This window comes from Plecotus auritus (assembly GCF_963455305.1).
Source record: "Plecotus auritus genome assembly, chromosome: 1".
Lineage (NCBI taxonomy): Eukaryota > Metazoa > Chordata > Mammalia > Chiroptera > Vespertilionidae > Plecotus > Plecotus auritus.
In genome coordinates this window covers 196,024,114-196,309,005 of record NC_137770.1, presented here as the reverse complement: position 1 = coordinate 196,309,005, position 284,892 = coordinate 196,024,114, and the positions used below count along the sequence as shown (strand labels likewise).

At 40.5% G+C, this 284,892-nt stretch overlaps 2 protein-coding genes across 4 annotated transcripts; one reads left to right on the top strand and one right to left on the bottom strand.

Annotated features, from left to right (window-relative positions):
- Nucleotides 1-41,804: 41,804 nt before the first annotated feature.
- Nucleotides 41,805-186,354, top strand: BMP2K (BMP2 inducible kinase). Of its 2 annotated transcripts, XM_080676115.1 has the most exons (16): nt 41,805-42,466; nt 100,423-100,541; nt 104,110-104,215; nt 111,904-112,046; nt 115,234-115,355; nt 119,161-119,242; nt 123,121-123,253; nt 138,078-138,181; nt 140,294-140,373; nt 144,900-145,060; nt 149,186-149,361; nt 151,038-151,136; nt 153,867-154,051; nt 156,400-156,557; nt 164,054-164,164; nt 183,135-186,354. In XM_080676115.1, exons 1-16 carry the CDS (start codon nt 42,295-42,297, stop codon nt 184,568-184,570), a joined length of 3,387 nt encoding a protein of 1,128 aa, XP_080532241.1. In that variant the 5' UTR covers nt 41,805-42,294; the 3' UTR covers nt 184,571-186,354. The 2 variants fall into 2 exon arrangements, with proteins under 2 accessions (XP_080532241.1, XP_080532242.1); XM_080676116.1 differs by lacking the exon at nt 164,054-164,164 and having other exon boundaries at nt 42,149-42,466; nt 183,135-186,348.
- Nucleotides 186,355-191,501: 5,147 nt separating this feature from the next.
- On the bottom strand, nt 191,502-211,842 carry PAQR3 (progestin and adipoQ receptor family member 3). 2 transcript variants are annotated; one of them, XM_080676139.1, is made up of 6 exons: nt 211,475-211,842; nt 207,959-208,121; nt 202,613-202,768; nt 199,355-199,552; nt 196,820-196,910; nt 191,502-194,585 (listed from the first exon to the last, which is right to left on the bottom strand). In XM_080676139.1, exons 1-6 carry the CDS (start codon nt 211,657-211,659, stop codon nt 194,443-194,445), a joined length of 936 nt encoding a protein of 311 aa, XP_080532265.1. In that variant the 5' UTR covers nt 211,660-211,842; the 3' UTR covers nt 191,502-194,442. The 2 variants fall into 2 exon arrangements, with proteins under 2 accessions (XP_080532265.1, XP_080532266.1); XM_080676140.1 differs by lacking the exon at nt 207,959-208,121 and having other exon boundaries at nt 191,503-194,585; nt 211,475-211,839.
- Nucleotides 211,843-284,892: the final 73,050 nt, after the last annotated feature.

Here is a 284,892-nt window from a genome sequence, read left to right as displayed (position 1 = left end):
TTCCAAAGGAATCACACTATAACAGACATCAACAAATTTTCTGTGAAGGACCAGATAGTAAACATTTTAGTCCTTGCAAACCATATGGTCTCAGGCAAAATTATTCAACTCTTCCCTTGTAGCACAAAAACAGTAATAGACCATATGTAAGCCAATGAGCATGGCTGTGTTCCAATGAAACTTTATTTACAAAATTAGGCAGTTGGCTAGATTTGACCATGGGCTATAGTTTACCAACCCCTGCTCTAACTTACTGTTTTTTTGTTTTGTTTTTCTGTGTTTTGTTTTTTGCAATTTTTTAATTATTATTATTATTTTTACAAAATACAAAATAAATCTATTACCAGATTGTAGATACAAAATAATTAGCCACTTACAAGCAATAAACATTAATATTTCAAAAATTGTTTAAATATAATATTACATGCAATAAACATTAATATTTCAAGAAAAAAAGATTTTAAATATAATAATATTACCAAAACTGTACTAACATAATATAATATCACAAAAGTTGTAGGAAATATTAAAAATCTGAAAATAACAGGATTACTTCTATTATATTCTAAGATATTTTTTTCCTCTGGCTCTATTTTTGTTCATCAGTTTATGTTGTTCATTATATTCCACAAATGAGTGAGATCATGTGATATTTATCTTTCTCCGACTGGCTTATTTTGCTTAGCATAATGCTCTCCAGGTCCATCCATGCTGTTGCAAATGGTAAGAGTTCCTTCTTTGTACAGCAGTGTAGTATTCCATTGTGTAGATATACCACTGTTTTTTAATCCACTCATCTGCTGATGGGAACTTAGGCTGTTTCCAAATCTTAGCTATTGTAAATTGTGCTGCTATGAACATAGCAGTGCACATATCCTTTCTGATTGGTGTTTCTGATTTCTTTGGATATATTCCTAGAAGTGGGATTACTGGGTCAATGGAAGTTCCATTTTTAATTTTTTGAGGAAGCTCCATACTGTTTTCCACAGTGGCTGCACCAGTCTGCTTTCCCACCAGCAGTGCATGAAGGTTCCTTCTTCTCCGCATTCTTACCAGCACTTGTTTTTTGTTGATGATAGCCATTCTGACAGGTGTGAGATGGTACCTCATTGTCATTTTGATTTGCATCTCTCAGATGGTTAGTGACTTTGAGCATGTTTTCATATGTCTCTTGGCCTTCTGTATGTCCTCTTTCAAAAAGTGTTTATTTAGGTCCTTTGCCCATTTTTTGATTGGATTGTTTATCATCCTTTTGTTAAGCTGTATGAGTTCCCTGTATATTTTGGAGATTAAACCCTTATCTGAGATAGCATTAGCAAATATGTTCTCCCATGCAATGGGCTTTCTTGTTGTTTTGTTGATGGTTTCTTTAGCTGTGCAGAAGTTTTTCATTTTGATGTAGTCCCATTTGTTTATTTTCTCCTTAGTTTTCATTGGCCTAGGAGCTATATCAGTAAAGATATTGCTATGACATATGTCTGATATTTTGCTGCCTATGGATTCTTCTAAGATTTTTATGGTTTTTCATCTTACATTTAAGTCCTTTATCCATTTTGACTTTATTTTTGTGTATGGTGTAAGTTGGTGATCTACTTTCACTTTTTTGCATGTATTTCACTTTTTTGCATGGCTCAAACTATTTCAGAAAATCCAAGAGGAAGGAACACTCAAATTCTTTTTATGAGGCCAGCATTATCCTAATTTTAAAATCAGATAAAGACACTATAAAGAGAGAGAATTATAGGCCAATATCCATGATGAACATAAACACTAAAATCCTCAACAAAATATTAGCAAATCACATCCAGCAATATATTAAAAAGATCATACAGGTGGGATTTATTCCTGGGATGCAAGGCTGGTACAATATTCTCAAGTCAATAAACATGAACAGTACTATTTTCCCAGTACCATTTATTGAAGAGACTGTCTTGACTCCATTGTATGTTCTTTCCTCCTTAGTCAAATACTAATAGAGCATAATGGCTTGGGTCTATTGCTGGGTTCTCTGTTTTGTTCCATTGGTCTATATGTCTGTTTTGAGAACAGTGGCTTTGTATTATAGCTTGATACCTAGTATTGTGATCCCTCCAACCTTGTTCTTCTTTTTCAGGATTGCTGCGGCCACTCAAGGTCTTTTTTTATTCCAGATGAATTTTTTGGAGGGTTTGTTCTAGGTCTATGAAATATGCCATTGATATCTTAAAGGGGATTGCATTGAATCTATAGATTGCTTTGGGTAGTATGGACATTTTAATGATGTCGAGTCTACCAATCCATGAACACGATATATTCTTCCATTTGTTTATGTCTTCCTCTATCTCTTTTTTCAACGTTCTGTAGTTTTTCGAGTATAGGTCTTTTACCTCCTTAGTTAAGTTTATCCCTAGGTATCTTAATTTTTTTGTTGCAATGGTAAATAGGATTGTTTTTTTGTTTGTTTCTCTTTTTGTGAGTTCATTATTGGTGTATAAAAAAGCCATAGATTTTGGGTGTTAATTTTGTATTCTTGCTACATTGCCAAATTCATTTATTAAGTCTAGTAGTTTTTTGATGGAGTCTTTGGGGTTTTCTATGTACAATATCATGTCATCTGCGAATAATGACAGTTTTACTTCTTCTTTTCCAGTTTGGATACCTTTTATTTCTTCTTCTTGTCTGATTGCTATGGCTAGAACTTCTAGTACTATGTTGAACAGGAGTGATGAAAGTAGGCATCCCTGTCTTGTTCCTGTTCTTAGAGGAAATGGATTTAGTTTTTTCCCTTTGAGCATGATGTTGGCTGTAGGTTTGTCATATATGGCCTTTATCATGTTGAGATATGCTCCCTCTATTCACTTTGCTGTACGTTTTTATAAAAAATGGGTGTTAGATTTGTCAAATGCTTTCTTTGTATCTATTGATATGATCATGTGATTTATGTCTTTCAATTTGTTTATGTGATGTTCATGTTTATTGACTTGAGAATATTGTACCAGCCTTGCATCCCAGGAATAAATCCCACCTGTATGATCTTTTTAATATATTGCTGGATGTGATTTGCTAATATTTTGTTGAGGATTTTAGTGTTTATGTTCATCATGGATATTGGCCTATAATTTTCTCTCTTTATAGTGTCTTTATCTGATTTTAAAATTAGGATAATGCTGGCCTCATAAAAAGAATTTGAGTGTTCCTTCCTCTTGGATTTTCTGAAATAGCTTGAGGCATATAGGTGTTAATTCTTCTTTGAATGTTTTGTAAAACTTGCCTGTGAAGCCATCTGGACCTGGGCTTTTGTTTGGTGGGAGTTTGTTTGTTTTTTATTACTGCTTCTATTTCATCAGTTGTTATTGGCCTATTCAGGTTTCCTGATCCCTCCTGATTCAGTTTTGGGAGATTATATTTTTCTAGGAATTTGTCTATTTCATCCACATTGTCCAGCTTGTTGGCATATAGTTGTTCATAGTATTTTCTTACAACTCTTTGTATTTCTGTGGTGTCAGTAGTTATTTCTCCATTTTTATTTCTGATTTTATTTATTTGTGTCCTCTCTCTTTATTTCTTGATGAGTCTGGCTAACAGTTTATTAATTTTTGTTTATCCTTTCATAGAACCAGCTGTTGGTTTCATTGATTTTTGTTTATTTGTTTTTTTAGTCTCTATGTTATTTATTTCTGCTGTAATTTTTATTATTTCCTTCCTTTTACTTACTCTGGGCTGTTCTTGTTGTTATCTTTCTAGTTCTTTAGTTGTAGGGATAAGTAATTTATTGCTGATTTTTCTTGTTGTTTTTTTTTGTTTGTTTTTTTTTTTTGAGGTATGCCTGTAGTGCTATGAATTTCCCTCTCAGGACTGCTTTTGCTGTCTCCCAGAGAGTTTGGGTTGTTGTGTGTTCATTTTAATTTGTTTCCAGGAAGTTTTTTATTTCTTTCTTGATCTCATTGGTAACCCATTCATCTATATATATAAAAGGCTAAGTGATGGACCATCCATCTGCCCAACCATACGACCAACCAACCAGCCAGTACATATGATGCACACTGGCAATTTAAAAATAAACATTGACTCGCTCATGCACGATACATATAAAGCCCTTGCTGGCGCTAATTCCATGCATGTGTTTCAATCTGTCATTGTTGATTGTGAATGTGGTTGTTTTTGTTGACATTTCTTTTTTTTAAAATATATTTTATTGATTTTTTACAGAAAGGAAGGGAGAGGGATAGAGAGTTAGAAACACCGATGAGAGAGAAACATCACCTGCATACCACCTATTGGGGATGTGCCTGCAACCAAGGTACATGTCCTTGACTGGAATTGAACCTAGGACCCTTGAGTCCACAGGCTGACACTGTATCCACTGAACCAAACCAGTTAGGGCAACATTTCTATTATAGAGAAAGGGCAAATAGAAATATTAAAATATTTCTTCTAATTAATTTCCTTTCAATGTGCACAAATCTATGCACCGCATTACTAGTTGTTTAATAACATGCTATTTAGCCTCCATGTGTTTGAATGTTTTTGGGTGTTTTTACTGTAGTTGATTTCTAATTTCATTCCACTGTGATCTGAGAAGATGCTTGATGTTATTTCAGTCTTCTTGAACTTGTAGAGACTTGTTTTGTGGCCTAATATGTGGTCTATCTTTGTAAATGATCCATGTGCACTTGAGAAGAATGTGTATTCTGCTTGTGTGGAGTGAAATGTTCTATAAATGTCAATTAAATTCATCAGTGTGTCCTTTAGAGTATTTGTTTCCTTGTTAAGTTTTTGTCTGGAAGATCTATCCAGTGAAGTCAGATGAGTGTTAAAGTCCCCTACTATGACTGTATTGTTATTGATCTCTCCGTTGAAGTCCTCTAGAAGTTTTTTTATATATTTAGGTGCTCCTATATTGGGTGCATATAAGTTTACCAGGGTTATATCCTCTTGTTGGATTGATCCCTTTAGAATTATGTAGTGACCTTTGTTGTCTCTTGTGATGGCCTTCATTTTAAAGTCTATTTTGTTAGATATGAGTATTGCTACTCCAGCTTTTTTTTTCTTTTCCATTTGCATGGAAAAATTTTTTCAATCCTTCACTCTCATCCTGTGTGTGTCTTTTGTTTTGAGGTGGGTCTCTGGTAGACAGCATATAGTTAGGTCATGTTTTTGTATCCATTCAGCTACCCTATGCCTTTAGATTGGAGCATTTAATCCATTTACATTTAGGGTTATTATTGATAGGTACTTATTTATTGCCATTTTAATTTTGTATGGCTAAGTTTCTCTCTCTGTTTCTTATTAGCAGTCCCTTTAGCATTTATTGTAATGCTGGCTTGGTGGTGATGTACTCCTTTAGCCTTTTTTTTTGTCTGGGAAGCTCTTTATTTGACTGTCTATTTTGAATGATAGCCTTGCTGGATACAGTAATCTTGGCCTCAGATCCTTGCTTTCCATTACCTTGAGTACTTCATGCCATTCCCTTCTAGCCAGTAGAGTTTCTGATGAGAAATCAGGTGTCAGTCTTATGGGAACTCCTTTGTAGGTAAAGGTTTTCTTTTCTCTTGCTGCCTTTAAGATTCTCTTTTTTTTTCTTTAATTTTTGGCATTTTAATTATGATGTATCTGGGCATGGGCCTGTTGGGTTCTTCTTGCTTGGAGTTCTCTGTGCTTCCTGAACTTGTGTGACTTTTTCCTTTACCAGGTTAGGGAAGTTTTCTGACATTATTTTTTCAATCACATTCTCTATTTCTTTCTCTCTTTCTGCCTCTTCTGTCACACCTGCTATCCTAATATTGTTATGTTTCATGTTGTCCCACAGCTCCCTTAAACTGTCCTCCTGTTTTTTAATTGTTTTTTCTTTTTGATTCTCTGATTGATATTTTCAACTCTGTCTTCTAATTCACTTATTCGATCCTCAGCTTCCCCTAATCTGCTGTGTATTCCTTCCAAGGTGTTCTTTATTTGTGTTATATCATTCTTTATCTCAGACTGTTCTTTTGTCATAGTTACTGTATCTTTTTTTCATGCTGTTGAGCATCTTTAACATCAATACTCTGAACTCTATTTCAGATAAATTTCTTATCTCTGCTTCATTTATCTCTTCTTCTGGAGAATTCTCTAGTTCTTTCATTTAGGGGTTGTTTCTTTGTCTCCTCATTTTGGCTGTCTGTTTGGGTTTGTGACTATGTATTAGGTCGATCCTCAGACACCTCTCAATCTCTAGTTCAGGACACTGTTAAAGGTTGTTTCTGACTAATTAGATCAGGCAAAGACTCAAAGCCTCCAGAGAGCCTCTGGCTATAGACTAATAGGATTCTTACTTGAATTGCCCTCAGGCAATCATCCTCAGGTGTGGTGAGAGTTTTTTTAAACAGGGTGGGGCAGTTGCTTATGCCTGGAAGCTAATTGTTACTTTTAATCTCTTAAGTGGCCTCAGGGCAAGGTGTTTTCCAATAGGGTGTGTCGACTATCTTCCCCCCAGGGAAGGCAGATGTCTATGTGGGAAAGATAACCTCCACTATGTGAGGGAATGACTCAGCCCACGAAACTTGGGGTTTCTGGCTTCTGAGCTCTATCCCCCAAGTTGCTAGTCCTGGCTTTAGCTCTCACTTCACCCTCCCTCTGCCAGAGCACAAGGTGGGTGGCTCTACAGGGAATTTTGTGCATTGGTCCTTTAAGAGGGTGCCTGAATTTTCAGCTGTCACTCCCTGGCAGACAGCACCCCAGTGCTTTTCACAGCCAGATGTTATGTGGGTACCCTTCTCAGTTTTGGTGCTCTCTGCTGGGGGGCCCAGCTTGGGGATTAGATACCAGAGTTCTCAGTGGCAACCCCCCACAGCTGAGATATCTCTCTGGGACTTCAGTTGCTGTCTGTGTGCTTCTGGCCTGCCCTTTCATGCCACTGCCCCTCCTATCAGTCTCTATGCGATCCCCACTTTTGATCCTCAGGTATCAGAGTTCTCTCCTGCGAGTTTTCAGTTGATTATTCAGGAAGTTTTTCTGTATTTTAGTTGTAATTCCAGTTTGTTCCTAGGAGCATGTCCATGCAGCATCCACTTACTCTGCCACCATTTTTAATCCTAGCTTATTGTTTGGTTGTAAAGAAAAATACAGCATCGAGGAATACATGTATAATTATTCCCTGAAATTAAATAATCTACATGAAGTGGAATCATTCTTTACATTAAAATAAAATTTTTATTAAATATCTGACAAGTGAGAATGGATCACATGAAGCCACTGATATTATTATTATTATTATTATTATTATTCTCACCTGAGGACATGCTTAGAGAAAGGAAGGGAGAGACAGAGAAAGAGAAACATTGACCAGTTGCCTTCCATATGTGCCCAACAACCCAGGATCGAATGCCCAACCCAGATATGTACCTTGATTTGGAATCAAACCAACAACCTTTTGGTGCACAGGATGACACTCAACCAACTGAGCTACACTGGCCGAGCAGAGTCACTGATATTCTAAGAAAGGCTCAATACTTCTGCAGAAGGGGCATAAAAGGGAAGCATCAAAGACAAAGGTTGAAGTTAAAAGGGTCTTCACAAGGTTCTCTTTGCCTCACCCAAATAAAACTTAAAACTGAAACTCTTCTAAAGTATTTTAGAATTATAAATCTTCATAGATAAGAACAAAGGTAATTGGGAATACAGATTGGTGCAGGCTCTATGGAAAACTATGGAGGGTCCTCAAAAAATTAGGAATGGAACTGCCTTATGACCCAGCAATTCTACTTCTGAATCCAAAGAGACCCAAAACATGAATTTAAAAGAATATATGTGCCCCTATGTTCATTGCAGCATTATTACAATAGCCAAGACATGGAAGCAACTGAAGTGCCACAGTAGACAAGTAGATAAAATGGTGGTGGTACATATATAATGGAATATTACTCAGCCATCCTATCTAATAGAGAGAATATGCTAATTGACCCTCATGCCGTCACAAAATATGGTGGCCCCCACAGCCAATAAGGAGGGAATATGCTAATTGACTTCCCCACCCTCAAAGATGGCGGCGCCCACAGCCAATAAGGAGGGAATATGCTAACTGACTTTCCCACCCTCAAAGATGGTGGCGCCCACAGCCACAAGATGGCGGCGCCCAGTCCCCTCAGCCCTGCCTCCGGAGTCCCCCGGTCCCCTCAGCCCCCCAGCTGCCCAGGGCTGGCCTGAGGTGCAGGAAAGCCTCTGATGGTGGCTGCCCAGCCGCCAAGGGCCGCCCAAAGCTCAGGTAACCAGGGCCGCCCAAGGCTTGCGCTTCCAGCAGTGGCAGCAGCAGAGGTGTGATGGGGCGTTGCCTTCCCCTGATCACCAGATTGCCTCCTGCCCCTGAGGGCTTCTGGACTGTGAGAGGGGGCAGGCCGGACTGAGGTACCTCACCTCCAGTGCATGAATTTTCATGCACCAGGCCTTTAGTAAAAAGAATAAAACCTTACCATTTCCAACAGCATGGATGGACCTAGAGGGTATTCTGCTAAGTAAAAGAAGTCAGTCAGAGAAAGACAAATACCATATGATTTCACTTATATGTGGAATCTATAGAAAAAGATAAACAAGATTGAACACACTAATAGATACAGAAACAGACTGATGGTTGCCAGAGGGGTGAGGGTTGAGAGACTGGATGAAAAAGGGAAAGGGATTAAGAAGTACAAACTGTTAGTTACAAAATAGTCACAATGATGTAAAGTACAGCATGGGGAATGTAGTCAATAATATTGTAGTAGCTATGTATGATGACAGGGATGACTGGAAATATCAGGGGGAACACTTTGTAAATTATATGATTGTCTAACCACTATGCTGTACACCTGAAACTAATACAAAATAATATTGAATGTAAATTTTAAACTTAAAAAAAGGGGGGAGAAAGGACAAAGATAGGCCCCAAAGCAAAGACAAAAAAACAGAAACTAATGCTCTGCTCAGTGCAAAGACACATCTCTACCATTACCAGACAGTGAAGAATAGCATTGCCATCTTGATCATTGTGTTATTAGTATTGGCAGGTTTGCTTTACTTTTTGGCTTATTTTGGTACTTATTTTTCAAGTGTTAGCTATTAAGGCTAGTAAGAACAAAACAATAAAGGAATAATGAAACTGCTTGAAAGTGCTTGCATGAGGCAAAAGATGACAAAAGAAATGTTCAAATGGAGAGTCAGAACCAGCACATAGTTCATTTATAAAATGACCTCATAGAGATGTGTCATATTGTATATATTTTTATAGTGCCGCTTTGACTTCACGAATAAAAGGAGTTATATATCAAAGGACCAACCTGTTCAAAAGTTCAGTAGACCATTCATATATTTTTCCTTCATGGCACAAACCTTTCTGCCAAAGAGTTTGGCCTATCTTTCAGATTAACGATGGCCACAAATCCTTCGACACACCTACTGGAGTTGGACTCTATACTCTGTCACATCTCTGACTAAAGAAGAGAGTGAAAGCAACCTTGTGCCAGTTTCCAGGCCCAATAATTTTTATTTCTTGTCTCTTGTAACACTTGCTCTTGTAGCCCTGAAACACAGAGACACCCTGAGACTACATGAAGAGGAGTAGGGGCTCAGCGAACCCAGCCTTCCAGCCATCCCATCAAGGTGCCAGGCATGTAGACAAAGCCATCTTGGACACTCAAGAGCATCTTGGTTACCAGTGCTTTTTTAAAAAATGTATTTTTATTGATTTCAGAGAGGAAGGGAGAGGGAAAGAGAGAGAGAAACATCAATGATGAGAGAGAATCATTGATCAGCTGCCTCCTGCACACCCCCTGGAGATCAAGCCCACAACCTGGGCATGTGCCCTTGACTGGGATTGAACCTGGGACACTTCAGTCCGCAGGCTGACGATCTATCCACTGAACCAAAACGTCTAGGACTCAGTTACCAGTACTTTGAAGAGAAGAATCATCTAGCCAAACCCTTTCCAAATCACTGTTGCACAAAATTATGAAATATAATAAAAGGTTTGTTGTTTTAATTCACTACATTTTGGTGTAGTTTATAATATAGCAATAGATAACTTGAACAGCATTCATGGATAACAAACAGCAAGAGATACTTACATGCATTCTATGGCAACTAATTAATTTGTGTTTGTCCCTTTTATTTTTTGGTTACTTTCAAAATACACATCTCAGCTTTTGCAATTCTGTGAGTGTAGTTATCTGAAAGTCATAAAATGTCACTTCCTAAACGATGAATTTCACCAAGAAATTTGAGATTTTTGTGAATTCATGATTACCAATAAAAAATTACTTAAAATTTTTTTTGAAGCCTGCTACAGAGCCAATGAGAATTGGTGGACAGATTCTAAAAATAATTAGTGGACCAAAAAGCTGAATTTAGTAATTAATTTCATAGCCAAATCCAACTTCATTACCTTGTTCAATGATTTTTAATCCTAGCTTTGAAACATGACAGGCATCATTAATGGATTCAAGGAATCACATAGTTCTCCATATCTTAAAAAAATTTAATCACATTAGAATAAAAATATAAAGCATGTCAAACAGCAGGAATTTGGGAAAGGGGTAAATGGTACCTTCCATGTATAAATAAACTTCTTCAGAATGTAGAAATGTACCATAAGAATAGGTGATACTTGTTTATATGCTTTCTTGGTACTTCCATCTGGTATGCTCATGTGTGTAATTCCACAGAAACATACTATTCTCTGGGATGAGCAAGGAAGTTTGTTGAATCACTATAACCACCTGACTTATGAACTCATGAGATCTACTGGTTAACTCATGGGGAAATCTATATTTTTAACATGAAGAAAAAGGATAGTTTAAAATGACAATCTTTTTCTATACAAAATACTTTTAATATCACCTGGCATGTTGCTGTGTTTCTCAAAAAAGAGTTATATGGGATTATGTTCCTCAGGCTCTTAACATGTGTTTGTTGGAGTAAATAGTGCCCTGCCAATAAGTTTCAGAAAATTTAGGAAGGAAATTGTTAAATACCTTTTCTGCCCAGAATTTTCTGGAACCTGGAATGTGCTAAGCTCTCTGAACCTCTAAGGGATCCCATGGTGTGCTGAACCAAGTATAGTCGACTGTGGCATCTCTTCTGGAAAAGCATTTTGGGGATGAGTGTAGACTGAAACACACTTTGGGAAATCCTGGCAGAGTGGAAAGAGTCTGGAACTTGGAGTGCAGAGGCCTTGGCTATAATCCTAACCTTCCACTTACTGATTGAGCAAGTCATTTATCCACTATTAATGTCAATCCCTTGTCATGTGAAATGAGGATAATTACACATGCACCAACTGGTAGTCCATAGAGTTCTTATAAGGAATAAGTGAGAAATTTTGAGTAAAAGTGATTAACTCAATGCCTGGCATGTGGCAGGCCATGGTCTCCAAATGCAGGAGGAGTGATCGTCTTTTTATAAAGCAATGTCCTTAGTTTTTTAATGTCCTGGCAAGAGGCTCACATGTTTATGAATTCTGGTGCTGATTTCTTATCAACTTCCAAACCTTGACCCCATTAGATGAGCTGAGGCTCAGTTCTCCAAAGTGAACTCCTGCAGCTTCGCCACATTTCATGGCAGTGACCGCAGAACACACTGTGCTGTCTTCTGAATTGAAGGTCAAGTTGGTCTTGTTGTTAAGCCCATTTTAGTGTTGGAGAACAAAACTGAGAGATTAACAAAAAGATTCTCAATAAAACATAAGATGGAGATGAAAACTTAGAGCAGAGAGCTATACCAGAAACCTAGGATATGGTTTACTTACTCTCTCTTACCCTTTGTTTTCTCACTCACAAATAGAAATGATAATTGCTCTGTGAGAATATTATGAGAATTAAATCTGATATGGTAAGCACATTATACTATACTAGACTTAGTATAGTATAAACCATTCGAAACTAGCATCAAAAGAGATTTTTCATAGAATTTTATATAGTTGACTCTTAATGTGGGGGCTAGGAGTGCAAACCTCCCCACCCCCAGAGTAAAAAATCCACATTTAACTTTTGACTCCTCCAAAACTTAGTTGTTCCTTGGTATCTGTTGGGGGTTTGGTTCCAGAACATTCAATGGATACCAAAATCTGTGGATATTCAAGTCCCCTATATAAAATGGTGTAGATCAAACAAACAAACAAACAAACAAATAAATAAATAAATAAATGGTGTAGATCTATGCCTACAATCGGCCCTCTGCATCTGTGGACTCCCAACTGTAGATAGAAAATAGTACAGGTATTTATTGAAAAACATCTACATATAAATGGACTCACGCAGTTCAAACCCATATTATACAAGGTTTAATTGTAATATTAAAATTAAAGGGTCAGTTATAGATCACCTACTCCAATTCCCTCCTTTCTAGAATAAAAAAAACAAAAGCAAAACACAAAACTCAGAGGGATGAAGGAACTTAGCCAAGGTCATACAGCTCTTAATACCAGGCAGGATATAATAGCTTTCTTCAAATATTTAAAGAAGGGAAATAGTTTTCTTCAAAGGGATAAAATCAGTGGTAAAAGCTAGAGAAGACAATGTGAAGAAGACACGTCTAACGATTTCTGTGTTCCCCTGTTGAAATAGGCTGCCTCAGCTGCCACTTCCCCCCTATTTATGTATTGAAGCTCATCTTAGAAACTAGTCTTAGCTTTATGTATTGAAGCAGGCCAGAAGTATAGCTGTCACCCTCAGTGTTGTGTGCATTGGAGATGAATCACATGCATTATGCTTGGCCACATGGTTGACATATTGACTGAGGTAGGCCCGGACCTATGAGAGAGCCAGCTCTGGAATTTGCACTTTACAGGAATACAGGAACCACAACTTCACTGGAAGAAAGGACTCAAATCTGTTATTTCTCAGTACTTCATATGAAATTGAGAAAATGTCAAATCCATATCAAAGAAGGGTTTCAAGGAGATTATAGAGAGACTAAATTTCTTTAACCAGTTGGCATTACCACTGGGTATATATAGAAGCTTGGCTCAACTGTGCTGGATGGTTAACCATAATTATAGAGTCTATCATTTTCCTGTTATCTGTACTGACAGCCTTTTTTATTTAGGTGGATAATTGAAAATTGACTATAATTATGAAATCTTACAACCCCAAAACAAACTTGTTGAGCATCACTCTTTAGAAACAATCACTCTTTAGAATTAAAATGTTCCACCTACTAGACTACCCAAGTAATGTTTGCTCATGGTTAAAGAATGCTATCAATCACAATTACCCCTCCCCACAAAAGAAAACACACACACAAAATCAACAACAAAGAAAATTCTCTCTTAGAAACAATCTGAGTGGCAAGACTGACATTAACAACAAAAGAGAAGTGAGAGGTGATTTGAGGAAGTAAAATACAGCTCAGTCAAGGCTGGGATATTTCTGTGGAACCTGTTAAAAGGGGAACTCCAAGATATGTCTTGCATTTGCTCAGATCTGGACCCGAGTTTGCATTTTTTTTTTTTTTTTTTTTTACTTCAGAGTGTGTTCTAAAACAGCAAATATACTTAGTATAAATGGTGAATGAAGCTAGCAATAAAGTGGGCACATCCTGTCACAATGCACATAATAATAACAAAGCTAATATTAACCATGAGCTTACCCTGGGCAGGCACTGTGCTAAAACGTTTCACATGAGTTATCTTGTTTAATCTTCATAACAAGCCTGTGACGTAGGTCCTAATCTTAACCCCATTTTCAGGAAACTTAAATTTAGAGAGATTAACTACTTTCCACAGCTGATCAGTGTCTAACTGTAGGCTTGAATCACAACCTTCTGCCCCCATATACATGCTCCACACTGTGGCTTTAAAGTGCACTGTGTGGTATAACTCATGGATACAGACAATAGGGTGGTGAAGGCCTGCGGCAGGAGGTGGGGGCAGGTTAGAAGGGGTCAATGAGGTGGGGGGGGGCAAGGGGACATATGTAATGCTTTCAACAATATTTTAAAAATAAATAAAATAAGTAAAGTGCACTGTGTGCTATGCTGTTCATTTACCGTTACAATATCTGGCATGAAATTTAGGCTTGCTGTGTTAGAACTACTGCCGTTGTCGCTGGAGAAGCCCATTATTTACCACTGTGATTAGCCTGCTCTATGCAAGCCAGCCTTTGGGGCACTCTGTACCTCTTTTATGCTAATCCTTGGAAGAAACCTACTCAAAAATAAGTTATTTTTCCATCAGTGTCATGACAGGTCAAACATCTACTAAGGATGACAGGCTTTCTTTGGGAGAAGTGGAATAAACTGACCAGGAAAACTTCCTCAACATTATTTCATTTATAACTAGAGGCCTGGTGCACAAAATTCGTACACGGGGGGGGGGGGGGGGAGTGTGTGTCCCTCAGCCCAGCCTGCACCCTCTCCAATCTGGGACCTCTCGAGGAATGTCCAACTGCCCATTTAAACAGGCAGTTGGACATCCCTCTCACAATCTAGAATGGCTGGCTGCCAACCACTTGCCTGCCTGCCTGCCTGATTGCCCCTAACCACTCCCCTGCCAGCCTGATTGATGCCTAACTGCTCCTCTGCCAGCCTGATTGCCCCTAACTGCCCTCCCCTGCAGGCCTGGTCCCTCCCAACTGTCCTCCCCTGCAGGTCTGGTCCCACCCAACTGTCCTCCCCTGCAGGCCTGGTTGCCCCTATCTGCCCTCCTCTGCAGGCCTGATTGCCCCCAACTGCCCTCCCCTGCCGGCCATCTTGTGGCAGCCATCTTGTGTCCACATGGGGTGGCCATCTTTGACCACATGGGGATGGCCATTTTGTGTTGGAGTGACAGTCAATTTGCATATTACCTCTTTATTATATAGGATGATACTTAAAGTTAAGTGTGGCTCACAGAGGCTGCTGAAGAAACCATTCAAAGGCCCAGGCTATCTGTGACAGGTCTAACATTCCTAAACCTAAGGAAGGTTGAGAGGGCCAACCATCAACATAGGTAGAGGATGTGGATATGCAGGATGCTGGAAAGGGCACCTGCACCCAAATCGTCTTCCCCCAGAACTACAAACTGGTCTAAAATTCTCACCACTACTATCACTTACTTGGATAAAGCCCCTATATTAGGATATAAATATGTTCTCAAGAATATGACTACATTTATCCACCAGCATTAACTATAGACCATTGAGCTGTAAACTCAGGAAGGAGAACTGGCTCCACCAAGGGCTTCAAGGGAATGAGACCAGGGTAGGCACATTCTGATGGAAAGAGAATTGGAAAGGTCACTGTGGTGGTTCCCAAACATGGGTCTGCAAAATTAAACTTGGTCCATGATGAAGTTTTTATTAATTTATGGTGTTATGTGAGCAACAAAGACACTGTAGTAAAATTTTCAATTAAAATCACAAGTTCTGAGATCATGTTCTCCTTTTTGAATGGTACCATGTTGTTTCTTTTATGAAATGATTGTGATAGTACATGGAGATTGTGTTTTTTTCTTTACTTGGCAAAATAAAAAACTAGCAACTTTTTGTTGCTCTTGAAGGTGTACATGGGTGTGTGCTAAGTGCTTTGTGTTCAGTGTTTTATTTAAATTGCACAGTGACTATATGAGGAATGTACCATGATAATCCCTATTTTATAAATGAGGGATCTCCGGCTTAGAGGATAAATCAAGGCTATAGAGCTACTGAGCGGCAGAACTGTGATTTTTCCTCCTTACTGCTCTCATCTCTAGCAGGGAGACTGGGCCTTTGTGCAAGACACAGATGCTAAAAAGAAAGAGAAATGTTAGAGGAACTGAGTACAGGAGATAAATTTCACCTACTTAGTTTTACCAAAGACTCCCTAGAATGTTGCTTGCAAAAATATTTCCCTTTATGGTCAACATTTATGAACTAACATCATAAAATCCTAAAAGGCTAAGAGCAAAAGAATATTGAAGTTTATCTTCTTTGTAATAAATAAGGAAACTTAGAGGTAGTGCCTGACTTAAAATTCTAACTACTCGCGTATTACTAGTCCTTAGAAATGTTTACTTAAAACAAAAGACATAACGTAGCCATTACTGCTAATGTAGAAAAAAATTAGAGAAAAGTGTGGCCTGACCAAACAGCGAAGTATCTGAATCTTGTAAACTCCAGTTCAGCTAACTCAGTCATCCACGAAAATTAAGAACAATAAATAGAAAAAAAAGATGCTAAAACACAGTTAATCTCAACTCAGTGCTTTGTACATAGTAAGGACTCAACAGATAATCAATTACCAGAAGAATGAATGAATCCCTAATTTTATGTTGCTAGTAATAACATGGGCAACATATTTTTTTGTTTGTTCTAGAAATAAATATTGAAGACCTGTGAATATTCTTAATCATGAAATAACTCTTACAAGGCTACACTTTGATGGACTAAGTGTGATTGCCATTAAATATAGATGTGGAGTTTAAAATATACAAATATGCTAATTCAGACATAATACATGTAGTCACTGAGTCCTAAGAAATAGTATCATTCATTTGGCATTTTTCCAAACTCAAGATTTGAAAATATTTTACATTACTAAACCTCTTTGCCACCAGGGTGCCCAACTACATTCAGAATTATGCTTTCTTCAGGGAGGGAGGGGGAGTTCTCAGCAGTCACGACAACCTTGACAGATAGCTCTCCTGCGCTTGCTCTGGAACACATATCCAAGAATTAGAATAAATCATGAAAAATATGCTCAGCATTTCCAAGACCATATGTATGTACCCCTAATTGACATCTCCTGTTGATTAGGACAATGAATGAACACTCAAGTAAATTACTTTTAGGGGGCCTTGAGAGGGGGACAGAACCGAATGTTGTTCTGTGGCCTCAGCTCTAAGCTTCAGGAAATCCTATTGTAATTCATACCTCTAAGGCCCAGGGTACGTCCAGGCCCATGGGCCATATAAGGCCTGAGAAATCATTTGGTCTGGCCCTCCCAAGGCATTAATGGTGAGTTAATTAAATGTTTGACCAGATATAGAAGCTAATATTTATTTTGTTTGTTTGTTTATTTTGGCAGGCTAATTTTTAAGTTGATAATTTTGTATGGCCTTCTAATGATGTTATAAATATCCAAATAGCCCTTGGCAGGAAAAGGTTCCCCATCCCTATGAAGCAAAGATCTAAGAAAATACATTTAAAGCTTTTGAAAGTCAGGCATTGGGACAGCCATGGGGAACTCAGAGAACCCCTCAGTAGACTACATTGAGGAGTTTCCCATTATGACTTGGGTTTTGCATGAGAAACATGATCAAACTGGATGGAGGGACAGGTAATTTTCAAGATGCCTCTTCATTCCCTACTTCCTTCACCCATAGAGGGAAGTTAAAAGTCCTGAGGACAATACTTGAGCCTTTTGCTGACTTTCAGAACCCATGACACTCATACGAGCCCCCAGGGCCTAAGAAATGAAAAAAGTAGGGTTTAAGCTTTTCCTTATTTTCGTTGTATACAAATCTGCCCATTTATCCGTGGCTACATCTCTGCCGCGCAGCTAAATTATCTGCAAAAGTTCTAGCACTTATCAAGCTCTAAGTCCTGCTTCAGGCCTCCTGTTCTGATGTGGGGTTTCCTGGAGCTCTGTGGAGTGCTGTGCCATGGAGGGACACAGTCTTGAACATATCACTCCCACTGTCCTGTGTGTGTGGCCAGCAACCATTACAGGAAACTGTGGAAGTTTAAATATCAACCAACTTTGAATTTGGGTTACAGGATCTTGGAGAATTACCATCCAGGTGGGATGCTAGACTCATTGCTTCATTTGTTCAGCAAAAAAATGTATTAAGTACCTATTTTGTGACACTAGAGAGGATGGGATCACTCAGCATTTCCAAGACCATATGTACCCCTAATTGACATCTCCTGTTGATTAGGACAATGAATGAACACTCAAGTAAATTACTTTTAGGGGGCCTTGAGAGGGGGATAAAACCGAATGTTGTTCTGTGGCCTCAGCTCTAAGCTTCAGGAAATCCTATTGTAATTCATACCTCTAAGGCCCAGGGTACAACCAGTTTGAGGACCATTTCATAGAAGCAGTGAAGTGAAACTAGGACTTAGGATTGCTAGCCATGTCCAGCACAGTATGGGGTTGAGGCATTTCCCATTTAGACCCCTACCCCACACTTCACTTATCCCCTCAAACAGAAACGACCTATTTGGCATCATCATTCACTTTGTCAGATTTTTTTCCTCCTGAAAATTTCTTAGCAAGATCTAATTACACAGGAAATATCAAGGCTGACACTGTAGACTGTATATTAACCAACTAGATCTAATTTAAATCAATAAAAACAAAGACCTTGGCTTAATTTTCTTGTTGGCCTCCAGTGCACGCATAGCACAGTGCTTATCCCATAGAGGACATTTCATAAATGTTTACTGCATTGAAAAGTATTCCATGGTGAGGAATTTTTACCTTGGGCTTTGTTTGGTTAGATGCAATTATTTGCTTGACATTTTTCATTTGAAATGTTTTGAACCGGTAAATGGTAATACCAGGTGTAACAACTGATTTATTTAACTTTTTAAGCCAGGAAAATTTGCCCACCCAGCCAGCAAAATTCAGTCATCCAGTCTACTGATGCTTACTTCAATGCCAAATTTCAGCTTCTGTTGAAGTATTCATCAAGAGTGTTCATCTGAAACTGTATTAAAACTGTTTATTTTATAATTTTTGCCCTTGGTCTCAACTTCCTTATTTGTAAAATCAACATATAATTGTCTATTCCCTAGGAATTGGCAGAAGGTATGTCATCTACCAATTAGGTATTACTATACACATATAGTTAGTATTACTCTGAATGCCAATGATTCAATATTCAGATGTATTTTAAATAAATTGTATATTGCAAACACTAAAGTACTGAATTTTTAAAAAATTATATATTTTGAAAACATATTCAGATTTAGAACTATCACAATAGCACACATTCACACTGACATTTGAATTTATTATCTTGAGAGAAAACAAGGTGGAATTATAGCCAGGTACCAGGAATTACATGGAGCACACAAGAAGTCTCACTGGCCCTAACCGGTTTGGCTCAGTGGCTAGAGCATCAGCCTGCAGACTTACGGGTCCCAGGCTCGATTCCAGTCAAGGGCATGTACCTTGGTTGCAGGCACATACCCAGTAGGGAATGCGCAGAAGGCAGCTGATCAATGTTTCTCTTGCATCGATGTTTCTAACTCTCTATCTCTCTCCCTTCCTCTCTGTAAAAAAATCAATAAAATATATTTAAAAAAAAAAAAAAGAATTCTCACTGGTCACTGGCTCACCTAAGGGAATGTGTGACACACATGAATGTCGTAAGTTACATGTGTCACAGTGGAGGGAAAGGTTGCAAATTCCTGTTCTACAGTCATAGTTTTTACTGGGAAAATATACATGCTACAGTAGGATTGTTCACCATTAAAAATAAGAGGTTCCCTGATAAGTTTTCAAATATATAATAAAAAAACTCAGTACTTTATTTAATATTGCTATTGCACCTAGCCACCTACATTCCCTAGCCCCCTTTGCTGCTTTTATTCTCCTCCAGAGCACTCCTCTCCATTTAACATATTATATATTTTAATTATCTCTTTATATCTTCCCTCTAGAATATAAACATTCATTGAGGACAGGGATAATTGTCTTGTTTTCTACTGTTTCCTGAACTTCTACAACATTGCCGAAAGTAAAAATAAAGTGGTGATGGAAGAAAAACCATCAAATGTAGTGGTTAGTTTCTCTGTTTAATGAATTAGAAACAATTACAACATTTTTCAAAGACTTGAATAATATATAAATTCCAAGAGCTTGTGAAGAAACACTTTTCAAATCAATATCTTCTAAAGGAAAACAATACATCAAATGTCAGGTGAGACAGTACTATTAACTAAACAATAGATTAGTAATTCTACTGAATGAGACTAATAAAACTTTCCTCTGAAATATAGTATTAAGAAGGGGGAAACTAGATGAATCAATTTTTAATTGGCAGCTAGAAGTAAAAATATTATAAAGTCTCAATTTATTTCTCTAAAAAGTGATAAACTTGAATAATGCTGAACAGGAATGGGCTCAGGAAATATATTTATTTTTAATTAAACTTTTTATTTTGAGATAATTGTTGATTCACATGAAGATGTAATAAAAAATTCAGAGAGATTCCACGTATTGATTACCCAGTTTTTACCAATGGTAACATCTTGCAAAACTATAACACAATTTCACAGCCAGAATATTGGCATTGGTACAGTTAATACATACAACATTTCCACCATCACAGGAAACTCTCACGTTGCCCTTTTATAGTCACATCTACTTCCTGTCCCAACTCCCTCCCTAACTCCTAGGAACCACTAATGCATTAGACATTTCTATAATTTTGTCATGACAAGAATCTATATATATAAAAGCCAAGCTACCAGAACGACCGGAATGACCAGAATGACTGGAACGACTGGTCGCTAAGACGTGCACTGCGGCTGGCCAACCTCCCGTGACCCCTCCCCCTGGCTGGCTCGGCCCCCAATCGGCCACCCCCACCCCGAGCAGGGGCAGGGCTAGCTGGCCAACCTCCTGTGGCCCCTCCCCCTGCCAGCCTGGCCCTGGTCAGCCCCAATCAGGGCAGACCAGCTGGACCCAGTTTTTCCCAATGGTAACATCTTACAAAACTACAAGAAACTCTCACATTGCCCTTTTATAGCCACATCTATAAAAGGGCAGGGGAGGGCAGTTAGGGGCGACCAGGCTGGCAAGGGAGGGCAGTTAGGGGTGACCAGGCCAGCAGGGGAGGGCAGTTAGGCATTGATCAGGCTGGCAGGGGAGTGGTTAGGGGGTTGTCAGGCTGGCAGGCAGAAGCGGTTAGGGGCAATCAAGCAGGCAGGCAGGTGAGCGGTTGGGAGCCAGCAGTCCTGGATTGTGAGAGGGGTCCCAGATTGGAGAGGGTGCAAGCTGGGCTGAGGGACACACCCCCGCCCCGTGCACAAATTTCGTGCACCGGGCCTCTAGTGTTATATAAAAGGAAACTTGTTCTAAGGTTACAGCATTTGGTTCTTTGAAATTAGCTTTTTTTCATTCAGCATAATTCTCTGGTGATTCATATAGATTGTTGAGTGTATCAATAGTACCTTCCTTTTTATTAAATAGTACTCCATAGTATAGATGTGCCACAATTTGTTTAATCATTTATGGGCTAAAGGACATCTGACTGTTTCCAGTTTTTGGCTATTATGAATAAAGCAGCTACAAATATTCATGTACAGATTGTCATATGAACACAAGTCTCCAATTCTTTGGGATCAATGCTCAGGAGTGCCATTGCTGGGTTGTATAGTACCGTGTTTCCCCGAAAATAAGACAGTGTCTTATATTAATTTTTGCCCCCAAAGACACGCTAGGTCTTATTTTCAGGGGATGTCTTATTTTTCCATGAAGAAGAATACGGTACACATTTATTGTTAAATGAAAATAAAGGAAGTTTATTACCTGTATATGGTACGGTAGTACGGTAGTTGTCAACACAAACCAGACAAACTGTGAATCCTACAGTATCAAGAATTTACTCATTTATTTAATGACAATCATGTCATCATCTTCTGGAACATCATCATATCATAACAATCCAATTCCTGAATTTCCTGGTGAATTTCTTGTGACTCCATTTCTTTCAGAATCAGTGGACCAAATCTCTCATGTTTAGCAATAGCACTGTCTTTAAATGAGTACTTCTTGTCAAGGTAGCCTGCTCGCAGTGCATTTGCAATGCAACTGTCAGTGATTTTCTCCCATGAATTCTTCACCCAAGTCACAACTTCTTGCAATTTAGGTTTCACAAAGTTTCCACGCTGATTTCTCTCCATTCTATTTTCAATGTAGTCATTAATTTCCATGCACAAATTGTCTTTGAATGGCTTGTTTATTGCAATATCAAGAGTCCGGAGTTAGGCCGTCATTCCTGCGGGAATCATTATCTGATCTATTTTTCTTTCGTGAAGAAATGTCTTCATGTCTTTAGCGCGGTGAGTGCTGGCTGCATCCCAGACTAGCAGACCTCTTTGGCTCCCTCGCATAACAAGCGGCAGCATTAAATCGACCCACTTCCTTATAACTGCTTGTGTGGCCCAGGCTTTTTCAGTTTCAGGAATAAAAACGCCCAAAACACGTTCAATCTTTTCCTTCTTGCCCTTAGAAATGTTTAAAGGTGGGATTTTAGTGCCATCCAGACGAATTGCCAAAATACAGGAAACACGTGCACTTTCGTAAGCAGTGGAGGGAATGTACGCTAAGGAGGCACCCTGCTGTTCAATTGTTGTTTGAGATGATTGGCCCATAAACACTGCAGTTTCATCCATAGCAATCATGTTGGAAAGATTGTATTTAGAGAAGTCAGCATCATCAATAAAGGACTTCAATGCAAGTGCTCGCTTAATAACTTGAGTATCTTCCAACCTAAACAATGTTGTAGATCTTCTTAAAGACAGTTCACTTCGCTGAAGGAAATTATCCAGCCAGTGTTGTGATGCTTTGAAGTCTTTGGGGGCTATGTCAAACTGTGGTGCCATTGCAAGGGCAAATTCTTGTATCTGAGCCCTATTCACAACCAAAGCCTTTCCTCTCCTGTCAACAACCCATTCACAGATCAGGTCTTCCAGCTCGGAAAATAATGGTTGCCGACCTGATCCACACTTGCGCTTTTTAGCATTTCCCTTGTCCACTTGTTCAATGAGGTTACCATACTCTGCTCGCCATTTTCGGACCAATCGGATACTCAACATCTTCTCTTTGCAGAAAGCAGTAAGATTTTGGCCCCAAGAGTCTTCCACAATTCCTTTCTTGTACTCCACGGAGTAGCTTTTTCTTTTTGCGCTCATTTCTAGGGGTAAAAAAAAAAAAGGAATTGGGGTATCAAGGTGAGGGGAGGGGGATCACTCAAAATGACACGGGGGGATCAGAGGGGGGAATCAAAATGGCACAGGAGAATCAGAGGGGGGATTACCATTTTAGTAACCCCTTTTGATCCTCCTGTGTCATTTTAAGTGATCCCCCTCCCCTCACCCCTGTGCCACTGAACACCTTCACCAGACATCCCCCCTACCCCTTTATCAGACATTTACCCCCTGGGGCCTGCCTGGGGACTGTCACTGGGCTTGCTGGGGCCTGGATCTGGGCTGGAGCAGGGTCTGCCACTGACTGAGAACCTTCAGTCATCATGAAGGCGGCCGCGAGCATCAGGTAGTGTCACCAGAGACAGACCAGCACTCACCACCTTCGCCGCGTCCCATCCACTCTAATCCTCCTGTTCTTCTACACGCATCTGCGAAAGTCTCCTCCTCTCTCCTGCCCTGCGCTCACCGCTCACTCCGACCTCTGCTCCGCCTCCACACAGCAGTGATGTCAGGACTCCACGTAACGTCACTGGTTGCTAGACGCCAGTCGGGGCGGCCCTAGCGACCAGTTTACAGTAAATTAATTTTCATTCTGAGACAGAGCCTGGGGCCTTATTTTCGGGGGATGCCTTATATTTCACTCCGAAGGAAACCTGTAAGTAGGTCTTATTTTCGGAGGATGTTTTATTTTCGGGGAAACACGGTAGTTGCATGTTTAGTTTTTGAAGAAACTGTGGAACTGTTTTTTCAGAATGTCTATACTATTTTACATTCCCACCAGCAATGCACGAGTTACCCACTTTCTCTGCATTCTTGCCCGCATTTGGTTTTGTCACTATATTTTTATTTTAGCAATTCTGATAGTTATGTATTGATATTTTGGTGTGATTTAAATTGTGGTTGATGATATTGTACATCTTTTCATGGACACTTTTAAATACTTTCAGTGAAATGTCTGTTCATATCTTTTGCCAATTTTCCAATTGAACTGCTTGTTTTTTTTATTATTGAATTTAGAAAGTTGTTTGTATATTCTAGATACTAGTTCTTTATCACAGATGTGGTTTACAGATATTTTCTTCCAGTCTGGAGCTTGTCTTTTTATGTTCTTAACAGGGTTTTTTTATAAGCAAAATTTTTTCATTTTGATTGAATCAACCTCATCAATTTTCTTGGATTGATCATGCCTTTGGTGTCAAGTCTAAGAATTCTTTGCCTAGGTCTATATGCCAAATATTTTCTCCTACCTTTTTTTCTAAAAGTTTTATAGTTTTAAGTTTTATATTTGAATCCAAGATCCATTTTGAGTTAGTTTTGTATATGGTGTGAGACTTACCTCTCTATATGTCCCTTTGTTCTCTCCTATTTACCATAAATGTCTTAAATATTTCCTCTGACATTTACAAATGTCAAAAATTATAACATTTGACAGTGTTATAATTTTTGGCTGAAGCTATCAATTTTAATTTATAAAATTCAAGAGAAGGGAAACCTATTGTATTTACCTATGTTTTTGCTTACCATATTCTTCTGATGTTCTGAGGTTCCTTCTTTTACCATGCTCTTTCTGTTTAGAGAATTTTCTTTAGCCATTCTATTAGAATGTGTTTGTTGCTGACAAATTATCTTTTTTTTTTCATCTGAGAATTTCTTGATATTTAAAAAAAAAAAAATTAATGTCTTAATTCCTGAAAGCTAATTTTGCTGGGTTTAGGATTCTGGGTTGGCAGTTCTTTTCTTTTAAGATTTGAGAGACCTTGTGCTACTCCTCTGGGCTCTATGTTTTTTGATGAATTATTTTTGAATTAGTTTTCCTCTTTAGGTAGAGTGTCATTTTTCTCTGTCTGCCTTCAATTTTTTTTTTTTTTTTTTTTTTTTTTTTTAGTTTTTAGAAGTTTAATTTTAATGTGTTATAGCATGAATTTCTTTGGGCTATTTCTGTTTGGGGTTTGCTCAGCCTCCTGAATCTGTAGGTTTTTGCCTCTTACAAATTTGGGAAGTTTCCAGTAATTATTTCTTCAGGTCCTTTTTCAGTCCCACAATCTTTCTCTTCTCCTTTGGGACTCTGATAACATAAATGTTTATCTTTTGTTTTGGTTGCACTGGTTCCTGAAACTTTGTTTTGGTTTTGTTTTGTTTTTCCTATGTTCAGATTGAGCAATTTCTGTCTTCCAGTTGACTGATTCTTTCCTTTGTCCCCTACATTCTGCCGTTAAGCCTGTCCACTGAGATTTTTATTTTGGTTATTGTATTTCCCCCCCACCCCCGCCCTACCCCGTTTTCTAAAATTACCAATGGGTTTTTCTATATATATTGTTTTATTTCTGAGGCTATTTTTAAAATCTATTTCAAGTGTGTTTATAATTGCGCATTGAAGCTTTTTTAATGGCTGCTTTAAAATCTCTGTTAGATCATTTTAACATCTCTCTCTTTGTTGGCATCTATTGATTGTCTTTTTTTTAAAAAAATTGAGTTTGAGATTCCTTCATTTGTTTGAGGTTCATTCCTTACTGAACCTTTGAAAGAACAATATCAGTTTTAGTTCTTTCTGCTTCTTGGTATAATAAGTAATTTTTAAATGAAAACTAAATATTTTTGTGTTATAAGGTTCTGGATTTTATTTAAACCTTCAATCTTGATGGGCTTTCTCTGAAATCACTTTGGCAGGAGAAGGGGGGACACTGCCTCCTTACAGCCAGGTGGAGGTAGAAAGTCAACATTCCATATTTAACCTATGTGGTCATCTGATGGAGGTAGGCTCTTCATTATCACTGGCAGGAGTGGAGCTCATCTCTCCATATGGTCTCCACTGGCACCACAGGTGGAGGCCTCATTACTGCTGAGTGCTTGTAAAAGTCCTAACTCTTCATGAGACTTCCTCTGACACATACTCAGTTGGGAGAGGCAGGGGTGTGTTGGTACTGTCGGGAGAGAATGGAAGTCCAGGCTCCCCATGTCATCTCAACTAATACACCAGGGGACTCACTAGCAGAGGTGAAAGTTCTGGCCCCCTACTGGACCCTCCCTGATACCATCTTGGGGGGTTGAGGCACCTCCTTACAGCGTGAGAATGGAAATCTTGGTTCCTACTCAGCCTTTGTCAGTCTGGGTAGGGGTGGCACTTCAGAAAAGAGAAGTCTGGAAGTAGAGAGAATGATGTCTAAAACTTTTTATTTTTGTCTTGCTAGTGTGCTCCTTTCTTGGTCTTTTAGTTTGAAAGAGCAGGCTTTTTATTTTTTTATCTGAGCTCCTTGCTGTCTCAGGTTGTTGCTTTTGCAGCAAGTCTAGGATTATATGAGACAAAAAGAAAGCCCAGAGAACTCACACCATGTTGTTCTTCCATCCCAAAGTCCCTAGCTGGTCTGCCCTCTCTTACCTCTCAGAGTCTTCTCATGTTTGTTTTATATGTAAAGCCCAGGGAGTAATAGGGAAATAGGAATAGAGGAAAATATCTCTACTTTATCTTTCTGGATGTGGAAGGCCAAACAATATATTTTATCCCATAAAATTGTCAAATAGGTAAGTAGGTAGTTGTCAAACCTTCTGAAAAAAACATCTAGATCTGTGTTGTCCAATATGGCAGCCACTAGCCATATGGGAGTATTTAAATTTAAATTAATTAAAATTAAACAGAATAAGAATCTAATTTCTCAGTTGCACTAGCAACATTTTGAGTGCTCAGTAATAGCCACGTGTCTAATAGCTACCATATTGGACTGTGCAGATACCGACCATTTTAAACATCTCAGAAAATCTATTGGACAAGGGGGAACTAGACACTGAACAAAATGGCTCATGACACTAATAAATGTTGATTTAAAAAAACAGGGGAAGAAATTAAAATATGAAACAGATTGGTGAATAAGTGACCTTGTGAATTACAAGGATGAAAAGGATATGGATTTATTCACAAGGCAAATTTGCATAAAGGACACCAACCTATTACCATACCATAGATTTTTAGTGATTCTAAGCTGCATGAGTCCATCCCTATAACAATCCATTTTTCTATGAGTGGATGCAGTTTGGAACGTTACTAGCTAATAGATGTGGCAGCTGAAATTAGTGTATATTTAACCTGACATTATATGTTATGTTACCTCAGATATCATCTGACAAGTTTTGGACATATTCATTTAACATCATTTTATAGTATTTGTGAAAGGGGATACATTCACTTTATAGAATTCAGTTTTTTAAAAACAATAAACCGAAATGATATAGATGCAATTTTAGCAAGAGAGTAAAATTTCAGAGCAGCAAAGCCCAAGTAAAGATAATATATATATAAAAGTAAAAGGTAAAATGGCTAAAAATCATAAAGATTTCAGAACTAGAGCTTCTTGCTATTTATTTTATTCAATAACTTTTTATAACATGGATGTTATCACAGTTCAGCCATCAATTTCAAATTGGCTTATTACTTAATGGAAAAAAACTTAGCCCATTTCATTCTATATCTAGTTTCCTTCCCTATTTATATCATACTAGAGGCCTGATGCATGAAAATTCATGTAAGAGTAGGCCTTCCTTCCCCCAGCTGCCAGCACCAGGTTCCCTCTGGCACCGGGGACCCAGGCTGGCTTCCCTCGGGCTGCCCGCAGGCACCTGGGACCCAGGCTGGCTTCCTTCAGCTGCACACAGGCACCTGGAACCCAGGCTGGCTTCCCTCTGGCCCTGGCTTCATCAGGAAGGATGTCTGGAAGGACGTCTGGTCTAACATATTACCCTTTTATTATCATAGACTAGAGGCTCAGTGCACAAAATTCATGCATGGGTCCCTCAGCCCGATCTGCACCCTCTCCAATCTGGTACCCCTTAGGGCAGGGGTCCTCAAACTACGGCCTGCAGGCCACATGCGGCCCGCCAAGGACATTTATCCGGCCTGCCGGGTGCCGCTGCCTGTCCTGCTTAGCAGCCAACTCGTCCTGGGCCCACAGTGCGCATAGGAATTTGTTCATAGTTTTTTTTTTAAACTATAGTCTGGTCCTCCAATGGTCTGAAGAACAGTGAACTGGCCCCCTGTTTAAAAAGTTTGAGAACCCCTGCCTTAGGGGATGTTCGACTGCCGGTTTAGGCCTGCACCCTCTCTCAATCCGGGACCACTGGCTCCTATCTGCTCACCTGCCTGCCTGCCTGATTGCCCCTAACCATTCTGCCTGCCTACCTGATCACCCCTAACCACCTCTGACTGCCTGATCACCCCTAATGGCCTCTGCCTGCCTGCCTGATCACCCCTAACCACCTCTAACTGCCTGATTTCCCCTAACCACCTCTGCCTGCCTGCCTGATCACCCCTAATGGCCTCTGTCTGTCTGCCTGATTGCCCCTAACCACTCTGCCTGCCTGCCTGATCACCCCTAACCACCTCTGACTGCCTGATTGCCCCTAACCACCTCTGCCTGCCTGCCTGATTGCCCCTAACTGCCTCTGCCTGCCTGCCTGATCACCCCTAACTCTTCTCCCCTGCCGGCCTGATCACCCCTAACTGCTCTGCCTGCCTGCCTGATCACCCCTAACCACCTCTGTCTTGGGCCCCACCACTGTGGCTTTGTCTGGAAGGATGTCTGGAAGACATCCGGTCTATCCGGTCTAATTAGCATATTACCCTTTTATTAATATAGATGACTATAAGTATCTTTTATGGTCATACCAGCCATATTGGACCCCTTATTATTTGAAAAAAAAAATACCTTGCCTTCTCTTCTTCTCTGGTTAATTTATATCTTACCCTCATTAGTTTATTCCACACATATTTATCAAGTGCCTACATTAAGCCAGGAAATACTAGCATCAGAGTACATCCACCAACAAAATAAAGACCCCTGTCTAAACACATTCTAGTGAGGGGCAAATGAACAATACATATAATAAATAAATTAGAAGATGAGTGCTATGGAAAAAGAAAATGAACAAGTTAAAGGAGGATGAAATGGGAGGTTTGGGGCAGATTAAGTAACTGTTACAGGATCATTTGTTGAAAACTCAGGTCTTCTAAAATGTTCATCTCAAATGCCACCTTCTCTATGAGGCCTCCTTAATATATTAGTTAAAATTTACTTCTCCCACTATGTTCCTTTAGCACTTCCTTTCGCTATTATAACACTTAGCATTCTGCCTTGTTTAGATATGAATGCACCTGTCCTTTATTATCCTATATAATAAAGAGCTAATACGCAAATGGTCATCACGCCCTCATGCTGTCACGCCGTAACAGCTTAGACACTCAACACTGGAGAGAGAGGAAGGGGGACCAACCAGGCTGTGGCCTGGGAGAGGGAAAAGCCACCTGCCCTGCAGTCCCAGGCGCCAGCAGCTGTGCCTGCCTGTGGCCTGGGAGAGGGACAAGCCACCCACCCCGCAGTCCTGAGCACCAGCAGCTGTGCCTGCCTGTGGCCCAGGAGAGGGACAAGCCACCCACCCCGCAGTCCTGAGCACCAGCGGCTGTGCCTGTGCCTGTGGCCTGGGAGAGGGACAAGCCGCCTGCCCTGTGGTCCCGGGCGCCAATGCCTGTGCCTGCGGCCTGGGAGAAGAACAAGCCACCTGCCCCGTGGTCCCAGGCGCCTACGGCTGCAGCCCGGGTGAAGCCGCCTGCCCACGGTCCCCTGTGGCTGCAGCTGGCCCAGGCGAAGCCAGCCCAGGTCCTGAGTTCCTGCGGCCGGCCAGAGGGAGGGAAGCCCAGGTCCCGGGTGCCTGCGACTGGCTGGAGAAGGGAATCCTGGGTCTCGGGTGTGGGGCAAGGCAGAGGCAGTTAGGGGCGATCAGGCCAGCAGGGGAGCAGTTAGGGGCAATCAGGCAGGCAGGCAGAGGTGGTTAGGAGTGATCAGGCAGGCAGGCAGAGGGGTGAGGGGCAATCAGGCAGGCAGGCAGGCAGGCGAGCGGTTAGGAGCCAGCAGTCCCAGATTGCAAGAGGCAGTTAGACATCCCCCAAGGGGTCCCGGATTGGAGAGGGTGCAGGGCTGAGCCCCCCCTCCCCCATGCACGACTTTCATGCACCGGGCCTCTAGTCCTTAATAAAGATAATGTGCCTTATTAATCATTTTATCTCTTGCAGAGTCACACATAGTGGTTGGCTTAATAAGCGTTTATTGAATAATGAACTGTAAATTGAGCATGAATCATAAAAGACCCAGATTATTTATAAAAGATAATCCTAATATTAGGATTCAGGTATATAAATTCAGCATGTTGTTATGGGGTGCCAATCTCTGTTCACGCTTACATTGTTCCCTTCTGCTAATGTCTACAGGGCTAAATGTTTTCTTACAGAAAGTCTTTTTCTGCTCCTGCTGGAATTCTAGTAAAAAAAAAAAATACTATATATCAACATGCCCAACAAATCAAGCAAAATAGTGGCATCATCAAGAACTTAAATTTGTCTTTAGAGCTGTCATACATTATCCATACTGCCTACTAAATTAACTGTTATGCTTCAGATTTTAGGCAACTTAACCAGCTCTGTTGTCTTTATATAATATCATGCTTTTATCTGTGAAAATATGATTTCTGTGAAATTGTCAATCTTTATTTTTCTTTTCATCAGTGAATAAAAAAAGCTACATTCTTTTCTATGTCTACCACAAAATAGACTGCTTTACATGCCCAAGAACCAGTAGAACTTGTTGGTTAAGAAATTGTATTTCTTACAACATAATAGTACACTATCCTGAAAGTGCTGTTATAAACAATACTTCCTACATTCATGAGTACTGAATAAAGCATAGTTATGAAATTGGTTTTGATTACACATTCTGTAAGCATTGTAATCAATAAGTATAAATAAAAGACTTCCCCTAAACAATCACATAACTAAAGTACATGTCGTTTTTTCATTTTACTTATTTTAAAAAAAGTTTTGGAATGTAAAAATTTAGTTACTGCATAGAGGGCATTTATAAATTCTTTTAAAAAATATGTTTTTATTGAATTTTAGAGAGAGAAGGAGGAGAGAGAGAGAGAGAGAGAGAGAGAGAGAGAGAGAGAGAGAGAGAGATTGAGATTCATTGCTTTACATACCCTGACTGATGATGGAATCCAAAACCTGGGCATGTGCCCTGACCAGAAATTGAACTGGTGACCCTTTAGTTCATGGGACAATGTTCAATCAATTGAGCCATACCAGTCAGGGCTCATAAATTCTTAGTAATTCAAGTAGAATGAATTGCTTGCATTAGTGATTAGTATTGCTTTTTTGAACAGAGATGTGACAACATGAAATATTAATGACTATTCTACTGAAATTGTTGATAACGAATTCTTGTGATGAAAACAAACCTCTTTTACATAAGGGAATTAGTATTCTTAATATTTTTATTAAACAGAAACATTGATGATTCTATTAAAGGTACTTATTTTTGTCCAAAATGCATGTAATGCCATACATTTCTATTCAGTTTTATCCCTGATGTGCAGAGAATTACCATAGAGGATAACAGAGATTATTCCTTAAGATAAATAAGAAAGTTGATGAATTATAAGTGAGAAAGAGAACAGTGGTGAGTAGAAGAGAGAATTTGCTGCTTAAAAGCAGAACAAATGTAAAGGATGTACAGGATGATCATGAACATGAGAAACCATGCCCATTCCCACTAGATTCAATGTTTATTTGCCTTAGAGTTTGGATCTTACGTGCTATTTCTATTTTCCCATGTGACTAATACAACACTATGTGCATTTGTATGTATATATAGGCCTGCAGTAAGTGCCTATTTAATTAATTTAATTACTTATACCAGGCCAGACGAATTTGTCTTCTGGGCTGTGTGCAAATGCTATCAAAACAAGTGATAAATTCGACAAAAATAAAAATTGCTATGTGAAATAACTTGAGACAATTTTAGTTGTTTGATTTCATTATTAAGGTTTTGACCATCAATTTGTTGTCATCCTATCTAATAAAGAGGGAATATGCTAACTGACCCTCATGCCATCGCAAAGATGGCGGTACCCACAGCCACAAGGTGGTGGCACCCAGTCCCCTCAGCCCCGCTTGGATGGCAGGTGCGCAGCAAGGCTGGGCCCACCCCCAGGTGGGCCTGGCCACTCTGTGCACCTGCCTCCGGAGTCCCCCAGTCCCCTCAGCCCCCCAGCTGCCCAGGGATGGCCCGAGGCACAGGCAAGCCTTAGATGGTGGCTGTCCATCTGCCTAGGGCCGCCCAAGGCTCAGGTAACCAGGGCCGGCCAAGGCTTGTGCTGCCGGCAGTGGCAACAGCAGAGGTGTGATGGGGCATCACCTTCCCCTGATTACTGGGTTGCCTCCTGCCCCTGAGGGCTCCCGGACAGTGAGAGGGGGCAGGCTGGGCTGAGGGACCCCCCCCTCCAGTGCATGAATTTTCTTTTTCTTTTTTTTTTTAAAATATATTTTATTGATTTTTTACAGAGAGGAAAGGAGAGGGATAGAGAGTTAGAAACATCGATGAGAGAGAAACATCGATCAGCTGCCTCCTGCACACCTCCCACTGGGGATGTGCCCGCAACCAAGGTACGTGCCCTTGACCGGAATCGAACCCGGGACCTCTCAGTCCGCAGGCTGACGCTCTATCCACTGAGCCAAACCGGTTTCGGCTCCAGTGCATGAATTCATGCACCAAGTCTCTAGTCCTATATAATAAAGAGGTAATATGCAAATTAACCATCACTCCAACACACAAGATGGCCGCCCCCATGTGGTCAAAGATGGCTGCCCCCAAGTGGACACAAGATGGCCACCACAAGATGGCCAGCAGGGGAGGGCAGTTGTGGGTGATCAGGCCAGCAGGGGAGGGCAGTTGGGAGGGACCAGGCCTAAAAGGGAGGGCAGTTGGGGGTGATCAGACCAGCAGGAGAGGACAGTTGGGAGGGACCAGGCCTGCAGGGGAGGGCAGTTGGGAGGGAGAAGGCCTTGCAGGGTAGGGCAGTTGGGCGGGGGGACATCAGGCCTGCAGGGGAGGGCAGTTAGGGGTGACCCGGCCTGCAGTGGAGGGCAGTTAGGGGCAATCGGGCCGGCAGGGGAGCAGTGAGGCATTGATCAGGCTGGCAGGGGAGTGATTAGGGGGTGATCAGGGTGGGAGGCAGAAGCGGTTAGGGGCAATCAGGCAGGCAGGCAGGCAGTCAGGCAGGCAGGCAAGCGTTTGGGAGCCAGCAGTCCTGGATTGTGAGAGGGATGTCCGACTGGGATTGGGCCTAAACGGGCAGTCAGACATCCCTCAAGGGGTCCCAGATTGGAGAGGGTGCAGGCTAGGCTGAGGCACACACACACCCCCTGCCCCCGTGCATGAATTTCGTGCACCGGGCCTCTAGTATTATTATAAGTTTAAAGTTTAACTGGGCCAAATCTATAGTTGATTAGTCTTCTTGTAAAAAATGTCAGCATTAGTATCTTTCATAGTATTTTTTTATTAAAATGTATTGTTAGATGGGAGGGCAATGGGGGGATAAGGACACATATGTAATACCTTAATCAATAAAATTAAAAAATGTATTGTTAGACACATTTTTCAAAGACCAAGTATGTTTATATATATGTGCAAAATTTAAATTAGGTGTCTGTCAACACAGAATGAATATTTTAGTGCTTAGCTGCTGAAATACACACATACACACACACTAAATTTATAAGTTTAGAGCTTATAATAAATGAGCTTATCTATAGAAAGGATACAACATGGTGACTCAACAGAGGATATTTCATTTGCATAAAAATGAAAAGAATTCTAATAAATTGTTAACAATATATGTATTTCTTCTAGCTATACAATTTCTTTCACTACTGAATTCTTAATTAGGGGTGTGAATTCCTCTTCATCTTTTAGATGTTCTGACTTGCTACTAGTTTATCAGTAAACATTAGCTGGGTGTTGTCATGGTAAGAGAAAAAAATGTTTTTAATCTGTCCTCATAAGCAGGCCCACTGCTGTCAGCAGATAAGAGAGCAGAAACAAGGTACAGTGTTGAAGTATGAAAAACTAAAAGGTTAAAAAAAGCATACTTATCCTTTAAGAATAATTTCCTTGAACATTATTTTTAGAGCAACATGCAAATAATATAATTGAAGGTCAACAAAGCACAATTTGCAAATATAATTTAAGAAGTGGGTACATAAATATAATTTTTATTTTAGCTTGAAATATGCACTAAGTTGGTGTTTGAGCCCCATCAAGTTGTAGGCAAATGATAAAAATCTCTTTTCTGTAATATCGGATCACACTTCTTAAAAGATTTTTCTGAGGAAAGACGTATCATAGGAACTTCTCTTTTAAATTTAAAGAACAACACAGTCAAATTTAGCTTTGCTTATCTAGACTCTGATAGATTTAACTCTCCCCTCAAAGCATTTGTCTTTAATTCCTTTCTGTGAATCCAAAACAAAACAAAAACTCAAAACAAACAAACACATTTCAAAATGTCAATTCGAAGTGGCATTTATTAAATAGGCACTTTAATTTAATAAGTATTTATCACCTATAACGTGCCTCATGTCGGGCTATGTGTGCATTGCAATTACTTAAAATGAAAACCATACACTGTGTATTTTGTTTGACAGTTAAGACTTCTATACACTGGCCGATTAAAGGACACAGTATTCTAGGCTTTGTATGCAAACAAAAGTGTTTTCATGGTTCAGAGAAATGATGGATTATTATGAAGTAGGAAGTTGGAAAAAACTTCCTGGAGGAGGTAAGTTACTAGGAAGTTGGGAAAGCTGTACGTGTCCACAGTGGATGAGGAGGAGGGAAAACAAGAGTTCAAGTTCTGGGAAACAGCAAGAGCAAAAGGAAAAGGGTGAGATAGTTTAGCCTGTGGCAAATAACTCAGCCTCTTAGAGCACATTTGTTTGGAGCGGTGGGAACCCAGCCTTTTGCTGTAGCCTCAGACTATGCTTTCAGATTTACTTCAAGTTTCAGAGTTCTCACCTCTCATCTGTCTTTATCTTGTTGATGATATTACTTATGGCATTCTCTTGTTTATGCTATACAGATTTTACCTTTTCTAAAAAATAAATTTTTTACTTTTCAATTATAGTTGACATACTATATTGGTTTCAGGTATACAACATGGTAATTAGACATTTACATAACTTAAGAAGTGACCACCCTGATAAATCTAGTACCGATTTGTACCACACATAGTTATTACAATATTATTGACGATATTACTTATGCCAAACTTTACATTCCCATGACTATTTTGTAAATACCAATTTGTATTTCTTAATCCCTTCCCCTTTTTTACCCATCCCCCCAAGACCCTTCCTATCGAGCAACCGTCATAATGTTCTGTTTATTTATTTTTTAGACTCCACATATAAGTAAAATCATATGGTATTTGTCTTTCTCTGTCACACTTATTTCACTTAGCATAATACCCTCTAGGTCAGCTGTGGGCAAACTACGGCCCGCGGGCTGGATCCGGCCTGTTCGGCTGTTCTATCTGGCCCGTGGAGCCAAAAGAGCGGAGGGTTCTCTTGCTCTCCCCTCTGCTCCTTTACTTTGAATTTATATTAGTTCACACAAACATTCCATCCATGCTTTTGTTCCGGCCCTCCGGTCCAGTTTAAGAACCCATTGTAGCCCTCAAGACAAAAGGTTTGCCCACCCCTGCTCTAGGTCCATCCATGTTGCAGATGGTATCCTTTTGTTCTAAGTTTTCCGCTCCAGAATCAGAATATCCTTTCTTATAATGCCACTAGAGGCCCCGTGCACGAAATTTGTGCACGGGGTGGGGGGTGTCCCTCAGCCCAGCCTGCACCCTCTCCAATCTGGGACCCCTCAAGGGATGTCCGACTGCCCGTTTAAGCCCGATCCCGGTGAGATCAGGACTAAATGGGCAGTCGGACATCCCTCTCACAATCCAGGACTGCTGGCTCCCAACTGCTCGCCTGCCTGCCTTCCTGATTGCCCCTAACTGCTTCTGCCTGCCAGCCTGATCACCCCCTAACCACTCCCCTGCCAGCCTGATTGATGCCTAACTGCTCCCCTGCAAGCCTGTTTTCCCCTAACTGCCCTCCCCTGCAGGCCTGGTACCCACCAACTGCTCTCCCCTGCAGGCCTGGGTCCCTCCCAACTGCCTTTCCCTGTAGGCCTGGTCGCCCCCAACTTCCCTCCTCTGCTGGCTTGGTCACCCCTAACTGCCCTCCCCTGCAGGCCTGGTCCCTCCCAACTGCCCTCCCCTGCTGGCCATCTTGTGGTGGCCATCTTGTGTCCACATGGGGGCAGGATCTTTGACCACATGGGGCAGCCATCTGTGTGTTGGAGTGATGGTCAATCTGCATATTACTCTTTTATTAGATAGGATAGAGGCCTAGTGTACAGGTGGGGACCAGCTAGTTTGCCCTGAAGGGTGTCCTGGATCAGGGTGGGGGTTCCCTTGGGGCGTGGGGTGGCCTGGGTGAGGGGCCTGTGGTGGTTTGCAGGCCGGCCACGCCCCCTGGCGACCCAAGCAGAGGCCCTGGTATCTGGGGTTTATTTATCTTCTACAATTGAAACTTTGTAGCCTGGAGTAGAGCCAAGCCTTCTGTTTGCTCCAAGGCAGCAGCCATTTTTTTTTTTTTTTGGATTTATGTATCTTCTATAATTGAAACTTTGTAGCCTTAAGCAGAGGCCTGGGCTGGCCAGGGCTGCAGAAGCTTGGCTTCCTCCATCGCCGCGGGCAACCCTAGCCTTCTGCTCTTTCCAGCTCTGTGGCTGCCACCATTTCTGTTTGGATTTATGTATCTTCTATCATTGAAACTTTGTAGCCTTGAGTGGAGGCCTAGGCCGGCAAGGGCAGGCGGAAAGCTTGGCTTCCTCCATTGCCGGGGAAACCCAAGCCTCCCTCCTGCTCTCTGTGGCGGTAGCCATCTTGGTTGGGTTTATTTGCATATTCCCTCCTGATTGGCTGGTGGGCGTGACTAGTTGGCGTGGCTTGTGGGTGTAGCGGAGTGATGGTTAATTTGCATATTACTCTTTTATTAGATAGGATACCCTGAGCAGTGGCCTATTTCCTGTTTTCTTCAGTTACCTTTCTTTCATTTTTTTTCTTTTTTTAAAAATATATATTTTTATTGATCTCAGAGAAGAAGGGAGAGGAAGAGAGAGAGAGAGAGAGAGAGAGAGAGAGAGAGAGAGAGAGAGAGAGAGAGAGAGAGAGAAACATCAGTTCGAGAATCATTGATCGGCTGCCTCCTGCATGCCCCCGCTGGGGATTGAGCCCACATCCCAGGCATGTGCCCTGAATGGGAATCGAACCTTGATCTCCTGGTTCATAGGTGAATGCTCATCCATTGAGCCATGCTGGCTGGGCAAGCTACCTGTATTTCTTCCCTGAAGACTGTCCTCAAAGGTCCAGAAAAACCATCCAGGTTTAAGTTGGCCAATGTGCTTAAGTTCCACAAATCTTCATTAAGCACTAGGAGACCCGCATATTCAGAGATAAAGAAGTCATGGTTCTCACCCTCATGAAGCTTTCAGGCAGGTATAGCTCTTCCTGCCCTGAGTCTGCCTATATTGTCTTCTATTACAATTACAGTTTAATGTCTTCCAAAACAGAAAATAAATAAAATCAATGATAAATGCAAAGAAGCCCAATACCCCAAGTAAGAATCAATAGATTATATCTGTGAAGCATCTGCGATGAAAGGGTGGCATGGTTGAGTAATTTGGGTAGCTTAAGTTTGAGGTTTCAAACACATCTGAAATTTGAGCCTGGTTTCAACCCCCCCACACTCTACTACTTACTGGATTTTTTTACTATTTATTCATTTACTAATACTCACTGCATGCCAGGCACATTGCTTGGCACTGGGTTTTAAGAAAACAATGTGACATGGTCCCTTCCCTTAAAAGCTCTGACAATGCACTGAAGGGAGACAGGCATATAAGGAAGCCTTATAACTCAGAGGTAAGTGTAGCTCTGGGAGTCTGTGAAGCACAGTGTGGGTTGCAAGTGAGTCCACTGTATCCAGATCTGGCAGACAGCAGAGGTCAGGAAAGATTTCACAAGGGGAGTGGCCCTGGAGTTCCACAGTCACCCAGTGAGTCTGGTGATTGTGAGCGAGAACAAGATATTCTAACTTGAGCAGCGGGGCCTGAAACAGTTTGGTAAGAAATGGAAATGGTTCGTGGCTGGAGTGAAAGAGCTCCAAGTCAGGGCTAATAATATCCACTTCCCTTAGGGCAGTGGTCGGCAAACTCACTAGTCAACAGAGCCAAATATCAACAGTACAGTGATCGAAATTTCTTTTGAGAGCCAAATTTTTTAAACTTAAACTTCTTCTAACGCCCCATTCTTCAAAATAGACTCGCCCAGGCCGTGGTATTTTGTGGAAGAGCCACACTCAAGGGGCCAAAGAGCCGCATGTGGCTCGCGAGCCGCAGTTTGCCGACCACTGCCTTAGGGGATTTAACGAATAACATATATACTGTGTTAAACATAATGTTCACGTAGGTGCTCAATAAATACTTCTATTGTTCCTCTTTTGGTTTGTTTGATTATATCAACTTCTAGCTCTGACATTCCATGGTTCTTACCATACTGCATGGGTTGTATTGTGTATTTGTTTATACACTGTCCAGCACATTGTGCATGTTAAATAGTCTCTACGACGGCTGGCAGAAGCCTGAGTAAAAGAGGATAACTGGTTGAAACAAAAGCTGAACTAAGCTTCAATTGTTGACAAGGATTGAACGCTAAGTAACTTGCATAGCGTTTTGCATGTGTATATGTGAATGGTGTGGAAGTGTAGAGTTCAACCCACTGAGGCAGAATTCAGGATTTTTCCATGGGAGTTGCTACCCTGCTTCCAAACCCAGCAAAGCAGCTTTTCTGTCCCCAGAAGAAGTTTCTAAGATCATAATATCAACCATACTGCCAGGAGATTTGAAGGCAACATACCATAATAGCATAACCTTTAGAGCTCATTTCTATAGAGCTTACAGTCAACTCTATTTCCTCTGCCAGTCTCCCCTCTGTCTTTATTATATGGTTATGTACATACTTGTATCTCCTCCCCAAAGAATATAAATTCCTGGAAACCTTGACTTGTCTTATTCAACTTTGCCTTGCCTAGTCACCACCCCAATTCACAGACTATCCTACCCATTGTAGATATTCAGCAAGTATTTGTTAAGTTAAAAAAATCGCACCTGGTTAATCAGAAGGTAAAGATAATCTCACTTATTATCTCGTAGTGTTCCCTGAGCTCTAGCAGCACACTCATGTTTAGGTGAGTGATGTGGCCAGAGGGCATAGGAAGGGACCCTACTACCTCAGATTGTAGCTATCATATCACTTACTGCACATTTCAAGGAAAGTCTGCATGGTGTAGTGGTTAAGAGTATGAGCTATAAGCCATTTTACCTGTTTTTGAACCTTGTTACAAGTCACATAACTTCTCTGTGCATTAGTATTTTCTCATCTGCAAAGTAGGAATGATAATCTGAAATGCTATCTGATAGCATTGTCATGAAGGTTTACTGAGTTAATACATGTAGTGCGCTTTAGAACAGCACTGGGCTATCACAAGTGCCTAGAATTAGTTGTTATTTTACACTCCACTAAAGTTTTATAGAAATGTAACGGGGAGCTGGGTAGTAATCAGCCATAGGAAGGAAATGCAAAGGGTATTAAGAAGTGGGAGGTTAGGAACATATCCAGGAATGTGACTATAATCCCAATTTAGGACAAATAACTTCTTTAGGCAGATAAATATCCCTGCCATGAAGTGTGAGGGTGAGGTACTGTGTACCTGGTGGAACCCATTCACCTGGGTGGGGGATCAAAGTGTCTCTCTTAGTGGTGAAGTAGCCTACCTCTTGAAGTCTTTTTTTTATAAGCATGGTCAAGTTGTAGGGAAAATTCTATCATAAAAAAGCATTTCATGTCAAATGAGTTATTTTTCTTATTAAGAATATTTGTGAGGAGCTTGATATTTTAAACCATACTATGAGATTGATTTTTCTTAGATATATATAACATTTATAAGGTATAGTGATAATGTGGAGTACTTTAAATAGAGGATTTAAATATCACTGATATAAAAAGCCAATTCTTTTAATGATGGATACATATTCTTTAATGGATTTTAAGACTTTTACTTTTTTTGGAAAGCAAAGATTTGTGTTTAACTAGGTATAAAGCAATTTTAGGCAAGGAAAATAACATTTCTAGTAGTAAAATATTATGAGGCTAATAATGATAGCAGACACATCATCAAAGGAAAACAGTGACTTGTGAGAAAAACGGACTAATCAGGCCTTGGAAGTGATGACTTATAAAGGTAATTATGGCACTGGACTAAGCCTTTTGGGATATTTTGTTATTATCTGTCAGAGAATATTGTGCAGTTAACATTCTGTGAAGATCAGAAGCTATTCAAATTTTAATACATGCTTGGTGAAAAATTAAAGAACACATTGCTTGGTGTTACTCATAGTTTTAGAGTGTGTATGTGTGTGTGTGTGTGGTCTAAGCCTTAGACTAATCATCAACTTCCATATCAGACATCAGGTTCTAAGGGTGCACAGAAGGGGCTTTTCTTACCATAGCAGTTATAGTAAATCGGGTCCCAAACTGACCATATGAGCCTATTTATTCTTGTGATCAGGTAGAGTTGTATTAGGCCCAAACTTTACTTTGTATGCTGTACTGATTTGGGTTTTGAATTGTATGATATGACTAAATTTCTCCTCAATCTGCTTGAAAATGTAATTCAACTGTAGGAATGAGACTCCACAGTGAGTCCCCACAGTAAGGAAAAAGAAAAGGCCAGCTTATTTCTAAATAGCAATCTTCAATTGTCAGACCACATCAATCACCTGACTTCTTCTATTCAGCCCTAATGTACTTTCAAGGTCAGGTCTCCTGATGAAGAAATTTGGCTTATTGGGTTATGCAGCAAAAACGCCTAAAGCCAGAGCACTGTTGTGGTCTTGGCAGAAACAGTTGCTCTTCAAACAGCAAAGGGGAGGAAAGAATGGAAGACTTTTAAGTTTTTTTTTTTTTGCCTAAGCACATTTCCTAACGTTTCTGCCTGTATCTCATTAAAAAGTTGGATAAAGAAATGGGGGTGGAGATTTTATAGAAGGTCCATACGGAGTCCTACAGGCGCAACTTATTTGGCTTACTTTTCAAAAATTTAGGAAATGCCATGTTAGAAAACATTACCCAGATTTCTCTGGCTTCTCAAGAAACTGGGACCTCCGGCCACAGTGGTCCTGTACTCATATGGGGAAAACGCCGCTCTGCACACATGCCCTACAAATAGGCAAATCTTTGTTAAAGGGACAGTGGGGGACGGGGAACCCAATGCTGGTTTTTCTTCGAAACAGTCCTAAATCTCCCGTTCTGTAATGATCTGACCCAAACCTACATTTCCAGAACTAAGTGTGGAAGGACGGACCCTGTAGTCCCAGCTCTGCCACAAGCCAGGGGGGTGACCTTGGGCGAGTCCGTGAAGCGCTCTTGGCCGTAGGGGGTCTGGTCTGTAAGGTCCTCGTACCCGCCGTGAACATCTCCCAGGGCTGTTGCACAGCACCCTGAGATTTTGAAAGTTCTCCTAATTTATAAACCGCAAAGCGCTCCCAGCACGCGCGTCTGTGCAGGGTGCGCCAATGCAGCTTCAGAAGCCGGTTACCGGAATCCGCGCGGCTCTCGCCTCCCACGCGCAGGCTGTGCGAGCGGAAGACGATTTTCGGGGGGGGAGGGGGTGGTCGTGGGGGGCGGTCTGGAAAGCTGGGTTGGACGTTACCCAGTGGGGATAAAGTTGCTGGCGGCATTTTTCAGCCCCCAGAGTGACAAACTCCTTGCGCAGAGGACGGACCCCGGCGCGCGGAGAGCGGTCCCCTGCCAGCTCCCGGCTCGCAGCCGGGGTTCCACAGGTCTGGCCGGCCCTGCCGGTAGGGACCCCAGACCCAGGACCCCGGCCGCGCCCTCAATCACCTCCCCCGCCCCCTCCACGTGACAAGAGCTGAAACCGTCACTTCCGGCGGCGCGGAAGGCGCGCCTGCGCGGGGCGCCCGGCCTCCGAGAGCCGTTGGTAGCATCGCCGCGCCGCCAACAGCCGCGAGTGGCGGGCGGCGTGGGTCCGGCCTGGGCAGTGGCGGCGGCGCGGGCTGCGTTCTGGGACGAGAGTGTCCCGGGAGGTTCAGCCCACTCTCAGGAGGGGTGGCCGCCCCGCCCCTTCTCCATTTTCCTCTCTCACGCTTTCCTCCCCGGATCGCGCTCCGGGAGCTCGGAGAGGCGGGGGCGCCTCGGGCAGTCGCCGCGGCTTTGGAGTTGCCCCCCGCGCTCGGGCCCGCCCCCAGCGCCCCGCCCCGTCCCCGCCCTCCCCGCCGCCCTCTGCGGGAGCCCAGCAGCTGCAGCGGAGCTGCGAGCGGGCGGTGGGCTGGGTAGTGCGCTCTGGAGCGCGGCATGTGAAGCTCGCGGGCCGCAGCGCGCTCGGACGCTCGGGGGCCGCCGACCCCTCGCGGACGCTTGGAACTCGCCCTCGCGCGCGCCCCGCAGCGCCGGCGGGACCATGAAGAAGTTCTCTCGAATGCCCAAGTCGGAGGGCGGCGGCGGCGGCGGAGCGGCGGGTGGCGGGGTCGGCGGGGCCGGGGCCGCCTCTGGCTCCGGTGGCTCGTCCGTCGGGGTCCGGGTGTTCGCCGTCGGCCGCTATCAGGTCACCCTGGAGGAGTCGCTAGCGGAAGGTACGGGGAGGCTCGGGCGGGCAGGTGAGGTCGGGCTGGGGTGTGGCGGGGGCTTCTCCAGGCGCCCTCTCGGGCCACTCTTCCCTCCTTGCAGCTTCTGTCGGGCCGGCCGGGGGCTCTTCCAGGGTAACTCGGGTTTTCGCTCTTCAGCCGGTTCTTCTGGCCGCTGGCTGCTCTCATGACAAGTTTAAGTCATTTTCAGCCCTTCTTGACGCGAGGAAATAAATAGAAAACGTCCTAGCGAGTGATGTGGTTTATGATTGGGCCAGTGACTCATTAGAGGGTCAGATCGGGCAGGATTGAGGCTCTGCGCTGCCAGCTGTGGCTCCAGCGGGTGTCATGCATTGGCTTCTTCATCGGACTCTCCACCCGCGTCGCGGGGCATGGGACCCTGCAGCCTCCGGTGTGCAACCTGGTTTTGCTCCTGCTCTGTCATCAGTTGAAAAAAAAAATCACAATATATTTCTCTGTGTGTGCGCGTGTTACAGGTGATAATTTGTCCCAAATTGTGTTAGTAGGTGGCTTTGGGCGAGCTGGTAAACTTGAAGTGTCTTTATCTTTGTGATTTGGAGTCTTTCCTATTCATTCCCTTTCAGTGTCCTTTTGGTAGTACTTTAAAAGGTGGTATGAAAACAGTTTAGCTTTCCCTTGTGAAGTTTTGTGTTCGGTCCTTCGTTATCTTTACCAGACTATGTCGGCAGTTGCAGGTCTGCTTACGAAAAGTTTACACCATTTTAAAAAGAAAAGATTGCGCTCTTTAGTTTTGTATTGTTTGTATAATTGGCTTGTAGAAAATACTTTCTCTTGCTTATTACATGCTTCATTGACTTTTGAGTTTTTAATTGCAAAATTATATTACAAAATAAATACTTTTAAAAGTTCATAAAGAAATATTTGGTTGATAAACGGTCCTTTTAGGTTCCAAGGTTAAGAGAGAAGAAATTTGAAGGTTGATTCTCTGAGAGATGATGTGGTTTGAAGACAGTAGACTGAGATTACACTTTTTTTTTGGAATGTTATAAAACAATAGCAAATTAGTGCAAGAGAAAAATCTGAAGGTTTTTGTCTATAAAAATGTTCTAAAGGGAAAGAAATGTTGAATTATTTAGAGGTGGTTGTCATTGTTTTGCAAAACTTTGCCCCTACTATTGAGCCTCGCTCAACCTTGTTGAGGTGGAAGGAAGAATCCTTAGCTTCTCTAGAGAATGAATATATAGGGTGTCTCCCCAAAATGCACTAGCACACTTTGACTAATTATAAAGACAGTGATTATTAAAATACATTTCATTTCGAAGTAGAGTTATCAGCTGTTAAAGTATGTGTATGTTTTTTTGGGACACCCTATGGTAATTGGTCATGATAGATAGATTTACTATGCTTTAAAATTTCCTAGCCCTTTATTATATGTGAATTTCAATATAATAGGTTTAAATTGAGTTGTAGGTTTTGAGAAGACGGCTATTACCCCACATGCTATACTTCTGTTTGAATTGTATTAACTAATTAAGTGCAGCTTGAGTAGTAGTGCACTCACTTCATTTCACTAAATCGCAGATGGATCTTTTATTTAGTAGAAAGGAAACTGACCCGACCAAAACCGGTTTGGCTCAGTGGATAGAGCGTCGGCCTGCGGACTGAAGGGTCCCAGGTTCGATTCCGGTCAAGGGCACGTGACTTGGTTGCGGGCACATCCCCAGTAGGAGGTGTGCAGGAGGCAGCTGATCGATGTTTCTCTCTCATCGATGTTTCTAACTCTCTATCCCTCTTCCTTCCTCTCTGTAAAAAATCAATAAAATATATTAAAAAAAAAAAGGAAACTGACCTTAATCAAATTAGACTGGTATTGTACCTTCTATCACTGTTCTAAGCATATTGTCATTACCCCAGGCAAGTCATTTTCAATAAAAAATAAGTAATTTTTGGAAATGAAATTAAAAATGAATTTCTAAAGGAGTGCTCAACGACTAAAAAATGTAAAAAAATTTCAAGCGCTAATGTTGTTCCACTGATTTGGCCTTTCTCTTGGAAGTAGTCTGTAATCAAGTGCTAGGAGGAAGCAAAGGTTGAAGAAACTTTTGGAAGATGGGACTTGACCACCCAACACCCCAACCCTTGGGACTAGGCTTTAGCTTTCTCTGGAGGGAAGGCTGAGGCCTAGGCTTTCTTCCCTTGTGTATTTCTTCTCTCTTCAGAATATACACTAAAATTACCGGTATTTGGTTTACTTTTTGGTTTTGATAATTCATTCCTATAATTCATTCCTCTCTTCTTTCCAAATAAGTAATGCTACAATTTAGGCAAGATGTTTAAGCACAAGTCTGGTTCACATTCAAGAATGATCATTCAATAACTGACAGATACATTACCCTGATATAAGATTAGGGCAAGTGCTTCTGAAAAGGCTAAAGTTTAAAGTACCTGAATTGAGGAGAGTTATACCATTAAGTGGCAAAAGGGGTAGAAACAAAGACAGACCAAAAAACAAACTTGGTAGATTTTTTATTTTTTCCTTAAGTCAGTATTGTTTAAACAGGGGCCAAGACCCTGTAGATGCTGTGCTCTGAGGTGTTTTGACTCTCCTGTAAACATAGGCAGATTGCTCAAAATGACGTCTGCAGTGCCTTTGAGAGGCTTCATAAACTCTGGTTCTCTCTTTGAGATATATACGTACATATGTACATGTATGTATGTATATATATGTATAAATATGTGTATACTAGTGGCCCGGTGCACGAATTTGTGCACATTGAAAGGCAATTAATTAGAAGAAATATTTTAATATCGCTGTTGGCTCTTTCTCTATAATAGAAGTGTCAACTAAATTCACAATCAACAATGACAGATGGAAACACACGCATGCGATTGGCACCAGCGAGAGCTTTATATGTATAGATAAAGTTGCTTAATTAGACCTACTTTCTGATTTAGCTACTTTTCCCAGCCCAGTGAAACACCCCAACTTCTCTTTCAGGTAATTGTCAGCATCACAGAAGGAAATATCAACACAAAGCAGATTATTATTGTAGACCATGCAGAGAGAACAAAGGGTAAAATATTTAACTGCAGCAGTGTTTGACTATATTCTGCGCAGTGAGAAAACCTGAAGTCATTTTCAAGGTCCACAATTTCTTCTTTTCAGTCAGGCCAAGTTTCTAAGCTTTCTAAATGTCCGTTTTCCGTCTAATGAAAAGAATTCCACCGAGTCTCCTATGTACCTACTCCAGGACTTCTGTGAGGATCAAATGAGACGAGGCACGGGAAAACGCTTCACAGACATTTGGTTAAAGTGTGAAATGTTTGCACCTGGCTATAAAGCAAGTCGTATTCCTGGGCTGAAGAAACTTCAAGGAGGCTAGTCGAAAGGGAGAGGAAGCTGGGCACTGCTACGTGATGTCATTACCCAGCGCCCACCACCACCATTTCTGGGCTGGGCTGGGCTGTGGGACGCATTTTGTGCCATGGGGTCTTGGCATCGTAGGCTGCGATTTGGTGGGGTGTCACTCTGGGGTGGTGGTGGGGCCTGTGTCCCACTTGGGGGAAGCTGAGTGTTACTTTGTGGGCACCAGGTCCGAGGTGCCGTTTATTGTTAAATGGCCTGTCCCTAGGGAGAGGAAGCTGGGCGTTGCTACGTGATGTCATTACCCGGCGCCCACAGCCACCTTTCTGGCTAGGCTGGGCTGTGGGCCGCATTTTGCGCCATGGGGTCTCGGCAGCGTCAGCTGTGATTTGGTGGGCTGTCGCTCTGGGATGGTGGGGGGGGCCTGTGTCCCACTTGGGGAAGCCTAGTGTTGCTTTGTCAGTGCCAGGTCCCCGGTGCTATTTCTCTGTAAATGGTCAGTGTTTGTCATGGCAGCTTCTGCGTTGAGCGTCTGCCCCCTGGTGGTCAGTGCATGTCATAGCGACTGGTCAGACTGTTGTACACTTAGCATATTAGCCTTTTATATATATAGATATACATATATGTATATATACACATATGCATACACATGTATATGCATACATATGTGTATATATACATGTATACATAAAATTCTCATTACTTGCTATAGTTATGTTCTATAAAGTCAACATAAACATGAACCATTACTTTTAGGGGACATATAGGGTTAGGGTACTGCAAGCCTCTGTTCACACCATTTTTGTCAGCCAGTCAGTACAGAACCTTGCTTTGTGTGTGTTTCCGTTTAAATACACCATATTTAATATAAATTGTTGACTGATTAACATTGAACTCATGGCCAACAGGACTGTAGTTTATGCCTAAATGAAGTTTAGCTCATACACATATGTTCTCTGTGAGGGGCATCACAGCCTTCTTGGGCTTAGTAACACTAGACAACACTTTAGCACTATACTTGGGAGACATTTAAAAAATAAACTCACTGATAAAAAGCACAAAAATGAGAAAAACATGACACTAAATAGTTCTTGAAAAGGGCACTTGTTTATAATATGAGAGCTGAGATCAGAAGGCACAGCATCACCTTTTTTACTCCAACTGGTCTATTCAAAATTTTCACCACTATGTGCGTGTGTGCATATAACTGTGAAAGTGTCATTGTATGGATTTGGGGCTATTGTGTTGATTTTGGGATACAAATACATTTTAGCAAGTAGGTGACTTTTCAAATACGGAACTCTCAAATAATGAGGATAAACTATATATGTGCATTTATGTGTATATATATACATGCACATACATGCATGTTTATACATTATACACATTTGATTTTTTAAAATATAAATAGTTCCCAGGGGTACATATACTTATGTTGCATATTATACCTAAACCATTGGAGTAGTTTCCTCTCTGAAATATATGATTTGTATAATAATGTCTTTCTGGTTAAGTTCATATATGTTTGAAATGCTGACAACTTGTACCTTTTTAGTTTTATATTTTATAATTGGACATTTTCATGTTTCTTCCCAAAATAGTTTAGTTTCAGTTGTGCATGCTAACCAAATTCAATTTTAAATTGTAGAAATGAGATAGGGCCAAATGAAATTTTAGCTTGAAACAGTATCAAATTGTCAAGCACATATAATTCATATAATTCAATGTAATCTTCCAAGTTCCTATTACTGGCTTTTTGATCACATGCCTCCATAGGCCTTCAGTTGCTAGTCAGAGGAATTTAATGTTGGTTGGTAATGGGAAGAATTTGGTTCTGGCATAGGGGAACATTTTTTTAAAAATGTTTTTGGTACAAAGTGGACTTAACTGGTTAGTGTAGAGTCTGGGATAGCATCCATAATTTGTTGAGATGGTTCTAATCATGAAGTTATGGGAGCTGGACAGGAATGGTTTCTTGAATATGATTGTGTGGGTAAGACTTTCTGACCTGGGCATGGGGGTTGGTGCTGTCAGAAATTAGCCGCCAGGAATTTACTATAGTGTTATGTGTAAACATAGTTAGCGCTCTCCGAGTTAACGACTAAGATTAGGGTGAGCGAATTTAGGTTTAAGTGTTAATCCGTTCTTACTAATTTTACAGGAAGGCAGTAAAGGACATTTGATTTTGCTATATAAATCAGTAGGAAAATGATGTATTTAAATATATCTCATTTGCAGAAATCATCTCTGGCTTTCCAGTAACTTGTAAGTTAAAGTTCTGGAGAGAGGACAGAAAGAACAGAAGGGAAGGACTTAACAAAAATAACAATAACTGTTGCTATTCCACAGTTTATTTAAATGCCTTTGTGTGCCATGCTCTGTACTACATGTTATTTTAGTTACACAGTGAAGAACAAAACAGATATTTCTCTGGCCTTGAGAAACTAGTGTGAAAGATAATGTTAAGCAAAAATCATTAAGTTAATGTACTTAACAATTTTGATAGTTACATGATAAGAAAGCACAGGGTTTTATGAGATAACAGCTGATTCAATTTATTGTAGAGGATAAAGGAAGTCTTTATAAAAATATTTTTGCAGAAATCTGAACCATAAGAAAAGTTAGGTAAAGGCAAAATATTAACAAAATAATGTGTGACTACCTAACAGTGTATGCCAAATCTCTCAATAAATATGGGTCATTTTTAGGTTCAGATTTGGTTGTGAGTTTTTAGTGAAATCTGATTCTGGAGTTGTAGTAAGTTGCTTTTAGATTAGGTATTTACATTTATCTTGTGTTAAGTATCACATATTTGTAAACAATCGGAATAATTTTAATTAGATAATTACTATACAGCATTCAGCCATACATAATTTTTAAGTTTCAATCAACTATATAGAGTTTTGACATTGAAAGCAGCATATGCTTTCATAATAAATGAAAGATAATTTGCAGCAAAGGATATTAACCTACATACTTTTCTTTTGGGTCATTTATGTTATCATTGTATGTATAGCACCTAGGTTGTAATTTTGGTTGTTTACTGATATCTTTTCTCTAGAGGTGGAAGTTTTACTCAAGGACAAGATTGTAACACTAAAACAATTCTCAATTTTTTCTATTTCAGAAAAAAGTAGTGGAAATTATACATTTATCTATCTATAAGAGTAATATGCAAATTGACTATCACTCCAACACACAAGATGGCTGCCCCCATGTGGTCAAAGATGGCTGCCCCCATGTGGACACAAGATGGCCAGCACGGGAGGGCAGTTGGGAGAGACCAGGCCTGCAGGGGAGGGCAGTTGGGGGGGGACCAGGTCTGCAGGGGAGGGCAGTTAGGGGTAACCAAGACTGCAGGGGAGCAGTTAGGCATCAATCAGGCTGGCAGGGGAGTGGTTAGGGGGTGATCAGGCTGGCAGGCAGAAGCGGTTAGGGGCAATCAGGAAGGCAGGCAGGCAAGCAGTTGGGAGCCAGCAGTCCTGGATTGTGAGAGGGATGTCCGACTGCCCGTTTAGGCCCGATCCCGGTGGTGGGATCGGGCCTAAACGGGCAGTCGGACATCCCTTGAGGGCTCCCAGATTGGAAAGGTGCAGGCTGGGCTGAGGGACACACACCCACCCCCCCACCCCCCCCCGTGCACGAATTTCGTGCACTGGGCCTCTAGTCTTCAATAAAAGTGCTCAATTTCACTAACATCAAATTTGTGTGCTTTGGGCTAAGTCATCTTTGTATGATTAATACTGACATTCTCATGCTGAGCAGAATGGAAAGGTTGTCTGACAATATTTAAAATTATGAAAGTAAATTAATATTGTTAGTATCTTTCTATCACAGGATCTCCAGAAGGGAAAACTGGAAATGGTCTTTGATTGTTCTTATTAAGGAATATACTAGAAGGTACAATTGAGGTCTATTCTTACATTGAGTGCAGTCTTTGTTAATGTTCTTTTTTTAAAAAATATATTTTTATTGATTTCAGAGAGGAAGGGAGAGATAGAAACATCAATGATCAGCATCATTGATCAGCTGCCTCCTACACGCCCCTTACTGGGGATCGAGCCCACAACCTGGGCATGTTCCAGGACCTGGAATCGAGTTATGATCTCCTGGTTCATAGGTCAACGCTCAACCACTGAGCCAAACTGGCTGGGCTTCTTTAATGTTTTTTAATTAATCTTGTATATTATCTTGGTTCTCTTTCACCCCTTCTCTCCCATTTTTTGGTGAGAACTTATACTTATTAGAACACATTTGGTAGCTATCAAAATGGTTAAAGCCTTGACTTGGAATTCTGAAATTAAAAGTCCAGAAGGGCAGTTTCAAAGCTGCATAAGGTTTCATCTGCAGGAGGTTGAGACTGCTTATTTCTTAGTTTTCTACTGCATCAATCTGGTGAACCATTCATCTGCCCACAAGCCTACTACTATTTTTAGGGAACTGAGTTTTGGGGAGTTGAGTGGTTAATGACTGAGCTGTTTTAAATAGTTGGCACTTAGTTAATTTGGAGATTCTCTGTGTGTATCATCTTTACAAATGAGATCAGTCAGCACATTTCTGCTAACAGTTTCAAGTCTCTGCAGGAAAGTGATTGTCCGGCCTTCTACAGAGATACTTTGTTTTTGGAGTATTTGGTTTGTCCTGGTCTCACAGAATTTCTATTACACAAAGGGCATAGTTTGGGATGTAGCCTTTGGGGAGGTATTTTGCAAGAGATACTATTTTAAAATAGAAAAACAATTGTCACTACTAGTTTGTCTATTTTAACATTTTATTAAATCTTTTCAATGGTGCCTTGGAGTTTACTTTTAAAAGAAAAGGCAAAACTTGGAGTTGAGCCAGCTGCTGATCCTAGTCCTGCCACTAACTCTCATTATGACATTTTGACCCCAGTTTCCTAAAAAAATGAGGATAAAAATGAATCTAGCATCTTTTTCCATTTTAGCATTCTCTGATTCTGTCTGTAAATCTGATTTTCATGTTCTGATGAAAGAAGAAGAGCCTGGGAAGGAGGAGGGATGAAGATGAACAGTTTTAGAACTGAGACCATAATGGAAAGATTGTGTTTGATTATCATGCATTTGAGTTCTTTGGCAAGCTTCACTATGGATTAGCAATTTATTTTTTCTCCCACAGTGTAAAATTATTTCTTAATCATTGGGAATACATTTTTTTTCTAAGAAATCGCCTTGTGTGGTACCCCTTGAGACAAGGGTGTGGGAGCTCAAAGTTGTGTGGCATTTCAGAGTTCTGTTTAGTTTCAAAGGTTATGCCACTTTTAATACATCTTTTGTCACTTAATTTGTGTTCTCCAAGTGATTCATTTGTAATATATATAATTTGGAGGGTACCTGGAAGTAAGATACTTTCTTGTTTTTCAAATTTTATTTGGAAACTAGTGGCCCGGTGCACGAAATTTGTGCACATTAAAAGGGGGACCCAGAGTCAAGTCCCCACCCACCCACATGTGCCTCAAAATCACGTGAGACCCAGACCCGGCCGCCCCCCCCCCCCCCATTGGGCTAGATCCAGACCCAGCCAGTCCCACCCTTGTCAAGCCCCGTGGGGCAGGGGGCATAGCCTTAGGTCCCCTGGCCTGGCGCCAGGATGGGGGATGTGCCTTGAGGTCCCCCGTCAAGCCCCACTGGGAGGGGGGAGCAGCCTTAGGTCCCCCGTCAAGCCCCACTGGCAGGGGGGACACAGCCTCAGGTCCCCCGTCAAGCCCCGCTGGGCAGGGGGCGCGGCCTGAGTTCCCTTGACCCAGCACTGGGGGTGCACCTTGAGGTCCCCTGTCAAGCCCCTCTGGGTGGGGGGCAGAGCCTGAGATCCCCCGGCCTGGCACTGGGTCGGGGGGAGCAGCCTGAGGTCCCCTAGCCCAGCACGAGGATGGGAAGCGTACCTTGAGGTCCCCCGTCAAACCCCACCGGGCGGGGGGCATGGCCTGAGGTCCCTTGGCCTGGTGCCAAGGCAGGAGGCGTGGCCTGAGGTCCCCCAGCCTGGTGCCAAGGCAGGAGGCGCAGCCTGAGGTCCCCCAGCCTGACACCAGGGTAGGGGGCATGGCCTGAGGTCCCCTGTCAAGCCCTATGGGGGTGGAGGAGGGCATAGCCTCAGGTCCCTGCTGATTGCTCGTTAAGGCTCCTTAAGGGAACTTGGCCTCAGCTGTGGGTGCAGCCATCTTTGTGACTGAGTGATGGTCAATTAGCATATTCCCTCTTTATTAGATAGGATATATGAGGAACAGTTATGGCAATATTTTCTCTGAGTGAGTTTATGGATAGAGTAATTACCCATGATGATATATGTGAAGAATTAGTTACTTTTGTTTCTAGTGCTGTCGGCTCTAATTTGGGTTTTTATTTTTTATTTTATTTATTTATTTTTTTAATTTGGGTTTTTAACACTTATCAGAGAACTAGAGTCCCGGTGCACAAAATTTGTGCACTTGGGGGAGGGTCCCCTCAGCCTGGCCTGCGCCCTCTTGCAGTCTGGGAGCCTTTGGGGGATGTGGGAGTGGACCTAAGCGGCAGTTGGACATCAATAGGGCTGCCGCAGAAGCGGAGAGGTTCCCGCCACCGCCGCTGCACTCACCAGCTGTGAGCCTGGCTTCTGGGGGAGCGCACTGACCACCAGGGGACAGCTCCTGCGTTGAGTGTCTGCCCCCTGATGGTCAGTGCGTGTCATAGTGACCTGTTGTTCCTCCGTTTGGTCTATTTGTATATTAACCTTTTATTATTATATGATTATGTTTGCAGGCAGACTCTTCTGTTAGGCTCTTTACTCACCAAATCAACTCCTATATTCCTTCTAGCTTGTTTTTCCAGAAATGGACCTCTGCCTTGTTACTCTCTTAGTTACCTAGCCAAGTGAAATACAAACTCATTATCTTGGGATTCAAGGCTCTCTGCAGTGTGATCCTGCCCACCTCTCCAACCTTAATCTCTCACTCCAATCCTATATATATATTGATATATATGTACTTGATGTTTTCTGCACTTCTCTCATGCTTTCTCATTCCCGTTTTTCAGCTTATATTGTTACATTTGCCTAGAGTGCAGAAACCTGCCCTGCTATGTTGAAATTGGATCTTGCAGGATGCATTTAAAATATAGTTACTCTCTTGCAATCTTTATTTTTTTCGTGAAACCCTTTTAGGAACCAAATGAGTATACTTATGCCTTCCTTTGTTATCTGGTGTAGCAACTGTTACTCATATTGCACTTCTTTTACACAGGTTTGTTCTATTCCAATAAAATGGCCAATAAAAAGTTTACTCTACTGCAAGATTAAGAGCTCCTTTAAGGTTTGGCTTATACTCATCTTATCTCTTGCAGTGCTGCACTCTATAGGTATTCAGTACATTTGTAAGAGATTAAAGCTTGAATTGAAAAGCAATCAGAGGTCTGCTTTTACTATGGAACAACTGGATAGCAAGTATTTTTGACATATCAAATTGTTCAGTCAATATTTAGGAGCAGTGTGACCCTGTTTTTCAAGTTTAGTTTAGTTTATAAAAACTAAATTAGCAATAGCAATATTTAATGATAATGTAGGTGTGTAGTATTCTCTAGAAGGATGGAAAAAAATACTGCCAGAATTACTTTTTGATTCCTAGGCTGTTTGATTTCTGTTATGATTACATGGATAGTACATCTTTGTTTTGTGGGCACTTCATTGCTCTTCTTATTAGATATGCCTCTCAAAAATGTACTAGAATAGTTCCCTTGATTTATATAATCTTTAAAGAAAGCCACTGCTGTGCGACAGAGAGAGAGCAGGCTGAACAAATTTAGAGTAGTGCTCTGAGTACCAAATCTTAAGAAAGTAACAATATTGGAAATGGTCAACTTGCCATGGCTTTCTTGTGAGTGGCTGACAGTACCAAGGCTTAATGAGACAACTGGTAACTAAGAGAATGAGAGATTAGGAAGAAGGGGCCTCATCTCCTTAATGTCTGGAGGGAAGAAACATATGACTATTACTTTGGGGACCTCTCTAACTAGTCTGTGATATTGGAGGTGCTCATTTTTAGGTAGCAAGACATGGAATTTTCTTTGAGATAAGGAAATCTGTAAGCCTGGCATAACAGATCAGAGGGTAGCAAATTAAGTCTGTGTAGTTTTGTTAATAACTAATTATTACCACCCTCAACATTTTTCTATTCCTTCTTTGGTTTTCTGGAAGAGAGGCTTCCAGTACACCACTTTCCCTGCCCAAATACTGTGTTTACTATTTTGCTTAATTTATGTGGTTGGATCTTTGTTAGGGCTGATTAGACCTTTTTACATACTTAAGTATTTTCCTTTGAATGAGATTGTCAGTAATTAGTTTAGGTTTTACCAATCATTCTGAAATCATTAAGATATTAGTACTAAAATGATGTACACATAGTACAGTGAAATATTTTACTTAGTGAATGTTGTCAGGACTGTTTTTCTAGGGAGTGGGATTGTGCATCACTGGCCATGACCCACTTTTTCATTTTCTGGCCTGCATAACAGAATCTCTCCTACTGAATGTTAATGGTCTATTCTTTGTATACAAAAAAGAAAAAAAAAAAAGAGTAAAAGAAAAAGAAAAAAAGATGCTGCTCAGTTGGACATAGATTTTGAGTTATTTTTCCAGAAGTAGGATTTTGAATATGCCTAGCTGTGCATAGGCTTTTGATGAGTGATTAGTAATGAAGTTGGTAAGATAATTAACTGGTAGTGTATACAGTGTAATGTAGATCTAAAGAAGTATTCTTGTTTACAACTGGCCCAGTTTGGATCCTTGTGAATAGTTAACTGGATTGTTAAAAGTTCAATTTTTTATCTTTCAGCAAAATATTGTTTATACAATCCAAAGGAAAAATTCTAAGGATCTCAGTCCAAATTGATAGTTTTCATATGGATTTTATGTTTTTCAGCTCACTGAAGTAGGAATTTAAGAAATGTTGCAAATCCATGGATTTAAAAAAATGTGTTTGTATATGGCACTTTGCTGATAGTACCCTGTCCATAGGAATATTGGAAATAAGTTTGCAAGGTGCTATAATGAAAGTTGCATGTAACTAATTTAATGTCCCATAATACATTTCTAGCATGAGAATTAGCTCCTCTTTACAGATTTAAGGTTCAAATATGTTCTCATCTTGGAGAAGTGCCTGTCATTCTAATAAAGACTATATATGTTTAAAAAAATTATGGTGGGCCATTATAGGTATTGTGAAGTCAGTCCTACTGATACTTGCTTTTTAGAAGAAAAAATATAGGGATGGAGGGTAGTGGGTGGTATACAAGAATCTGAATTAAGGGTAAGACCTATTCAGCTTCTTTCAGAAAATGTCCTAAATATTAATTGGAGTTGGTGTTATTGGAATAACAGTCTTTATTTTATTTTTGTTAATCCTCAATCAAGGCTATTTTTTTCCATTGAGAGAGTGGAAGGGAGAGAAGGAAGGGGATAGAGTGGAAAGGATGGAGGGAGGGAGGGAGAAAGAGAGAGAGAGAGACATTGATGTGAGAGAGACAGATCGATTGGTTGCCTCCTGCACATACCGTGACCGGGCCAGGGATCCAACCTGCAACCCAGGTACGTACCCTTGACTGGGAATCGAATCGAACCTGCCACCCTTTGGTGTGTGGGCTGACGCTCTAACCCAGCCTTGGGCAAACTACGGCCCCTGGATCCGGCTGTTCTATCCAGTTCTCTTGCTCTCCCCTCCGCTCCTTTACTTTGAATTTATATTAGTTCACACAAACACTCGGTCCATGCTTTTGTTCCTGCCCTCCGGTCCAGTTTAAGAACCCATTGTGGCCCTCGAGTCAAAAAGTTTGCCCACCCCTGCTCTAACCACTGAACAACACTGGGCAACAGTTTTTATTTTAAAATTATAGTGTGTCTTTAAATCTTCCATAGTTGTAGAAATTATCCAATTTAATTCATTTATTTAACTGTGAGAAAGTAGAGTAAGGGATGAACCTAGAGTAACACTACAGTATTGGTTGTGGAGGGCAGAATTTCGGACGAATTAACTTAATCAAGCACTTTTCCCACTTAATTGGATCCTGTGCCCTACAGGCATTGGCCCTTGATTGAAGCAGGCTTAAAGGACGAGGGGGCTTTTAATATTCTGGAGTTAGCTGGAGTATTATTGGGTGCCTCAGGAGTCTGAGGTAGAAAGGGCATATTCCCAAACATTTTTGAGTTAAAGCTTTCTTTGCTCTTTCTTAAGGCCATCCAATTATTGCTACAGTTGTTTAAGATGTCAGGATTAATATTAAAAATTAAAAATTTAAGCTTCTCCCAAATGAGTCTGTTGTCTCAGTCTAGAAAGGTCCATTTCTAAATGAAATAATTCATTTGTGAACTGTAAAGTAACTAACATATAATCACAGTACTTTAGCTTCTTCAATTGCGTATAGCATAGTATATCTAGGACTTCCTGTAGGGTGGAAGGAAAGTGAAAAGAGGAAGAGAAGTAGCCGAGTTATTATTCTCCACTTTTTCCTGTTCCTAGTTCAAGGTTATGAAAACATTAAGGCATGGAGTCGGAGGAACTATAATATTAAATCCTGTTAGCATTTTATTTAAAAAAACTAGAGGCCCGGTGCACGAAATTCGTGCACGGCGCGGGGGGGAGGGGGTCCCCTCAGCCTGACCTGCACCCTCTCCAATCCGGGAGCCCTCAGGGAATGTCCTACTGACAGCTTAGGCCCACTCCCCATGGTTCTCTGCTCTCTGCGGGGCCTGCCTGCTCCACACCATGGCGATGGGCAAGCAGGCCCTGCTGGGTGCTGCCTGCGGGCCGTGCTTGCCTGATCCTGGGTCACTGCGGCGATGGCCAAGCAGGCCCTCCTGTCTGCTGTCAAGCTGCGCGGCGGCCCTTGCCTCCTGGGGTCGGCAATGGTCCCGGCAGCCTGCGGGCATGGCTTGGCACGGCCACCCTAGCCTCCCGGGGCCAGCGATGGTCCCGGGAGCCTGTGGGTATGACTTGGCACGGCCACCGTTGCTTCCCGGGGCCAGCGATGGACCCAGGCCGTTTGGTGCCACCCTGCCACCTGCCGCTTGGCGCTTGTGCATGCAAATTAACCTGCCATCTTTGTTGGGTTAATTTGCATACTTCTGATTGGCTGGTGGGCGTCGTGGAGGTACAGTCAATTTGCATCTTTCTCTTTTATTAGTGTAGATATGTGCTACATATATTCAAAATAAAATAAAGAAACAATGTTCTTTCAAGTTTTCATTTTATTTGACCATGGCACAAATGCATTTGATTTAAAACTGGAATACTAAACTTTGAGTCTTTGTAGTGAAATAAATTCCAATGACATCTTAAAACAATTTTCTTGAAAATGACCTTACATTGCTTCTGTGATACATGTTGCATATTTTTGTACACATGCAAGTAAAAAGTTAAAATGGAATGGTGCTTGATCTATGATTTTACAATATTAGAAGAAAAAATTTTTAATGTCATTTAATTGTGGAATTATCACCATCATTATCAAGAAGCATTTTATCTAGTATCTGCATTTTTCTAAATAGAGAGCTTTTTAAAAAATTGAGATCTTATTGACATTTTAGTTTCTGGTGTACAAGATAATGATTTGTTTGATATTTGTTTATATTATGAAATGATCACCACAATAAGTCTTGTAACATTAATCACCACACACAATTACAAGTTTTTATTTGTGATGATTTACTTTTAAGATTTACTCTCTCCAAAAGGGCGTCGGTCATGAGTGGCACATGTAGAGCAGCTTGATTGCTCTACGTGCGGAATTGACATCAAGAGATTTCGGAAGCATAATATTTTGATACTTGGGCAGCTGGTGATCGTTGGTCCTGGTGCCAGCAAAAAAAAAAAAAAAAAAAAAAAAAAAGATAAATTTACTCCTTCAGAAACTTTCAAATATATAATACAGTATTATTAACTATAGTCCCCATGCTGTAAATTGCATCCCCAGGACTTAAAGTATAACCCCCCTACCCCAGTCAACCTCTACTATCTTTCCCTCCTTTACATCCAGCTTTAGAGGCTGTGCCCCTCATTACCTTTTGCTCCTGTTCTTTTCTCCATCAATTTATCTGATTTTCTTCTATTTTCTACTTATTTCTTTTTTTTTTTTCCAATATTTTTATTGCTTTTAGAGAGGAAGGGAGAGGGATAGAGAGTTAGAACCATCGATCAGCTGCACACCCCCTACTGGGGATGTGCCCGCAACCAAGGTACATGCCCTGGACCGGAATCGAACCTGGGACCCTTCAGTCTGCAGGCCGACGCTTTATCCACTGAGCCAAACCGGTTAGGGCTCTACTTGTTTCTTAATACTTACTATATCTGATTCCTGCTCAGCATATATGCCTGTTTGTTTCTCTCACCTGAAAAGATAAAACAAGCAAAAACAAAAATAAAATTTCTGTGATCTTTTTGTCTCTTTCTATCATTAATTGACTGCTGATAGAATAGGCCTCAGTAATGGTTCTCAGTGTGATTTGTGGGAAGGTACCTCAAGACCTTTTGAGGGGATCTATCAGGTTAAAATTACCTTTACAATGCTACTAAGACATAATTGCTTTTTACATTGTATCAGCACTTTTGTGGTGGGGGTTCACACTGCTAGTACCTTAACACAAATCAAGACAGTTGGCAGCAAACTGTATTAGTAGTCATTGTATTTATTCTTCACTGTCACATAAACTCAGTTTCTCTTAAAGAATGTTCTTGATGAAGCAGTAAGAAGTCTTTTATCAATTTTGGTCCTTAAGTACATGTCCTTTTTTATTTTTATTTTTTGATTGTGGAATTATATACGTAACATAACAGTTGCCATTTTAACTTTTTAAGTTTACAGTTCATTGGCAAAAGTATATTCACATTGTTATACAACCATCACTACTATCTATCTCCAGAAATTTTTCATCTTTCCACATTGAAACCCATTAATCACTACTCCTCATTCCCCACTTATCCCCAGGCCCTGGTTTTCTGTTTCTATAAATTTGACTATTCTAAGTAATTCATATAAGTGGAATCATACAATATTTGTCACGTGTCTGGCTTATTTCACTTAGCATAATGTCTTCAAGGTTTGTCCATGTTGTGGCATGTATCAGAATTTCCTTTTTAAGTCTGAATAATATTTTACTTACGTATATATCACATTTTGTTTATTCATCTTATGGGCATATTTTAGCTATCCTATATAATAAAAGGGTAATATGCAAATTGACTGAATGGCGGAACGACCGGTCACTATGATGCACACTGACCACCAGGGGTCAGATGCTCAACTCAGGAGCTGCCCCCTGGTGGTTAGTGCACTCCCACAGGGGGAGCGCAGTTCAGCCAGAAGCTGGGCTGACAGCTGGCAACTGCAGCAGTGGTGGCAGGAGCCTCTCCTGCCTCCGAGGCAGTGCTAAGGATGTAAGGATGTCCGTCAGTTGGACATCCCCCGAGGGTGCCCGGACTGTGAAAGCGCACAGGCGGAACTGAGAGGACCCTCCCCACCCCGCCACTGCACGAATGTCGTGCACTGGGCCTCTAGTTTGTAAATAATGCTGCTATGAATATAAATGCATAAATATCTGCTTAGTCCCTGCTTTTATTTCTTTTTGATATGTGTATACCCAGAAGTGGAATTGCTGGATTATGTGTAACTTTTTTGGGGGCCTTCCATACTGTTGTTCATATTAACTGCACTCTTAAATTCCTACCAGCAGTGTACAAGGGTTCCAGTTTCTCCACGTCCTCACGAACACTTGCTATTTTCTTTTAAAAAAAAATTTGTAGTAGCCATCTTAATAGGTATGAAGTTGTATATCATTGTGGCTTTGATTTGATTTCCCTAAAGATAAGTGATGTTAAACAAATTTTCCTGTGCTTGTTATTGGCCATTTGTAAGCATACATTTTTTAATATGTGAAGTATGAGAAGGAAACATAAAACTCTTGTTGCATAATGAGGTGTGGGAGTGTAATTGAGGAAAAGCACTTGGGCGATTGTGTTTTGTCCTGAAATAGCTGCTTTTTTCATGGAACACCATTTTTTATTTGAAAGAATGACTGACAAACTATGATTATTCATTTATATCTGGGTATTTAATGAAGTGAGCCTGTCACTTCAAGGAAAACACCCAACAGTGCTATTAATGATGGAATATGAGCTTTCAAAAGAAAATTTTGGGAAACTTGTATCTACTATTGTGAACTTGACAGCTTCCTATTACTTGAAAGTTTTTCTGAAGAGATAGGTAATATTATAAATAAATATTTAAAAAATATGTAATGGAAGATATCTTTAACTCACTGAACTGATATTTTCCAAATGCATGATGTTACAAATATAAAGTACCAGCCTGACCATTGGATTTTAATGTAATAGTAAAACAAATTTAGTGATGTGATTTTAGATACCATATTGTAACTAATGTTTAAGAAAGTACTAATTGTCCTGTTTTGCTCTAATAGCAGAGAAGAATATCCATAGTTATCTGAAAAGACTGTTAAGATAGTCTTCATTTTTCCTCTATGTATTATGTGTAAGGCTATATTTTCATAAAAAACTTTATTAGCCAAAATAACAGAGGAGATTAACTATTAAAGTAGGTATGAGAATCCATCAGTCTTCTACAAAGGCAAATATTAAAGAGCTTTGCAAAAATGTAAAACATTGACATTTTTTCTAAATTTTTGTTTTGAAAAAATAGAGCTGTTTTTCATAAAGTTGTTATGTGTTTATTATTATTTTAAAGGCATGAAAGATTTTTACAATTCCCAATTTAAATTTCTAGTATGGTAAATATGAATTGATATAACCCACATAAACAAAAGCTCTCTGGAGTCAATACTTTTTAGGTCTGTAAAGGGATCCTAAGCCCAAGGGGCTAGAGAAGAGTTGGGCATATACTGTATAGTCTAGCAAAACTGCCTAATGCAGTAGCCACTAGCAGCATGTATCTACCACTTGAAATGTGGCTAGTCTGAATTGAAATGCACTATAAGTATAAAATACATTTGGGATTTTAAAGCCTTAATGTGAAAAAACTGTAAAAGATCTCATTAATATTTGTACAATGTTGATTACATGTTGAAATAATAGTATTTTGGATCTGTCGGGTTAAATGTATTATTAAAAATAACCATTTTTAATTTTTTGAATGTAGCTACTAGAAAATTTAAAATTACATATGTAGCTCACATTATATTGGACATATGTTGGAAAATACTAGTTTATAGTGTACAGCTTATTTTGTGGACCTACACTTTGCAGTTGGGATTGTTCACCTGGGGTTCACAGACATCCACGTGTGTTTTTCTTAGGAGTGGGCTTAAGGCTTTCAGTATATTCTCCAAGGTATACACAAACAAAGAAAAGTTAGGAACTGCTGTAGAATTTGTAGGTCACACTTTCCAGTTGTTGCTCGTAGTTACTTGGGCACTGCCCGGTGGCTTGGATCTGGGGAATCCCTTTTTCAGTTGGGTAAGCTGGGCCAACCTTGCGGTGCTAGTGGTGTAGTGAGATGCATCTTTGACTTCTCTAGTTGGAATCTTGAATGAATGTTCCCACAGAAATGTTTTTGTAGAGAGACATTAGATGTTACAGTACTATTAGCTCTAGACTGCATGTTGACCTGAGAACCTAATTATCACATGTAGGATTGTTTCTGTGGGAAGATGCTCCAAATGCCAAAGAGGCTGTCACAACACAGTCCACTACTGAATTGGGCTTCCGTATACTTCATGATGGGAACCTGATCAAATGAGTGAATTTTTTAATTTGAGGATTCATGGAGGTTGAAAATAAAATATTAAACGTGTGTAAAGATAGTAGTAAATTCCAAAGATGAAGTTATGGGATGCTTGCTTACTATTTATCTTTAATCATAAGTGGGATTATATAAATAAACCACTGAATTAGAGGATATATCAATTAAGTGGTTACATATTTAGTTGTGTTAGGTCTGTGATGCTGTTTAGGTAATCAATTGTTGGCTTGTGTTGTCAGTTCTCATCAAGAAAGACTTCCTACAACAATGAAATTTCAGGGCCTGCTTAAGTGAAGAGAGAATGCTGGATTGAGGGTATACCAACCATAGTAATTATCATTATTATTTTTGTAAATATGTTTTTTATTGATTTCAGAGAGGAAGGGAGAGGGAGAAATAGATAGAAACATCAATGATGAGAGAGAATCATGATTGGCTGTCTCCTGTATGGCCCCAATTAGGGATCAAGCCTGCAACCTGGGCATGTGCCCTGACCAGGAAATCGAACCACGACCTCCTGGTTCATAGGTTGACGGTCGGGCCATAGTTATTATTATTATTACTACTAGAGGCCCGGTGCATGAAATTCGTGCACTGGGTGGGGGGTGTCCCTCAGCCCAGCCTGCACCCTCTCCAATCTTGGACCCCTTGGGGGATGTCTGGCTGCCGGTTTAGGCCTGGTAGTTGGACATCCTTCTCACAATCCGGGATGGCTGACTCCCAACCGCTTACCTGCCTGCCAGCCTGATCACCCCCTAACCACTCCCCTGCCAGCCTGATCGACGCCTAACTGCTTCCCTGCTGGCCTGATTGCCCTAACTGCCATCCGTTGCCAGCCCCATTGCCCACAACTGCCCTCCCCTGCTGGCCCGGTAACCCTCAACTGCCCTCCCCTGCTGGCCCGGTCACCCCCAACTACCCTCCCCTGCAGGCCTGGTCCCCCCATACTGCCCTCCCCTGCCGACCTGGTCACCCCCAACTGCCCTCCCCTGCAGGCCTGGTCCCCCCAAACTGCCCTCCCCTGCCTGCCCGGTCGCCCCCAACTGCCCTCCCCTGCCGGCCTGGTCACCCCCACCTGCCCTTCCCTGCCGGCCCAGTAACCCCCAAATGCCCTCCCTTGCTGGCCTGATTGGCCACAACTACCCTCCCCTGCTGGCCATCTTGTGGTGGCCATCTTTGACCACATGGGGGCGGCCATCTTGTGCGAGGATGTGAGGGTCAATTTGCACATTACCTCTTTATTATATAGGATTACTAGAGGCCCAGTGTACGAATTTGTGCACCAGTGGGGTCCCTCGGCCTGGCCTGCAGGATCAGGCCAAAACCGGCTCTCTGACATCCCCCGAGGTTTCCTGGATTGCGAGAGGGCTCAGGCCAGGCCAAGGGACCCCACTGGTGCACGATCGGGGCAGGGAGGGATGCGGGACGTTAGCCAGCCAGGGATGGACTGCGGGAGGGCTCCAGGGCATGTCCAGCCCATCTGGCTCAGTCCTGATCGTCCAGACACCAGCAGTAAGCTAACCTACTGGTCGGAACGTCTGCCTCCTTTTGGTCAGTGCACGTTATAGCAAGCAGTTGAGCGGCCTTAGCATATCATTAGCATATCACACTTTGGTTGAACGGTTGACCAGACACTTAGCATATTAGGCTTTTATTATATAGGATTATTATTATTTTGTTAGTCCTCACCTGAGGATACTTTCCCATTGATTTTTAGGGAAGGTACCAAGGAGAAGAGACACAGAGAGAGAAACATTGGTGTGAGAGAGACACATCGATTGGTTGCCTCCCATACATGCCCTGACTGGGGCTGGGGATTGAGCCTGCAACTGAGGTACATGTTCTTCACTGTAATCGAACCCTCGACCCTTCAGTTCGTGGGCTGATGCTCTATCCACTGAGCCAAACCGGCTAGGGCAATAGTAGTTTTTATTACAACCCCTTTTACCTCAGTTATATTGCCCATTGAGTTCATAATAACGTATTATGCCATAATAACGTATTTTTGTCTTTCTCCCCCAAAAGACTGTGAATGCACACATATGGTGTCCTACTTAAAAATGTGTTACAGAGGCTAGCACAGCCACTTATTAAAATTTGTTGAAAAAAAGAGCCTAGGAAGAGCCTCCACCTGATGGTTGGTTAGTTTGGGTGAGATGCACGAGCATGGTGATAGGGTAAAGAGAGCTTTGCAGGCAGTCTGGGAAAGTGGATGATGGGTTGTAGGGGTACAGAGTACAAGACTTTGTTGAGCCAGCCTTGGAAAAGTTGAAGGTGTAGATCATTGTACTTAATAGTTGTAGTCCCAAGGAGAGGTTAGCATAATGCTGAAGATGTGAAGAAAAGCCAAATTTAATAGCAATATAGAAAAATTGATTACAATCTGATGCTTTTGAAACCTGATATTCTGGTGAGAAGGAAATTATGAAATGGATGAGAGATGATTGAGACCTAATAGACAGGCTTTGAATTTAGGAATGGAGGAGTTTTGAGATACAAGAAAGGAAGAAAAAAGTAGAATTAGTAGAGAACTAAGTTAATACGTATTCATTTTTAGTTCTGCCAAAAAAACAAAAACAAAAACAAAAAACACCCAAAAACAAACTCACCAAAAACATTCATTCTAAAATCTGAATTTTCCACTGTAGGGAAGAAAATGGGGATAAGGATAGAGAAACTATATTGTGACTGAAAATAAAGGAAAGTCAAAATTAGTGATTTCATTCCAGTTTTATGAATGGGAGTGTGATGTAGGGACCTATGGGGCTGGTGATGGAGAAGGGAAGTGCAGGAGGAATATGTACTAGTATGCCTCTGTGCTTGAATAGCTGCTTTGTTTTACATGTATTAACTTTTTTAAACATTGTAATTCTGGGGAGTCTTATTCTTTAAAAAGTATATGCATCTCACCTGGGATTTATTAAAGTAGTTTCTGATTCAGTACATATGGGTGGGGCCTGAGGTTCTGTATTACCAGCAAGCTTCCCGGTGATGCCAGTGCTACTCCTCCCAGGTCACATTCTCGAATCTTAAGCTAGTCTCCAAAGAGGAGAGAAAAATACCCCCAAAGGTCATCAGAATAGTTCATGATGAGTATTTGCTTTGTTAATGGTGTCCAGATTGATCATTAGTAGATAGCAGAACTAATGCAAGGGTTCTTAAACTTCACCTGGTGTGCTGATTGAACAGACTCCTGGACTTCAATCCCAGACATTGAATCCTAAGTTTAGAGAAGGGTCCATGTAATTCTGCAGTGTTGGGATTTTGATGGGCATTACATGAAAACTGCCTATTAACCTGGAATGGGGGTTGGGGGAGGAGACTAGCACATTGACAGTATTGAGTATTCTTTTCCAGGAACATAGCGTGTCTCTCTATTTTATTAAAATCTTTTACATTTCTCTGAAGTTTTTCTTCATTTGGGTCCTGCAACTTTATAAGCTTGGTCCCATGTGCTTTGTATTGTATTGTAAATGGTTGGCCTTTTCAGCATTGCAAAAAAAAATATTTTGATTATCATGATTTTAAGAGATGACAATTTACCTTTAATTAGGAATATATTCTTGTTATCACTTAGACCTTAGGAATTGAAGATAAACAGACATAGACTCTATCTATGAAGGTCTAGCAATCTGGTATGTTTTAAAATAACTATAGTTTCCCCAAATGCAGGTAAGTCAGGTCAGTAGAGAAAAATATTGCAGTCATAAATGTGAGAATTATAATAAATCTGGTAAGATTTTAGTTGAAAGAAACAAAGGAAAAGGCAACATAGTACCTGTTGGGTGTGTGTGAGAAACTTAACCTTTTCTAAGGCTCTCTCTATTATCTGGGCTTTTTAGGGTCAAAGTCCATTAAGAATTTTTAGGTCACAGGAATAATTTTAGAAATGTTAACATATATAGAACCTCGCCAAGGGAGGAGGAAAACTGGTTTTCTTTTTTTTTAGTTTTCTTGCTATTGCGTTTCTACAAGTTATTTCACTCAGAAGACATTTGTTCTTAAAAATGTTATGATCATATTCTGCCAAAGGTGTGACTCTTAGTTTCTGAATAGATAACTTCAGGTGTACAGTTTTTTTTTTTTTTAATATGTTTTTTTATTTCAGAGAGGAAAGGAGTGGGAGAGAGAGATAGAAACATCAGTGATGAGAGAGAATCATTGATCGGCTGCCTCTTGCACGCCCCCTACTGGGGATCGAGCCCCCAAGCTGGGCATATCCCCTGACCAGAATCGAATTGTGACCTCCTGGTTCATGATAGATGCTCAGCCATTGAACCACACCATCCGGGCCAGGTGTGTAGTAGTTTTAACAAAGTTCTAGTGGGTTCCTGGAATTCTCTTACTCAAGAGTTTCATTGTAGTCATCGTTAAGTAAAAAAGTGCACATAACTGCTGATACCCTCATTCAAGTAAAATATATTCTAATATAAACCTACATGTCTTATATTCTCATATAAACCTCCATTTCTTTTTAAAAAATATGTTTTTATTGATTTCAGAGAGAAAGGAAGAGGGAGAGATAGAAACATCAATGATGAGAGGGAATCATTGATTGGCTGCCTCCTGCACACCCCCTAATAGGGATGGAGCCTGTAACCCGAGCATGTGCCCTTGACTGGAATCGAACCTGGGACCCTTCAGTCCGCAATCGACACTTTATCCACTGAGTGAAACAGGCTAGGGCTAAACCTACATGTCTTTTCTTTTCTTTTCTTTTATTTTTTTATTGTTTAAAGTATTACATTCTCCTTTTTCCCTGATTGACCCCCCCCTCCTCCAGTCCATTGCCACCCCTGAGGACAAGCCCCCACCGCCCCAGTGTCTGTGTCCATTGGTTATGCTAATATGCATGCATACAAGTCCTTTGGTTGATCTCTAACCCCCCCTCCTCCCTACCCCTTGTCTCTGGATCTATTTTTGTTCATCAGTTTATGTTGATCATTATATCCCACAATGAGTGAGATCATATGATATTTATCTTTCTCCGACTGGCTTATTTTGCTTAGCATAATGCTGTCCAGTTCCATCCATGCTGTTGCAAATCGTAAAATTTCCTTCTTTTTTATAGCAGCGTAGTATTCCATTGTGTAGATGTACCAGTTTTTTAATCCACTCATCTGCTGATGGTCACTTAGGCTGTTTCCAAATCTTAGCTATTGTAAATTGTGCTGCTATGAACATAGTGGTGCATATATCCTTTCTGATTGGTGTTTCTGTTTTCTCGGGATATATTCCTAGAAGTGGGATTACTGGGTCAAATGGAAGTTCCATTTTTAATTTTTTGAGAAAACATACTGTTCTCCACAGTGGCTGCACCAGTCTGCATTCCCACCAGCAGTGCATGAGGGTTCCTTCTTCTCCACATCCTCTCCAGCACTTGTACTTTGTTGATCTGTTGATGATAGCTATTCTGACAGGTGTGAGATGGTACTCATTATTGTTTTGATTTTCATCTCTTGGATGATTAGTGACTTTGAGCATGTTTTCATATATCTCTTGGCCTTCTGTATGTCCTCTTTCGAAAAGTGTCTAGTAAGGTCCTTTGCCCATTTTTTGATTGGATTGTTTTTTTTTAACTTCTTTTTTTTTCTTTTATATATATTTTTATTAAGGTATTATATGTGTACATATCTTACCATTGCCCCCCCCCCACCCCACTCCCATACATGCCCTCACCCCCCAATGTTTTGCATCCGTTGGTTACTCTTATATGCATGCATATAAGTCCTTCAGTTGATCTTTTATTTCCCCCACCTCTCTGATTAGATTGTTTTTCTTCCTTTTGTTAAGTTGCATGAGTTCTCTGTAAATTTTGGAGATTAAACCCTTATCTGAAATAGCATTGGCAAATATGTTCTCCCATGCAGTGGGCTTTCTTGTATTGTGTATTTTTTTTTTTTCTGTGCAGAAACTTTTTATTTTGATGTAGTCCCATTTGTTTATTTTCTCCTTAGTTTGCATTGCCCTAAGAGCAATATATTGGTAAATATATTGCTACAACATATGTCTGCTATTTTGCTGCCTATGGAGTCTTCTAAGATTTTTATGGTTTCCCATCTTACATTTAAGTCCTTTAACCATTTAGAGTTTGTTTTTGTATTTTGTGTAAGTTGGTGATCTAGTTTTATTTTTTTGCATATATCTGACCAAATTTCCCAGCACTATTTATTGAAGAGACTGTCTTAACTCCATTGTATGCTCTTGCCTCCTTTGTCAAATATTAATTGAGCATAATGGCTTGCGTCTATTTCTGGGTTCTCTGTTCTGTTCTTGGCCAGTACCATACAGTTTTGAGATCCTTGGCTTTGTAATATAGCTTGATATCTGGTATTATGATCCCTCCAACTTTGTTCTTCTTTCTCAGGATTGCTGTGGCTATTCAGGGTCTTTTTTTATTCCAGATTAATTTTTGGAGAGTTTGTTCTAGATCTGTGAAATATGCCGTTGGTATTTTAATGGGGGATGCATCGAATCTATAAATTGCTTTGAGTAGTATGGACATTTTAATGATGTTGATTCTACCAATCTATGAACATGGTATGTTCTTCCATTTGTTTATGTCTTCCTCTCTTTTTTCAATGTCCTAAAGTTTTCCGAGTACAGGTCTTTTATCTCCTTAGTTAGGTTTATTTCTAGGTATCTTAATTTTTTTGGTGCAGTGGTGAGATTGTTTTTTTAGTTTCTGTGTGTTCATTATCTATACTAATAAAAGGGTAATATGCTAATTAGACTGGGAGACCTTCCGGACATCCTTCCGGACAAAGCCATGGTGGTGGGGCTGAGGCATAGGTGGTTAGGGGTGATCAGGCCGGCAGGGGAGGGCAGTTGGGGGCAAGTCACAGCAGCTCTCCCCTTCCAGATGGCGTGGTCTCTGCGGCAGAGCCCCGTCCTGGGAGAGATTGCAGCGGCAGTAGATGCTGCCCAGCCAGGGGAGCCTGATCTGCCAGTCCTAAACAGTCTTGCAGAATATAACTGCCCCTCACCCCCCCGCCCACACACACACCCACATGTCCACGCACTCCCCTTTCACTCTCTCACTCACTCACACTCTCTTCTTCACTGTTGTCCTGTCAGCCATCTTGAATCCTAAACCTACATGTCTTAAAGATCCACAAAATGAATGAAAGAACCAAAGGCTGGGTATATCAATGATTTAAAGACAGAGGTTGGGTTTTCTTTTTTTCTTTTATTTTTTAACACATTGCAGACCAGTAATTTTATTGCTAGCTTTACCCAGTAGCCAGATGAGTTTCTATTGAACAAGTACAAAAAACGTTTTACATAAATGTTAAAGTCATTCTTTAAAATTGAATACCCGTTGTATTTTGAAGTTATTTATTTCATGCTCTTACAAGCTAATATCTTTTTAAAGTATGATACTTTGTAAAACACTGTGTAATATGAAGCGAGAATTCTTATGATCCATCCGCAATGTGTTAATATAAAATACTGTACTTATTCTCTTTGAAATTTTAAATGTCTTTGTACATCGTTTTAGCAGATAAAATATCAATGATAAACATTACTAAATTATTTTGCACTGACATATTTTGATAGAGATGTCTAATTGCCTAGAGAACTTTCTCCTGCATTGCCATGTTTAATGTGTTCAACAGTTCTTAAGTAGACAGCACTATTTCCATTTTTACAGAGAAGGAATCTGAGGCCAAGAAAGGTCATGTACCCTTAGAAGTCAGTTAAATAGACAATTTTAAGAAGGGGACATAGAGGACCAGAATTTGGAAAAAGTTCTTTTTGTTGCATATTCTAGTAAGAGTAGAAAAAATAACTTTTTTGGATTGCATATTTCTTTGAGGATCTAGTGAAATTTATACAGACCCTTTCCTCAGGAAAACACACAAATACTGCAGATTTCAGAATGCATAAACGTTATATAAATGATATTTGTAGTATACTTGATTTTCTGTGATGTTTACAATTAAAATATGATTCAAGGTTTTGTATCTTATTGACTTATATAATAGTGGCTGTAGGTACTTATAATATGCATGAAAATACTGGGAAGTGAAAGTGTATAGAGAATTTATGTTTCTAACCTGTATATAAATACTTGTTTCATTGGAGGAGATTTTGGTGCTGAGTCAAATGTGTGTGTGTGTGTGTATGTATGTGTGTGTGTGGGTGTAATTAAAAAGTTTTATGTTTAATTTTTCTCAGTCTGGTTGGCTTTTCTATAAAAAATACAACAAATGTTTGTAAGGTAGTATCTAGTTTTATCTCTGAGTATCAGAAAAGTTTAGCCAAGTTCTCCCTACTGATGTGCAGTGCACATACCAGTGGTGCCACAATGGGTTATAGGTGTGCCAAGATGATTCCTTCTCAGCCCTCAAAGTTGTTCTGTTGTGGTTGGAGGTCCCTCTGGGTCAACTCAGGCTGAAAGCAGACTCAGTCCTTTAACCAGGGGGCTGGCCAAGTAGTTGGAGAGCACTAAGTTAGATAATACTGGATGGTTTTCCATTAATAGGATAAACTGTATTTAGTCAATGGAGTATTAAGCCCAGGGAATGGTGGAAGTTGGTGCGAAGGATATGCAGTACTTGGCCTGACAGAAATAAGTAATCAGGAAATAGACTTGAGCTGTCTTTGAAAAGGACAAATTATACAAGCTATTCTTTGAATTTGTGTCTTGTTTGTATTTAGTAACACCAAGATAAACAGATTTTAAACATTGTAGAGTGTGCCTTGCCTAGGCTTACACAGAATGTTTAAATATGCATCTGTTTTCTCAGCCAAGGTTTTGGTATCAGGCCTTGAAGTAATAGATACTGGTTCTCTGCTGATAAGTTCGGCTCTGTGCTGCGATTTTTCTCAGTAATCCCCTCTTACTCCTTCTGAAATAATTACAGGAGGTGCTGTATTTACTTGGCACACTTGAGATTGTTATACAAAGTGTATGCATAGGCATGGGCATGTTAGGGCCAGTATAGTGACAAAGGAAAGTGCCAGGAGGAGTTAACATATCCTGTGAAGTATACTCTATATCCTTTGTGACTTACTAAAAGGTTTATCTTACTTGGATCGGATGATGTAGAATTACCATGCTTCCTAACTTGCTCATGTGCATATTAGTAGTACAGTTTTTAGTGGTTTTTGTTTGCTAACCATAGGCTGTTGTGAGTGATTTTTAACTACTTTGATTAACTAAGTACTAGTTATGTATGCAAATTATCTAGTATCAGATGAGCCTAAATTACATGTATTGTTAAAAAAATGTTTTTTTTCCCTCTGATCATTTCATGTTAATATTTTAAATTGGAATAGCTTGAACTACACCTGTCTTCAAAACTTTGAAATAGAGCTGTTTTTATTTAAGAAAAATATAATCCTGTATAATAAAAGCCTAATATGCTAAGTGTCCAGTTGACAGGTCGGCTGTTCAACCAATCAAAGCATAATATGCTAATGATATGCTAAGACCACCCAACCGCTTCTATGACATGCACTGACCACCAGGGGCCAGATGCTCCAACTGGTAGGTTAGCTTGCTGCTGGGGTCCAGCTGATCGGGACTGAGCAAGACGGGCCGGACATACCCTGGCACCCTCCCACGGTCCCTCCCCGGCTGGCCAACCTCCTGTGTCCCTCCCCAGCCCCAATTGTGCACCAGTGGGTCCCTCGGCCTGGCCTGCACCCTCTCACAATCCGGGATCCCTTGGGGGATGTCAGAGAGCTGGTTTTGGCCCGATCCCGCAGGCCAGGCCGAGGGACCCCACTGGTGCATGAATTTGTGCACTGGGCCTCTAGTTTGTATTATAAAGTAACTACCTAAAATGTAAAAGTGCCAAACAACTCATTTGTTAATGAACTTTAGCTTGAACTGCCTTGCTTATATAAGAAGTATCTAAATGTAATACATACTAAATTTTATTTATTTTTAAAATATATTTTTTATTGCTTTTAGTGAGGAAGGGAGAGAGAGAGATAGAAACATCAATGATGAGAGAGAATCATTGACCGGCTGCCTCCTGCATACCTTCCACTGGTGATCGAGCCCACAACCTGGGCATATGCCCTGACCGGGAATTGAACTGTGACCTCTTGGTTAATAGGTCGATGCTCAGCCACTCGGCCACACCGGCCGGACCATACTCAATTTTAAATAAGTTTTTGAAGGGTGAATATATTTAAAACCTTAGTAAACCTTTTGGTGTATTTATGAATTTTCTTTTAATTTTTTAATAGCAGTTGTCCAAAATATTTTAAGGTGGAGTTAGAACATTTTATAATGCTCACCGAGTAATTCTTCCTTTGTCTAGTGTTGGTGTTTTACCTGTCCTATATTTCCCATATCTCTGTGTGATGGATCTATTCACAATCACAAAATCCCCAAATCTCTCTGTAGTCCAGGCTTCCTTGCCTTTGGAATAGACATGGTATCAAACTATTAAAATATATTTTAAAACTGTTGAAAACCCGAAGTTCTCACCAAATCAATGACTTATGTTTCTTAGATGAGTGAGGAGCCAACACATAGTTTGTCACCTACTTTCTGTGAATAACTATTATTTACTAGTGACCCAGTGCATGAAATTCATATACATTAAAAGGGAATTAATTAGAGGAAATACTTTAATATTGCTATTTGCCCTTTCTCTATAATAGAAGTGTCAGAGATGAAAGAAAATTAGTAAAATGTATTTGAAAATCTTCTTTCTGTCAGAGTCTGGGGTGCACCACAGGAACCAGAGTCAAGTCCTGGCCCACCCATGTGTGCCTTGAAATCGCGTGAGACCCAAACCTGGCTGGCCTCAACCCCATTGGGCTAGATCCAGACCTGGTCGGCTCCACCCCTGTCAAGCCCTGCCGGGTGGGGGCACAGCCTCAGGTTGCCTGGCCTGGCACCAGGGTGGGGGGCGCGCCTTGAGGTCCCCCATCAAGCCCCATCGGGTGGGGGGTGCAGCCTCAGGTCCTCTGGCCTGGTGCTGGGGCGGGGGGCGTGCCTTGAGGTACCCTGTCAAGCCCTGTGGGCGGGGGCACGGCCTGAGGTCCCCTGTCAAGCCCCACATGGTGGGGGGCGCAGCCTCAGGTCCTCTGGCCCAGTGCCAGGGAGGGGGGCGTGGCCTGAGGTCCCCCGTCAAGCCCTGCTGGGTGGGGGCATGGCCTGAGGTCCCCTGTGAAGCCCCGTCGGGCGGGGGGTGTGGCCTCAGGTCCCACGGCCCAGTGCCAGGGCGTGAGGCGTGGCCTGAGGTCCCCTGGCCCAGTGCCGGGGCCAGGGGTGTGGCCTGAGGTCTCCCGTCAAGCTCCGCCGGGCGGGGGATGCTGCCTGAGGTCCCCCATCAAGTCCTGCTGGGCGTGGGGCGTGGCTTGAGGTCCCCTGTCAAGCCCTACCAGGTGGGGGGCGCAGTCTCAGGTCCCTGCTGATTGCTTGTTAAGTCTTGTTACGGGAACTCGGCTTCTGTTGTGGGTGCAGCCATCTTGTGTTATGGAATCCCTGCCTCCGCTGTGGGCGTAGTCATCTTGTTACGGAGTGATGGTCAATTTGCATATTCCCTCTTTATTAGATAGGATTGCCTGGAGTATTGAAGTAGCTTTTAGTGTGTGTGTGCACATGTGTGTGTGTATGTGTTTGTGAATGTCACAAGTATTAGAGAAATAACTTTTTGCTATAAAGTAATCCAATAGTATAGATATGGCAAAATGTTCTTGATCTTTACCTACTCCCACTTCCCTCTTATTTTAATGATCATCCTGTGGCCTTTGAGACCTTTTTTTTTTTTTTTATACTGAAATGCCTTTCTAATTTGTCTCCTGCTTTTTCCCATGACTCCTCTTCAAATAATGTATATAATTTTATTGATTTCAGAGAGGAAGGGAGGAGAGAGAGATAGAAACATCAATGATGAGAATCATTGATCGGCTGCCTCTTGCATGCCCCTTTTGGGATCGAGCCCACAACCCTGGCATGTGCCCTTGACTGGAATAGAATCCATGACCTGACTTCAGTAAGCAGGCTAATGCTCTATCCACTGAGCGAAACTGGTGAGGGTTCCATTTTTCTTTTTATTGCTCATGTATAGGAGTGTAATTACTAATTACTTTCCAATGCAAATCTGATGAATATATAATTTTGCTTAAAATCTTCCTATGGTTTCCTTACCTTCTGCATACAAAGTTCAGACAGCAATGATCTTTCATGATTAGAACCATTTCTGACTTTCTACCATGCCTCATCTTTCGTAACTTCATATTTTGAGACTTGTGCTTTAGTTATATGGAATCTGTTATAATTCTGTGGACAAACTCTGATTTTTAAAATAAGGGGTTTATTGAGACATAATTTATGTATCTCAATTCAATTTTTCAAGCACAGTTTAGTGATTTTTAGTATATTTAGTATATTAGACTACCACTGCTATCTAAATCTAGAACATTTTCATCAATGCAAAAAGGAAGCCCTGTACTCATTAGCAGTCACTTCTCATTCCTCCTTTTATGCCCCAGTCATTTGTCTTCAGTAATCTAGTTCCTTTTCTTTATAGATATGTCTATTCTGGGCATTTCATACAAATGTAATCAGATGATATGTGGCCTTTGTGTCTTGTTTCTTTCACTTAGCATGTTTTCAAGTTTCATCCATGTTTTAGTATGTATGCTATTCATTTTGTATGGTTGAATAATATTAAATTATATGGGTAGTATCACATTTTGTTTATCCATTTATCAGTTGATGGACATAAGGGTTGTTTGCACTTTTTGGCTATTATGAATAATGCTATCATGAACATTTCTGTACAAGTTTTTGTATGAATATTTTCAGTTTTTCTGGGTATATTTTTAGGAATAGTATTGTGGACTATATGGTAACTCCATGTTTAAGTTTTTGAGACCTGCCTAAGTGTTCCACAATGGCTGTCCCATTTTATATTCTCACTGGCAATGTATGAGGGTTTCCAATTTCTTCACATCCCTGCGAACACGTTGACTTTTTTAATTATAGCCATCTTAGTGGGTACGAAGAGGTTTTGATTCAGATTTCCATGACTAATGTTGTGAGCATCTTTTCATGTGCTTATTGGTCATTTGTATATCTCTTTGGAGAAATTTCTATAAAAATCTTTTGCCTTTTAGCCTGGCCAGCGTGGCTCAGTAGTTGAGTGTCGACCTATGAACCTTGATTCTTGGTTGGGGCATATGACCAGGTTGTGGGCTCGATCCCCAGTGTGGGGCATGCAGGAGGCAGCCGATCAATAATTCTCTCTCATCACTGATGTTTCTCTCTCTCTCTCCTTCTCCTTCCCTCTCATCAATAACAAAAATATTAAAAAAATCTTTTGCCCTTTAAAAAATTGGATTAGTTATTTGATTATGGTTCAATGGTAAGAGTTTTTATAGAGTCTGGATACTAATCTTCATCAGATTTAGGATTTGTAAAAATCATCTCCCAATCATTGGGTTATTTCTTCACTTTTTATTTTATTTTTTATTTAAAATATATTTTATTGATATTTCACAGAGAGGAAGGGAGAGGGATAGAGAGCTAGAAACATCGATGAGAGAGAAACATCGATCAGCTGCCTCCTGCACACCTCCCACTGAGGATGTGCCCGCAACCAAGGTACATGCCCTTGACCGGAATTGAACCCGGAACCTTTCATTCCCCAGGCTGATGCTCTATCCACTGAGCCAAACCGGTTTCGGCATATTTCTTCACTTTTTAAATAGAATTTGTTGAAGCACAAAAGTTTTACATTTTGATGAATTACAATTTATTTTTTCTTTGTACTTTTGGTATCGTATCTAAAAAACCTAATTCAAGGTCATAAAGATTTCCACTTTTGTTTTCTTCTAAGAGTTTTAAGGTTTTAACTAGAGGCCCGGTGCATGAAAATCTGTGCACTCGGGTTGGGGGGGGGGTCCCCTCAGCCCAGCCTGCACCCTCTCACAAACCAGGAGCCCTCGGGGGATGTCCGACTGATGGCTGCAGTCTGGCCTCCCTCTGTGGGAGGCGACCTGTGGGCAATCGGGGGATGGTGCCGGCCGGCCCCACCCCCCTGTTGTCCCTCTGCCACCGCTGGTCACCTCAGTCCCCCGATTGCAGTTTCCTCTCTCTGCCTGCTGGCACCTGCCTTGGCTGGCCTGGTGCCGCCCACTCGCTGGCCCTGCCCCCCGCCGATTGGTCATTCCTCTGATTGGTCAATTTGCATATTAGGCTTTTATTATAGAGGATTAGCTCTTTAATCCATTTTTAATCACTTTTTGTATAGTGTGAGGTAGAAGTTTGACTTCATTCATTTACATGTGAATATTGCCACAGTGCCCTATTGAAAGGGCTATTTATTCATTCTTCATTGAATTGTTTTGTCATTCTTGTAGGAAATCAGTTGACTGTAAACATATGGCTGTATTTCTAGGCTCAATTCTATTCCATTGTTGATTTGTATGTTTAACATACACCAATACCGCACTATCTTGATTGCAGTAGCTTCGTAAGTTTTGAGATTAGAAAGTGTAAGTCCTCTAACTTTGTTCTTTTCAATATTGTTTAGAATATTTTGGGTTCCTTGCATTTCTTTTGTGTGTGTGTGTGTGTGTGTGTGTGTGTGTGTGTGTGTGTGTGTGTTAATCCTCGCCCAAGGATATTTTTCCATTGATTTTTAGAGAGAGTGGAATGGAGGGGGAGAGACAGAGAGAGAGAGAGACATCGATGTGAGAGAAACACATGGATTGGGTGCCTACTACACACGCCCTGACCAGGGCCCCCGGGATCTAGTCTGCAACCAAAGTACGTGCCCTTGACCAGAATCGAATCTGGGACCCTTCAGTCCATGGGCCTATCCACTGAGCCAAACCAGCTAGGGCAGCCCTTGCATTCCTGTATAAATTTTGGGAAGAGCTTGTTCAGTTCTGGAAAAAAAAAAAGAGAGAGAGGATTTGATAGGGATATTAGGGGGAGTGTGTGTGTGTGTGTGTGTGTGTGTGTGTGTGTGTGTGTGTGTGTGTGTGTGTTTTAACGGGAATTTGGGGAGTATTTGAGGAGTGTTACCATCTTAACAATTCATTCTTCCAGTTCATGAATGAGGGTTGCCTTTGTTTATTTAGGTCTTTAATTTCTTTCTATGATGTTTTATAATTTTTGGTATACAAGTCTTTTATATCTTTTTTAAATTTATTATTATTGATGTTATTGTCAATAGAATTATCTCCTTAATTTCTTTCTCAGATTGTTCATTGCTATTGTGTAAACATACAGTTGAGTTTTACAGTAATGATCTTATATCCTATAACCTCCTGAGCTTGTTTGTTAGCTCCGATAGTGTGGATTTTTCAGGCTTTTCTATGTAAGAGATTATGTCATCTACAAATAGAGATAATTTTACTTAATCCTTTTCTTTTTCCTTTTAAAAAATATTTTCATTGATTTCAGGGAGAAGAAGGGAGAGAGAGAGAGAGCAACAGAAACATCAATGATGAGAGAGAATCATTGATTGGTTGCCTCCTGCATGCCCCTTGTTCGGGGTTGGTCCCACAACCTGGGCATGTGCCCTGACCGAGAATTGAACCCCAGACCTCGTGTTTCATAGATTGATGCTCAACCACTGAGTCACACACCTGGGTGGGGGCTTTGCTTTTAAGTGTATATGTGTTTATAATTATTATATTTTCATGCTAGATTGTCCCTTTCATCATTATAAAATGTCCTTTCTTATCTTAAAACCTAATGTATCTGATATTAGTGTAGCCTTTTCAGCTCTTTCTTTGGTTACTCTTTGTATGGTGTATATTTTACCATTCTTTTACTGTTAACCTATTTGTGTCTTTGAATTCTAAAGTTTCAAAACTAATTCCTGGCTCTTTATTGATATTTCTACTTGATGAGATATGATTTTTATGTATTTCTTTTATTTTTTTTTTTTAAGGTATGGCTTTAATTAGTTCTTTTGAATGTATTTGTCATAGATGATTTAAAGTTCTTGCCTGGTGTGACCAACACCTGGGTTTCTTCAGAGATAGTTCTCTTGACTACTTTTCAAAGTTCTTACCTGGTGTGACCAATACCTGGGTTTCTTCAGAGATAGTTCTCTTGGCTACTTTTCAAAGTTCTTACCTGGTGTGACCAATACCTGGGTTTCTTCAGAGATAGTTCTCTTGACTACTTTTCCCGCTCTCTGTAGTCCATAATTTCCTATTTCCTATAGTCCATAATTTCCTATGGCTTATAATTTTTTGTTGAGAACTGGACAGTTTAAATAATACAATGTGGCAACTCTGGAAATTACATTTCTCCATTCTCCAGGATTTGTTGTTTAGTGACTCTCTTGGTCTGATTATGTAAAGTCTGAATAAAAAAAAAATAATTATTTGCCACTGAAGTCTCTCCTCAGTTAGGTTAGTAGTCAGCTAATGATAGGTCAGATATTTTCTTGAACACCTGGAACTAGTAAGTCTTTTAGCTTTTGCTGAGTGGCTTTCTGTGTGAATTGGCATGAGTTTCATGCTCTGATGCAGTTTACAACTCTTAGCCTTTACTTTTTTCTTGTGCAGAGTCTCAGTATCAGCCAGATTTGAGGGACTAGAGCAGGGGTGGGCAAACTTTTTGACTCGAGGGCCACAATGGGTTCTTAAACTGGACCGGAGGGCCGGAACAAAAGCATGGATGGAGTGTTTGTGTGAACTAATATAAATTCAAAGTAAAGGAGCGGAGGGGAGAGCAAGAGAACCGGATAGAACAGCCGGATCCGGCCCGCGGGCCGTAGTTTGCCCACGGCTGGACCAGAGCTTTCTCAGATCTTTCCTGGTCACACATAATGCCCTGTACTTGTGTGTGGCCTTCTGGATTCCCAGGAATGTGTCAGTTTTTCGAGTTCTCTATAGACTTCGTATTCCCAATTTTTCTATGTAAAGTCTTTTGGTCATTCTCTCATTATTTCCATTTGTTATCATTGCCTAAGACACTGCAGTGTTAAACAATTGCTGTTGATTGTTTTCAGCAAACACTCTGAGAAAGTGCTTTTCACACAGTGTGAGTTCTGAGTCAGGTCAAATAAAGACAAAGTCTGAGAATAGAGGTTTTCTTTTTTATTATTTGTTTACTTATTTATTTTTTATTGTTTGAAGTATTGCATATGTTTTCTTTTTCCTCCATCGACCCCTCCCTAGCCACTCTCACCCCCCACGACAAAGCCCCCACCGCCCCAGTGTCTGTGTCTATTGGTTATGCTAATATGCATGCATACAAGTCCTTTGGTTGCTCTGTAAACCCTCCCCCTCACCGCCCCCCCCCAACCCGGTCTTCCCTCTGAGGTTTGACAGTCCATTTGGTGTTTCTCTGTCTCTGGATCTGTTTTTTTCACCAGTTTATGTTGTTCATTATATTCCACAAATGAGTAAGATCATGTGAAAAAGAATAAGAGTTTTTCAAGAGAGCTTCCTGACAGGTCTAATCATGACATTTTGGGCTCTTTGGTGAGTCCAAGTCTTTTGTCTCCTCCATTGTTTGCTAGGCTAGTAGTTTTTGCATTTACTGTGGTTATGAGCTGTATTTTTTTTTAAATAAATCTTTATTCAGATTATTACAATTATTTCTCCTTTTTCCCCCCATAGCTCCCCTCCACCCAGTTCCCACCCCACCTTCTGCCCTTACCTCCCCCCCACTGTCCTCATCCATAGGTGTATGATTTTTGTCCAGTCACTTCATGAACCCCCCCATACCCCTTTCCCCCTGAGAATTATCAGTCCACTCCCTTTCTATGCCCCTGATTCTATTATATTCACCAGATTATTCTGTTCCTCAGGTTTTTAATTCACTTGATTTTTAGGTTCACTTGTTGATAGATATGTATTTGTTGTTCATAATTTTTATCTTTACTTTTTTTTTCTTCCTCTTCTTTAAGAATACCTTTCAGCATTTCATATAATACTGGTTTGGTGGTGATGAACTCCTTTAGCTTTTTCTTATCTGTGAAGCTCTTTATCTTCCCTTCAATTCTGAATGATAGCTTTGCTGGGTAGAGTAATCTTGGTTGTAGGTTCTTGCTGTTCATCACATTGAAAATTTCTTGCCACTCCCGTCTGGCCTGCATAGTTTCTGTTGAGAAATCAGCTGACAGTCGTATGGGTGCTCCCTTGTAAGTAATTAACTGTTTTTCTCTTGCTGCTTTTAATATTCTCTCTTTGTCTTTTGCTCTTGGCATTTTAATTATAATGTGTCTTGGTGTGGTCCTCTTTGGATTCCTTTTGTTTGGGGTTCTGTGCGCTTCCTGGACTTGTAAGTCTATTTCTTTCACCAGGTAGGGGAAGTTTTCGGTCATTATTTCTTCAAATAGGTTTTCAGTATCTTGCTCGCTCTCTTCTTCTGGCACCCCCATAATTCTGATGTTGGTACGCTTGAAGTTGTCCCAGAGTCTTCTTACATTATCTTCAACTTTTTGGATTTTTTTTTTTGCTTTTTGCTTTTTTGGTTGAGTGTTTTTTGCTTTTTTGTAATTCAATTCTTTGACTTGATTTTTGTGTTCCTCTTGTCTGTTTTTGGGTCTCTGTATAATATTTTTTATTTCAGTCAGTGTATGTTTAATTTCTAGTTGGTCCTTTTTCATATCTTCGAGGGTCTCGTTATATTTATCGGCCTTTTCTAGGATATTCTTAAAAAGCCTTATAACCGTGGTTTTGAATTCTATATCCAGTCGTTTGTTTTCCTCCATTTCTTTCGTTTGTGATCTGATTCTTTGACGCCGCATTTTCATTGCTTCCCTGAGTTGGTAAGGTAGATTTGTGTGCTAGGTTTCCAATAAGGCCCAGTGGGTCTGCCTCCCCAGTTAACCTGAGGTGGACACTCTTGGTGCACCCCTTTGTGGACTGTGTGTACAGCCTTGTTGTAATTAAGTCTTGATTGTTGTTGGTATCACTGGGAAGAATTGACCTCCAGGCCAGTTGGCTGTAAGGATCAGCTGTGTCTATGCTGGGAGAAGTTCGGTGCTGGAGACAGCCTTATAGGATTAGACTTGCCAAATTGCAATAGCCTCTGTGCTCAGCTTGGATGGGGTGGAGTCTCAGTCTTGGCTTCCTGTCAGCCTTACCCTTGCGCGCACGTGCGCGCCTTCAGACCTCCACCTTCCCTGGCTCCTGAGTCTCTGCCCGAGAGTCCAGACTCCCCCCACAAGAGCGTGGGTCCCCAGGGGCTCGCCTGGAACCGGGGTTCAGTGCAGTCAGGAACTTCCGACTCCCTTCCACTAGGGAAAGCCTGTGGCAACCTCCACAGCCTTTGTGCGCACTGGCGTGCGCGCGCGCGCACACTTTCAGTCCTCCGCCTTCCCAGGCTCCCGAGTCTCCGCCCGAGAGTCCAGACTCCCCCCACAAGAGCGTGGGTCCCCAGGGGCTCGCCTGGAACTGGGGTTCAGTGCAGTCAGAACTGGGGCTCAGTGGAGTCAGGAATCTCCGACTCCCTTCCACTAGGGGAAAGCCTGTGGCAACCTCCGCAGCCTTTGTGCGCACTGGCGCGTGCGCGCTTTCAGTCCTCCGCCTTCCCCGGCTCCGGAGTCTCCGCCCGAGAGTCTAGACTCCCCCCGTAAGAGCGTGTGTCCCCAGGGGCTCGCCTGGAACTGGGGTTCAGTGCAGTCAGAACTGGGGTTCAGTGCGGTCGGGAGCTTCCTTCCCCCTTCCACCAGAGAAAGTCAGCTAGGCTTTCAGCCGCCCTTCCTCTCTGCGCGCACAAAGACCCTTTGCCGTACCTCCAATTCTCTGTGAGCTTTTCTCTTTCCTTCTAGTTGTAGAATTTTCACTCAGCCAGCTTTCCTGTGGTTCTGGATGGTGTCCGTTCTGTCTTTTAGTTGTAGTTTTGAAATTGTTGTGCGAGGCAGCAGTTTAGGTGCTTACCTATGCCGCCATCTTGGTTTCTCCAACAACCGAGCTGTATTTTTTAAGAGTACTATGGAACTGGGAGAGAATGATGGGAATAGGACAAGTTAAAAGTGTCACAGGATCACTTTATTGAGATTTAGTCATTTTTCTTTAATAAAAGTTCTTCCAATTGTTGCAAGCCTTTGGGTAATTTCCAGAGTTGAGAAAAAATTGATTTTGGCAATTTATGCCAGCTTTCTCATTCCTTTTATGGAGGAATAGATTTTTAGAGGTCACCAATTTTCTATTTTGGAAGTGTCCCTCTATCCCCTGATTTTTTTCTTTTTGGATCTTTGCCTGGGGACATGTTTCCACTAATTTTAGAGAGAGAGGAAGGGAGGGAGAGAGGGGAGAATGGGGGAGGGAGAGAGAGATAGAGAGAGAAAGAAACATCAGTGTGAGAAAGGAATATTGATTATTTTTCTTCCATACATGCCCCAACTGGGTATTGAACCTACAACCTAGGTATGTGCCCTGACTGAGAATGGAATTGGAAACCTTTTGGTGTAAGGCAGTGGTTGTCAAACTGCGGCTCGCGAGCCACATGCGGCTCTTTGGCCCCTTGAGTGTGGCTCTTCCACAAAATACCATGGCCTGGGCGAGTCTATTTTGAAAAAATGGCGTTAGAAGAAGTTTAAGTTTAAAAAATTTGGCTCTCAAAAGAAATTTCAATTGTTGTACTGTTGATATTTGGCTCTGTTGACTAATGAGTTTGCCAATCACTGGTGTAGGGGATGGACACTCCAACCATATGAGCCACCCAGCCAGGGCTCCACCTGATATTTTTACACCTGCTTTTTCCACATGCCTCACTTTACCTCTTTGGAAACTACATTACATTCTCCCAAGATTCAGCTCATATATCTATATGAATAATAGAGGAATATGCAAATTGTCCGGGATGCCGTCACAGTAACAGTAATGACCAGCAGGTGCCTGGGGCGACAAGGCCATCACGGGGGTTAGTGAGTGACAACCAAATGTCTGAACAGCAGGCTGCATGGGGCAACCAGGCCTGCAGGGGGGTTAGTGAGGGACGACCAAACGACTAAACGGAAGGCTGCGTGGGGTGATGAGGCCGGTAGGGGTGTTAGTGAGGGACAACCAAATGACTGGAATAGCAGGCTGCGAGGGTCAACCAGGCTGGCATGGGGGGCAGTTGAGGGCGACCAGGCTGGTGGGGCGGGGGGAGTTGGGGGTGACCAGGCTGGCGAGGGCGGGGCAGTTGGGGGCGACCAGGCCGGCAGGGGGGCAGTTGAGGGGCGACCAGGTCGGCAGGGGGCCAGTTGGGGGCGACCAGGTTGGCCGGGGGGCGGGCAGTAAGGGGCGATCAGGCAGGCAGGCAGGTGAGCAGTTAGGAGCCAGTGGTTCTGGATTGTGAGAGGGATGTCCAACTGCTCATTTAGACCCAATCCCTGGGATCGGTCCTAAACCGGCAGTCGAACATTCCCCGAGGGGTCCCAGATTGGAGAGGGTGCAGGCTGGGCTACTTTTTATTTCTGGTTTCTAAGAGTTGAGAGAAATCCTTGGAGATTATCTGTAGTTAACATAATTGTACAAATGAGGCTGAGGCCTAGAGGGAGTAAGACAGTAAATACTTGACTAAATATGTAGAGGTTTAGGTGTGTTTCTAAACCCTAATTTCTGCTAATTGTGCAGTACATAATCATTATGCACTTAATTATTAATTTTATGTCTAATTGTGAAGCTTTGGTTATATGTATTGCCAAATATTTGCAAGTGAAAACAAATTTATCTTATTAGAATTTCATATGTAGGTGTATATATATACACACACACATACTATATGGAAAATAAGGTCAGGAGATTATGATGGAAGCCCAGTTAACTGTAAATATAGGAATGTCTCCCTTTTGCTTTCAGAATTTTATAAATTGGTATACATGTGTGTATAAGGTAAATAGTTTGATGTTTTTGATAAACATACAAATAAATGAGTGTTGTTTTTACTAAGTAATCTCTATTAAGAAACTCCATTTTTATCCATAGATAAGGACATTTTTTGTAACACATTTTAGAAGTCACATAAGAAATTTCAGGACCATTTTATAAAATACGCATATTAATTTATTGACTTGTCATGTACAGCTTTTACACAAAAAACTTAGTCCCCCAAAAAAACTTTGCAACCCATCAGAAACTTTTTTATCTTCATTTAGTTGACTTGATTAGGGACACCTTACCAGTATAACTTTTGAAATTCTATCTAGTCTCCAGAAGTGGGAAATTTTTCAGAATGTAGTTATTGAAAAGAATTTGATAGTCTCTGAAGTCTGTTTCAAACAGAAGTGTTAGCAAACTGTAATAAATTATGGCAATGATGTAAAAAATCGAATGATGTCAGTATCTTTGGTGGTAGTATTTATTTTTTAGTTTCTGTGCATATAATATCTACATATACAAATATGTACTTTGTTTGGTATGAAGTGGATCCTAAAGTGGTAACTGTTTTGTCTTACTGTTACCAAATACTTAAAACTCAGGAGAATGCTAATAATTGATTTTTTGTTAGGAAGCACCTACCTTGGTAACATTTACTATATAGAGTCGTGTGTTGCTTAATGATGGGGATACAGTCTGAGAAATGTGTTGTTAGGGAATTTTGTACTTTTGTGAACATTATACTTACACAACCCTAGATTGTACAGCCTACTACACCTCTAGGCTATTTGGTATAGCTTATTGTTCCTAGACTATAAATCTGTTCAAACAACAGGAGATTATATAAAGCACAAGAGAAAATGATGTTATCAAGAGGTGCTGTAACTGAAATGTATGAGGCTGCTGTGGATGTACGTAACACAGCATACTGTTTTACAGCAAACGTTTCCCCCCGTAAGTAGAAAAGTACACTTTAAAGTAATGACATAAAAGGATTGTATAGTAAATACATAAACCATAGTCATTTATTATCATTATCAAGTAATATGTACTGTACATAATTGTATGTACTATATTTTTATACGACTGTCAGCACAATAGTTTGTTTTCACAGTATCACCCCAGACACATGAGTGATGCATTGCACAATGACATTATGATGGCTCCGATGTCACTAGGCAATAGGAATTTTTCAGCTCCATTATAATCACAATAAGGATCTTCATTGAACATGCCATCCATTGTTATGCAGCGTAAGCCTCTATATAGTTCTCAGTTAATGAGAGATACATGATATTTACATTCTTACGGAAATAATGTTAAAAATGATGGCTAGTTTCCAGGGTCTGATCTAACAGCGAATGTACTTGATGCCCGTTTAGGACTGTTGATTGCAAACAAAAGAACCCATCTCAAATTAGTTCACCATAAAACAAATTGTATTGGCTGAAAACCAGAAACTTCGTGTCCTGAATAGATATTTATAGTTATATTAGCCTTTTTGATGCCTGCACAATATGCTATCCTATGTGACATTATTTACCATTTTTAATCATTTGCATGTTGCTGGAAATATAGGTTTCCACATTTTCAGTTATAATTTATATAATGGAATTCTATAAATAAAATTGAGACAAAGAATATGAATATTTCCTAGCTGGTTTGGCTGAGTGGATAGAGCATTGGCCTGCGGACTGAAGGGTCCTGGGTTCAATTCTGGTCAAGGGCACATGCCCGGGTTGTGGGCTCGATCCCCAGTAGGGGGGTATGCAGGAGGCAGCTGATCAATGATTCTCTTTCATCATTGATGTTTCTATATCTCCCTCTCCTTTCCTCTCTGAAATCAATAAAAATATAGTTATAAAAAGAATATGAATATTTTTAAGGTTCTTAATATATGATATACAATTTTCATGTATGATTACGGTAGCAATATTTACTAATTTCCACATTCATCAAGAGTGAATAAAAAAAATTATTGATTTCAGAACATTTTTGCTAACGAATATAATGATGCTTTAAATTATTAAATGACTAGAGGCCCGGTGCACGAAATTAATGCACGGGGACGATGTCCCTCAACCCGGCCTGCATCCTCTCCAATATGGGACCCCTCGGGGGATGTTCGACTGCTGGTTTAGGCCCAATCCCACAGGGAACTCACAATCCGGGACCACTGGCTCCTAACCGCTCACCTGCCTGCCTGATTGCCCCTAACCGCTTCTGCCTCCCAGCCTGATCGCCCCCTAACTGCTCCCCTGCCAGCCTGATTGATGCCTAACTGCTCCCCTGCTGGCATGATTGCACCCAACTGCCCTCCCCTGCTGGCTTGATCACCCACAACTGCCCTTCCCTGCTGGGCCTGATCGCCCCCAATTGCCCTCCCCTGCTGGCCTGATCACCCCAACTGCCCTCCCCTACTGGCCTGATTGCCCCCAACTGCCCTCCCCTGCCGGCCTGATCATCACCCACTGCCCTCTCCTACTGTCCTGATCGCCCACAACTGCCCTCCCCTGCTGCAACCTGCCTCCTCCACTGGAGGCGGCGGAAACGCCGTAACTGGCCTCCTCTGCGTTGCGCAGAGCCGTGAGACCCCCAGACCTCACCGTGTGGAGCAGCCACCGGGCCCCGCCTCCGCTGTTTGTGCAGCCATCTTGTGACGACATCACACGAGGGCATGACGCCACCTGGGCTTTTATTATATAGGATGATTTTGGGGGGAGGGATTTTATTTTAGGCAGTAAGGAACACAGCTATTCCTTGTGGCTATGATAGATGATAAAGGAAGGTATAAATGAGGATAACTCTTAGATATATGTCTCTTGCTTTGATCTTTTCTCTGGACCTTATACTTGCAAATCTGCCAATTCCATATCTCCAATTGGATGTCCAATGGTCATCTCTAACTTAACATGTGCCCAACTGTGCTCTTGATATTTTATTCAAACCTTTCCTGTTGTCTGTCAAGAACTGTTAAGAATTTGAGCCCTAGCCAGTTTGGCTCAGTGGATAGAGTGTCTGCCTGAGGACTGAAGGGTCCTGGGTTCTATTCTGGTCATGGGCATGTACCTTGGTTGCAGGCTTGATCCCCAGCTCTGGTTGGGCCCCAGTGGGAAGCAGCCAATCAATGTCTCTCTCTCTCATCTCTCTCTCTGTCTCTCCCTGTCCCTTAAAAAAAAAAAGAATTTGAGATTTTACCCTACTTATAAGCTGGCAAGGTAGCTTCCCATAGTTTCATGGATGCTGGCAGAAGAGATGAGACATGAAAGATTTTATTTCTCACAGCAATAGCTGCACCCAGGGTATCAGCATTGGCTCCATTTCCCAGAGCCTCTGTTTCCACAGGGCTGTGTGAAAGGGCCAGGTGACACCTGCACATGGAGTGGATTGTCTTACAGGAGAGAAACCCTGGGTTCAGGGTACTGGAACCTTTTATAATGGGCAGCAGGTCAGCCCCAGGGAAGACAGGGCTAACCTCTAGTTAGTTTTGTTCCTAGCATCTAGCACCTTTTACAGTGTTTGGTACCTGTGAGCAGTTAATATATGTAGCGTATTCCAAAATGTGTATATGTACTTTAACAGCTGATAGCTCAATTGATGTTACTTTTTTTTTCAGCCAGACTAAGCTTTGAACAAAGGAAATTCATCCTAAAATGCTACTAAAAGTTTGAAAACACAGTTAAAGTACAAATACTGCCTTTCTAATTATTTAAAGGGTGAATACATTTTTTGGGGACACAGGGTATCCCCCCAAAATGTGTATACACTTTAACAGCTGATAACTCACTTAATTTTTACTCCTTTTCAGGTTTAACTGATTTGAAATAATGGGTAAAGCCAGACAAAGCTTTGAACAAAGAAAATTTATCCACTAGACTTTTTTTTATGGGGATACACAAAAGATAAAGTTTATGGTACAAAACCAGCAATATTTGATGAATTGAGGGTGCACAAATACTAAACGAAACGATTTCTTGATGCTTACGATTCCATTGCTTTGCCTTTTATCAGTAGTGCCTAGACCAGAATGGTCATCAGTTTGAAAACAGGAATTGACAAAAAAAAAAAATTCATTTCTGTAGATCCGTATAAATTTTGAAAATGAACTTTATAATAAACACTGACTTTATAATCATTCAAAGTATGTATACATTTTTTTGGACACCCTATATTGTTGAATGAATAGATGAATGATTTACATGGTAAAGAAGTGAAATTCTGTTTTCAGAATTTGTAGCTTATATTAGAAATACTATAGTCAAATCAAGAGAAAATGATGAATTAGAGATTGCTTTTTATTCATAGAGGAGCAATATAACAATTGCAGCTTATCAATTAGAACTGCTTCCAGTAGAACCAGTTTATTAATGTTAAGTCATTCACTCAGCTAATACTTGAGTGCCAGCCAATGTGGTAGGCATTGATGATACTTTGATAAATGAGATATACACAGTCTCTGTCTTATGGAACTTACAACCCAGTTGTGAAGAGAGGTACTGAATAAGTATAACACATATAAATGTTGTGGTGGGTAAGTTTTTAGAAGTTCCTGTTGTAGGGTTTGCAAACTCAGATGTCTGCACGGGCCAGGCAGGTAATGTAAAGAAAGAGTGAGAGCATTGAAACAGCCAAGAGTAGAGGAAGCTGTGATGAACTGCAGAGAACATGAACTGAGTAAACAGTACTGCAACTGACTGCTCAGTTTTATTGATGTCATATAGGAGTGAGGACCCACTCTCCTTATTTCCAAGTTTTTCAGGAGAAACTGAAAAATCTAGATTGTCATCCAAGATATCACAATTTTCTAAGGTACTCTGTAGTCAAAATCAAACATAGCTTTGACCTCTGGTCCTCTTTTATATAAGGAATACAGCCTTTTAAATAAAGTTCTATCAATAAAAAACTGTGAGGGTGTGAGGGCATTCTATATAGATTACCCTATTTTCCTCTTATTCCTCCTAAATTTTAATGTTATTCCCAAATCTTCCATACACACACACACACACACACAAACACACATTCTATATATCAAAGAGTATATATATATGTATCCAATATAATAAAGATGTAATATGCAAATTGACTGTCACTCCAACACAAAAGATGGCCGCCCCCACGTGGTCAAAGATGGTTGCCCCCATGTGGACACAAGATGGCCGCCACAAGATGGCTGGCAGGGGAGGGCAGTTGTGCACGTTCAGGCCAGCAGGGGAGGGTAGTTGGGAGGGACCAGGCCTGCAAGCAAGGACAGTTGGGGGGGACCAGGCGTGCAGGGAGGGCAGTAGGGGGCGACCAGGCGTGCAGGGGAGGGCAGTTGGGGGCGACCAGGCCGGCAGGGGAGGGCAGTTAGGGGTGACCAGGCTGACAAGGGAGGGCAGTTAGGGGTGACTGGGCCAGCAGGGGAGGGCAGTTGGGGGCGACCAGGTCTGCAGGGGAGGACAGTTAGGGGCGATCCAGCCTTCAGGGAGAACAGTTGGGAGGGACAATGCCTGCAGAGGAGGGCAGTTGGGGGGACCAGGCCTGCAGGGGAGGGCAGTTGGGAGGGACAAGTCCTGCAGGGGAGGGAAGTTGGGGGGGACCAGGCCTGAGGGGAGGGCAATTGGGAGCAACCAGGCCAGCAGGTGAGAGCAGTTAGGGGTGACCAAGTAGGCAGAGGAGGGCAGTTGGGGGCGACCAAGCCTTCAGGGGAGGACAGTTGGGGGGGGGGAAACCCAGGCCTGCAGGGGAGAACAGTTGGGGGGGGGGGGGAGGACCAGGCCTGCAGGGGAGGGCAGTTGGGAGGGACAAGGCCTGCAGGGGAGGGCAGTTGGGGGGAACCAGGCCTGCAGGGGAGGACAGTTGGGGGCAACCTGGGTGGCAGGGGAGGCCAGTTAGGGGCAACCAGGCTGACAAGGGAGGGCAGTTAGGGGCAATCGGGCAGGCAGGAGAGCAGTTAGGCATCAATCAGGCTGGCAGGGGAGTGGTTAAGGGGGTGATCAGGCTGGTAGGCAGAAGTGGTTAGGGGCAATCAGGTAGGCAGGCAGGCAGGCAGGCAGGCAGACGAACTGTTGGGAGCCAGCAGTCCTGGATTGTGAGAGGGATGTGTGATCGGGCCTAAATGAGCAGTCGGATATCACTTGAGGGGTCCCAGATTGGAGAGGGTGCAGGCTGGGCTGAGGGACACACACACCCCCATGCAAGAATTTCGTGCACCGGGCCTCTAGTATATATATATACTATGTAATAAAAGGCTAATATGCAAATTGTCCCCTTGACCAGGAGCTCGGCCAGCAGGCAGGCCTGCCAACCGCCCATGTTCCCTTCCCTTGGCCAGGCTGGCCGGACCCCACCCATGCACGAATTCATGCACTGGGCCTCTAATATATATACATATATATATATATATATATACACACACACACACACACACACACACACACACACACATATATATACATATACATATACACACATATACACTGTGTGTATATGTATATGTATATGTATATGTATATGTATATGTATATATACACACACACACACACTGAGTGGCCAGATTATTATGATCTCTGAACGCATAATAATCTGGTCACTCGGTGTATATCTTATATAATAAAAGGCTAATATGCAATTTTTCTCCTCGTCCAGGAGTTAGACCAGCAGGCAGGCCAGCCAACCGCCCATGTCCCCTCCCCCTGGCCAGGCTGGCCGGACCCCACCCATGCACGAATTCATGCACCAGGCCTCTAATAGTATATATACACTGAGTGGCCTGATTATTATGCGTTGGGAGATCATAATAATCAGGCCACTCAGTGTGTGTGTGTGTATATATATATGTGTATGTATATATATATATATATATATATATACACACAGTGTGTGTATATATATATCTATATACGTATAGATATATATATACACACACTGTGTATATATATCTGCACTGAGTGGCCAGATTATTATATACACACATACACGAATTTCTTATGGCATAGCTAACAAGAATAGGTGTGGATATTAAAATCATTAGAACATGAGATTCAACTGGGAAAAAAAGACCTCTGACTCCATCTTACCAGCTTTGTGTTACTGGACTAGCTGCTTATCTTCTTTCTCAGTGCTTAATTTACTCCTTATCTACACTAATAAAAGAGAAACATGCAAATTAACCATCTCTCCGCTACACCCACCAGCCAATCAGGAGTGAGTATGCAAATTAACCCAACAAAGATGGCGGTGGCCATGGAGCTGGAGCAAGCAGGAAGCTTTGGTTGCCCCCAGCAACGGAGGAAGCCAAGCTTCCAGCCCGCCCTGGCCTCTGCTCAAGGAGGGGCTGGGGGAAAAAAAGGAGGGGCTGGGAGCCTGGGTCGCCAGGGGGCGTGGCTAGCCTGAAAACGGCCCTCAGCCCCTTACCCAGGGTGGCCACACCCCCATGTGGTGAGGATCCCCGCTGGGGGGCTTGGCCAGCCTGCAAACAGCCATCAGCCCCTCACCCAGGCTGGCCAGGCACCCCAGTGGGGACCCCCACCCTGAAGGGGGTGTGGCCAACCTGAAAACGGCCCTCAGCCCCTTACCCAGGCTGGTCATGACCCCATCGAGTAAGAGTCCCCGCTGGGAGGCCATGGCCAGCCTGCAAACAGCCATCAGCCCCTCACCCAGGCTGGCCAGGCACCCCAGCAGGGACCCCCACCCTGAAGGGGGTTTGGCCAGCCTGAAAACAGCCCGAAAACAGCCCTCAGCCCCTCACCCAGGCTAGCCATGCCCCAATGGGGTGAGGGTCCCCTCTGTGGGGCTTGGCCAGCCTGCAAACAGCCATTAGCCCCTCACCCAGGCTGGCCAGGCACCGCAGCGGGAACCCCCACCCTGAAGGGGGTGTGGCCAGCTTGAAAACAGCCCTCAGCCCCTCACCCAGGCTTGCCACCCACCCCCCCCCCCCCAGGGGGACCTTCAGCCCACGGTGACATGGCTGGCCTACAAACCACCACAGGCCCCTTGCTCAGGCTGCCCCATGCCCCAAGGGAACCCCAACCTTAACCTGGGACACCCTTCAAGGCAAACCAACACGCCCCAACCCGTGTACCAGACCTCTATACTAGTAAAAGGGTAATATGCTAATTAGACTGGGAGACTTTCCAGGAGACCTTCCGGACGTTCTGGACAAAGCCATGGTGGCGGGGCCGAGGTAGAGGTGGTTAGAGGCCAAGGGGGGAGGGCAGTTGTGGGTGATTAGGCCAGTATGGGACGGCAGTTGTTGGTGATCAGGCCGGTGGGGGGGCAGTTGGGGGTGAGCAAACCAGCAGGGGTTCAGTTGGGGGCAAGGAGGCCATCAGTGGGGGTCAGTTGGGGGTGATCAGGACAGCGGGGGAGGCAGTTCGGGGTGAGCAGGAGGGCAGTTGGGGGCGAGCAGGCCAGTGGGGAGGGCAGGTGGGGGCAAGCAGGCCAGTAGGGGGAGCAGTTGGGGGCGAGCAGGCCGGCGGGGGGGGGGCAGTTGGGGGCAAGCACGCTGGCAGGCAGAGTGGTTAGGGGCAATCAGGCAGGCAGACAGGTGAGCGGTTAGGAGCCAGAAGTCCCGGATTGCGAGAGGGATGTCCGACTGCCGGTTTAGGAGCGATCCCTGTAAACTGGCAGTAGGACATCCTTCGAGGGGTCCCAGATTGGAGAGGGTACAGGCCGGGCTGAGGGCCCCCCCCCCCCCGTGCACGAATTTCGTGCACCAGTCCACTAGTCTATACAATAAGAATAACAGTTAAATTGCCTCACGATGGTATGAGAATTAAATAATGTACTTGGAAATGCTTTGTATGTTGTCAGTGCTCTATGAATGTTGTGTTCTTGCCTTTCTTCTCCTTTCAACTCTTCTTCCTCCCATTCCCCAGCCATTCAGTTGTACCTGACTCATTCTTTTATTGCATTGTACTAGATAGCACCTACTGATACAATAACTTGTACAATTTTAAAGTTACTTATCCTCTTTAGGGATATTTTCAGTTTTAAAGGAAACTCCTAGAGTTATTGCCTTAACCTAATGTTATGAAAGTCTGATGTACCACAGGCCAGAGGTTATTGAGTAGGCAGATCTTTGGCTCAAATCCCACAACCAAATAAATGCCTGTTCCACTTATTTTGAAGACAGCTTTCAAATAACATTGTTTTCTTTGGCAGTAGTTGAAACCAGAAGTTGCTGACAACTTGGTATTTTCTCTCTCATTGATTTGCATGATGTCTGAAGATAAACACAATACAGAAAGACCACATATAATTTTATCTTTTCCTTCCATCTCTCTTCTTCCATTCCTAGGGAAACAAACTTGATAGGAGTAAGCACTTCTAAAACCCAGTCTTTCATAAACATGAAGTGCTTGTGTGTGTTGGGATGTTGGAGCTGTAGGTATCTAGGATACCATAAACATTTTCAGTGGCAAGAGACTTATGGTGCCTTTGGGGAAGTTGTGTCTGAATAACAAGTAGCAGTGTCTTTCTTGTCCTATCTAATAAAAGAGTAATATGCAAATTGACGGTACACCCGCTACACCCACCAGCCAAGCCCACCAGCCACACCCACCAGCCAATCAGGAGGGAATATGCAAATAAACCCAACCAAGATGGCTGCAGCCACAGAGAGCAGGAGGAAGGCTTGGGTTTCCCTGGCAATGGAGGAAGCCAAGCTTTCCGCCTGCCCTTGCCGGCCCAGGCCTCCACTCAGTGCTACAAAGTTTCAATTATAGAAGATAAAAAAAGGCCAACAGAAATGGCGGCAGCCACGGAGCTGGAGAGAGCAGGAGGCTAGGGTTGCCCACTGCGATGGAGGAAGCCAAGCTTCTGCAGCCCTGGCCTGCTTTGGCTTCTGCTTAAGGCTACAAAGTTTCAATTATAGAAGAAAAATAAATCCCAACAGAAATGGCTGCCGCCACAGAGAGAGCAGAGGGCTTGGCTCCACTCCAGGCTACAAAGTTTCAATTGTAGAAGATAAATAAACCCCAGATACCAGGGCCTCTTCTTGGGTCACTGGGGGGCGTGGCCAGCCTACAAACCACCACAGGCCCCTGGCCCAGGCAGCCCCACGCCCCAAGGGAACCCCCACCCTGATCTGGGACACCCTTCAGTGCAAACCAGCTGGCCCCCATCCATGCACCCATGCCTCTGTCCTATCTAATAAAAGAGTAATATGCAGATTGACCATCACTCCAACACACAAGATGTCTGCCCCCATGTGGACACAAGAAGGCCACCACAAGATGGTCAGCAGGAGAGGGCAGTTGGGAGGAACCAGGCCTGCAAGGGAGGGCAGTTGTGGGCGATCAGGCCAGCAGGGGAGGGCAGTTGGGAGGGACCAGGCCTGCAAGGGAGAGCAGTTGGGGGTGATCAAGCCTGCTTGGGGAGGGCAGTTAGGGGTGACCCGGCCGGTAGAGGAGGGAAGTTGGGGGTGACTGGGTCTGCAGGGAAGGGCAGTTGGGGGGGTACCAGGCCTGCAGGGGAGGGCAGTTAGGGGCAAACAGGCTGGCAGGGGAGCAGTTAGGCATCAGTCAGGCTTGCAGGGAGTGGTTAGGGGGTGATCAGGCTGGCAGGCAGAAGTGGTTAGGGGCAATCAGGAAGGCAGGCAGGCGAGCAGTTGGGAGCCAGCAGTCCTGGATTGTGAGAGGGATGTCTGGGCAGTCGGACATTCCTCGAGGGGTCCCAGATTGGAGAGGGTGCAGGCTGGGCTGAGGGACACCCCACCCCCATGCACGAATTTTGTGCACCGGACCTCTAGTAAAATCATAATTCTCAGTGGTCATGGTAAGGTTGGTGGATGGCAAGGGAGAGAAGAATTACCCGGGGAAAAGAATCCTGTGTTTCTTGTTTCTTTTATTTTTTTTCAATTTTATTATGAAAAATTGAAAGAGTACTATAGTGAATAACCATATACCCATGATGTAGATATAACAACTAATCTTTTCTCTATACATTTTTAAAAAAACACATGGATAATTTTTAATAAGGTTGATGTATGTTATAGAATAATTATTGTTCATTTTCTTAGGTGGGACAGAAAGGTACTATGGTTAGTTAGGATAATATACCCATTTTAAGAATGTATATTTGTTTTAAGTAACCGTTAAGCATTATTTATTTATTTTTATTTTTCAATTACAGTTTACATTCAATATTAATTTGTATTAGTTTCAGGTGTACAGTATAGTGGTTAGACAGTCATATACTTTACAAGGTTTTTGCCCTGATATTTCCAGTACCCACCTGGCACCATACACAGTTACAGCAATATTATTGACTACATTCCCTATACTGTACTTTACAATTCTGTGACTATTTTATAACTACCAGTTTGTACTTCTTTTACCCATTACCCTTTAAGTATTATTAAGTAAAATGACATGATACCTACAACTGACTTTCAAATTGTTCACCAATAAAAAAGTTTACTTTCAAGATTGGATTTAATTAAGGATTATGTATGGCATTTTATTGTAATGTCTTTTACAATCTAGAATAACCCCCCCCCTCATTTTTTTTTTTTTTACTTCACATGTGGAACACTGTATAAGACAATTAGCCAAACAGTCAGTATCTTAGACTTTGTAGGATTGTTTCTTTGTGTTTTATTTTTCTTCTAGCCCCTGTTTTCTTAACTGGAAGTTAAGCCTTAAGATTTATTAGGTTAAAGGTTTTTGGCAGAGGCACTGCATAGGTAATGCTGTTTACTTCATATTCTATCACATCAGGAAGCACATAATGTCTGTATTAATGCCAATGTTAGTGATGCCAAGATTTCTTCCTTGTGCCTTAACCGGTTTGTTTCAGTGGATAGAGCGTCAGCCTGCGGACTCAAGGGTCCCAGGTTCGATTCCGGTCAAGGGCATGTACTTGGTTGTGGGCACATCCCCAGTGGAGGGTGTGTAGGAGGCAGCTGATTGATGTTTCTCGTTCATCGATGATTCTGACTCTCTCTCCCTTTCCCTTCCTCTCTGTAAAAAAATCAATAAAATATACTTTAAAAAAAAAGATTTCTTCCTTGTAAAGGAATGTTTTGCCTTTTGATAATTTGGCATCATGTGACTATCCTGTTTCTCATCAACCTTTCATCAAGGATTTTGGCATACATTGAAGATCCTTGCTGAATCAATGTTTTAATAATGTACTTCTCAATTTTGGTATCTTTTTCTCCCAATTCTGTTGACAGTCTTTACCATTTTGGGGAATGAATAGTGCCCTTCAATGTGTTGGCTAAGATAATGGGTTGAAAATCAGGATTATTGAAAACATTTAATGGTATCTAATTTTATTAACTCATTTCAAGCTAGATTTTCAATTCTTTGGAAAGAAAGTACTGATTAGGAGCCGAGAGTCATTTATTGATTGCACATTATGCCTGAAGAAATTAATTTCTTGACAAAGAAACTGTTTACTTGTAGTCAGGTTATGTCAAAGAAACTAGTGTATGCTAGTTTTAGCAAAGCATTTAAAAATACCTTTTTTAAAAAAAATTTTGGAGCCATTTGGTTAATTCAAAAGTGTTTTAATAGTTATGCTCTAAACAGATTGATTATTCATTTTGCATTTACAATGAGTGAGGCCCTTGTTAGGTTGCTTAGCATCTAGTGGAAGAGATAGGTTGATCGACAGATAGGATCCAGGTATGCTATCATATGCACAGGAAGCTATGAGAGTTTTTTTTAATGCCAACTCAAAAGTTTGACATTTTCTAGGTATTTCTTTACAGTAGCAGAAGCCAAATTGCAGAGCAGTAAAATAAAAACAGCAGGGCTTCTCAGATTAGGCCTAGTTTTACATTACTAATCATTTTTTAAATCTTTATTGTTCAAATTATTACAGATGTCCCTCTGTTTTCCTCCCATAGCTCCCCTCCACCCAGTTTCCACCCCACCCCAGGCCCTCGCCACCCCACTGTCCGCATCCATAGGTACTGCATACATGCATATAAGATCTTTGTCCCATCTCTTTCCGCACCCCCCAAACCCCCTTTCCCCCCGAGAATTGTCAGTCCGCTCCATTTCCATGCCCCTGATTCTATTACATTCACCAGTTTGTTCTGTTCCAGATTTTTTATTCATTTGACTTTTAGATTCACTTGTTGATAGATATGTATTTGTTGTCCATAAATTTTATCTTTACCTTTTCCTTCTTCTTCCTCTTCTTAAAGAATACCCCCTTCAGCATTTCATATAATACTGGTTTGGTGGTGATGAACTCCTTTAGCTTTTTCTTGTCTGTGAAGCTCTTTATCTGACCTTCAACTCTGAATGATAGCTTTGCTGGGTAGAGTAATCTTGGTTGTAGGTTCTTGCTATTCATCACTTTCAATATTTCTTGCCACTCCCTTCTAGCCTGCATAGTTTCTGTTGAGAAATCAGCTGACAGTCCTCCCTTGTAGGTAACTAACTGCTTTTCTCTTGCTGCTTTTAAGATTATCTCATTGTCTTTTTCCCTTGACATTTTAATTATGATGATGTGTCTTGGTGTGGTCCTCTTTGGATTCCTCTTGTTTGGGGTTCTGTGCGCTTCCTGGACTTATAAGTCTATTTCTTTCACCAAGTAGGGTAAGTTTCCTGTCATTATTTCTTCAAATAGGTTTTCAATATCTTGCTCTCTCTCTTCTTCTGGCACCCCAAAAATTCGGATGTTGGTACGCTTGAAGTTGTCCCAGAGGCTCCTTATACTGTCTTCATATTTTTGGATTCTTTTTTCTTTTTGCTCTTCTGGTTGGGTGTTTTTTTGCTTTCTGGGATTTCAAATCTTTGACTTTATTCTTGGGATCCTCTACTCTACTGTTGAATCTCTGTATATTATTCTTTATTTCAGTCAGTGTATGCTTAATTTCTGACTGGTCCTTTTCCATTTTTTTTTGGCATTCTCACTAAGATCCTTGAAGGTCTCACTGAGTTCCTTGGAGGTTTCTAGAAGATTCTTGAGTAACCTTATAATTGTGGTTTTGAACTCTATATCCACTAGTTTGCTTTCTTCCATTTCTTTCATTTGTAACATGTTTTTTTGTCTCCGCATTTTGGCTGCTTCCCTGTGTTTGTTTTTATGTATTGGGTAGCTGCTAAGTCTCCTTGAGTTGATAGAGTGGCCTTGTATAGTAGGTGTCCTATAGGGCCCAGTGTCTCAGCCTCCCCAATCACCTGAGGTGGACACTCTTGGTGCACCCCTTTGTGGGTGCACAGTCTTGTTGTAGTTGAGCCTTGACTGCTGTTGGTATCACTGGGAGGAACTGACCTCCAGGCCAATTGGCTGTGAGGACCAGCTGTGTCTACAATGGAAGAGCTGCTGTGCAGGAGATAGTCTTATGGGACAGGACTTGCTTCAGTGGGGATTTTGTGCTCATTGAATATGCCCCTTGAGTGTGTCACTTATGGATGTGAAGAGTTGTAATCTGGTATGGTCTCACACTGACCACTGGGTACACTGACTCTTGGATGTCCAAGGAGGTACAAAGTCAGTCTTTGCCTGGGGCCACCCCCACCCCTCCCCCCCACCGAGCTACAGAGAGATCTGCAGATTTCTCCTCTTTGTATGGGGTTTGAAAGTGCCCAGATGAGGCCCAGCTGAGCAAGGCAGGCTTCTGTGGTGCTGGCCTTTGCCTTCTTTTGATAGCTTTGGGGCTCCCTGACCCAGCTGCAGTTTGACAGGTTTTAGGCTGAGAAAGGACTGGCTATTCATATGCAAAAGTTGCTGGGCTCAGCTTGGGTGGGGTTGTAAATTGGATGGGGCGGAGTCTTAGGGAATCTCTAGGGTGGAGCAAACAGCAATGGCTGCCAGTCAGCCCTGTACCGGGGAGGACCCAGCTCAGGAACAATGACAGTTTCGAGCACCTCTATCTGGAAGAAAGCCGCCCCTGTGTTCCTGCCCTGATGCCAGACAGTCCAGTTTCTCCCCATAGGTGTCTGGGTCCCCCAGAGTCTCTCCCTGCACTGGAGCTCAAAGCAAGCGGGAGCTTGTATCTCCTTCCTGATTAAAAAAGCGGCACATCTGGGTGCCAGTTCCTTTCGTGCCTCCGCACCTCCTACCAGTGTCAATGTACTTTCTTCTTTACCTCTTTAGTTGTAATACTTTCACTCAGCCAGCTTTCCCGCGATTCTGGATAATAGTTGTTCTGTATTTTAGATATGGTTGTGGGAGGCAGGAAGTACAGGTGTTTACCTATGTCGCCATCTTGGTTCTCTTGCTATGAGAGTTTTAAAAAAGCACTCTGCGAGCTGTAAGGAAGTCTAATTATATGAACAAATAAATATTTATTAAGTATTTATCAATGCAGTATTGCATGTCTCCAATATATTTGCTGCTTACTTCTGGGCCCTTTTTGATCATTCCAAATACTAGTATATTCTCAATTGTGGTTTGATTTAAAGTTTTTAAAATTGTTGCTAAGGCATATTCTCCTTTTTCTATTGATGCCTCATCCTATATAATCCTATATAATAAAGAGGTAATATGCAAATTGACCCTCACACCCTCGCACAAGATGGCTGCCCCCATGTGGTCAAAGATGTCCGCCACAAGATGGCCAGCAGGGGAGGTTAGTTGTGGGTGATCAGGCCAGCAGGGGAGGGCAGTTGGGGGCGACCAGACCAGCAGGGGAGGGAAGTTCGGGTCGACCAGGCCGGCAGGGAAGGGCAGGTGGGGGCGACCAGGCCAGCAGGGAAGGGCAGTTGTGGGCAACTGGGCCTGCAGTTGAGGGAGGGCAGTTCAGGGGGGACCAGGCCTGCAGGGAGGGCAATTAGGGGTGACCAGGCCAGCAGGGGAGGGCAGTTGGGGGTGACCAGGTGGCAGGGGAGGGCAGTTGAGGGGGACCAAGCTTGCAGGGGAGGGCAGTTGGGGGGTGCCAGGCCAGCAGGGGAGGGCAGTTAGGGGTGACCAGGCAGCAGAGGAGGGCAGTTGAGGGGGACCAAGCTTGCAGGGGAGGGCAGTTGGGGGGTGCCAGGCCAGCAGGGGAGGGCAGTTAGGGGTGACCAGGCTGGCAAGGGAAGGCAGTTGAGGGGCGACCAGGCCTACAGGGGAGGGCAGTTGGGGGTGACCAGGCCTACAAGGGAGGGCAGTTGGGGGCAACCAGGCTTGCAGGGCAGGGCAATTGGGGTCGACCAGGCCTGCAGGGGAGGGCAGTTATGGGGGACAAGGCTGGCAGGTGAGGGCAGTTAGGGGCAACCAGCTGGCAGGGAGGGCAGTTAGGGGTGACCAGGCGGCAGGAGAGGGCAGTTGGGTGGAGGGACCAGGCCTGCAGGGGAGGGCATTTGGGAGGGACCAGGCCTGCAGGGGAGGGCAGTTAGGGGCAACCAGGCTAGCAGGGGAGGGCAGTTGGGTGCGACCAGGCCGGCATGGGAGGGCAGTTTGGGGTTACCGCGCCAGCAGGGGAGGGCACTTGGGGGCGATCAGGCCAGCAGGAGAGGGCAGCAGGGGAGGGCAGTTGGGGGCAATCAGGCTGTTAAGGGTGCAGCTAGGTGTTAAGCAGGCCAGCAGGAGAGTGGTTAGGGGTGATCAGGCTGGCAAGCAGAAGCAGTTAGGGGCAATCAGGCAGGCAGGCAGGCAGGCAGGCAGGCAGGCAGGCAGGCAGGAGGGGTTGGGAGCCAGCAGTCCCAGATTGTGAGAGGGATGTGGGATCCGGCCTAAACCAGCAGTCGGACATCCCCTGAGGGGTTCCAGATTGGAAAGGGTACAGGTTTGGCTGAAGGATACTCCCCCCCCCCCCCCAGTGCACCAATTTTGTGCACCAGGCCTCTAGTCTTAAATAACATCAGTGTTTTGTCATCACAGAAGAGGCAGAGGCTGATGGGTAGGCAATCACTAATATATGTCAACTATAATATTAATTTATATGTGTCAATTTCCACATACCACATAAAAGGTATTCACATGCAAAATGAAAGTATGGTATTTTAATCTTCAGAACACATGCATATTCATTTTCATGTTGTCCTCTTAAAGTGCTACTTCATGATTGTTATAAGAAGCCAGTGTCACGGGTTTCAATCTAATTTATTAATTGCTTACTGTTCTTACTTTGTTCTTGGGTACATTCAGTTTATTTCCCTATGAGATTAAGTTCCTCAATATTACATGATTTTGGAAGTAGTTTCTGATTCTTTTTAATTAATTGGTACTTGTTCTTCTAGGTGGATTCTCCACAGTTTTCCTGGTGCGGACTCATGGTGGAATCCGCCATGCATTGAAGCGAATGTATGTCAATAACTTGCCTGACCTCAACATTTGTAAAAGGGAAATTAAAATTATGGTAAGTGAAAGAGTAATTCCATTTAAAAAACTGGAATATTTTCTTTTGTTTTTGTGCTATAACTTTAACCAGCTTTTACGCAAAATGCTTGTTGGCTTATGCACATCTAGAAAACCTTTGAACCTCATTAAATTAACTTGGAAAATTATATGGGAATTTGAAGTATATTCTCTGTAGCCACACTTAGGGTAAATACAGCCAACTCTTTCCTGTCCTCTTTCTTTTCTTCTTTACTGTTCAGTGGGCATGCTATTCTGCTTTCTTTTTTAAAATTAATTATGGATAATTTTGAGGATAGAAAAATTTAGAGAATTATATACTAAACACAAGTTTATTCACTACCCAGGTTAATAATTAGAATCTTACAGACAGTTGAAGTTTTCTGTGTATTCCACTCCAAAAATATCTCTGTACTGCTCCCATCTGGAAAGTAACCACTGTCCTGAGTTTGGTGTTTACCATTCACAAAGGTGTTCATATATCCATTGTATGTGTTTGTATTCACAGACAGTGATTAGTTTTGCTTTTTACTTTTAAAATCATGGCATAAGTTGTTCAGTTTTTTTGGTGTACTTTGCAATATATAAGATACCCTTTAGCAAAAGAACAATTCTTTTTAAATATTAGGAAAAGTGAAAAGTATTTTTTTAAAAAAACATTTTCTTTTTTTAAAATCTTCACCTGAGGATACGTTTATTAATTATAGAGAAAGAGAAAGGGAGAAAGGGAGAAGGAGAGGGAGGGGGATGTAGGGAGGGAGGGAGAAACATCCATTTGTTGCTTTCTAACCTGGGATCTAAAGGGCAACCTAGGAATGTGCCCTGACCCAGAATCGAATCTGCAACTTTTTGGTGTACAGGACAACGCTCCAACTAATTGAGCCACCTGGCTGGGACTAAAAAGTATTTTAATAGGCCACTAAGGAAAAATTCACTAAGCAGTAAAAAAAATTACAAAATAGCAATTTCCCTGTTTTCTAGCATGGTTCTCAGTGTTCTGGATGGCTTCTTGTTATTGTTCTTCCACGCTCCCACCTCCTCCCCTCTTTTGTTCTGTTCTCTTCTTCCTCCTCATCTACTGTTTATCAAGTGCTAGTGTATGTGTGTATATACTGTATATATATATATAATTTTTTAATTGAGGTACAATTCACATAATATAAAATTGACCATTTCAAGATGAATAATTCAATGAATGACACTTAGTACATTCACAATGTTTGTGCAGCCACCATGTTGAGCTAGTTCTAAAACCTTTTTATCACTCCAAAAGGAAATCCTCTTGTCCATTAAGCAGTTGCATTTCATTACTTGATTTAGCCACTGACAACTGCCTGTCTACATTATATCTCTGTGGATTTATCTATTCTGATTATTTCATATGAATTCCACTTATATGAAATAATCAGAAGAGATAAATGTGATCTTTTGTATCTGGCTTCTTTCACTTAGCATGTTTTTGAGGTTTACCCACATTGTAGCATGTATTTCATTCTTTTTTTATGGCTGAATAATCCATTTTATATACATATATCACAATTTGTTTATCTGTTCATCTGTTATTGGACATTAAAAAAACATCAATGAATATTTGGGCTGTTTCTGCTTTTTGGCTATGTGAATAATGCTGCTATGAATATGTGTATATGTGTATTTGTTTGAGTACCTATTTTCAGTTCTTTGTCTATATATCTGGGAATGAAGTTGCTGTGTCATATGGTAATTCTGTGTTTAACTTTTTAAGGAACCACTAAACTGTTTTCCTCAGTAGCTGAACCACATTATAGTCATACCAGCAATGGATGACTGTTCCAATATTTTTAAAAATTAATTTTTAATTTTTAATTACAATTGACATTCTATATTCTGTTAGTTCCAGGTGTACAGCATGATGGTTAGACATTTATATATGAATGTTCAGTTTTTCTGCATTCTTGTTTTTCCATACTTGTTATTTATACCAGTCCTACTTATCGGCTACTGAGGGATATTTCTTATTTTTTATCAACATCTTTATCAGCACACCTATTTTGATCCCTTTGGTTTGAAGATAGGCACATTTATACAGTCTGACTTATCTCAGTTCTGCTTTTGTTGTCTTTATTTCTTACTTTGAGACTTGCTTTTTTTTTTAAAGGTAAGGCTATAAGCCAAAAGAATAAAATGATTTATCCCAAGATAATGGGAGAATCTTAGCCCAAGTTTTCTAACTTACTGGAACTTAGATAAGTACCTAGATATGGTACTTTCAGTAGAATGTGTATAATTTAGAGACATAAAAATATAGTCATCATCAACATTAGTAACACTCAAGTCTTAGGCTTTTGAACAAGATATTTTAGGGAGATTAGCTCTGTAGAGCAGTGGTCTTCCAACTGTTTTTGATGATCCATTTCCATTATATATACTTATTTATGAATTAGTGACATGTTCAGCTGCCGTTAGCCAATTGTCAAATTTCATTACACAGTTAAAACTAGGTTTATTATTAGTGATAGTGGATGTAAATTCAGTTAAAATAGTATTCTTGATAATTGTTTTTTTAATTTCCAGATAGACCTGATTGGATCATGATTACTATAAACCTCAGTATATGCTGATGGTTAACTTACACTAGAAGCTGAAAGTGTCAGATTTGCCATTTTCTTATTATATCCTTGTTACTTGTATTATAAGTAGTATCATTATGGTTTCTTTACAGAAATAATTTTAGGCCATTTTGTTTACACATTAATTACAATGTTGCATGCAAAACATGCAAATAAGAATATAATTGTTAGCCCTAACCGGTTTGGCTCAGTGGATAGAGCGTCGGCCTGCGGACTGAAAGGTCCCAGGTTCGATTCTGGTCAAGGGCACGTACCTTGGTTGCGGGCACATCCCCAGTAGGGGGTGTGCAGGAGGCAGCTGATTGATGTCTCTCTCTCATCGATGTTTCTAACTCTCTATCCCTCTCTCTTCCTCTCTGTAAAAAATCAGTAAAATATATTAAAAAAAAATTAAAACAAAATAAATAAATAAATAAATAAATAAATAAAATAAGGCAGTAAGATTGCTATTAAAAAAAAAGAATATAATTGTTAATTCATAAATATAGGGATAGGCAAAAGTAGGTTTACAGTTATTTGTATGGAAAATACAAGATAAACTCTGTTTTTTTGTACTTAAAACTGTAAACCTACCTTGCGCATCTCTGTATTAGAGCTTATTATTTTTCTAGATAAAAATAAATAGAAGTAAAATTCTGTTATTTTATTCTTGAGTCTCTAAGGACTATATTGTACACTCACTTTTGGAGACTATTACTTTAGAGAGAACCATCTTTCTTCTTGATTGAATTTAAAGATAAGTATTCACTGAATATTTGCCTGTCAGTAAATGATAGTCACATGTAAATACTTTCCATCAGAACTATAGAAACCTTTTTGAAATATGTCCAATTCCATACTTATGCCTGTCTTACTTTATGAAATTCTCTAAGTACATTAATTAAGACTTTAAACCATTGGTAACGATAGAGCTTTAAAATGTATATTTTCAATTCTTGAAATTTTGTTTCTTTTTTACAGAAAGAGCTATCTGGTCACAAAAATATTGTGGGTTATTTGGATTGTGCCATTAATTCAATTAGCGATAATGTATGGGAAGTACTTATCTTAATGGAATATTGTCGAGGTAAGTGTTTCTCTGCATTTGTTTTAAAATTTAAAAAAGCCTTAAAATAGGTTAGTAGGTGTCTTGGTCTCTCCCAGGACAGTTTTCACTTTATTCCAGACACTTACTGCAATCTCAGCTTTAATCATCTGTCTAAGGAATACTGTTAAAAATATTTAAAACCTAAGTCATAGTTGCTGCAGTGATGATATGAGCAAATAAATGGACAAAGAAAATGCTGTTGGGTTTAAAATAGGAAATCTAAGCAGGTAAAGAGCAGTTACACTTCATGCTTCCTATACAATTCTTTTATAATCTAGCCAAGAAGAGCATAATGTATCAATATTACATTGTGTTACAAGATTTCTTTCAGCACTCTACCATATTATCTTTCAACATATTAAATGTAATAAATTCAGAGGATATATTTTGATCTATAATTTTTATAAACTTGTATTATTTGGCATTTTTGGGTTCTTTTGTAAGATATTAGAAGGTAGAAAACCATTTTTTTTGGACCAAATGTGATATGTAAAAATAATAATTAAGTTACTTGTATAGTATGCCTTAAGAATAATAAGATAACTTTAAAAAAATACTTGAAATTTTTTTTTACTTTAATGCATGAAGGCGCAATTAATCTATTTCCTGCAAACTTAAAAAAAAAAAATCAGACTGTATCTGACAATTTTGGCTCTAGGGAGTCCTGGTTTATATTTAGACTAGAGGCCCGGTGCATGAAATTCATGCACTGGCGGGCAGAGGGGGAGTCCCTCAGCCCGGCCTGCACCCTCTCGCAGTCTGGGATCCCTCGGGGAATGTCCGCTTGCCGGCGTAGGCCCACTCCCCGCAGGCCTAAACTGGTAGGCGGACATCTCTCTTGCAGTCTGGAACCCCTCGCTCCTTACCATCCGCCTGCTCACTGCTCCTTACCACTTGGCTCGCTGCTACTTAGCGCTGCCGAGGAGGTGGGAAAAGGCTCCCGTCACCGCCACTGCGCTTGCCAGCCATGAGCCCGGCTTTTGGCTGAGCAGCGCTCCCCCTGTGGGAGTGCACTGACCACCAGGGGGCAGCTCCTGCATTGAGCATCTGCCTCCTGGTGGTCAGTGCGCATCATAGTGACTGGTCATTCTGGTCGTTCCACCATAATGGTCGCTTAGGCTTTTATTATATAGATTGTCTTAAGACAGTTATGATTGTTAATTATGATACCAGAAACTCATCATTTCCTTAAGGCTGTAGGAGAAGGATGATGTAGTTGTGATGTAGAAAATAATGGTCTCATTCGGTCTCCTGAGGAGGGAGGACAGAAGGAAATAAAATTAATTAATATTATAATATCTATTGTGATGTATTTTTAACTTATTTTCATTTATAATATAAGAAATGTTTTCCTAATTGTTTTCTCTTATTCATATCTCATGTTCTCTATTGTAAAGCATTTTGATCTCTTTAAGGAGAAGATATTGATTTTCTCTATCTCACTTTCCTAAATCTAGCATTTACAGTTCTAATTCTTAGCTGGATTATAGTTGACCAGTGGCTCTAACTTTTTAAAGATAATTGAATTGGGCATAATTATAACCCTAGATGAATTTAAATAATTGTCACCAGAAGACATTTTAAAAGGGGGACCAAATGAACTTCTAATATTTAGGGGACAAATTGTTTTGAGGAAGGCCGTCTTTTGCTTTTTAAAAATTAACAGTTTAAAAAATCTGGTTTGAATCAACAAGCTTTTTTTTTTTTTTACATGACATTTTTATTTTGATCAAAGTTATTCATGTATATATTTTTAAAAGTCATATAGATCTGTTAAGTTACGGCTAAATCAATATCTTCCTGCCCCATCCCTCTCTTCCAAGACATGCTCTTTAAAATACTCGAGATGTTTCTTCTCATGTTTATTTCCGTATTTCTATAATGCATTTTGTAGAAAAGAGTTGGTAGTTTTAGTGAGATTCTTAGAGTATGAAAGAGAAGGAAGGAACTTAGAAAATCAGGGTACAAAGTATGTGATTCTGGGCTCTGGAAAGTTTGTTAGTGCTGATTTTCTGTTTTTATGTTTTAGATAGTAACTTCAAGAAAAGATGAGAATTTTACTTGTCAGTGTAGTATAGTCTCAACTTTTGGATTGAATTAATAATTAGTGTTTAAAATTTTTTGTCTGCCATTAAATTGTGACATGTAATAGCCTGTAATTGCATTTTCTTTTTTATACTTCTTATTATTTTTCCTGGAGTTAATAATTATGCCAATTTTCATTTGCTGTGTTTTCTTTATACATATTAGTATTTTAGTCCCACATTTCCCAATGAAAGTGTAAATCTTTATGCACTACACGTAAACATTTTAATATTTGTATCTATTTCATCTTTTCTTTCCTTAGAAACATCCTTTTGGGAGACTTTGTTCTGTTTAATTTTGAACAGCATTTAGCTGTCATTCTTCGAATTCCCTTTGCCTTCCTCCTATTTTAGACTCTCTGCTACTCATGTGTCCCACTTATTTTTATTTTTTAAAAATATATTTTTATTAATTTCAGAGAGGAAGGGAGAGAGAGAGAGAGAAAGAGAGAGAGAGAGAGAGAGAGAGAGAGAAACATCAATGATGAGAGTAAGTCATTGATTGGCTGCCTCCTGCATGCCCCCTACTGGGGATTGAGCCTGCAACCCAGGCATGTGCCCTTGACCGGAATTGAACCTGTCATCCTTCAGTCTGCAGGCCGACGCTCTATCCACTGAGCCATGCCAGCTAGGGCCCCACTTATTTTTATTACTGCCTTGGGTAGAGTACATTTTCATTAGTTTTCTGATAATGGATTTATGGAAGAAAACATTTTTTTAAAATTGATGAGAGAGAGAGAGAGAGAGAGAGAGAGAGAGAGAGAAAGAAAATGAATATCCATATATTGTTCTACTTATTCATTCATTCATTGGTTGACTCTTGTATGTGACCTGACCAGGGATCGAACACTCAACCTTGGCGAATCAGGACAACGCTCCAACCAACTGAGCTACCTGACCAGGATTGGAAGAAAACATTTTTGAAACCTTGCATATGTAAAAGTATTTTTATTCTACATCCATATTTGTTAATTTGGCTGGATAAAGGGTTGTAGTTTAGGTATAATTTGATCTATAATTTTAAAGATACAACTTTTTTCCTACTGTTATTATTGAGAAGTTGGATGCATTATGCTTTCTCAATTTTTTAATGTGACCTATTTTTTTACTTGGACACTTTTTAAGTCTTTATCCTCAGCATTCTAAAATTTCAAGATATATGTGCCTTGGTTATGGGTTATTTTGGTGGTGCTTTCTTTTGCTGGGCACTCAGTTTTTTTCTCTTTCATTTTCTCTGTTCTCTCCTTTTTGTACTTTTAATTTTTGGGGTATTAGTCTTCCTAGATTTGTTACTGGAGAGCTGGTCAAGTTGAAGGGAGCTTGGCTCTCTCCTCCTTGGCTCTTGTCATACTTGTGATAAAGCAGACGAGTGACAGCAGTGTTGAAGTAAAACAAGCCAATTTATTAAGAATATATTTGGCATAAAGCACAAGTCGGCAACTCAGCCAGTCTAAGTGCACTGCCTTGTGGGGATTGAAGGGTTTTATACTTCCCCCCCTATAGGTTTCAAAGTTTCCCTGCAGGATAGACTAGATTTCAAAGTCCTCCTTTTACTTTGTTGCAACTTTTCCCAGAATTTGTGAGAACATCTGGTGATTTTTATCTTGGCAAGTCCCAAGACTGCTGACTTCTTTGTTCACTGGGTGAGATAAACTTCCCTTTTTCTTTTCCCTTTTTCCTCCCCCTGTTCTAACAACTATCTTTCCTGCCTAATATCCCCCAAGTGATACCATCCAAATGCTTTTGGGGTTTTGTTGTTTGTGCCCCAGACTTTATCTGTCCTTGGGTTTAGCTGTCACAAATGGCATTAATTGGTTCTTTGTATAAACCATTTGTTCTCAAGTGTCCTTGGTTGGGGAGGATGAGGTCTTGCGTTTCATAAGCTGACTGGAAGCTGCCCAAACTGTTTGGCCTTGTTTAATTTTTTTGTCTCAGTTTCCCTATTCCACTTGTCCAGGAATTTTTCTAGCTTCTTACTATCCTGCCACAGATTGATCAGTTCTCTGATTTTCTTTCTTTGATTTTTCTTCTCTTTCTTATTATTCTCCTTGTGTTGGGAGCATTCCTTCAATTTATCTTTGAGCTCCTCTATATAATTTTGTATTTCTGCCATGTTATTTTTAATTTCTAAGAACTCTTTTTTGTTCTCTCAATATTGTTGTTCTTTGTTAAAATATACCTTGCTTTTGTTTTAGGTGCAGATATTTTGTTTTTTACAGATATTACAGCTTTTAAAAATATTTCTCTTTTGTTCCTGGCAATTTTTTTTCTATTTGTTAATATGCTCTCTCCATTATGTTACAAGTTTTCTTTAAATATTTTACCTGATAAGTTATAGGATCTGAATAGAGTATGCTCAGTTCCTTTTCTCAGATGAATAAATGAGAAATTACCAGTGGATTGAGAATAGGTGATCAAAAATGCTCACCTCCTTACTTCCTCCATAAAAGCTAATTGTTTTACATAAGATTGTTTAAGAATGAAGGTACTTTAGTGAGGGAGTCAGCGTTATATATATAGTTCAGGTACATTGTGTTTTGCATTATGTAGAGAGAAAACTGTATAGAAAGTAGAAGAATATGTTAAATAGCTTACATACCCGACCATGGTTTCAAGTATCAAATGTTTACAATCATCTTTTGTCCAGTATTAGATCTTTGCAGGTTCATGATATGACACTGCTTAATTTGCTAATGTTCTTAAGTAAAGAGAGGTTTTATGTGCTTTAGTTACCAAACTTTGAGAAATCAGAGTTGGTATTTTTAATATATTTTTATTATTTTATGAAAAGATTTTTTTTTGAGGGGGGGATGTTTTACAGAAATTCCTATGGATAATAATCTGTTAGCTTTTGCTTAATAACAAAACATTGCAAAATTCAATATCATAAAACAACATTTATTTGTTATTGCTTGTGTATCAATGGGCCAGCTGTTCTAGATTGAGCTTGGGGGGATGACACTACTCATTTTGACTGGGCTTGCTCATATGCCAGTGGGTTTGCTGGGACTGGTTTTACATATTTCTCAGCTTCTTCCTGGCACTAACAAGCTATCCTGGGGATATTTTTCCATAGAGATGGTAGAAACATAAGAGGGCTGGTAGAGGATGTGAGGGCTCCTAAGGCCGGCCTAGGCTTGGGACTGGCACACTGCCACTTCTGCCTTACTCTGTTGTATGATCAGATAGGAAGGGTTGGCTGCCCACTTTGAGAGGTTAGGGAAATGTTGACTTTTTTATTTTAGTGCTGAAATTGGCAAGAGTATATAAGGTTTTGCTTAGGAGATGATACCTGTTTAGAAACCATGGAAAGATTTGAGAGCTCTATGTATCTTGTTTTAAAAGACCTTCAGTATATATAGTTAAATCTTACTTTTCATTAGAATAATCATACTTTAACATAATTTTCAGAAGAGTTTGATTTTGAATAATAAAATGTTTTTTGTGTCTACATTTGAAATGCAGCTCAAATATAGCTTTTAGCTTTTTTGAGGGGGGCCTGAATTTTGTCATTCAAGGTTATTAGCTCAAATATCTCTCAGTGGAAGAAAGAGGATTAACATTTGTTTAAAATTCATTCTACTCATTACAACATTGAACCTTTAGAAGAGGTGAAATGAGTTTAAGAATTTGATTTCTTTAGCAGTGAAATGATATTTCAAGAATGTGAATGAATACCTAGAAAACATTTTTTATCCTGCTTAATTTTGGGTCAAAATGAGTTAGGGTGCCTGACAAGAGGGTGAAGGAAATTGTTGCCTGGTCAGGCGCCTCACTCTTATTAGATACCCTGAACAAATTACAGCGAGAAGGGCTTGTGTTTTCAGAAAGTTGAAGGTTGATAGGTAAATGTTCATGTTCTTTTTGCTTTAAAATTCTAAGAAAAGAAACAACCAAGAAAATGCTGTTGAGACAGTAATAATAAAAGGAAGAGCTGTATATGCACCTTCTTAAAGATTTCAAAGTAGCGAGGATTCATTTATTCAAGCTTGTTAAAAGAAAGTTTCAAATTAACATAAACTTGCTTTTTTAAAATCCCAAACATGATTTTTATCATACTGGCTTCTGAATGAATCACATATTTATGTTTGGTCTTAAAATATAATGATAATTTCTTAATAATTAAGAATTGTCATTACTGGACTGCAATTATTGTGATATATTGTAGTATATAATAATTCTCTCAGGACTTATGTGTGGCTATTTAATTTTAGCAAATTACTCTGCCCATTATCCCTTACCTAGTTTAGAGTATTAGCCTCTTATTCATTTCTACTCTTCTGAGTCCCTTATCCCTCAATCAAGGAAATCTTTTAAAAAGTCAGATAAGGAAGTTTCTTTGGTTCTTAAATTAAATGTAAGTATTTCTGATTGCTTTCTGCCTTGTCAGTCTCTTCTCACCTTACCCTCTTCTCTGCTTTCTAGAACATGTCCACATTGGCTTTCTTTAAGCTACTTAAAGTCATTAAGCTCTTTCCCAAACTGGAGGCCTTTGTAATTGCCACTTGCTATCCCTAATCTGCTCTTGCTCCAGATCCCTCCTGGTTAATTCCTACCTACCCTTCATTCTAAACATAAATATCACTTCCTTAGATTGGCCTTATCTGGCAGTCTTTCTTCCTCATCCTCCTTCACCAATTTAACATAGGTTTCTCTCATTATTCTTACTAGAGGCCCGGTGCATGAATTTGTGCACCACTGGGGTCCCTCGGCCTGGCCTGTGGGATTGGGCCAAAACTGGCTCTCTGACATCCCCCAGGGGTCCCAGATTGTGAGAGGGTGCAGGCCAGGCCGAGGGTCCCCACCGGTGCACGATTGGGGCCAGGGAGGGACACAGGAGGTTGGCCAGCCAGGAAGGGACTGCGGGAGGGCTCCCGGGCATGCCTGGCCCGTCTCGCTCAATCCTGATCTGCCGGACCCCAGCAGCAAGCTAACCTACTAGTCGAAGCGTCTGTCCCAAGGTGATCAGTGCATGTCACAGTGACTGGTTGACTGGTCGACTGCCCCCTGGTGGCAGTGCATGTCATAGTGAGCTGTTGAGGGGCCTTAGCGTATCATTAGCATATTCGCTTTGATTGGCTGCACTGACGACTGGATGACCAGACACTTAGCATATTAGGCTTTTATTATATAGGATTGTACATAATTATAATATGTGTTTATTTATGTGACTTTTTAATGTTTACCTCTGCCTTTAGATTATAAATTCTATTATAATAGCAGCTTTATTTTTGTTTACCATTGTTTACCCAATAATTAGCATAGTGTGAAATAAACTTTTTTAAAATTTATGATGCTGTCAATTATAAGGTACACCCTGATTTCAGATATGTTAAAATGTTAAAACATGGCAATTGCATTAGCAGGACATCATCTGTGTAAGGTGTTCTCATGTTAGAGATGTAAAATATGATAAAATGTATTGCACTGAATCAGTACTTAATGGTGTAATAAGTATCCTTACAGGAGAATTATGAAAAAGCCAATTCCCTAGTACCTGAGATCATAAATGCATTTCTTAATTTCTTTGTGATAGACTGCATGTATACAAATATGTCCTCTCAAAATTACTTTTTTGGTTAGCTGGGCAGGTAGTGAATCAGATGAATAAGAAGCTGCAGACAGGTTTTACGGAACCAGAAGTGTTACAGATATTCTGTGATACCTGTGAAGCTGTTGCGAGGTTGCATCAGTGTAAGACTCCAATAATTCACCGGGATCTGAAGGTACAAAATTTAGAATTCTCATGTAATGATGCATTTTTAACTTTCAAGTTAAAATGTTCTTGGGCTATTTTCATCTAAACCAGTTTTTCTTACCAGCACTGAGCTTGGCCTCTGTCCCCTGCTGCATTTCCTGAGGTCGTCTAAAGACTGGCTGTAGATTGGGTGGTGATTATCTTTAAAGTCATACTATATTTTAACCTTTTTGTGCACTCAGACCTCTTATATCTGATACCCTTATTACATTGGAAAAAATCCCCAAAATGGATCGAACATTTCTGGTATCATACTACTAGAGATGCCAGTGCACGTACCTTGTAAAACTATAGGTGTCTTCTTTGATACCCACAAACATTAAAATTCAAAAATTCCTCTTCCTGAAATTCTTTATGCGCAGATATCCCATGGCTAACCTTTCACTCTTAAAGTTTGCTCAGGTTCACCTTCTCCCTGAGTTCTGTCTTATACTGCATTAGTTACAGTTACAACCTAACATTCCCGCTTTCTACCTGCTCTCCTTTTTATTATCACTTCTCACCTTCTAAGATACTATATAATTTGCTTATGTATTATGCTGTTGTTTATTTTCTGTCTTCTCCCACTAAAATATAAGCTCCAGGCGGACAAGGGTTTTTCTCTTTTGTATTAATGTATCCAAGCTTAACAGTGCCTAGTACATAGTGTGCTCTCAATAATTAATATTTAATGAACGAATGAGTGAATCTTAATTCTGACTTACTATACAAAATTTATGAAAGGTGATAATAAGATACTCTTAAGATGCAAGAGAATAGAAGATGTTACTTAGAATATAGGTAGTAACCACGAAAACATCATCCAGGGAACCCTATGGTAAAAGGATACAAGTTAAGTCAAGGTTGAAACGCATGACTGTGTCCCTTAATTTGGGTAACCAGCAAGTTATACAACTTTTACATTTCCCTAATCAATTGTATGATTTTTTTTAGATTATTTAAAATTACTAAAAGTTATTAAGTTTTTTCATGTAAATATTGTATCTGAGTCTTACTGATTTAAAACTGGAATTGTCTTACTGCACAATTTAGTATAGACCATATTTCATATGTTTAGTTCTTTTTACATTTGTAAATTTAAGCAAACATGTATTTTAAGATTTTAAGTAGATTTCTTATACAAATATTTATTGTGTGCAAAATTAAAAAGTAGACTAAAATGAAATCTAGAAGAAAAACTATAAGGAAACAGTAATGTATTTTGGTAGGATTGAGAGAAATTGAATTGCTCTCCAAGACTATGTCATAAAAATAAAATATATATATATAGCCCTAGCTGGTTTGGCTTCGTGGATGGAGCGTCAGGCTATGGACTCAAGGGTCCCGGGTTCAATTCCGGTCAAGGGCACATGCCTGGGTTGTGGGCTCAATCCCCAGTGGGTGGCGTACAGGAAGCAGCTGATCAATGATTCTCTCTCATCATTGATGTTTCTCTTTCTCCCTCTCCCTTTCTCTCTGAAATCAATAAAAATACATATTAAAAAAATAAAAAATATTGTGGAAAAATGTAATAAAATGGCATCACTTGTTGAGTACTTACCTTACAGTGGTTGAGTATTCCAGCCACTGTTCTAAGCACTCTTCACGTTTTAATTAATTTCCTTTTTATAATAATAGATATTATCTCCCCCATTTTATAGATATGGAAACTAATGCACAGAGTGGTAAAGCAAATTGTCCAAGGGTATGCATGCTAGTGAGGAGCAAAGTTGGGCTGTGAATCCAAACTCTCCTGTTCTAGAAACTGTGCATGTAATTTGTTTATTTAAATTATTACAACTCTAATCTCCCAAGTTAAGGTATAAAGTCAAGTCTTGTGTTTCAGTGTAGTATTTTTTTTTTTTAAATCTTCACCTGAGGATATTCTTTCCATTGATTTTTTTAGAGTGGAAGGGAGGGAGGAGGGGGGGAGAGAGAGAGAGAGGGAGGGGGAGGGAGAGAGAGAGAAAAGAGAGAAGAGAGAAGAGAGAAGAAGAGAAGAAACAGGGATGTGAGAGAGACACATTGATTTGTTGCTTCCTGCATACGCCCGACGAGGGGTGGAAAACAAACCTACAACCGAGGTACGTGCCCTTGACTGGGACTCGAACCCGAGATCCTTCAGTACGTGGGCTGGCACTCTAACCACTGAGCAAAACTGGCCAGGGTTCAGTGTAGTATTTTATATAAAAACTAGAGGCCCAGTGCATGAAATTCATGCACGGGGGGTGTGTGTCCCTCAGCCCAGCCTGCACCCTCCACAATCTGGGACCCCTTGAGAGATGTCCGACTGCCCGTTTAGGCCCGATCCTACCAGGATTGGGCCTAAACGGGCAGTCGGACATCCCTCTCACAATCCAGGACTGCTGGCTCCCAACTGCTTGCCTGCCTGCCTTCCTGATTGCCCCTAACCGCTTCTGCCTGCCAGCCTGATCACCCCCTAACCACTCCCCTGCCAGCCTGATTGATGCCTAACTGCTCCACTGCCAGCCTGGTCACCCCTAACTGCCCTCCCCTGCAGGCTTGATCGCCCCCAACTGCCCTCCCTTGCAGGCCTGGTCCCTCTTAACTGCCCTCCCCTGCTGGCCATCTTGTGGTGGCCATCTTGTGTCCACATGGGGGCAGGATTTTTGACCACATGGGGGCAGCCATCTTGTGTGTTGGAGTGATGGTCAATTTTCATATTACTCTTTTCTTAGATAGGATGGTATTAAAAGTCAGAGTTAGAATTTTAATGTTTTTTGTTATTGCTTGTCTATAGATAAGGTAAAGTGTCAGAAATGGAGAGAAATAGACTCTGACTGCTACAAGTTCCTCTCTTTCACTTGAAGCACTTTTAGAGAGCATTTATTTGGGGTTTCTTGTCCCCTGCAAAAATCATCCTGGGATGGGAGAAGCACTTCTCTGTTTTTAGTAAGAGAAGCAGTAGACATAGTAGAGTATATTTTTTGTCTGATTCATTTGTCCTTCCTCATAACTTGAGGTATCATATATATAGTATATACTGTATATACAGTATATGATTGTATATGTATGTGTATGTGTATATGTATATGTATATGTATATGTATATGTATATATCACAAACCCGTCAATGTTTATTGTGTAAGGTCATGGTTGTAAAAAGATAATCTTCATTTTGAAAATAGTACTAATTATTGATTTTTTCTCTTAAGGTAGAAAATATTTTGTTGAATGATGGTGGAAACTATGTACTTTGTGACTTTGGCAGTGCCACTAATAAATTTCTTAATCCTCAAAAAGATGGAGTGACTATAGTAGAAGAAGAAATTAAAAAGTAAGTGTTTATCTTTATTGCATTTGTCTTAAGGGAATTTTAGTTAACTTGGGTCTGTGATCAGCTCTGCTAATATATATTTTAGGTATTCCATTCATAGATTTCTTCAAAATACTTTTATACCATAGACATTGATTAATTTATGTCTGATCTAGCTCAATAGGAAATACATTTTACCATGGATACAAGTTTTTCATCTACGTTTTAAACACATTTATTAAGAAAGTTGTTAAATAAGCTGTAGTAATTAGTGGAACCATTAAAGGGAGTTTTCACTGATTGTTGAATTCAGTTAAGCATCTTTATTTTTAGTAGTACTGTTTTTGTTAGGAAAAATTAAATTATTTGAAAACATTTAAATTTTTACTTCATATTTAATATTAACAAGTTGACTTCTGTATGCATTGAAAACTATGTTGAAAATGTGTTACTTAGTAATAGTGTACTGGAAAGCTCTCATAAAAAAATTAGTCATATCTGCTTTATTTTTCCTTATTCTTGTACTTTCCATGGTTGCTAGGTTACTTGTTAAGACTTTTCTGTTTTAGAAAATGGAACTGTTTGTAAACCTTAGATTACCTTAATGAAATGATACAGAGTGCAGAAAGATCTGTCAGAATACAACTTTATAAGTAGTTGCGTTTTCTGAGTTGTCCATTTCTTCACACATTCTCAGTTGTTTTAAACTGTCTAGGAGCTGTTATTTGAACTGTAACTTATATTTCGAAATAGCTCAAGTAGAGCTGATATTACCCTGGCTTAGTTGTATAGCACTATGGATTTCAAGACTACATATTTCTATCCAGAGAACTTAGCTTATGGTGATTATGTTAGATTCCATAAAAACAAACTCCTTAGTAAACATGTAAATGTCCTGAAGAATTCAAGAATAAATTATTGAATTGACTTACTGGGAATGCAATTTTAAAAAATAATTGGATTGTGATATATAATGGCTGCTTTGATTCTGCTCAAGTACCTCTAACTTGCTAGGTTTTTGTTGTTGAGATCCGAAGTATAGTTAAGGTTTAATAGAATTTTGCAATAATGATGAATGTAAACTTATGAGGGTGTGCTTTGTGGCTCAGTTGAGGAGTTAATGGCCCAACCATTTACTTAATTAAGAGGTATTTATTTAGGGCCTGCAATTAGTGGACACTGAAGGATAGTAGTAAGGGAGTGCTGCAGGCTAGCAGTGAACAAAAGTCCTGCCTGCATGGATTTCATATTCTGGTTTCTTGGGTTGCTTCTCTATCATTCAGAATGTCCCACCAGTCAGGGTCACTGAAATCAGTAAGATGGTAGAATGCTCACTTTTAAGAACACTTGATGTAAAATAAAAAACTATAAACAGTCAAAATGAATTTTAAGTTATGCCATGATACAGGAAGTTCTTCTATATTTTGGTAATTTCTGCCATGAAATCAAGCACTACTTCATTAAAATATTCTGTTCATAATGTATTTGGGGTTTTTATATTGGTTAATATTCACAGTGTCTTATAATTCCAAATAGCTTATGATGGCAGTATTAGAATTGTACTTAGTGTAGTTAAAATTATGGCACCTAGATTTTTTAAAACAACAATTATAAAAACAAACCTAAAGGAGATCTACTGCCATGTGCAAGGAAGTATGTTAGAGTCCATGAAAACAAACTCCTTAGTGAACATATAAACTAATATTTTGAAAGAAGTTTATTTTTAAACTAGAGGCCCAGTGCACTAAATTCATGCACTGGGGTGGGGCGTGTCCCTCAGCCCAGCCTCTCCAATCTGGGATCCCTCTCACAATCTGGGACTGCTGGCTCCCAACTGCTCGCCTGCCTGCCTTCCTGATTACCCCTAACTGCTTCTGCCTGCCAACCTGATCACACCCTAATCACTCCCCTGCCAGCCTGATCGATGCATAACTGCTCTCCTGCCGGCCTGATTGCCTCCAACTGCCCTCCCCTGCTGGCCTGGTCGCCCCCAACTGCCCTCCCCTGCTGGCCCGGTCACCCCTAACTGCCCTTCCCTGTTGGCTTGGTCGCCCCTAACTGCCCTCCTCTGCAGGCCTGGTCCCCCCCCCCCCCCCAACTGCCCTCCCCTGCAGGCCTGGTCGCCCCAACTGCCTTCCCCTGCAGGCCTGGTCCCCCCAAACTGCCCTCCCCTGCAGGCCTGGTCCCCCCAACTACCCTACCCTGCAGGCCTGGTTGCCCAAACTGCCCTCCCCTGCCAGCCTGGTCACCCCTAAAGGCCCTTCCCTGCCAGCCTGGTCATCCCTAACTGGCCTCCCCTGCAGGCCTGGTTCCCCCCAACTGCCTTTCCTCCCCTGCAGGCCTGGTCATCCCCAACTGCCCTCCCCTGCTGGCCTGGTCGCCCCCAACTGCCCTCCCCTGCAGGCCTGGTTGCCCCCAACTACCCTCCCCTGCATGCCTAGTCACCCCCAACTGTCTTTCCCTGCAGGCCTGGTCGCCCCCAACTGCCCTCCCCTGCTGGCCTGATTGCCCACAACTGCCTGCCATCTTGTGGTGGCTATCTTGTGACCACATAGGGACGGCCATCTTGTGAGAGGGTGTGACAGTCAATTTGCATAATACCTCTTTATTATATAGGATTGATTAAAATATTTTGATAAGTATATTTTAAGAGTTATATTATTTCAAATAAGGAACTCAAGAAAAACTACATTTCCAATACATTGTCTTTATTTAAAATTTTTGTATTAAAGAGAACTAAGTTTTTTATCATTAGAGACTAGTGGCCCGGTGCACTAAATTTGTGCATGGGGGGTGGTTCCCTCAGCCCAGCTTGCACCCTCTCCAATCGGGGACCCCATGAGGGATGTCCGACTGCCGGTTTAGGCCCGATCCCAGGGATCGGGCCTAAACCGGCAGTCGGACATCCCTCTCGCAATCTGGGACCGCTGGCTCCTAACTGCTCACCTGCCTGCCTGCCTGATAGCCTTTAACTGCCTCTGCCTGCCTGCCTGATTGCCCCTAACTGCCTCTGCCTGCTTGCCTGATCACCCCTAACTGCCTCTGCCTCCCTGCCTGATTGCCCCTAACTGCCCTCCCCTGCCGGCCTGCTTGCCCCCAACTGCCCTCCCCTGCCTGCCTGATCTCACCCCCAACAGCCCTCCTCTGCCAGCCTGATCTCACCCCCAAGTGCCCTCCCCTGCTGGCCTGGTTGCCCCCAACTGCCCTCCCCTGCCAGCCTGATCTCACCTTCAACTGCCCTCTCCTGCCAGCCTGATCTCACCCCCAACTGCCTCCTGCCTGCCTGATCACCCCTAACGGCCCTCCCTTGCAACCTGATCTCGCCCCCAACTGCCCTCCCCTGCCAGCCTGATCTTGCCCCCTACAGCCCTCGCCTGTTGGCCTGATCTCGCCCCCAACTGCCCTCCCCTGCAGGCCTGGTTGCCTCCAACTGCCCTCCCCTGCTGGCCTGATCTCACCCCTAACTGCTCTCCCCTGCTGGCCTGATCGCCCCTAACGGCCTATGCCTCAGCCCCCACCACCATGGCTTTGTCCGGAAGGAAGTTGAACGTCCGGAAGATGGCCAGTCGACCCGGTCTAATTAGCATATTACCCTTTTATTAGTATAGATGCTATTGTACTTGTTGAATAAAAATGTATATATGTACATGTTTTGAATTGTTTAATCCTTGATAGACTTTTTAATGCCTTTTAAAAGTAGTATTATTTTTATCTAATGTTATTGAGCAGAGAAATTTTTTTGCAGTATTTTATGTAGAAACAATGTAGTATCTGTCTTTTTATTTTATTTTTATATCTCCACTCCATTTTACTTATTTACTGCCAGGTATACAACTCTGTCATACAGAGCCCCTGAAATGATCAACCTTTATGGAGGGAAACCCATCACCACCAAGGCTGATATCTGGGTAAGGCCAAGAAAGGTTGATGTTTTCTCTAACCAAATTTTAAAAATTTGAGTTCAATTGATTATTTGCCCCCTTTTCCCCAAAAGGTATTTCCTAATAAGCAGAAAAGTGTTGTATAGTAGAGATTCTTATTCAGGAGATGAAAATAGAACATTTTATCTTTTAATCCTGAGAAGGAAAGCTTAGGTATAAAAAAACAAATAACTGGCTTCCATATAATGTAACTTTTTACCATGATATTTTTTTGTGTGTTTAGATTATATGAGTGTTAACATTTTTTTGATTGAGTGGAATTTTGGTTGATCACTTTATGGAAAAGCTAGACATTACTCTTGAGTAATTACCCTGATTCCTAGAATATTTTAGGAAATTAACATGCATAAAACTTTTTTTCTAATTATAAACATGTCATTGACTAAAATATAAAGTTTTTTATTATTTAGCATATCATATATATGTGGATTGAATTATTAAGATAGATTGTGTTTCTATAAAGTTGAACTTTATGATAGGACTAGAGGCCTAATGCATGGATTCGTGCACCAGTGGGGTCCCCCGGCCTTGCCTGTGGGGGATTGGGCTGAAACCAGCAGTCCGACATCCCCCGAGGGGTCCCGGATTGTGAAAGGGCGCAGGCCAGGCCGAGGGATCCCCACAAGTGCACGAATCCATGCACCGGGCTTCTAGTATGCATATAAGATCTTTGGTTAATCTCTTCCCGCCCTCCCCCTTCCCCCTTCCCTCTGAGATTCATCAGTCTGTTCCATGTTTCCATGCCTGTGCATTGAGCGTCTGCCCCCTGGTGATCAGTGCGCATCATAGCGAACGGTCAGACACTTAGAGCATATTAGCCTTTTATATATATAGATGTCAGTACCTCTTTAGAACTTATTTCATAAGCAAACTATATTTTAGTAATATTTAATAAACTAGCAGGGAGGTACTTTAAATGTGAATTTATTTAACTTCAACTAGTATTTAGCTATATCTACCATTAGTGACCGTGTTAGGGATGGAGGGGAAAAAATCCTTTGGAAATAGTTCTAGAGTTTACTAGAAAAGTCATGTTTATTTTGTTTTTAAAACATAATGTTCAGAAAGTAGTTGAAAGTAATGTGTGAAATAAAATGAATATCTCCTTGGTTCTCTTCTCCTGGACTCTTCCTCTTGGGGTTGGGATACCCAAATATTCCTGCAAGGTAATAAAAAAAGAATAGCTTTGATATCTTTTTATCTGTCCACATAATATATACTTTTTTCACCAAATGGTGTTCCTTAAATCTTGTGGTAGTTGCATTTTTAACCATACACATAATTGAATCACACCATGAATAAGTTTGGTTTAATTTGATACTGCTTTTAGATCACCAGCTTATATAACTCAAATTTAATTTGCTTTTCTCAGCATTAACATTTGACTCATTAAATGGCTTGTAGTACAATGTAGAAAGCAAATTCAATTGGATCTGAATTGATAAAATGAAAGTATTAGAAGAGGTGACTGTGGAAGCATTTACTGACCTAATTTTGTGACTGGCTGTTGAAATCTGTATTACCTAAAAATCTATTTCAACAGCAGAAGAAACAACAGACATCATAGCTCAATACTGTTTTGCAATCATCAAGGGTTACCCAGTATCTTAACGAAAAGGAGAGGGAATCTTTTTTTGTTGTTTATTTTTCACCAGACTTGGTGTGCATGCCAAGCAACATACTAAGTTGTCAGTGATAAGTTTAAAATTTATGCTATTTATAGATTAGTATATGGAGTAGAATTTCTACAACAGCTAACTGGGTATAACTATGGGGTTATAGATACTCAAAGATAAAAAAAAAAAGAAGCATGAAAAATAATCAGGAAACAGAAGCTATGTTTATATGCTTGACAGAGATAGAACTTGAATTTGCATGGTGTTTTTTTATGCTTGTCTTAGCTCAGGTGAAACATAAGTAAGCTACCACATTTTAGGTGGGAGATGCTTCATGTTGCCTTTTTTGATGAGGAAAATGGAGGATGGTGATAGCTTTCAAAATTAGGTCATTTGTTCTCTCTTGTTTTTTGAACAAGTCTCATAATATAAAATGGATAAAGAGGGAAATGCCTTTGGTGTGAAAAAACTAGGACACCTCATTGTGTTCAAACAACATGAAGCAGAGTATTTTAGATTTATGTTTTTAAGTATACTGACATTGCTGTCTAAAACTGTTAACTGGGTTCTCCCATACATTTACTGTAACACATGACACATTACTAAAGGTCTGATTGATGAGATAAAACTGGCTAAAATGACTAGACTGTCATCTGGGTAGGAGAAAGTGTAATTTAATGCAGATATCACACCATTAATAATATTTTTTTATTATTGTTAAGGGAACCTTATCCTCAATTTACTGCATACATGCTGAAGATATCTTACTTATAAAACAAAGCATCATACATTTTTTAAAGCCACATTTTACTGGATTTTTCTATTCAGAATCTTCATAGTTTAAAAAAATGTTTTTACTGATTTTTTTGAGAGTGAGGAGGGGGAGGGATAGAGAGATAGAAACATCAATGTGAGAGTAATATCATCATTTGGCTGCTTCCTGCACACCACCCAATGGGGATCGAGCACGAAACCCCGGACATGTGCCCTGACCAGGAATCTAACCATGACCTCTTGGTTCCTGGGTCGATGCTCAACCACTGATCCGCACTGGCTGGGCAGAATCTTCACAGTTTTGTTAATCATATAATAAATAACCCTGTAATGTCTTTGAATGGATATAGTGAAATTTCTAGAGCCTTTAATTTTTTTCCTTAGAACATTGTTAAAATGTTGAAAGTAATGGTTAGTAAATTATTTAACACAGGTGTTTCTGTGTATTGTGATCTTCATAATAGTTATAAAGCTTAGAGTATTTTTTAGTTGCATTTACTAAGTTGGTATGTGGAGAAAATTCAACAAAGCAAAACTGATTTGCTGATTTTTAGATGGTAAGGACAAATTTTAGTATTGTTGATAAAATTGTGTACTAACTATTGGATAAGTTTGTACAATCTGTTTAGAATTAGAAATACCCCTTACACAGTTAAGGCTTGTAGATTACACATCTTGTGACAACATAATGATTTCTTGACCTGAAAATTACATTTCATTACTGGTTCTCTGGTTTGAGCTGTTAGCAGCATAGCTACAATTTTGTTTTTAGGGTATTTTGTTTTTGTTGTCAGCAAGTAGATTTATTGGTGCTGTGATGTCTGTGAAGCAGACAGAGCCCTGCCTTTTTGAATTTTAATATAGATTATCCTGGTACAAATATGATTAGTAAATTATAGAATAAAGATCATAGGGTTATGCAGAAAAATAGAGTCTAATTTTTATAGTAGAAAATAATGAAACATGCTTAGTGTTTAATAAATTTAACTGTGCTGGCTAACTCATTTGGAATCCCAGGATTTTAAAACATGTTTTATAGTGAATTTTTAAAAAATGCTGCTAGAAGGTTAATTGTGCTTACTTAGTTGGTTATATGCTAGTTATGTATTAAATATATACTTTCCTTGTGAAAGAAATAAAAGTATAATTTTTTTCCTCAAAGGGACCAACCACTTCTAACTTTAGTTATATTATTCATGATTTAGAGTTCTATGATAGCATTAATTTAGCCAGCTATCCACAGATATGATAGAAAAACATGGAAATGACATAGTTAAATGTCTTTTCAACAAACAAGCTCATTAATTAGTTTAAAATTTGTGAAAAGATTGATTCAGTAAAGAAACATTAGTCTTTTTTAAAATAACAAATTTAGTTTTTGGTTTAGTGCTATTTTTATGTCTTGGGGTTAAGTTGTTTGAGTTCTGATGATATTCATGCTTCTTTATTTTACAGGCACTGGGATGTTTATTGTATAAACTTTGTTTCTTCACTCTTCCTTTTGGTGAGAGTCAGGTTGCTATCTGTGATGGCAGCTTCACCATCCCAGACAATTCACGTTACTCCCATAACATCCATTGCTTAATAAGTAAGTATTTGGAAAAATTTATGAGACAATTATGAGATACTGTACATAGGACCTGCTATTACATCCCTTAGCCTAAATCTAGACTTTTAATTTCATTTATTATAATTTTATGATGCTATAGTAAAGAAAAACATTAAAAACAATGTTTATAGACTTTTATGGAACGAAAGCAGCCTCATTACTAGCTAGTACATTAAGCCCCTAGATAAGCTTTTGTAGAACACAGAGATTATGTAATTAAGGAAACTGGAATTTCTGGAAAAACTTAAGCATAACATTTAATTATTTGGTCTTTGTTCTTTTGAAATCCAAATATCCAGATCTGTTGCTTTTTTTGGATCAAAGTATTGCTAATCTTAGATGTAGCTTACTTGGCCACCCTTGTTAACATCTGTTCTTTATGATTATAAAATGGTTATCAGAAGCAACCTAAGTGCATCAGAAGTTTAGTCCCATGGGCCTTTGAATTCAAAAGAATACTTCACTTTTCCTTCTAGCCTGCTCAGACTTTTTTTCTTCCTTTTTGATAGGTACTCTAATTTAATTTCTTTCATATGTACTTGGTAAAATTTCTGAAAAAATGATAATTTGGGGAGGGACAGGACCATCAGGAAGCTGCAGTATTTAAATAGTACCTCCCAACACTGTTTGAATTAAAGTGTGTCTAGCATTTCTACTCTGTTTTCTGACTGTTAAATATTCCCTGTCATAGCCTCTAACCACACAGAGCAATGTAATAGAAAAGAGGGTCAATCTAAACATATTTGATACTTTGAATGATAAAAATGGCAATTCAACTTAGTGGGGAAAATAGATGGAAATATAGAGTTAATAGCAATTTGTAGATTAAAAAATCAGACTGAATTTCTGCCTTAAACTTTATGCTAAAATTTCAGATAAGTTAAAGACAAATGTAAAAAATGTATTTGAAGAAAACAGGTGTGAATTTACTTATAACACTGGAATGGGTAATCTAAAAGTGAGGCATTAAATCTCAGGAATGAGAAAAGATGAAGCTATTAATATATACAATTAAACCATTAAAAAGTCTTCCCAAACTCATGAACCTCAGCATAAAATCAAGTTATCAATTGGAAAAACAATTTGTTACACATTTGACAAATGACTGACTCTTGTAATTTATGAGACTCATGTAAGTGAAAAAGAGGAAGTACCCTAAAGAAAAATGGTCAAAAGAAAGTATTAAAGGATAGCTAGCCTTGCTTTGCAAACATACAGTATTTAAAGCACAGTCTTTTTATTTCTATAATGTGGATTTGCTCACACATGTTAGAAATTAGAGAATTATACCATTTGAACACAAAAATTACATTGCTGCATGTGGGATGTTTTCCTAGGCAAGGGGAACCAGTAATAGGGTTGGGGAGATGGTGTTATAACTTACAGGGGAAAGGAAATAGCCCTAAGCTTCACTGCTGTACTTCTAGCAGAAACACTTGTAGCTCTGATTGGAGAATAATAAATATGAGTGCTTGTACCTGGAGTTTTCTTTCCAGAGGTTTACCCGTCAGTTTTGTGTGGCTCCCTACTAATGAAGAGCAGACCCTCTGTGCCAAGTTCCACTTTTATTGGTTGAGTATCTCCTAGCCTTGTTTTGATGGGTTTTTATATCCTTGTGGCAGCCTCCAGCCAAGTTAATCGACCTGCCTGGGCAGTCCAGGTTACCTTCCTAGGTACCAGTTAATGTTTTTGTCAGTGCTCTGGTGACAGAGTTGTAGTTTTCCAATGGTTTGTTCCAAATCTATTTTCCCCTTAGCCCTGTTAATTTTAGCCTGACATTTTGCAGAATGTGAAAAATTTTAAAAGCAAACATATCATTAGAGTGTATTTGAATAAGCATTAGATCCGTAACCCACTCTATCTTATCTGGTCAGTTTCCTCCTTCATTGTACAAAAATTAGGGCATCAAGAGCATGTAAGAACCCCGATTAATTGGAATTCTCAAAAGTAGATGAAGGAATTTATTTTGGCTATTGTGTGTTCTGGCTAATTGAAGTTTAACTTTTTATTGAAGCCCTTGTTATAAGTCATTGTAACTGTGGCTGCTTTGTTGCTAAGTATAATGTTTTAATCACAATTGAACTGAGGATTTTATTGGGGATCTTGCAATGTCTTAGGAATTCTGAATATTCTCAGTGGACAATATTGTATGGGGGACTGGACAGTATATACCCTGATTTGTGATTTCATTTGACTAAAATAGTAAGAAGATCTTATTTTCTTGTGTTAGGTTTGATTTTTTCTCCTTCTCTGTGTGTATGTGTATGTGACTGTGTTTGTAATGGCAAGGTTGAAAAACTAAACACTATTGATAATTTTAGGATTTAATTGGTGCAACATATGCTTCTTTTACTTGTCACTAAATGCATAGATTTTCATTTTTATCAGTGTTTATATAAATTTGACCATGTATTAATGTTTTTGAACTTATTTCTGAGAGGTAGGCAGAAATTTTTAAAAAGGCTGAATAAAATAAAAGTATTCAAGTAAATGTTGGTATTTTGTCTCCTGTCAAAGGATTTTTATGGACTTTACTTTTTAAATATTGTCTTAGGTAGTAAAGCTTAACAGAGTAGTTTTTTTTTGGAACCAGAACATACTTACCTATAATGTAATGTTTTCAGAAAACATTTATTTATTTTTATTTATTTTTTAATGTGTAAAATTATGTTTATTTTTTTTATTTTTTTAAATAAATCTTTATTGTTCAGATTATTACAGGTGTTCCTCTTTTTTTTTCCCCATAGCTCCCCTCCACCTGATTCCCCACCCCACCCCATGCCCCTGCCACTGTCTTCATCCATAGGTGTAAGCTTTTTGTCCAGTCTCTTCCCGCACCCCTCACCCCCCCCCCCCCCCCGAGAATTGTCAGTCTACTCCCTTTCTATGTCTCTGATTCTATTATATTCACCAGTCCATTCTGTTCTTCAGATTTTTTATTCACTTGATTTTTAGATTCACTTGTTGGTAGGTATGTATTTGATGTCATTTTGTTGTTCATAATTTTTATCTTTACCTTTTTCTTCTTCTTCCTCTTCTTAAAGAATACCCTTCAGCATTTCATGTAATCCTGGTTTGGTGGTGATGAACTCCGTTAGCTTTTTCTTATCTGTGAAGCTCTTTATCTGACCTTTAACTCTGAATGATAGCTTTGCTGGGTAGAGTAATCTTGGTTGTAGGTTCTTGCTGTTCATCACTTTGAATATTTCTTGCCACTCCCTTCTGGCCTGCATAGTTTCTGCTGAGAAATCAGCTGACAGTCTTATGGGTGCTCCCTTGTAGGTAACTAATCGTTTTTCTCTTGCTGCTTTCAAGATTCTCTCTTTGTCTTTTGCCCTTTGGCATTTTAATTATGATGTGTCTTGGTGTAGTCCTCTTTGGATTCCTCTTGTATGGGGTTCTGTGTGCTTCCTGAACTTGTAAGTCTATTTCTTTCACCAGGTAAGGAAAGTTTTCTGTCATTATTTCTTTTAATAGGTTTTCAATATTTTGCTCTGTCTCTTCTTCTGGCACCCCAAAAATTCGGATGTTGGTACGCTTAAAGTTGTCCCAGAGGCTCCTTAAACTATCTTCATATTTTTGGATTTTTTCTTTTTGTTTTTCTGGTTGGGTGTTTTTTGTTTCCTCATATTTCAGATCTTTGGTTTGATTCTTGGGGTATGTTGATCTACAGTTGAATTTCTGTATATTCTTTATTTCAGACAGTGTATGCTTAATTTCTAACTGGTCCTTTTCCATTTTTTTGGCATTCTCATTAAGGTCCTTGAAGGTCTCACTAAGCTCCTCGGAGGTCTCATCAAGTTTCTCGGCGGTTTTTAGAAGATTCTTGAGTAACCTTATAAATGTGGTTCTGAACTCTATGTCGTCCATTAGTTTGCTTTCCACCATTTCTCTCATTCGTGACATGTTTCTTTGTCTCCGCATTTTGCTGCTTCCTTGTGTTGATGGAGTGGCTTTGTGTGGTAGGTGACCTATAGGGGCCAGTAGCTCAGCCTCCCCAATCACCTGAGGTGGACGCCTTTGGTACACCCCTTTGTGGGCTGAGTGCAAAGTCTTGGTGTAGTTAAGCCTTGATTGCTGTTGGTACACTGGGAGGAATTGACCTCCAGGCCAATTGGCTGTGAGGACCCGCTGTGTCTATAATGGAAGAACTGCTGCGCTGGAGACACGCTTATGGTGCAGGACTTGTTTCAGTGGGGCTTTGGTGCTCACTGAGTCTGCCTCTTGAATGTGTCACTTATGGATGTGAGGGGTTGAAATCTGGTGTCTCACACTGACCACTAGGTACACTGGCTTCTGGATCTCCAATGGGGTGCAGGTCAGCTACTGTCTGAGGCCACCCAGCAGGCGCTACAGCAAGAACTACAGTTTTCTCCTCTTTGCTTGGAGTTTGGAGGTTTTGGAGCTGTCTGACCCGGGCTGCAAGTTTGCTAGGTTAAGCTGCCATAGGGCAGGCCATTCATATGCTAAAGCCGCTGCTTGGAGCTTGGGTGGGTTCGTAGATTGAGCAGGGCGGGGTCTCAGGGCGTGACCAGGCTAGGGCGTGGCAAACAGCGATGGCTGCCAGTAAGCCAGCTCTGAGGCTCTGCGTCTCCGACCGTGTCCCCTCGTCCCACGCCCCAGCACAATAAACAATTGTTCCTGCGCGCAGCCCTGCAAGCAAGCCTCCCTCACTTTCCGACCCCACGGCAGACAGTCCAGCTTCTCCCCGTAGGAGTTTGGGTCCCCTGCGTCTCCCCAGAAACTGGAGTTCAGAGTAATCGGGAGCTTATCTCCCTTTGGGTTGAAAACAGCAGCGCTCCCAGTCACCCGTCGCCAGCCCGATTCTCGCGTCTCCGTACCTCAGCTTTTCAGCGCTTGTGCACCTCTCAATGCTGTTTGCTCTTTTCCTTCTAGTTGTAGAACATCCACTCAGCCAGCTTTCCCGTGGTTCTGGGTGATAGACGTTTTGTCTTTTAGTTGTAGTTTTGAAATTGTTGTGCAAGGCAGCAGTTTAGGTGTTTACCTACGCCGCCATCTTGGATCTCCTTCTGGAAAAATATCTCAGAAAACATTTAGACTCTTTGCAATTGTATTCTTTTTTTTTTCCCCGTTACTTTTTTTGCATGTGACCTTGCCTGTTTCCCACGGTCCTATTTATATTTCTCTGTCTACTTTTACGCTTTGTAATTAGCGATTTATATTTCTTTCAAATAAATCATGCATTCAGAAAACCAGGAAGTGCCTAGCTGTGTGCATAGTTTTTGAAAGTGTAACTTTTTATTGCCAATTGTCTATTTATGCAGTATATTTGATCTCACATTATTATAAGATAAAGCAATAAAAACATATATCTTTTTAGTATTGATAGAATTACTAATTCTGCTTGCATCAATTTTATATGATGAGGTTATTTGAAAATGAAATAGTCATGCCTAGTCTTTGTTAAAACTGTGTGGTTTGTGGTTATTATCTAATAAAAGAGTAATATGCAAATTGACTATCTCTCCAACACACAAGATGGCCGTCCCCATGTGGTCAAAGATGGCTGCCCCCATGTGGACACATAATGGCCACCACAAGATGGCCGGTAGGGGAGGGCAGTTGTGGGCGATCAGGCCATCAGGGGAGGGCAGTTGGAGGGGACCAGGCCTGCAGGGAAGGGCAGTTGGGGGGACCAGGCCTGCAGGGGAAGGCAGTTGGGGGCGACCAGGCTGGCTGGGGAGGGCAGTTAGGGGTAACCAGGCGGGCAGGGGAGGGCAGTTAGGGGCAATCGGACCGGCAGGGGAGCAATTAGGTGTTGATCAGGCTGGCAGGGGAGTGGTTAGGGCAGCCTTGGGCAAACTACGGCCCGCGGGCCGGATCTGGCTGTTCTATCCGGTTCTCTTGCTCTCCCCTCCGCTCCTTTACTTTGAATTTATATTAGTTCACACAAACACTGCATCCATGCTTTTGTTCCGGCCCTCCAGTCCAGTTTAAGAACCCATTGTGGCCCTCGAGTCAAAAAGTTTGCCCACCCCTGGGTTAGGGGGTGATCAGGCTGGCAGGCAGAAGTAGTTAGGGGCAATCAGGCAGGCAGGCAGGCGAGCAGTTGGGAGCCAGCAGTCTTGGGTTGTGAGAGGGATGTCCGCTGCCCGTTTAGGCCCGATGGTGGGATCAGGCCTAAACGGGCAGTTGGACATCCCTCGAGAGGTCCCAGATTGGAGAGGGTGCAGGCTGGGCTGAGGGACACACCCCCCTGTGCACGAATTTAGTGCACCAGGCCTCTAGTATAAGTGTATTTGAATATACTTTGATTATCACTATTTGGTCAAGGATAATTATCATTACACTAGAAGCTCGGTGCATGAAATTCGTGCACGGGGGTGTGTGTCCCTCAGCCTGGCCTGCACCCTCTTCAATCTGGGACCCCCTCTCGCAATCCAGGACCACTGGCTCCTAACCACCCCCATCTGCCCTCCCCTGCTGGCCTGATCTCTCCCCCAACTGCCCTTCCCTGGCAGCCTGGTTGCCCCCTACTGCTCTCCCCTGTTGGCTTGATCACCCTTAACACCCTGCCAGCCAGATCTTGCCCCTAACTGCTCTCTCCTGCCAGCCTCATCAATCCTAACTGCCTCTGCCTCGGCCCCCACCACCATGGCTTTGTCTGGAAGGAAGTCGGACGTCCGGAAGATGGCTGGTTGACCCGGTCTAATTAGCATATTACCTTTTATTAGTATAGATAGATTATATAGGATAGGATTGCTTAAATGGGGGGAGGGGAAGACTTTTTCAGCAGGAGGAGATGTTCTTGGCAGACAAAAATACATAACCCCTATATCTGGACTGATTGCCAGCCATATGCACTATACTGCCAAACCAGTCATTAAAAAATTGAACTGCTTTCTTATACCTTACACCAAACAGCTGTTGCCCTTAAAACTCCTCCTCAGCCCCCACCTTAGGTTCTGCCTTCGCAGTTCACTCAGATTAGGTTCTAATTGGTCGGTTTCTATGCCAGTCAGCGTCAAAAGCTCCGCCTCCTAGGTAGCCATTGGCTCCTCTGGGAAATCCAGAATGGCCCCACCTTCATGTCAGCGCCAGCCCTTCAGTCACACCCCCAGTCCGCTACTGGGTGTATCTCTGGCCGCTCTGAGAAGTGGCACCTCAGATCTGTGCTGGTGGCAATTTTGAATTCTCATCCTTGACCAAACCTTTTTACAGTGCCAGCTCCATGAAGGCAAGCATTTGTCTTGTTAATTCTTAGTTCACTCATAGACTTGACCCGTGTTTGTGCATCTATGCTAGCACCTCATGGTGACCGGTCTAAGTGTCGTTTCGGTCGTCACGGTCACTGCCTTTTTATATATATAGATACTATCCATAAAGCTCTGTTTAACAATTTTATTATACTTTTCTGCAGACTTCTTAGTGCACTTAGTGCACTTCTTAAGTAGCAGAGTCAGTTATTTACAAATTTTTTTTCTTAGCTTCTCTTAACTTTTTCAGCAGACAAGTAGTGGAGGTGGATTGGGGATGAGGAGAGAAGCATTTTTCATTTATGGATCTAAGAGTTAAAAAGAACTTAGACAACATTTAGAGGAGAGTGAGAAGCAAAACTGTAACAGAATGACTGAGTAGTTATGATGCATGAACAGAATGCTGGCTGCCTCATCTTTCTTTTAGCTTCTGTTAAGGTGGTTAGGGAAGTACATGTGGAAATTAAGAATAAGAGCCAGAAGGCCTGGGCTGCATCTGCTGTCACTTATTTAGTATGGAATATTGGGCACCTCCGTTTATCTCAGTCTCATTTCTAAAATGAGCATATTAAAAGTACCTACTTCTTAGGTTTATTGTGAAAATTGAAATATGAAAAGTGCTTCTTAGTATTTGTAAGTACTCAGTAAGAGATGGCTTTTTTAATACTTACATCACTGCAGCTGTGTTAACTACCACTACCAGTATTACTGAAATCTATGTAAGTCTTCCTGAGCTAACCTAATTTCTGATTTTCTGGGTAAGGATCAGGACATCTGCTGTCAGATACTCAATAGCGTGTCCTTTTCCTGCAGAGATTTCTTTGGATGCTTTGAAGCAGAAGTTGGTTTTGCAGGTTAGTGGTGGATCTATCAAAGGCCTACCACAAATTATCATATATTCCAGAATGTATCTTCAATGTAACTAATTACTTTTCTTACCTCTTATATTGTGCAATAATGTAATGAATCATAATGAACAGCAAGGAAAGCTTTTTAAAATTTTTTTTATTGCTTTTGGGTTTGCTAACATATTGTTGCTTTATGGTTCTGGATCTTAGCTCTTAGCAGCTTATCTATTAGGTTTAAATTTATTTTTTTAAATGGAAATAATTGACATATAATGTATTAAGTCTAGGTATATTTATAATGATTTGGTGTATGTATACAGGTGTCCCAAAAATATGTATACACACTTTAACAGCTGATTCTATTACATTTTGAAAATGAAATGTATTTAATAAACACTACCTTTATAATTGTTCAAAGTGTGTATACCTTTTTTGGGGACAACCTGTATATTGTGAAATGATTACCACAATAATTCTAGTTAACACCTATTACTTCACATAGTTACACATTGTTTTTCCCTTGTTCTGAGACGTTTTAACATCTCTCTTGGCAACTTTTAAAATACAGTAGTGTTGTTAATTTTAGTCAACATACTGTACATTGCATCCCCGGGACTTACTTATTTTATAACTAGAAGTTTGTACCCTCACACATAACCCAGCCTCCACCTCTCGCAACCATCAATCTGTTCTCTGTATCTATGTTTTTGTTTTTTTTAAAGATCCCACATACAAGTGAGATAATAGGTATTTGTCTTTCCTCTGTCTGACTTCTTTTACCCTGCCCTTGTGTCCCCCCCTGGTGTCTCAAATGGCACAATTTACTTTCTTTTTATGGCTGAATAATATTCCTCTGTGTGTGCATAACATTTTCTTTATCCATTCATCCATTAATGGACATTTAGGTTGCTTCCATGTTGTGGCTATTGTAAATAATGCTGCAATAACATGGGGGTGAAGATATCTTTACCAGTTAGTGTTTGTGTTTCTTTCCAATACATATCCAGAAATAGCATTGAAGGATTACATGATAGTTCTATTTTTAAGTTTTTGAGGGGCCTTTATGCTGTTTTCCAATATACATTTCCTGTGCCAATTTACATTTCCATCAAAGTGCAAAAGGACTCCCTTTTCTCCCACATTCTCACCAGCACTTGTTATTTTTTTATCTTTTTGAGAATAAATAAATTTATTTTAATACTTTCTGTGGGAAACCAGGAACTAACTGGCTTGTTATAATATACTTAAAATTTATTATGAAAATTTAAGAAATAGAGGCAGCACAGTACAGTGATGCTTCCGTGGGTACCCACTCATGACTAATCTTGTTTCATATGCACCCTTACCTACTCTTTTCTCCTATTTTTTTTTTAATGTCAGGAATTTTAATGTATCTTTGAAAAGAAATCAAAGATTAAGATAGGATTTCCTTGGAGGTTTTCAATCAGTGGCTCCGGGTTACCAACTGGGGAGATGTAAAAAGAGGGCTTGAATAATAACTTTTAGGGACAGCTACCAGGACTATCCCAATTATACTATGCTTACATATTTATGGTGCCATTTAATGTTTTAATTATGATTGAACACATTTATTATGGCTGTTAAAATGGGTTTCATTTCACTAGTCCACAGAATATGGTATGTAGGACACATATGCCCAACATGTAAGTTTCTATAATAATCTCCATAGGTTAATAGATAAAAACAACAAGTTAATGCTTGAAGTACTTTTGGTTGCAAAATTAGAGTGGGTATTTCTCTTTTCAGGTAAGTTACCATAATAAGTGGCAGTCTGTGGCAAAGAAAAAGTGTCTTTTTGGAAGGGGAAAAATTAAATTTTAAGTAGGAACATTTTTTTTTTTAAATATATTTTATTGATATTTTACAGAGAGGAAGGGAGAGGGATAGAGAGCTAGAAACATCGATGAGAGAGAAACATCGATCAGCTGCCTCCTGCACACCTCCCACTGGGGATGTGACCGCAACCAAGGTACATGCCCTTGACCGGAATCGAACCCGGGACCCTTGAGTCCACAGGCCGACGCTCTATCCACTGAGCCAAACCGGTTTTGGCAGGAACATTCTTTTGATACTTGTATCCAAAGTCTTTTCCTATTAAATGTGCTGAGCTGTTAGATTAAAAATGCTGATATACTAGTAACTTTGACGTAGGCTAGGCTTGGAGCCATGATTTTGTGTAATTTGAATTGGAACGCCTTTATTTAATTTTGGCTTGAGCCTTTAATTAAACCATAATTTAACTTCGCCACTGCTATAGCAGCAGCAGCTCCTTTTGCTGCTCTTTTTGTTGGAATATGCATGGTTGTTGTACTTTCCAATGCAAAATAAATACAAACATAATTAATCCAGCTGCCTCAGATAAGTGTTATTTAGTCAGATATGTCTTATACATCACTTGGAAATATTGTGATGGTTTAATCATACACTGCCTTTAATGCTGAGACTATATTGTGTTCTCAGGTTGTATTAATGGGGTTTGTGTCAATAGAAAGATTCACCCAATTGAAAGGAGCAGAGAAAAAGCCTTTCATGTCTATGCGGATACCTTTTTAGAAATCACTCTTATATTTGCAGTAGAATCGGGCACTGGGAGTGTTCTCATGATGATTCACATGATCATTTTAAGTGAGTAAACAAGGCTGTATTTTAGCTTCTCTGCCTCTTTTTCTCTTTAAAACTTAATTTCTTAGATGAATTGGACACATGGATTCCTTAATTCACTCCTTCCCCTCAAGAGCATGTTTTGGTAAACGATACAGTTTTATTGTCATGAAGTGGGAGTTAATAAAAATACTAGAATTGAGGTTTCATTATTGCGAGAGCAAATGGCTTTGGACCAACTATACTTAAAATTAAACTGAAGTTGTCTTTCTTGGCAGATATGCCTCAGTGTTTAGCTGGAGTAGAACTGATCTATGAAATAAAAAAAAATATATATATATATATAGGATTGCCTGATGGATTGTTTTATTTCTCTGTAGATACTATGCAACTTCAGGTTATATTATTCAGTAGTCTAGGAGTATATTTTGCAATCCATTCCTTTGGATAGTTTGAAAAATTATATTATTTACATTAAATGCTTAACGATGCTTTTTTGAGTTTATTTCTTTTTTAATGGCTGGTAATATCCAGTATAAAAATATTCAGAGATAAAAATGTAGCCATTTTCTACCTGTGCGTTTCAGTGTCATCATGCTTTGAATTTAGAACCAAATCAGAGATGGGATACAGGAGCTCATCAGATAAAACTGTCAACATCAGTAAATAAAGTAGATTGCAGACTGAAATTTAGACCTGATGCCAAATGGGCCTCTTCATTTGTATTCAGGCCCCAGGTTTACTCAAACCCAGTCATAGGCAATGCTAGAAATCTTAGACTTCTTCCATAGAAGCAGGCCACTTGCAAAACATGGGTTTGCATAGAATATACAGTATATGTCCTGAGAGTAAACTGTTCTGAAAGAAAGAGCAGCAGAGATGGGCAGGCATGTGCTTTCTCCCCTCCCCTCACTTTTTCTTAGCACAAATTACTCTCTTTGCCTTAGAGAGGAATGAGTTATATAGGGAGTGGTCACTAGCATAGTGGTTTTTAAGGAGTTTGTGATCCACAGTAATAAATACATTTTAGTTATGACCTGGCACACATACACGTGGAACAAGTTTCATGAAACATTGCTTATACCACATTAGTGTACTTAATATTTTCTACTTGATTAAAATAAATGCTAGTCACTACCTTTTAAACTGATTTTATGTCACATAAATGGGATGGGTACAGTTAGACAAACTAAACTGGGATGTATTCCCACAGAGATGTATTCCCACATGAAAACATGAGCCAGGGACTTAACCGGTCCTTTTGTTTGCATATAAGATGATATAATTTCTACCCACAGCCTAGCTACCTGAACATTAGAGAATGTTGTGCTATGCTTAACTTGAGATATACAATTACTTACATAAATACAAAAGGCCCAGTGCACGAAATTCATGCACGGGGCGGGGGGAGGGGCCCTCAGTCTGGCCTGTGCCCTCTTGCAGTCTGGGACCCCTCCCTCCTTACTACCCGCCTGCTTGCTGCTCCTGACCACTGAGCTCACTGTTCCTTAGTGCTGCCGCGGAGGTGGGAGAGGATCCCGCCGCCACCACTGTGCTTGCCAGCTGTGAGCCCAGCTTCTGGCTGAGCAGTGCTCCTGCACTGACCACCAGGGGCAGTTCCTGCATTGAGCATCTGCCCCCTGGTGATCAGTGCGTGTCATAGTGACCGGTCGTTCCACTGTTTGGTCAATTTGCATATTAGGCTTTTATTATATATAGGATTTGTTAGAGAACCTAAAATCTCAAATTCATTTATTTCCCTTCAGTGCTTCTCACCTACTATGAAAGAAAAAAAAAATATGTAGGATTGCTTAACGTATCATTTTATTTCTCCCTAAATACTTAAAAAGCTTTCTCCAGATTCAGATAGGAAGAGAAATATATTCTCATACCATACTGTTCTCTACCCCTATAGAATTTTGTTTTTACCTAACGGCATGTAGGTGTTTTGTCACTGGTCCACACGGAAGGAGCACATGAGACATTACCCAGTATCACTCACTGCAGTTCTTTAAGGGCAGTGTTCACGCAGTGGGAGCCAGCTTTAGAAAGACTCAAAGGAGCATTTACTGTTTGCTTTTGGTATCAGCTGTAGTGCTTTTTCTTAGCACCTGGTTTATTTTTATGTTAAGGACACTGTGATTCATGGAATTGATCATGTTGCCCTATTTGTGTTGACAGCTAAAAGGTAGCTGAATTTGTGGCCTATATTTATAAGAATAAATCATATAAATTTATTTATGGCCATCATTATCCTGGTCCATTTGTTGTGTTTTTTGTTGTTGATATTTTGGGTCTCTCAGCCATTACTTTTCCATTAGTCCTAATGTTCCATATATTTAAAAAAATTTAGAGGTTGTATGCCACTTCAAGTCTTTCATAGGAATAAATATTTATAATTAGATTTTAAAAGTTAAATAAACTGAATTGTTAGAAAAGTAGAATCTTAAGTTTGTGAATTTGATAAGTTTGTTGTGATTTGTTTTTAAAAATTATGTGAATAAACATTTATTGTTAAAAGTCTATTTAAATGTATTCCTATGTCATGCATTGTTGCTACTTTTAAAACATTTAATATCTGTTGGCATCATGATAAAATATGATTTTGAAGGATAAAATAAACCTTGTAGATTCTTAAAATCTTTTCAGGAATGAGGTTGAATGTAGTCCAATTAATATTAGAATTAAATGTTTTTAGTTATTTCCATCTTACAGTGGTTATAATATAATAAAAAATAAATTCTATAAGTTATACAGGTTAGTGTTTTCCAGTACATAAAATTAAGTTATATGTAGAATTTTTTAAATATATATTTTTATTGATTTCAGAGAGAGAAAGAGAGAAAGAGAGAGATAGAGACATCAGTAATGAGAGAATCATTGATTGGCTGCCTCCTGCATGCCCCACACTGGGGATCGAGCCTCAACCTGGGCATATGCCCTGACCTGGAATTGAACCGATGACCTCTTGGTTCCTGGGTCAACGCTCAATCGCTGAGCCACACCCGGCTGAGCACGTGTAGAATATTTTAAAACTGAGTTCATAATTTCCCAAATAAGTTTCTGCTAAATTTATGCTATTACTTTCCAAACAACGGTGTTTTTAATCAAAGTAAGTTTATCATGCTGTGTGAGATGTAGTAAAAATTATTTGTTTAAAAATTACTTAAATGTGAAAGAAAAATTGAATTAATTTTGATTTATAATTTTAATTTAGCTATTTATATACTATGATCTCTGAATATAATTTTATTAGCAAATTTCAGAATATTATCTAATTAATATTGTAAATCTTACATTCCAAATAGATTTAAAAATGATTTAAACATTTTTAAGGACTTATAATTCGTTAATAAATCAGAGTTAGAACATGGAGAGTTTTAACAAAATATGAATTTCTCAGTTAAAGAAGTGAGTTGAGTATAAATGTCAGCTTTCTTGTGAAATTGTAAATTAACAGATAAATGGTATGGTCATTTTGGTTAGAAAAAAGGTCAGGCATTTCAAGCAATGCTGTAAGGTTGGTGTGAAATCTCTTTATAATAGAGTGAATATTATATGTAGACTATGTTGAGATACAGAACTGTGGTGAATACTTACCATCAGTATGGGAAGAATGCATATTTTTGGAAAACTATACTGTCAACCCTGTACTACTTTTTAATGCACACAATTTAGTCTTTTCTCAGTGGTTTGGGATTACTTAAAATTTAGTAGAGGTATTTTAGATAATAGTGACATTAAGGACCCCTACTATGGCCCTAGAACTTTCATGAATAATTTCCCAGTGTTCACTAAACTCACTTTTGTTTTGTTTTATTTTCTCAAAAGAATATTTATATTTGTTAATTATGCTTCTGGTACAGACCTGTTTTATGACTGAGTTGTCTTTACTTGTGATAATGCTTTAAGTTCAAATATAAATAACAATTTTTATATTTTCTATAGATGTTAACAATATTTGCTTGATTCATCACTAACCTTAGAATGGAAAAAAAGATATCTGTCTACACACACACACACACACACACACACACACTCACACTCCTTTTAATGTACCCTTATATACTTTCTGTGTTCAGTGAAACTTCTTTACCTTTTAACCTGTTCTTGCAGGATTCATGCTTGAACCAGATCCAGAGCGTAGACCTGATATATTTCAAGTGTCCTATTTTGCATTTAAACTTGCCAAAAAGGACTGCCCCATCTCCAATATCAATGTAAGTATTTTAAAATGGGATACGAATTTAAAATCCATTTTATTACGTGTGTGCGCTCGCGTTTGTGTATGTATTCACACATACACACTTTCAGAGTTATTTGTTTCGTGACAAGTAGTCGAATAGTGTTTGTGATCAGTATTTTGTTACAAAACCACAGTTGCCAAATTGGGTACTGAAGTGCTCTAGGAAGCTATAGTAGACTTGAAGGCACTGCATGATATTTTGCATTTTTGAGAGAAACAGTGACATCTGTCTGACACAGCACAAACAACAATTAAGCTGTTTTGGCCAAACTATTACAAAAACAGGACTGTTGGATTTTTTTTTGGTCGGGAGGGTGAATTAATGGTGTTATAAAAAATTATTGAGACCCTAAGCACTCTAGACACTGAGAAAGTTTGGTACAAAGAGGATAGACATTGTAAATGGAGAGACCTGTCTTTTTCAGTGACTGATTTTGTATAGTCATTCCTCAGTATCCACAGGGGATTGGTTCCAGGACTCCCCCAGGTACCAAAATCTGCAGTGCTCAAGTCCCTTATGTAAAACTAGAGGCTCGATGCACGAAATTTGTGCAAGAGTAGGCCTTCCTTTCCCTGGCTGCCAGCACCGGCTTCCCTCTGGCACCCAGGACCCAGGCTTCCCTCGCAGCCCCGGCTTCATCCAGAAGGTTGTCCAGAAGGATGTCCAGTCTAGTTAGCATATTACACTTTTATTATTATAGACTAGAGGCCCAATGCACAAAAATTCGTGCAAGAGTAGGCCTTCCTTCCCCCGGCTTCTGGCACCAGCTTCCCTTTGGCAACCAGGACCCGGGCTGCTTCCCTCCGGCCGCACACAGGCACCTGGGACCTGGGCTGGCTTCTCTCTGGCCACTCGCAGGCACCCAAGACCCGGGCTTCGCTCTGGCCCCGGCTTCATCCGGAAGGGCGTTTGGAATGATGCCCAGAAGGACGTCCAGTCTAATTAGCATATTACCCTTTTATTATTATAGATGGTGTAGTATTTGCATATATAACCTACTCCCGTGTATTTTAAATCATCTCTAGATTACCTAAGGTAAGCGGTATGTAAATAGTTATTATACTGTATTGTTTAGGGAATAATGACAAGAAAAAATGTCTGTACATTTTAGTAGAGATACAGCCATCATAGGCCTAACTATATATTACACGTCAGCAATGTAACATTTTTTTTCCTGAGTAGTGTTTTTGATCCAAAGTTTGTTGAATCTGCAGATGTGGGACCCCTGGATATGGAAGGCCAACTGTATTTTGGGAAGTTACTTAATGTTTTTTCCTTTTCTGTAAAACAGGGATAGTAATTATGAGGATTACAAATAATAAATGTAAACTTAGTGCCTAGTCCATGGAAGGTGCTGAGTTAGTAATAGCTAATATCATGGAAAGGCTTTGAATTATATCCTGTGTCTGCACACTGTACTAAACTATGTTAGATTAACTGTGTATGGCAGGTTTCTGATAATTTTGATAAAGGCCCAGAATCTTCTCTGATTTTAAGCCATTAACAGCTTTCTAACAATCATTTTGGCCTCATTTGTTCTTGTCAGTTTTCCTTTATGTATAATTTAATCTACTCCACTAAGGAAAAGAGGGAAGTTAGCTTTTCATTCAGTAACATTTGAGTACCTGCAATAAGCTAAACATATTTAGAACTTAAACAAATGCTCTTGTTTTTTTAGATTTTACATGCAGTGACATGAAAATTTTTCCTCTATGTAGAAACAACACTTTTCCCATATGCTTGGTGTTTTTTTCCCCAAAGTGTAAAATAGTTATTGATTTGCAAGTATAATGTAATCCTTTTTAGCCAAGACTTGCCCACTTATAAAGTGGATACAGTGATATTGTTCTATTTACTTTTGAAGGGTTTTTGTGGCACATGAACATGAAAATGACATTTGTGTAATGTGCTGATGTTTGCAGGTTAGATCTGGCAAATGTATGTGAACAATTTATAGGTAAGGTGAAAATAATAGTATCTCACAGACATTCCATTTAAAATTTAAGAATATATCCATAGCCTTTAAGTAAAGCTTTCTGCAATTAAAATGAAAACTAAAATGACAAGTTTTATGTTTCTTCTCAGAATTCTTCTATTCCTTCAGCTCTTCCTGAACCCATGACTGCTAGTGAAGCAGCTTCTAGGAAAAGCCAAATAAAAGCGAGGTAAGTGAAGTTGTGCTGACATTTGCAAAGGCTTTTTAAAAAGGGCACTATTTCTCGTTTTCAATCCTAGCAATTGTAATTAATTATATATCATCCATACATACTACATAAAAATGTTGTGTTACTTCCTTTTTTTTAAAAAAAAATATATTTTATTGATATTTTACAGAGAGGAAGGGAGAGGGATAGATAGCCAGAAACATCGATGAGAGAGAAACATCAATCAGCTGCCTCCTGCACACCCCCCACTGGGGATGTGCCCACAACCAAGGTACATGCCCCTGACCGGAATCGAACCCGGGACCCTTCAGTCCGCAGGCCGACGCTCTATCCACTGAGCCAAACCGGTTTCGGCTGTTGTGTTACTTCTTACATGTGGTATGGAGTTTAGATAATGTTACCTTTGAGCAGATTTCTTAGTCACAGCTTTTTAATGTTGTATTTTACTGATACAAAATATTTTATCTGACATAAAATATATTTGTCATGTACCTGTTATATGCAAGATGTAGATACTGGAAACACAAAGAAAAAGAAGCAGTGTTCATTTCCAAAGGGTTCACATTCTAATGAAGATAGACAACTGAACAATTCCATCCTGATAGTTTTCAGGCAACTCTGTGCGTGGAGGAAGGGAAAGACGGGGAGCAGAGAAAACGGGAGCACAGAAAGAACCCAGTCCTTTCCCTGGGGGTGGGGGTTGCTGAGCTGTTGCTCGAAGGATGAATAATATAGTCCATCACCTGATATGACAGGTACTTCAGGCAAGAAGAGTGGCCTTTGTGAGACTATAAGGCTGGTGCATAGGGGACACATATGGGTGGGGAGTGTATGTTGGAATATGGGGGATGTATATGGATGGGAAATGTATATTGGAGCATGGGGGATGTATATGGGTGGGAAGTGTATATTGGAGTATGGGGGATGGATACGGGAGTGGTGGGAATGAAGCTGAAGAGCTAGGTAAATGTCAGTCAGGAGCAACTTTATTTATATGTCATGCTGAGAAATTTGGCCTTTGGTGTTTAGGCCAGTGAATTTTAAACAATGCAGTCAGTTCTGTTTGGGACTTGGTTGTGAGATGTGTTCTAAATAATATATTATTTATAAATTGTTAAAGTGTCATTTGGGAATGACTTAGTTTTTAAAAAAATAAGGCATCACTCAGAAAATATGTTCATTTACTTGAATTTTAAAATACTCTTCAGGAAGAGATGAAGGAGTAAAATTACATCTAACCTGCAGGAATTCAGCATGACCAACAGTGTGTCCTGTCTATGACATAGCTGTAGTTAGCAACTCTGTTATAGTCAAGTGGGAATTATGAATTTTGTCCATTGAATTTTATTGTTACTAATGTTTTTTAAATTGTTATTTGGTTAATTATTAAATCTTTAAGGAAGTAGATATAGCTTTAAAAAGCATGAGTCAACTGAATAAGAATAATGCTTTGAATATCTTAAGTAGGACACAAGTTATAGCTATCCTATATAATAAAAGCCCAGCGACCAAACGGCAGAACGACCAGGATGACCGGTCCACCAATCGCTATGATGTGCACTGACCACCAGGGGGCAGACACTCAATGCAGGAGCTGCCCCCTGGTGGTCAGTGCACTCCCACAGTGGGAGCGCCGCTTGGCTGACCGGGATGAGTGGCTGCTCCCACAGCGGCCAATCCCCGCAGGCCATGCGCCTCACCAGTGCACGAATCCTGTGCACCGGGCCTCTAGTCCTATATAATAAAAGGCCAGCGACCATAACGACCAGAATGACTGCTCGACCAGTCGCCATGAGGTGCATTGACCACCTCTCGGTCCCTCCCCCTTGGCCCACAGGCTCTGATCGCAGCATGGCGAACGGAGAACCACGGGGAACTGGGTGGGTGGCGGCAGCACCCGGAGCGAAGCAGCCCGGGTCTCGGGTGCTCGAGGGAAGCCGGTGCCGGCAGCCAGGGGAAGGAAGGTTTACTACTCGTGCATGAATTTTCGTGCATCAGGCCTCTAGTACTATTATAAGCAAATGAAATAGTTAACAGCTAAATTCACAGTGCTATTCATAATATGTTAAAACTATACACTATGTATATTAAAAAAAGTTTATTTGTAAATTTACTTTATAGTGATAGTTTCAGAGCTTGAAAAAAAACTAAATGTATATAAAACTAGTAATAAAAAATAAGTTAGTCTTTCTCCATGTAAAAGGCATATTTATGGGGGTCAAGTGGGGTGGAGAAATCTTTAAACAGCTAGTATCACTAATTACATGTTTTAAAACTTTTATGAATATTATACATCTGCCCTGCTTCAATCACTGGCACTCTGCTTTACTCCTTGAAAGCCCCCTGCATCTCCTCTTGGAAACTTATGAGACACCTTAAAGATTAAGAGGCTGAGGATCTCTTATGCTAGCAAGAACACTGAAGGATTTTAAGAGGAGAGAGACCATGTTTTAGGAAGATTGCTCAGGTGACAGGAGGGAGGACAAGGAGAGCAGGGGGAACAGTTTTGTGTCTATTGCATTATGCAGATGAAGCGGTGCAGCAGCTTTGCTACCAGTAGTGACTCAGTCTTTCGCTTTAGGCAGGTGTGTGTGTGTCTTCACTTTGCCTGACTGTGCAGGTTTTTCTTCCCATTTCCTCACACACAATGCTTCGCTTCTTTTCACTGCCTAATAAAACCTTATTTATTTTTATCTCCATTTCCTACTTGAAGCCTTCTCAGGCCAATTTAGGTTAAAGGTAGAATTAATTACTCCTCCATGAAACTCTTGACAATATTAGTGTGGCAATGATGATGCTTACCGTTATATTTTAGTATATTTTCATGAACATGTGCTGTATCTCCCTAGGTATACTATGGATTCTTTGAAGTATGTCGTGTTTGCTGGATATCAGTAATTGTATATTAGATATTGGTACATTGGTAAAATAAATGAGGAAGCACTAAACAAAGTCTTCAGAACTTTAGAGAGAGTTTTAGAATAGGAACAAGGCAGGTGAGGTCTGTTAATAAAGAATGGATAAACAGAAAGAGTGTATATAATAGGTTCTCTAAATTACTTGATTGTAGGGAGTACAATATTGGTTTTAGTGCCACATCTATCATTTGAACTTAAATATTTGATTTATCATAAAAATAAAATCTAGTTGGTTATATGTATACATGACCTTTTATTTGCTTTTTAGTTCAGTTTTCATATGACTTAGACCATCCCCATCTCATCTAAAACATAAATATTATATTTAGGAAACAGCATACATATAATGTCTTTCTGCGATTTTCTAAAATACTTTAACTTCCTTCTTAGAAAGATAGCTGTGCCCATGGCTCCCTCTTGTGGCTCATATAGATGTAAGAGAGAACTGGATCTGTGCAGTCTGGCAGACAGGACTGGATCCTCGGCAGCAGATCTGCACTTAATAAATCATGTATATGCACAATGTTAAGTGATAAATCGTTTGAAAATATGCTCATGAAACTTGGTAAAGAGATTTTATTGCCGTCTTGTTGAAGAGTGAACTATTAAAAATTGAGTTTCTGTACTGAATTTATAGAAAGCAAAGTTAGTAGGTATGCAAGTTAAAGATTTTTCCTGGGGTTTTCCGAAAGAGAAGAGCAAATACCTGTGTTTTCTTAAATTATATTTATTGTCCTTTGCTTTTAAAATTATGATTGCTACTTGACTTCCCATGTCTGTGGTCCAAACTAAGTCCTAGTAGGAAAGTTTTATGTAATTTCCATTCAGTGTTTAAGAAAAGGAAAGTTTAAGATCCAAGAAGTTAAATGTGAGCTGGTAGCTCCATGTGCTAAAAGTTTTGGCTTCTTTTGTTACTATGTGTCCTAGGGTGCAGTCTCTTCTTTCTTAGGCCTAGAGTCCAAGCTAAGGAAGACTATTATTTGTTGTTTATTATTGGTATTTCCTGGTTGGTTCAGAGAGGAGGCTCTCATTTTGTCTAAAACCTTAGGACAAGATTTGTTTATTTCCTTTATTTCATCTCCTTAAGAGCAATTTTATATTCTTACCCTGCCAGCTTCAGAGGCAGACTGTGAATGGTTGCATACTGGTTTAAACGAAATGGTTAGGCTTATCTTACTTTCCTATCTTCAGTAAACATTTATTTATTTTTTTTACATATATTTTTACTGATTTCAGAAAGGAAGGGAGAAGGAATTTTTATTGATTTCAGAAAGGAAGGGAGAAATATCAATGATGAGGGAGAATCATCGATCGGCTGCCTCTTGCACATCCCCCTCTGGGTATCGAGCCCGCAACCTGGCCATACGCCCTTACCAGGACTTGAACTGTGACCTCCTGGTTCATAGGTCAATGCTCAACCACTGAGCCACGCCAGCCAGGCTCAGTAAACATTTAAAACTTGGGAGTGAGACTTAGGAAGTAGCCAAGAACTCTAACATGATTGTAATAATAATTAAAGTGCATCTGTTGAAATAGATGCTTTATAGAACAGAGAGTGAATTAGAAATAATCCCAATATTTGGAATGAAATGTATTCTTCTCTTGTAGAATAACAGATACCATTGGACCAACAGAAACCTCAATTGCACCAAGACAGAGACCAAAGGCCAACTCTACTACTGCTACCCCCAGTGTGCTGACCATTCAGAGTTCAGCTACCCCTGTTAAAGTCCCTGTGCTTGGGGAGTTCAGTAACCACAGATCAAAAGGTAATATAGCCCTGCCAAATTAGGAGTTAATTTATAGTTAATGTAAACACACCTTTGATTTCCTAGGAGTATAAATTACTTCAAACTTACTGTTGTGAAGCAGATAACATAATGCTTTAAGAAACTTTCTACTGATGTCTAAGAAACTCAACTACAGGAGGTCTTTGGGTTACGTCAGAGATCCGTTCCTAGGGCGTGACATAACGCGATTAAGTCGGAACCCACCTACATAAGCACCTACATCACTCACATGGAGCACATACCTAACAGTAATGAAGTGAAACAGTAAAAAAATTTTAGAAGAAAGATAACAATTCCTGACCTTTACTTATGGTAAATAAATAATAAAAAACATAAAGCACTTATGTACATACGTTGAAATGACGGAACTTTTTTTCTTTGTAAATAAATGGGAGATGGCAACTTAACCACAAAACGTCGTACATTGAGTCTGATGTAACCCGAGGACTACCTGTAACTATTTTCCTAAAGTTGTAGGACATACAAAAGTATGGTATACAAAGCCCACAATTTGTTTATCCCTAGTGTCATCAACTATAGTAGGGTTTGAGGTTGATGATAAAGTTTAAGAATATAGAAAATCCTGTATTGTATTGGAAAGGAGGAAGTTGAAACTTTAGCCTCACAAAGTTCTATGTCTTTGCACTGATCTAGAGTCTTGGTCACGGAGTCTGTCTTGGACTATGTGGACAGTACAGTATAGAAATTTGTCTTGTCATCTGATTTTAAGAAAAATTGTTTTTCTAATATAAAATATCCTCTAAGCATTATGAATCAGTACATGATTTAAAAAAATTTATCTCCCCCCCACCCCCAAGGAAATAACCCTAATATTAGAGAGTAAACTTGTTCTGTCAAAGGTTTGGGGATATAACTTGAAGGCCCATCTCAAGGAAACCCTCTCTGGCACTTTATTTCATGATTTATGTTTTTTTTTAAACGTTCAGGCTACTCTAATGGTTAAGATCCCATATTTTAAGGCTCATGAACCTGGATCTGAGTCCCTCCCCCCCCCCCCAATTTTTTAGTAATATATGTTAGTAAAATGCTAATATTTCTAATAGGATTGTTGTGAGGATTAAATGACTGCTTAATATAATGCCTGTCACATAATATGTCCTTAATAAATGCTAACTATTAACTACTGTTATTACTATGAAGTAAAATATATGCTTAGGGAAGGTAATGTTTATGTTATCTGACGTATTGCTGCATATCTCTGTGGTGATCAGGTATACCAGATAGAGTATTTTATGGAAGAGGGGAGGTGAAAATAGAGGAATTTGAAATCCTTTGTGTCCAATTCTCATTTTACCATTTCTTAACCGCACTGTTCTCTTTTATAAAATGGGAATAACAACTTTTCCTGTCATAAGGAGTAAATAACAAAGGTGTATGTTATCTAGAAAAATTATGTTTCATAGTAAACATTCAGTGTGTTAAATTTCTCTTTTCTACTTTTTTGGTTTGGAGATCCTATTAGTCAATTATGTATTAATGCCCTTCAGACAAAGACTACCAGCATCACACTTGTAGTTGGACAAATGGGTTTATTACTCACATGCCATGGGGATCTGTGGGAGTGTCTCAGTAAAATGGTATTTGAAAAGCCTTATTAAGAGATTTGGGCTTGTGTTAGGTAGTTTTGGGGAGGCTATAAGGAAGTGGGGCTTTGCTCTGAATGGAAGGAATTAGGAAGGGGGTGTGTGATATCATTAGGTGCCTTCATAAATAGAAGGAGGGAAGCCAAAGCCTCAGCTGGTGAAGAAGCAGCCCTCATTCATGTGAGGCAGGACAGGGAGGGTTCGGTCACTCCTGTGGTTTGGGCAGAGTTCCTGATTTTGTCAGTGCCGAGACATGGTCACGGAGTGGTCTTGTTGTCCTGATCCATCATGGTCACAGGAGGGCTTTGTCTAGTGTTGGTGTTGAGTGAAATTGCATATGTTCATCTGGGAAACAAGACCTCGCTGTGAGTGCCAGGCCTGCTGCCTTCCATGTCAGGGGCAGTATTTATCCTTTGTGCTTCTAGCCCAAGCTGGAAAAACAATACTGTTTTCCCCATGTATACAAAAAGTAACAGACGAATCTATTCTTTTAAAATATTGAGACAATATAGCAATAATCAGAGGAAAATGTAAAAGTCTCCCTTCTTTTTCTTCTCGGAATAAACTTGCAGCAGTTCAGTGTGTAGCCCGTATTTGCTCTTATTAATAGTATTGGGATGAACATTCTTATAGTAGACTTTTGATGTACATGTCAGAACACTTTTCTAAGGAAGATGTTAAAAAATATTCTTAATCAAAATTTGTTAGATAATGCCAAGTTGCTATCCTAAAAGTCTTAAAAAATTTACACTATCATCAACAGTGAGTGTCCTCTCATTCCTATTCTTGTCAACAGTTGGTAGAATCGGATTTTAAAGATGTTTCCCTACGGAGAGGTGAAACTTTTTTTTTTGGTTATATTTAAATATTCCTGACTAATAGTACTCTTTCATGTGTTTACTGGCCATTTGTTTTCTTCTTCTGTGAATTATTTTTGCAATTTTTAAATAAGATTGTCTTTATTTTTGCTCTGAATATTTTATTTTTATGTATTTTGAATATTAGCTCTTTGTCAAAGGTATTATAAATATTTTCTTCTGATTTATCATTTGTCTTTAATTTCATTTGTTAATTCACTTAATTTCTTTGAGCCGTAGTTTCATCATTTGCAAGATGGGGAAAATATGGCAGGAGCATTTAATGATGTACCTGAAAGCATTGTTTTCTTGTGGGCTTGTTGCGATGTTGTTTGGGAGTTCTCTGGTGCTCCTTGCCCTTGTCTTGAGAACCAAGGAGCTCTATTTAGCTTGATGACACTAAATAAAAGTCACAGTTTGTGAGATAGGAGGTGAAGCTTATGAATTATTGCATGATGATCATTGGTTTGTGATTGGGTTTTACCAAATCCAGCTACGACTATTCTTCCTCTAGACATCAGGGTGCTAAAAGAAGAATGTATTAGCTGAGGAGCTTAACTTTTTAATACTCTTCCAACTAGAAACAAATATATTTAAAGGCTAATAATGGTGGTTATGTCTGTGGTGCAATTATGGTTTTAATTTTCTTCCTTATATTTTATAAATATTTTCAGGAGTAATTAAAATGAACAAGCAGTTTTTTATAATTGGAAGAATTAGAAAAAGCTGTAAAGCTATTGTCACAGAGCTGTCATACTTCAGGCCTAGAGAGGTTTGAAGATATTAATGTTGATGGAAAAGGACCCTTCTCCTCCCTCCTTTAACTGTTTCTCCTTTTTCTCCTTAGGATTAAAGAGTTGCATTTGAATTTATGGTAACTCATTGGCAGAGAATATAGAAATTACAGTGTATTTCTTTTTTTTTTTTCCTGGTGTTTTGTGTATCTTTTTCATTAATTTCTAAAGTTTATTCATAGGATATTCCTAGAGTAAAATTTATGAAGCTTATAAATAAATATCCATTTAGGAGACAGTGTTAACACATTCATTACAGTAGCATTTATTGATCTATTGTGTAAAAGGTTCTTTGGGGTGCTAAGAGATAAATAAGTCATCACCTCATCCCTCTGCAGCCCTAGTTAGGAAATAGCCATTAAACAGTTAATATGTGCAAGGTATGAAACGTTATAAACTGAGTAAAGTGTTAGATGAAGGAACAAGGAAGAGAGATTTGAGTTAAGCTTTAATTTGAGTTAAGCTAAAAATTGCTGTAGGTGGAAAGTGACATTCTAGCTGGAGAGAATCATTTTGGCAAAGACACAGGCTCTTATCAGTGCATGACAGAGTTGAGAAATGCAGAAGAAACTGACAGGCTGCTTTGTTCACGGAGAGATGAAATGTGAAAGATGAAGTGCTTCTAAGATGTTGACTTGTTCAGAGTTGCAGCTGACAAAATTAACTTTCATGGGTACTTAGATTTAGAGTAAATAATCCCTTGAGTCTGTGCTTATGAAAGTTTCTATATTATAAAATAAGGCTATAAATGTCTTGGTTAAAGGATTATTGAACTAGTGTTTTGAAATACACCCATTGTTTTTGAAATCCATGAGTATGTTTATGTAAGTTTTTGGAAACTCCTTTTAGGAGCACTGAGACCTGGAGTCAGCCCTGAGATTTTACTGGGTCAGGGGCCCCCTCAACAGCCTCCGCAGCAAAACAGAGTACTTCAGCAACTACAGCAGGGAGATTGGAGATTGCAGCAACTTCATTTACAGCCTCGCCATCCTCAACAGCAGCAGCAGGATGCTTATATGCAGCAGGTAGTTCTTTTGTTACTTTAGACGTGAAAGCCGTGTTGGAAAATGCATGCAGCTTTGAATATCAGTGAATTCCTTTTCTTACCTTGGGCACCTTGAACTCTAGATCCGAGTAAACATTTTATTTAATTTTCTGACTAAGGAATATGTATTTTATTTGCATTATTTGAACTACTTAAGAATACTCTATTGAAATAGTTGCATCATGGCTTTATAAGGCAAAGAATATTCATCTAGTCATTTGGCATCATGAATAAACACTGCAGTTTATGATAAATATTTTTTTTAGTTATATTTTGAGTTCAGATACATAAGTTATAATTATTTTATTGTTGGAAAGGTGATATTAAGCTTAGAGAAGTAACATTGTCATGAGGTTTTGTTTTTGTATTTTTGCTTGGTGTGTTTATGGATGGTGGAAGGAGGCATTTAGAGTTGCAAGGGATATAGAAAAAAAAAAATGAACTTAAGTTCTGTTCCGTGCTTTGCCTCATCAGAACCAGCAAATTTCTAGCTTCACTAAATTATTTTAAATTTAATGACTGTCACCATTATTTTTTCATCATTTCTTGAAATATTTTTGAGCCAATTATATGAATGGCACTTCTCAGGAGTGCCTCCCTTCTCTGGTCTTGACTGATAGACCCAGAGTGGAGGATAGTTAAGTAGGTGATGGCTAGAAGATATAATTGAAGGGGAGATAAAAGGAGCTTGGGAATCCTATATAATAAAGAGTAATATGCAAATTGACCATCACTCCAACACACAAGATGGCCGCCCCCATGTGGACACAAGATGGCCTCCACAAGATGGCCAGCAGGGGAGGGCAGTTGGGGGCGATCAGGCCAACAGGGGAGGGCAATTGGGAGGGACCAGGCCTGCAAGGGAGGGCAGTTGGGGGCGATCAGGCCTACAGGGGAGGGCAGTTAGGGGTGATGGGGCCAGCAGAGGAGGGCAGTTGGGGCGACCAGGCCAGCAGGGGAGGACAGTTAGGGGCAACCAGGCTGGCAGGGGAGGGCAGTTAGGGGTGACTAGGCTGGCAGGGGAGGGCAGTTAGGGGCAATTGGGCTGGCAGGGGAGGGCAGTTAGGGGTGACCAGGCCAGTAGGGGAGGGCAGTTAGGGGCAATCGGGCTGGCAGGGGTACAGTTAGGTGTCGATTAGGCTGGCAGGGGAGTGGTTAGGGGGTGATCAGGCTGGCAGACAGAAGTGGTTAGGAGCAATCAGGTAGGCAGGCAGGTGAGCGGTTGGGAGCCAGCAGTCCTGGATTGTGAGAGGGATGTCTGACTGCCCTTGAGGGAGAGAGTGCAGGCTGGGCTGAGGGACACCCCACCCCCCCACCACCCAGTGCACGAGGTCTCCAGTTGAATATAATGAGTTCTGGACACAAGTAACTTCAGAGTCTTCATCAACTGGTAAATATGTTTAGGTTTCTTCTCAAAATCCTTAAAGTGCTGGAAATGGTTTTGGTTGAATCCATTATGTTTCATTGATAATTATGAAGCCATTTCCAATAAACATATATAAGTTGTAGTTACTGACTATAGCTATTTTACATTGGTGTTTGGACTCCTGAGTACCCAAGTCATTGTTATGGTACAATCAGCATGTAAAAAGAAAGACTATGGCACAAAAAAGGCATGAGTAATATTGGTGAACTTGTTTACTTTTCTCATTGTAGTATCAACATGCAATGCAGCAACAACAGATACTGCAGCAACAGTTTTTAATGCACTCAGTATATCAGCCACAGCCTTCTGTACCACAGTATCCTGCAATGGTAAGTGTTACATAATTTCTAGAGATTTCTCTCTGAATATGCTGTTGGAATTCACAGTGTGAGTGGCATTATTCAGAATTTAATTATTTCAAAATCAATTCAAGTTAGTTAATTGTACATCCTATATAATAAAAGCCTAATATGCTAAGTGTCTGGTTGACCGGTTGGCCGTTCAACCAATTAAAGCGTAATATGCTAATGATATGCTAAGGCTGCTCAACCGTTCGCTATGATGTGCACTGACCACCAGGGGGCAGACACTCCGACCGGTAGGTTAGCTTGTTGTTGGGGTCTGGTTGATCGGGACTGAGTGAGATGGGCTGAACATGTCCTGGAGCCCTCCCGCAGTCCCTCCCTGGCTGGCCACCTTCCCACGGGCCTCCCCGGCCCCAATTGTGCACCGGTGGGGTCCCTCGGCCTGGCTTGCGCGCTCTCGCAATCTGGGACCTCGTAGGGGATATCAGAGAACCGGTTTCGGCCTGATCCCGCAGGCCAGGCCGAGGGACCCCACTGGTGCACGAATTCGTGCACTGGGCTGCTAGTACTTGTATATATCTCTATGTACATCTATATAAAATTGATTTTTAGAGAGAGAGGAAAAAGGAAATAGAGAGATAGAAACATTGATGAGAGAGAAGCATAATTGATTGGCTGCCTCCTACACACACCCCAGAATCCGGGCATGTGACCTGACTGGGAATCAGACCATGACCTCTTGGTTCCTGTGTCGGCACTCAACCATTGAGCACACCAGCTGGGCTAATTACACATAATTTTACCAAAGAAGTAATACATTCTTTTTTTTTTTTTTTAAAGCAGGACAACTGTGATAGCTTTTGTTTTTTATTGTGATAAAATATACACTGAGTGGCCAGATTATTATGATCTCTGAACGCATAATAATCTGGCCACTCAGTGTATATCCTATATAATAAAAGGCTAATATGCAAATTGCCCCCTCGACCAGGAGTTCGACCAGCAGGCAGGCCGGCTAACAGCCCATGTCCCCTCCCCCTGGCCAGACTGGCCGGACCCCACCCATGCACGAATTCATGCACCGGGCCTCTAATACACACACACACACACACACACACACACACACACACACACACACACTGAGTGGCCAGATTATTATGCATTCAGAGATCATAATAATCTGATAATCTGGGCACTCAGTGTATATAACATCACATTTACCATTTTATCCCCTTTTGAGTATACAATTCAATGGCATTTAAATACATTCACATTATTGTGCTCTCCATCTCAGGAACTTTCCTGTCATCCCAAATTGAAACTCTGTATCCATTAAACAGAAGCTGCTCTTTCTCCCCTCCCCTCAGCTCCTGGTAATAGCTATTCTACTTTTTTGTTGTTATTGTTGACTCTTTTAGGGATGTTACCCATTTCCCTGCCCACCCCCAACCTTTGCCTCCCTCCACCCTATTCCTGTTCCTCTCCTCCTCGCAGGCCTTCACCACATTATTGTCTGTGTCCATGGGCTATGTATATATGTATATATATTCTTTGGTTGATCTCTTCCCATCCTCCCCTGTCTTCCTCCCTTCTGAGATATGTCAGTTTGTTCCATTTACTCATGCCTCTGGTCCTGTTTTATTTTATTTAGTTTAGTTTATCATCCGTTTATTTTATTCTTTAGATACCACATATAAGTGAGATCATGTGATTCTTGTCTTTCTCTGACTCAAAGCCAGTCATGTATTCTAAAGCAGCTTTAAAGTGGGCTGAACTATAGCACCTGAATTTGGCACTTTGTAACTAACTGATAGTATTTTTTGTTTATCTCATAGTATAAGGAAAATGGGTCTGTTACCCATGATCTTTTTGTCCTATGTCGCTTTCATTTGGCAAATATCACTTGAAGAAAATTATGTTTGTTTCAGAGGATAGTTTGATCTTTTTTACAGCAACCACCATATCATAAGGACTAACCTACTCTATTATCTTAAAACTAGAGGCCCGGTGTACGAAATTCATGCACAGGGAGGGGGTGTCCCTCAGCCCGGCTTGCACCCTCTCCAATCTTGGACCCCTCGGGGGATAACTTGCAGTCAGACATCCCTCTCACAATCTGGGACTGCTGGCTCCTAACCGCTCGCCTGCCTGCCTGCCTGATTGCCCCTAACCGCTTCTGCCTCCCAGCCTGATCGCCCCCTAACCACTCCCCTGCCGGCCTGATCACCCCCAACTGCCCTCCCTTGTTGGCCTGATCGCCCCCAACTGCCCTCCCCTGCCAGCCCAATTGCTCCTAACTGCCCTCCCCTGCCGCGATCTGCCTCCTTTACCGGGACCCGCCTCCTCTGCGTGAGATGGCAGAGACGCTGGGACTGGCGTCCTCTGTGTGGCGCAGAGCCGTCGGATCCCAAAGCCTCACCACACGAAGCGGCCGCTGGGCCCTGCCTTCACTGTGCGTGCTGCCATCTTGTGGCGATGTCGTGCGTGAGGACCGCCTAGGCTTTTATTACTATAGATATTTAAAGGATAATTTTTGAATCCTTCCAATTAGCCTACCTTTATAATTTCTTAACTAGATTTATTTCATTGTGCTGTATTTTTCTAGTAGCAAATTGCTCCTTCAGATATAAATTCTTTTTAATTTTTTGATTTTGTTGCCAATGTGAAAAGAAGGAACATAGTAAACAGGTGTGGGGCTGACAGTGTATTAGTGAACTCGAGCATTGTTTTGTATAATTGCATTTCTTGTTTCAGGTGCAGCGGTATCAGCAGGCTTTCTTGCAGCAGCAAATGCTAGCTCAACATCAGCAGTCTCAACAACAGGCGTCATCTGAGTATCTTACCTCCCCTCAAGAGTTCTCACCGGCCTTAGTTTCCTATACTCCATCTCTTCCAGCTCAGGTTGGAACCATAATGGACTCCTCTTATAGTGCCAATAGGCAAGTATTTTTCCAGTGAATGCTAAGGAAATTCTTGTGGAAGTAGGTGTAATTGTGGATTGGAGTCCTTAAGTGGCTCCTGAATTAGTTTAGAGCCCATCTTTCTGTAGCATCCCCCTACTCCCCCCTCCCCCCCCTTTAAAATCAATGAACATATCCTTGGGTGAGGGTCCTATCTAATAAGAGAGTAATATGCAAATTAACCATCACTCTGCTACACCCACAAGCCTCGCCCACCAGCCATTCAGGAGCGAGTATGCAAATTAACCCAACCAAGATGGCTGCAGCCACGGAACAAGCAGGAGGCTTGGGTTTCCCGGGCAATGGAGGAAGCTAAGCTTTCCGCACACCTTGGCAGGCCCAGGCCTCCACTCAAGGCTACAAAGTTTCAATTATAGAAGATAAATAAATCCCAACAAAAATGGCAGCAGCCACGGAGCTGGAGAGCAGGAGGCTTGGGTTGGCCCTGGTGATGGAGGAAGCCAAGTTCCCGCACCCCTGGTCTGCTTTGGCCTCTGCTACAAAGTTTCAATTATAGAAGATAAATAAATCCCAACAAAAATGGCTGTGGCCACAGAGTAAGCAGAAGGCTTGGCTCCGCTCCAGGCTACAAAGTTTCAATTATAGAAGATAAATAAATCCCAGATACCAGGGCCTCCACTTGGGTCGCCAAGGGGCGTGGCCGGGCTGCAAACCACCACAGGCCCCTCGCCCAGGCCGCCCCACACCCCAAGGGAACCCCCACCCTGATTGGGGACACCCTTCAGGGCAAACCAGTTGGCCCCCACCGTGCACCAGGCCTCTATCCTATCTAATAAAAGAATACTATGCAAATTGACCATCACTCCAACACACAAGATGGATGCCCCCATGTGGACACAAGATGACCACCACAAGATGGCCAGCAGAGGAGGGCAGTTGGGAGGGACCAGGCCTGCAAGGGAGGGCAGTTGTGGGCAATCAGGCCAGCAGGGGAGGGCAGTTTGGAGGGACTAGGCCTGCAAGGAAGGGCAGTTGGGGGGCAATCAAGCCTGCAGGGGAGGGCAGTTAGGGGTGACCAGGCGGGCAGAGGAGGGAAGTTGGGGGCGACCAGGCCTGCAGGAAGGGCAGTTTGGGGGGGACCCAGGCCTGCAGGGAGAGCAGTTGTGGGGGACCAGGCCTGCAGGGGAGGGCAGTTAGGGATGACCAGGCCTGCAGGGGAGCAGTTAGGCATCAATCAGGCTGGGAGGGGAGTGGTTAGGGGGTGACAGGCTGGCAGGCAGAAGCGGTTAGGGGCAATCAGGAAGGCAGGCAGTCGAGCAGTTGGGAGCCAGCAGTCCTGGATTGTGAGAGGGATGTCCAACTGCCCGTTTAGGCCCGATCTGGTAGGATCGGGCCTAAACGGGCAGTTGGACATCCCTCGAGGGGTCCCAGATTGGAGAGGGTGCAGGCTGGGCCGAGGGACACACCTCCCGTGCACGAATTTCGTGCACCGGGCCTCTAGTTAAAAATAAAAAGAAGCACATAGAGATTGTTCCTCCATTACCAATGTTAGAACATCTGAATCTGAATTAGGAATGAACTTGACAAACTTTTTTATGTTGCCTCATTCCTATGTTGTATTCGCAGGCTGGATTGAAGGGAGGTGCCCGGGAATATTCTTAGGTTAAGAAGTCTTGAGACTCTCATCTTCTCTTAAAAGCCAAGAGGCATATTTGGTAACTTTCATAGAACCATTGGTCCCAGACTCCAGACTATGGATACTTTAACATCATGAAAGATTTATTATATAGGAAATAACCCTTACCTAGTTTTAGCTAATTTATAAAGCAATTTTAGCAGTTAATAATTTGTTGGTAGCTACTTAGAAAATGCCTCTGTTAAGAGGAAAGTTATTGTGACTTCTCACAGTAAGGCCATAAAATCACCTTAATAGTGATTTTAGAATGATGAGTTTGATATGGCTACTGATTTTCATTTTAAGGCTTATTTACTATGACAATAATAGTTAATATTTATTGAATGCTTAATATTATTTTTTTACCAAACACTGTTCTCTTTATGTATATTAAATCATTTAATCTTCTCAGTATTCTTATGAGGTATATGCTGTTACTCCTGTTTTATAGATAAGGACTATTTTATAGATAAGGATGCTGAGACATAGAGAGGTTAAGGTACCTACCCAAGGGTACACAGCTAGTGACCTTAAAGCGCCTGTTAAAATCCCAGTTGGTCTTTTTCTCAATCGATGCCCTTATCTGTCATCTCCATAACAATACAGCCATCTGCTTTCGTAAGCATGTATAAAGTAGGGCATTTAAAAAATTCAATTTTAATGTTTTTTCTTCTCTTAATTATTACTCTAGGTCAGTTGTTGAAAAAGAGGCAGTTGCAAATATTACAAATCAGAAGAACTTCAGTAACCCACCTGATATGTCAGGGTGGAATCCTTTCGGAGAGGATAATTTCTCCAAATTAACAGAAGAAGAACTGTTGGACAGAGAATTTGACCTTCTAAGATCAAGTAAGGGACACTTGAAGGCTTATTTTGCTTCAGAGTAAAGTAACAGCTCTATAATTATTCAGCAAGGCCAAAGACTGCTTTAAGGGGGTAAATAGAAAATTCTTTTTGTGCATTTGAGGGCAAAAATCAGGCCATCTTCTCTTAACATACAGAACTATCAAACTATGTTGCGTGCATTAGAACTCAGTTGCTTGATAGTAGCTATTAAACACAAGATTACTGATAACACACTGATTATAACGCTTAAAATATATTGCGTATATTGAATGTTAAGTTCAGAGTATCTCCAAAACATGGAAAATTAATGTTCAAATAAAAAGGGAGACATTAGTATCTTGCTTTACTAGTAATCATTTTGAAGCTTTGTGTTTTTTGCATATTCAAAAGAAGATATTGTGGGTCTGAGATGCCCTTTGAAAGTGCCTGAAAGAAAACATGGGCTACTACATTATGTTAATGTTTTGTAATGCCCTTTTAATGAGTGATAACATGAAAGGGCTGCTTTGTTGTCCTGATGTGGCAAAAGTTAAATAAATTCTTTTTCATTTTAAATCAGATATCTCAATGTTTTTACTTGGAATCATTGCCTTTTCTTTTTGCCTTTTCTTAAACTACCTAATACAAATATGTCAAGCCTCGCCATACATATTTTAGAAGAGTTCCTTTTTTGGAAAAGGGAACTGTGGAGTGTTTTGAGGAGGTTGCCAAATTGGAGCAAAACACTTAATTCTGGTGCATGTAATTTTCAGGTTTCTCAGGCGTGTGTGTGTGTGTGTGTGTGTGTGTGTGTGTGTGTGTGTGTGTGTGTACACGTGCATTTAAGTGTGTTTACCCATTTTTGCATGTGAAAAGAAGATCTTACTGGTCCCTTGTTAGAGTTTCTAGTTTCTAATTTATTTTGGGTAACTGGCCTCATGAGAACATTTACTAGATGAAATGCTTTGTTCCACATTGGTATACTATATTTTATGTAAAATTTTAAATGCCCTGAGTTAATGTAAGAATAGTTGTTTCAGATTTGAATTTGTATTTTACATATTGGTCATATGATTATCAAAAATTAAATTGATGATTAAATGCAGATATAAAATGAGTTCTGAGCCTTTAATAAAAGTTTGTTAACTTTGGAAAAACCAATCTTACATCTTTTTATTAAAAATTGTTTTTTAACCACAACTTTTTTGTTTGACATTTCCCCTACAATTTATGTTGAGTGACCCCAAAGCAAGGTTTTTAAAAAAGGAAACAGCCCTAACCGGTTTGGCTCAGTGGATAGAGCGTCGGCCTGTGGACTGAAAGGTCCCAGGTTCGATTCCGGTCAGGAGCATGTACCTTGGTTGCGGGTACATCCCCAGTAGGAGGTGTGCAAGAGGCAGCTGATTGATGTTTCTAACTCTATCCCTCTCCCTTCCTCTCTGTAAAAAATCAATAAAATATATTAAAAAAAAAAAAAAAAAGGAAACAAAGTATTTTTTTTGAGGGGGGGTTGGCAGGGAGGCACAGGGATAACCAGATCTTTATAATTTACAGGATTACTTTTAAAGCAATAGGAACAATTAAAATACTTATTTTAATGTGTTCTTACTGTGAGAGTAACCAAGGGTTTGTTAAGTCAGTATTTTTTTACTCCTTTGGCAAAAACTCTTTTAAAAAATTAATTTATGGAATGGGTAAACTGTTCACATAATTTTGACCTTGTAAAAATTTGTAATGACATCCAAGTTTTATTTACTTCATATAGGCAAGAATGGAATATAAATATTCATGTGTACAGAATTTCATAAAAATTGGTGTAGCATGTAAAATTCTTAAAAAAGAAATTTTTTTTTATTGATTTCAGAGGGGAAGGAAGAGGGGGTGGGGGAGAGAGAATCATTGATCGGCTGCCTCCTGCATGCCCCACACTGGGGGCATATGCCCCGACCGGGAATCGAATCTCGACCTCCTGGTTCATAGGTTGACAATGCTCAACCACTGACCTACGCCACCTGGGCAATTAGCATGTAAAACTCTTAACCAGCTAGCTATTTGCTTTCAAACTTCAAGGTCAGATAATGTGTGTACTTTGTATATGTAGTTGTGCACACGTACATATGCCAAAGAGAGTTTAGACTTCATTGCAGTGTTAATTATGGAAAGGTGTTAAGTTCCAACTAAAAGTATAGGAAGAAATTTATGTGAAGGTTGTACTTGGAGTAACTCATCCATTTGGCAAATTGCCTGGTTAGTCCCTGAGTTATGGAAATCCTTGTCAGAGGCTGATGCACTTAAGTTGGCATATAACACCAGAAAATAGGAACTCTGAGCCCTGACAGTGACGTTTAACTAGGTTGTAATCTCAATGAAGTCAACTTAACTGCTGTCTCACTTCCTCATTTAAAAGCTGAATATAATGATGCTTTAACTCAGAGTGTTCTCAAGAAAATTATGTGAAATGTCTTTAAAGAATCTGGGCACTCGATAAAATGCCACTTTTCCTTTTCTCACTTTCTGTGTAAGTCTTTAGGCTCCAACTTAATGAGGTTATTGCCTTTTAACCAGAATTTGAAAATTATATTTAAATTATCAGGTTTCTCAGCTGGCAATCAAAAAACCAAATTAGAAGGGACTTTGTGAGCAAACACAACAGCAAGAGTGACAGGTAACAGCAAGGAACGAGATACAGAAACATGTCTTTTTTTCTCTTAGTAATTGATAGTCATAATAATGGGGTTCAAGAAAGGTGAAATGTTTTAATAAAGTTTACAAAGAAATCAAGAATATATAGAATGTAATTTAGAAAGTCTTCTTCCTGAAGTTTTACTTAGCTGTACTATTCAGTCATCTCTAGCACCTTTCACTCACAAGCAGAAATGTATCTAATATTTGATCTAGTTCAGTGGTTGGCAAACTGCGGCTCGCGAGCTACATGCGACTCTTTGGCCCCTTGAGTGTGGCTCTTCCACAAAATACCACGTGTGGGCGCGCACCTACAGTGCGATTGAAACTTCGTGGCCCATGCGCAGAAGTCGGTTTTCGGCTCTCAAAAGAAATTTCAATCGTTGTACTGTTGATATTTGGCTCTCTTGACTAATGAGTTTGCCGACCACTGATGTAGTTGATAGATCAGGTTTAAATTACACTGATGGGCAAAAGACCTCTTCCAGAAACTTAAAAGAGTTTTGGTAAAAGCTAGTGTCATGAAAGTTGATTGTTTGGTCATTACTGGTTGGTTCCTCTGTCACTTAACAACTTTCCAAAAATGAATAAATAAATTATTGATTCATTTGAAATACCAAATTCATCTTTTTTTCCTCAGGTAGTCATTTTTCACCAATTTTCAAAGTCCTTTATAAAATAATTTCGATTTGGTTTATGAGATACTTTCTTAAAGATATAACCATTGACCATGTAATGATTGCTCACACTAATACATTCTTATTTCACATTTTATTTTTAAAATGATACATGGTTATTTATTAAAAGGAAAAAATTAAAAGCATATGATGTTTAGGAAATAGTTATGTGTATTATCCAGCAGGTAATGTTAAAATCACATATTTTGAGATACTAAAATTAAAACAAAAGCTGTTTTTTAGTGATCTTTAAGAAAACAGAAAGGGATTTAACATGTGAAATAAACCAGATTCTTCTTACTTTTGCTTTTAGTGTAACAATATTATTTATGCTTCAGAATTTTTTATCTGTTCCTAATTAAAACCACAACATTAAATCAAAATGAAGTATTATTAATAAAGCTGGTCTCAGTGATATTTTTAAAAATTAATTATATTTTTCATTGTCTGTTGTACCAAAATATCCAGATTAGTATGTAAACTTTAGTAATCTAATTGTCATAATATTTAACACATTAAATGCTAATTAGAATACAGGTGTTTGCTTTGGAAAAATGTTTAACTTGCATTTGTTCAAATAGCTATGTAGCTCTACATGTTAATTAAAAATAATACGTAATGGAATGGAATATTTTTTTGTTGATGGTGAATTTATTGTTTTTTTTTTTTGTTTGTTTGTTTAAAATTACATCAAAACTAAAAGAAAGAATAGAAGAAACTAAAGACTGGCTACTTTGCAAAATCTACTGAATGTGTGTTTTGTTTTGTTCTCTATGAAGCCACAGAAAAAAATACATAAACATCTGCATATATAATTAGTTTGTTATAAAACATTAACTCTCATCATTTTAAGCTAATTTATATAACGGTTCCTTGAGAGCAGAATAACAGAAATTTTCACGTATACTAAAACAATTTCAAAAGTATCAGATGAAGACTGCACTTTTAAATCGTATTTATTAACCTTTAGGCTGTTCAAGGCAAAGGTTTTTATATTCCGGAGCCAATGGCTTGAACAGCCTAAAGGTTAATAAATAAGATAATGGCTTGAACAATTTAGAGTAATGAATTTTTTCTGATGATAGATATTGTGGAATATAGTTTGATTCTAGGATTTTCAATTCCTGTATTTTTGCCATCTGTATCAATTAAAAAATTTGAAAAGATACTGCCTTTATTCACCAATACAGTTCTGTTAGAAAGGCAGGAAGAGGTAAGTTTCTTATATTGGACAAATGAAACAAAAGCTTTGCTCTATGAAAAGTTTGTAAACTTTGATAAAACCAATCTTACATCTTTTTATTAAAATTTTTGTTTTAGCCACAACTTTTTTGTTTGACATTTCTGCTACCATTTATGTTGAGTGACCCCAAAAGCAAGATTTTAAAAAAGGAAACAAAGTATTTCTTTTTGGGTATTGGCAGGGAGACACATAGGATAAATCAGATCATTATAATCTATTGTTAAAGAAAACGAATTATTTGAAATGGAATTTAAAATAAATTTTAGGGGTGAGTATATAGTTGAAAAGTATTTCTACATACTACTTCATTAGTTTTTATTTATAAAAGAATGGATCATTTAAAATAATTAATACAATATGTGTTTTTATTTTGTATTTTGTGTCCTGGGACCCAGATTATCATGTGAACTTTGAAAATCTAAATTACTTAAAAACTCTTTCATGGGAAAATTGATTCTATGTTTTGTGGAACAATGAGAACATGATTCATTTTATAGTGAATTTATCCTGATATCTGTTTTGAAATAATTGGATAAATGAACTTTGCATTGAACAGTGTCTTCATATTTTTAATTATGAGGACACTCTATATAAAAAATATTAGTTTTCTCCTACATGGTAATGTTTATACTCTTATCATAACTATATGGTGTTATTTGAACATTTATCATGAATTCACCCACCAGTGTATGAGGATTTAAAGAATCTTAGTGGTAACTTGGCATTTTTATATTCCGGAACCATTGGTATAGTAGTTTATAAACCTGTAGATTATGTTAAACTATAGACTCCCTTCCTAGATATTCTGGTTCATTAGGTCTGTGGTAGGTCTCAGGTAACTATATTTTACACAGGAATCCTGGCAATGATTGATGCAGATGGTTTAGGAAGGAAGTTTGGTCCTGATTTAGACTAAGTTCCTATGAACTCTTGTCTTGATTTTTAAGAATGAAGGATCTTGGATAATGATATGCTGTGGTTATCACTCTGAGACAGTCTCTCCATTTGTCCTTCCCATCCCTTTTCCTTTGTTCTCACTTTTTGTGCACCAGAATTTGGGAAATGAACGGATGGGGGAGTCTAGGACTGTGATACAAAGCAGTCTCTGGTTTTATAGATATTCTATAAATGCACTTACGGCCTGAAAACATGGGTAACCACAGGTACCCTATGATTCACTGATTTTTAGGCCACTCTTACGGTTTGATTTATGGCTTCTCACCACAATAAATTAAAGACCCTTGGTTACGTAAACTCCAGTCTTATTTTTTTCAGAAATATGCTATGAGACTAACATCTCTCTCTCTCTCTCAATGTTCAAAATTAAAAAAATATTTTTAAATTCAATTTATTGGGGTGATGTTGATTAAAGATTATATAGGTTTCAAGTGTAGATTCTATGATATGTGATCTGCATATTGCATTGACTTTGGGTGGTTGACACACACTGAAATATACAGAGACTAACTTTCACTTTAATAGGTGTTGAACAACAAAATATTTAAAAAAAACTTTTATAGTCCAATCAGCATTTATTATTGATTTCCTGAATCAAGTACAGAGTTAATATCTTGAAAAAGAAAACCTAAAATAAAATTTTACTGTTATCCATTGCAGTATTGGATTTGAAAAACAGCTCTTAAGTTTTGGAAGTTTTGTTAGTGCATAAGTCAATTGTCAGATGTGTTTTCTTAACAAAATATTTATTAGTGCTTCAAAAAAATTTAAGTAAAAATTTAAGCAACCTAAAGTTCCATGTGGACTTTGCAGTTAGTTTTAGCCATAAAAGTTAGTAATTGTATCCATTATCATAAAGATATTTAAAGAATTAGTTGTTCATAGCAGTAACTGAGTATATTCAGGACAATGTGGACGCTGGGCTTTTGCCTTCCGAAGAAGATGCTCCCTTGACCAGTACTATCTCTTCACTTGGGAGCCTGTTGAAGTACAGAATCTCAGGACCCTTTCCAGAATCATCCAGTCAGTATCTCCATTAATCCCTTTCCCCGGCACTACATTTTTCTCTCTAGCAGGGCTGGGGAACCTTTTTTCTGCCAAGAGCAATTTGAGTATCACATCATTCAGCAGCCATACAAAATTATAAACTTAAAAAATTTGGTCAAATATTTAATTAACTCACCCTAAATGCCTTGGGCAGGGCCAGACCAAATGATTTTATGGGCATTGTAAGTTCCCCAGCCCTGGTCTGTAGGTTTATTTGTTTTTAACATGCTACATGTATATTTCTCATTTGCTTATTGCTTTTTTGTTTTATTTAGTGTTGCATGCCCACTGCCTAAAATAGTGCCTATATCTAAACAATACAGAAGTATTTGCTGGGTGAATAAATAAAGTATGTCATTAAGATGTTTAATTTAATAGAGAGATACCTATATCTTGGTACCTGTGTGTATGTGAACGATTTAATAACTACAAACAATATGAGAAATTAACTATAAAATATAGTGTTACTTTTTATTGCTGTTGAGAAATAGGATTTACTTATTTAATGAATGAGAGACCATTTGCAATGTTTTTTTCCATATGTATTTATGGAGAAAGTCTGCCAAATATGTCTGTGTTTAGTACGCTGGGTTTAAGTGCAGGTCCAGCATGTTACAAGTTGAAGACAACTGGTATTTAACTAAACCAAACCAAATTACTAGGTGAATTGCATTTAGTGAAATCTAGCTCTGTGATTGCATTGTTAAACTTGCTTTTAGCAACCAAAAATTTATTAAACTCAGGATTACCTCTAATAGTTAAAAAAATGAACTCTGAATGTAATATTTTTCAAAATGCTGTTCCGTTGTTTAATTTTCACTTTTATTTACACTGTAAACCACTTAAAAATTTTTAAAGACGTTTTTTATTTTATTTTATTTTATTTTTTGTTTTGTTTCATCTTATTTTTGCAGATAGGCTCGAGGAGAGAGCATCCTCAGATAAGAATGTAGAACTACTTTCTGCTCCACATAACCATCCTCCAGAAGATCCTTTTGGTTCTGTTCCTTTCATTTCTCACTCAGGCAAGTTACATGTGTAACATCATCACTTTCATTAAAAAGAATATACACAAGAACAAGATTGAGAACAAAACACTATTAATATAAAGCCAAAGTAAGAATCAGGTGTTAGTTACAGAAAATAGAAACTTACTTGAATCTTCAGCCATCCTGGTCTTCCTAATGTCATTCTTTCCATTGGGTGATTCGCTTTTGCTTTTGCCAACATAGGAAAATGTGGATTTACATAATAGAACCGTAATTGTTTCCTTTCTCCTTTGTTATTGGATACTGTTGAAAAAAATCCATGCATGCAAATATCTGTCGTTTATATATTGAAAACATATAAAAAGGTATTTTCATGCTTAGCTTTTGCTTAAAAATCCTATATTTTCCCAGTTTATACATGTGCTTACAGCTGCATTTTAAAAAGGTTTTCTATTTGTCACAATCATTAATGATCCACTCTTTTGTTCTTACATTTTTGCTTTGATTTCAATCCATAATTTAATTATTATTCACTATTTAAAAGTATTTGTAGTAACATTTTCTTTATTGATTAAGGTATTACATATGTGTCCTTATCCCCCCATTGCTCTTCCCTCCTCCCCCCCCCCCCCCTGACTCATGCCCTCACCCCCCTGGTGTCTGTGTCCATTGGTTAGGCTTATATGCATGCATACAAGTCTTTTGGTTGATCTCTCTCCCTTACCCCCCTCCCCTACCTTCCCTCTGAGGTTTGATGGTCTGATTGATGCTTCTCTGTCTCTGGATCTGTTTTTGTTCATCAGTTTATGTTGTTCATTATATTCCACAAATGAATGAGATCATGTGATATTTATCTTTCTCTGACTGGCTTATTTCGCTTAGCATAATGCTCTCCAGTTCCATACATGCTGTTGCAAATGGTAAGAATTCCTTTTTTACCGCAGCATAGTATTCCATTGTGTAGATGTACCACAGTTTTCTAATCCACTCATCTGCTGGTGGGCACTTAGGCTGTTTTCAAATCTTAGCTATGGTGAATTGTGCTGCTATGAACATAAGGGTGCATATATCCTTTTTGATTGGTGTTTCTAGTTTCTTGGGATATATTCCTAGAAGTGGGATCACTGGGTCAAATGGGAGTTCCATTTTTAGTTTTTTGAGGAAACTCCATACTGTTTTCCACAGTGGCTGTACCAGTCTGCATTCCCACTAGCAGTGCACGAGGGTTCCTTTTTCTTCGCATCCTCGCCAGCACTTGTCATTTGTTGATTTGTTGACAATAGCCATTCTGACAGGTGTGAGATGGTACCACATTGTCCTTTTGCTTTGCATCTCTTGGATGATAGTGACTTTGAGTATGTTTTCCTATGTCTCTTGGCCTTTTTTCTGTCCTCTTTCGAAAAGTATCTATTTAGGTCCATTGCCTATTTTTTGATTGGGTTAACATTTTCAAAGTAATTACCCAGTTAACAGTGTTGAGGACATTAAGATAGAGTAGGAACTCACTTTGGCATAAGTGGATTTTTGTGGGTTTGGTTATAATGGAAAAAATGAGTTTACTCTTGGAAAAGGGAAATGTATTGGGAGAAATCATGCTTCAGTAGAAGGTAAAGATTTTGTTTAATACAGGGGTAGGCAAAAGTAGGTTTATAGTTGTTCATATGGGAAAAAAAACATGCAGGTTATGATAATTACAATAGGTTTATTAAGTGTTTCATGTACTCGCAACTGTAAAGATACTTTTGCCCACCCCTGTATATTCAAGGTAACTGTCAGCCATGTTCTTTGGTTCTGTTCCTTTTATTTCTTAGACAAGTTACATGTGTAATAATCATCACTACCATTTAAAAAAATACACACAAGAATGAACAACAAGAAAAGAAACACTATGAATGTAAAGCCTAGATAAGAATTAGGTGAACCGACACCTGGGTGTTAGGCTGTGCCATGCTGAAGGTGCCTTATCTCCAAAGCTAAGCAGTGTCTTCCTGGTTACTACTTGGATGGGAGGCTGGGAGACCACCTGTGCCCTAGGTTTTTGTTTTTGTTTAAAAGAAAGAAATAAGTGCTCAGGATTTTTGGTGGACACATCAAGGCAATGTTACACCTTTTCAACGTTAAGATTTGGTTATCCAGAAACTATAGCATAGTAACTGTCATGGTCCATAGTTTACACTTTGCCATTTAGTGACAAGAGTCTATATTCTTGTCATTTTCTGCTTGTTTTCTAATTATCTTTTTCATGAGTGAGCTGACATTATTAATTCGGGAAGACAGTTTACTGTGTCTATTTAGTTAATCTTCATAGATGTGCTCCCTCACATTCCCAACAGGCTATACAAATGTTACTGCTTTAAAAAAAAAAAATTATGGTATCTCTAAATGGTTTCTGTAAGTTCTCAGACATAGTACTCAGTGACTTGAAATATTGATCTATTTGTGACAGAAAGTCATTTCAGTATTAGCTTTATTTTCATACTCTAGAACAGTGGTTCCCAACCTTTTTTTGGCCATGCCCTCCCTAAGCATTTCTAAAATCCTGATGCCCCCTCTGTGACATATATAATTCTTATTATTCAAAAAGTGAACTCCTAGTCATGTGGAGGAAGCCTAAAAGGCCATTAACTTGGTCTAAACAAGCATCCAAAGAACATGGCATCCATAAAAGAGAAAAATAAAAGAACAAAAAGACAGTTGAAGTACTGAGGAAGAAATCACTAAGAAATTATTAAAATAATAATATGAAGTGATATGAAAAATAGCAAATAAAGTTTCAAAACATACTAGAGAACTGAAATGCATAAATATGTCACAATTTATATCTATATACTGTATATGTGGCCCCTAGAACCATAAGAAATGCAGAAAATTCACTGTTAATAACCCATTCTTGAATTGCCCCCCTTAAAAATCAAATTGCCCCCCTATGGGGCATGTGCCCCATGTTGGGAACCACTGCTCTAGAAGAAGATGTATAATAGATTTCAGGTTTGCACATGTCTATGCAACTTCTGTGTTTTTAAAGAGCTTCTGAAGAACCCTGGGAAAATGACTAATAGAATCAGGGGCTAGTGTGAGTCTCAATGATTTGCCTTTTCCCTGGGCACGCTTATTTTGGAGTTGGCCTAGGATTTTTGTAGCTAGAAATATGCTCACTGATTTTACCTTGATTGCTGCATTTTATTTTGTTTTCTCTTTTCACTGTGAGTAATAAAGTCTCTATTAGATTTTAAGCTTATTGAGGCTTGGATATATGAATTGTCTGTCTTTGAATCCTGGGTAGTAGCCAACCCAGTAACCACCTAGTAATATTTACTGGATGTATGAAAAAATTATGACTATCCCTAAAAATTTATACCCCTTTAATGTTAGGACTGTGCCCTTGAAAAATGCTCTTTAATATAAATGCTACCCTTCCAAAATATCTTTTCAGATTTAGTTTGAACATGAACATTGCCAGAGTTTGGTTATGAAAAATTGAGTAGATAGACTGGAAATAAGGAGGGAATTGTCATGGGAGAAATGTGCTGCCAGAGAGAGAAGGGCAATCACTGGGGTATGCTAGCATTGTTAATTTTTATTTATCAGATACAAAATTAAAAATCTAAAAATAACCTAAAAATTGAACCCCACCCCCACAAAATATAATCTATGCATTATCAAGCATAGAAATACTTTGTTATATATAACTTTTCAGTAAAAAAAAAATAAAATTGGGGCATTCATTTTCCACTAATAGTGAAATAAATGAATCTACTGAAACAAAAATGAATTCTTCATAAACTTCTAGAAATTGTGAAAAGAAAAAGGAATTTTTTGTCAAATGAAAATATACTCTACCTAGCACTGTTTTCCCTTGTTTTTTATGTATCCTATCATTGACTCATTTTTATTTAGAAGTGTAAATTTCTTCCTAATTAAAGGTGGCTGTCATTTTCACTTGTACCTGGTTACATTTTTCATGGAGTTCTGCAGTCCGAATTGGTTGCTTTCTGTGCCTGCCACACATTTATCATGCTAGTATTTTCTTTTCCACACCAGGAGTCCTGAAAATTACTGGTTCTCCTGTTTTTCTTTCTTGGTTTGTTAATAGAAGGACTCCTCTAGTGATTTCTTGAGAATGTATGCATGGGAGGAAAATGTTTAAACTTTGCTGCCTAAAAATATATTTTTTTCCTCCCTAAACTGGTGCTTGATAATTCTGTGTTGGTCATTTTTATCGTACATTTTTGAGACACTGCTTCATTGTATTTGAGGTAAACACACACACACACACACACACACACACACACACACACACACAAAAAAAAAAAAAAAAAAAAAACAACAAACAAAAAAAAACAAAAACAACAACAAAAAAAACACCGCCACCACCTCAACTAGGGGAAAGCCTCAACTAGGGGAATGGCTGCTCGCTATGCCCCTAACCCTACCTAGCTTCCACACCCTCTAACACTTAGTGTACTCCAGGTCTGCTATAGGTAGGTAGCTGGCCTGTAGTTACTCAGGTTGGTCTACATAGACTCATCTTTCTGATTTGTTTGGTGCCTTAGCTTATGATTCTACTTTCAGACTTTTAGGAAGCTTCACTGAAGATAATGTTTTGGTAGACCATGTCTTAAAAATGAATCAAATCTAGCTTTTCCTCTTTTTATTTTTTAAACATTTCTTTATGGGCAAAATTAAAATTTGTAATTATTCATTTATGCAAAATTCAATTATAGCAAGATTCTGTGTGGTGCTATATGTAAAAGTAACTCCTTATCCCATTAGTTGATATTGTAACTATCATGGAATTGTGTTTACTTGTTATGGCAGGCTACTAAACTGATGTTAGAATGGTACATCATAAAGAACATTTTATACATAAAGAACATGTTATACAGACCATACATGTCCTCAGTGTTGGTTCCTATTGTGGCTGTTGTTGGTAGTGTTATTTAAATAATACTTTTATTACTTACTACTAAATTCCAAAATCTTAGTGTTAAATAAGTTTTGCATATGCTATGCAGTTAGTAGTAGTACAAAGTTCTAGTAATAATGAGCTAGTATTCTCAATTACTGAATGAAACCTTTAAACCTTAATTTGAGAAGCTTTGCACTACCAAGAACTATTTTAATACTGCTGTTTCTATTTTTTATTAAAGTAATAACTACCATTATTCACATAAAAATAATTAAAAGCATAGTATTCATCCCATCCTGAAGCCCACACACCTTTCCTTTTCCCCAAAGTATTGTTTTACAGTTAGTTACCAACATAGGGTCTGTGGCTTTGTGAATTATTCTATAATTTGGACTACCTAATTTTAATAAACACACCTTCTGAAACATATACTATATAAAGAATTTTGTTGACATAGACCATATGAATTATGTCACTGAAGTTTTGGATTTCTTACATTGCATTTCATTTTTAACTACTCTCCCAAACCCCAGACCCACTTCATGGGTTTCATTATCTAATAGGAAGTTAAATTGAGTTTAGGGCTGCAAAAGGTCCCATCATGTATCCTATATAATAAAAGCCTAATTTTCAAATCTACCGAACATCTGAATGACTGATTGCTATGACGCGCACTGACCACCAGGGGGCAGATGCTTAATTCAGGAGCTGCCCCCTGTTGGTCAGAAGCCAGGCTCACGGCTGGTGAGTGCACTGGTGGTGGCGGGAGCCTCTCCCGCTTCCACCTCTGCGGTAGTGCTAAGGACCCCTCAGTGGACATCCCCCAAGGGGTCCTGGACTGTGAGGTCGCAGGCCAGGCTGAGGGGAAACCCCCCCTCCCGCCCCGGTTCATGAATGTCATGCACCGGGCCTCTTGTAGCAAATATTTGTTGTAACATAAACTATTATAAATTGTGAGTCCAAGTGCTGTGTCATTTTATAAACCACTAGAGGCCCAGTGCACGAAATTCGTACACTTTGGGGGGGGTCCCTCAGCCTGGCCTGTGCCCTCTCGCAGTCTGGGAGCCCTCGGGGGATGTCCAACTACCGCGGAGGCAGGAGAGGCCCCTACCATCGCTGCTGCGCTCACCAGCCGTGAGCCCAGCTTCTGGCTGAATGACGCTCCCCCTGTGGGATCGAGCCAAAACCGGTTCTCTGACATCCCCTGAGGGGTCCTGGATTGCCAGGCCGAGGGACCCCACCAGTGCATGATTGGGGCCAGGGAGGTTAGACAGCCAGGGAGGGACTGTGGGAGGGCTCCAGGGCATGTCTGGCCCTTCTTGCTCAGTCTCGATCGGCTGGACCCCAGCAGCAAGTTAACCTACTGGTTGGAGCATCTTCCCCCTGGTGGTCAGTGCACGTCATAGCGACTGGTCGTTTTGCCATTTGGTCGATTTGCATATTAGCCTTTTATTATATAGGATTATTATATAGGATGGTCATTGATTTATTACCTCCCACCCACCCACCCACAATTGGGGCCGGGAAGGGACGTAGGAGGTTGGCCAGCTGGGGAGGAACTGCGGGAAGGCTCCACGGCATGCCCGGCCCATCTCACTCAGTCCCAATCGGCCAGACCCCAGCAGCAAACTAAACTTCTGGTCGGAGCATCTGCCCCCTGGTGGTCAGTGCACGTCATAGCGACTGGCGACTGATCAACTGTCTGCCCCCTTGTGGTCAGTGTACATCATAGCAAGCGGTTGAGTGGCCTTAGCATATCATTAGTATATTATGCTTTGATTGGTTGAATGGATGACCGTACAACTGTACACTTAGCATATTAGGCTTTTATTATATAGGAGGATAATGAATTAGGTGTATGGTTTATAGCTTTAGATTGTAGTATATAATTCTTGAAGATCAAGAATTCTTCTATTCCAGGATGTTCACAGTAATGATTACTACTTAGTGAATTCTATTGTATACATACAGTGGAAACTGAGACTCAGAGTCAATGACTTGCTTAAGGTTAGATAGTGTATAAGTAGGAGTCTAGCTCTGTGTAATTCTATACTCTGTTCTGCAAAACAAAAGTATTAAGTGGTCTGTTTTAAATAAAAATGACAATGCTATGAGTAACATATTAGAGATGTCAGTTTTATAGCATTTTTAATCTGGCTAGGAAATACTGTTCACAGCTAGTATGATTGTCTTATACTCGGCCTTGTCACTCAGCCTTTCTTCAGAGAAATAGTACAGATTTTGATAAAACCTTTTCTTAATCCTCTAATCCTTGGGCCTGGCATAGCAAATTGCTGAGAAATGATGGCAGGCAGTATGCTGCCAATTCAAAGTGAGTTTTAAAGTCTTACAGCCTCATCTCCTCCCTTATATCATAGATGAGGAGACAACAGAAGGCATGTAATTATAATAGCAGTTTCAAGCCATTTATTCCCTATAATCTGATAGCAAAGAAAAGAACATCAAAACAAAATTTATTTGAACCTGGAAGCTTCTTATATGATTAAAATTGTACCACCTGATTTATAACTAAATGAACTGTCCTCTAAAAGATGGAAAGCTGATTAGAAGAGTGGTAATATGAATAGTATAAGGCAAACATGTCCCACTCTCCACATTTTTGACATTTTCTAAATATATTGAAATTTTTGGTATAGTTTATGAAGGTGCATTTACTATGTAATTTAAAAACACATCATTTGCACTATTTTAATCAAATAACTTATATTTATAACCCATGGACACAGACAATAGTTTGGTGAAGACCTGGGGTGGGTGGGTGTGAGGTGGAGGAGATTAAAGGGGGGAAAAAGGGGGTCATCTTTAATACTTTGAACAATAAAGATAAATTTAAAAAATAAAATAGGCTGGCATTAGCTAGCATCTTATTCTTTTCACGAAGTATTTGTTTGAAAGAATACTATAATATATGAAAATCTATGAAAATTGACTACAAATTTTACTTTTTGAGTTTGGAATCTTCTTTTAGATTGTGTAAAACTATAATGTGAACACCTAGAAATTTCCTTTCATGAAAACTCAAACATGGAATAGATGAATTTATGCTCTTATATTCATTTGGCAGATTTATGTCCTTCATTTCATTTGGTTAGGAAAGCTTGTTCTTTGGAACCTCCCAGTTGTTTACCTGGGTCAGTCATCTTCCAGGTCACTAGTCAGGATTAGCACAGGGTTTCACAACTGTTGTTCAATGGTAAGCTTCTTGTAGGCAGCAGTTGTCTTATTCATCTTTGTATGCCATCTGATACCTTGATGAATAAATTAATTATCAAAATATACTTAGGTAATCTAATATCTTTCTCACTCTCACATATACACACACTAATATTTAATAAGCTTTCAGTAAGTAAGGTTTAGCTCTATCAGGTAAGTTCCATTATTTTCCTTATGTAGAGATGAAGTACCTGAGGTTATTTGGATGTTTATCTTCCATGGATTTTATAAAGTTGAGTATTCTTTCATTTTTGTATAGTGGCCTGTTTTAAATAAAAATTTACAATGATATGAGTAACATATTAGAATATAGTACCTCTAGAACTTAACTCTACAAAATACTCAAAAGGAATTGATTGTACAGTTCAACAAGACACTATTTTTCTGAAATAGAAACAGTACAGTGCCCTTCTATTCATTTTAGTTTGTTTTTTTTTTTTTTTTACTTTTCAGGCATGGCTTGTAAAGGGGATACTAAAGAAACATAAGTCTGTGGTTGTATTTTGTAGGTGGTTGATGATATGCTATATTGACTGTTAGCTGATGATGATATTCTACTGGTAGTTTGATTGTAGAATTTGCAGATGAGAGTTTTAAACTAGTGGCAGCAGCAGAGAAGTCTCTATGGCCTTAATGGATGGCCCTAAATTTGGGCAAGTCATTTTCCTTAGTTTCAAATTCTTTATGTGTAAAAAGAGATTGGATTATATCTCTTAAAATCCATTCTTGTTTTTTGCTTTCAAGATCTAGTTGAAGCTATGAAACAGGATTAAGTTCACCAATAGAAAGAAATGGAAAGAGAAAAGAGAAAGCAAAGGAATGAGCATTGGGAAGTAACACTGGTAGGAAGTCATGACAGTGATCTGCCATGGAAGGTGAGGGGAGCAATTTTGAAGATATGGTTGACAAATTGAAGAGGAAAAATTATAGCAAACCTTACAGAGCACTTTTACGTTATTGTGTGAGCCTAATGGTAGGGAGTTAGATAACGTGTGAAAAACCCTTGCAGTACTGCATTTGTGCACTTGACACTATTAGTTACTATCCTCTCTTGATTCATTTCTTAGTACCATTTGAAGTATATGGAAGTATATAGCAGGTATTCCATAAATAATTGTGAAATGATGGTATAAAACATTAGCAATAAGAATAATACAGCCCTTTAATGAGTATCTGCAACGTGCCAGCACTGTTGTAAGTAGTTATGTATAAGCAGTTTTCTCACTTTAATCCCTGCTACAACTCTGGGGAAGATATAGACAAAGTGGGACACAGTACATGATTACAGATGAGAACAGGCCATCAAAGGACACTTTCATTTAGTCTCTGCTGATGAAGGAAGGGAACTATTATATATCTATAGTAATCTATAATAATAAAAACATAATATGCAAATTAGACCCGTCATCCTTCTGGACAAAGCTGGGGCTGCGAGGGAAGCCCAGGTCCTGGGTGCCGGCCAGTGGCCTGAGGGGAAGCCCGGGTCCGGGTGCCTGCTGTTGGCCAGAGGGAAGCCTGGGTCCCAGGTGCCAGAGGGAAGCCGGTGCCGGCAGCTGGGGGAAGGAAGGCTTACTCTTGCACGAATTTTGTGCATCGGGCCTCTAGTATATATATAAATCCTCACCCAAGGATATGTTTTATATTGATTCTGGAGAGAGAGAAACATTGATAGGTTGACTCACACACACACTCCAACTGGGAATTGAACCCCCAACCTGGGTATGTGCCCTGAACAGGAATCTAACCTGTGACCCTTCAGTGCATGGGATGGCACTCTAGCCACTGAGCAACACTAGCCATGGCTGCCATATATATATATATACTAGAGTCCCAGTGCATGAAATTCGTGCACAGGGGAATTGGGGGTGGGGTGTGTCCCTCAGCCCAGCCTGCAACCTCTCCAATCTGGGACCCCTCGAGGGATGTCCGACTGCCCATTTAGGCCCGATCCCAGTAGGATAGGGCCTAAACGGGCAGTCGGACATCCCTCTCACAATCCAGAACTGCTGGCTCCCAACTGTTCACCTGCCTGCCTTCCTGATTGCCCCTAACCGCTTCTGCCTGCCAGCCTGATCACCCCCTAACCACTCCCCTGCCAGCCTGATTGATGCCTAACTGCTTCCCTGCCAGCCCGATTGCCCCTAACTGCCCTTCCCTGCAGGCCCAGTTGCCCCCAACTGCCCTCCCTTGCAGGCCTTGTCCCTCCCAACTGCCCTCCCCTGCTGGCCTGATTGCCCACAACTTCTCTCCCTTGCAGGCCTGGTCCCTCCCCTGCTGGCTATCTTGTGGCGGTCATCTTGTGTCCACATGGGGGCAGAATCTTTGACCACATAGGGGCAGCCATCTTGTGTGTTGGAGTGACAGTCAATTTGCATATTACTCTTTTATTAGATAGGATAGAGGCATGGGTGGGGGCCGGCTGGTTTGCCCTGAAGGGTGTCCCGGATCAGGTTGGGGGTTCCCTTGGGGCATGGGGTGGCCTGCGTGAGGGTCCTGTGGTGGTTTGCAGGCCGGCCATGCCCCCCGGCGACCCAAGCGGAGGCCCTGGTATCTGGGATTTATTTATCTTCTGTAATTGAAACTTTGTAATCTTGAGTGGAGGCTAGGACAGGCCAGGGTGGACGGAAAGCTTGGCTTCCTCCATCTCCAGGGAAATCCAAACCTCCTGCTCTCTCCAGCTCCGTGGCTGCTGCCATTTTTGTTGGGATTTATTTATCTTATATAATTGAAACTTTGTAGCCTTGAGTGCAGTCCACAGCCGGCCAGGGTGTTACAGAAGCTTGGCTTCCTCCATTGCCGGGGAAACCCAAGCCTCCTGCTCTCTCCATGGCTGCAGCCATCTTGGTTGGGTTAATTTGCATACTCGCTCCTGATTGGCTGGTGGGCATGGCTTGTGGGTGTAGTGGAGGTCAATTTGCATATTACTCTTTTATTAGATAGGATTGTACAGACTTTTCAAATGACTAATTTTGTATTTCACTTATTTAGTAAATGTTTGTTATTTTACTAATAGTACTGAATAATTGACACACTACTTTAGTTAGCTTGGAAGTACTATCTTGAAATTCTATACATGAGGTATATTAAATCAGAAAGCAGTGAGAATAAGTACTGGTTCTCTTGACACTTACCTTAGTAGCTTCCATTGCTCTTTTTTTTTTCAATACTTAACTTGGAATTTCCCCGAGAAATAGTTCGCATGTCACACAAGAGAATTTGAGACTTCACAACCCACCATTGCTGTTATTAATAATTTACCCAAATCTGCATTGTCTGTCTTAGCCACTCACCTTATTCTTAGGGTTTGGCTCTGATTGAATTTTGGCTGTTTCCAGCAAAAGATGAGGAATACTCAAAAAGCTGAAATTTTTACAATTTATAGTTTCAAGGCACAAAACAGAAATAAAGAATATCCTGACTAGGGGCCATCAAAATATCATTCTACTGTATTTAGTACAAGGAAGCCTTATGTAGAATCGAATATAAAATTTGGTCAATATATGCCATTTTAAAGTCAATTAGTAGAGAAAAGATGTAACTGGTATGATTCTGGGCACATTCTAGATATTAGTTTATGCTTTAAATACATGTTCTTAGTATATTCCACATATTATATCTCCCCTTCTACCTACTTGAAAAACAGCCATTTTTATGTTAATAATACAAATCTCAGCAAATACAGGGATTATTAGGATTTAGGATATATTGAATTATAAGGCAATATTTAGGCTACCCTTGTGGGAAATTAACTCAAGCAGTGAAATAAATAATCCTGATTTAAATTTTGTAGTAAATCATAACAGCTTGGAAGAAGCAGTTTGCCACCAGGAGCAAACAGTAGGAATATCTGAGCTGTTTTATTTATTTATCTTTTATTTTTATTTTTTTATTACAGGAATATGTTTAGGCAAAGAAATAGATTATAAAAGTTGATAGCACTCTTAGCTATGAAGTCACATTTTAAAGTATTGTACATAGTATAGTTGGTAACCAACATTATAATGGAAATACTAATTTTGACAGTCTTTTATGCCATGGGATAGGACTAAAAGCCATAGAATGTATTGAAATAATTTTTATTTTTGTATAATTCCATTTCTTCCTCAATTCTATAGTGAAGAGAGGACAATTAAGTAGATGGCTGTTACTACAGAAAGTGAAACCTTATCTAGGATTGTTGTAATATGTAGCCTGGAGCTTACCTTTTCTTTAGCAGGAAGCACTGGAGAGAGACCACCTATAAGTTTTGCTTATGGTGCTTCACACTTAAGTTGCTCTTAGTATTAAGTTGCTGTCAGAGCAGCTCTTAGTATTAAGTTGCTGTCAGAGAGGCTCATTGCTGCTCTTGCCTCTACTTCAGTTGACGGAGTGGAAAGATGGAGAAATAGACATTTACACAATGTCAGAGTGGGTTGTTAGAATACGGGAGAAAAAGGAATTTGGATAAATATTATTGATTGCTTATTTAATTTTATGAAGGGGAGGCAATAAAAGAAATAAAACTAGTCTGTACAAACAGAAAATTTCCCTAGTTGCCCATACTTTTTAGGGATGTAATCTGCAACCACAAAGATGGCATAGGTCATTGTGTGTGTCTTTTTTTATTATTTTTGAAAGCAGTTCTTTATAATTTCTTATACTGTGTGCTCAACTCTAGCTATTTAAAAATCAGTTTTTAAATACAGTTTCCAGGATCCAAAATGCACCCTTGTGGTATGTGGACATACAATTATTTGCCTACTTATTTCTGGCCAATTCTAAAATGGATGGAACTAATGTGTGTGTGTCTGTGTGTGTGTGTGTATTTTTTGATGTATTTAAATTTTTTTGCAATTACAGTTGACCTGCAATATTATTTTAGTTTCAGGTATGAAACAGAGTGACCTGAACTACTCTTGAATTAGCCAAAGAATTGCATCTCCTCTTTCCCTTTTCCTCAGTCTTCCCTCTCATCTAGCTTCACCTTCAACTACTGAGTCCAGAAAAGTTGCTAGGAGTTTAGAGTATAATGAATGAGATCACTGAGTTTGGCTTTCCCCTGGAAATGACAATGCTCGTTATCTTTACCAAGTGCTTATTAAATTAAATATCAGCCACTACTTTAAGTGTTTTCTTTACAACAGCCTTATTACATTGTTCCCTCAGAACATGATAATGTATATATTCCCTCATTACATATGAGGCAACAGGGAGCATTCAGCTGTGATCTTGTCAGAGACTGTTACCGGGTTAACTTTATTAGCTGTGAATTATTCATAAGGGGGGAATAACAATAAATTGATAAAGTTAAATTGATATAAAAGCAGAGTTTTATTTTTCCCCCCTCAAGGAAAAAGTGCATGGCTCTACTTAAGATGTTGAAAGATTAGAAACAACCTAGAAGTTCTACAGGTAGTGACATGTTGTATATACAGTGTTTTATCATGTTTCTATTAGAATTAGTAATGAACTATTATTGCTACCTGTGAAGATGCACTGAAAATGGTAAGTGAAAAAAAACCCCACAAATTTATATCCTCACTGACAAATAAAATATAGATCTGTATAGCACTGTATAACCAAGAAATGTATATCTCTATTAATACAACTTTGAAAGCCTGACAAAGGGCAGACAGAATGAGAAGGAGAAGCTGACAAATGTGTTTGGAACTCAGGGTTGGCCTGCCCGACCCATGTAGCTCAGTGGTTGAGCATCGGCCCATGAACTGGCAGGTCACGGTTCAATTTCGGTCAGGGCATATGCCCAGGTTGCAGGCTCAATCCCCAGTAGGGAGTGTGCAGGAGGCAGCTGATCAATGTTTCTCTCTTTTTTGATGATGTTCCTCTCTCATCAATGTTTTTATCTCTTTATCCCTCTTCCTTCTTCTCTCTAAAATCAATTGTATATAATATATATATGTGTGTGTGTATATATACATATATATATTTACTTATTAAAGCAGTGTTGGCCAATTGAGTAAAGGAAACAGGCAAATTGAAGGATTTTGTCCTATGTTAAATGTTCCAGAAGACATTTAGGAACAAAACTGTGCCCTAGAAATGGAAATTTTCCTGTTACTTGAAGGATTTTGCCCCATGTTAAATGTTCGAAAAACCTAGGTAACAAAAACTCTATGCCCTAGAAATGGAAATTTTCCCAGAGAAGTTGTAGGGCAGCATTTTCTCAAAGCGCTATTGTTAAAATTCTTTATAAAGGTTAATAGGTGTTACATGTAAATAAAAGTATAGTGAAGCAGATCTGGGAAATTTAGGTTTCATAAAATTAAACAGATTCTCTTGTGTAGGACTGAACAGCCCCTTTACTATACTGAGCATTTTCTAGGTGAGCAGCATTTCATAAACTCAGCTCTCTGAGGCCACAGACCTGCTCAGTTCTTGTTATGGGAACAGTTTCTGCAGAATATACTTTGGGAAACACACTGGAATGTTGCTGAAGGTGTGCATGAGCAGGCGTGAGGAGTGCACCTTGTGGTTCCCAGTGGGTGGGTAAGTAGCCTGAGGAGGTAATAAGTTATAATGCACCTTAGCGGAAATTTCCCAAAATGAGGGATGATTGCGTGTCTTTGCCACTACATCTTTTGCTTTTGAATAAAAATTCATGAAAATAAATTCTGTGGCTAACCTAAAAGTAATCTTTGTTTTTCATATCAGAAGTATGATGTATGGAGAAGTCAAACTGGAGACTCTGCATTTGATTTGGGTTTAATCTGTTAGGATTTAAGATAATCCTGTTATAAATTTGTAAAGAAACAGCACGTAGCTCTTGGCTGGTTTTAAGGAACTAGTAGGTGAATAATGGATGGAGATTCTATTTGTATTTTAGTAGAACCTGATGGAATTCTCAGTGGCCTCTCTCCCCTCATGCAGCCCCAGTAGACTTTCTGCCCACTCCTCGCTCCAACATGCCAACCAATTGCAAAGCCGACCAGAGCCAGTGCCGTTTTCTGTCTTCAGTGCATTGGAGCTCTTGGCAGCACCCGCTCAGCTGTCTGTTCCCTCCCCAGACACGCGGGCCTTTCTTGGCCTCTAATGCTGTACTCTCCTGGTTTGGGGCCTCTTCCTTGGCACTTTTCAGTTTGCTGTGCAGGTTCCCCTGCCGATTTCTAAGTGTTTGACACCTAAGGGCTCAGTGTTGGACCCCCTTTTCCTCTTCTGTCCTCTCTTCCTAGGTGGTTTCCTTCAGTATGTTTCTGCATATCCGCTGCATACTGAGGACTCCCAGATCTGTTTTCTCCACTAAAAACCAACCAGCATGCTCAAGCCAGATACCTGCTCTCACTGAAATGTCTCACAGATACTCAAGACTTGTGTCCAAAACCAGTTCCTAATAGTGGCCTCTTTTCTCAGCTACCTCTTTACTCACTTGCCTGCCTGCTAATGGCATTACCATCCAGAGTTCTCCTCTTCAGTCTCTTCTTCCATTTTTTTTAACCCTGACACCACCATCGTCAACCCACCATCATACTTGAAGGACCCCACTTTCCTCTTCCCTCATCTCCCCCTTTGTTCCCTCTCTTCACTCAGTTATCATTGGGAATATCAATCAGAGCATGACCCCCATTTTAAATAAAGCCTTGTGAAGACTTCCCACCACACAATTTAGAACCAAACGGAGCTCCTTATCATGGCCATATAGGGACCTTTACAGTGTGGTCCTTGGCCTTTTCCTACCTCATGTTGTACAGTATCCCCTTTGCTCTCCATGCTGCAGGCACAGTGGCCTATTCTCAGTCCCTTAAGCATACCAACCTCTTTCTTAAATTGGCCTCCACACATGCTGTGGCTTTTACTTGGAGCAGCTTTCTGCCTGTCCCTGGCATGATGGCTCCTGGTCACCAGTCAGCGTCTCCTCAAGAAGCCTTCGCCAGCTGTCCAGAGCAGGCTGGTGCCTCCCCTGTCCCAGGACATGTGCCTCTGCTCTGTTCTTTCAGAGCACCAGCCCCATTCATGTTGACTTGTCTTCTATCTCCACATTGGATTGTAAACTCCTGGGGCATAGACCATGTTCATTTTATTCACTAATTAATGACCAGCGTATAAGTAAGTACCCTATAAAATGTTTTTGTTGAACCAAAAAATGTGAGTGCCTGATTCTGAGCTAAAACATCTCCAAATGTAAAGGGTTTATTTTCTATGTAACTTTCTTTATTCTGAGTATATCAAGTATGCATGTGTTTATATTTGTGAGCTCAGAGTATTAGTTTCATTCAACAAATATTGATTCAGCACAGTGCTAGGGTAGAGGTAAATGATAAGTAGGCTTGTGTATGAGAGCTCATAATCAAGTAGGGAAAACAGATAAGTAAACACATCATTGTAATACAGTACAATAGGTACTACAGTTAAGGCTTGCACCAAATACAGGCATTTTTCAAGGGGTGCCTCCAAAGGGCTATGACACAGGCTGGGTCTTGAAATATAGTCAGGCCCACTAGGCAGGTCAGGTGGGAGTGAGCATGCTAGAAGGATATACTGAGGTACGGTATTAAGTGGTAGATGTTAAAACAGCAGAGTGCCCCTGGTTCCTCAGTTGTTGTTTTTTAATTTTTATTTCTTTGTTGATTAAGGTATTACATATGTGTCCTTATTCCCCCATTACCCCCCCCCACCTCCCAGTCATGCCCCCACCCCCCTGGTGTCTGTGTCCATTGATTAGGCTTATATGCATGCATATAAGTCTTTTGGTTGATCTCTCCCCCTTACCCCCACTGTCCCCTACCTTCCCTGAGGTTTGACGTTCTGTTTTCTGGTTCCTCAGTTTTTGATAGCAAACGTTATGAGGTTGGATGGCAAGACAGCTAAAAAACAAACAAAAAACCCCACTTTACCCAAATCTATTCAGTTACTGAGTTTGAGTGGGGAGAGGTCGAGTGGCTATAATGAAAAAAATTCATGGGAGACATCAGGGCCGAGGTCAAAGACAGGTCCAGGCAGAGAACGGCCCCTGTGTGGGCTCAGGGTGGAACTTTAGAGCCACTGAAAGGTTTTACACAGTAGCTACAGGATGAGAGTTTCGGAAAAGTCCTTCTAGTGATTGAAGAGCAGAATGAGGGTATGGGGCTATAGGCAGACAGGTCAGAGGCTGAAGAGCTGCTAGACGAGAGACAAGGAGGGGATGAAATGGCAGAGGGAGAGGAGGGAACGGGTTCAAGAGATTTTAAAAACACTATTTGGTGGGAAGAGGGAAAATCATTTCCAGATACCTGCTGGTTTGTAGAAGTAGGTAGACGGAAATGTTGTGCAGCGGGAATTTAGAGGGCACTGGTGAGGAGCCCATTTTCAGAGGAAAGATGATTCCTTTTGAAATTGCTGAGCTTGAAGTAATAATAGGACACATATTCGTAAGTGTGAGATGAATAAGACAGATAGGTACTCATGGTATTAGAGATCCAGTCATTATGGTGCATGTGACAGTTAACATGTTAGTTAAGACCCAGGGGAAGACATGCAGACGGAGAAGGAGAACCAAGGACAGGACCCTGGGGAACATGCATGTTTAAGGAGATGCTACTGGAGAAGTCTCTACCATTATGACCAGGAAGGAATCGTCAGAGAGGTGGGAAGACAGCAGACCTGACTTTCAAAGAGAAGGACGTAACTCAGAGGTGTCGTGTGCCATAGGAGCACCATGTTACCAATGGGAAAGCAATAATCCTTCCATCATAAGCAAATTATTTTTATGACTGCAGACTAGACTTATAGCCCTCGCTGTTTTAAAAATATGTGACTAATCAAAGGGAGGGAAAGGGTGAATGGGTTTGTGGTTGGATCAACTCAATTTGGTCTCTACCTCTGGAAAATCAGCTCAGTACACCAGTGTATTGGGATGGCAGTATATTTTCATGTAAACTAATAGACTATATCTTCATTATATACCATACAATGACGTTGTATAGCACTCTGATGCAACTTTATTACTGATCATACAGTGACGGTTAACGTTATTTTTTTTTAAAATATATATTTTTTGATTTATTTACAGAGAGGAAGGAAGAGGGATAGAGAGTTAGAAACATCGATGAAAGAGAAACATCGATCAGCTGCCTCTTGCACACCTCCTATTGGGGATGTGCCCGCAACCAAGTTACGTGCCCTTGACCGGAATCGAACCTGGGACCTTTCAGTCCGCAGGCTGACGCTCTATCCACTGAGCCAAACCGGTTTTGGCTAACGTTATTTTTTTATGGGTGGCATATGCTTTTAATGTGACGTCTACTGGTATAGAAATGATAAAGGGAGCTATGTCATCTGGAGAAGGCAGATGCCCCTGGTACAGCCTCAGTTCAGAGCCTGATACTTAGCTTTGGTCAGGCTATGGGGATGCATTCCATGTTAACCCGACTCCTACCATACTAATTTACAAAAACACACACACAAAAATGGAATGTCAATTAAGAAAATTAAAGTGAAACACATAATTGAGCAGACAAGCTATTCATGCTTGTTGATATCTCTATATAGATATCAAACGTTATAACAATGAAATGTAGCAAAAGGTTGGTAAATATAAGCAGGTAATTGCAGGGGCATTTGAATAATCTTATTTTGAAAGTGGGAGAAGACCTGCTTGTGTATTGTATTCAGAGTTCTATGCCAGGTATTATAAATAAAACTTACCTGTAGGTGAGGGCCAGAGATGAGTAGGTGGCATGTAGGGACAGAGACAAGTAAGTGTCTGCTCTGAAGGACCTGGCCATCCATCTGGGGACAAGTGGCATTCTCTGAGCCTAACTGACCTTATTTCTTGCTCTAAGAGAACTGGTATGAGGGACTTGGAATGCTTTGTGTTAGTAAATACTGTTTATTGCAAATGATTTTTGAAATGCATTAGAATTCTATAATGATTTTTCTCTGAACCTGCAGGTTCTCCTGAAAAGAAAATCGAACATTCATCCACGAATCAAGAAAATATCCCTACAAGCCCTATGAAGAGTAGAAAGACAAGTCCAGTGTCTAAAGACCACCGGGCTGGAAAGAAAACCTCAGAGAATTCATCCATACAGGGTCAGGTGCAGAAGGGAAATGACGAATCTGAAAGCGATTTTGAATCGGATCCCCCTTCTCCTAAGAGCAGTGAAGAGGAAGAGCAAGAGGATGAAGAAGTTCTTCAGGGAGGACAAGATTTCAACGATGATGATACTGAACCAGAAAATCTGGGTCATAGGCCTCTCCTCATGGACTCTGAGGATGAGGAAGAGGAAGAGAAACACAGCTCTGATTCTGATGATGAACAGGCCAAAGTCAAGTACAGTGCTGGGAGCCCTGCCTACAGAGACAAACCCGGCAGTGGACCAATCCAAGATCCGAATGCAGCACTCCCCAGCTCACCCCAAGTGCCCTCTAATGCAGGAGTGGAGACTCCCAAACAGGAGTTTGATGTGTTTGGCGCGGTCCCCTTCTTTGCAGTGCATGCTCAGCAGCCCCAACAAGGAGAGAATGAGAAGAGCCTCCCTCAGCAGCCCTATTTTCCTACTGTGGGACTGGAGCAAGAGGAATTTGATGTATTCACGAAGGCCCCCTTTAGCAAGAAGGTGAATATCCAAGATGGTCGTACAGCGGGGCCCGAAGCACAGACGCTCCCTGGTTGTCCCAAAAGTGTAGATATATTTGGATCTACTCCGTTTCAGCCCTTTCCCACATCCACAGGTAAAAGTGACAGCCATGAGGACCTTTTTGGCCTGGTGCCCTTCGAGGAAATAACTGGGAATCAGCAGCAAAAAGTCAAACAGCGTAGCTTACAGAAACTATCTTCTCGCCAAAGGCGCACGAAGCAGGATTTGTCCAAAAGTAACGGGAAGCGGCACCACGGCACGCCCACCAGCACAAAGAAGACGGTGAAGCCCACTTACCGCACTCCAGAGAGGGCCCGCAGGCACAAAAAGGTGGGCCGTCGGGACTCTCAGAGCAGCAACGAGTTTCTAACCATCTCAGACTCCAAGGAGAACATTAGCGTTGCGCTGACTGATGGGAAAGACAGGGGGAATGTCCTGCCTCCCGAGGAGAGTCTGTTGGACCCATTTGGGGCCAAGCCCTTCCATCCCCCAGACATGCCATGGCACCCTTCCCACCAGAGCCTGGGCGACATCCGAGCTGACCACAACCCTGTGCTGCCTGGGTGGCCAAGACCCAACTCACTCCATGGGTCCTTTCATAGTGCAGATGCATTGAAAATGGATGACTTTGGTGCCGTGCCCTTTACAGAACTTGTGGTGCAGAGCGTCACTTCACCTCAAGCCCAACAGCCCCAGTCCATCGAATTAGACCCATTTGGTGCTGCTCCATTTCCTTCTAAACAGTAGAGACTTCTGATAGACTCTTGGTGTTAAGCCCTGTTTCAAAAAAGGATGAATAGTTTTATGAATTTGAGAGAAAATTTATTTGTATAGCTCTTTTTTTTTCTTTTCTAAATTAAGGTCAGGAGCTGTTTGCATCTAAGGCAACCAAGAACTGCTTAATTATATCAATGGTGGTTTGAGGCTCAGAAGATTCCATTGCTGCGCTAATGTCTTGATCAGTTATGCGGTAGGCAGCTTTTATTCCTTTAGCATCTTTGTTATCAAGAATGCGTTTCTTTATTGGTGGTTTAGACAACACAGCATCCATCTCCTACTCAGGTAAATCTGAGAGCTATTCCTTATTGGACTTATAGTCTGAAAATAGGGTCAGCTTTCCTCTTGGGAATGTTTGCAACCCTGCACAGATTCGGAAAACATACTGGTGCAAGCAGTTCAAGACCTTCAAGCCTAAGAGCCTTCAAGTAAGGAAACATGGCAGGACCATATTTCTCGAGCAGTTTATCCTCAACATCCATACATTTCTTTATCTCATGACCAACTCCCAGTAGGAAGCTTGTGTGAGACATACCTTCATGGACAAAAGACTTAATAGTGATGTGGGGAATCATTTCAGCAAAAGATGCAACTGATTTTACTTGGGCTACAAATGCGCGTCCAGTAGGTCTAACTCTCAGATGTTCTTGGATGTCTAGTAAACCCCGTAGCAGGCTTACATCTCATCCTCTGCTGGAGAACGATGAAGCTGCCTCTGTAAAGTCCAATGAGGTGTACAAGTCGATAAAGCATGGTATAACTCTGGGCTGGACTGTAGCAAACATAGCACTGGACCTCCTTTTGATTTGGTCAACAGGATTTTGCTGAGGCTTTCTTACTAAATGGTACATTAAAGACAACGCTGCTTTAATGTTCTTGTACTTCCCTTCACCAGTCACCTCAGTGTTGTCAACTATCCATGGGGCTAGGTTACCATCTTGACTTGGAAGGCCTCTTGTTTCCATGATGTACTCACGAATCTGGGGAACTGCATCATACAATTGGGGAAAGGTTGCTAGAAGTAGTGACAGCATGGCTGCCATGACACCACCTAGGATCTGCTGAATAACCCGCATTGACTTGCTAGTACTGTCATAGCTGACAGGATGACCAGTCTAGGAGGGGGAATAGCCAGAAGCTGAAGGCTACCACCAGGTATTTCCATAGAATCCGCCATTGTGTACTTGTATAGCTCTTTATATCATTCATTCTTACAATTCAATCAGAAGAGGTGATTTTTAAATAAACCAAATAGCAAAAGGAAGTATCTCCACAGGGTAGTGACTTGGTGTCTCTTCCAGGCGGGAAGAGGGAGCTGCTTTGGAAGCTCTGGCCCAGGGTTTCAGCTACTGACTTGATCACAGCACTGAAATCCAGGGATGCATGTGGCCTGGCTCCAGATGTGTGTTATTTTTGTACCAGAATGTCATGTTTGTGTGCCCATCCAGGCTCATTCCAGAATCCAGCATTAAAGCCAAGGCTGTCTGTACACACACAGGCTGCACTTGTGGATTTTTAAAGGGTCCTTCTAATTTCCAACAGTAAAACAGAATCTTGTCTTCACAAAGCATCAGAAGGTTATTATCTGGGGAATGCAGAGATTTTAATCCTTCTACCTTTCTCTACAAAACAGAGCCAGAAATAACTACTGTGCCTAAAACTTTCATTTTTAAAAACAAGTGCCATTAATATGGAATATCTACGTAGAAGCACAGAACAAAAACTTGAGAGCTACCTGATGTGTGCAAAATCTTAAAAAATGATATAGAAGAGGAAAAAAAACAGTACTTGAACATTTAATGTTCCGCTTTTGAATGGCTTCTTGCTCAAAACTTTTATTTTCACGTCTCTAATAAAGGAGATTATTGGAAAACTGGGAGTGAGGAGACAAGGGTTATATAGAATTTTCATTTCAGAAAAAAAAAAAAAGCTGTAGCTGAAACCCTGAGATTTTAAGACCTTTACAATGTAAAATCATGTATTTAATAACATACTTCATTAAATTACCACCATCACCAAATATTCCCCAAGTCAAGAGCGACAGTTTCTTTCATTAGGTTTGGGGTGAGGGAAGGGGAGGGTCGTTGTAATGAAGTGCACACAACAGTGAGAGCCCCAAGCCTTATGGGCAGGACTGGGATCCTGCTGCGAACCTCTGCCCTCTGTGGGGTTGATGATCTTACACTGGCTACATACTAGTAAAAGGTATCAGGTGATGAGGAACCAGTGTCTTAACTCTGCTAGTTGATTGTGTCTTTAGTGAAAAGAACTCAGCTACCAAATTGCTTTTTTTTTTATACCACAAATCCTAATTAGAAACTTGAGATTTTATAGGAACTGTCTAATAAGATAGAAATTAAATATATAAATTAATGTGTCTTCAAGTATTTTAAATTATAATTTACTGTCTCCTTCCCTATCAAATTAACATGTAGAAGTTTCTGTGAAAGCTATTCACAGAAAGGGTGGAAACTCTTGTCAACTGGCACTCTCCTTGATTGCTATATTTTAAATTCTCTTTGAACCCAGTTAAAGTGTATTTTATGAGTAATCTTATTAGAATCTCTTGATAGTATCCCAGTTGGGATGAGCTGTTTGCTTGTTTTCACAGTTCTGAACTTGGGAAGCAGCAGAGTATATGTAACTAGACCACATATTCATTTTTATTGCCTCTCTTTTCTCTTTTAAAACAGAAACAAATTTGTGGACTGATAGGGAAGCAATATGTGAATCACAGTTAGCAGAGGCAGATCAAACATAACATTACTACTTAAGAGCTGCACTTTGGAGCCCGACTGTACCAATACTTGTCCTGTGTGTGCCAAAGGCAAATATTATGTTTGCACCTTTTTTTTTTTCTGATTCTCAGGTTGAATAATACTGCTAATGCAAATGTTTAAGTAGATGTTCTTTAAAACTTTACCAAGTAGATTCACGGGATACTTTATTTTAAAAGTGAGGAGTTGATGATTACATATAGTAAGTTCATGAACTACAGTAGGTTTGTATCAAACAGAAGAAATTTTTTAAAATGAAAATCTGTTGGTTGATGTGTACACAGTATGCTTCTTTGACTGTTTTAGTCCTTGGCCTTGGTCTCTGCTAGACCTCAGGAGTTCTGTGATTTAGAAGGGGTAGTGGATTAATTAGTGTGGTCTCCATGAGATGTGAACATGAAATAATAGACTCTCTCTGATACCAAGGCCTTGCTTACATTTGCTTTTCATCAAGCCTAGCCGAGGTGGCTAAGTGGTTGTGTCAATCGATGAACTAGGAGGTCATGGTTTGATTCAATACACTGAATATTTTTAAGTGACTTAGACTCTGGGTTATAATGTGGATAAATTCTAAATAAACAACTTTGACATTGTTTAAAATATTTACATTTTTAAGTTTCTTATGTCACAGCCCAGTGACTTTCCTCTACAGATTATAGTTCAGAGGAAACAGGATTCAATGGGGAGTCCTTTGTTGGAGTAGAGGCATTTCCCCCAGCAGTACAGGATGAGGGTTGCTTTCCATTTTCAGTCATCTCCTCCCACTGCTGTTAGGGTATACATACAGCTCCATACAGCTGATACCCAGCTCATTCCCTTGTGAGAATTATGAAAATAAAGCTCCCAAAGCATGTGAAAAAGATCGACACACTTGGCACACAGCACACAGTGAAAGTTTGGCTCTATTATGGGTGATCCAATTCTTGTTTAGGGAAGGAAAGTTGAAATTATATTCCTATTAATCAGGTATGCTTTGTGCATGTTAAATAATTGTAACTCTAAACCTGTAATACTTGAACAAACATCACTAAGGGAAGTAAAATATGAAGCTAGCAAAAATCTGAGGCCAAAGTTATTTCTGCCCTAACAGCTTTAATCATGCTTGTTGATTTTGAATAATCTTTCTAAAAGTGGACCATTTGCTTAATTATTTTAATAGTATCACTTCAGCAAAATGTTAGTGTTAAAGATTAGCTTTTATGACATTGAAGAATGTATCTGTTAAGACGCAAATGTTGCTTGGTATAAATGTTGGGTGGAAGAGGAAAGGTTGTAGACTGGATGAAAGTTTAACTGACTAGAATATTTATACAAAAGGATCAGTCTGGGAAATGGTGTAATTGTTCCACTGACCCACGTGTGTGTGTGTGTGTGTGTGTGTGTACATATTTGGGCACAGTTACAACATTATTCGGGATTGTAGATAAATGTTTCCTTCGACCCTACCCTGCTTTTTGTTTAACAGTGATGAGTCTTGTCCTCATCTTGCTGGTGGAAAATACCAAGGTGAGCCCCTCTTCTGCTCTGATGTTCACCAGGCAGGGCAGTTTTCACTACTCAGCTGCTCTGCTTGGTTCCTCTTAGGTTTTGGTACTTCAGATAAGCACTGCTAGAAGGTACATGTGTATTGGTATCACAGGTCCTGAGGAGTTTGGGTACATTAGTTTTCATATATGTAGAATGTGTAGTACACTTTTTTTTTTTTCCTTTTTAAGCAAAATTATTCATCCACTTTAGGTTCAATCTTGAGCTGACAGATCTACTGTGAGAATGAGATGGCATATTTACTGTGAGAATAACATAAATGATAGTTTATCTGAAAACTTTTATACACACTGGTGTTTATATATTAAGAGAAATATGTAAACACACATACATGCACATGTCTCTTCAGTAGAGTTAATGTGAATTTCTCAATTTTAAATGGAATTGCAACCACAATCATTACTAAAAGAACTTTCACTCCTAGTGAGGGTTTACAAAAGCCACTAAAAGAATATGGTAGACAGGAAAATGCAATGGGTCATCATTTGGGGTGATTTTTATTTAAAAACTGATTGTGCTATTTTTGAAAGAATTGTTTTTATCCCTAGCTCTTTTTGTGATTGAAAGTCATCTATAGTAAGCAGTATGGTAATGAACTACTTTTTAATTGCTGGCAAACAGCTTTAAGTGCACTTTCTTTGATTACATTTCCATTTTTTGTTAAACTTGAATTTTCTGAAGCCTTTTATGTACCACTAAGCAAATAACGTTTATTAAGCCTGATTTACATCTTTATTATATTTCTAATAGTTACAAAATGTACTTTCTATGGTAACTTCAAATATAGCTGGGAAATTGTTATGAGATAGAACCAGTTGCTTTTATTTTCTCCCTTTATCTAATTAAGCACTAACTGATTTTACTACTTTGCCTTGACATTGCTTATTCTTATCGACTGAATTCTGTCCCCCATTCACTTTGTTTTGTTTGAAATTTAAAGTTATTTTCTTATTGTATTTATCATGTTTCAATAATCTGCTTTCTTTAAATGCAATAAATCTCAAATGGATTGCATATTCTTTATAATCAGTGACTTTGGAGTTTTTATTTATTTGTCTTATTGAAAAATTTGGTTGTAAACTTCTATTCTCTTATTTCATTCACACCACAGACATTAAGCACTTATTATGTACCAGCTAGTGAAAAAGAAAAATAAATAGAATTGGATCTCTGGGTTCACCGTTTAGGATTCAAATAAGAAAACCCATTTTGACATGGCATTTTTGCAACAATAATACTTAATAGCACAATTTTCTCAGGCATTACGACTACAGATACTTAAGATGAAGCAAAAACATAAGACTTTGAAGTACCTTTGCATACTTGGCATAGTGTATGCATTATGTTTAATTTTTTAAACTCTTTAAAAACTGGTAATATACATAACTTACAGTTTGGTTAAATAAAATATTGTACTCCTTGGTTATGTCAGAAAAGAGCTTTTTCAAGATAAAGAGAAAAACCTATTTATTGGATTGCTGGACTCACTTTGTCATCCATGTCGCAATATATATTATCTTAGGTATTTATTCCACAGCCTGGAGTCTTTAGAGAGGTGGCTTGTGGAAAGATTTATCTTGTTTGTTATGAATGGACTTTTTGTTGTTGAAGTAGTAACATTTATCTAAAGTTATGTGGAAAAATAAGGGCTTTGTGTCTTTTTAATAAATGGTACAAAGGAGCAAAATATCACAAATTAGAAGTTATATAAAAAAAGAATGTGGAATGTACCATTGTTCATATTCAGTTATATAGTTAACTTCTTTAGAGACAAATAGATGCCACAATTAGAGCTGTCTGTATTGAACAGCTAGTCTCTTTGTAGGGAGGTCCGGCTCCAGCATCCTGTGTGAGATGTGGCGAATAGTGTCATTTGGAAGGCATGAGCATCTGAGTTTTATTTGTGGCACATTTAAAGATAGTTCCCTTTTGCTTCAGATGCTTGACACTATTGAGATTACAACTCTGTTCTATAGTGTTTTTGATCCCAGATTTATAGAGCAGGACTAGATCCTGTGTAGCTATCAGTCCTGCCCTCTGAAGACGGAAGTTTTATTCTTCACCTGAGACCCCTACTCCCCTTCTCCCTGCGGAAAACATTAAGTTTCCGTTTTGGATCATTATCTCCCTACCCCACTGAGGAAGTATGGTACAGAATTTCAGTAGCATCTGTGCCTCTCCCATATATGCAGTTATTGTGATAATGCATGCAGAACTTCTGCCCCTTGTCCACTAGCTGAGCTGACTCTTCACATTCTTCGGCAGGGGTGGAATGCCCTGAAGTGAGGATTTGGGGTGGATGTGGACCCACTCAGCTCAGCAGCTGGCAGCCATCCAGAAGGCAGGCGTTGCCCCTTGACATTTAATACAGGGCAAAGGGTATATCTAGGTAGGTACCTACCTGCCAAACAGAGTTGTACAGCTCTATGCCAGTCAATCACAGCCTTAAAATCGGTTACTTTGTCCAGGTGGGGGGGTCATAAGGTGTGACACATATTCCCTGACTCTTCATTCCTGGTTCTAAAACATGATTTTGAAACTGTTATGTATTACAAAGAATGAGGAGCAGCACTCTATATATATAGTAAAACGGTTTATTTACATAATACATATTTTGCCATGCAGCTTGTGAATTGCACTCAGATGAATAACAAAGAAGACAAGCACTTTTTAAATAATCTTGCTATTTAAAAATGCCTTATATAGAAAGATAATTGTCTCTTAAATGAGTTAACTACAACCTTATAAGTCACTATAGACCATTTAAAACAGCCATGGATAATTTTAAAATGTAAAGTTCGTCAGTAAAGAGCTTTTACATAGGTAAAATTAAAAATTTTAATAAATCCAGTAAAACAAAAAATAACTTAAGTATACATTATTACAAGGCTCAGATTTGAAGGCAATTTTTAAATAGTTATTCTTTAATGTTAACAATGCCTTAAAAATTTTGCCAGTAGTGATGTGCACACAGTAGGTGGTCAATAAATGCTGATATACAGAAGTGTTTATAGTTGACAGCAATCCTCATTCATTCATTTCTATGTTACAGTAAATACATCATAGTAAAGATAAGAATGAGGAAGGACAGCTTTCTTACAATATTGAACGCTTTCATGAAAAGATGAAATGTTTACATGGTATAATTCTTACAGTCAGACTTTTTTATATTTGAAAAACAGTCTTAAACACATTATTAATTCAGATGACAAGTACTAAATAATTCATACACTATAACAAAAAATCAGGAATATTTTTAAAAATTAAAATAAAACTTAAGGTTTCAATATGTTTTTTAGAAGATTTTATAACAAAAATGGTACCAGACCTCAAATAAGTAGACTTCTTCATTTTTATATTAATTGTAAATAGTGTATTTTGTTTGGCCAAAATGACAAAATATCTATTGGAAAGAAATAATATCAACCAGCTGCCAGTGTGACTCATTGATTGAGTGCTGAACTATGAACCAGGAGGTTGAGGTTCAATGGTCGGGGTATATGCCTAGGATGCAGGCTTAGTCCCCAGTGGGGTGTGTGCAAAAGGCAGCCAATTGATGATTCTTTCTCATCATTGATGTTTCTATTCCCCTCTCCCTCTCCTTTTCTCTCTCTGAAATCAATAAAAACATTTTTTAAAAAAAGCAATATCATCATGTAAACCAATAAGGGATATTTTAGGGAAAATGCATCCTATTATCATTATACCAGAATCTTTTGTGGCCTTATGAGCCCCGATGGTGTGGCTTAGTGGTTGAGTGTCGTCCTATAAACCAAGAGATTGCTGGTTCAATTCCAGGTCAGGGCACACTCCCTGTTGTGGACTTGATCCCCCAGTAGGAGGCATGCAGGAAGTGGCTGATGGTTGTTTCTCTCCCATCAATGTTTCTCTCTATCCCTCTCCCTTTCCCTCTCTAAAAAAATCAAAATATATTTAAAAAAATTGTGTCGTTATGAGATAAAATGGTCATCTTCCATGAGTAGTGTTCCACCAAAATACAGTGTGTAGTTGGCCTACGGGGGGAGGGGAGGTGGTGGAAACTCTTTGTAATGAGATACTAGCATGGGGAATTTATATTACAAAAACACTACACTGAAAAAAATATAAAATTTTATAGATGCATAAACTGAGGCACATTAAAGTTAACATTCCTAGTATCAGATATACAAATGGCATTTTGGGAATAAGCTTCACCATTAATCAACACTTCTGACATTTAGTAATTCCAAGATTCTGAAGATATACCTATATTTAAAGTAGCTCATGTCAACCCATTAAGAAACTTGGATAATATTCCAATTAACCACATGTTTTTATGAATGACTGCTTTAAGGGATTTAACTTATGCATATGAAAAAGACCAAAGAACAAGAGTGTTATGTTGTATGATAGGGCATTGAGATCTTTTAAAGTATATACACAATAAAATGCCCATTTAATGTTTCAGGCCCAAATATTAGTATGTATCAATACTTTGAGTTATCAATACAATGTTAACACATGCATAAACAGAGAAAGACCAGAGCACAGGTGAATAATCTGCCATCAAATGGGGCATCTGCATGACTTTGTTCTAAGGCTTAAGGTTCATTTCAGGGTCGAGACTGGGCCATCTAGATTCTATGGCCTTAAAAGTAGCACCCATATAGCTGGGAAACCGCCCTCTCCCTCCTCCCCCCAATCATCAGGGAGTCTAGGATTGCAAATTCAGAGGTGAAAGCTTTTCTGCTGCAGGGATTTTGGAACTAAATATCTGCACGCCACTGGCAAGATTTCAATTATTATATGAACTTAAACAATATTTGAAATTAAAAAAGCTTCAATGGCTGATTAGTTGGTTATCAGATCACAGAATTTGTCACCTGATCACATAGTCAGTTTGTAATGCCATTCTTATCTGATGGGAAATGACAATGCAAGTTCTCTTCTCAACACCTCTTTCAACTTAAAGGAGAAGAGGTTTAAAATTTTTGTCCCAGCAAACTAAAAAATCCCATGTTCCTAGGGAGAAGAGAACCCACGGCTAAAGGAAGTAACATCGCATACGCCAGTTTCTCACAAACCATGTATTCAAAGGCTAGTGATGATTCAAAATCACTGTCCTAGCTTGTGTCCAGCATAGGCTGTCACAGCCCTCGCCTTGTTTAGGCACTTGATCACCTGTAAATATTTTCTATCCAAGTATTCACACAGGGTGACCCCATTTTATAATGGAGGTGAGCCCTTCCTAAGGAAATTAAGCTGGTGGTAAGTAAAATAAATACTGTTTTGACACTGGTTTCACATTCATTGCCAATTAATTTTCACTTCCTGTACAAGCAGCAAAATAGTAGTTTTAAGGGCTTGTAAAGCAGTTACTATTACAGCTCCTGATGTATTTTTCCATTTTTAGAAGGTATTACTCATGATATATTAAATAGGAAAAGGAAAAGCTAATGGGGATCTTAGAAATATTGGGGTATACAACTCCCCGTTATATATTGCTTAACAGCCGAACACACCAGGTAGCTATACCTGAATTCACAAATGGGAGACATAGTCCGGACAAGGCTTGCTATGTCTGTACTGCATGACGTACACTGTTGACTGGTGCCACCAATATAACATCACTACTGCAAGGATATGCCAGATTTGGTGGCTCGATCCGAGGTAGTTTAGTTGTCCTGGAAAGGAAGGTAGAAAGAAAAGAATATTGGTTGTAATATTTTGACATTAAAATAAAAATAAATTTTTATCTCTGGCTTTGGAAATATAGCTCTACAGCAAAAAGATTTTGGTAAGCCTCAGAGCTCCAAGAAACTGATTTGAGATTAACTGAGACCCAAATATTTTTCAAGAAAGGATGGATTCATATTTGAGTCTAATTTTAAGGTTTTATTCATAAAGTAAACTGGTGAATTTTAGAAATACTATTCCAAATGTGTTTTCAACAATCTATCTTGGTTAATTTCAGGAATTTGACCTTTAATCTCCCTTGTGTCACCTTATATCTGATGAAGAAAAGACATTGCATGAGAGAAGCAAAGGAAACGGGTGCTCTGATCACAGAGTGAGTTGGCATGAAGCAGATGCACTGCTGTGTTGGCTGTAAGTCTGCTAGGAGCACTTTTATTTCAAGCAGCAGTGTAAGGAGAAAGCTCATATCGCATCTTGAGCTATCACACTAATGAAATAATCTGCAAAATGTAATTAGTGATGGGTTAATTAAGGTTGGTTAGTTCATATACAACTTAGGAGAACTATTTCTCTTTGTGGTTAAAGGTTAAATTCCAAGGAGATTAAGTAATTAACATGTGGGAAGCTTCTGGAAAAATAAGTGAAATCCAGAGTTAAATAACTTTTTCTTGCAATGTAAACATCTCTACCTTTTTCTTTCTTTTTTCCTTACCAAGAAAAAGAACCAGTACACTATGTAGATTTTAAAATGTAAGTCAATAGAATTATTTCTGTAGGGTTTTTTGCCCTTTTTTGTGTGTCATGGACCCCTTGACAGTCTTATGAAACCTATAAATTCATTTTTAAAAACCAAGAACACAGAGGATTAAAAAGAAAATTGATTATATTGTTACACAAGTATCGCGCAGAGCTACTAAATCCTGTCCATGGACACCTGAGGGATGCTTGGACTCACTAAATACATTGTGATGTTTATATATTAAAAATTTAACCTGACCTGAAAGGAAGTTTTTAGGTTTAAGTGTGTTTTTTTTCTTTTAAAAAATATTTTTATTGATTTCAGAGAGGAAGGGAGAGGGAGAGAGAAATAGGAACATCAATGATGAGAGAGAATCATTGATCTGCTGCCTCCTACACATCCCACATGTGCCCTGACTGGGAATCAAACTTTGACCTCCTGGGTCATAGGTCAATGCTCAACCACTGAGCCACGCCAGCTGGGCAAGGTTTAAGTTTTTTTGATTTCACAGAATTCACCCACCATTTCGTCACCAATGCACATTGCTAGACAAGGTTCTTAAGGCACACATCTGTGAACATCTGAGACTATCACTTTTATCTGTAGACTTTTCACAGTCTCCACATCACTGCTCAAAGGTATCCATACTGCACCAACATTAAGCCACATGGGGCGCATTTTATGTCAAGTTCATCTTGCTGGAATTTTAAGTTACTTAACATTTGACCTTTTATAAATGTCCTATATTAGACAACTGGGAACTCCTGAATATTTTAAGGCCTACAAATGCTGGAGAACGTTCATGGCTTAATTTTCTACATTTCTGTGATGAAGAGGAAACACTTTTTAAAAGAATTATTGATAAAGTGATACAAACATGTATTTTATCAGAACTGTTTTCTGAGGAAAATTCCAGCCCTGCTTGGAGGATGGGTGGTCTCCAATTCAGGGACATGTCCTAATTATGGTCCTGCATACTAATGTTTATTTACAACACTCAGGTTCTTCTTCGTGTCCATTCTATAAAACTCAGTGGTGAAAACCAAGTGTACAGAGAAAAGTCGCAGGTTCTACGTTATATTCATTCTCTTCTTCCCCTGCATACATGAGAAGCGCACCTTCAATTCACTGGGAAAGTGATTCTTAGCCCAGGAGAAAGGAAGGCCAAGTCTGCAGTTTGAATTTATCTACTCCCCTAATCCTGGCCCCCCAACCTGAAACATCACTGCTTTCATATTATTCTTGACTCAACCAAAGCTTACCTGGGCTTGTATCCTGGGCTTGAGTCTACACCTATTGGACTCAATCTATAATGTGAGGATGACAGGAAAAATCTGTGAAAACCCTTTGAAAGTTCAAGTTTTAGATAACATTTGAGAATAGGAGAGCCATTCCATAAGCAATAATATTGAAAAAGTAAATCTAAGTTTACATATCAACTTCAGAATAAAGTTATATAGTCACTATACAAGCAGTACCTACCTGGAAAGTACCGCTCTGGAACTTTGGAAATGTAGAACAGGAAAGCAAGAAGTGCGATCATGTACATCACAACCACACGGGGTGCAAAGTCCTGAAAAGCAAAATATACTGTTCACAGGTCTCCCACTGTGGCTGAAACCCCAATTTATTATGAATCTAATTTACAGGCTGAAATTATAGGTGGAATTTAAGTCTGCTAAATCTCAATTGCTTTTGCAGACACTCTCCAATAACAGAAACCTCACTCTTAATACTGCAGAAAGCAGTCCACAAGAGTGGAATATAGAGTGCCCTAAAGGTTAGGTACTAAAGGAGCCAGAACTTTAACAAGGTTGAAGGTCCTACATCAACAATCCATCTACAGGCATATGGGTGGAGTGCATCTGGGATGGAATTACCACATGAATAAGCAAAAAGATGGAAGACCAGGGACTTGGGCTGAAAGACCCAAGAGGTTTAGCCCAGTAATGAAGTCTGTTCCACTATCCTGGGAACATGGCCCTGCTGAATACTATTATGAAGCAGTCCATCTTACAGCTCAATCAGCATTTCCTTGCCCTAAGACTATCAGCCAGCTATCAATTATATACCTAATCTGGTTATAAACCCAATTTACCAAGAACCCAATAAAGAAATAAAGACAAACTACTTTTCTTCCCTCTTCAAATATCCAAGAATTATCATGGCCCTCCCTAAATTCTATATCCTCAGACTAATCAACCTAAGATTTCTCAAACATTCTAGAACTTGACTCCACCCTACCTTTTAGAATTAGTCCTTCTGGATCTTTTCATCTTTGGTTAAGTGTTTTTCTTTCTATCTCTTAAAAATTAGAGTGTACTGGAGATTTCCCTGGAAGTCTCCCTTTGCTTCTCCACTGGAATGGTCTGTGAGTATGTTAGATTTCCATCTGGGAACCACTGTCTTCCTAAGCCATATTTCTATTTTAAGATTTTTGAACACGGGAAAGTTCCCATTTTTTTCTGAGTTCTGTAAAATCCATTATCTTAATGGGTCTGGTTCTCTTTCTTTGTTGTTATAAGCTTAAAAGGATGTGTCACTCATCCCAAACTTTTGGTCACTTCTATGTCAACAGTTATCAATTTCTGGTTAGAATTGAATTGAGAGTGGTAGTCCCCTATTCTATTTTCTTTACTCATTTCAGGAATTCACAATTCTCAGAAAATAATGTCTTCACAGATACCAGGATAACTGAAGTTCCTCATCACTACACTCTCATCTTTCTCCCAATTTCCTAGTCTGAGGAGGAAAGCATCACCCTTGTCCTCATGTTGGCAAACTGGCCACACAGGTCCTACCACTCAAATTCACTAGATCACAGAACTACCTCCTCCTTTCATTTTTACACCCAAATGTTTTTCACCATGGTGTTGCCAACTTCATGCAAGTATAAGCCTACTATATATTAGTCCTCTCACGTCTAAAAAAAATTCTGATTCTTTTGAAAACAACCTATATTTCAATTCCTATATTCCAGACAAAGTTCCCATTGTAAAAAGTATAGTGATTTCTGCTGCATTTGTGGGCATGCTTACTTATGTTAAAAATTCTTAACTTTACTCTCTAGTGCATTTTTCTATGGATCTCTAAGAATGTCTTAGTTCAAATCCTCAAGAATACACAGGAGTTCTCACTGAGGTCCTTCCTAATGCACTCCCACTGTGCTCCTATAATACCTAACTCTAACAGCTTCTATTTCTCAATATACTTTCCTTGGTTGGTGAAATATGCTTCCATGACTCCAGCTACCAGTACAATAATGATTTGCAAATCTTTTAAAAAATATTTTTATTGATTTCAGAGAGGGAGAGGGAGAGATAGAAACATCAATGATGAGAGAGAATCATTGATCGGCTGCTTCCTGCACGCCCCCTACTGGGGATTGAGCCCGCAACCTGGGCATGTGCCCTGACCAGGAAAGGAACCATAAAATCCTGGCTCACAGGTGAACGCTCAACCACTGACCCATACTGGTCAGGCATGATTTTCAAATCTTAATCACTAGTCTCAAACTCTAACCTAAATTCTATAATCTATCTCCACTTTTATATCCCACAGGTACCTCAAATTCAACAACAGGTCCAAGACAAAATTCCTTCCCCACTCCTCCTCCTCTACCCATACACACCTACATCACCCCACTGCTCCTGTTTCTGTACTTGCATTATCAGGAGCATTCCCCTCACCTCAGCTGACAAAGTTAGAAACGTGAGTCATCCTCCTCAGGCAAGGACTTGGGTACTTACACTCTCAGAAAAAATAGAGAGGGAATTCAGAATGTATTATTTCACAGAAAGCCATCTCAGAAAAAAAATGGTGGTTAGATTTGACTTCTGTTCCTGTAAGATATGCTTATTTGTGTAGGTGTTTAAATTATGGCATCAGTATGTCACTAGAAATATGTTCTCAAATGACAAAGACTCAGCCACTTGCCTGATTATACTACTTTACCCAAAAGGAATAAAATCGAAAGGACACAAAAAATGGGGAAAATATGGTCTCCACTCAACCCACCTGTACAATAGGAGCACCTATGCCTCCATTGAGCCAAACCCAGTGAAGAGTAGGAATCACGCCATATCCCGAAACAGCACAGAAGATGATGGAACGCAGCCTCTGCCACTGCTGTGTGAGGTAACTGGGATGGATCTGCGCGAAGAACACTGCCAGGATCATAGCAAGCACTGTGATCAGGTACACCTGCCGCCAGTACTGGGGTGAAAGGCATTCAGGTTTTAATTGTTATCGCCAAGGGAAGGAAAAAAGTAATTATGGCTTCTACGTCACACATTCCAAATTATTGGCTTGGTATTTGCACTTGCGAACATGATTACCTTCCTCCCTTAAAAAAATGCATGTTCCATTTTTAGGTTTACACAACTTTAAACAACTTTTAGGTTTCTCAGGACGATAAACCAAATTTCAAGGTGAGCTGGTTAAGAGGCCACATTTATCATAAAAAGCATTTTCTGAGTATCGATTACAGGGGTGGGGAACCTTTCTTTTGCCAAGCGCCATTGGGATATTTATAACATCATTTGAGGGCCATACAAAATTATCAACTTAAAAATTAGCCTGTTATATTTGGTCAAACATTTAATTAACTCACCCCTAATGCCTTGGCAGGTTCAGACCAAATGATTTTGCAGGCCTTGTACTGTACGGCCAGAGGGCCAAACAATCCCCACCCCTGACCTATTATATGCTAGGGACAATTTATGTCCTTGTAGAAACAAAGATGATTATGACATGGACACCCAGTGGGTGAGCTCATAGACTATGGGAGGGGCAGACGTGTAAACAAATGATTATAATCTAATGATGAGTACTGTAACTGTGTTATCACCAGAATGCTGTGGAACCACAGAGGAGGGAGTGATTAATGTTACCTGGAGTGGCCAAAAATGCTTCACAGAGGAGGTGACATCTTAGTGGGTCTTGTGGAATACATACAATGTGTGGGAAGAGGAAGCCCTCAAGGAACAAACAGGACATGCAGCCGCATGCAGCAGGGACATTTTGAGAAGGGAGGCTGAACGGCAGGTGGACTGTCAGGCTAAGCATCTGGAGCTTTACCATGTGGGCACTGGGGAGTAGCAGAGTTCTTGAAGAATGGGATGATATGATTGTTTTTCAAACCGACTTATTAGAAAGAAAACTCTAACAGCCCATGTTGAAAGAATGAGGTGGCAGGAAGAGAGCTAGAAGATATTAGAATAACTGATTCAACAAGTGAATGAGGGCTTGAATTCTTGTTGAACAAGGAAGATGGTGGTGAGCACCAGATTCAGGAGGCATTTTTGAAATGAAGTCATATTGGCTGATTGGATGTGTGAGAGGGCAGCAGAGGATGGCTTGGCTGTTTCCAGTGTGAAAGGCCACACATACCTTCTATCAACGGACATAAAGGCCACACATACCTTCTATCAACGGACATAAAGATGATCCAAATGGTGTGTGTGTGTGTGTGTGTGTGTGTGTGTGTGTGTGTGTGTGTGTGTGTATTGGGGAAGAAAACTGGGGGGCATGAAACAATATTTATTTAAAAATATATTAGTTTTGAAGGGCTTACAGAATATTTAGGTTTCTAAATGAGCAGTTGAAAACCTGGTCTTGAAGCTCACAAGTTAGCATCTCATAGGACAGAGTTCATAACCTGGACTCCTAGGACTCTGTGGGGCTATTCACTTCCTGAAATCACATGTCAAATTATTTGGTTAGTTTGTGCCCAAAGGTACATTCTCCTGGATGAGAGTCCATAGTTTGCAATCTCATTCTCAAAGCAGCCTGTGCTCCCCAAAAGGTAAAGAGCCACTACAGCAAGTGCATATTTAGGACGATTAGAAACCAGAGGGAAGAAAACCTTTCCTTTAAATGATCATGGACTGTGTTAGCTTTAGTAGTTCTCCTTTCTCTTCAATCTATCCTGGACTTCTAGTTTTTTTCTGAAGAGATTCACAAAAAGTGTCTGACTAATCTCTTTGATTATCTGATATGTTTACAAAAAGATAAGCAGAAAACAGGTTTCAGAGAAACAGAGAATAAGGTAAGCAAGAGAATCCAAACACTACATGGCTGTCCTCACTAAGCTCCTAGTTAGCAGGTTCCCTCTCACTTTTCAAGGACACAAACAGTTTCATGCAAAACAAACAAGCTGTGAAGGCTGAGCAGACATAATAGGTTGACTACTAAAGTAAAATCAACTTATAACAAGTTAATTGCTTATATATCTATCTATATAAAACCCTAATATGCAAATCGACCGAACAGCGGAACGACCTGTGGAACGACCGGTCAGTGGGGGGCAGGGCCGGCGAGTGCAGTGCCAGCCCAGCCAAGGCAGGTGCCAGCGGACAGAGGGACGTGACCTGCGGCAGCGGGGGATGGGGCTGGCGAGTGGGCCGCCAGCCAAGGCGGGTGCCAGTGGGGGCCCCCCAATCGCCCTGCCTGCCGGTTGCCCCACGAATGGCCCTGATCACCAGCCAGGCCTAGAGACCCTACCCTATATATATTGGGAACAGTCTGTTAGATTTAAAAATTAAAACCTGGCAAGGCTACTCTAACACTGAAAAAACAGGATGATGCAGCGATGACATGCATGGACTCTGGCTTGCACATTTTGTGGTCAGCCCTGATTCTGACACTTATAACTGTGACAAAGCCAATTACTTAACTTCTCTCTGCTTCAGTTTTTCCACCCATAAGATGGGGAAAATCGTACTACTGCCTCAGAAGGATCATGTTATGTACTACTTTTTATAATCAGGGCAAAAAAATGTAGCTGCCCATACAACAGCAAGATGCCTTTCACCTGTATGAAAAGTATGGTCACTGGTGCATGCAGCGTCCCAGATTGTCTGAGGGATATCCAACTGCCCGTTTAGGTCCATAAACCGGCAGTCGGACATCCCCTGAGGGGTCCCGGATTGCTAGAGGGCGCAGGCCAGGCTAAGGGACCCCACCGGGCCTCTAGTTTAAATACATGCTTATGTTCCAAACTAGGCTTAAAAAGCAAATGGCTCATATGTAAATGGCTACAATTAATATATACTCTTACATTCAAACCAAATTTATGATTTTTCTCTTTGCTAGTTTTACACTGCCACTATGTTGACAGTTTTCTGTTACTGTGTAGTGACAAAGGTCTACACAAAACTCTTCCATTTCTTCCATAAGTTAATTATGTGCTTATTCAGAATTTCAAAGGAACAATGGCAAGAAAACTCCAGACCTCCAAGAAAAGTAGAATAAAAAATGTTTTAAATTACTTACATTATTACAATAAAATGCATAAAATACTCCAGAGACATAGCAGCCCAGTATTCCAATAGAAATTCCTGCATAATCTAATGCCATCCATCTTCGACAGGTTTTTTCTGATCGATGGCAGGAAAAAAGATGATAGCCCACAGAGCAAAGCATACAGACCTATGAAAAATAGAACAAACACGAGTGAAAGTGAAACAAAAAGAAATAAACCAACATATGCATGATGTTCAGGGAAGTGGTAGGTCTAGCCTAGGCTTTCCAGTCAAACACACCTGAGCTTGGAGGTTAGCTCTGTGTATCAGGCAAGCTATGTTATTTCTCAGCCTCAGTTTCCTCATGGGTTAAATGGGGATAACTATATAACAAAAGAATTTCAAAATGATACTAATTTACAATATAAACATTTAAAATAAATAGCACGATAGTAGGAAAGTTACAAATGTTTTAAAAATATCCACTGAGGCTTATTTTGATCCATGAAGGACTTTCCTTTATAAAAAGTATTTACTATATAAGTAATATATGTCCTTAAAATAAGTCAAAGATCATAGAATTGTATGCTGTAAAACAAAAAAAAATCCCTCCTGTTTAAATCTATTCCCAAAAGGTAACCACTGATAACATTTATGTCCTTTCAGATATTTTCAATGAATATATCAAAGACCTATAATATAGACGTCTGCACACACCCACAGAACACATACATTTTAATTAATTAATTTATTTTTGTTAATCCTCACCCGAGGATTCTTTTTCCATTGATTTTTTTGAGAGTAGAAGAGAGGGAGAGAGAGAGAAACATCGATCAATTGGTTGCCTCCCGCACATGCCCCAAATGGTCCGGGATTGAGCCTGCAACTGAGGTATGTACCCTTTACTGGAATCAAACCTATAACCCTTCAGTCTGTGGGCCCATGCTCTAACAACTGAGCAACTGGCTAGGGCCATATAAATACTTTTTTAGATTAATCAAATGGAATCACATTAAACATTCCGTTCTGCAATTTGCTGTTTTTAAGATTTTTCATGGCTGTATGAGATTTCATTGTATAGAGTTTACTTTTAAGTTATAAATTAAACATGGCTTTGTTGCGTTCAAGAAAAAATAATTATGACTTTTGTTTACTTTATATGGTTGCCAAATTGAGAGCAAACTAGTCTGATTCAATGAGCTACTCTGAAAATGGATAAGGTTTCTATGGCTGAGTTCCCTGCACACATGAAATATCTGCGATGTGTCACACACTGGGGATACAAAGATGAAACCTATACTCTCAGAGATTTTTTTGAAACAAGTGAACAGATGGTGATGTAAGAAGTCCCAAGGGAAAAGTCAGTGCAGAGCACAATGAGAAAATAGAAGAGGAAGGGTCCTGGCTCCATGGCCGTGTGTACTGGGGAGGTGGGAGTTGTGGGAACACCCGAAATGAATGTTAAGAGGTTGATCTGGTATTCATTAAGGACAAAAATAAAGATGTGCACATGCTTACTGGGAGGTCCTCAGGAAAAGCAGCATATTGAGAAACAGAAGCATTAAGGAGTATCATGCAGCCTTCTCCATGACATGATTATGGTACGCTCTATACATCAAGGAGCTTTAACTTCAGTATTATGGGCTAGGTGCAATAATACTGGAGATTTTAAGTGCAACCTTACGGAAAGGCGGAGACAAGAGGCTACAAGAGTAGCCTGGGGAGCAATGACAAGAGCCTAACTGGGCCAGTGGCAGTGGGGGTGGAGAAAACAGGACAGATAAACAATATGAAGCAGGTCAAATGGATAAACATTTGTAAGCAACTACTAAGGTTGCTTATAATTGTCATCTTGCTATTCTATAATATGGTCATTAAACCTAATCAGTCCCCATGGCCTCAATACCAATATGCAAAACAATGTACCTAGCCACAACCTCTTCGCCCAGTCTAAAATCCTTACTGGCCTATGGCTTTGGTTACTAAACTGCACGTCAGTTTATTGATCCAATGAAACATACTTTTAAGAAGCTTGATGGTTTTGTCAGATCCTTGAGATTAAACACAGTATATCCAGAAAATATCAAGAGGTATATCCTCATTGAAATGGAAAGATCTTAACTGACAAAAACCATGCAGAGATGATCATAGCTTGGAAGTAGGTAGACGGGTAGATAGGCAGGTGGCAGGTGGCAGGTGTGAGGCAGCTGTGCATACACTAATGTCAGGAGGAATTTTAACCCAAATTTCACATGTGGTTACCTCTGGGAGTGGAATTTCAAGAGATTTTTACTTTCTTTCATATACTTTATTGTTTGCTTGAATTTCTCCGTAATATCTTATAGTGATAAGTATATCTTATAGTGATAATAAAAACAACAATAAAGCTAATTTCTTTGTGAACAAGAAGATAAGAGAGGAGAGAGGAAAAACTACAGTATCAAGGGGAAGTACAATATATAGTGTTAATGGGAAGCACTGAGTTTTGAAAAAGTTAACCCATACTTAATATGTCCCGTTTTAAAAGGGATGTGTTACTGTTAGAGTTCCTTAGAAAACGAACAGAAAAATTATCTGGAAAAAAGAGTATGTTTCAGTTTTCTTCTGTGGAACATCTCATTTCACCAAGGCAAAAAGATAGATTGTGACATCCTGCATCTAAGCTCCTTGGCACAATAACCAAGTTTCTCAGGATTTGGCTCCTGCCTATCTCCCCAGCCCCATCTTTCTCCATTCTCCTAAGATCCAACCACAAAGACCAGCGACTGCAAGTCCAGAAAGTGTTAAGCTGTCTCTTGCTTCTAGGCCTTTACAAAAATTATTTTTCCTACTTAAATGTCCTGTCTCCCTCTCCCTTCTGCCCTCCTACCGAAGTGACCTGACCTTCACGACAGGTTGGCTTTGTTTAGCACTGTATTCCCGATGCCGAGCTTAGTACCTGGATTTAGGGAGGAGGCATGTAAAAATATTTGTTGAACTGACTGTAAATGAACGGAATCCAGGGAAAGATGTTTTCAGATTCTACTCTTCTCTAAGACACAAAGACATCTGGGGAGTTCAGAGACCCTGAAGTCACATTGTTACTCAGAATGTACTCTATTAATCTGGTTGACAGGAAAGCATTGAGTATATAAAATGGGTAAAATTGAAAAGAGAAAAAAAAAGTTTTAAAAATTAAATGTAAATCAACATTAATACATATATTTATGGTTTACCATGCTGCCTGCTGATTCTAAGAAGTTGGGAAAATTGGGTGAACAAATTATAAACGTAATTTCATAAATCCATATATATAAAAAGCCAGGGGCCCTCACGATCGAAACAACCAGACGGAACAGGCTGCGTGGGCTGACCAGGCCGGCAGGGGGGTTAGTGAGGGACGACCAAATGACTGAACAGCAGGCTGCGTGGGGCAACCAGGCTGGCAGGGGGAGCAGTTAGGGGAGACAAGGCCAGGATGGGGGGCAGTTGGGGGTGACCAGGCTGGCGGGGGGGGCAGTTAGGGCCACCAAGCTGGCAGGGGGGCAGTTGGGGGTGACCAGACCGGCAGGGGGGCAGTTAGGGGTGATCAGGTAGGCAGGCAAGTGTGTGGTTAGGAGTCAGTGGTCCAGGATTGTGAGAAGGATGTCCGATTGCTGATTTAGATCCAATCCCAGGGATCAGGCCTAAACTGGCAATCCGACATCCCCCGAGGGGTCCTGGATTGGTGAGGGTGCAGGCTGGGCTGAGGGGACCCTCCCCCCACCGCACGAATTTTGTGCACCAGGCCTCTAGTATAAAAATAACAGAAATGATATTTTTAAGTAGGGAAGAGGTACTCATTTGTCTTCAGCAAGTTTTATAGTGGGTAACAAAAAGTCATTGCACTGCCAGTTAGGAGAACAGGGTTTTACTGTAATGCTAAGTAATCCTCGGCAGATCACTGTAATATTTCGGGTGTTTTTTTACCGGCAGTTTTTTGTTTTTTGTTTTTAAACTATTTCATCTTTATAGTTGTGCAATGTGTTGTTTTCTTAGGCCAATATGAAAACCAGTATGTTTTCCCTGGACCAACATCAGCTATATCTGGGTGGTGAAGGGATAAAGGGCAGGCCTAAGGGTAGAGGAAAACATATGGGATTCTCAAAGTAGATAATATCCATATAACCAACAAGAGAGTAAAAACCAGTTTTGCTTATTTATGATTACTAAGAGCACCTCAGTCTATGTTAAGATATATCTAAAAATTTATAAAAAAAATTGATTCATTTTAAAACAGCAATGGATTCTAAGAGATATTTAAGCTTCAATCAGGACAAAAATTAAGCCCGAGAAAGAGCATATTAAAAAAAAAACACTTCAAAGGAAAAGTAATATTCTAATAATGACAACACAAAAATAGAGAGTATTCTTACCCTCAAAGAACTTTAAAATATTATTCCAGAAACTAGGATTCTAAAAAAAATGGTGGGGGTGGGGGAGAAGGGATATTTGCTGGTGGGTTTCTTAGTCATTTAAGTCTAAAGTTTTAACTTGAGTCAAATGATGAAGGCCAAAGATTAGATGATAAATAATAAAGCAGATGCTTACAGATTCACCTTTCAAACCATGTAGCAACAGGTTAACTGCAGGGAGTGCTGGCCTATGTTTGGAAAAAGTGGGATAACACCTTTTTTCTTTTCATTTTTACGATCTTCTGTACTTTCTGCATTTTTTTTTAATTTAAAAATTATCAACAGGAATTTTGTCCACATTTGTTTTCTTCTTTAGAATGATCTGTTTGCAAAACTCTTAAGTATAACTGCTAAAGGCACTCTTATAGAGCACTGAAGAAAAATGAAAGTGCTAAAGAACTAACAAATACAAGAGGTAGAGAGGAGAAAAATTGAAGTAAGTATCTGAAACCAGGCAAGCATAAAAGGACCAAAGGAAATTAACATTAAAGCAACAGAAAAGATCAATACCAGCTAAATAAGACATTAAAATTAAGATGGTACAGAAACAAGAACAAAAATCACAGATGTATACATTGGAAAAAGATGAGAAATTTTCTCAAGCAAGTGTTAAGCAGCCACTAGTATTCTACTTCAGTCAGAAATTATAGTACAATCAGTTTCCTATCATCGTATTAATCTTAAAGCAGTGATGTCTATGAAAGAGAAAAGGAAACAAAGAAATGTTCCCAACCTTTAAAACTTATTGGATTTCAAATATACTCTAATAATAACATCCAAATACACTTTTATAAAACATACTTTTGGTGCTTATACTATGAAAGTGAGTAAGCTATCCAATACGCAATTTTGGGGGCTTTTAAAGCAAGTGGTGGATGTGAAGTAAGATCACCTGTCTGACTAAAGTTCTCTTTCCCACTAACAGTGTTTATGAAAGGGCTTACCTGGAAGCAGAAAAGACAAATAGAACAAATTACAAAATCTTCTCTGGATGCACTTGCTGAAGGTAACACAGATGTCATGTCATATATTCCCAGTGTGAAGAAGAGGAAGAAACCCAGCAAATGACTCCAAATGTTTACTGTCTCATTAGATAAAATAAACAAACTGGAAGACAAAACAAAACAAAGCCCATGAAGTTCAGAATCATAGTGGCTCGCTCACTGTCAGCATTTTAAAGGTTAGGGACAACTTTTTCTGGGTTATCTAACACTTGGTACTTTAAGCCCTTAACCCCATCTTTGCCTTTTTAAATTTGATATATCATTTGGCTTAATGAATCTCTTAGTTTTTCCACAACCAACCCTAGGATCTTAGAGGTTTTTTGATGCTCACCTGTATTATTCTATTGGCCATTTTCTTTCTTGTATTAGAGTTATTTATGTATAAATGCCATTTCAACCTCCAGCCTATTAACTCCCTGATGGCTGGCACCATTCATCTTTATGACACCACTGTTCTAAGCACAGTGTCTTGCTCGAATTAGATGCTAACTGTCTACAGAAATAAATGTGCAGATTAAAACTGGATATTAGCTAGCATACTTTGATGTTCAATAATAGGTGTCTGAAAACCTAAGTATTAGGTTAGACACAACTTAAAATACCTTTTTAGTATTTGTTAAATGCAAAATTAAATGGATTTGAGAGAAGCAGAATAAATAAAAATGGATTCACTGGAAAGACCTTTAAGACATGCATGCTGGAACAACTTTTCAAAACCACTGTTTTGCAACCATAGCTTCCAGGTGGCATGCTCTCACTGGGAACCATAGGAGGTTACTGTTGCTGACTGACTGGTTTGCAGCACAGGTTGGCGTTCCACACCGAGCACAAGTCCAGGCCTACTGTCCCTTCACCCGCTCTGCAACAAATTAGCTCTGTGATCATGAGACAGTCACTTAACCTCTCTGGCTTCGGTATCTTCATCTACAAAAATGGGAGCCGGGTTAGATGATGCTGCAAGTCCCTTCCAGCTCCTTCCTTAATCTTGTGAAGGGTTTCTCCTGCTGTGGATAGGACTCATCTGATTATTTATTGAAAGGTGACATCACGACTAAAAAATTAAAATATTCTTGCATTTCTCTTGCAAAATCATCTTTCTAAACTAAGCCTTTGGCTTTTACTGATTCAGAATCCTTATTAGTAAACATTAACATGTAACTAGCCCATGGAATTTGCAGCAGTCACCATGGTTCTCCGTTTCACATCTTTGCACAACAAAAACAGCAGGGCTTCACACTGTCAAATGATCGTTAAGAATAAAGTAAATCATGTACCACGAATTTCAGGTTTTATCCTGTACAATCATCAAGAATAAAGACTACTTACATTGTTGTGTGTTGAGGGGATAGGATGCAGGAATGTGAGGGGACACATCTAACTACAGGTCTGTTTTGACAATCAATACTATGTTCTGCCTGTTGCTTCAGAACTTTTCATTTTGTGAAGCTCAGTATAACCGGACTAACTGAACTGACAGATACAATCTTGGCATGTTCCTTCCAACTAACAGAGTACTGGCAGAACAGTTGTGACACAATACCTCTCCTTATATCTAAAATCTATCCTGGTCGTGTTTGATAGCAACAAGAAGAGAGGGCAAAGGCTGAAACCGGAAAAGACCACGCTGGTGGAAAAAGCACTTAGGAGAATATTCTCAATAGACAACATACTCTTAATTTATGAGAAGTTAGGCCCAGACTGTTCAGTTTCAAAATAAATAATCAGCCTGGCCGGCATAGCTCAATGGTGGAGCGTTGACCTATGAACCTGAAAGACACAGTTCGATTCAGGGCACATGCCCGGTTTGTGGGTCCCAGCCCCAGTAGGGGGTGTGCAAGAGGCAGCCGATCAATGATTCTCTCTCACCATTAGTGTTTCTGTCTCTCCCTCTCCCTTCCCCTCTGAAATCAATAAAAATATATATTAAAAAAATCATCTCCAACATCAACATCTGTTTAGCTTTGAAATCGATGATCATGATGATACCATTTGTTTGTGTGCATAGGCCCTGTATAGGGTTTTGCATATGTAACCTCATTTAATCCTTATAGCTTTCTGAAGCAGCTACTATGATCACCCTCACTTTTACAAATGGGGAAAATAAGACTCAGAGAGGTTAACTTTTCCTCGAGATCTCACAGTTGTTAAGTGGTAGATCTGGATACCCAAGTTTTTTGTTTTTTTTTTGACTCAACAGCCCAAGATCCAAAGCACTAGATTTCATTTCTCAATCCATAAGATTTGGACTCTAATATTAGAATGCAGAGGATCACTGCTAGGTAGGTATAAAATATTTAAGGCAATTCACTACCTGCAGGGCTTAGCTCTGATTTCCTGTGTAATACCTTATACACAGGAGGCGGCACTGGGAGAAAAAGATTACTTAGGATTCAACTTGTGAAGTCCTGTGGGCCATCCATTAAAGTAAAAAAGTGATAGACAGTGATTATTACCTTGTGACTGTGAGTCACAGAAATCCTGTCAAGGCAGGCAAAGGAACTGAGGATGGACCCTGCTGAAAAGGTCAAGAATCAGACATGTGGGTGCTGCTTGAGCAATTCAGCAGCCCACTTTCCAGCACTGGGGTTTGTCTCTACAGTGACCTGGAGCTGGCCGACATCTGCATTTTAATTCTCTTAAAGTGGGGTTCTGATTTAAGTACATACAGTGAATGTCAACAGAAAGCTCTTTGAAGACTTAGAACACTAATTTTTCAGTTTTGTTTTTTTAAGCCCAGGCTTTCCAGGGTGTTCAAGGTTTGGATGATGAAATTCAGAGTTGCTCCTACAGTTCTCTAGTGGAGGGCGGTGCCCGTTATAGGCTCTCTCTGCTATAAAGTGCCTTTCCTACACAGCGTTTTTCACAACGGTTATTATGTAATAGTGTAATTATCTTTTTAATGTGTGCCACCCAGGCTGGACTTTAGCAGCTCATGAGAACAAGGGCCTTGTCTGCTGTTGTCTGCACCACCTGGGGAAGTGCCTGTCACCTAGCAGGGGCTCCACAGTACCTGCTGGATGAATGAAGCAGGGGTTTCTCAAAATGTGAACTTGTTTCCTATTATACAGGCATTTATCTGACCCCAAACATCTGAATTTCCATAGGGCTGCTCTAAAAACAAAGCTTAGATATACACAGGGGCAAGTACGGCTCAACCATTGTCAGTGGGGTGATTCCAACATGTAATCCAGTCAGCACCAAAAGGAATAGGAGATGTAAAAGCCCTTTGTAAACAGCAAAGCGCCAGTCAGTAATTAGGGTCACTGTTACTATCGTTATTATTCCGTGGATCAAATACCCCCGCGGCGGAGGAGGGAAGGTAACAGGCAGGAGAGGTGGCAGAAAGATGAAAAGGAAGCGCAAGGAGGAGAGCGGGGAAAGCAGCGGGGAGACCAGACAAATACCGGGTAGTGGGGAGGAGGGGCTGCCGGCGCGTTGGAGGCGGCCAGACGGTACCTTTTGATACAAAGCCTGGAGGGCAGGTAGGCCCGGTAGCCGTCGGTGATGTACGGGTTGTCCTTGAGGGACACGGGGATCTGCTCGTAGGTGTAGAGGCGGATGCCGCGGGGCACCAGGACCGGCCAGTACTGGTAGCTGCCCAGCTCGATGTAATGCGCGCTCTTCAGCAGCTTCTGATGCATCCTCCCCGGTCGCCACCGCTCCCCGCGGGGAGCTCGCCCAGCCCCGCCTCCCCGGGGAGGGGGCTTCGCCGCCGCAGCCCCCGCCCCGGAGCCCGCGGAAGCTGCGCGAGGTCCTACGACGCCGCCGCTGCCGAGGCCCGGCTGCGAGCACACTGGACACAGCCGTCAGCGCCCGGGCGGTCCGGCGGATGCCCCGCCCCTGACGTCATCACGCGGCGGAGGCCCCGCCCCTCGCCGGGGCCGGCCAGCTGGCTAGGGCCTTAGCACGTGGTTGTGTCTAGGGCGGGCTCCTTGAACTGCGCGGGACGCGGCCAGTGTCTCCCCATTTCGGTAAGAAGAGCACAGAACTGCACAGGGCAATACAAGTTTTTCTTTCCTTTCTTTTTTTGTTTTTAATTAGAAGCAATAGTTGTTAAATTTTGAGAAATCGAGGAGAAAACAGTTGAAGACAAATAAGAACTAGAGTTAAGTGTTCACGGGTTTTTCTATGCTTCCAACGAATCTCGCACACTTAATGGCAGAAGGGAACTTGGAGGTTTCTAAGCTAAGGTTAGTTCTTTCAAGTAGTTGCAAATAGAGGAAACCTGATGCTCACGGAACATGTTCCAAAATCTGAGCATCCATAGAGCCATAAAGAAAACCCCAACACACTCAAAACACTAAAACCATTCAGAGTATGTCCTCTAACCTAACAGAATGAAACTAGAAATAATCAAGACAACTAAAATTCCCCAAATGCCTGAAATTGAAACAAAAAAGCTTCTAGATATTTAATGGGTGATGAAGAAATCACAATGGAAATGAGAAAATCTGAACTGAATGATATAGAACATACAAAATGGGGTGCAGCTAATACAGTGCTTAGAGGAAAAGTTATAGCTTTGTTTCTGCCTATGAATTGTGATTCAAATGCTTATTCATAATGGCAACAGCATAAAACACCAGTTTTGCATACATACATACATGTAGTACTCTTAGGCTATTGTTTGGCATAAAATAATCACTCATGATACCTATTATGCATTTGTCGTTATGTTAGTATCTAGAGGCCCAGTGCGTGAAAATTCATGCACTCAGGGGGGTCCCCTCAGCCTGGCTTGCACCCTCTGGCAGTCTGGGATCCCATGGGGATGTCTGACCGACAGCTTCTGCCTGTTCCCTGGGGGATCGGGCCTAAGCTGGCAGTCAGACATCCCTCTGGCAGCCTGGGAGCCCTTGGGGGATGCCTGACCTAAGCCATTAGTTGGACATCCTTAGTGCTTCCACAGAGGCTTCTTCCACCTCCACTGTGCTGGCCAGCCATGATCCGGCTTCTGGCTGAGCAGCGCTTTCCCTGTGGAAGTGCACTGACCACCAGGGGCCAGCTCCTGCATTGAGCATCTGCTCCCCTGGTGGTCAGTGGGTGTCATAGCGACCGGTTGTTCCTGGTTGTTCTGCTGTTAGGGTCAATTGCATATTACCCTTTTATTATATAGGATTATTATATAGGATATTAGTTAAAGTTTGAGAGGTGGTATGGTTTAATGATTAAGTTCAGAACTTTGAAGCCATGCTACCTGGGTTTGAATTCTTGTTCAACCATTTATTAGCTATGTGTCCTTGTGCAAGTACTTAATCTCATCATGTATCAGTTATTTATTGGTAAAATAGGGATAATATTGATACTTTGTGTTGTGAGGATTAAATGAATGAATGTATGTAATACTCTAAAGCAAGCATGTCAGACTCAAAGGCTAACATGAGCCAAATAAACAAGGTTTAAGTTTATGTGGGCCGCAAAAAACAAAAGCTTCAATATTTATAGAAACATAGGTTTATTTCGATAGAGACATGCTGAATTCAAAGGGCTGAAATAAATGAATAATCACTAGCATAAAATAATAGAACATTTTAATAAAAATTAATATTTTTTTCTTGAACATTAGCTTACCAGACACTGAATAACTGCACATATTAATAAACGTAACGCAAATAAACTTATTTTTCTTGTTCTCCAAAAGTGAAATATTTCCTGTTGCTCACACCAAACAGGTCAGTACAAGACTAATGACTTGGCAATCGGCTGCTAAAATATTTGCTGCTAGTATTAGTGGAAAGAAATGGTGCGCCTACATGTAAGCCATGTAAGGGAAATGAATGTAACATGATTATAGTCATCAGTCATTAGTGAACATTGTAGTTCGTTATTAGTAATTAGGTATAGCAGGATATTGTAAAAATGAAGTTCCGAAATTTTTATGAAAACATTTCTTACGTACTGTTATATTGGCTGGGCTGCAAAAGTATTCATTGTGGTCCGTGAGTTTGACATGCTTGCTCTAAGGGAAGTACCAGGCATATTGTTAACACCCAACAAATGTTAGCTACCTATTATTAGAGTTCAAGGGATGATATATTAATAGATAAAAATGAAAAGGTAAGTTGACTCAATGGACTTAAATGTCATGTAAAGGAATTAAAACTTTTTGTTTAACCCATGGAACTAAAACTAATATTTTGGCGCTTACTATGTACCCAGTACATTATTCTGCTGAAGGTCACTATGTACAGGAATTCTAATTTTCTAGTGGAGGAAATTCATGCCTGAAAGTGTCTGCCACTTCCATAGATCTCTTCTAAGAGGTTCCTTCTACATGTATTCTTGCTGGGACCATATGACATTTTTTAAAAATATTTTTATTGATTTCAGAGAGGAAGGGAGAGGGAGAGAGATAGAAACATCAATGATGAGAGAGACTCAATGATTGCCTGCCACCTGCATGCCCCTACTGGGGTTTGAGCCCGGAACCCAGGCATGTCCCCTGACTGGGAATTGAACCCAGGACCTCTCGGTCCATGGGACAACGCTGAATCCATTGAGCCACCACAGCCAGGCCATATGACATTCTTTGGTGACCACTGCTGATCCAGAGATGGATTAGTGGCTCATGAGATAGCCTGTCACAAATGTCCATACAAGAGCATGGTAATCAGTTTCTTTCTTGGGAATTTGCCCTGCAGGTATGGAAAGAGAGTCTGGTATTTGAAACAGAAGTAGAAAGATGGCCAGGGTCTTTGCATATGTCATTAAGTTTAAGATCTCCAGATCATTCTGAATTTAGTGTGGGCTCTAAATCCACTCACTGGTGGTATCCTCATAAGAGAAAGGAGAGGAATATTTGAGATATGCAGGCACAGAAGAAGGCCACGTGAAGACAGAGGCAGAGATTGAAGTTACGCTACCACAAGCCACGGAATCCCTGCAGCCTCCATAAACTGAAAGAGGCGAGGAAGGATCCACCCCCAAAACATAGACTTAGGACTTCTGACCTCCAGAAATCGGAGAGAATACATTTCTGTTGTAGTAAGCCCCAAGTTTGTGGTAGCCCTAGGCAACTAATACAGATTGTGATTTTGGGAAGAGGGGTGCTGCCATAACGAACGCTATAAATGTGGAAGTGGCTTTGGAACTGGGTAATGGATAGAGGCTAGAAGAATGTTGAGGTAAAATGATAGAAAAAGCCTAAATTTTCTTGAAGAGATGGTTGGTAGAAATATAGATGTTAATGGCAATTCTGATGAGAGCTAAGAAGAAAGTGAAGAGCTCTTAGAGAATGAATATATATACTATATTCATACATACACATATATGTACATATAGTCATGAACAGAATATTAGTAGAAATGTGAATGTTAAAGCTTCTTCTGATGAGATCTCTGAAGAAAATGGGGAACATATTGTAACTAGAGGAAAGGCAATCTATAATAATAAAAGCGTAATATGCTAATCAATCGAATGGTCAAACAGTGGAATGACCATCCGGATGACCTTCCGGACGACCTTCCAGACGAAGCCAGGGCTGCCAGGGCCGAGGCAGCTGTGGCTGCGAAGGCCCACTCTTGCACAAATTTCATGCATCAGCCCTCTAGTCTTGTTATAAAATGGCAGAAAGCTTGGCTGAATTGTGTACTATCATTGGATGAAAGCAGAGCTTACAAGTGATGAACTTGGGTATTTAGTTGAGCTTTCCAGTGGAAGTATTAAAGAAGCAGCCTGGTTTTTTGTTGCTGCTTTTAATAAATAAAACATGAAGGAAAGAAGTAAATGGGAGGAAGGAATTTTAAGCAAAAAGAAATAAGCACTTGATGATTTGGAAGGTTCTCCAAATATTAAAATTACAGGGGATACTAAAATTAGGAAATTTACTGCAGGAAAAGCATGCTCTGGAGAGAGGATCAGGGATGTGGCTGGGGAACCTTTTGCTTAAGAAAGTAGGCATGTGACTTATGGGTTTACTCAACCATCCCAGCAGAAGTCTGAAGTAGCACTAGGGCTATCCGGGATAGATTTGTGGAGGACCCTCTTATATGATGGGCTGATAGAGCCACTTGGTTGCAAAGTGTGTTACCCTTCAAGAAAAAGGAAGAATGTCTCCAAGGGCAGGCTCCAGTGGCACAGAGATGAGCAGGGTCCCATCACAGGCCCAGAGGGCAGAGCATCGGGCCACAGAGGATTATTTTAGGCCTTGAAACACAAAGGAATTTGTCCTGCTGGATTTGGAACTTGCTTGGGACTGGTGAGCCCTTTATTTCTTCCAAGATCTCTTTTGCAGTGGGAATGTCTCTCCTGTGCCTGTCTAACCACTGTATTTCAGAAGCAGATAATTTGTTTCCTAGTTTCCCAGGTCTACAGATAGAGAAGAATTTTGTTACAGAATGGATCATACCCAGAGTCTCACCTATACCTGATTTAGATGAGATTTGGGACTTTTGAGCTGATGATATGTAGATGAGATTTTAGAGTTGATGCTATAATAGATTGAGCCTTTTGGCAATGTTGGCATGGGGTGAATGCATTTTGCATGTTAGCTAGACATGAATCTTAGGGGGCCAGTGATCAAACTGTAGAAGATTGAATGTGAGCACTCAATATACACTGAGTGGCCAGATTATTATGATCTCTGAACGCATAATAATCTGGCCACTCAGTGTATATCCTATATAATAAAAGGCTAATATGCAAATTGTCCCCTCAACCAGGAGTTCAACCAGCAGGCAGGCTGGCCAACCGCCTATGTCCCCTCCCCCTGGCCAGGCTGGCCGGACCCCACCCATGTACGAATTCATGCACAGGGCCTCTAATACACACACACACACACACACACACACACACACACACACACACACTGTATATACACTGAGTGGCCAGATTATTATGCATTCAGAGATCATAATAATCTGCCCACTCAGTGTATATCCTCCTGGAACCTGTGAATGTCACCTTATTTGCAAAAATGGTTTTTGCAGACACAATTAAGTTAAAGATTTCAAGGAGAGCTCAGTATGGATTGGGTTGGGCCCTAAGTCTAATGATGTGTCCTTATAAAAGACAGACACAGGGAAGGCCATGAGAAGACAGAGGCAGACGTTGGAGTATGCTGCTGGAAACCATGGAGCACCCGAAGACACCAGGAGCTTGGAAGAAACATGGCGTTATTCTCCCCTGGAGCTTTCCGAGGAAGCATGCCCGTGGACACTTTGATTTCAGATGTCTGGCCTCCGGACTCTGAGAAAATAAATCTTTGTTCTTTTAAGCCTCCAAGTTTGTGCTGCTTTGTTCAGCCATTTTGGTTTTCTTTAATGCAAAACAGTATTTGAAAACCACAATCTGGGTGCTAGGTATACTCATTGAAATATTTGTATTTAAAGGTTAAATACTACATAAGTTTATAGTGATAGTTTCAATTAAAATTCAGCACTATGGGGTTTTCCCTGAGAATCCTAGTTCACAAGAATGCATGGATGATCAAATTATAACATCACATAATTACTTTTTAAAATTAAATTTATTGGGCTGACATTGGTTAAGAAGATTATATAGGTTTCCAGTGCACATTTCTATGATACATGATTCCTATGTTTTTATCCCACATTACACACACAATATCAGGTTACAGTGCTGTTATTACCACCACCAATTATGATTACTGAAAACAGTTAAAAATTTTTGCATAACCTGTGCCCTTTCTCCCCTCCCTCCAATTTGAATTTCATAGTTGTATAATAGTTACAGTATTAGGTTACATATATATCAATTCATTACATATGATACCCTCTCTTTTAACCGCCATTTATTTCTACAAGTGACTATATATTTAATACTACTAGTCCTAATGTTAATATCTTCTAGTTGTTTTAGCTGTCTACAGCTTCTTCTCTAGGAAACTTTTTGAAAGAGGCTTGTGGGGACAATATTTTTTGAGTTCTTATATGTTGATAAAAGTTTGTCTGGATTCTTCCTAGTGAGAGGTTAGTTTTGTGGATATAATATCCTCGACTTAACATGTTCTTTCATGAATCTCTTAAATATGTTAATATATTTTCAGCAACATAAACCATTGTTGTAGTAGAGTCTGATAATTTTTTTCTTTTTCTTGTTAATTATATGCTCTTTTGATTAGATGCTGGGAAGATTTTTTTTTTAATTTAAAGTTAATTAATTTGCCCAGACAACGTGGCTCAGTGATTGAGTGTCGATCTCTGAACCAGGAGTTCACAGTTCGATTACCAGTTAGGGCACATGCCTGGGTTCTGCGTTCGATCCCCAGTACGGGTGAGCAGGAGGCAGCCAATCAATGATTCTCTCTCATCATTGATGTTTCTATCTTTCTTTCCCTCTCCCTTCCTCTCTGAAATCAATAGAAATATATTTTTAAAAAGTTTATTAATTTTATTAGAATGTTTTGCAGTTCATTTTTCTAGATTTATATATTCTCAGGTACATGGTTGCTCTTTCAGTAGGTAAGTATTGGCTCCGGGAGAGATGACTTGAGATGTAAAGAGAATAATTATTGATTAGTGATGTCTGCTCCAGGCTGGTGAGCAGCATCCTAGTTCTATCATTTGCAGTCATGCCCTCAATCTTCTCTCATCTTCCCTTCTCACATTCAACCAGTCACCATATACTGTTGGAGTCTGTCTCTGTTAAGTATCTCAAATCCCCCTTTTTCTTCATTCCTATTGTCACTGCTATAGTTTAAATCCTTATCATATTTCACTAGCTACTCTGGTCCCCAACTTCAACTCACAATTCAATCTCCACCCCTTACGCCGTTTAGTGTACATTAGAACCTAAGTATTATTTATTGCTATAAACAGACACAGAGACAAAACTGCAATCTCTGGATATACTCTACAGGATGTACTTCAAGACCTTTAATATATGTACCTTTAAGACCTTGCCTTAGGATTGAGATGAGCCTTGTCTATGTCAGCTCCCTTAGCCACTATGCGCATAGGACATACTGACCTACTGTTTTCTAACGCACCACATCATTTCCATTCTCCTTGCCTTTGTAAATGCTGGCCCCTATCCCTGGAATGCCCTCTACCCTGTCCCTGGAATGTCTTCCACCCTTTTCTCTCCTCTCTTTGTCAGCATAACTTGTAAAAATTATGTTTGCACAAAAACCTGTACACTAGTGTTTATAGCAGTTACATTTTATAATAGCCCTGGACTGGAAATAACACAGATGTTCTTCAACAGGTAACTAGGTAACTGGAAATAACACAGATGTCCTTCAACAGGTAACTCAAGTCTTTGCTACAGCACCCCCTTTCTGGACAACTTTCTGTATCCCCTTATCCCAGCTATAGGTTCAGTGCTTCTCCTGTGTCCCCTTGGCATTCATGCAAACTGTAGAATTAAATTTTCCACACTACAGTGGAATTACCTTCTTTCTTATAGTAGGTCTTGAATGTCCTCTAAGGAGTCTTTATTCTGTTTTTAATTCCAGTATCTTAAGTGTTTTTTTTTTAAAATTAAACATTTTATTTTGAGGTACTCACATGCAATTGTAAGAAATAATAGAGATCCCTTGTACCCTTGCTTCCCCCAATGATAACATCTTGCAAAACTCTAGTACAATATCACACCATGATAGTGACACTGATATGGTCAAGATACAGAATGTTTTCATCATGAACCGGGAGTTAATGGTTCAATTCCCAGTAGGGCACATGTTCTTTTACAGCCATACTTATTTCACTCTTACTTCCACTCTCTCCTTAACCACTGGCAACCACTAATCTGTTCTCCATTTCTAGAACTTTGTCATATTAAGAATGTTATATAAATTGAGTCACACACTATGTAACATTTTGGAATTTGTTTTTTTCCCCACTGAGTAGACAATTCCCTGGAGATTCATCCAAGATGCTGTGCATATGGATAGCTAATTCCTTTTTGCTGCTGAATAGTATTCTGTGGTATGGATGTGCCACCATTTGTTTAAGTAGTTACCTGTTGAAGGACATCTGTGTTATTTCCAGTCCAGGGCTATTATAAAATGTAACTGCTATAAACACTAGTGTACAGGTTTTTGTGCAAACATAATTTTTCATTTCTCTGAGGTAAATGCCCCCAAATCCAATTGTTGGGTCATGGTCATATGGTAATTGCATGCTTAATTTTGTACAGAACCTCAAACTATTTTGCAATAAATTCTTAATGGACAAAGGAATGAACAAATAGTGTTACATCAAAATATTTATAGTGAATATTAGGATCAAACAAACCTGTTTTTACTAATTGTACAACCAATCACATTAACCACAAGAATGATATTCTAAATAGACTGATACATACTACAGCGACAAAATCAATAAAGCTTAAATGTGGTAAGCTTCTTCATTACCCTAGGAGTCAGTGTTTTTTAGCCTAAACTGTATTTATAGCAGTAGTAAGATCTGATTCCTCACAAATGATGGACAGATACTACATTATTTGAAAATTACACTTGAAAGCCCCCACAAATGATAAACATAGTCTGTTAATCACTAATATACATTAAACATATAACCACAAGTCCTTCCAAAATGTTTTTTATTTTTATGGTGCTCAATTATGGGGTTTCATTTTAAGTTGTTCCATCAGAATGCTTGCCTTGGTAGCCTCGCCTCTATTCAATACCAAGCTTATATTTGAAATTCACAGCCAGCTTTTCCTAAGGTTCTTCAGGGATCAGGGAAGGAGCTTGTGCTTTAGGCCCAGATGGACCTGAGGCTGAATCTGAACAGCATCACTTGCTGGCAAGTTACAGAATCTTGACCTTGGTAGTCTCATCAGTTAAATGAGAATCTTTCCAAACAACCTACATGACTTGACAGGGCTACTGAGAGGATCAAGTGAAATAAGATATACAAAGTGATTGCTATAGAAAAGGCATCAGTACAGTTCAATTCCTTTATCCTGGAGCATTTTACATTTCTTGAGGAATAAATTTTCAAGGCTTATGTATACATTTTGTTCATGTTTGTAGGGGGTTGATACAGATAAATTTTTGTCTAGGAGACTTGAAAGAGAAAGAAAAACACACACAATCAGACCAAGGAAATTTTCAAGGGAAGTTGGTGCAGTCTGCCAATGGGCCTTCTTAAGATTTGATATACTGTACTAGTGACCCGGTGCACAAAATTCATGCACATTAAAAGGGAATTAATTAGAGGCAATATTTTAATATTGCTATTTGCCCTTTCTCTATAATAGAAGTGTCAGAGATGAAAGAAAATTAGTAAAATATATATGAAAATCTTCCTCCTATCAGAGTCTGGGGTGCACCACGGGAACCAGAGTCAAGTCCCTGCCCAATCACATGCGCCTCAAAATCGTGTGAGACCCAGACCCAGTCGGCCCCACCCCCATTGGGCTAGATCCAGACCAGGCCAGCCCCACCCCATCAAGTCCCACCAGGTGTGTGTGTGGGGGGTGCAGTCTCAGGTCACCTGGTCCGGGCCAGAGGTGCGCCTTGAGGTCCCCTGGCTCGGGCTAGCGGGCATGGCTTGAGGTCCTCCATCAAGCCCCACCAGGCAGGAGGTGCAGCCTCAGGTCCCCGGCCTGGGGCGGGGTGCACAGCCTGAGGTCCTCCGGCCCATGCCAGGGCAGGAGCCACGCCTTGAGGTCCCTGTCAAGCTCCGCCAGGCGGGGGGTGCAGCCTGAGGTCCCCCATCAAGCTCTGCCGGGAAGGGGATGCGGCCTGAGGTCCCCCGTCAAGCCCTGCCAGGCGGGGTGCATGGCCTGAGGTCCCCCGGCCTGGCACTAGGGTAGTGGGTGTGGCCTGAGGTCCCCTGTCAAGCCCTGCAGGCGGGGGGCACAGCCTAAGGTCCCCCATCAAGCTCCGCCAGGCAGGGGATGTGGCCTGAGGTCCCCCATCCAGCCCCACCAGGCGGGGGGCACAGCCTCAGGTCCCCTGCCCTGGCCCAGCGCCATGCAGCCTCAGGTCCCTGCTGATTGCTTGTTAAGGCTCGTTACGGGAACTTGGCCTCCTCTGTGGGCACAGCCATCTTGTGTTCGGAATCCCTGCCTCTGCTGTGGGCGCAGCCATCTTGACCATTATGGCGTGATGGTCAGTTTGCATATTCCATCTTTATTAGATATTATATGCTCCATTGAAAATGTTGTCATCTTGGGGCACAAACCCTATCTTCTTATTTCTTGACTTGTTTTTTAGTAATGTATGTACGTCAACTACAGCTCAGTTCAAACAAGTGAAGGAACTGTGTTTTTTAATTTGTGTTTTCTAAGAACACTAACAAAGTTTTAGTGATTAAATCCTGACAGGAACAGGATCTCCACCAACAAGGCCCAGAATCCTAAATAAACACCAACTTGCAGAATGGCCAAGAGTAGGGGGTCAATGACTACCTGGAGAGTTAACTGCTTATAACAAGCAGGAATAGTGAGTATTTTACCTGATTTTAACTCATGAAATTGGGAAAGAGAAGTGGCAGCTTTATCACTTGGGTATTTACTGTGAAAAATTTAGGAAAATATTCAGAATAGATGAAAAATGCAAGTTGACATAATTTTGCATTTTTCAATGAAAGTTTTGGATTACTATAAGGAGCTTCTTATGGCAGGGAGAAGAATGAGAAGAGACTTACATTTATCAGGAATTTAAAGGAGCTACTTTATAGTAAAAGGTGCTTGCATATATAGTCTTCAACTCTAGTGAGGCTGACCCAGAAACAGGTGTAAGCAGTGACATAAAAACAAAAAAAATCAAGGTTGGCTGTGCTCTTTGGAAGTCAGGTGCCAGCTGCATGAAGTGGTGCTGTAGCACAAAGTCCTGCCTTACTCAGACTGTTGTCTTCATCAGTTGGACACAAAGGCCTAAATGCCAATTCTGTCTTCAGAAAGACACCATTGAAATGTGTTTAAAATACCGTGGTGATGTAATCTATTAACAATTGGCATGGAATAGTTTACTGCATTAGCTAGTTGCTACCTAGATTTTAACTGAGAAAATGAAGTGCAGGGAGTTAGTTTTGTTGGAAGCAAGGAAGAGTATGGGAGTTCCTAGCATAAAGTGTTTATAAAGAAGAACAAATGAGGACCTGAAAGATGAGGTGGGGGGCGGGGCAGTGAAGGAAGTGGAAGCAGGAGGTCCCTGGAGTCTTGCAGGCTCCACAGACTGCTTACTGTTCAAGACAAGAAATATACACTGAGTGGCCAGATTATTATGATCTCTGAACGCAAAATAACCTGGCCACTCAGTGTGTGTGTGTGTGTGTGTGTGTGTGTGTGTGTGTGTGTGTATATATATATATACACACACACACACATACATATATATTAGAGGCCTGGTGCATGAATTTGTGCATGGGTGGGGTCAGGCCAGCCTGCCCAGGGGGAGGGGACATGGGCGGTTGGCCGGCCTGCCTGCTGGTCAAACTCCTGGTCGAGGGGACAAGTTGCATATTAGCCTTTTATTATATAGGATTATTATATAGGATATACACTGAGTGGCCAGATTGTTATGCGTTCAGAGATCATAATAATCTGGCCATTCATTGTATTTGGTTCACCACTGAACTCAGGCTACATAACACAGTGCCTGGAACGCAGTAGGTGCACAGCAACTGTTTATTGACCAGATGGGGAATTTTGGTTGTAAAATTGCTCCATTTTGAAACGAAAGCTTCTCAAACTAAACTTACATACTTAACTAAGTTTGCACAAGCCTGGCCATGCTGAAGATTGTGGTGGATGTGGGAGGTTGTGCAATTTCTTTCTATGAGGTCTTTAAAATCAAGATAGATTGTCATTTCTCTAGAAGGGTTCCTATGGAAAACAGAACAATAAGCTAAAGAATTTGAATAGCCTCTGGTACCTGTCTTCTTTGAGCTTTTTTTGTTTTTTAATTTCAAGAAATACAATGTAAGAGCATATACCACCACCACCACCATCACGCAAGGAACAAGAATCATTTGTTGAGAGTTTATTATGTGCCAGGCAACTTGCTTTGTGTGTAATCTGTGTACTGAAGAATGGATTTTTGAGAATTCCGGTGGATTCTACCATGTAATGACACAGCATTCCTGTAGATGTCACCCTTTTCCTGCAGAATGTTACCCTGGAGACCTTGGCTAAGCCTTACACTGAGATTGGGCTGAGGAACCAGTGGCTTTAAAGTTGGTATACTACAGTTAAAAAAGAAATAAATTTATTCTCTATATCTGAATTGAAGTTCCTAAATAGGAATGAGCCTGTCCATTAGAATTTAGATTAAAAAATAAAATTAAAATAGAAAACCTGGTGATTAAGTTTATTACTTTTTGAATGACTTTGCAGTTTTACCTTTATCTTTAGCACAAAAAAAAAAAAGTGATTTGTTGTCCTATTTCTTCAGGAAAACTGAAACAAAGAATATTTATTGAAAGACAAGCTTCAGAAGATGGACGAAAAGTTCCTTCTCTCCCCCATGCTTTGTTTTGAACTGCTGTCTACCTCATTTCTTTTCCTTCTTTCAGAGTGGGGAGGGTAGCTTTGTTTGAGGAAGTTACTCTGGTCATATCTGACTGGTTCCTGGGTGGAGGCACAGGTCACTGTTCTTGCCAACGCATGGGCTTCTTCTTCTCTTCCCAGACTGTGGATAGTCATGCCGAGAGCACAGCCCTTCAGAAACTTGCAGATACAGGATGGAAGAGCGAAGCAGATGAACAGCATTCCCAGAAGTAGCCGTTTCTTTATTACTATCTAATGGTATTTACAAAAACACTTTGCTAGGCTTGCATGAATTTCTTGATGCTTCTGGGCAAACGTGTAGAACATTTTTAGCTCTGTCGCTCTGTATGTGGTTTTACTGAGTCATGTCACATCCAGTGACAGCTTCTGGTTTTCTGGGACCTTTGAAACAGCTAGGGTTTCAGATCTCAGAGCCCTGGAATTTTTACCTCGTTCCTCAAATTCCTTGGTATAGCTCAAAGAGTGTAGTCTGTTGATCATGTGCTTCTGAATTGCAGGGGTGTTTGTTAAGGGGAAAGAAAGCACAATCTTAGGACTACCTTTCTTCACAACTATGGAACCCGACTCTCAGGATAATTTACAAGAAACCACATTGATCCCCCACCAACGCAATAATGTTTGAGAACTACTGGAAGACAGTGCTCTGAGCCAGCAGTTCCCTGAACACAGGTTAGAAGTCGGATTTGGTCGTTGCTTCTAGCTACTATCTATCCCTTTTCACTTTGGGTATCTTCTCTGCTCTTCTACATTTTTTATTCTCAATTAAACTTTGTCCCCAGAGCCTTTATTCAAAGGCTCAGTGCATTTTAATAAAGTCCCCATTGCTAGCTGTAGGGAACGCTAAATCCTGGCATATTTCTCCTGAATTAAGCCTGGCACAGTCTGGGCCTCCTGCTTACCCTCATCCTTTTTACCTCCATCTGTCTGGAGGTATTCCTGGCCATTCCCTTTATCTTCTGTTCTTTACCTGGCAAGAAAGGATCTTTTAAGATCTGATCCATTGTTTTTCCCAGGGACGAATTCCTCAAGTACTCGAGGAAGAGGTGGTAACTGATCCCTTACTGCTTTACTCTCTAATTCATTTGTTTCCTATCAGCTTCTTGGAAGTAGTTTTTATCTTCTTTGCATTCCTGCCATCAAGCCTAGTGCCTAGGACATAGTAAATGCTTAATAAATGTGTTAACTTTCTAAAGAATTTACAAAAATTATACTTCCCACTTCTATTTTTTGTAAACCAGTATAAACCAACTATGAATAAGTAAGCTCCTTGAAGATAAGGCCCATGGCTTCTTCTGTTAACATGAAGGAATCTATATATATAAAAGCCTAAGTGACCGTTACAACAAGTCGACCGAACGACCAGTTGACAGGTTGCTATAATGTGCACTGACCACCAGGGGGAAGACGCTTAATGCAGGAGCTGCCCCCTGGTGGTCAGTGCACTTCCACAGCCAACCTCCTGCGTCCAGCCAACCTCCCGTGGTTCCTCCCCCCGGCCCAGCGGGCCCCAATCGGCTTCGATTGGCCCCCATCAGGACTGGGCTAGATGGCCCCGATTGGCCCCGATGGCCTGCCAGGCCAAGGGACCCCACCCGTGCATGAATTTCTGCACTGGGCCTCTAGTGAACCTATGAATGACAATGTGTATCTTTTACATCTCTGTCCATATACCAATTTGAGACACCATTATCTGGAACACTAAAGGTAGAGGCCATATCTCATTCATGTCCTGCTCTTGGCATAGTATCTAGCATATAATAGTGCTTGCTGAAATAATTCAAGAAGCTATTCATGAGTCTCTCTACATGACCTCATGTAGTACAGCAAGAAAAGACAGCTCCTCCTTTAAATATATGCCTGGAATGTTCTCCCAAACAGAGAGTTAGAGGACTTGTCCTGGGTTCTGCACTATGCAGAGGTAGATGCCAGAGTAGAACCCAGGGCTGCTCAGGTCTAGAGGAGTCATTGAGCAGCAGAACAGAGAGTACGGGCTGGTTGGGGAGCCTCCTAGGGAGGTTCGTGGGTAGTTCTCACTTTCCAGAGACAACCATTTGATTCACACACATCATCTTCCTCCAAGCAGTTTTGCTTGCCCATTCTCTAAGCTGTAGTCTAGAGAAAGGGTCTATGAGGTTTGTAAAGATTAAAGCCCATTATATATTTTTAGTATGTGCATGACTCTATCACTGGTGGAAAAAAACATCGATTTGAGCAGGCTATAATGCAGCATATAGTGGGTAGGGGGCAGTGCTGGAATACAATACAGAAGAAAGAGGCAGAACCTCAGAAGAGAGGGCTTGGGCACATTTGTAGAACCTTGTAGCATGTAACAGCAACCACTACCAGCACCAGCACCTGCACCAATATTAATGACCACCTATTTCATGGCTGGTGAGTTGCAGCATTGATTATTTTGAACCTTAGTCTACTGATTTTTAGTTCAATATGTTTTCTGTTATACCATAATATGATTTCTTTCAATAGGGATTTTTTGTTTGTTAAAAATAGTTACATATTTTTCCTGACTATAAGAATAGTAAATTAGCTTTATAAAAATTCACATTTAGAGACATGAATGTTTAAGAAGGTAAAAGTTTCTCTTAATACAATCTGCTTCCACATACATATAACGTTAACAGTTCAGTGGAAATTCTTTTAGTTTTTCCTATGTGTAAACTTATACCTGTTTTTTAAAATAGAAAGGTAGTTTGGATACTTTTTGCTATTTAAAAGCTTTATGCTGAGTAGACCTACACTTGCTCAAGGTACTACCTGGGTTAATATGCTATCTAATTTTAAGCACATCTTTTTTGGCTAATATGTGTGGGTTGCTTTTAAATATTAGTCCTGCAGCTCCTAACAATTGTTCATATACTATTCTTTTCCAAATTAGCATTATTGTGATTTTAGCCCTTTTAATTTGTAACACATGGTGTGATTCAAACCACTGAGTCTTAGCATCTGTCAGTGATACGATCATTCTTTTTAGTGATGTAAATATGGTTGCCAATAATGTGGCAGAATTTGGCTTCTCATTGTTATGTTAGTAATGACTGCAAAAAAGAACTTGTGGGTGATATTTTTTTTTGACTTAAGCTTCAATCAGTTTCCTGAAGTCTATTAAATTTCCACACAAAATTAAAACTAAGAGGTCTTGGATTTTCCAAAGTAAATCTAATTTTCTCTATTCCCACAGTTTGTTTTCTAAACCATTTATGTAAGACTAGCTGACTTCACTCCTCAGAATGTTGCATGCTGCCATCAAAATGATTGGACATGGCAGTCTGGGGTAAGCAGTAGATGGGACCACAAAGGGGCCACTGGTATGCTTCGTAGATAGAGCTCACATTGGCACAAGGGCAGGGACCCATCTTCTTGGATACTGTCCCTGAGCTACAGATTTAAGGGTCTTATTCTTTCCTTTCAACTTTTTCCCTTACTCTATTTAGAACTATTTATTTTTATTTTCATTTTTAACTTCAATTTTTGTGTGTATTGTTTAATATAAGTTATCTCTCTACATATAGATAGATGTATGCTATATGAATATAGTAGTATTGTTATGTATACAGTTGGCCCTTGAACAACATGGCTTTGAACTGCATGGGTCTACTTACTAGTATATGCAGACTTTCTTCAGTAAATACTGTGAATGTATTTTGTCTTATGATTTTCTTTTCTCAAGCTTACTTTATTATAAGAACACAGTATAGCACACGCTCTTTCCCAAGAGCATGCCTGCACCCACCTCCCACTTCTTTCCCCAAAGGCATGCATCTCCTAGACTCTAGGGGTCCCCACGAGACTTGTAACCAGGGCAGCAATGAGCAACAGCAGTTCATCCCAGGCAAACCTCCTGAACCTGTCCCCAAGGCCCCTTTTCTCTGACTTCTCAGGGAGCCAAGCAGCCCAGCTTAGGCTCATTTTCCCAGACTTTCCTTGTTTCATTGTCCCCAGCTTAAAAAAAGTTGTCCAAATTTTATTTTTAAAAAGCATATAATATATGATACTTATAACAAACAAAATATGTGTTAATCGACTGTTTATGTTATTGGCAAGGCTTCTGGTCAACAGTAGGCTATTAGTAGTTAAGTTTGGGGGAGTCAACACTTATATGTGGCTTTTTGACTGCATGGGGGTTCGGTGCCTCCAACCTCCATGTTGTTCAAGGGTTAACTATATATATGTATATACATATATATATATACCCACACATACACACACACACACACATATACATATATATATATGTGTGTGTGTGTATATATATGTATATATAAAACTATATTATATACATACTAGAGGCCCAGTGCATGAAATTTGTGCATGGGTAGGGTCCCTAGGCCTGACCTTCCAGCTGCTGACCAGGGCCTCCCTTCCCCAGCTGTTGGCTGCCTGGTGGTCAGTGCATGTCATAGCAAGCGATAGAACTCCCAATCTCCCGGTCAAACTCCCACAGGGACACTTTGCATATTACCCTTTTATATATATAGATATATCCTCATGTTAGCACAGTAGTACTTGTTTGTAATTTACTAGAGGCCCGGTGCATGAAATCATGCATGGGGGAAGTGTGTCCCTCAGCCCAGCCTGCACCCTCTCCAATCTGGGATCCCTCTCACAATCCAGGACTGCTGGCTCCCAACTGCTTGCCTGCCTGCCTGCCTGATTGCCCCTAAACGCTTCTGCCTGCCAGCCTGATCACCCTGCCAACCACTCCCCTGCCAGCCTGTTCGACACCTAACTGCTTCCCTGCTGGCTCGGTCACCCCTAACTGCCCTCCCTTGCCAGCCTGGTCACCCCCAACTGCCCTCCCCTGCCGGCCTGGTCACCCCCAACTGCCCTCCCCTGCAGGCCTGGGTTCCCCCCAACTGTCCTCCCCTGCAGGCCTGGTCGCCCCCAACTGCCCTCCTCTGCTGGCCTGGTCACCCTTAACTGCTCTCCCCTGCTGGCTGTTGGAGTGATGGTCAATTTGCATATTACCTTTTTATTATATAGGATAAGTAAGGAAATACACATTTTTGATATTGGATATACTAGTATATGCTCATATTTTTTCTTGATGGTGGTGTACAATAAAAATACTTAAGATTGCTGTATGAATTTTTTGAGGACAGGGATATTTCCTTCTTGATACTTCTAATTGCACAAGTGTTTGGCTTATAATAGGTTGTTAATAAATATTTTTGGCTGTCTGGCTGACTGAGTTGCTGGATAGATAGATAAATTAATAAATAATGTGATTATGTTTCTCTTTATGAGTAGAGGTTATTTAAATGACCATTTGGTAACTTCTTCAGTGCCCTAAGGACATATCTGGGTGATCAAACAACTGGACTGAAGTAACCAATCTAGATTCCATGTTTGTATGTATTAGAAACAGATTCAGCTTGCCACATTTTCAATAATCGATCAGACTCATGGATTACCACAAAATAAATGGTGATTATGATTGGGAAATTTTATGTAACTCTGCCTCTCAGGATTCATTTGTCTTAAATATTATCAGAATTCTATCTAGGGTTTAACAAGGGACATGATCTCCATAAACCTCAACGTTTAGACTTCTTGATGTTTCTTTTCACCCAAAAGACATGTGATTAGAATAATACAATGACATGATCAAGGATAAGGGGAGATGAAAGTCCCACATTTTGTGGGATTCATGTTCAATTGAAATGTTAACCTGCTAACATTGGTCTTCTCTCCCCCAATTCATTAAAGTAGTTCTGATGAGACAGTGTCACTGCCAAGCAGCAGTGCCCTAACTTAGACTTCATGTCACCTCTTCCTTGGCTGCTCTTTCCCATGTCATTGTCATTCTTGATTTTCATTTTTGCCGCTACGTAACACAGCACTTTCCTAGTAGGTGCTCAAAAATGATTTGTTGGACAACCATATAATTTGGTTGGTCAACATACGATTTGTGCTTGTGTGTATGCAAATGCATATGTCTTCAATGGGGGAGTCATGTGCTGGCCAGGACAGAGTTGGGTGGGCAGCTTCACCACACTCCTCACTCAAGGGTGGCCTGGTCAGTTGATTCTGCTCAGCACCACCCAGTCGGCTTGTTGGTGGGGGAATGGCAATTTTGGCTTCTTCAGTTTTACATTCTTTATGCTTCTCCTCTGTGCAAATAGATACATAGATGAAAGGACAGGCTGAATCCTATATAATAAAGAGGTAATATGCAAATTGACTGTCACTCCAACACACAAGATGGCCACCTCCATGTGGACACAAGATGGCCATCACAAGATGGCCGGCAGGGGAGGGCAGTTGGAGGGACCAGGCCTGCAGGGGAGGGCAATTGGGGGAAACCAGGCCAGCAGGGTAGGGCAGTTAGGGGTGACCAGGCCGGTAGGGGAGGGCAGTTAGGGGCAATTGGGCTGGCAGGGGAGCAGTTAGGCATCAATCAGGCTGGCAGGGGAGTGGTTAGGGGGTGATCAGGCTGGTAGGCAGAAGTGGTTAGAGGCAAGCAGGCAGGCAGGCAGGCAGGCAGGTGAGCAGTTGGGAGCCAGCAGTCCTGGATTGTGAGAGGGATGTCCGACTGCCCGTTTAGGCCTGATTCCAGTGGGCAGTCGGACATTCCTTGAGGGGTCCCAGATTGGAGAGGGTTCAGGCTGGGCTGAGGGACACCTCCCCTAACCCCTGTGCACGAATTTCGTGCACCGGACCTCTAGTACCACAATAAGCCTGATGCTCCTTTCCATCTGGATTTCCCACATCAGATTCAGCCTGGTGCATTTCTTCTTGTTTTGCAAGATTGTTTAAATGATATGGGTAAAAATAGAAGGAACTAGGAATTGCTGTAAGTGTGGACATACTTTGGAGTTTACCTATGAGTTATATGAGTGTGTAGTTTCTGTGGATGAGACCATTTTCTGCCTCTTGCTCTTCTCCTCTTTTGCCTTGTTCAAAAATCACATATTAAACAGGAATGCGCTCTTTGTGTCAGTACTGTGGTATGCCCGATCAATTTTATAAGAGGAAAACACATTGAGGCAGAACAGTTTCTACTAACAAGTGAGGTAAAAGTTATTCATACTCTCTTCTTTTTATTTTAACTCAAGTTAGTTAATTTTTCAAAAATGTTTTAACCTGTAAGTACCAATCATGTGTCAGTGATCTTCCTCTATAGTGGAAGGTTTAGCACGTGTTACAATACAGCTGTCTTTTCCGCCGAAAGAATTGAAATCTTCCTCAGAACCATAGTAGAGAAATTGTTTGCTACCCAAGATCTAGAACATACATTTTTTAGATTAATTACTAGAAGAGTTACACATTTTTTTAAATTAATTACCTAGGATTGGTATAGACTGTAAACCACAAACCCAGGCAGGCAAAAGATATATATTACATTCCTAAAGCTTGCTTAATTTCTATTATGACCTGTAACTGTGTTAAATAGTCTCCCCCGACACCCAAATTCATGTCCCACCTGGAATCTGTAAGTATGATCTTATTTGAAAATAGGATCTTTGCAGATATAATTAATTAGTGATTCTCAACGGGAGGTAATTTTGTTCCCTAGGGCTCATTTAGCAGTGTCTGGAGACAGTCATCACAACAGGGAACATGAAGGGTGCTACTGGCATCTGGGGTAGAGGCCAAGGATGCTGCTAAATGCACAGGGAAGCACTCAGTTCTTCCCAATTCATCTTTCACTTAAATAAGTTATTTATATTGAATATAAAATAGAGCATTAGCAGTTATTAGGATTTTGGAATTGGCCAGCTCACAAAACCACCTTATTTCTGAGGGCAAAACAATAAACTTTGGAGCCAAAATTTCCTTGATTGACTAGAGTGCTCAAATAGCTTAGGCAAGGGTATATTTTAGAAGGTGTAAACATGGGTTCCAGTATTGTTTCTCTTACCATTTGCATGGGCAGGCAATTTCACTTCTCTGGCCCTTAGGTTTCTTATGTGTTAGAAGTTTAAACTAGAATATTTCTGAAATTTATTCCACTGAGTTTTTTTCCTATCATTTAGGGCCAGATTGTGAACAGAAATACTTTTTCATGTATAGTATCTTAATAGTATGAATATAAAGTCATCTCTTTTATGCCATTCTTTGGATGTATGGAGATTGCTAGTTGTCCAACAAAATTCGTGCTGTTATTTTTCCATGTGCTCATAAATTAGAGTAAAAGCATATGCTACTATAAAAAAGAAACCAACCAATATAGTGACTTTAAAAAAATGAGGCTAGACCACATTACCCATATTCCCCTGCATTTGGGTATGATTAAGTTCTCTCTGTAGAATGGGAGGAGAAGCGAGGTGTCTAAACTCTGAAACTAGCCTTGAAGGCAGTGGGCATGCCTCTTTCATGTGCTCCCTTTCTTCCAGCTGGAATCCCTGGTGATCCAGCTTCAACCGCGCAGACAGTGATGTCCCAGGGATGGAGGGACAGCAGGATGAAAGGAATCTGGAACCTCAAATGACAGGAGTGGTGCACAACTGCTCCACCAAATTGAATTGCTATCTTCAGAGCTGTTTGTTGAGAGACACAGGCTTTTTTTTTTTTTTTTTTAAGTCACTGTGTTGTTAGGTGTTTTTATTATAGCAACATAGGCTTTTACCATGATCAATAGAGGAATTCTTCACAGAATTACTAAAACAGCAAACTTCAGGGTAGCTCTCAGTTGGTTTGAGCGTCATTCCGATATGCCTAGGTTGTGGGTTTGATCTCCACAACCGAAGAATACAAGAATCAACCAAATGAATGCATAAATAAGTGGAACAACAAATCGATGTCTCTCTCTCTCTCTCTTTCTTTCTCCCTCTCCCTCTGCCCCTTCCCCTTTCTTTCTAAAATCAATAAAAAAGTGCATTTTGTTACACTTAATATGAGGTGCTAGTGTTGACTCTTAACACCTCATTACTAAAATATAAGTGAAATCTTTTTTTAAAAATATATTTTATTGATATTTTACAGAGAGGAAGGGAGAGGGATAGAGAGTTAGAAACATTGATCAGCTGCCTCCTGCACACCTCCTACTGGGGATGTGCCCGCAACCAAGGTACATGCCCTTGACCGGAATCGAACCCGGGACCTTTCAGTCTGCAGGCCCACGCTCTATCCACTGAGCCAAACCGGTTTCGGCTATAAGTGAAATCTTTTAAAGAAAGATGAGGGCATGGACAAGATTAGGTCCATCTGCTTCTCTATCTCTTTTTTTCTCACCCAACGGTATCATTTTCTCTTGTAAGGTCTGTACTAAATAACAACCCTCATAATCCACTGTGAGTTGGCCCTTTTTGTTTTAGGCATGACCTCTGCTGTCAGATAATTATCAGTTTCTCTATTTGCAATTGCTTAAGTTTTAGACTTAACGTATTATCTTTCCTACTATATCCTTCTTCTGATAGCTCTTTCTCTTTCTGGTCTAATCACATCAATGGAATGTAGGGCACATGGCTCTCTTCCCATGTGTCTAATCCCAATGGCCCACCATAGCCATTTGAAAAGAACACCTGGAAAAGACTTCTTCCTTTTATGTTGCAGGCAGGTAGAAGCAGTGATAGAGGGCAGTGGTGGTTTAGACTCTAAACTTTAGAGCATCTTGGTTTTTATTGGAAAGGCACCTTGTTCTTGCCAGTGTTCTGTTAAAAAAGATCACTACTTTTTAGCAAATGTTCTATTTGGCTATTTAAAAAGAAATGTTATCACTTTTCATCTGTAAGTGATAATAGTAGTAATTATTAATTATTAAGTATTAGGCCAGATATTAACTTAATGCTAACTCTGAAAGACTTTAATGTTAAATGAAAATTTCATTTGTTTTAATTATGCAAATAATAACTTTTTTCATGGGAAAAGATATTAATTTCATTATAGGATCATGAATAAGAGAGAGCCTACAAACTGAATATTCAATATTATATATGTTCAAATGTGGGCAACTAGGTTAATCTTTCTCCTATTGGTTTTTTTCTGTCTTACAAGATTAGGTTGAGTAGCAGAACTGTGGTTTGAATGGAAATGGCTTTGATCATCTAATCAACCTTTCCTTTTAGCTTTCCTTAAGGTTTATATACTTGGCGGAGGACAGCTTGCAATAAGGTTGCTATTTGAAATTAAAATTCATCCTACGTGACTAAAGAGACTTGGGTTAGAATATTTATTTCAATGACTTAAAACAAAATAAAACTGGGGTATAATTCCCTTAATAATTTTAAATCAGTCCTTTGGAAGGAAAAGTTGTTTGCAAGCTTTAATTTTGATATTAGTTCATACAGGTGTACACAATATATTTTTATTTTTCAAGTGACAAAGTGTGAGGCTAAATCCATACTTGCTAGCTGTGACTTCTTTTGGATTTGAGTTGGAGACCCACCTTTCTTCTCATGATCTGAAAAGGCAGCTGTGGATGGTTTCACAGGAAGAAAATCCCCAAGAAGGAACTTATGGGAATTGTTGCATTTGCTCTGTATGCTCTCTGTGTTTTGATACACTGAGCAAAGAATGTTGATGAGACATGAGACAGAACAGCTTGTTCCTCTACAGCTATTTTGACTTTGCAATGCTGGCAGTAGTAAAAAAATAAAATAAAAAAGAAAGAAAAAAAAAGTTTAGTGTGTTAACTAAGCTAACACATGGGCTTTGGAAGAAGGCTAGGGAACAACTAGGCTATTCTTGGTACCAAGAACCCTATTGCTTAGGAACTTTAATTCCAGTTCATGAATGCATGGTACTTGGAGTTCTACATTTCTCTAGATGTCCTTTGTCTCCGGGGGTGTTAATAGGAACAAATGGTGTTGTTAACAAAATACAAGTTGTGTTCAGTAATCAAATTTCAGTACAAGGAAGATGACAGAAGAAGAGATACCTCAACAGATTGAGAATGTGATTATGAAAACTAAATTAGTTAAAATAAATGCTATTTTAGGTATTAATAAATACAAATTATCCTGAAGAAATGGAAAAAGTAAGCAATGCTGGTTGGTTATGTACTAGGGGTACTGCTGGGGATTTTAGAAGAAGAATGTGGACGATAAGCTTGAGTTTTGTGACTTACTATTGCTGGTTTTCACAGAAGCATCAGTGTGCCAGCTTTGAGCCAAAGTTTTAAGAGACATGGTCAGTTTCCATCGGCCTCTCTTACTCTCCTCCTGCCATCTGCCACGAGAAGAACATGCCATAGGAAGCCACAGTTCCTTTTGCCTGGGTCCCAGAATCAGAGATGCAAGGAACCAACCTGAACATGGGCCAAGCTGAGCCTGATCCAGCCCAGTCAATTCACTGCCGACCTGTACCCCTGTGAGGGAGAAAGAAATGGTTTTTTGTTGTTGTTGTTTGTTTTAAACCACTGAAATTTGATGATTGTTGGTTATGCAGCAAAACCTGAGTAATACCTCTTTATTAGAGGTGTCTAATTTCAGGCTGTTGGTGTGTGAGAACCATAGAGGTATCTGACACAGATCTGTGTCCTTTCTCAGAGTCCCTCGGCATGCTGATTTCCCAGACCATGCTGTCAGTAGTTTGACTGAGATACACTGTCACTATCTATGGTTGCTGCAGTGCAGTTAAGTTTACTGACTACAACTCAGAGTTTCTAACCCCTCCCATCACTTTTACACTTGAATGAAATCTCACAGTACTGTATGTGAGGTCCAGTATCTTAAGTGCCCACCTGAAGAGCTGGATGGCACAACCCAGAAGTGTGGCATGCTAATTCCAATGGAGCAAACTTGGACCAGTGGGAAACTGAAGATGGGAGGGAGAAAGTGCATACTCATCCCCTTCTCCCCCTTTCCCAGCGACGATTCCAACCACATAGCCACATAGCTCATCTGAAGAAGGCCCATATGGCCAAACAGATCCTTATGCTGGGGATCTGTTGTGTGTCTTCTTAAGACTCGTTAAGAAGTAGTAGCCAGCAAGGTAACAGGTCATTTTGCATGGCTTTCTATCCTTCCTTGCCTCATTTTTCTTTATTCTTCACATTTAATGCACTGATTTTTACTTCCCAGAGAAAGCTCCAGCCTTAATCTTAAATCAGGCTCTGTTTACTAGAGAACCCAAGCTAAGAGCTAGACCTAGACCATCATGACAAGATGGATATGATAAAAATGGGAATTATGATAATGTCAACCAATACCTATTGATGACCACTTACTATGTGTCCAGCCATATGCTGAATGCTTTGAATTTGTTTAATTTAATATTCACTACAACTCATACACTGATTAGCATTAGTACTTCATTTTATAAAGGAGGAAATGAAAGCTTAAAAATCACATAGCAAGTAAGTGGATCCAGAATATAAATCTAGATAATTCATATTTTATGAATTAGCCACTAAATAACACAAATAAACTGCAGAATAAGTAATAGGTGCCTAAGTGCAATGTCTTATGTTCTCTAGTACACCTGAGTGTCTAATACAGTGCATTACATCTAGTGTATATTCAATATGGAACTTGATGATTTTATAAATAGTTTATTAAGTTTCCACTTACTAATAATATTCTGCTAAATCTAGAGTTATTCTACATAGCATTTATGGATTGTAACTTTTTAAAAATTAGACTAAAAGAGCCATGTTTAACAATAAAACATATTCTAAATCAGAAAACCTCTTACAATTTGATAGGGCTGAAATTATTTTTGTGTATTCTTTGAAAATATTATTTACTAGAGGCCCAGTGCATGAAATTCATGCACGGGGGTGGGGGGGTGGGGGGGTGGGGAGGGTGTCCCTCAGCCCAGCCTGCACCCTCTCCAATCTGGGACCCCTCGAGGGATGTCCGACTGTCCTGCAGGCTTGATCACCCCCCAACTGCCCTCCCTTGCAGGCCTGGTCCCTCCCAACTGCCCTCCCTTGCTGGCCATCTTGTGGTGGCCATCTTGTGTCCACATGGGGGCAGGATCTTTGACCACATGGGGGCAGCCATCTTGTGTGTTGGAGTGATGGTCAATCTGCATATTACTCTTATATTAGATAGGATAGAGGCCTGGTGCATGGGTGGGGGCCAGCTGGTTTGCCCTGAAGGGTGTTCCGGATCAGGGTGGGGGTTCCCTTGGGGCATGGGGCACCCTGGGCGAGGGGCCTGTGGTGGTTTGAAGGCCGGCCACACCCCCTGGCAACCCAAGCAGAGGCCCTGGTATCTGGGGTTTATTTATCTTCTATAATTGAAACTTTGTAGCCTGGAGTGGAGCCAAGCCTTCTGCTTGCTCTGTGGCGGCAGCCATTTCTGTTGGGATTTATGTATCTTCTGTCATTGAAACTTTGTAGCCTTGAGTGGAGGCCTAGGCCAGCAAGGGCAGGCAGAAAGCTTGGCTTCCTCCATTGCCGGGGAAACCCAAGCCTCCCTCCTGCTCTCTGTGGCCGTAGCCATCTTGGTTGGGTTTATTTTCATATTCGCTCCTGATTGGCTGGTGGGCATGGCTTGTGGGCATGGCTTGTGGGTGTAGCGGAGTGATGGTTTATTTGCATATTACTCTTTTATTAGGTAGGATTTGAACCTGATTTATTTGGCATAAGAGGATATTTATTGCAGTAGGAATACTTAAAAAAACACAACAACCTCCTGTTGCTTTATGGAGGCTGCTCACTATAATAGAAAAACAGTGAACTCAGTAAGTAGATCTGAATTCTGCCCTTGCATTTTCCACCAACAAACATATGATTTGGGGGGAGTCAGTCTGGACTTGGACTTCACATGCACCATCTGTAAAATGCAAAATCGGTTGAAGAATATTTCCAGCTCTAACATCTGTGGTTTTCCTGAGGTTACTGGGAAGCTGTATCCAGATGGCACATGGAAGGAGAGTTGCAGCCACCCTTTTGCTCATCCTTCTTGTATTTCTCAGTTTGGCAGGTTACTTGTTCTTTAAGATTCAGTTCAACTTTGTGTGTGTGTATGTGTGTGTGTGTGTGTGTGTGTGTGTACCATTCCTGACTTTCTTAGAAAATTTTCTACTTTTCACTACTGAGTAACTTTATATATCTTTATTGTAATTCTTACTGCATCATGAGTTTATTTATATATGTGTCCATCTCTCACTAAATTGGGCATTTTCAAAACCACACCTGAACATTTATTATACTTTAAGGAGGCATATTGCAGAAACCATATCTTTTTATTTCTTTTTTCTTAATGCCTTCTGTGTTCATAGACTTTATGTGCCACTCATTTTCCAAGTTCTTAACAAAAAGTAATTAATCTACTCCTAAAAAATATTCCCTTCATAAAACCTTTTAGTCTTATATACTATACCAATCAGTTTTAGAACTCCAAATAAATAAATAAGCCTCATTGGAAGGCATATTAAAGTAAAGAGAAATTAAATCCTTATGGTAGCACTAGGACACATATTGTTCTGGTATCTCAATTTTTCAGATGAGGAAGCTGGAGCATAATTAAGAAACTTGCTCAGCATCTCACAGCTAGTGAAATCACAGAGCTGGGCTTGGCACCCAGATCGCCGGGATCGAGATGACATCCTCCTGTGTTGCCTCTGTAGAAAGCTTATCTCAGTCCTTGCATTGTTTCTGTTATTATTGTTCTTATTATTTTGCACCTTGGTGGTGGATACTGCTTGTGAATTTGTATTTGTTGGATTTCTGTAGTCTTTGTTCCTTACCAAGCTGAAACTCCTACCTTCTTTATTGTCCGTTAAGCTTAGTCAGCCCCTTTTATTACCTTTGGAATGAAAGCTGAATCAAGAAAACATTTGTTACATCGCTGCTGCTAGAATAACTGTATTTTAGAACTGTCACTCTCTTCCCCCCTGAAAAACTAGCCACAGCCAGTTGAAGTGAAGATATCTGAGAGTGTCAGTAAAAGTGCTAGGGCAGCAGTGGTGATGACAGTGACGATGTCTGAGTCCATGAATGAGATAGACAGATTCGGTGATCACAGAGGAAACTCTGGGATTGCACATCTTTATTCACGCTAAAACCATTTATTGAACACAGATGTATGTACAAGTACGGTGGGGGACACTGAGAAACAGCTCTAGCCCTCATGCACATTACAGTAGAGTGGGGGAAGATCAACAGCTCATGAATATTAATAGCAAACACTGGTGTAGAATACTATGTGCCAGACACTCTTCCTGATGCTTTACATTTATTATCTCACACGTTCTACCCAACAGTTCTAAGAGGGGGGTCTTCCTTTTTTCAGATGACGAAATTGAGACACAGAAGGTTAAGGCATTTGCTCAAGATCCTGCAGGTAGTAAGTGACAGAGCCAATATTTGAACCCAGGAAGGCTGGCTCTCCAGAATCTGGCATCTAAACACTCTCCTAGACTACTAACATACGGTGAGTCAATGGACAATTGTGGAAAGAGTTTCAGAGACAATGAGAAGATGAGGGGTGATGAACCTGCTCTGGAAAATCTGGGAAGATGAGGACGGGTGAAAAGAACCAGCCAGGTGACGATGTGCTTGTGCATGTGTGTGCACATGTGCATGTGCATGTATTCACGTGTATGTGATAGGGTGGGTGGGTGGTAGAGGAGCTGGAGAAGCATCCAGGCAGGGGGAGAAGCTTATTTATGGGACTTGTTGAGGAACACATCTCTGTAAATATCTTCAAAGTCAATGGCAACTTGCTCTTTTAGGGAAAATTCGCTTCACACGACTTTCAGGTCCTATTTAGCTGCATAATTCAAAAATTTTTCTGGGTTTGTGCATGGCTTTCAGTCAGTTGGTGAGCACATAGCTGTGGAGTTTTCTATTTTATTAGAAGTGAACGGTAAGCAGCAGAGGCTTGGGATCCTAGAAAGCTAAGTTCATATCCCAGCTTCTCGATCATGGTTATTTCTCAATTGTTTGGGGGTTGTGTTCTGTGTTTTTTTGGGTTAATAAGAAGTACATTAAATGGTAAGATATGTACACATATAATACCTTAATAAAAATTTGAAAAAAAAGAAGTACATTAAAATTGCATAAAGTATAAATATTACTTGAAATCAGTGCAGACATCACATATCTAAAGGCTTTCATTGCTTGCAGCTGTCTGGTAACCATCAGACCCCTCGAGCTGGACAGTCAGGTTAATTTGGGCCCCATTCCTGAGTCAATGGGCCCTAAAGGGAAAGCTATAGTTGACTATAAGCAGAGGAAAAAGGGAATTTGGAGGATTGTGGATTCAATTACTACAAAGAAATTAAGTGAGAAAAGGAAGAAAGGAAAACTGAGGCACTGAGACTACTTCTCTGCCCAACTTGGTTCTAACATTAAAAAAGAGATTAACTAAGAAGCAAATAGAAATTGATTTTTTTTAGCACGTTTTTAACAGTTTTTCAAGTGACACATGTAATATTTAGTGTTCCTAATGAGTTGTACTAGCATTATTTTTACAGTTTTGGACATTTGGGGAGTGGCAAATGGGTTCTTAAATATTAGATATAATTACAAGAAAATATGTCTATATAAATGTATTGGTACCAGGTTCTGTCTAGTTTTGTTTTAATCAGGGTTTTAGATTACATATGGCTTTCATTCTTCTCTCCCTTTATCCTCATAATCAAGAGCTGAAGTTGGGTGGATACACCAGATCTCTTTGAATCTTGGTTTCCTGATCTATAAAAAGAGGCCAACACCCCTGTCACTCAGAGTATTTGTAAGGATGACATATGATAATATGCAGCAAAATGACTGACTGTATGATATCTGGTAAAGGATGGATGTCCAAATCATTGTCCCTTTTCCCCTCCTTCCTTTCCTTCTTTCTTTCTTGCCTGCCTGCTCTGTTCTCTGCCTCCCTCCCTCATCCCCTTCTGGCAGTGGAACAAAAATTAAGAGGACCAAGTCTCAAGTTTGCTACTCAGAGGCAGTTGAGCTTGACTTAATCTTTCTGCTCTGTAGTTTTCTCACTGGTAAAATGAGAGAATTCATTAAATAGGTCACCTATTTTATTATCAAATTCTATAATTCCATTTTCTTTGATTCTTGAATTATGCATCAAAATATTTGACTGCACTTTTTTTTTAAAAATCCTTACCCAAGGATATTTTTTCCATTGACTTTTTAGAGAGAATGGAAAGGAGAGGGAGAGACAGAGAGAAACATCAATGTGAGAGAGACACATTGATTGGCTGCCTCCCGCATGCCCCTGACCAGGGCCAGGAGCTTGCAACCAAGGTATGTGCCCTTGACCAGAATTGAACCCGGGACCCTTCAGTCTGCAGGCCAACGCTCTATCCACTGAGCCAAACCAGCTAGGGCTGACTACACTTTTTGTTACAATGTTGTTTCACTTTTTGCCTGCCCCAAAGAAGCTTGTGATTCTAGCTCTCTGCCCCTTGAAACCTAGGAAAGATTTCCACAGATACAGCTTGACTAAATTTGTAGGTTGCCAGCTGAGTTAGCAGAATCCGGGCTGCTGAATGGATGAGCTTCTATTAACACAGAGATATTTGGTTATATAGCTGTAGCACTGGGGAGAAGGGACTGAACCAATATTTATGAGGTGAGACTGTGACTTGAACTTTAAAACTAGTTCTCCTAGAGCAGTGGTCGGCAAACTGTGGCTCGTGAGCCACATGCGGCTCAGGAGCCGTGGTTTGCCGCTCTGTTGACTAATGAGTTTGCCGACCACTGTCCTAGAGATTTAGCTTATTCTTTTTCATTTCCTTGGGAAAATCAGTAGCCATGTATGGTGGGCTGAATAATGCCTCCAATTCCCCCTTCCCCCAGATGTCCATGTTTTAATGCCTGGAACCTGTGAATATGTTAATTTGCATGAGAACAGAGACTTTGTAGATGTGGTTAAGGATTCTGAGATGAAGAGATTATCTTGGATTATCCAGTGAGGTCAATATAATCATAAAGTCTTTTTAAGAAGGAGCCAGGAGGGTCAAAGTAAGAGAATAATAATATGATAGAAGGGGAGAGAGAAATTTGAAGATACTGTACAGCTGGCTTTGAAGATGGAGGATGGGTCTGCAAGCCAGGGGATGTGGGCTGGAAAAGGTAGGAAATGGACTCTTTCCTAGTGTCTCAAGAAAAAACACAGCCCTGCTACCACCTTGACTTTAGCCTGTAAGACCCAGTTTAGACTATAGAATGGTACAAGACGTTTGTATTGTTTAAGCCACTGTGTTTGTAGTAATTTGGTTCAGCAGCTGTAGGAAAGTAATACATCATGGCTCCCAAGGTAAAACAAAACAAAACAAAAAAACCCTCTACATTTTGAGACATTCTACATTAGAGTAGACGTTGGATGACCTACTCTAAGGATGAGAGAATGATTTTACCTATAATGACTTGGTACTTGGAGAAAGGACTTGGTGAATGGAGATGACCTGGGATCTTTTAACACTTCGATGTGAGAAAGCTTTGACTGCAGCCTCAGGTGGGCTACAGTAAAAAGCTTCCTTCAAGGGAGTTACTGATTTAATGAGGGGAAAATTGGTTAGAATTGGTATATTTCCTGATGGGTATCCTCATTAGCTTTTTAGTTTCAGTTCTAGTTCATCTTTCTGTTCTAGGAATATGACCAAGATTACCTCCAGGAAGGCCAATGAATGTTGAATGAGATGGTATTGAGACATTTACTATTCTACTGAATTATCTCCTTTATCCAATTTCACTTTTCTATAAAGCTCATTTTGATTTCTCCTTCAGTAAATGTAGGTGGCTGTTAGCAACAGGGTGCCCATTAGGTGGGATCATGGGGGGGGGTGGTGTCATGGACAAAAATGTGGCAATGGATGGACAGTGGGTGGTTCTTAATAAACTTTTCCTCTTTAGGATTCAGTCCAATTTTGCTCTAAGTTAGAGGGACTCATTTGTTAGGGCAGGTTCTGGGAAGCTGACTTTGAGCCAGATACCTGTGTACAGAAAATTTATTGGAGAGTCTTTTAGGAACAGCACTTGTTTGAGAAGCAGGATTGGGCAGGAGAGTTGAACTGTGATACAGTTGCAGCAGAGGCCTAAGCTGATCCAACCCGGAGCTCCGAAGCTTGAACAGCCCTTCAAACATGTCCTGAACTGAGGTGAGGGGACTGAGCCTTTGTATCTCCACATTGATTCAGTCCCTGGATGTGTGGCTGTCCCAGGTGAGTTTGCTGAATTTGGGGGTGAGGCAGCTTCCTTCCCCTGAGGGCAGTCTCATAGGAGGGACTCAGCTGTGACTCACAAAGGCGGATGGCCAACATATCTGGCCTGGCAGCCAGGAAGATGCCTGCCTCAGTCCTAAGTAGGGAGCTTAGTGGTACACCAGAGTGCTCCTGCAGACCAATGAATGAGTGTGGAGAAAGAGAAAACAGAAAAGTGAGTCAGCACCAGAGTGCATGATGGGAGTCCAGAAAAATAGACTTATAGGTTCTATGCCATTGGCTTAGCCAAAGTTACTTGCTTAATTACTTAGTTCCACTTTCTAATAATGGCCTTTTGCATTGCTTCTAAGTCCCCATGAAGGTGTGAAGAATAAAGAATTAAGATAGTTACAAGTCAGAGATCAGCCTCCGTTAAATCTCAAACTTCAACCTTTTTGAAGACCGTTTCCACATGCCTTGTTATATTCACCTTCTGAACATCTTCATCTGCCTTTCTCTGACTGTCCTGGTGGAAATAGTATTAAGCAAAATAATTATGCAAAGTTGGGTAGCAGAAAGGAAAATAAGCACAATTAAAGGACTTAGATTCAGTGTGACATGTTTATGAGACTTCTTCTGGGTCCAGACCAAATCTATATTTTAACCAAATATATATTTTATATGATAGAAAATGCATAGATTAAGTAAACTTTTAAACAAAAGTAGGCAATGGCTTTGGACTGATGGCACATTAAAAAGGACAATAGTCTCTCTTTGGAAGTTCTTTATCCTTACAAGTTATTTCTTAATTGTTGCTGTGAAGTTAATGAAAAATCCCTTCTTCTATAACTTAGGTATCATTTGAAAATGAATGAAGGTAGATTCCAGCTTAATTGTGTAAAGTTACCAGTCTTTCTTCATGTTTATTCAGCCCTTGTCACCCAGTTGTTAGCCTCTTTTCCCATCTCACTTCTCTATTTTACAAATATCATCCTCACCCACCACATCTTTATTATTAATTCATTTAACTTCTGTTACAGGGAGATCAAGCATTTATTCCTTTTTGAACATTCACTTCCCTACAAGCTTAGAAATACTTGACTGACAGCAACAGCTACCCCACAGAGCCTATGTAAACATGAGTTTACGGGCTGCTGTGCAGGCACCTTTGGTGATTTACTCTCTGGTTATTGAGATTTATTTATTTTTTGATGGACTGATAAATTATGAGGCCATGGACCTTGCCAGGTTTTCAGGTATCAACTCAAAAAGCCTTGCTAGAAAACTGTGGTTGGCACAGCAACACAGAGAATGACCAATGATGCATCATATATTTTTAATAGATATAATGTTTTAATAAACATTCTCCTCCTAAAGCAATGGATTTTAAAATAGGCTTTTGCCTTGAGCCATGGAGCTACCCAGCTGTGAGTTTTATAAGGCAACAATCTCCACATCATTAGATGTTATGACTAATATTCCAGCAACTGAAATAATAGCTATTTACATGCACATAAAAAGTTGAAATGACATTTAAGGTGTACACTCAGAAAGGTGTGCTTGTAAAAGTGATGCCACAAGTTCCTCATTTATTTCTTCCTAGTGACTTATCTTGTAAAGATCCCTGGCGAACCAAAGGTAGCTTAGAAAACTTGTCCCCGACTGACACCTAGGACGTCGCCAACCTTGAGAGCAGGGAGGATGACCTCCCACATCCAGGGCCATTGCCCAGTAGAGTTTAGGCATTAGGAAGATTTCTTCTGATTTCATTGACTCAGGGTTCTCTCTTTTAATTTCAATATGATTTTGCTCTTTTACTGGTTTCTATATAAAACCCACTTACATCAAACATATGGTGAGTTTTTGTGTGGACTTTACTAAAAAGTTGGAAGATTCTGACAAATCAATTTGTGCACCTTACAGCCTCTTGGCACTTTTTTATGGCTCCACCTGCCTCCCTCCTAGCCCAGCTCCCCACCACCATCTTTGGAAAAACAAACATATCTCTCCCCTTGTCTTATTTAGAGCACTGCCTGACCACCTAAGACCTCATCTTCCAAGTACCCATCAAGGCATTTTGTTCACAAATGGTCTGTGCCAATTGTAAGTATAAAAGTATTGTTCCCACCCTGGCCGGGTAGCTCAGTTGGTTAGAGCATTGTGCCAGTACTCCAAGGTTGTAGGTTCAATCCCGGGTCAGGGCACACACAAGAATCAACCAATGAATGCATAAATAAGCAGAACAACAAATCAAAAAAAATTTTTTTGTCAAGGGTGTGCTCAGGCAGATCTAACCCTGTGAGGTTTTTTTCACCCTCTTTATTTTATTTTTTCCATCTCCACTTAATACCCCCATGCCCTCCTCCACATCCACTCACCGCGCGCAATCACCACACTGTTGTTTGTGTCCATGAGTTCTTTTCTCTCTTTTTTTCCCCTTCAATCCCTGTACCTTCCACCCCCATGATCTGTGTAAATTCCTTGAGGGACTGAGACTGAATCCCCTCAATGGCCTGTTCCCTTTGCAGCCTTGCCCATAATTGATGATCAGTACTCTCTGTAGAGTGAACTCTTCCTCTCTAAATCCGATAAGGGAGCATTAGCCTCTGAAACTATCTCATGCAGTTGTTTATTAATACAGAAGAAAACACGAACTGATCTTCAAATTTCCATACCCTTATATCGAAGCCATTTTATATTGGGCATCCAAGAATATTTGAATTTTTTTTACTTAATTATAATAGTGAGTGTCTCTGCACCCATCCCTTGCTCTTTAGTCATTTATAGCTGGGAGGGTGTTTTATAGAGAATGGGGGGAAAATCAGAGAACTTTTAAAGAATTCTCTGTATAGTTTTATTAATATTAATGAAACAGCATGGACAAGTTGCTCGAAGAGAAAACAAGAAAGCGGGCCACTGGGTACCAAGAAAACAGAGTTGCCTTCTTGCCAGCATATAACTCTCCTATGAGAGTTGCTTCAAAAATGGGGAGAGGTGTTTCTTGTGATTTGATTTCCTCTCCCACCTTATCTTCAGAAATCCCAGCATTCACAACAGAAGCATCCTGGCATATGCTCTCTCGGTCATTGTTTTGAAAAAGGAATACTGCACCGCCTAGCACAATGTTTGCACAGCATGCCCGTGGCTTCAGCCATGTCTTGAAAGACTTTGCGGGTTATGACATTCCCCTAAATGTGCTGAGCTTTCTTTAACCTTTCATAAAACATTGTGATCTTTATGGACTGTATCATATTGTGCAGTAATGTGCTTTATTGTCCACAGAATAAGCTTTTCTTAAAGATAATTGGAAAGCTGGAAATGGCTGCTATCGGCTGATTTTTAAAAAATACATTATTTCTGAAATGGGGCTGGTGTAATAATGACCCTATCTGTTCAAGATTTAAGATTTGTCTTGGCAGAGAAAATTGATCCATTTCACCTTTGTCTAATGGAAATTTTTATCTAGGATTATCTGTTTATGTAAATGAATGTTCCTCTGAAAAGGGAACTTGAAGGGCTGTAAATCTTGGTGACACTTCAGTTTCATAGGGGAGAAATTGGAAAGGATTCCAGTATTTATCTGCCTGAAATTGGTTATAAAAACAAAATTATTTTCATGTACCTGCAGCATCTGATGTTTCCTGGAATTTCATTATATTTTTTAATAATTCAGTGCAATAGTAAGAATGGTGTTTCTATATTACCTCATTCAGGAGTTGTTTTTACTTTTCCTATTTTCCAGTTGCTTTCTAGTGCTGACATTAAAAAGGAAGTGAAGCCTTTTGCTTACCCACTCTTTTAGGAAGGATTTTTTTTTCCTGAATAATCTTAATGGTCTAGCTATTGTAGGCTGTTATCTGCAGTTACATGGAATGTGTTAGCAGAATAGCCATCATCTCTCTTTTTTATATGAATTCTGATCTGTTCACCAAAATACTGAGGTTAGTATCAGAATTGCTCTCCATTAAACAAAATACTCTGGTTCTTTGAAGTAATTTGTGGGCCACGCTTAATCTGTCTATTGTATTTGAAAGTTGTAAGGTAATAACTTCTAAAAGTCATTAGTGTTGCAACAAATTCTTTTTCCTCAAATCAAAGGAAAGTTGGAAAGTAAGATCAACTGATTTCAATGTCAGCTAATTAGAGAAAATGGAGAGGTTGTTAATTTAGTTGCATTTACTTTTTTGAAGAAATGTGTTATTTCTTTACAGAGACTACTAACTTTATTATTACCTGGGAGTTATCAGAATTGCACTGTTCTTATCTTTCTCTTCTAGCTCCTTGCTTGGGAATTTTTCTCCTTTAGATAATATGTGAATTCATCAGGATTTGGGGAAAAAAAAACATATTAGCAACATATTGTATTCCAAAGATTACATGAATGTAATTACTTAGCTGTGTGACATAAGGACTAAAAATTGGTAAGGAATTTTGTCTTTTCAGTATAAGTTATTCATAACAGTAGAAAGGCAGCAACCAGGAGTACCATTGTCAGTCTGGAATATTCTTCTAACAACCATATTTGGACATCCATATTCAGGTTCACCATTGCAGATGCTTTTCGGTATTAAATGTTTATGAACAACAGGTCAGGTGTAGAAATCACCTCTATTTTCAGGAAATGGAAGGAAAGTATAGCCCTGTGGGATAAAGGCAGGCTGCTGGGCTGTGTCAGGACTGGTCTGGCCGGCTGGGGGATTGTGGGACTACAGCGGTCACTGCAGCTTTCTGAACCCTACTTTCCTTGTATTTAAGATGAACATGAAAAGCCTATGCTAAAACACAGCCGTGTTGGGAGGAGCCAGAATGGTGGCTACTTTGGTGAGGGGGAGGGGTAGGAGGGATGTTAGTGGCCATGGGGCCCTGGGATGCTGCCCTGGTTCCCTTTCTTGAGCTGGGCATGATTGACACAATCGTGTTCATTTTGGGAACATTCCTCAGGCTGCATCTATCCCACGGTCTGGGTGCCTTTCTGGTTGTACAGTTCAATTTAAAAGTTCCCTCAAACGACTGCTATTTCACAAGATCACTGGGGGAACTGTATTTGAAAACATTTTAAAATACGGTGATGTGCATTCCAATTTTACATACCAGCCTCTGCAAAAATTTGTAGCTTTTTTGTTGTCTAATCTTCCTCCCCTTCCTCGTTCTCCTCTCCATTACCATTTATTTCAGTACAGTTATAAAGGTCCAGTGCCCAGCCAGTGTGGCTCAGTTGGTTCAGTGTCATCCCTTGCACCAAGAGGTCACCAGTTCAATTCCCCATGCCCAGGTTGCAGCCTCGATCCCCAGTGTGGGGGGCATGCAGGAGGCAGCCAATCAATGAGTCCCTGTCTCTCTTCCTCTCTCTTCTTCTCTCTCTAAAATTAATAAAAACATATTTTTTAAAAAGTGTTTTTTCACATAGCATCTTTTAAGGACATAAAAAACAAACTTTAGTTGCTTTTATACTAACTCCCAACCTACTCATTATTTCTTACTCAGAGCACTGGACGTTCTCAAATGTTTCTTACTTTCTGCTGGCATGCCCCTAGCTTCTATGGCTCTTCACTCCTTCCTTTCTCTATAAGGAATGACTCGGAACTGCACTTGTGTGTGCCTATGTTTGACTTAACACATTTGTTAACTTACAGATTCCATGGATCAGGAGTCTAGGAGTGGCATAGCTGGGTTCTCTGCTCAGGATCTTTCCCAGGGCTGTAACTGATGTGTCAATTGGGGCTTTCATCTCATCTGAGGCCTTGGGTCCTCTTCTGTGATCAAGTGGCTGAGAGAATTTAGTTCCTTGCGGCTGTAGACTGTGGCTGCAATAGAGTCTACTCATAGAGTCTACTTATCTCCATAGGCACTTCACAACATGGCTGTTTGTTTCTTCAAGGTTAGCAGGAGAGTGCCTCTCACCTCTAAACCTGCTCTTAAAGGGCTCACCTGATGAGGTCATTCCCACCCATGGGTGTACCTCCACTGGGAAGAATATGTCAGCTGTAAAGAGAAGGGTTTCCCTCAACAGCAGTGCAGGGGCATGGTGTTTAGTAAGTGGGAGATGCATATTTGATGCATAAATGGATTTGTATTTACCCCTAACAAACTTCACTGTGGTAGATAAGGGTATGATTTCAGGCAGTACAAAGCACTTTGGTTCTGTTTTTTTTGTTTTGTTTTGTTTTGTTTGTTTGTTTGTTTTTCACCCGTGGTAAAAATCATTCTATTTTCCATGTGCCTGTTAGATCAACATAATCAATACACCATTGATATCCTGATTTCAGGGTACCAGAGACTCATCATTTTATAGTGCAGGGCTACAGGGGTAGGATATTACTTAGTCCAATAACTTGGAGTCAACCTGCCTTTTAAGGTACCATCCCTTCATTACTTGTGACTGTTACTCAACCACTTGGTGATCTTAGTTGCATTAGCTCTCCAATACATCTCTGTTTTGGCCACAGTGAATCATAAGATATTTGGTCAGTTGCTTTGCTGAAATCCAGATATACTATAAACTAGAGCAAGTTTGGTCTATTTGTAATTTTTCTAGTTGCAATACTATTTCTATGTGTAACAGAAAACAGCTCTACCATTACTTATTTAACCTTTGAAAACAAACATAGATAACAAACTTTCCTTTTCTCATGATAACTAAGAGAATATTTTCTATCTTAAAAGCAGCCCATAAAAATATAAAATTTCAACCTACTTTTTAATTGTCAACAGACTATTGTTGGCAAATGTAACTATAACCATGTATGTGTCTGACTCCCAAGACGTGGAGAAAGCAAAGACCCAATAAATTTTCTTGATAGATCAGAATTCAAAAGTAACAGCAGGAAGGCTAGAGGCTAGTCTGGGTGGGAGAGACACACTCTGCATGAACTCTTTATTTAGTCAGCCATGCTGAGAACAGAAGTCACTGCCAACTGGTTAGATAGAAAATAAATAAATATTATGTGCTTGGCAAAGTAGAAAAGTCAGGCATTGCAGTAATAAAACTCAACATATTTGTCACCCAAAATAAAAAGGGCACGGCCTAAGAGTTGACATTTACCGGGTTGGAGGGAACAGAGAAGTTTTATATTTGTCATTGTTTTTCAAGACAACTTTCTTGAGTGATATGACAGAGCCCTGCTGGAATTTGGCACATCAAGTTTATCCAGTGTCTTCTTAGTCAAGTTTTCAGTAGAACGTCTTTCTCAGTGCACAGGGGCGGGGAGTCAGGGCACCAAGTAAAAAGGACAGACACCACGAAGTGTCTGTTGATTTTTCTATTTTTTACTTCCCAGATCTTAGGGAATACCCTCATTATTCCAAGCCCACATTATTCAAATAAAAGCTTTTCTTTTGTCTGAGGCACTTGCTAACTGCTGTCCCTGACTCTTCCTACATCATGGTGTGAAGTGACCCCCTTGTGCCTACTCATCAATTGTAAGTCTCTGGATTTCGATCACCCATAGTTTGGCCTCCCTCTCTTAACCAAAATATTTGGTGAAATGTATAATTTATATCAAACATGATTTAAAGCATACATTTGTACCCATCATCCTCTTTAAAAAATAAAATATTAAAAATACCCGAGTACCCCCTCTCCATTGTATTATTTTTTAAAAAAATATATATATTTTTATTGATATCAGAGAGGAAGGGAGAGGGAGAGAGAGATAGAAACATCAATGATGAGAGAGAATCATTGATTGGCTGCCTCCTGCACGCCCCCTTACTGGGGATCAAGCTCACAACCCGGGCATGTGCCCTTGACCGGAATTGAACCCGGGACCTTTCAGTCGCAGGCTGATGCTCTATCCACTGAGCCAAACCGGCTAGGGCTGTATTCATTTTTTAATTCCAAAGGTGGCTACTGTCCTGAATTTGTGTTTATTATTTCAATACAATTCATATATCCATATGGTATTATTTGCATGATTTACAACCATTATTGTGTATATTCTTCAAAAAGTTTGATTTGTCATTAATTTTTTTGTGAGATTTATCCATGTAAATATGAATAGCTCTAGATTATTCATTTTTACTGATGAGTAGTATTCCATGTATTAAAAACCATTCTCCTATTGGCAAACACTTCCATATTTACTATTAAAAACAATGATGCTGTGTGCATTTGTATCCATAGCTCCCTCTACACAGTGTAAAAAATTGTGTTGTTCATTTAGTAAAAATTTTGACTTACGATGTATATTTATACCAACCTCACTTAAAATAGTCAAATTACTCTCTGATGTGGCTACTGTAACAATATATACTTCCATCCTCAGTGTGTAGCAGTTCCTATTGTTCTGTATCTATCTATCATCTATCTATCTATCATCTATCTATCTATCATCTATTTATCTATCTATCTATCTATCTATCTATCTATCTATCTATCTATCATCTATCTATCTATCTATCATCATCTATCTCCTAGAGGCCTGATGCATGAAATTCGTGCACGGGGTTTGGGGTGTGTCTCTCAGCCCAGCCTGCACCCTCTCCAATCTGGGACCCCTTGAGGGATGTCCGACTGCCCGTTTAGGCCCGATCGGGCAGTCGGACATCCCTCTCACAATCCAGGACTGCTGGCTTCCAACTGCTGGCCTGCCTGCCTTCCTGATTGCCCCTAACCTCCACAGGCCCCTAACCACTCCCCTGCCAGCCTGATTGAAGCCTAACTGCTCCCCTGCCAGCCTGGTCACCCCTAACTGCCCTCCCCTGCAGGCCTGATCCCCCCCAACTGCCCTTCCCTGCAGGCCCGGTTGCCCCCAACTTCCCTCCTCTGCTGGCCTGGTCACCCCTAACTGCCCTCCCCTGCAGGCTTGATTGCCCCCAACTGCCCTTCCTTGCAGGCCTGGTCCCTCCCAACTGCCCTCCTCTGCTGGCCTGATTGCCCACAACTGCCCTCCCTGGCAGTCCTGGTCCCTCCCAACTGCCCTCCCCTGCTGGCCATCTTGTGGTGGCCATCTTGTGTCCACATGGGGGCAGGATCTTTGACCACATGGGGGCAGCTATCTTGTGTGTTGGAGTGATGGTCAATTTGCATATCACTCTTTTATTAGATAGGATATAGGCCTGGTGCACGGGTGGGGGCCAGCTGGTTTGTCCTGAAGGGTGTCCCAGATCAGGGTGGGGGTTTCCTTGGGGCATGGGGCAGCCTGGGTGAGGGTCCTGTGGTGGTTATCAGGCTGGCCATGCCCCCCCGGTGACCCAAGCAGAGGCTCTGGGATCTGGGATTTATTTATCTTTTATAATTGAAACTTTGTAGCCTTGAGTGGAGGCCTTGGTTGGCCAGGGTGTAAGGAAAGCTTGGCTTTCTCCATCGCCAGGGAAACCCAAGCCTCCTGTTTGCTCCGTGGCTGCAGCCATTTTTGTTGGGATTTATTTATCTTCTATAATTGAAACTTTGTAGCCTTAAGAGGAGGCCAAGGCAGGCCAGGGCTGAGGAAGCTTGACTTCCTCCATTGCCGGGGAAACCCAAGCTTCCTGCTCACTCCAGCTCTGTGGCTGCCGCCATTTTTGTTGGGATTTATTTATCTTCTATAATTGAAACTTTGTAGCCTTGAGTGAAGGCCTTGGCCAGCCGGGGTGTGTGGAAAACTTGGCTTCCCCCATCGCCGGGGGCAACCCAAGCCACCTGTTCACAGCCATCTTGGTTGGGTTAATTTGCATACTCACTCCTGATTGGCTGGTGGGCATGGCTTGTGAGTGTAGCAGAGTGATGGTTAATTTGCATATTACTCTTTTATTAGATAGGATTCTTTCAGGGCTCTCTAATCTGTTCCAGTGATCCATACTTTCATAATCACTTTAGTTTTATAAAAAGTCTTGACATCTTATAGATCAAGTCTTCTCTATGGATATGCTACCTTTAAATGTTTTTCTTAGATTTTAATAATGTTGGTGCTATTTTAAATATATTTTTATTGGTAAAAATTGTAATCTCTAACTTGTTACTGGAATATAAAATGTAATTGATAGTTGAATGTAGCTATTGAACTAACTAATCTTGCTAAGTTAAAAAAGTTTCTTTTTCAATTCATTTTTATTTCTTTTACAGTCTTACTAATAAAAATGGACATACATAAATTTAAGGTGCATAACAATGATTTTCAGTTATTTATTTTGATAATTTATCTGTAGATTCTTTGGATATTCTACTATGAACTTTTCTGCAAATAACTTTATTTGCCACTTTCTATCATATTATATTATATTATATTATATTATATTATATTATATTATATATTATTATTTTTCTTGACTTATTGCACAGGTTGAGATCTTCAGGATAATGTTAAATATAAGGAATGATAACAGGTATTTTGTAATTTTTCTGATCTAAAAAAGGGAAAGCTTTCAATATTTTAAGTATGATGTTTGCTGCAGGTATTTTGTAACTGATTTCCCCATTTTCTTCCCTCCCTCAGATCTACTCTTTATCCTAATCCACTCTCATTTTTACCCTGGTAGACTGATCATTATGTACTGCATCATCTGGACCCCTTTACTGAATTCTGATTGGCTTTAGACACTAAGAGGCAAGGGCAGAAAATAGTCATGCATTGATTATTTTTTAAAGAAGAGTCCAGTTGTTTTTTTAGAATGTTCCTCCAATGAGATATGTCTGAATATTTTCTCATGAGTAAGTTAGGCATTTTTGTCAGAAACATGACACAAGTGATGTTGTGTCCTTCACAGTGTATCATATCAGGGACACATAGTGAAAGTTTGTTCTTTATTAGGGATATTAGTTTGATTGCTTGGTTAATGTGTTCATCAGTTTCTCCACTGTATAGTTATGATTTCAGCTTTTCAAATTAATTTATCTATGGGGAGATAATATAAGATTGTATAGATATCCTATTTTCATCAAATTTTTACTCAATGGCTTAGCATCTATGGTTCATGTTTGTATCCGTTATTACTATGATGTTAAATAATAAGTTTTGAAAGTATATCAGTCTTTTTATACTTATTAGTTGACATCTATCTATATAAAAGGATAATATGCTAAGTGTCCGACCGTCTGACTGGTTGTCATGATGCACACTGACCACCAAGGGGCAGATGCTCAACGCAGGAGCTGCCGTGATGTGCACTGGCCATCTACAGAGAAATGACATTGTGGACCTGGCACCTACAAAGCAACACTCAGCTTCCCCCAAGTGGGACAGGCTCTGCTACCACCCCAGAGTGACAGCCCACCAAATCACAGCTGACGCTGCCGAGACTCCAGGGCACAAAATGTGGCCCACAGCCTAGTCCAGCCTGGAAACGGTTGGTCACTGTGGGTGCCAGGTAATGATGTCACATAGCAACGCCCAGCTTCCTCTCCCTAGCGACTAGCCTCCTTGCAGTTTCTTCAGCCCAGGAACACGACTTGCTTTATAGCAGGTGGAAACATTTTACAAATATCTGTGAAGCATTCTCCCATGCCTCATCTCATTTGATCCTCACAGAGGTCCTGGATTAGGTAGATAGGAGACTCGGTGGAATCCTATTTTCTTTTCATTAGCTGGAAAATGGAGATTTAGAAAGCTTAGAAACTTGACCCAATTGAAAAGAAGTAAGAAATGGTGGACCTTGAAAATGACTTTAGCTTTTCTCACTGTGCAGAATATAGTCAAACACTGCTGCAGTTAAATATTTTACCCTTTGTTCTCCCTGCATGATCTGAAATAATAATCTGCTTCATGTTGATATTTACTGCTGTGTTGTTGACAATTACCTGAAAGAGAAGTTAGGGTGCTTCATTGGGCTGGAAAAAGTTTAGCTAAATCAGAAAGCAGGTCTAATTAAGCAAGTTTATTCTATCTATATTAATAAAAGCCTAGGTGGTGTCTTGCCCTCACATCATCACAAGATGGCCGCCCCCATGTCATCACAAGATGGCCACCACAAGATGGCCACCCCCATGTTGTCACAAGATGGCCGCCACAAGATGGCCAGCAGGGGAGGGCAGTTGTGGGCGATCAGGCCAGCAGGGGAGGGCAGTTGTGGGCGATCAGGCCAGCAGGGGAGGGCAGTTGTGAGCTAAAAGGCCAGCAGGGAAGGACAGTTGGGGGTTATCAGGCCAGCAGGGGAGGGCAGTTGGGAGCAATCTGGCTGGCAGGTGAGGGCAGTTGGGGGCAATTGGGCCAGCAGGGGAGGGCAGTTGGGGGTGATCGGGCCAGCAGGGGAGGGCAGTTGGGGGTGATCGGGTCGGCAGGGGAGCAGTTAGGCATCAATCAGGCCAGCAGGGGAGCAGTTAGGGGGTAATCAGGCTGGCAGGAAGAAGCTGTTAGGGGCAATCAGGCAGGCAGGCAGGCAAGTGGTTAGGAGCCAGCAGTCCTGGATTCTGGAAGGGATGTCCGTCTGCCAGTTTAGGCCCGATCCCACAGGTATCGGGCCTAAATTGGCAGTCAGACATCCCCTGAGGGGTCCCAGATTGGAGAGGGTGCAGGCTGGGCTGAGGGACACCTCCCCCAGTGCACGAATTTCATGCACCGGGCCTCTAGTATATATATAAAAGGCTAAGTTGACTTGCACATGCGCAACACATATAAAGCTCTCACTGGTGCCAATCGCACATGTATGTTTTGATCTGTCATTGTTGATCATGAATTTAGTTGACACTTCTATTATAGAGAAATGGCGAATAGTGATATTAAAGTATTTCTTCTAATTAATTTCCTTTCAATGTGCACGGATTTGTGCACTGGGCCACTAGTTGTAATATAAAGAAAGGTTTTTCTTCTATCATCTTAAGTAATTAATTAGCAGAACGGGCATGTAAAAATTGTGTTGGTTATAATCAGTTACTATCACTATTCACTTTCTTGCCCCAGATTTGGCTGATGGGAACCCTATTAAGCTGACTCCTAAGTTTTTTTCATGTTTTCATAATTTATGAGGACTTCCTTACTGTAACAAAAAGATATTCCTGAAATGTCATATTCTAACAAACCCTAGTTCTTAGGATACTTAGAAGTCATGATTAGGTCCCAGGTGTGCTTGTGGCAATTGCAGTGTCATTGTTGTTAGGTGCCCCCCGATCCTTAATTTGCAAAAAGAGCTAGCAAATTCCCTCACCCCCAATCTGCTTATTTCTTTCTTTTGCCCTCATATCGATACTTCTAATTTGTATGCAACACTACAAGATTAATCATTACATTTCCCCATTCCTTATTTGTATCTCTAGTTTCCCACAACAAGAATCCTGGATCCCCAAATATATAAATTTATTTACTCTATTTACTTACTTGCTGAATCATATAATACACTTAAAATAGTTTTAAAATATTTTAAAAATTCTCACTCCCTTTTCATTTATCTTGTTCCCACCTCCCCAACCCCTGCCAATACATGCTAGTAACCATCTTTATTAATTTTTGGTTTCCCTTCCTTTTGTTTCTTTTGGAAGAACAAGTATATATTTTGTCTGCCTTTCTTAAACAAAAGGTAGTACATTTTATATACTTTATATATATTTATATACTGCATATTCTTTACCTCCATTTAACGTCATAGACAGCAAATTTCCTCCTATAAGTTCATAGAGATCTTTTCTTATTCCTTTTTACATTTTGTGGATTCGTTATGGTCTAGTCAATATTTTCCTGTATCTGAACATTTTAGATAGTTCCATATTTCACAGTTGCAGACAGAGCCACAGAGAATAACTTTTTATATATGTATTTTTGTAATGTTAGAAGTATATCTTCAGGGAAATTTCCTGGAAATGTGATTGTCATATTAAAGGGTAAATGCATGTGCAGTTTTCTTGCCTATTGTTAAACTCCCCTTCCCACATCCCACCATTCCACCTTTGCAGAAGTAATGTAGTAGAATGTCCATTTCCTCGTAGCCTCTCCAATAGAATATGTAGTCAAGTTTTTTATTATGATCTTGAACATCTTTTCATATGTCTGTGAGCCATGTAATAATTTTTGTCAATTGTCTACTTGTATATTTTGCCCATTTTTCTATTAGGTTTCCTATTAGGTTTCTGGATTTTTCTTTTTCTTGATTTTAAAAGTTCTCTATATAATATAGAAATTAGTGTTTTTTTCATTTTATGTATTTTAACTATTTTCCCTCATTTTCATTTGTCTTTTGATTTTGTTTATGGTGTTTTCTTAAAATTTCTTGTATTTAATAAAATTCATCAATAGTTTCTTTCATTGAACCTGGATTTTAAGCCATAGTTAGAAAGCTTTTTTCCCACTTGCTTTCTTCTAATGTATGTAGAGTTTCATTTTTTATATTAAATCTCTGACCCATTGGAATTTAATGTTGTATATAGTGTGAGATAAACATTCTACTTTATTTTTTCCAAATAGGTATTCCATAGCACCAAAATAATTTATTAAAATGTGTATCTATATCAGATATAGATATACATATTATAAAGTAAGTGACCATATGTATTTGAGTCTATTTCTGGATGTTCTATCTTACTTTTCTAATATTCATGGACCAGGGCCTTCCTGTGTTATTTATGACATATTTAATATCTCACATGTCTCCTCCCCAGATAGCTCTTTCCCCTCCCATTGTTTTTGTGGATATTCTTCCATGTTATTTTTAATATATAAACTTTTATGTAACCTTGTCTAGTTCCATAAAAAGTATTGTTGGTATTTTTATTAGGATTCTTTACATTTATGAATTAAAAGTCACCTTGAATTTTAATTATTACTAAATGTCCAGTACCTATAAAATTGGTAGCCTCATAGAAGAGATTTAAAAAATATCTGTTGGATGAACAAATTAATGAAAAAATGAACATTTATATGGTTTATAGATTTTGTAACTTAACTCAAATAGGCATGTTCTTGAATATGTTTTATTTTAATTAAAAGTTAAATTATCTTGTGATAAAAGAATCAATCACAATGTTAGCAAGTACATTTTTCTATCTTAAAAAAGGTCTTCATGTAGAATTATTAAAAAACAACAACCAACTAGCTCCTATGGAAAACACACTCTTTCCTTAAAAATGTTATCATTTGATGGCAAATTATCATGATATCCTGATTTTTAAAGGGCAAGTTACATTACTGGTGTTACTTAAATAAATATACAAATATATGATCTCTGTCATGTGACTAGTTTCCCTGGGGTTGTGCAGTCCTCAACATTCACAGTTGTACAGGGATATACTGTGTAATGGTGTTCAAAGCAGATCTGAAGTAGGGTAATGACATGAGCAATAATAAAAGTGTCATTTTCACCTGAAGATGATAAGCCTAAACACTACAAGTAGGCAACCTGTTCTGAGGCTTTCTCTTTAGGTGTTCCATTAGCTAGTCTGTATTCTATTTTATGACATAATCCCTATATCTTTGCAAGAGAAGGTAATTTTACACCCTCTTCAGTGCATACACACAGGCACACAATCCCAATAGGCTTTTCAGTTCTTTTGTGCCTCTCTCTCTGCTGAAGTGCAGCTGCCCAGCTTTGCAAGACAGCAGCCAACTGGCACAAAACAAGAAGTACAACAGTTGGCAGAAAGGAGATTTTGTTAATGACACCAACAATGTGAGTCCATTTTCTTGTGAAAAACTACATAATTAAATCTTTGATGGAGAAACGGCAAACTTTCCAAGGCCAGTGTGGCTCAGTGGTTGAGTGTCAACCTGTGAACCAGGAGGTCATTATTTGATTCCCAGTCAGGGCACATGCCGGGTTGTGGGCTCTATACCCAGTGGGGGGCATGCAGGAGGCAGCCAATCGATGATTCTCTCTCATAATCAATGCTTCCATCTCTCCCTTTCCCTTCCTCTCTGAAATCAATACAAATATATTTAAAAAAATAAACGTAGATGTTAGTCTTTTTCACACCTAATTTTTCAATATCAGTAACATTTTTTGAAAAGAAGGAAGTAAGTGTTCCATTAGCTAGTCTGTACAAGCTATAAACATTGTTTGCCAGACTTTTTTGTTTGTGTTTATGAATGTAAAAATTGTCATTTGCAGTGCCAGGTGAGCAATTAAGGATTCCCCTGGATTTATGGGAAGTTTTCCTCACTCACAATTCTGGGTAAAGTTAAAAGTATCAGGTTTGAGAGCCAGTGATTGGTGTAGCTGCGAGTGCATGTTTCCCTCTTGCCTCATAAACTCCATGGAAGGAGTTAAAGAATCACAATACAGGTGTGCTCACTGGTGCATCGTTGGCATATGCTCCCATGAGCTTGTAGAAGGCACCTAACTCAGCAAGAGACAGTCTTCCATAGTGGGAGGAGGAAAGAGTTTGCTGTCAGGCAGACCTGGTTCATGTCTTGGCTCTGATGAGTTATTTTAAGAAATTAATAATAAATTAACTCCTCCAGACATTCATTTTCTCATGAATAAAATTGGGATATGGATGTAAGAATGTATATCCATGTTTGTGGTACAGGGAAAGAGTATTGAGCAATCGAAGAGTCAATAAAATTATGGCAAAAATATCTATAGTTGATAAAGCTATTTTCTCCTCAGAGGCAGTGCTGTCCAATAGAAATTTCTGTGATAATGGAAATATTCAATTTCTGGGTGGCCCAATACAGTAGCCACTAGCCACATGTGGCTATTGAGTATTTTGTATGTGTCTCGTGAGGGGGAAACTGAATTTTTAGTGTTTTTTAAACAAATGTTAGTTACTTTAAATAGCCAAATGTGATTAGTGGTTATTGTATGGGAGAGCATAGCTTTATGCCATCCAGGCTGTAAATAGAACTGTAAATGATTCTAAAAGGAGAGCATCTCCTCATTCAAAGATTTTAATTTTTATTTTTTTAAAATATATTTTATTGATATTTTACAGAGAGGAAGGGAGAGGGATAGAGTTAGAAACATCAATCAGCTGCCTCCTGCACACCTCCTACTGGGGATGTGCCTGCAACCAATGTACGTGCCTTTGACCAGAATCGAACCCGGGACCTTTCAGTCCGCAGGCCGACGCTCTATCCACTGAGCCAAACCGGTTTAGGCTTCATTCAAAGATTTTTAAAGATCAGTGATATGCAATGTACCAGAGATGGTTTTCTGCTAGGTAGTGTCTGTGTGTATCTGCAGTGTAATTCTCGAGACATGGTTTGCCACCATTGAATAAGTTATAGCTCAGTAAATTTGTTGTTTGGATGCAGTGTAGTTCAACGGGACTGAGCACTCACCTGACTAGGGCAGCTTGGCTGTGAACCCTTCATTCTCCCCACCCCAACTTCCAAGAGCTGTTATAAACACTGGGGAAAAATTGTGGACCATCTGTAGCTGCAGATGGGGATTTGTGGACGGTGTACAAGTTGCAGTTATGGAATCAGCAGAGATGCCCAAAATATGTCATCCAAATTGACCAGTCAGAATGGTGAGGAGAACATTATCTTGTTCGGATACTTGGCCTCACTGCTGTGGTGAATGGGCCCCTCATGGGGTCACAGGCTCATTCTTCTTCCTCACCTTCTGGTAATGCTTCTGCTTAACTTCCAGCAGGCTGGACTCAGAGACCCAGGGGCAGTTTCACTGCACGGCCATACGAGGTTCCACAAAAGAATTGCTGTTGACATTTTCTACCATTTGATTTTTGCTGCGCAAAATAGGTTGTGTGCAAGTAGTCTTTTGACGTGTTTGAAGCGATGAGCACCGTGGGCAAAGTGTTATGTTGCTTTGGTTATGTTGGTGAAGTAAGTTTATTTTTTTATTCATCATTCTTGAGGGTGTGTGTGTGTGTGTGTGTGTGTGTGTGTGTGTGTAGCCTCTAAACATACATCATTTTGCCAAGTCACACTTAAAAATCACATGGAGGTTAATATATTAAACTGAATTTGCTGAGGTCACAGTTAAATAGGCAGATGAGGAGGGCCATTTAAGAACACTCAAGTTTCTTGTGAAGCCAACAACAGCCCCTTTCTCTCAGACCTAGCAATTTACACTGCTCTAAGATGCCTTAGTCTGATAGATTCATGCAATACAGTTGTTTAAGATGCATTGCAATGATATTGCATCATGGGCCAGTTTGAGCTCATGAAGCTGGTGGAATGATCCTGCAGAGAATACCAGTGTGGAAGAAGATAAACCAGAGCACCATTAGCACAGGTCTTTATTTGAGAATGCTGGTTTGAGGGAGCATTTTAACTTGGAGAAAGATGTGGAATGTTTTATGGAGCTTTAGCAGGTGGGGGCTGGCAGAAGGTCACCAGTTTCTGGGATAGTTGGTTAAGGACAATTCTCAGAGGAGGTAGAATTTGGTCTGTGGATGAGCAGCAATTGTTGGGCAATTTGGATTTTATCAAGAGGGCTGGAGAGGAACAGTTAGGGGCTAAGCTTGTGTGCAAGAGAGTGGGAGGTACAGCTGAAGGGGTATGCAAGGACCACAGTGGAAAATTTGCAGTCCTTCAGCATCTCTCATAATAAGTTATGCAATTAAATGGTCTAATAGTGTTTTCTGTTAAGAAAACAAAGTTAGGCTAACAGAGCCATAGTTCCATGGGTTTTTGTGGACTGAAGAAATATATATTCTATAGTGGGATCTAAACCAAGCATTTTTGGGGCACTGTGGCTGTGGCCATGGTAGGTGGCCAGTCCTGTTTCTAGGGGGGAGCTTAATCAGAGGGTCCTTGGAGTCCTACTGGCTCCTCTCTGCTCCTAGAGGACAGCTTGGTCTAAAAGGAGAATTAGAAGGAGAAGCAAACAACGTGGACCAGTGCCTCCCAGGCTTGCATAGAGGGTGCAATTGGGTTAGCTCACCTTGCTCGGCCGTGAACTTGGCAGCACAGCTCTGCACTGTGCTGGTCCAAGTGCCAGTGCCCAGGTGTGTGAGTCTGATTCAGGGGAGTGTCAGCCAGCTTTGTGGCTGCAAAGCTCACCCGTGGTCTCCAGCCGAACTTTACCAGTATTACGATTGACACTTTGATCTCCATCTGTCTGAATTATGCATCAATTTATCTACTAGTTCCAAACTCAGGAGGGGGAACAGGGTGATTTAATTATTGAACTACCAAATCTCTACAGATCTAGGAATTCTTAAATAAAACTACTGTTGTTACATGGAGAAAAATATATGGGTGTGATTGGGCCACTATCTGAACTAATTGCACACTAAATAATAGTAATGCTAATCACTGTTATTAATTAAACACTTAATATGTGCCAGGTAATGGCTTAAGCACTTTATATTATGTTATCTCAGTTCTTATAACCCATATATTAGGTATGTATGGTGAATAATCCCATTTTTACAGGTGAAGAGACTGAGCCTTAGAGAAGGTGAGTAGCTTGCTCAGGGTCACAATGCTGTAAGTGGTCATCATTGCCACAGTTTCTCATGTGCTTGGGCTCTGCATCTATCTCCTTGGGCTGGGCTGACCAGCGTTCCCTGGTGAATTGTACAAATGGCTGTGGGAACCCCTTTCACGTCCCACGTGGTTCAGGGTTCCGGTTCAGGGTTCGGGTTCTGGAGAAGGCCGCACACAAATGAAAAGAGACTTGGAAAAGTATTAATTGGGGGCCAATCGGGAGGCCACCTCTAGTGGGAGGACTACCACCCACTCTGGCTTTGCTATCCCTTTTATTAAGGTTATGGGATACACACATATCCTTTAGGCAGGAAATTCCAATAATAGCCAATCAGCAAGAATTTACATAAGAGTAACAGGTGGAGGCTGCTTCAACTACCAATATCTCAACTAAACAATGAGTGATTAGCTCCGACCTTTCAGAGCAATTAAGGTTTACCAGCCTTCCGGATTCCCTTTCCACATTTCTCTATTAGTGGGACAATGATCAGTTTCTGGCAAATGGCCACTCTAGGGTTCAGCCTGGAATCTGCCCTAACCTTCCTTCTGATACCCTTGCACTTGCTTTTATCTTTTCTAGTCCCAGAACCAGACTCAGACAAACAGTTCTGACCCCCTCTGTTCTGGTGAGCCTCTGAACTCTGCTTGACTTCTCCATACAGTATTTTGCTTTGATCATATCCTTGGCTTTGTGGTCTAAGTTACCTTGATTATAAATAAATATCAGCTCCAATTTTAGTTCCTCAGAACTTAATTTCTGTCTTTCTCCCTATAAGAAGGGGCTTTAGAGAGTAAATTCATCTATGCAATGTTCAACATAGCTGTGCAATCCTGTGGTTAGAAAAGAAGTATTCCTCGGAAATAGCCTTCCACTATTTGGTTTCCTACAAAGCAATGCCTTCTTGCCTTTTGCATAAAAATAACCAGTAGATTATCACAAGTTGCTGTGGGTGCACCGGCAAGAGTAGTCAGGGTGATGCTGAGATACCTGGGCTCCGAGTCCAGCACTGGAAGAGTGTAGAGGACACCAAAATCCCAAATCAGGGCATACGCAGGTTAGACAATACGTTGGTGAGTCCTCTAGAGAAGCCAGTTTCACATGGTAAATGTGAGGACAAAGCTTGGGAAAATGTGAAGCCCAAGCCAGCAGGCAGATTTTGGGGGTTGGGGAAGGCCTGCAGACCCTTTTGAAGTCCAAGGCACACTTTGCCTTGAAGGCACAGCCTTCTCATTAGGGAGCCTGACAGCCATCTCTTACCTACCAGGACTCACTGTTAATTTTAATCCATGCTGCTCATGTGGTCAATCAATGACTATTTATCCTCTTTATTATGTGCAGGGAGCAGATGATATAGTAGTGAGCAAACTTCTTATGCTAGTGAGGCAAACAAGGAGATTAGGAGTCAGAAGACAATGTGGGAACTGCTTTTATAGGGTTCTGCAAGAATATCAAGGAGGGAGGGACATCCAACCAGCTGTCCTTGAGAGGTCAAGGAAAGCTTCCAGTAGGTATTCTTAGACTCACAGAATGAGTAGGAGTCAGCTAAGATTGGGGAGAGGAGTAAGAATATTCTAGATGAGAGCCCAAGGGCAAATGAGCCCAGCACATCAAAATTACCCAGGGACGTTCAGTATAGCCTGATCGTAGAGTGTGCTGCAGGGATTGTTGGGCATTGACTTTGGAGACAACAGCAGGAGTCAGGTCAGCTAGGGCTTGTAGCTCATGTTGAGGGCTCTGGAAGCTACTGAGCAGTTTTGAGCAGGAGAGCAACCTGGTCAGTTGTTTGCTTTGCCAGAGTGGAGGACTTCAAGTTCAGATACTGGGAAACCAGTGTGCAGGTTGTGGAATAATCAAGGTGAGATGTAACAGTGCTTTGAATTGGGGTAGTAGTTGCATGACTGGAGAAGTGAACGAGCCACAGGAACATTCGAAGGTGATAGCTGCAGGATTCCGTTGTTCACTGGAGCAGGAGTTGAGAGTGAGGGCTAAGGAAACTCTTAAGGATAAGTTCTAGGGTGGTTCTTGGGCACATGGGTAGGAGGTGCAGTCATTGTCTGAGATGGAGGACATGAGAGGAAAACCAGGTTGCTAGAGGCCTCTGATGACTGAGATTTCTAAACTCTATTATTTTATGCATTTTCAAAAAGATCAGTACAACCATCAGTTCCCTTTCTTGCCTAGGGATGGCTGAGCTTGTGTTTTTCATTTGACTACCTTGAACATTCCTACTTCAATAAGAAAGGCCCCTTTCAAACCTGAGACTAACAGAAATGCTGCAAATACGTTTTGTTTTATCCTGATAAGACAGTGATTATTCTGTATTCACTGGTTCTACCATGGATACTTATGGAACAGCACTTAACAAGAAGCATGCCTCCGGCCCTTTAGGCTATCCCTCCCAAACAGGCACATCTGTCATGGAAACGCACAGTGAAAAAACTTGAGCAGGACGTTAGCATAGCATGTGGCAGGGCCATGTTTCTCCTTCCCTACCCTCTTTGACCTCCCAGATGCTGGCCTGGCCCCAGCATTCAGATGTGTTTCTACACAGCAAATGGCATTCCACGCGGTGGTGTGCTGGTAAATGTTAAACAACTGGCTGTCTGGGGAAAGAAAACAAAACATGCAGCCAGAGTCTTGGTTTGTAGTGTTTGCTGATTTCTGTGGTGTCAGTATTCTCACATGGGCCAATTTCAAGCTTCCAGCCTGACTCACTGACCAGAGTTGGGAAGAGAGGTGCATTACCTGTGCCTGCCAGCTGGCGGGGCCAGCTCAGCCTGCCAGCACCCTCGTCACATTTCTGCAAATACTGTTGTAGTCAGCTTCAACCAGATATCATCGTATGTTGTAAGAGGTGTTCTTATTTTGTTATAGTTTTGACATAAGAATATATTTTGTTACTTTTGCTACCAGATATGTCGGGAGTGGTCCCAGACAAGTGGAAGGTACTTCTTTTTTTTTTTTTTTTAACAATATGTAAGAAACATTTTAATAAAAATTATATAACTTAATGTTTACAATATGTGTGTTTACATAATTATTAATAACAAACTACAACATTTGCAAATTACTATAATTGTGTGGCATTTATTTCCCTTACACACCTTATGTGCAGGTGCACCTTTTCTCTCCACTAATACTAGCAGCGAATATTTTAGCAGCTGATTGCCATGTCATTAGTCTTTTTTTTTTTTCCAGTGCTTTCTTTTTTAAAATTTTTTAAATTTAATAAATCTTTATTGTTCAGATTATTACAATTGTTCCTCTTTTTTCCCCCATAGCTCCCCTCCACCCGGTTCCCACCCCACCCTCTGCCCTTACCCCCGCTCCCACTGTCCTCATCCATAGGTGTACGATTTTTGTCCAGTCTCTTCTCGCACCCCCCACACCCCTTTCCCCCTGAGAATTGTCAGTCCACTCCCTTTCTATGCCCCTGATTCTATTATATTCACCAGTTTATTCTGTTCATCAGATTTTTAGATTCACTTGTTGATAGATATGTATTTGTTGTTCATAATTTTTATCTTTACCTTTTTCTTCTTCCTTCTCTTTTTAAAGAATACATTTCATATAATACTGGTTTGGTGGTGATGAACTCCTTTAGCTTTTTCTTATCTGTGAAGCTCTTTATCTGCCCTTCAATTCTGAATGATAGCTTTGCTGGGTAGAGTAATCTTGGTTGTAGGTTCTGGCTATTCATCACTTTGAATATTTTTTGCCACTCCCGTCTGGCCTGCATAGTTTCTGTTGAGAAATCAGCTGACTGTCGTATGGGTGCTCCCTTGGAGGTAACTAACTGTTTTTCTCTTGCTGCTTTTAATATTCTCTCTTTGTCTTTTGCTCTTGGCATTTTTAAAAAAATATATTTCATTGATTTTTTTACAGAGAGAAAGGGAGAGGGATAGAGAGTTAGAAACATCGATGAGAGAGAAACAACGATCAGCTGCCTCCTTCACACCCCTTACTGGGGATGTGCCCCACAATCAAGGTACATGCCCTTGACGGGAATTGAACCTGGGACCTTTAAGTCCCCAGGCCGACGCTCTATCCACTGAGACAAACCAGTCAGGGCTGGCATTTTAATTATGATGTCTTTTGGTTTGGTCCTCTTTGGATTCCTTTTGTTTGGGGTTCTCTGCGCTTCCTAGACTTGTAAGTCTATTTCTTTCACCAGGTGGGGGAAGTTTTCGGTCATTATTTCTTCAAATAGGTTTTCAGTATCTTGCTCTCTGTCTTCTTCTGGCATCCCCATAATTCGGATGTTGGTACGCTTGAAGTTGTCCCAGAGGCTCCTTACACTATCTTCATATTTTTGGATTCTTTTTTCTTTTTGCTTTTCCGGTTGAGTGTTTTTTGCTTCTTTGTATTTCAAATCTTTGATTTGATTCTTGCGATCCTCTAGTCTGCTGTTAGATCTCTGTATAATATTTTTTATTTCAGTCAGTGTATGCTTAATTTCTAGTTGGTCCTTTTTCATATCCTTGAGGGTCTTGCTAAATTTATCGGCCTTTTCTAGGAAATACTTGAAAAACCGTGGTTTTGAACTCTATATCCAGTCGTTTGCTTTCCTCCATTTCTTTCATTTGTGATCTGTTTCTTTGTCTCCACATTTTGGCTGCTTCCCTGAGTTGATAGAGTGGCTTTGTGTGCTACGTGTCCTATAGGGCCCAGTGGCTCAGCCTCCCCAGTTACCTGAGTGGACACTCTTGGTGCACCCCTTTGTGGGCTGTGTGCACAGCCTTGTTGTAGTTAAGCCTTGATTGTTGTTGGTATCACTGGGAGGAATTGACCTCCAGGCCAATTGGCTGTGAGGATCAGCTGTGTCTACGCTGGGAGAACTTCTGTGCTGGAGACACCCTTATGGGAGAAGACTTGCAAAAGCCTCTGTGCTCAGCTTGGATGGGGCGGAGTGTCAGGGAGGAGCACACAGCATTGGTTTCCCATCAGTCCTGCCCTAATAGGCCCCTGTATCTCAGTGTCCTGTGGTAATCGCTGCAAGCACCTCTGAGAGAAAGCCGCCCTCGAGTTCTGCCTGCTGCCAGACAATCCAGTTTCTCCCCGAATGAGTCTGGGTCCCCAGATTCTCACCTGGAACTGGAGTTCAGTGCAGTCGGGAGCTTCTGTCTCTCTCCTGCTTGAGAAAGCCAGCCACGTACTCAGTTGCCAGCCCTCTCCACGCACGTGCGTCTCAGTACCTCTGCCTCCTGCAGCTCCTGTGAGTCTCAGTATGCTTTTCTCTTTCCTTCTAGTTGTAGAATTTCCACTCAGCCAGCCGTCCTGTGTTTCTGGATGATGTCCGTTTTGTCTTTTAGTTGTAGTTTTGAAATTGTTGTATGAGGCAGCAGTTTAGGTGTTTACCTATGCTGCCATCTTGGTTTCTCCCGAAGGTACTTCTAAGAAAGTCTAAGTGAAATAGAGGGGAACACGATTTGTGGAAGGAAGGAGGACTGAAAGGAGAAGATAATTATAAATATCGAGAGGCAGGAGGCACTATAATTTTTTCCTTGACTTTGTTCAGAGCGAGCACCTTGCACTGCATGGTTGGGTGGGTGCTGGGGGTGCATGTGCCTCTCACTGTTGGGTTAACCGCTGTGGGGATGCAGGGGCCATGGACCAGGCTGCTATCAGAGCCGATCCTCCGCTCATTACACGCGGTGCCCAGACACAGGGCATTTGTCTAAACTGCTACTTAGTAACAAGTGTGGAGGTCTCAAAATCAGTGTCACTGTTTTGTTTGTTTGATATTATTTTTATTGATGTATAACTGACATACAGCTGTCAGTATTTTTTGGTCTTCAGGTTTTAACTTTCAAAATTCCAAGGAATGTAGAATTCTCAGACATTTCACTACAGATATTAAAGTTTTGAATAACTACAAACCACCCCAATCCACACCCCACCTCCTAACAGAAAATAAAGTGAAAAACCTTTTCAACTTCAAGAGTGTTTAGGAAACAATTTTTAATTCTTATATTTAAGTTAAAAATATAAAAAGGCTTTGTGATTTGAAGTCTTCTGAATAAACAGTTTGAGGAACTGACTGGCTTTTTTAAACGAGCTTCCGTGGAAGATAATATTTAGAGCGATGCACACATGTTCTTCAAGCAGCAATCCACATACGGCCCAGGAAAGCAATCTGGCCGCAAACTATAAAACATTCTTTAAACAAAAAAATTCCAAAAGACTCTTTTTTTTTCTTGGTCAGAACAACTTAAAATACACTGGAAGAGAACAGAGAAAATAGTTATTTGCTTTGTTTAATACAAGTTTTTGGTGTGTGCCTGAATCGTCTATGGATTCTTGTTTTTAAAAATGTCATATTCTTTTTCGCAGCCTGAATTTCCTAGATAAGAGTTCTCGCCTATTCAAGGTTTATGTGTTGAGCCCTGCATGTCTGTTTGTATACATATGAATCTCTGTGTGTTTAAATATAATACAGACATGGATGCAAAACATAAATATGCTCAGGGGCGGTAGTTAAGAATTGATCAAACCACACACTGAAGAGAGGAGTGCCTGACGTGTTCCCTCTGCTTCCTCTCCTCCTGCCCCTCCATCTCTCTCTCCCTCCTGCTCCTTCCCCCATGCCTCTCGCCCTGACCACTGGTCCTGCCCTGCCCAATGAAGCCTCTGCACCTTCCTGCTTGTAATTTGTCGCTAATCAGCTGTCACTGTCACAGCCATGATGAGAGGTTCATCTCTGGCTGAGGGTAATGGCCTTAAAAGTCACAGAGTCAATGTCAATGGGATCGCTCCAATTCAATCACGGAGCTGAATGAGGGATGGCACCTGCTGACATTAGCACTCATTTTGAGCTCAAGCATCTGGGCCCCAGTAAATAACCATCAGTGGGTGGGTCTGGGGGACAGGTCATTAGCCCCACGAAAAATAAATATCGCTTCCCTTGATGGCTGCGAGTAATTTAGCTCAGACGAGGAAATTTCACCCTAGATTAAGTATGATGAGCCAATATCAGTCAGAGGAGGCCAAACAGTGAGAGCCTGATGAGATAGAGGGAAATTTATATTCCGCTGGCTGCATGTGAGATGAGCTCAAAGAAACGACTTACCCTTCCGGCCCATCTCCATGTGCCTTCTCAGCGGTGGGCTTATCTCACTGCTTGCCTTTTCTGGTTTATTTTGGGGGGTTGGGGCAGTTGAAATGGAGATTGGAAGCCAGACTAGGATGAAGAAGGAGGGCAGAGGTCAACGTTTTCCGCACTTTGCTTTTGTCCTCTCGCACATAACGTCACAGCTTCGCCCTCGTGCCCGTGCTTGGCCAGTGGAAGGGCTTTGCAGTGCCTGCAGGCTCTCACACACAGACCTCCCCTCCTGAGAGTTTTAATTGTTTCCGAGGCCCTGGAGGCTCCTTTCCAACCCGAGGAAATGGGTTGGAGAGGGAAGTAAGGCAGGGCTGGTTCCCTCCTTTTGATTCTTGGGAATGAAGAGCCTCCACCCTCAATTCACAAGAACATCTTTTTATTTGTTCCACTGATGTGATCCATCAAACCCAGAAGGGTTATTAATAGAAGGTCTTTATTAGAAGCAGTTTAGCTCACTTTGGAATCATATTTTATATCGGTAGGGACCTGCCCTCGGTCCACCCTCTCCCTCATTGAACTAGACATATCTCAAAGCTGGCTGGATCGGGTTCCCAAGCGGACTCTTACAATAGAAACGGGAGGCAATATAATTCCTTTTGCTGTCTCCTTTGATAACAGACTATGGAAGGGGTTTCAATAGGCACATTAAACATTAATATAACATTGTTTAAGTCATGTGCACACCTGATAATTAGCCAAAACATTCTGCAGTATTTTTAAAAATTAAGATTTTGTTACCTGACTTGTGTCTCTGAATTTTGTTCTTATCGTTCTGAAAACAATTTTGCTATAGAGAAATGGGCCATGGTACAGCATGCTGGCACGTACAGTAAAATGGGAATCTCGGGCAGAGGCACAAGTGCAGGTGGAGGGCTCTCACCTGGGAGATGGGATCTGTGAAACCTCTCACTGTATAAGAGCTAAATAAGTATTTCTTGATTGAATTCATAAAGACCTGTTGTGATCACTAAATGCATCTCATATATAAACTCATGGCAAGTGTGTACTTAGAACAATGACCACAATTGTAAATATAAAGATAGATGGGTAATTATTTGTTCTTGACCTACAGTGACTCAATAAATATTCAAATGAAAGTTAAGTGTTTGCTTTAATTCTCCTCTTCTAAACTGCAAATTCTAAAGAGGCAGAGACTGTCTGTGTCTTTGTCCAGTATTCCTATGTCCAGCTCAGGGAATGCCACACAATAGGTGCTCAATAAATATTTGACAAATGAGTAAATGAATGAACCTTTCTGTTGCGCACTCCTTATATGTAGGCAATATGTGAGGGACTAAAATGTCTGGTATATACATGATGAAGTTTATTTTTTAATTGGAGAACAGTATGTCCATATATAAGAAAGATAAAAAAGAAGAATGTGTCATACATATGCATTTTCTGTGATATAATCTCGCTTCTGTGTTTACCATAGAACAGCCGTGGGCAAACTACGGCCTGCGGGCCGGAGGCTGTTCTATCCGGCCTGCGGAACCAAAAGAGCAGAGGGTTCTCTTACTCTCCCCTCCGCTCCTTTACTTTGAATTTATATTAGTTCACACAAACACTCCATCCATGCTTTTGTTCCGGCCCTCCGGTCCAGTTTAAGAACCCATTGTGGCCCTCGAGTCAAAAAGTTTGCCCACCCCTGCCATAGAACGTAAGATGAACTAAAGAAAGGAGTACCATTGTAAAACTAGGCTCTTAAAGGATTCCTATAGGAAAGAAAATGTATTCCTTGATGTATGGAAATTTGAGTACAATGATTTGATGTTTGATTTTACTAGGTAAATGCCTCAGGATAAATTCTTATTGAACATGCAAGACTATTTAAGCTCTTTTGCCCTTAAAATTGGTAGATTTTTTTTCAAAGTGAATTGAGATTCATAATTTTGTTGTACATGTATAGAAAGTATTTTATCCATGGTACAGGTGAGAGAGGTAGAGGAATTAAAACACTTGCTCAGCATTGCAAATAATGCTGAAAATAGAGCTCAACCCAAGTCTTTATCACTAAACTGCTAAGGGAATAAAGAGGACGACATACGTGTTAAACCAAGTCTTTAATTTATATACACAGCACAATTTTATCATTGTTGCCATTAAAATTATCCTTATGGACAGAAATGCAAAATCAGAATATATTACTAATCAGCCAGTACTTTTTGGAACCACAGAAAATGAAATTTTTAGAGACAGGTTATTTTTAATATCCTAGCAGTGCTTCTGGCAGGCTAAGTGAAGAGGCGATTCAAACAATTCCCCCATATTTCCCATTTCAATGATCTGAAGTCAAAGAAAATGTTCTCTCTATCAAAACTTTTGGTATGAGGAGATTATATTGACAGATTACTTATTATTATTATTTTTTTTACTTTTGAGAAATATTATATGACTCAGATTCTCTACTTTTTATTGTTTTGGGAAAAATCCAGGATGATTTTTATAATTGGTACTAGAGGCCCAGTGCACGAATTCATGCATGGGTGGGGTCGGGCTGGCCCCAATTGGGGTGGATCAGGGCTGGGCCTGTCGGGAGGAGGAGATGGCAAGAGGTTGGCCAGTTGGCCTGTCCCGATCGGGGCCCAATCAGGGCTGGGCTGGCTGGGGAAAGAGGCTGCAGGAAATTGGCCTGTGGGCCCCACCCCCAATTGGGGTTGGGGGGCCGATTGGGGGTGAGGCCAGCCATGGGAAGGGGCTGTGGGTGGTGGGCTGGCTAGCCCCACCTCCGAATGTGGTAAGGGTGCCAATCGGGGGCTAGTGGCCTGGGGGAGGGGCCATGTGTGGTTGGCCAGCTGACCGTGCTCCTGATGGGGTGGCGGGGACAATCTGGGATGGGGCTGGGTGGGGGGAGGAGCTGCAGGAGGTTGATGGGTAGGCCCCGCCCCCTATTGGGGTGGGGGGGTGATCAGGGACAGGGCTGTCTAGGGGCAGGGGCTGTGGGCCAATCAGGGTGGTGGGGGACTATTGGGAGCATGGCCAGCTGGGGGGAGGGGCTGCAGGAGGTTGGCCACCCAGCCCTGCCCCCTATTGTGGTGGGGGGTGTAATCAGGGGTTGGCCAGCTGGGGGGTGGGGCTGTGGGCCTATTGTGGTGAGGCAGGCTGATCAGGGGCGGGGCTGGCCAAGGGGAAGGGAGGAGGCATTTGGCCATAGGCCCACTCTTGATCAGGGTGAAAGAGTCCGATCACGGGTAGGCAGGCAGTGGGGAGGGGCCTTGAGGTTGGCCAGCCGGCCCCATTCCTGATCTGTCCCCGGTGGGCGTCATAGCGACTGGTTGTTATGGTCATTATGGTTATTACGGTCACTGGCTTTTTATATATATAGATTTTTAAAATGTAGAATTAAATATTTCTATAAATTAATAAAAATAAGTTCATACTAATTTTAGGAATTACATTATTTTCTTAGTATTGGACAGTATTTTCATGATGAAAATTCTGATTACTAGTGTTAATCTTGAAAATGTTTATCTTATCCTTATATTTTTAGAAGATGTGTTTAGACATGTTTTTTTTAATACATTTTTTATTGATTTCAGAGAGGAAGGAAGAGAGAGAGAGAGAGAGAGATAGAAACATCCATGATGAGAGGGAATCATGGATCAGCTGCCTCCTCCAAGTCCCCCACTGGAGATAGAGCCCACAACCTGGGCATGTGCCCTTGACTGGAACTGAACCTGGGACCTTTCAGTTCGCAGGCCGATGCTCTATCCACTGAGCCAAACCAGCTAGGGCTAGACATGTTTTTTGTACCAAAGTAGAAATTGTTTCAGAATCAAATGCTGCTGTTGTATGTCTAGCAGGTTGTCTGTTTGCCCTGATTGTTCTTTATTCTAAGAAACAAAAGTCACATTTTTAGAGTCTTTCTATGTAGCATGTCCTAACCCAGTGGTTGGCAAACTCATTAGTCAACAGAGCCAAATATCAACAGTACAATGATTGAAATTTCTTTTGAGAGCCAAAATTTTTTTTTTAAATATTTTATTGATTTTTTACAGAGAGGAAGGGAGAGGGATAGAGAGTCAGAAACATCGATGAGAGAGAAACATCGACCAGCTGCCTCCTGCACACCCCCACCGGGGATGTACCCGCAACCACGGTACATGCCCCTGACCGGAATCGAACCCGGGGCCCCTCAGTCCACAGACCGACGCTCTATCCACTGAGCCAAACCAGTCAGGGCGAGAGCCAAATTTTTTAAACTTAAACTTCTTCTAACGCCATTTCTTCAAAATAGACTCGCCCAGGCCATGGTATTTTGTGGAAGAGCCACACTCAAGGGGCCAAAGAGCTGCATGTGGCTCGCAAACTGCAGTTTGCCAACCACTGTCCTAACCTACAGAGGCACAGAGATTTAATTTCTTATATAATTATATTTGGCTTTTAACACTGCATAATCACAGCATGTGTTAGCCTCACTTTGGAGCTGAAATATGATTTTTCTCATTTTGAGAAGGTTTTGGTGCTAAGAGGTAAAAGGTAGTTAAATCTGCTGATATATATGCAAAAATTGTGACTCAGATTTGGTCACTTTGGTCTATGGTATGTCTTATGCAGCTTAGTTATTTGAGCGAATTAAAACCAACTATTATACGTGAGTGAGTGTGTGTGTGTATGTGTGCGTGGTAGATGGAGGGAGGAGGAATGGGAAATTAAATGGCTCTTCCTTCAAATTCTGAACACTTTTTGACCATCTTCTTATGTCCATTTTCACTTGGGAGAGAAAAATTTGGAGGTGAGTGAGAGGAAAAAAGGAACAGAAGAATAAAAGTGGGTAAGTGAAAGAGGAAAGAAGGAAAAGCAGAATCCTATCTAATAAAAGAGTAATATGCAAATTAACCATCACTCCACTACACCCACGAGCCACACCCACCAGCCAATCAGGAGGGAATATGCAAATAAACCCAACCAAGATGGCTACCGCCACAGAGAGCAGGAGGGAGGCTTGGGTTTCCCTGGCAATGGAGGAAGCCAAGCTTTCCATCTGCCCTTGCTGGCCCAGGCCTCCACTCAATGCAACAAAGTTTCAATTATAGAAGATAAATAAAGCCCAACAGAAATGGCGGCAGCCACGGAGCTGGAAAGAGCAGGAGGCTAGGGTTGCCCCCGGCGATGGAGGAAGCCAAGCTTCTGCAGCCCTGGCCTGCTTTGGCTTCCGCTTAAGGCTACGAAGTTTCTATTATAGAAGATACATAAATCCCAACAGAAATGGCTGCCGCCACGGAGCGAGCAGAAGGCTTGGCTCCACTCCAGGCTACAAAGTTTCAATTGTAGAAGATAAATAAACCCCAGATACCAGGGCCTCTGTTTGGGTCACCAGGGGGCGTGGCCAGCCTGCAAACCACCACAGGCCTCTCTCCCAGGCCGCCCCGAACCCCAAGGGAACCCCCACCCTGATCCGGGACACCCTTCAGGGCAAACCAGCTGGCCCCCACCCATGCACTAGATCTCTATCCTATCTAATAAAAGAGTAATATGCAGATTGACCATCACTCCAACACACAAGATAGCTGCCCCCATGTGGTCAAAGATCCTGCCCCCATGTGGACACAAGATGGCCACCTCAAGATGGCTAGCAGAGGAAGGCAGTTGTGGGCGATCAGGCCAGCAGGGGAGGGCAGTTGGGAGGGACCAGGCCTGCAAGGGAGGGCAGTTGGGGGTGACCCGGTTGGCAGAGGAGGGAAGTTGGGAGTGACTGGGTGTGCAGAGAACGGCAGTTGTGGGGGTCCCAGGCTGCAAGGGAGAGCAGTTGGGTGGTACCAGGCCTGCAGGGGACGGCAGTTAGGGGTGACCAGGCCTGCAGGGGAAGGCAGTTAGGGGCAAACAGGCTGGCAGGGGAGCAGTTAGGCATCAATCAGGCTGGCAGGGGAGTGGTTAGGGGGTGATCAGGCTGGCAGGAAGAAGCAGTTAGGGGCAATCAGGAAGGCAAGCAGGCGAGCAGTTGGGAGCCAGCAGTCCTGGATTGTGAGAGGGATGTCCAACTGCCCGTTGGGATCAGGCCTAAATGGGCCGTCGGACATACCTCGAGGGGTCCCAGATTGGAGAGAGTGCAGGCTGGGCTGAGGGACACCCCCTCCCCCCCGTGCATGAATTTCGTGCACCGGGCCTCTAGTTAAATACATATTTCCATATGTAATAAGTGTAAATGGATAATACATTCATAAAATCCAAGAGCGAACCAAACTGGTGCAAAGACTCTTATAGGGGGTGGGATTACTCTACTCTAGAGTCAAGAAGCAAAATGCATGATTTTATTTAATATTTACAATAATAATTTATTATTCTCATGTTATATATGAAAATTGAAGCTCAAAGAAATTAATTGTCCAAACTCACACAATTAATTAAAGGCCTCATCATATTTGGAACTCAGATCTTTCTGATTCTAAAGCCTATGGTTTTAACTGTGGCATTTAATAAATGCTGTTCAATTGAATGCATAGAGATACAGATTTTGCTTTATGTTATTCACTGGTAGTGTAGCGATAATGACTTTGGAAAATACATTTTAGGCCTCATCACTGGAAGGAGAGTATTTTTTGGTTTTGCTGAAAAAGCAGCAGAATATATTATGTTCTGAGAACTTGGCAGACAAGTTGGTGCAAATGGTGTCTGCTGTAACTTTAAACCATATGAAACAACACCATGGTGGAGGAGGCGTACACCTTTCCCTTTGGTCTTAGACAGTAAGGGCTGTCAATTCCCTGCTCTTTGAGGAAATGCACACTCTGTTTCTAAAGCCTAAAGTAAAGGATGAGAATGCAATAGAGCTGTGCTTCCGAGATGTGGCCACCAGGAGGTTATTTAGGATCTTTGCCTTCTCCATGCTCCCTGGGCTGCTTCTTTTCATTCCTGCTCTGCGATTTAGGATATGTCACTTTTATTTCTGATTAGTCACTACAGAAGGAGGAGAAGCAGTTGGCTTTGCTAATGGTTAGCAGATGTTTATAGTAGAATAGAAAGGTCACATTCCATGGTGAAAATGCAGTTTAGGGATGATTTATGTATTAAACATTTCCATGTTTTTTCTTCTTCGCATATAGACCTGAGAATCTTTTATTTTGTAAGCTTGAAAGTAAGTGCTAAATGTTTGTCAGTCAACATTTGTAAGAAAAAACACACAAACACTCACACACACAAACACACACACACACACACACACACACACACACTAACAACAGCCCTTTGTCCTTCAGACTCACTTTGCAGAACAGAGCTCATTAAATTTTCAGAGCTGGTATGTTTTTCCTTAATCAGATGGACAGTGTTGCTATGATGTGGTGATGATACGGTAGCCAGGACCTAGTTCAGAGCACTGACCTAAGTAAACCTGCTGATAATTAGGAATTTCAATACTGTAGGTTTTAGTAGTAAATATGTATCCTAAAAAGTTATATTTTAAATGTTTTTTTTTTAGTTAAACACTCTAATGAACCCATTGAGGGAATTTTAAAGTTAAAAATACACCCCAACCAGTTTATAAATATCATAATTTTAAAGAAGATCCTCTCTAAATACATTTATTTTAGAAGTACTATTTCCATTTATTTTGAATTTCTTTAGTGCAGCATTCTGTAAATATGATGATGATGATGATGAAGAAGAAAAGATTAACAGCATTAACATGAGTCTCATCAGCAGGTTAGTATTAGTAATAATAAATTACTGAAACAATTTTGTTATACGTTTTTGAAATGAGATTTGGGGGTTTTAGAATCAAAGACTTTATCAAAAGAAAGAATATAAATATTTTTATGTTTTTACATTCATTCCTTTGTTTCAAACATTGAGTCTTATTTGCATTTCCCCTCCTATTCTGTAATCACTAGCATTTATTATGATTTGATATCTGCCTGTAGTTCATGTATGAGAAACTAATGAACAAATAGTTGACAAAGTCATCTTTTTAAAGAGGTTGATGATAAATTGATTGCCATTAGACAGGTATTGTGTGCATTCTACCAGTTGACATATTGAACTTCTCCCCTAATGCATATCACTTTCTCTCATCCAGGAAACACACCAAAGGCAGGCATTCCCAATTAAGCCTGGTGAGGTCCTATACCTCCTAGTTGCAGGCTAACTTACTGTGTCTAACTGTGACAGACATTTTGTTAGCAAATTGCTTTGAACACCCAGTATGCCCAATAAAGCAAAAAGGAAAATATTAGAATTGCTAGTGAAAATGTTCACTATGTTGAATGTTACTTCTGAATGGTGTATGGTAATATCTTTGAGTCATCTATTTTTCTCTTTTACTTTTCTTTTTAAAGGATGTTGTAGTTTTGGCAGTAATAGCAAGACTAGGAATTAAAAGTGATAAGAAGGTAAAAAACAATGACCACTGTTAGTTAAAGGACTCAAAACTCTGCAAGAATATTGTAGGAGGGAATTCAAGTTTGTAGTGATTAAAATATTGTGGGAGAAGATTGATAACATAAAAAAAGCTCATATAAATTTCACCAAAATGTGTAGTCAAAGATTGTTACAAAGAGTGGATTGGTGACTGAGTTTGTGTAAATCTGGAAAAAAGTTTCATTTTACTTTTTGAATCTCTTCATTCTGTTGTAATATTTTTCTGTTTGAATTTTATGTTGACAACTAGAGGCCTGGTGCACGAAATTCATGCACAGGGTGTGTGTGTGTGTGTGTGTGTGTGTGTGTGTGTGTGTGTGTGTCCCTCAGCCAGCCTGTACCCTCTCCAATCTGGGACATCCCTCTCACAATCCAGGACTGCTGGCTCCCAACCCTCGCCTGCCTGCCTGCCTGATTGCCCCTAACCACTTCTGCCTGCCAGCCCTTCCCCCTAACCACTCCCCTGCCAGCCTGATCGATGCCTAACTGCTCCCCTGCTGGCCCGATTGTCCCTAACTGCCCTCCCCTGCTTGCCTGGTCACCCCTAACTTCCCTCCCTTGCCAGCCAGGTCACCCCTAACTGCCCTCCCCTAAAGGCCTGGTCCCTCCCAACTGCCCTCACCTACTGGCCTGATTGCCCACAACTGCCCTCCCCAGCTGGCCATCTTGTGGCAGCCATCTTGTGTCCACATGGGGGCAGCCATCTTTGACCACATGGGGGCAGCCATCTTGTGTTGGAGTGATGGTCAATTTGCATATTACTCTTTTATTAGATAGGATGAGCCAAACAATTTAGATTTATATCACTGTAATACTGATATAAAGGCAAAATGTGAGATTATAGAATGTAGCTCTCATAATGAATTGTATTTCAGCTTTATTTTTAGGCATGTTACAGAGTCACAGTCAAAGCAATTGATAAACCAGAGAATGGCTGTCATTTATCCATCTATTGCACAATGTTTCTTTTCTCTTACTTTTTTCTATTTTCATTAACATGTTTTGTAATAGAGTTCTCTTTAGAGTTCTTATTAGGATTACTGTTACCAGATTATTATCCACTCAAGACATCTTTGGCAAAGTAATATTCATTAGATTTTGACTGAGGATATGGGGTAAATTATTCCTTTTGTTTTTGATTCAAAACTTGTCCAATGAACTCTTAGAAGCAAACCTGAGAGGGGTTCATCAGTAGGCTCATTGTTATGCACAACTTTCAAACCCAAATCTCTGTTCTGCACAACTTTCAAACCCAAATCCTTTGATTCAAATAATTTAAATTTAACCAACATTGGGGGGCAATGGTAAGATATGTACACATATAATACCTTAATAAAAAATATATATAGGAGAGAGACAAAATGGCAGCGGAATAGACAGACGTGTCCTGAGCCTTGTCCCGGAGCAAATAGAGGGAGCAGCTGAAAGAGTGGAATCCAGCCCGTATTGGTGAAGGAGGCGCAGCTGGTGAGACAGTTTGCAGCTGGGAAGGGCAGAGATCCCTCCGATAAAGGTAAAATCAAAGATCTAGGCAGTAGAATCTGCCAGACCTCTGTTCCCAGAAGGTTGCTTGGGGAGAAACTACATGGTGCCAAGCCGCGTCCCTGAGGACAGGCAAAGCATCTGACTGGAAAAAAAAAAAAAAAGGGGGGTCCACGGGACTGCGGGAGGTAGGGGATTGTAGACCTTGGAGTCTGGATTTGGGATCTGAGCTCAAAGGCAGCCCTGTAGAGCTGCTAGACCGCACAGTGCCGGCAAGAGAGGAACTTGCAGAGATGCGGTCCTTCCTTGCGCTGGGGCCTGCGCCTTTCTACACTGAACCTAGTTTGTAGGATCTTTAGGATAAAGACACTTACCTGTGGCAGAGGTGCAGAAGAAGGGGTGAGCTTGTGGAATCTGGGGAGTGTAGGCAGCGGACAGTCCAGGAGAGGTGGAAGCGAGTCTGGTGCTGAATCATATCTAAGCCCCCTCGCCATTTTCTCCTGAGAGATAGCCCCTCCCTCCAGTCTCCAGGCAACCAATATAGCCACACCCAGATCTCACCCTGAATAACACCATGGAATCTGAATACTCCCTGAGGCTATAGGATCTGCCCTGAAGAGAAATCTTTAGAAGCTAGGAACCTCAATTACAAGGCTACACTGCCAGGGCCCTTCAGAGTGCTTCAGTGTGCCTTGCTGGCGATCTTACTGTGGGTGCTCCTGTGAGCCGCCACTGGGAGTAAGTGCCTATCCACCACAGGTGCAGCAGCGAAAGCTGAGTCTACCCACCCCATAACTACAGAACTCTGGGCATCACAGTCACACCTGTCCAGAGGGCAGGCCCCCTGAGCCACATCACCCCAACAGACAGTTCCTTGGTGCCACTGTGAGTCCCCACTGGGCACGTGTGATTTCAATTAGGGGTGCAAGACAGCAAAAATTGGGATACTCCCCTCCACGGCTGCTGACTTCTAGACACGGCAGTTGTGCCTCTCAAGCTTGCAGGCTTATATCAAGAGAACCCAAATAGCTCAAGTAGGGAGCTATACTAGATTACCAAGCCCAGGAGAACTGAGAGATTACACCAGTAGCACCATCACCAAAAGAACCTGGGTAGCAAAGCAATTGGATCTACAATTAAAACATTACAGGAAAACATGGGGAGACACAAAAGCAACTCCCAAAAGAAAGAAAAAGAGGAATCACCAGAAAGGGAGTTAAATGAAATTGAAGCTAGCAGCTTAACAGAGAAAGAATTCAGAGTAATGGTTATAAGGATGTTTAAATGGATGGATGACAAATACACACAACTCAATGAGAACTATAAAGAGCTGAATGAGAATGTCACCAACATGAAAAGAAACCAAGAGGAGATGAAGAACGACATAGCTGCAATAAAGAACACATTAGAAGGCTTAAACAGTAGACTAGAAGAGGCTGAGGACCGCATCAGTGAATTAGAAGACAAGGTAGGAAAAAACACAAACACAGCAGCAACTGGAAAGAAGACTTAAAAAGCAAGAGGAGAGCCTAAGGGAGCTGTGGGACAATACAAAACGAAACAATATTAGAATAATAGGGATACCAGAAGGAGAGGAAGAGAAGCAAGGAATAGAAAACCTGTTTGAAGAAATAATGACAGAAAACTTCCCTGATATTGGCAAGAAAAAAACCATGCAAGTCCAAGAAGTACATAGAGTCCCAAACAAGTTGAACCCCAAAAGACCGACACCAAGACACATCATAATTAAATTGGCGAACACCAATGACAAAGTAAGAATCTTAAAGGCTGCCAGAGAGAGACAGAAAGTTACCTACAAGGGATCTCCTATTAGAATATCAACTGATTTCTCAACAGAAACACACCAGGCCAGAAGGGAATGGAATGAAATATACAAAGTGATGCAAAGCAAGGGTCTGAATCCAAGAATACTATACCCAGCAAGGCTATCATTCAAAATTGAAGGTGGAATCAGGAGCTTCACAGACAAAAAAGGGCTAAGAGAGTTTATCACTACCAAGCCAGCAATGCAAGAAATGCTAAAGGGACTGCTGTAAAAAGAAGAAAGAGAAAGGCAAAAAGAAACACAAACACTAAGGAAAAATATGACAACAAACATGTACTTGTCAATAATAACATTAAACGTAAATGGATTAAATGCACCAATCAAAAGACATAGGGTAGCTGAATGGATAAGAAAACATGACCCATATATTTGCTGTCTACAAGAGACCCACCTCAGGACAAAGGATTCACACAGACTGAGAATGAAGGGATGGAAAAACATTTTTCAGGCAAATGGAAATGAGAAAAAAGCTGGAGTTGCGATACTTATATCTGATAAAATAGACCTCAAAGTAAAGGCCATAACAAGAGATAAGGAAGGCCACTACATAATACTAAAGGGAGCAATTCAACAAGAAGATATAACTCTGGTAAACATATATGCACCCAATGCAGGAGCGCCCAAATACATAAAAAAACTCCTGGAAGACATCAAGGGAGAGATTGACAAAAATACAATTATAGTAGGAGACTTTAATACACCACTGACATCACTGGATAAATCCTCTAGACAAAAAATCAGCAAAGAAACAGCAATTCTAAATGATGCACTAGATCAAATGGACCTAATTGACATATTCAGAGCATTTCACCCCAAAGCCACAGAATATACGTTCTTCTCAAGTGCACATGGGACATTTTCAAAAATAGACCACATACTGGGTCACAAGCAAAGTCTCCCCAAATTTAAAAAGATTGAAATCATATCAAGCATTTTCTCAGACCACAATGGCATACTATTAGAAATAAACTATAATAAAAACATTCCAAAAAATTCAAACACTTGGAAGCTGAATAGCATGCTATTAAACAATGATTGGGTGAGCAACGAGATCAAAGAAGAAATTAAAAACATCCTGGAGACTAATGACAATAAAAACACAACAATACAATTGCTATGGGACACAATGAAAGCAGTCCTGAGAGGGAAGTTTATAGCTCTACAGGCCTACCTCAAAAAACAAGAAAAAATGCTAATAAATGATCTAACTCAACAACTCAAAGAATTAGAAAGAGAGCAACAAGAAAAGCCCACAGTGAGCAGAAGGAAGGACATAATAAAGATCAGAGCAGAAATGAATGACATAGAGACCAAAAAAACAATACAAAAGATCAACAAAACCAGGAGCTGGTTCTTCGAAAGGATAAACAAGATTGATGAACCTCTAGCCAGGCTTACCAAGAAGCAAAGAGAGAGGACCCAAATAAAATCAGAAATGAAAGAGGTGAAATAACAACAGACCCCACAGAAATACAAAGGATTGTTAAAAAATACTATGAACAACTCTATTCTAACAAACTAGACAACCTTGAGGAAATGGACACATTCCTAGAAAAATACAACCTTCCAAAACTCACTCAGGAAGATTCTAAAAATCTCAATAGGCCGATAACTATGGAAGAAATTGAAGCAGTCATCAAAAAGCTTCCAGCAAACAAAAGCCCGGGGCCAGATGGCTTCACAGGGGAGTTTTACCAAACATTCAAGGAAGAACTAAAACCTATCCTCCTCAGACTATTTCAGAAAATTCAAGAGGAAGGAATACTTCCAAGCTCCTTCTATGAAGCCAGTATCACCCTAATACCAAAACCAGATAAAGATAACACAATGAAAGAGAATTACAGGCCAATTTCCCTCATGAATATAGATGCCAAAATCCTCAACAAAATTCTAGCAAATCGAATCCAACAGTACATCAGAAAGATCATACACCATGACCAAGTAGGATTTATCCCGGGGATGCAAGGATGGTACAATATTCGCAAATCAATAAACGTGATACATCACATAAACAAATTGAGAGATAAAAACCACATAGTCATATCAATTGATGCAGAAAAAGCATTTGACAAAATCCAACACCCTTTCTTGATAAAAACTCTCAGCAAGGTGGGAATAGAAGGATCATACCTGAACATAATAAAAGCCATATATGACAAACCCACAGCCAACATCATACTCAATGGGCAAAAACTAAAACCATTTCCCCTAAGAACAGGAACAAGACAGGGATGCCCACTCTCACCACTCCTGTTCAATATAGTGCTGGAAGTACTAGCCATTGCAATCAGACAAGAAGAAGAAATAAAAGGCATCCAAATTGGAAAAGAAGTAAAACTGTCCTTATTCGCAGATGACATGATACTGTACATAGAAAACCCTAAAGACTCCATCAAAAAATTACTAGACTTAATAAATGAATTCGGCAATGTAGCAGGATACAAAATTAATGCCGAGAAATCTATGGCACTTCTATATACCAATAATGATCTTACAGAAAGGGAGACTAAAAAAGCAATCCCATTTACCATCGCACCAAAAAAATTAAGATACCTAGGAATAAACTTAACTAAGGAGGTAAAAGACTTATATGTGGAAAACTACAGGACACTGAAAAAAGAGATAGAGGAAGACATAAACAGATGGAAGAACATACCATGTTCATGGATTGGTAGAATCAACATCATCAAAATGTCCATACTACCCAAAGCAATCTATAAATTCAATGCACTGCCCATTAAAATACCAAAGACATATTTCACAGACCTAGAGCGAACTTTCCAAAAATTTATCTGGAATAAAAAAAGACCCTGAATAGCTGCAGCAATCCTGAGAAAGAAGAACAAAGTAGGTGGGATCTCAACACCAGATATCAAGCTGTATTACAAAGCCACTGTCCTTAAAACAGCCTGGTACTGGCACAAGAACAGACATATAGATCAATGGAATAGAATAGAGAACCCAGAAATTGACCCAAATCTCTATGCTCAATTAATTTTTGACAAAGGAGGCACGAACATACAATGGAGTCAAGACAGTCTCTTCAACAAATGGTGTTGGGAAAATTGGACAGACACATGCAAAAAAATGAAGCTAGATCACCAACTTACACCATACACAAAAATAAACTCAAAATGGATAAAGGACTTAAACATAAGACGGGAAACCATAAAAATACTAGAGGAATCCACAGGCAGAAAAATCTCAGACATATGCCAAAGGAACTTCTTCACTGATACTGCTCCTAGGGCAATGGAAGCCAAAGAGAAAATAAACAAATGGGACTACATCAAAATAAAAAGCTTTTGCACAGCAAAGGAAACCATCAATAAAACAACAAGAAAGCCCTCTGCATGGGAGAACATATTTGCCAATGATATCAACAATAAGGGTTTAATCTCCAACATTTACAGGGAA

What these genes read in the sequence shown, in the direction of transcription:
- PAQR3 (XM_080676139.1), bottom strand. Translation starts at nt 211,659, where the DNA reads ATGCATCAGAAGCTGCTGAAGAGCGCGCATTACATCGAGCTGGGCAGC. An exon ending in TAGGTGCTCCTATTGTACAG is followed by an intron (nt 196,911 to 199,354) that starts GTGGGTTGAGTG and finishes TTTGCTTTTCAG; the next exon opens with GACTTTGCACCCCGTGTGGT. An exon ending in TCCAGAGCGGTACTTTCCAG is followed by an intron (nt 194,586 to 196,819) that starts GTAGGTACTGCT and finishes CTTCCTTTCCAG; the next exon opens with GACAACTAAACTACCTCGGA.
- BMP2K (XM_080676115.1), top strand. Translation starts at nt 42,295, where the DNA reads ATGAAGAAGTTCTCTCGAATGCCCAAGTCGGAGGGCGGCGGCGGCGGC. An exon ending in GTAGAAGAAGAAATTAAAAA is followed by an intron (nt 115,356 to 119,160) that starts GTAAGTGTTTAT and finishes ATTTACTGCCAG; the next exon opens with GTATACAACTCTGTCATACA. An exon ending in TCCTTTCATTTCTCACTCAG is followed by an intron (nt 164,165 to 183,134) that starts GCAAGTTACATG and finishes CTGAACCTGCAG; the next exon opens with GTTCTCCTGAAAAGAAAATC.